The following is a 288,358-nucleotide window of genomic DNA, read 5'->3' on the forward strand; positions in this document are numbered from 1 at the left end:
TCCTTCCTTTCCATTCTCTGTCATTGCCCTTGTTAAAATTATTCTCATTTAAAGAGTATCAACGTGTTACAGGATTTTTTTCCTCCTTATTTTTAAAGGCATTCCTTTTCAGAATCAGATACAGAGCCTGTTTTTACCCCTTTTACATTTGGGCAAGTTACTCAGCCTTCCTAAACCTGTTTCTTTTCTTGCCTTTCTTTCTTTCTTTCTTTCTTTCTTTTTTTTTGAGACAGTCTTGTTCTGTTGCCTAGGCTGGAGTGCAGTGGCACGATCTCAGCTCACTGCAGCCTCAACTTCCTGGGCTCAAGTGATCCTCCCACATCAGCCTCCTAAGTAGCTGGGACTACAGGTGTGCGCCACCATGTCCAGTTAATTTTTGTATTTTTGGTATAGATGGGGTTTCGCCATGTTGCCCAGGCTGGTCTCGAACTCCTGGGCTCAAGTGATCCGTCCGCGTCAGCCTCCCAAAGTGCTGGGTGTAAGCCACTGCGCTCGGTTGAACCTGTTTCTTTAACAGTAAAGTGGAAATACTAAACTTTCTTCTTTGAAGGGTTGTTATTAAGATTAAATAATTATTGGGAGCAGGATGTGAAGCGTCTAGTGGAATGCTGAGCACGTAGTAGGATTACCTCAGTAACTGACCTCATGCTTTTGACTGGAACTCTTGTAATAAGTCCCCCATCCCTCTTATTCCTCCTACATACCACTTAAATTAACTTCCCTAACAAAAAAAAAAAAAAAAAAAAAAAAAAAGGAGCTTGTCAGTTGCCTGCTGAAGAAGACATCAATGGCTTCATTTATCCCTTCAGCCAGCTAGCAAGAGCACACTACAGGTCACGAACAACGCTAGAAATGACTAAAGTTCAAATTCTTCAGTCAAGTGTTGGGACTGGATCCAGCGTACCTGACTCCTCTGATCTCCGGCCACACTGAGCCCCTTTTCTCACCAGCCTAATTCTGGCCTTCCTCCTGCCTGGCCAAGTGATGCCTCATCCATCTATTTCTTTCTCCAATAAATAGAGAAATTATTTGAACCTTTGGACAAATGTACCCATGGATAAAGTATCAATGTACAAATGGACAGATGTATCCAATGGACAAATGTATCCAATGGACAAATGTATCCAATGGACAAAGTATCAATATCTTTGTCCATTAGTGTCAAAGTCTTCTAATTTCCCTTCTTTTTCACTGGCTTAACCCAAAGTGCATAACTCTGTTACTAAATGGTCACTAAAGGTATGAAAACAATTTTACATAAAGTGACATTCCACTTTTTTTGTTCTTCCAGGCAGTCTTCCTGTTGCAGATTTCAGACTTACACCGTTTCACTAAAATCCCCAAACTCCATTGCTTTTTCATCCGAAGTCACTTCTAATTATTCTGGTTTTACTGATACTTGCCTACTTTGAAGAGCTCTTGGATAATGTCAGTGTTTCCTTAATATAAAATATTTGGAAAATAAAGTTTTCTGAAGACTAACAATACATACAGTATAATTACAAGAAGGCTGTTACATCTCATTCCCTTTATTGCCCTTGCATTGTGTTTTAAATTCATCTAGAGTTCCTCTCTCTTCTTCATGATGTTTAGTAACTGGAACAATATTGCATCATCACAAACTTGAACTTCACTTCCTTCCTCAAATTATTAATGAATGTGTTTAAAGACCATCACTCCTATCCCTACCACTCTTCGTTCTGATGAGCAACCATTCACTACTATGTCTTTTCCTATTTCTTCACCAGTTTTAAACTCATTCAGTCATTTTAACCCATACATTGGCTTGCTTTATGGCAGATGATGTAGGAAAACTACGTTGTCTCTTAATAAGAAGACTATAACCTGCAGCTAGAAACTAATTCCATAACTTGTCTGTTATGGCATATTTTTGAATCAGCACCCACCAACCTATAACATGACATTGTAAGGGGTTATCTCCTGGCCTTGAGTTATTTATTACATTTTTTCTGGTGAGTAGGGGGAAGAGAAATGTGCTTGCTTTTTAATATTTAAATGTAGATCATTTTCATAGGGCTGAACACTCATGAGACAGAACTGTTTCTAGTGGACTGGTGGGAAAGCAAGTTCCTTTGATCATTGATGACTTGGTTTCCCCATTTAGCCCATCAGAGTACTGTTTGATGTTAAGCATTATGCACTCAGTTACATTATAAAAAAAAAAAAAATCTCTAAATCCAACTGGCATTTTAAAAAATAAAATTGGACTGGTAGAAGGTGAGGAGAGACCTTAAATGTTCAGAAAACTTACTTTCAACATTTCATTTGAAGATCAAATAAGGCCATTGACAAGGATGTGTGGACAAAAATGTGGACAAATTTTTACCTGAAAATGTCCAACTCCTTTGGTACAAATATTTTCAAGGCCAGACGTGATGGCTCACGCCTGTGATCCAACAATCAGTTGTAATACCAACTGAGACAGGAGAATCACCTGAGGCTAGGAGTTTAAGACCAGCCTGGGCAACACTGTGAGACTCTGTCTCTACAAATGCAAACAAATAAATTAGCTGGGCATGGTGGCACGTGCCTGCCCATACTCCTAGCTAATCAAGAGGCTGAAGTGGGAGGATTGTTTGAGCTCAGGAATTTGAGGCTGCAGTGAGCTATGATCATCCCAGTGCACTCCAGCCTGGGTGACAGACAGAGACCCTGTCTCTAAAAAAAGAATTTTTTTTTTTTCAAATTCGGTCTGCTCTTGCAAGAGAACTTTAAAGGCCTGAATATCTGAGCACGATACAGTTGATGCCCTCAGGTCAGTGTGACTTCAGTTATTTCTCAGTCCCCCTCCTTTTGAACTATTTTGCCATATCCATTCCATCTCCAGTGCACTCTTGTCGTTTTAGAGTGATAAAACAAAACAATGTGTAGGTGTAGGGTGTAGGCTGAGCATGGTGACTCATGCCTATAATCCTAGAACTTTAGGAGGCCGAGTTGGGTGGATCACTTGAGCCCAGGAGTTCAAGACCAGCCTGGGCAACATAGTGGGACCCCAAATCAATCTATCTATCTATCTATCTATCTATCTATCTATCTATCTCAAAACCAACCAAACAAATAAAAACATACAAAACAATGAGTGTAAAAAGAAAACTGGAAATGTTGTGCAGCCATTCGCTTGTTTCATCTTCTACTCTGTACTCAGGACATTTTGTTGTTAGGTCAGATCCATCCTTTCACCATGAACCCTAGAGACATGCTCTATTCAGTTGGCAATAACCAGTCCAGAGGACTTCAGGCCATGGCCCAGCTGATTTCCATTCTCTGAAGACACAGCTAAGACCTCCTGAGGCCAAGAAGCCTGTTACTCAGCCTGGCTGACACACACTTAAGTTTGCACTTCCTGTAGTCAGAAAAGGAGTATGGAGCTGGAGACCCACCTGGCTGTGCTCATGGCAGGTTGGAGATGGATATGTCACCTTCTAGTTCCTTCCCCAGGCCCTAGGAGAATAATGGAGTGGTGTTTGGATAGGTGATGCTCTTGAGTTCTTCCAAACTCTCAGAAAGGAGCAAGGAGACTCAGGTGGAACCGGAAAGGAGCTGGCTCAAAGCCCCCTATTGCAACAAAGCTCTAGGTGGGAAAACATCAATGTGGATTGAGATTCAAGAATGCAGGTCCAAACAGAGCTGCTTTGGCTGCAGTTGCACATTCCTAACCACTCCACTCCATTGTCATCTTAGGAGGATACACCTCTCACTGAGCAGTTTTTCCGTGGTGAGGGTTTGGGAGAGCCCAATTCTGGGAAGTGGTCACTCCTAATAGGGCAACTTCTGAGCAGCTTCCATGATGTTTTTGAGACGAAAATGATGGTTAGGTTTAGCCTCAAAGAGCAGAAAGCTGGCTCCATAAAATAAACATGGGAGAACCTTATTCAAGCAGAGAAGGGCACAGGCTGCACCTGGAGACCAAGTAGAACTCCAGAAAGAGGAGAACTGACTAGAGGGGCAGAAACTTGACCTGGAGGAGGAGCCAGCGACTCCCACAATAGCCCTTTATTCATAAACAGGACTTTATTGGGTTAGCTTCTTTGCAATTCTTTTGGCTTTTGCCTCATAGTCACAATATGGCTGCTGTAGCTCCAAATATCTCAACATCCAATGGCAGGAAGGTGTATTTTTTTTTTCTTAAATGTCTTTTTCATTACGTTCAGTTGCAAGATCACAGTTACTTTTGCACCGACCTAATATTAGGGAGGAAAGCTTTTACAAGTAGCTTTCCTGTAAATCACCACCATGAGGTATCTTCTTAAGGCTTTCTCACAATCACAAGGAATATATAATTTTCTTAGTCTAAGCAATATTGATACCCCTGGGTCTGGGGATGAACCCTTCTTCCCAAAGTACATTGCTACTTGAGACCTGAAGTCTGAACCAAACCAATGTTCTCTTGTGACACAGAAAGGGGAGCAGTAAGACATGGAGTTGGCGGCCAACTCTGTTCACCATATCAACATACTTATCTTCCAATAATAGTGCCTAAGTTCAAATGAAAATATTTCAATATATTTAATGCCCAACCTTCACCTCCTGACTTTGTCCCACAGAACTGGCCTCTTTTTCCTTTAGGCCATTATGGTACCCTGTATATATGAATACGTATAATCATTGTAGTGCTCATAACACATTTACTATTCCTGTTTGTTTACCTATCTGAAACAGTCTCAAAGACTGGACAATATTTTATTTGTCTTTGTCTCCCTAGCGCATAGAAAATATAGAAGAATGCAGAAGGCACTTATTAAATGTTTGATAAATGAATGAATGAATGAATGAGCAAATAAATGAGATGGTGTGTTCAGAGAAGCTGCTAACAAATGAGCCTAGAATTCTGAATTTAAAATCCACAAGGGAAATCAGAGCAGACCACAGAACTAGCTGGCTAGGCCTGGGCTTTGCAGAAAGCTTAGGTGCAGAGAAAAGGCAATAGCTCAGGAGTCAGATGAGGAAGGAGAAAGGGAAAGAGTCCGGGTCTGGGGTTTCCATTCCTCTCCCTGGGCTGGGGCTGCATCTGTCACAAGCAGCTCATTTTTGACAGAGACAGCCAAGGAGAGCAGAAGCTCATCGATCGTAATCTATGGTCTAGATGTAGGCTAGATACAAACATCTTCCATTTTTTATGGGAGGTCATAGATGCTGGGAAAACTGATTTCAAAGTTGCAAGATGTTTTCACACTTGTTATTATGGCCAATATCCAGGCAGCATGTCAGTCTGTGGCTATAAATGAAATCCTGTTAACATAAATAACCAACAGTTCTCTATCTTGTCTCCACTTTCTACCTGCCCAAATAATTAAACCTCTTCCCAATTATTGTTTTTCAGGAGTGCCCAGTGGGTTACATTGGCAGAGTGGGGTGTGGGGAATATGATGGGGTTGCTGGATTTGTTACAGTCTTCCTTTCCTGCTCTGGCTTTCCCTGCCACTGCCACAAAAAGGGACCCTCACCACTTTATGATGCCTGCTATGAGAACATCAAGGCCCAAGCCAAGAGCGTTATCCTTCAGAACCCACAGGGCTTCCGCGTTTTCAGCAAAGCTGGCAAGAAGGGTTACCTCCCCATCTCTAGGCCCAAAGCTACACTGCTTGGGCTCAGAGTCTTTAGGAACAGCCCGGCCTGGTATCCTAGCACTCACAGTTGAGAGTCCAAGGGAAGTAGAGGGGCCTCCGTTGACATGCCTAGGCCAGGGCTATTGGTAGCCCTCTTCTAGGCAACTGCCTCCTGCCTTTCATCTAAAAGAGGGCAAGATTGGGGATGGAATGAGGGAGTGAACCCCTCACTCCTTATCACATGTATAAAGATAAAATATTTTAATAAATTGTATTTTATCTAGTTCTAAAGACATTGGTACTTATTTTATAAGCATGTAACTGAATTTTGGAAAACTGCCTTGGATATACAGCCACAGATGAAAGCTGGTGGCCTATCAAATAATTGACTCAAAATGGCCACCAGAATATAAAACATCTAGTTTGTGTATTGTTGTTTTAAGCCATGTAAGGTGGGTCCTTAGGATTGAACTCTGGGGCTGTCTGTGCAGAGATAGAACTTGGAAGGGCTGTTGGAGAGAGGGACCAGGGAGATTGAAATAAAAATCCAGAGGCATTTGTAGAGCGTCCGGATGGAAGGCAAAATATCCCACTGTCCCCAACACCCTTCACTCCAAATAATCCTTCTTAGTGAATGTCTTATCTGCAACAAGGCAAAACAAAAGTATTAACACCTCAGCTAAACTTTCTTGAGGGGCGTGGTAGGATATAAGGTAGATTCTGAAGATTCTCTCTAGCCATGAGCAAAGCATAGAGAGTAACGTGATTACCCATAATGAGCATGTCTTACATGTCATAGCTATTTTATTTGGTGTGCTAGTTTTATTATATTTTTGTATTTCATATTGAAAATACAAATATTTACAAAGATTTTCCAAAATTTTCTGGAGTCTTCTTTACCCAACTCTGTTTTTTCCACAGGATCTGGAATTCTTCAATGGGAATTCTTCTACCTTAAAGGGTTTTAGGAAACCGATTTATATGGTTTGGCTGAGATTATTATATGTATGTAGTGCTGATTAAGAATAAATATCACACACTTGAAAACGTGTTTTGAATGAAACAAAGCTGTCTTTTATTTTGCCATTGGAAAGGGAAGCTCTAAGGAAACAACTGCCCTTCCTCCATTTCTATATTTCAGGGTTTCCCGACTGTGACACTGTTGACATTTTGGTTAGGATGGGTAATTCTTTCTTGTTGGGAGCTGTCCTGTGCGTTATAGGGCATTTAGCAGCACCCTAGACTCTATCCACTAGATGCCACCAGCATATTCCAGTTGTGACTATCAAAAATGTCTAGAGACATTGCCAAATATCCTCTGGGAGACAGAGTACCGCCCCGTTGAGAATCTCTGCTGTATGTTAATACATCTCTCGTATTAACAGGGTCATTGTGTTTGTAAACCTGTCAAAGCTGAGATCTGTGTTGTTCAGTGCCTGAGTGGGTAGAGTTCAAAGAAGCAAAGTCCTGATAGGAATTCTACTGTTAAAAAATGAGATACAAGTATATAATCTAGAGCAGTTCTTCTTCTTGTTCTTCTTTTTTTTTTTAGATGGGGTTTCGCTATGTTGCCTAGGTAAGTCTTGAACTCCTGCTTACGGGATTCTCTTACTTCAGCCTCCCAAGTAGCTGGGACCATAGGTGTGTGTCATAGCACCAGGTTGGAGCAATTCTTATCAAAATGTTTTTCCTCTTATCTTCTCCAATATCCAACAAAACCAAGATCCCTCACCCTCTTTCCCCAGAGTATCATGCTCTCCCATCCACCCATTCTCTCCTTCTATCTCTGGCTGTCTTCCTGCTCCCACTTGGTGCCTCTGAACACATCAAGGGCCCCCACTCTCAGTTGCCTCTTGCAAGAAAAGCTTGACTTTGATTCTTTTCTCACTAGAATGTACCCATGTGGCTTATGTCATTTCTATTCCTCCCTTATTTTTTACAGTTTTGCATCGAAATCCCAAAGATCCGGTCTGGACCCTCCACGCTCTTCTCTACAGTTGGGTGTGGGTGGATGGGAGGAACTGAGCAGCCCAGGCAGCACCAAATTTAGCAGAGTGGGGAGGAGGACGAGAAAAACTGGCAACACTAGTATGTGTGAAGGGTTGCAGATTTTTTTCACCCTACCCACAGATGTGCAAAGAAGATGTAGCATCTTCATTTCTCTAAAATTGTTCTTCTCTGCCTTATGAGTCTCCAATCACTGAATAGAGGGGAAAATATTCTGGTGCACCAGTTTGTTTGTTTGTTTGTTTTGAGACAGGGTCTCACTCTGTCACCCAGGCTGGAGTGCAGTGGATGATCATAGCTCACTGCAACCTCGAATTCCTGGGCTCAAGGGATCCTTCCGTTTTAGCCTCCTCAATAGCTGGGACCATAGGTATAAGCCATTTATTTTTATTTTATTTTTTGTTAAGATGATGGTCTTGCTTTGTTGCCCCAGCAGGTCTCGAATTCCTGGGCTTAAGCAATCCTTCTGCCTTGATCTCCCAAAGTACTGGAATTACAGGTGTCAGCGACCTAAATAGACACACTATGTAAATGGTCCATCCATTTAGGTAAATAATGCTCAGCGCCTTAGATATCTGCATTCTTTTTCTATTTTTCTGAGATGGTGTCTGGGTTTTTGACGGAGTTGTGGCTAAATGACCCCATAGAGACAGAGAAGAGGCAGGGTCCTCATATCGATGCAGTATCTTCTGCATCTTTGCAGATTTCTGCTGTGGGTGGGTAGTCTGGATACTTCCTGGATACTTCTTTTGAGGGTGAAATGGGCTCAATCCTGGGAGTTGTGTGAGGGCCTGCTATTGAGGCTGTATCTATAGTACCTGTGGTTTGGTTTCTCCTGGCTTGGCAGGGCCTGCTTGTTTACCCTGATGACTCAGACGCCACTCTGGCTGCCTCTCAGACCCTACATCCTCCATCTGGCTCTTCACTAGAATGCCTCTCCCCAGCCTTGCTGCTGATTCACCTTTCCTTTGTGATGGCTGGTGCCTGGAAGCTTGGTGGCTACCAGCTCAGCTGCTTCCCAGGCCTCTTCCCTGGAGTATGTGGGAACTCCTTGGTCCATTCTATTCCATACTGGTCTTGGGGGAAGCTCAGGAAATTATATTTCACCCCTTTCCCTGCAAGGATGCTGTACTATTGAGTTAAACTTTGATATAGCCACTTCCGGGGTGGTGTCAGGCAACCGGTAAGGTGAACTCCTCCCAGGGTCCCAAAGATGCGGTACTCCGAAGCCCTCAGACTTTCCCCTATCTGCTTAACAAACCTCTTCACTTTGGGCAGGATCCGGAAACGGAAGATTAGATGTGGCCTCCCTTACCTCTCTCTTCTTTTTTTCCTAGGTAGTCCACTGGGATGAATAGCGGGGAGGGGGTTTCCTCTTTTTCTTCTTATCTTTCCTTGTGTAAAACTCCAAGATTGGCCAGGCGCAGTGGCTTATGCCTGTAATTCCAGCACTTTGGGAGGCCGAGGCAGGCGGGTCGCCTGAGGTCGGGAGTGTGAGACCAGCCTGGCCAACATGGTGAAACCCCATCTCTACTAAAAATACAAAAATTAGCTGGGTGTGGTAGCGTGCGCCTGTAATCTCAGCTACTCAGGAGGCTGAGGCAGGAGAATAACTTGAACCCGGGAGGCGGAGGTTGCAGTGAACCAAGATTGTGCCATTGCACTCCAGCCTGGGCAACAAGAGTGAAACTCCATCTCAAAAACAAAACAAAACAAAACAAACAAACAAAAACCTCCAAGATCAAGGAATCTAGAACATTTTTTCTCTCTCTTACAAAGCCTAGCTTTTAAGCTACTACCTGGCCAAAAAGCCCCCAGATCCTATTTAGAAGTTGATAATTAACTGTTTTTTCCTCTTTTTCTTTTCTCTCTCTCTTTTTTTTTTTTGCATTCCCTCTGTAACAATCCTAAACCTCCCTGAGACAATTGGAAACCTCTAAAGATTGGGGGAAAGGTAAGTATAAGAACATGTAAAAGAAGCCAGCAAGTTGAGGGACTTCAAAATTATATTATCACCATTATATACATTGATAATTTTTCCTACGCACATCATGTTCTAATGTGGTTATTCCATAGAGGCTTGCAAGGCTGAGACCACAGCCCTGTGGGTAGACCACATCTGTCCAGCCAATGGCTGAAAGAAGATGTAGGTCCTCAGACAGGAAACCAGAACTCTGAGGGCAATCTTAGCAGACAGGAGAAAGCGTTCTTGGCCATCTCAAGGTTTCTTGGCCATCTTAAAGTTTCTTGGCCTGGCCTCACAGGAGCCTCAGGACAGTCCTCCCACATGTGGGTCAATTTTCTCTCTCAAATGGAGTCAGGCCAGGGTCTTTGAAGGCAGACTTCTTTGTAGGTCTCTGCTTCCCCGAATCTACAATTCAAAAGATTAGCGAAATAAAATATTTTTAGTAAGAGGACTAACATAGGAGTATCACTTTTTATTTTGCCAAACATGGATGTTTAAAACAAAGCATTGTTTGTATTGCAAACGTTTCTTTCAAAAAAAGTAAAAGTATTCGTATTGTCAGTGTTTTATTTAATACCTGAAAAGTTGACGATTTTATTTTAAGGAAGGCGTCATTTACTGACAAGCAAGAAAGTCACTTCAGATGCCTGGATGGCATGGAGCAAAGGCGTGGAACAGAGGCAGAGAAGGGAGATAAACACGGTCATTCCAAGGCTGGTAGGTATACTTCTTTGCCCAGGATTTGCACGGGGGCTATGGGAGGTGGGACCACAAGGACTCCGGAGCATGTCCATCCTTGAGTAACAGGGTGAGGACTAGAATGTCCACTCTGAGAAAGTCAGAGCTTCTGTCTGTTTCATGAGGAAGTAATTGACTAAGAGAAAGCCATATTTGGGAAATTTAAGTTGTAGGTTATGTGCAGCTTCTGGTGGAATTACTGCATTTTGTGGGAGAGAAGTGAGAGGAAGGAAAGCCATTTAGGAGAGAAAGCATGGAATCTATCCCAGACTTTGGCTGGAGTGTAACATCTAGTGCGACATGAATGGGGCACTTTTTCTGCATCTGTTAGTTATTGTGTCTGTTGGTTGCCATGGGGGACCGGGTGATTTTAAGAGAGCCACAGACACTCTTAAAAATCCAATAGATATGCACAAGGTAGATTTGAACATTTTAGACAATTTCTGTCTCTTCTGTACAGAACTTAGTCCACATTTGTACAGGTCTTCCACCTTGGTGCCTGTATCGTAATATGGCTTGCCCTTTTGCTTTGGGTCACTTACCACAATTCAGATTATTTCATTAACATGAGCGTTTCATTAATATCTGTTTCCTTCACTAAACCATGAGGTCCATAAGAACAGGGCTCATGGCCGGCACGGTGGCTCACGCCTGTAATCCCAGCACTTCGGGAGGCCGAGGCGGGCGGATCACGAGGTCAGGAGATGGAGACCATCCTGGCTAACATGGTGAAACCCCGTCTCTACTAAAAATACGAAAAATTAGCTGGGCGCGGTGGCGGGCGCCTGTAGTCCTAGCTACTCGGGAGGCTGAGGCAGGAGAATGGCGTGAACCCGGGAGGAGGAGCTTGCAGTGAGCCGAGATCGCGCCACTGCCCCTCCAGCCTGGTGAGCGACTCCACCTCAAAAAAAAAAAAAAAAAAAAAAAAAAAAGAATAGGGCTCAATATTTTACTTACGATTGTATCTCTAGCACCAAGTATGTACCCAACATATAAAAAAGGCACTTTTATAGGCCAGGCTCACGTGTGTCATCCCAGCACTTAGGGAGGCCAAGGCGATGGATCACAAGGTCAGAGATCGAGACCATCCTGGCTAAGACGGTGAAACGCCGGGCTCTAATAAAAATACAAAATTAGCCGGGCGTGGTGGCGGGCTGTAGTCCCAGCTACTCGGGAGGCTGAGGCAGGAGAATGGCTGGAACCCGAGGCGGAGCTTGCAGTGAGCCGAGATGGCTCACTGCACTCCAGCCTGGGCTTACAGAGCAAGACCTCTCAAAAAAAAGGCCAGGCGCGGGTGGCTCAAGCCTGTAATCCCAGCACTTTGGGAGGCCAAGATCGGCGGATCAATGCAGGTCAGGAGATCCAGACCATCCTGGCTAACCCGGTGAAACCCCATCTCTACTAAAAATACAAACTAGCCGGGCTGCAGGTGGCGGAGCCTGTAGTCCCAGCTAACGGGAGGCTGAGGCAGGAGAATGGCGTGACACCCGGGAGGCGGAGCTTGCGCGGAGCTGAGATCCGCCACTGCACCCAGCCTGGGCGACGGAGTGAGACTGGCCTCAAAAAAAAAAAAAAAAAGGCACTCAATAAATGAATCAACGTATGAATGTACCTCTAGTAAGAGTGATTGGAATCTCCTCATCAAGTACACTTTACTGTCAGTGTGAGGTATATTTGTTTGTTTTAACAAAGTGAGCTTCTTAAAGGCCACAATCAAACACAAATAAATAATGGATCCTACAGTTGCTGTTACGCGAAGTGGTCTTGGTAGTTCCCGGCAGCTGAGGCACGGTGCTAGTGTAGTACCCCCTGTTGGATAAAACAGAAAATTCGGCTTTTTGCACAATCACATTGTCCCTTTACAAAGAAACGTAGTCCCATCTGAATTTTGTGGCATCTCCTCTGGCATTAACAAATTTTTATATTTGACCTCATTTCCTCAGCTAAACTTACTGTTTTCTCACTCTTTCTCTATTAAATAGTAGCTTTGTTTCACCCCATTTTCCACATTTCAGATAAGGAAATCTTATGTAGTAAATTGTAGTAAAATTTCTAATTCACAAAAGTAGTCAGGGAATTGAAGTATTGCATTAATAAATTACCTTATGTGACATGTATGGATCACTTGAAGACACAGATATTTGTTATAGAAATACATTCTATAGTGATGGTATGGCAACACATTCATAGAGAAGATTATTGAGAAGAGATACTCATACCAAAACCTATGGCATACAGCAAAAGCAGTATTAAGAGAGAAGTTTATAACAATAAATGCTTACATTAAAAAAGTAGAAAAATTTCAAATAACCAACCTAATTATGCATGTTAAGAAACTAGAAGATCAAGAAGAAGCCAACCCCAAAATTAGTAGGAAAAAAGAAATAACAAGGATAAGAGCAGAAATAAACAGAACTGTGACCAAAAAAATACAAAAGAAATAAGGTGTTTTTTTGAAAAGATAAACAAAATTGCCAAACCATTTGGCAGACTAAACAAAAAAAATAGAGAAAAGACCCAAATAAATAAAATCAGAAATGAAAAAAGGAGACATTACAACTGCTACTACAGAAGTCCAAAAGATTGTTAGAGACTGTTGTGAACAACTATACAATAAAAAATGAGAAACATAATGGAAATGCATAAATTCCTAGACATGTACAACCTACGAAGATTGAACCAAGAAGAAACAGAAAACCTGAATAGACCAATTGTGAGTAAAATGATTGAATCAGTATTAAAAGTCTCCCATCAAAGAAAAGTCCAGTACTTGATGATTTCACTGCTGAATTCTACCAAATATTTAAAGAAGAACTATACCAATTATTTTTAAACTTTTCCAGAAAGTTGAAGAGAAGAGAATTCTTCCAAATGCATCTTTGAGGCCAGCTCATCCTGATACCAAAACCAGACAAGAACACAACAACAACATAAGAAAACTATAGGCCAATGTCCCTAAAGAACATAGATGCAAAAATCCTCAACACAATACTAGTAAACTGAGTCCAACAGCACATTAAAAAGATCATTCATCGTGATCTACTGGGATTTATTCCAGGGATGCAAGGCTAGTTTAGCATATGCAAATCTATAAATGTGATATATTACATCAAAAGAATGAAGTACAAAAAATCATCTTAATAGATGCAGAGAAAGCATTTTATAAAATTCAACATCCCTTTGTGACTAAAAAAAAACCCCTCCAAAAATTAGGTATAGAGAAAATGTACCTCAATACAATGAAGGCCATGTATGAGAAACCCACAGTTAATATTATACTGAATGGGGAAAAACTGAAAGTTTCCTCTCTAAGAACTAGAATAAGACAAGGATGCCCATTCTTACCACTCTTATTCAACATAGTACTGGAATTCCTAGCCAGAGCAAATAAGCAAAAGAAATAAAGGACATTCAAATTAGAAAAGAGGAAGTCACACTGTCCCTATTTGCAGATGACATGATTTTATATATAGAAAACCCTAAAAGTTCCACCAAAACAAAACAAAACAAAACAAAACACTCTTAGAACTGATAAGCAAATTCAGTAAAATTGCAGGATAAAAAATTAACATACAAAAATCAGTATCATTTCTATATACCAATAACAGACTAGTGGAAAAAGAAATCAAGAGATCAGTCTCATTTACAACAGCTATAAAAAATGTAGGAGTAAATTTAACCAAGTTGATGAAAGATCTCTAAAAGGTAAACTATAAAACATGAGTGAAAGAAATTGAAGAGTTCACAGAGAAAATGGAAAGACATCCCTGTTCATGGACTGGAAGAATTTATACTATGTAAATGACTATACCACCAACAACAATATACAGATTCAGTGCAATCTCTATCAAAATACCAAAGACATTCTTCACAGAAGTAGAAAAAAATGACCCTAAAATGCATATGAAACCACAGATGTCCAGTAAGAATGTTAGCTTAAAATTTTCTTTAAAACAAAAGAAACCACAGAAGGCCCCAAATAGCCAAAGCAGTCCTGAGTGAAAGACAACAAAACTGGAGGCATTGCATTACCTGACTTCAAAATATACTGCAAAACTATAGTAAACAACACAGCATGGTACTGGTATAAAACCAGACACATAGACCAATGGAACACAGTTGAGAACTCAGAAATAAATCCATGTATTTACAGGCAATTAATTTTTGACAAAAGTACCAAGAACATTCAATGGAGAAATGACAGTCTCTTCAGTAAATGGTGTGCTGGGAAAACTGCATATTCATAGACAGAAAAATGAAACCCCTATCTCAATCATCAGCAAAGCCTGAGTCCTGTCCTCTCACTCTCCTCCCTGGACAGCATGAGCTTCACCACTCGCTCTACCTTCTCCACCAACTACTGGTCCCTGGAGTCCTCCCAGGCACCCAGCTACAGCACCTGGCTGGTCAGCAGCGTGCCAAGTGTCTATGCAGGCGTGGGGGGCTCTGGTTCCTGGATCTCTGTGTCCCTCTCCATCAGTTTCCGGGGTGGCTTGGGGTCCAGGGGCGTGGCTGCAGGGATGGCCGGAGGTCTGGTAGGAATGGGAGGCATCCAAAATGAAAAGGAGACCATGCAAAGCCTGTACAACTGCCTGGCCTCCTACCTGAAGACAGAGAACCAGAAGCTGGAGAGCAAAATCCGGGAGCATCTGGAGAAGAAGGGACCCCAGGTCAGAGACTGGGGACATTATTTCAAGACCATCGAGGATCTGAGGGCTCAGATCTTCGCAAATACTGTGGACAATGCTTGCATGGTTCTGCAGATCGACAATGTCTGTCTTGCTGCTGATGACTTTCAAGTCAAGTATGAGACAGAGCTGGCCATGTGCCAGTCTGTGGAGAGGGACAACTGTGAGCTCCCCAAGGTCATTGATGACACCAGTGTCACTCGGCTGCAGCTGTAGACAGAGACCGAGGGTCTCAAGGAGGAGCTGCTCTTTATGAAAAAGAACCACAAAGAGGAAGTAAAAGGCCTACAAGCCCAGGTTGCCAGCTCTGGGTTGACTGTGGAGGTAGATACCCCCAAATCTCAGCTCCTCGCCAAGACCATGGCAGATATCCAGGCCCAATATGACGAGCTGGCTCAGAAGAACCGAGAGGGGCTAGACCAGTACTGGTCTCAGCAGATCGAGGAGGGCACCACAGTAGTCACCACGCAGTCTGCTGAGGTTAGAGCTGCTGAGATGATGCTCAGGGAGCTGAGACGTACAGTCCAGTCCTTGGAGATCGACCTGAACTTGATGAGAAATCTGAAGCCCAACTTGGAGAACAGCCTGAGGAAGGTGGAAGCCTGCTATGCCCTGCAGATGGAGCAGCTCAATGGGATCCTGCTGTATCTGGAGTCAGAGCTGGCACAGACCCGGGCAGAGGGGCAGTGGCAGGCCCAAGAGTATGAGGCCCTGCCGAACATCAAGGTCAAGCTGAAGGCTGAGAGCACCACCTACTGCTGCCTGCTGGAAAATGGCGAGGGCTTCAATCTTGGTGATGCCCTGGATGGTAGCAACTCCATGCAAACCATCCAAAAGACCACCACCCACCAGATAGTGCATGGCAAAGTGGTGTCTGAGACCAATGACACCAACGTTCTGAGACATTAAGACAGCAGAAGCAGGGTACCCTTCGGGGAGCAGGAGGCCAATAAAAAGTTCAGCGGTTAATAAAAAAAGACACCCCTATTTCTCACCATACATAAAAATCAAATCAAAATGGATTAAAAACTTAAATGTAAGACTTGAAACTACTAGAGGAAAACATCAGGAAAGTGCTTTATGATATTGGTCTGGGCAAATTTTGGGGGGTTAAAACCTCAAAAGCATAGACAACCAAAGAAAAAATAGGCAAATAAGATTGCATAAAGCTAAAAACCTTCTGCACAGCAAAGGAAACAATCAACAAAGTGAAGAGACAATCTATAGATTGGGAAAAATATTTGCAAAGTATCCATTCAACAAGGGATTAATAACCAGAATATATAGGGAACTCAACAACAACAACAACAACAACAACAAAACACCAAGTAATACAATTTTTAAAAGGGCAAATGAACTGAAGAGACATTTCTCAAAATCAGACATACAAATGGCCAACAGGCATATCAAAAATGCTCAACATTACTAATTGTCAGGAAAATGCAAATCAAAACCACAGTGAGATCTCACCTCATCCCAGTTAGAACGGCTATTATCAAAAACACAAAAAAGCAGATGCTGGTGAGGATGTGGAGAAAGGAAAACACTTATACACTGCAGGTGGAAATATAAATCAGTACAGTCACTATGGAAAACAGTGTGGAGGTTCCTCAAAACACTGAGATCTAAAAATAGATCTACCATATGATCCAGCAATCCCACTGCTAGATGTATGTGCAAAAGAAAGGAAACCAGTATATTGAAGAGATATCTGCATACCTATGTTTATTGCAGCATTCTTCACGATAGCTAAGAAATGAGATGAATCTAAGTGTCCATCAATGGATGTATGCATAAGAAAATGTGGTACATATACACAATGAAATACAACTCAGTCATAAAAAAGAATGAAATCTTGTCACTCGCAGCAACATGAATGAAACTAGAGATTGCTATGTTAAGTGAAATAACTAGGTGAGTAAAGTGAAAAAAGACAAATACTGCATTCTCTCACTCACATGTGGGAGCTTAAAAAGTTGATCTCATGGAGGTAGAGAGTAGAATGATGGTTGCCAGAGGTTGGAAGGTTGGGGGATGAATAGAGGTTGGTTAATGGGTGCAAAAAATACAGTTAGATAAAAGGAATATATTCTAGTGTTTGATGGCACAGGAGGATGACTAAGTTAACAATAATTTGTCATATATTTCAAAATAACTAGAAGAGAAAATTTGAAATGTTCCCAACACAAATAAATGATAAATGTTTGAGGTAATGGGTATTCTATTCACCATGATTTGATCATTACACATTGTATTCATGTATCAAAATATCAAATGTACTCCATAAATATGTATAATTATTATGTATCAATTTAAAAGTTACTACTCACTAGAAGAAAGCTATCTTAAAGTTCTTATGGAACCTAAATAAAAGCCCAAATAACCAAAGCATCCCTAAGCAAAAAGAACAAATCTGGAGGCATTACATTGCTGATGTCAAATTATACTGCAAGGCTATAGTAACTAAAACAGCATGGTACTGGTACAAAAATAGACACATTGATCAATGGTTCAGAACAGAGGACCCAGAAATAAAGTCACATACCTACAACCAACTGATTTTTGACAAAGTTGACAAAAATAAACAATAGGGAAAGGACACCCTTATTTAATAAATGGTTCTGGGAAAATTGGCTAGCCACATGTGGGAGAAGGAAACTGGACCCCTTTGTCTCATCACATACAAAAACTAATTCAAGATGGATTAAAGACCTAAATGTAAAGCCTGAAGCTATTAAAATCCTAGAAGAAAATCTAGGAAAAACACTTCTGAGTATCAGCCTAGGTAAAGAATTTATGACAAAGACCCCAAAAGCAAATGCAATAAAAACGAAAACAGACAAATGGGATTTAATTAAACTGAAATACTTCTGAAATAATCAACAGAATGAACAGACAACCTACAGAATGGTAGAAAATATGTGCAAATTATTCCTTCACCAAAGGACAAATACCCAGAATCTACAAGGAACTCAAACAATTGAATAAGAAAAAAACAAATAACTCCATTAAAAGCTGGGCGAAGGACATGAATGGACATTTCTTAAAAGAAGAAATATAAGCAGCCAACAAACACATGAAAAAATGCTCAACATCACTCAGTCATTAACGAAATGCAAACTAAAAACCACACTGAGATACCATCTTACATCAGTCAGAATAACTACTATTAAAAAGTTAAAAACAACAAATGTTGGCATGGATGCGAAAAAAGAGAACTGTTGTACCCTGATGGTGGGAATGTAGATTTGGTTCAACCTTTATGGAAAAAGCTCAAGGAACTAAAAATAGAGCAATCCCACGAAAGGAATCTACCCTGAACAAAAGAAATAAAATTTTAAAAAAAACACCCACACTTGTGTGTTTATTGCAGCACTATTATTTATCGTAGCAAAGTCAAGGAACCAATGTAGTATCCATCAATGATTGATTGGATACAGAAAATGTTATATATATATATATATATTTATATATATACAGAAAACATGATATATATTTATGTATATCACGTTATATATATATATATAAACACAAAAAAGCAGATGCTGGTGAAGATGTGGAGAAAGGAAAACACTCATACACTGCAGATGGAAATATAAATCAGTACAGTCACTATGGAAAACAGTGTGGAGGTTCCTTATACAGAAAATGTGATATATATATTTATGTACATATACACAGAAAATGTGATATATATATATAAGTTACTACTTATAACCTACATTTAAATAAGAGCTTTGTTGAGATATAATTCACATACCATAAAATTCACCCATTATACTTTAAAATATAATTAAATGTTTTCAATTTATTTTTTTAAAAACTTTTTTTTGAGACGGAGTTTCACTCTTGTTGCCCAAGCTGGAGTGCAGTGGCGCGATCTCAGTTCATTGCAACCTCCACCTCCCAAGTTCAAGTGGTTCTCCTGTCTCAGCCTCCCAAGTAGCTGGGATTACAGGCACCTGCCACCAAGTCAGCTTTTTTTTTGTATTTTTAGTGGAGACGGGGTTTCATTATGTTGGCCAGCTGGTCTCGAATTCCTGACCTCAGGTGATCTACCCACCTTGGCCTCCTAAAGTGCTGGAATTACAGGCGTGAGCCACCGCACCTGGCCTTAAATGTTTTTTAGTACGTTCGCAGAGTTGAACAACCATCATCACAATCAATTTTATAATATTTTCCTCACCCCCCAAAGAAACTCCATACCCATTAGGAGTCACTTTCCATTTCCCTCTAACTCATTCTCCCTCCCATTCCATCCCCACCCTATCCCTAAGCAACTGATAATCAACTTTCTGTCTCTGTAGATTTGCCTATTCTTACGGCTGAATGATAGTTCATTGTGCGGATAGGCCACGTTTTATCTATCCTTTCATCAGTTGATGGACATTTGGGTTGTTTACACTTTTTGGTTATTATGAAGGATGCTTGTCTTCAAGTGTGTGTATAGACATAGGCTTTCGTTTGTTTTCCGTGAATTTCACTTCAGCCAGGAGTGAAATTGCTGGTCATGTGGTAACTCTCTGTTTAATCTTTTGAGGAACTGCCAAATTGTTTCTAAGGCAGCTGCACCATTTTACATTTCCACCAGCAATGCATGTGGGTTCCAATTTCTCTACATTTTCCCTCATACTTGTTTTTATCTTTTTTAAAAATTATTATTATTACAGCCACTCTAGTTGGTGTGAGGTGGTATTTCATTGTGGTTTTGATTAGCAGTTCCCTAATGGCTAATGATGTTGGACATCTTGTGTTTATTATGTTGAGCATCATGTGTTTATTAGCCATTTGTATATCTGAAAAAATATACAAATGTGCATGTTTCCTACATGAGTATATTGTATAATGGTGGGTGTGTTTCTAGTGTACTCATCACCCCAAAATTTGGGCAAAACTGTCTATTTAGATTCCTTGCTCATTTATAGATTGGGTTGTCTTTTTGAGTTGTAATAGTACTTTACATATTTTAAATACGTCTTTTATCAGACACATGATTTTCAAATGTTTTCTACCATTCTGTGGGTTGTCTTCATTTTCTTGATAGTGCCCTTTGAAGCATAAAGTTTTAAATTTCGGTGATGCCAGTTCACCTATTTTTTGTTGCTTGTGCTTTTGCTGCCATATTTAATATATAATTCACCTTTATAAGTTATCCTGATATACAAATATTATTCATTATGCAATAGAAATTAATATGTTATCTACATTTATATGAAATAATTTACATATCTTGGGTTTATGTGTACATTCTTAATTACTAGAAATCCAGAAAACAAGATGTGACCTACATGCAGCCCCATTGAAGAGGAAAGGCTTTTTTTTTTTTTTTTTTGAGACGGAGTCTCGCTCTGTCGCCCAGGCTGAAGCGCAGTGGCGCGATCTTGGCTCACTGCAAGCTCCGCCTCCCAGGTTCACGCCATTCTCCTGCCTCAGCCTCCCGGGTAGCTGAGACTACAGGCGCCCGCCACCACGCCCGGCTAATTTTAGTAGACATGGGGTTTCATTGTGTTAGCCAGGATGGTCTCAATCTCCTGACCTCGTGATCGGCCCGCCTCGGCCTCCCAAAGCGCTGGGATTACAGTCGTGAGCCTCCGCTCCCGGCCGAGGAAAGGCATTTTCTATCTGAGATAATTGCTTTAAAAGTTAGAGGAGGGTGAGGTTGGACTGAGGGGATGGGTTTTATCCGTGTGACTCACAACACAGTTATAATAACAATAACACTAAATGTGGGAAACATTTCATGAGCGTCTGTGATATGAAAAACATTTTCACCTGGGAAAGGGCTAAGCCCAGAAAGAACCATAAAGAGGTTTCCCAGGATCGCGGGAAGAATTCTGTTTTACTCGGAGGGAACATAAAAGGAATTTTGTGAATCCTTGAAACCCAGATTCATGGAAATTTGTTTTTCTTAGGACTGAACACTAGATGTCTCAGTTACATTGAGTCTGCAATGAGAAATGCAGACATTTACAAAACAGATTGACAAAGAAATGTAAGCTGTGCAATCTTGTCTATGATGTAGCTTTTTATTTGGGGTATTAGACTTTAATTTTAATTACGCTTCCTTTGAAACCAGGCAATAGATACTCATTACCTTTAAAGTCCCTAACTAAAAACTCATTGAAATGTCAGAAATGTCCTGTAATTTCCTGGATGAGGAAATAGAAAGTTATTTGGAGAGTTGTTAAAAGCTGTAGATGCAAGTGGCGTTAGAAATCAGGTTAGAATCCGGAAATGGCCAGTTCTTTACATTGTCCTCTAGAAAGCAGCCATTTCCATTAATTTACAAGAAAAATTTTGTTAATATAAAAATAGAAAGTGCACCAGATGAAACAGATGTATTTAACAGAAGAGCGGTGTGGAGAGAAAAGCACTGGAACCCCAAACATGATTTTTAATCCTGAAATCACTGTTTTTATGCTCCATGATGCCAGGCAAGTCTCCTCCATCTGGGTCTTGTTTTCCACAACCTCTATGGGGAGTTCAGCATTCTCCTCCTGGAGGAGGAACTCAAGAATCAATGGAATTCTTATGGTGATATGGTTTGACTCTGTGTCCACACCCAAATCTCCTCTTGAATTGTAGTTCCCATAATCCTCACGTGTTGTGGGAGGGACCTGATGGGAGCTAATGGAATCATGGGGGGCGGTTAACCCCATGCTGTTCTCATGATAGTAAGTTCTCATGCGATCTGATGGTTTTATAAGGGGCTGTTCCTCTGCTTTGCTCTGCACTTCTTCCTGCTGCCATGTGAAGAAGGACATGCTTATTTCCCCTTTTGCCATGATTGTAAGTTTTCTAAGGCCTTCCCAGCCCTGTGGAACTGTGAGTCAATTAAAACTCTTTCCTTTATAAATTACCCAATCTTGGGCAGTTCTTTATAGCAGCATGAGAACACACTAGTATATATGGCTACCACACAACTTGCAATTTTTTGGTAAAGAGAAGTAAACTAAGTGCGTATCTATTAAACTATAAAATGTTTATGTGCCACTGAAATGATCTCAGATGCCTCTTGTGGTACACATACCCCCTGGTCTTAGGGGTCTTAGGGGAAATGGCTCCCTCTACTGCAGCCGATGCAGAGTCACGGAAAAAGGACGGCAGTAGAAGTAGAATAAGGAAGAAGGTGGAAAAGAGGCCAGGAGAGCATGTGACAGCAACGATGACCCCAAACACACCTGTTTTTTACCAAGTTGGTCCCATGAGCTCCTCCCAACCATGAGAGGGAGGGGAAAGACTGGCACCCTGTGGAACCAGAGCAAGCCCTAAGGGTGGGTTAATCACTGCAGGTATAACTCACTCTGGCCCTGCCCACTTCCCCACACTCACACTCAGACCCTGATCTCTCTCTCTCTCTCTCTCTCTCTCCCAGCATTCAGGGATAGCCTTGGTCTTGCCTCTATAACTATAGAGAAAGGATAGAAATAAAAGACCAATTGTTAGTATATGAACCTCTTAGGTGACATTTTTGGTACTTCCTGGAAAATCACCCTTTCCCCTCACCTCTGGTCCTTCCAGGGTCATTGCCCACCCCCGCACTCCTCCTCACAGTGCAATTTATCCAGGCTCACGTGGGTGTGCTCTCGAGGTGGAGCTAGCAAGGGAAGCTGGAGGTTAGTCAATTCTGTTCCCAGACTGCAGAGTTTCATTGAGAAGGAACAAACGATGACTGTTCTGGAAGGCCACACAATGAACTGCTTTCTCCTAAAGCCATGCCCTTTAGCCAGGAAGAGGCCAAGCACACTTATCAAGTCTCTGCATTTGCTGCAGCGAATCTGTGGTAAACAGAGTGAGAAGGCCCACATTGTCACTGAGGGCCTTCAGAAACCAGTTTATTTATTTATTTAGTTAGTTAGTTATTTTGGAGATGGAGTCTTACTCTGTTGCCCCGGCTGGAGTGAAGTAGCGTGATCCCAGCTCACTGCAAACTCCACCTACTAGATTCAAGCGATTTTCCTGCCTCAGCCTCCCAAGTAGCTGGGATTACAGGCGCCCACCACCACACCCAGCTAATTTTGTATTTTTAGTAGAAACGGGGTTTCACCATGTTAGCCAGGCTGGTCTTGAACTCCCAACCTCAGGTGATCTGCCCAACTCGGCCTCCCAAAGTGCTGGGATTACAGGAGTGAACCGCCATGCCTGGCCCCATAAGCCAGTTTTTTACAAAGAGCCCTTGGTTGCCTGATCAAGGCCTATGATCCAATTTTACTGTGGCAATTGGTTATTTAAAGTTAAAAGGTAATTTATTTAGTTGGGTTTTGATTGGCCTGGATAATTGCCAAGGACTGCCACTGCGGCCATGCTATGGTGAACGTGTTTGTTGTTTACCCATAACTCATGTCTTCTCTGTCCATACTCATGGAACCTCGATTCTGTATAGCTATTCAGTAACCATGCCACCACTGTCAATGGAGAACCCTCATAGAAGCCATCCCTTTCCTCTTTGCTAGGGATTGGGCTATTGTGAAGTGCTGAGGGTCTGTAAGGAGGGGAGAGGGTCCTGTCATGCTGCCCTTTCTCCTTGCTTTTGGACTCGTGTAAGGGCCGGATGCTTCCATTAGCTTTGGCCTTCTTCTGGCCATGAGGGTAGATATTACAAACAGAGTTGACAGATGTGAATAAAGGCCCGAGTCCTTGTTGACATGGCTGCGCTTTGGAGTTGCTTCCTTTGGGACACCTTGTTAAGGTGGGTTTTCTGCGGATTGCAGACCACAGTATCCTAAATGACGCAGATACTTCTTCCCAGCTGACCTAACATAATCAGCCACAAAACAAAACCTTCAGCAAATAGTTGATACCAACACTCTGGTTCTGCTATGGCTTCAGACAAGATGCTGAACTCCAGAGGATTTCTGATTTCTTTTGATTGTGTCATTACACTACAGAGGAACTGGAAATTGATTTGAACAATCAGCATTAGGCTGGATGGCCAGGGAATCCCCTTTTCTGTCAAGACCACCGTCCTTTAACCTCAGAACCCACTTCCTTTTTTGTTTAGTTCTTTTTCTGTCCCTGAAGGATTTGGAACAGAAATCCATCCATCCATCCATCCATCCATCCATCCATCCATCCATCCATCCATCCATCCATCCATATCTATTAAACCCCCTCCATGTGAGCATTTACCAGTGTGGGGGTGATGGGATCTCTGTGTGCACTGTGATGACTGGCAGTGCTGTGGACCACGGACTGTGGACTGTTTGGTTCACATCCTTCTCTTCCAAAGCTAGGCTCTTTTGGAGGTAGCATCAGAGGCAATTCTGGAGAACTCAGCCTAACAAAGATTTATCCAGTGCCAATTATGCCAGGACCACTGTGTTAGGGGTGGGGTAAAAGATATCGCAATCGTGATACAGGATCTATTGCATCAAAACATGCAGAATGAATTTTGCTGGCTTAGAAGAAAGTTTCTAAGAGGAGACTTAGGAAATGCTGTCTCAGTAACATTCACTTGACAAATGAGGACACAGATCCATAGAGCTTGTCACTCGTTTTACATATGTTAAGATTCATTAAGCTGCATGCAAGATTTGCATACGGTACCATGGGCATGTCTTACTTTAACAACAACAACAAAACCCAAAAAGAACAAAAGAAAAAATGTCCTCAATATCTTTACCATCACTAAAAGAAAGGAATAAAGGCACTTCTTTGAATAAAGGGAGTATCTGTGATATTTTACACATTTTAAATTCACAATAGTGGGAATGGTCCAATTAATTTGTATTTATCATTCCTCTTCTGCTAGAGTCTCTTCTAAATCTTCAGTTTCAACTTCATTTCCAGTAAGATGCTGTTAAGTCTGCGTTGTTTTTTGCAGACAACATGTAATAGGACAGTTATTACCTCTATGTTAATCTTAGATTCAGATTTGTGCCTTGCAATTGCTAGGTCACAGTCACAAAGATACAGAATGGCCTAGATGTTTGCATGGGAACAAGCATATCACACATCCATTGCCCGAAGGCTGTAAGGTTCAATGACCTGACTGCTCAATTACCTGGTGCTTGGGTGGGGGACAGGCCATACATCCTAATGGCTCCTGTAGTTGGTATTTTCACCTGGCCTCTGAGGCCGGCAGCCTCTTGGCCTGGGCCAGTATGTGAGGCAGATGGCATCATGTGGCAATGCAATGGTCTGTAGGTGCCCAACTGCTTCCTCCCACATTTTACAGTTTCTTCTCCTCCACCTTTAATTGGTGGATGAGCCCTGGTGACATGTCTTTGCTCTGATGGTGGCCATTGAGAGGGCTGGCAAGTCAGTCCATTACACATAGGTCCTATCTGTGGCTAGCTCTTGGCCCACAAGTGGCTCATAGATGCCTCTCATTTATGGGAGCTCAAAAGGTGGATCTCGTGGAAGCAGAGAGTAGAATGATGACTACCAGTGGCTGGGAAGCAGGGGTGAACAGGGAGACTGAATAATGGGTGCAAAGATACAGTTAGAAGGAGTAAGTTCTAGTGTTTCATAGCACAGTAGGGTGACTATTGTTAACAATAATTCATTGTGTATTTTAAAATAGCTAGAAGATTTGAAATGTTCCCAACATCAAGAAATGATAAATATTTGAGGTGCCATATCATGGAATCATTTCCTTCCCTAAGAGGGTCTTGTTGTGTGCGTGGGGTGAGTGTATGTGCATACGCATGCACACGGGCTTGCATCCTGAGGTGGGAGTCTACTCTCAGTCACCCAGGCGAGAAGCAGGTGGATTAAGTTTATGATTGGGCTAAACATGGAAAAATACAATCCAAGGTGAAAGCAGAACCCGCTGTTCTCGTGTGTTCTTATTCTGAGTATTAATGTTAAACACCCTTAGGTTTGGGATATCAAAGCCTACTACTGAGAAAAAAACTGCTGATGGCCCGCGCACACTTGATTAGTGCAACACTGCCATTTATTTCCTTCACTGAGCTAAGCAGTCATGAGGTTAAGAAGAGGGCAGGGGAGAGGCGGGCACAGCCTTGTTGTGAGGAGGCTGTCCTGCCGCTGACTCCCAGCTGGTACGGCAGTGACCTCTGCTGGCAGGAGTTTCCTCTCCAGTGTGCACAGAGAGTAGGAGTTCCCTCGGAGTCTGTGTGATTCACAGTGTTCTTCAGAGAGATGCCCCAAGACTGATGCTCAAGGAAAGGGCCGACTGGGCTTTCCTGTTAAAACTGTCACTAGGGGCTGGGGTTACCCTAGTGAGTCAGGAGTTGAGACAGATCATTACCCTAGCTTCAGCGGACTTTCTTTCAAACACATATGGCTTCTTTACGATACTCATTTTCAGATCGAAACATATTTCTTTAAAAATTTGTTCTCCAAAAGAACAAAACAAGTGTTGGTGGGCGCAGTGGCTCAAACCTGTAATCCCAACACTTTAGGAGGACAAGATGGGTGGATCGCTTGAGCCCAGGAGTTCAAGATCAGCCTGGGCAACATGGCGAGACGCCGTCTCTACAAAACATTAAAAATTTAGCTGGGTGTGGTGGCTCGTGCCTGTAATCCCAGCTACTCAGGAGGCTGGGGTGGGAGGATAGCTTGAGCCCGGGCGTTCGAGGCTGCAGTGAGCTGAGATTGTGCCACTGCACTACAGCCTGGGCGACAGAGTGATACCCTGTCTGAAAACAAAAAGAAAAACAAGTGTTACCCGAACAAGTCCATGACATTGCTTGAGAATAACACGTTTACAATCTGACAAGGTGATATGAAAACATTCTCAAAACTTTTATGTGTATGTGTAGGGACAGGAGCTGAAGCATCCTTTACAAATACATGAATCCTACTCCTCAATTCAGCACGCCACATCTCACCCACAAATAAGTGTGAAATGCTGTTGTTGGATAAGACCTGGGCAGAACTTTTTCTGACCTATCCTGACATTATCTATAATGGAATACTCTGGGTTAGAGAGCTAGACAGCCAAGTTGAAGCCATCGTGACGGCTTTGAGGGTCCCTCATGCAGAGTTACTAAGCAGCTCTTGTCCACAAAGCTCTTGTCCCCATGAGACCACGTGGTGGCACTTGACGGCCGTTCCCACCCCACCCATCTCCGATCACCGTGTTTGTCCTTGGCGTGGGGCCCCTGCAGCCATCTTCTACGATAGGGCTCTGTCCCTTTCGCCAGAGCTCATCGGATCATGGGGGAACCAGTCTCTTTAGTGGGGATGGGGAAGGAGGGCCATGGATTCCCTTGCCTATGAGGTCCTGTAGGGCTGGCTAGCATCTTCCATCCGCAGGCAGGGAGAGGCAGAGAAGGCTGATGATTAGCACAGACAGAAATGAAGAAAGGTGACACAGGGGGACACAGATGACAAGAGGTGGAGAGAGGGAAGTTTTCTGCTTCCTGTTTCCAAATTTTCCCTGTCCTCCCTTAGTTTCTATCTTTTTTCCTTCCAACATCACATTTTGCTTAAGCAACTAAAGATCCCTAAGACACGAACTTCTGTTTAGTTTGCATTTAATACACAGCAGAAGAATTCCGAAAAGTTTTACTTGAGAGCTGAGAATTTGAATTCTCTTCATTCCAACTTCCAAGAACCCTCAGAATATCGTATGGCCTCTGTTCATCATAATTTCTGGTTAAACAAGAGTGAAACAGAAAACTTTTTTCTCTTTGTTTATATCTCTATTATAAAAATATGTCTAAAACCTAAACACAAAAGCAAAAGATTGGAAACAAATGCCAGCCAATTATTAGATGATGGGTTAAAAATTCATACAATGTCCCATGATTTGAGGGAGCCTAAACAAATTCATACAATGGAATACTATGCAGTCACTAAAAGAATAAGACAGATCCGTATGTCCTAGCATAGAAGGTTTTCCATTATCTATTGTTAAATAAATGAAATAAGGTAGAGTGGCATGTGTAGTGTGCTCTCATTTATATACAACAAGAAAAAGGAAAAAATTTGTGAGTTTAAATGCACACACACACACACACATATATATATATATGCGCTTAGATATGCACGGGATATCTATGGAAGGACACCCAAGATCTGGTAACAGTATATACTTTTAGGGAGAAACCTGGGGGCAGAGAGGGAGGGAGACCCATTTTTCTCTGTGTACCCTTGTGCAGTATTTGAAAATTATTTTTTCTGTTTACATGTATTAGTTTTTTAAATACATACATAATACATAAGTACACACAAATGCATTATCCCTCTTTCTACTATAATTACAGAGTAGTCATTTCTCTTAATCATATGAGTTCCTGGAACTTGGGGTAGGCAGATCTTCATACATGTCCACACTGGTTGGGTCACCTATTCTAACATGTTTGCTTTCATGCATAAAAGCCATTGGGTGGCCAGGTAAAGGCAGGAAGAAGTGAAGTCTGGTGTTCCAGGAATCACACAAGGTGAGGGCAGAAGGGAAACGTGGAGGGTGTAGTCTGAGCACCAGTAGGTTGATGTCTGAGGTTGAGGAACTGCCAGTGAGTAAACTGGGGCTATCATTCCTGTGTGGATTGTCATCACTCAGAGCAGTGGAGTCCTTGGACTTGGGCCTTCACTTGCTGCATTGATTAAATGGTGAAAACAAGACCTTCTTTCCAGGTTCTTCTGAATAAAGCTGAAAGTATGTGCCTGGCTCAGTTAGTCTTAGCTGGATGCAGAGTGTTTTGTGGTCATTTCGATAAATTTTTCTTTAATGTATCCTGAAAGGAGGTGCGTACCCTATATTGGTAGAGTTTCTGAGTGTCAACTCTGATGTTAGATGTCCCGGATGTGGATTCAGACTCTGCTCTTGAGAGGTTATTATTAGATATATCGCTGCCCTCTTTCAAGACCTTTTTTTTTTTTTAAGAGTGCGCTTTCACTCGTTTTGGAGAACTCCATCCCCTCAGCCTGGATATCTCTGTCTTGCAACTGGGGAGAACTAGTCTGAGACTGAAGCTAATGCAGAGGAAAGTAAGAGAGAAAAAGGACAGAGAGTGAGGGTTGAGAGAGATCTCATTTTGCTAGAGCCCTTGAATTCAGCTTTGCTTAAAGTCAGCTACATCCTCCCCATACCATGAACAACTGGGTTTCTATCTCTGGCAGTGGAGAAGGTCCTGACTCAGTTTCCTCATTCTTGTGTTGAGATGTAAAAAAACTCGTGCTAGAAACCAGCTTATATGCCTCCCTCCCAGTCCCATCAGGTGGCCACTGATCACCTGATCCTGATTGCAGATACGGTCTGAAGGTGGAGCTGATGAATAAGAGGGTGAGGGGTTGCTTCTAAAGGAAATTCAGGTGCCTTCACCCATAAATGCAGAAAAGGACTCAGCAGGAAAACCCATAGCTTTCCAACACACTGGGCAGGGTGTAGTGGAAGACTTGTACTCACTGTTTTTTAGGGTGGACGCTATCAAAAATTCTGAGAGGCAAATGCTTGTGTGGGCAGCTGGAAGCGGTATGATGAGCTCGGTTTCCCAGGAGGTTTTTCAGAGAAATGAGAGAAGTAGGAGTGTCTGGGAAATCACTGCAGGATTTTAGTAGGGCTCTGGAGATTGGGGCCCAAGGTTCTTCGCTCCATTTTCTCAGGCCAGACTTGCACAGCCTGGCCAGATTTCTGTGTGGCCTAGGTGTTTCCTCACCGCTCAGGAAAGACAACGTCCTCTTAGTTGTTTGAAACTGAAATTGGCCAATGAGTACTACTTCTACCATGACTGCTGATGCTCCCTCCCTTTCTGAAGAGGCTCTTCCCCGTTAGGGTGACCCATCGTCCTCATTTGCCTGGGACTGTCTCAGTTTTAGCACTGAATGTTTTGCATCTTGGAGAGTCTTCAGTGCGAGGCGCACCAAGACAGTTGGTCATCTGGGGTGGCGAATCGGCACACTTCATAGATGACTTTGACGGCAGCGTGCTGATGCTGGGAACATCCCGGAGGAGCTCGCTGGCTGAGGGCAGAGGCAGAATTGAAAACGGCTGAACCCAGAGAGCTATGGTGGGGCTTGAGGTCAAGGCAAGCAGAGGTCTGAGGCTGTCTCATACAACGCTGCAAGGAAGAGGCTTTTGATGGGGCCTTTGAATTAGGTACTGAGAAATGATCACATCGGTGCATGGGGCTGGGGTAGGGATGGGAATGAACATGTCAGCATGGTCAGGAGCTTGTACACACAGACAGCGCGATGAGAAGCCAGGCATTTTGGAGAGTGGTGACAGCCGCCCCCTCAACACTCGCAAGGCGGGGAGCAAGTGTGCAGATGGAGACGTGTATATCATGTGTCTAAATATTTAAAAGTTATAAACCAGGCTAGCAAGTTCTTAATTAAATACATTCTATTCTCCTCCCTTGACAAATATACCTTCACAGCAATCTGGAAGACCGTGTTGGAGTGCAGAATTCCTAGTTTCTGGCATTTCCTGCTGGAATGAGACAGCAGGGGAAGAGGTGGGTCAGATCCTCTCCCTTCCCCTCCTCCCCTCACCCTGCCCTCCCCGCAGGCTGCTAGGGGCCTCAGGCACACATGTGGACCCTGAAACTCCATCACAAACTAGGTCCACAACCCCTGCAAACAGCTGCCCTTTGGCTGTCCCAGGGGTGTGGCACTGGCAAGGAAGCGGCCAGAGCAGGCCTTGAAAGTCTGCAGGGAATTCTCAGGTTCTGGGTACCAGAGTGCGGTCTCTGGCGATGGCGTGGACACTGGGTGGGCACATCCCTGTTGGCCCTGCAGACTCTTTGCCCCGTGCGGCTGGGCACCTCTGGAGAAGGGCCAGCACGGAACCCTGCTGCCTAGGTCTGAGAATGATACTGAGTCCTGAGCAGTTCCCCGCGGCTGGAATGTCGTCGTGTTCAGCGGGAGCAGCCGCAGAGGAGGCTGATTCCTATCGTGAGGAGAGACGATGAAAATGGCGGCCCTGAATTCCTACCTCTGGTCTTTGGGAAGAGGAATGTCAGAAATAAGGGAGTCTGATTTGGAAAGACCTGGGACATGGCCTGATGCTCTTCCACTCACCACACTCACGCAGATGTTGAGCAGGTCCAAATCAGTGTGTGGAACCTGCGTTTCTGGCCCAGAAGTTCTGAGAAGCTACACATTGAAAAGGGCCTAAGTTACCCACTGTCTCAGGTTGCTAGAGTTCCAGAGAGAAACCAACCACTCCAGAGGTGAGTGGGCTTACTTCTGGCAATACCCACTACTCCTGTGATGTGACTAACCTTTTTGAAGTAGATATGTCATTTCCTTGTCCTTCCATTAGAGGGAGCAAATGTGCATAAGGTCATCGATGACCCAGACATTTAGCAGACGATGCCGAAGGAGCTTGAAGATCCCTTCTGAAGCTGGTCTGCACTGCAGATTTTAACTCCCTGGTCCAAGCCTTAGTTTCTCCCATATATGACCCCTTTGAGTATCTGACTAAAGGTTCCAGATTTTAATTATTTATAAGGAAAAATAACACACACATGCCCCACCCACCCCCGCCCACCAACACTCTTACATTTTCATTGTTTCCTGATTGGAAAGATAAATGAAAGTATGAAGGCTTCCACTTGCCTTGGGTCACATGAGACCATATTTTCACCCCCAACATAACAACAGCCTTGTTTAGACAGTCCTTGACGTTTCCTAGTATTTTTAGAATTTCTTCCTTTTCACTGATCCCTGATAGATGACTCCAGGACTCTCTGGCTCTGCTATGAATAAGGCTGTGCTCGTCACACCCTGACTCTGCTGTGAGTCTGGGCTGTGCTATTGGGCTCCAATCCCTTTTGCCTCTCCCAGCAGGCTGTGGAGCTCAACTGCCTGGGATTAACTCTGTTTATCCACATACCAGCTGTATGGCCTTGGGTAAGTAATTTAACTTCTCTGTGCTTGGTTTTCTCATTGGGAACGACCCGTCATTGTAGCTTACCTCTGAAGATGGCTGCCATCAATTCCTTCCCTCCCTATAAGTGTCTGTGACTCCCCCACTGAGGACTAGAGTATACTCCTTCACCCCCTTGAAACTGGGTGGACTGTGGCTGCTTTAATGCCAGCCTGGTTATTGCCTTTAGATGACTCCAGCCTCATCACCATCTAACTGTAACTGCGTGAGAGGCTCTGCCCGGCTGATCCCAGTCAAACCACGGAACCATGTGAAATAATAATAAATGGTTGCTTTAAGCCACTGTTTTGTGACACTGTGCAGTAAAAAGATAACCACACTAAACATTGATGGCAATGATAATAATGTTTCCCTCACGGGGTGATATGAGGATTAAATTAATCTTCATTAGATGCTTAGAACAGCGGCTGGCAGTACTAATTGTCATATAGAATATGTTGAATAAAAAAAGGAATGACCTAGGTCTCTGAAAGTATTAGAGTCTCAGGCTAATAAACACTCATTTTCAGGAAAGGACAGTATTTTTTATTGTTTTAGCTCTAGGTTCTTCCAAAAAATACCTTAGTCAATGTGGAATCAGTAGGATGAAAACAGTGTCTTGGAGACCAAAAGGCTCAGAGTTGGTCCTGTCTGGCCTGGGCAAGCCCCTTCACCCCGCTGTGCCTCAGTGTCCGCAGCTTCCAAATGAAGACAGTCATTATGCCACCACAACAGGACTGCTGCGAGGGAGGAAGCAGACAGTAGTTGTGCAGAGCTTCAAAGATCATAGACTCTAACCTTATTGAGACACCTTGTTTCTGGACCCTCCATTTGTGTCATTCTATCAGACATTGAGGTCTGTACTTCTCTGGCCTCTTCCCTGCCTTAGTTTGTGATATGGACTATTATTTGACTCATCTTTCACATACAGATGCTCCCTGACTTATGATGAAGTTATGTCCCAATCAACCCACTGTAAGTAGAAAATATAACAGCATAGGCCGGATGCAGTGGCTCACGCCTGTAATTCCAGCACTTTGGGAGGCTGAGGCGGGCGGATCACCCAAGGTCAGGGGTTCGTGACCAGCCTGGCCAACATGGTGGAACCTATCTCTACTAAAACTACAAAAATTACCGGGCATGGTAGCATGTGCCTGTAATCCCAGCTACTCGGGAGGCTGAGGCAGGAGAATTGCTTGAACCTGGGAGGCGGAAGTTGCAGTGAGCCAAGATCGTATCATTGCACTCCAGCCTGGACAATAGAGTGAGACTCTATCTAAAAAAAAAACAAAAAACAAAAAACAAAAAACTACCAAATAGCTTAGCCTAGTCTACCTTAAATGTGGGTCAAACGCTTACTTTAGCCTGTAATTGGGCAAACTCATCCAATGCAATGCCTATTTTATGATAAAGTGTAGAATAGCTTATGAAATTTGTTGAATACTGTACTGAGTAAAAAATGGAATGCTTGTATGGGTACTCAAAATGTGGTTTCTACTGAACGTGTATTGCTTTTGCATAATCATGAAGTCAAAAAATTGTAAGTGGAAACCTCAGAAGTCAGAGGCCATTTGTACTAGTGTATTCTAGATTCTTCCTTCTCTATACAAGCTTCATGGGGGGGACATCTTGCACTCCTAGCTTCAACAAATCTAAAACCCAAAGACTATCCTTGATCCATCCCTAGCCCTCAATTCCCATATACCATCAAACATCAAGTCCTGCTGTTTCTGTCTCTTAAGTATCTCCCAAATCCTCCCCTTTTTCTCCATCTTCACTGCAATCACATCATCAGTTAAACTAAACTAAATTTGGCCTAAGGATGCCTTCATACTCAAGTCCGAAATGAACTGCAACCTTACTTAGTATGTAAACTAACTGAAAACCTAAACTAACAGCTGAGTCTCAGTCAGTTCAGCAGCTGAGCTTCAGTCAATCTCAGGCAGCTGACTGATTCACATAAGGCAAAACACTGAGCTGCAGCCAATGAAGCTGTCTCTGTACCTTACTTCTTCCATTTTCTTCTTATAAATGCTGCCTATGTTGTAGGCTGGAGTTCTTAAAACCTATTCTGGTGCTTAGGGGTCCCCAATTCACAAATGGTTGTTTGCTCAATTAAACTCTGTTAAATTTAACTTCTTTAAAGTTTTTCCAGTTAACAAATCCAAGCCACTGTAATCTCCAGCCTGGACAACTGCAGTAGCTTCCTAACTGCTCTACTTCTGGCCGCTACTGTCTTCCAAGCCATTGTCTATATTTCAGCCACAGTGACTTTTTTTGTAATACAAACCTGATTAAATATACCTCTTCTTGTCCCAACCTGCTTTAAATAATTCAATGGCTTTCTGATGCTCTTAGTATAAGATCCAAATTCTTAGCATGACCTTGAAGGCTCTGCATGGTATGGCTCCTGTTCTCTAGTCTGATTTTAAATCAATTTCTCACATACTCTGGACACCACTGGCCTCCAAAGAACTGTGTTCCCTCCACAGGCTTCCCTTGATATCTGTTAGCCCCCAACCTAGAAACTCTCTCTCCTTCCAACTATTATTTATCTCTTAGGCCTCAGCTCAAAAGTTACTTCCTCAGGTCTAGGTCTGAAAAAAAAAAAAAGTTACTTCCTCAAAGACAGCCTCCCTTGAACCTCCCAACTAGGTTACGTTCCCCCATTAGATGTCCTCAGAGCACCATGCAGCTCTTCACAGCATTTACTATGGTTGTAATTAATCAGCTTTTCAGCCTTTCGTGTTCCCCTCTATGCCACAGGCTCCAGGGACTATTTGTTTTGTCCATTCTTGTACTGTACTCCCACCTCAAATATATTTTGAATGAATGAAATACAACTTTCAAATCCGTATCTCAAGTCAGTCTCCTCTTCTGAACTTCCAACCCAGGTATCTAGTTTGTTGGCAACACCATCCTTCTAATTGCTCAGGCCCAAACCTTGGTGTCATTTTTCATTCCTCTGTTTTTCAACCCCTGGTTGAAAAATCTATACCATTAGCAAATCTATCATATCTGTCTTCAAAATACATCCAATATCTCAGCCACACAGAGTGTACCTCCTAACGGAAGAACCCCCCACCTAGGAAGTTGTCTTGTTTCTTCCTAGACTATGATCACAGAATTTCTTCGGAAAGAAATTGCAAAGGGAAAAAATAGAAAATCTATAGATTAAAGGACAGGTATATCAACTAATTGTAGAATGGGACTTTAGTTGGATTCTGTTTCCAGTTGTAAAAAAAATTATAATGATGGGACAACCAGAAATTTTAACGAATGGAACTTGATGATATTAAGGAAATGTTAATTTTTAAGCAATGGTAATGATATGGTTATATTAAAAATGTTGTTTACCTTTTCAGAGATGCGTTCTGACATATTTACAGATGAAATGGTATGATGTCTAGGATCTGCTTCAAAATAATACAGTGGAGAAGGAAAGTAGATGAGGGTATCGATGAAACATTGGCTATGAATTGTTGATCATTGAATGATGGATACACTGGGTTTTACCAAACTATTCTACCTCTGCATAGGCTTTAAAATTTCCATATTACAAAATTTAAAAATCTGTCTCCTGAATGTGACCCATTTCTTACTGTCTCCACTACTCCCACCCTCTTCCAAGCCACTGTCATCTCCTGCCACAGCCTCCTATCTCATCTCCCTACCTCCACCCTTGCCCCGGCCTGTGGTCTATTCACTACACTGCAGTAAGAGTGATCCTTGTAAGCACATCAGATCCTTCCACTCTCTGCTGAAGTCCTCCAAAGGCTTCCCATCTTGCTTGGATATTGTGTTACCTCTCTCTGAGTTCACCTCCTACTACCCAGCCCCTCCTTTGCTTGCCCACTGCCTTATGCTTTCAGGATAGAGGTTCGACTCTGGCAAAGCCAAGGCCCTGACAATGTGTCCCACGTGCCTCTCCAGGTTCATCATCCCAAACCCCAGGCTTTTGGAACAACCTACATTCCTCCGTGGCTCCTTTGTTTTAGTCGCTCCTCTCTGGACCTGACCCCTCTGGTGAAGCCAAGCTCCACCAGTCTCTGCTCAGTATCACTTCTCTCTGCTTTGGTTCTAGGCCTCTCAAGAGCTCAGAGTTTTGTTTTATAATCATCTATTGTCTCATCAATCTCCTTCACCAGACTTAAGTTCCTCAAAGGCACAAGCTACCTCACATCTCTATAGTCCTAGTTCAGCAGTAAAAATTAAGTATATTTTGAATAAATGAATTACACTTTTACATAAGTTAGCATTATTATTTTTTGAGATGGAGTCTTGCTCTGTGGCACAGGCCAGAGTGCAGTGGCATGATCTCGGCTCTCTACAACCTCCACCTCCCAGGTTCATGTGATTCTCCTGCTTCAGCCTCCCCAGTAGCTGGGATTATAGGCACCTGCCACTACGCCCAGCTGATGTTTTGTATTTTTAGTAGAGACGGGGTTTCACCATGTTGGCCAGCCCATTCTCCAACTCCTGCCTCGGCCTCCCAAAGTGCTGGGATTACAGTTGTGAGCCACCACGCCTGGCTGCATTATTACATCTTTAAAATGTCTGTTTACCAGTTTCTCTAACTGGAATAAAATACTTTTGCCTATAATTACATACAAGTCATATATTTTAAAATTTATTGCAAAAAAGTGTTTGATTTTCCAGAAAAACATTCTAAATAGAATGTTTTAGATGTTACTAATGAAATAAAAATATAACATTTCTAACTAGTTCGTCCATTCGTTGTCTAAATTTAGAGTGAATAGTTCTAAATTGCACACCCAGCCAACTTTCTTGCTCACTGACCATCTTGTTTGAAGAATTGGGTTAGGAGGTGCAAACTAGGGAGGGAGCAAAGGGGGCTTCTCTCTCCAGAAGAGAAATCAATAGCTGGTCAGGATTTGGGGAGGGGTAGTGGGATGGGGATGAGTTCTTGGATATGGAGGAAACCTAAGTGGAAGAACTGTTGCTTCTCTAAAAAGAAACTCATACAGACAGATGGGAGTGGAACCAAATCAATCAGTAGGTGATGAGATAAGACAAAGAGCAGTAGGAATGAAAATATCCAAAGTGATGGAAAAGAATGTACTAACATTTTTTGTTTTATGCTTTTACTTTCTCAATTGTTACAAATTCTTTCAATATTAAATGTTTTCTTTTAGATAATGAAATTAGTTTTAGCAGATAACAGTTATCAAATTTTTGGTGAATCTGGTTTGGATTGCCCTTCCAATACAAAATTGATGCTACTGGCCAGCCATTGGTAGGCCTGGCAGTAATTTTCTCTGTGTTGGTGATGGACTGTGCTGCCTGAGCCACCGACATCCCCTCTCACATGGCCCACTGGGACAAACTGCAGGCATTTGCAAGATAGTTAGCTAAGTTTAGGAGTAGAGTCTATGACCACGGAACGTATTTTTTTCTTTGTGTGAAAATTACTAGCCTATAATGCCATTACAATTTTACTCCATATCCTTAAAAAAGTGCACAAATTTTACTGATTTTATAGGGCAATCTCCTGAGATATAAGGGAAGCCCAATTCAGGGGAAGCTGAACCCGACACAGCCTCCTTTAATCCCGTTCCAGGGCAGTCACTAACTGCCATCCTAAAGCTGCATTACTTTATCATGTCTCCTTTCCTCATACTCTGTTCAGTTTCTATAAATCACTTTTCTCTACAGTGTTGAGAAGGAACAAAAACATGGGCTTTGGAGTCAGGTAGACCTAGGTTAGCATCCTGGCTTTGTCTGGTTGTGAGACCTTCTCAAAGTCACTATAAAATGAGGATAATGAGGTTGAATTCTGGTGTGTGTGTGTTAATGAAATAGCCTATGTAAAGACATTGCCTAGTGCCTGGTACTCAATAAATGTAATTTGTTTCCCGCGGATGAGTGGAGCAGAATGCTTCCTGGAGAGCATTTCATTCTCTGATTTATCATTATAAGATCAGGCCTATCCAAAACACTCAATCATCAGAAGACTTCAATCTCTTTTATTCTGCTTTTTTCCTAATGTCATAATCCATTTGACTCCTAAGCATGTAAGTAGGTACCACGGAATGTAAACAAGTAAGGAAACAGAAATATACCGAATGAATAATACGTGGAAACAAAGCTGTGACTCAGATGAAATAGCTGCACGAAAGAAATAACATTAAAACATTTAAAAAGAGACTTAATATAGGAATAAGCTATTTTAATCAAGCAAAAACAAATTTATATCCATTATTTCTAAAAATAAAATTAGACTTTTCCAATCCTTAACATCTGCATTTAATAATATCTTCTAACCAAAATACAGATGCTAAAACAGCAAGTTACATTATATCTTGTACAGCATACAGTATGTTCACTGTTTACACTTACTTTAATTCTAGTTGGTCATGTACTCAATGCATACTTAAACATCACTCAATAAAATTTTCACAATTAACAAAAAAAGTGACAAGGCTGTCTTAAAACGGCTCTGCTATAAATTGTATAGAATATACAGAATTACAAAGTCAAGTATTTTTTTTATCAAAATATACACCCCTCCCTGAAACTAACACAAGCTATCAACATTTTAAATGAATACAATTATAGAAAATATTTGCAAAATTATTTTTTCATGTATAAATATTCTGCCATATTTACTTTGGTCTAGAATTATCAGCATACAAGTCCCACTTAAAAAATATCCACATGTAAGGGCTGGGAGAGAGACATCACTACAGGTAATTTTATATTTGGGGTTAACTGAAATCAAAATGACTAGAGTACACACTAATTATCTTTGATTCATATTATTAACTGATAAAACAAATTAGTGGATCACAGGATTGCTTATTCAATGTTCTAATTATCAATTCAAAAATGATTTTCATAAGCCCTTTGTGACTATCTAACAAAACCCAAATGAATAGTGTAGGGTATACATATATACAATGTATAAAATAAAGTTGAATTTGCTTGCATTTTCCCATTTTTCTCTACTTATATAATACTGTATGTAAGTGAAAGTAGATGAACAAAAGATAAATGCAGATACAATCGTGGGGTTACTTAACAGCAAGGTACTACAGTATTAAAAGGTCAACTTTAATCATGTCCTTTCGTGGGTGTTTAAATGCTTTCTTACCCACCCAAATCCATACTAAGTCTTCTTCATGGAGACATCACACTTGTAGAGAGAAACCGGAGTCCTTTAAGCTACTTCTTCACAATGATAACCTTCCAATCTTCGATAACCTTGGGTTTCCATTCGTCAAATCCAATGAACATGAATGACTGCAGGTCAGGCTGAAACTGCATTCCGGATTCTGTCCACACCGGTGATCAAAGGGTAGAAATGTTTTCTCTCTCCCTCCCATTCTGGCAGTTTAAAAAAGAATCATGCATTCCAGCTTTCCAGGAACCTGGTCCACATGATAGAATATGATGTAGAGCAATTAGATTTGAGGGTAATGTTGATGGTGTGGGTCAGTGTAAAAGAACATTAAAAAGACTTCAGTGGGTTTTTAGCAAGGGGTGTAGATGTCTGCAAATATGACGACAGAGCATCTGGCTTTGTAGATATATTTCTGAGTCTCATAAGTAAACGATAGAACCATGTCACTCCACATTCTACCTTTCCATCCCCTAAAAACAAAGCTATTGTTTTAGGCAAGGAAGGCCATCACTTCTTCTTGCCCACTCAAGTCATTAATGGGTGGGATGGAGGGTGGGGGTTCCTTTGCCCTTTTGCTTTATATTAGTCTGTACTTGCGGGCTGCATAATCTCCAAGAAGGCTAGTAATTACAATTACTAGGGATTAGGCAGTCACTTTCAAGTGCCTGGGAATTCACTACTGCAGTGTACCTTGCACTAAATCTCTTGGACAGTCCTTCAGTGGAATGGGAGATGGCAGCTTCCACTTGAACCCTTAAGTCTGTCTGGAATAGACCCCCCACATCCATGGCCTTGTGGTGGTTGGAAGACTGCAGAGAGTTTCAGAAGAATGTGACCCTCTTTCATTCTCTGAGATGAGGCCATTGCAAAGTAATATGCAGCACAGGTAATCACAGGTAAATTCTGGGAGGGTGTTCCCCCATAGATAAGGCATGACCTATGTTTTCTGTGAATTGAGTAGACCAGTTCTAAGAACAGCTGAGCCATAACTTCAAGGGAACAGCATTCCATCTAAAAGCATTCACATGCTGTGAAATCATATTCAAAATGCTTTCTACTGATTTTTACATCAGTCCTCATTATTTGCAGATCTATTGCTCCTCATAATTCTCTACAGGGGATATGGACAGTTAAAAGTTATAGTGATTTATATATGTATTTTACAAGGTTTGTGTTGCAGAAAAGTAGTTCTACATAATGTATGAATGTCCTACTTTAGGTTACTCATTATGCACATAATTTCAGTTATATTGTTTAAGTATTTCATGTGTATCCATTAATTTAAACAAATTTTAATAGTGCAGAAGCCAGATGGGAATAAAGACCGTCACACAGCTCATTACCACGTAACATATTTACGAAGATGCCATCTTCATTTTCTCCAGTGACTAAAGACAGTTCAGCAGCCAGTTCCTATTAGCAATTATTAGAAAGTTTCAAACTAGGCTAAAATTAAACTCCTTTTTTCACTGGTAGAAATACCACAGCTAAGAACTTCATTAACTTTCACAAGAAACTTGGGATACTGGAGGAGTCAGCTATTTTGTTTTTGTGCACTTTGCATAAAGTTAATGCTAAAACCCAAAGTAGATATTAGGATCCTTTTTCTGGAATTTTCACAAATGAGTGTTTTTTTGTTTTGTTTTTAAATTTCACTCCTTCATGACTGTTATGTGAATAAAATTAAACTAAACTTAAATCATAACCAAAAAAAAAAAAAAAACACCAACTATATTTTTGAAGATTTTTCTAACTCTTGCCACTCAAAGGACAACATTTTCCACACCGGTTTGTATGTTATCCTTTTGGTCATTGTCTTCTGAATCAATGAAATGTTGATTCTCCAAGGGATTTGAGTTTTCGTGGCACATGTCACCTATTTTCTCCTGCTGACTTGGGCTTTTGAATAAGTGTTTCTTTTGGTGCATTCCAAGGGCAGCAGCTGTTTTGCAAATTTTGGGGCACTGGAAGCAGGCATAGCCCTTCCCATTATGCTCCCGAATATGCCTCTGCTCATGATTCCTTTTGGTGGAGAGATACAAAAATCTCTGAAAGCAGAACTGACAGTGGTAACGCTTTTCTCCAGTATGGATTCTTTCATGGATTTTGAGGGTCTCATTCAAGGTGAACGCCTTGTTGCAATACTGACAGACAAACTCCTTCAAGCCCAGGTGGATGCGTTCGTGTTTCTGTAAGTTTCCTTGCACCGAAAAGCACCGTCCGCAGGTCTTGCACTGGTATGGCTTTTCCCCGGTGTGACATCTCATGTGCATTTTGAGTGTGGAAGGGCTCTGGAACTGCTTGGCGCAGAGCTCGCAGGTGTATGGCCGAGAAGTAAGATGTCGGTGGGGCCTTCCTTGGTTTCCAGCCCCCGCTGCTTTGTCTCCGTCACAGAGTTCACACTGCAGCTTGGGCATCTCTTTAGTTTCTTCTTCCTCAAAGGGTTTATCCTGAGGAGCCTTCCCCACGGCACAATCCAGTTCTGCTGGGTATTTACATTTATGGCTCGGGCTCCTGTTTCCATGCTCCTTCCTCCAGTTGACTTTCCTCATTTTTCTCAACTGTCTGGATTTCTTTTTGGGTTTGTAGTTGTAGTAAGGGCGCCACGGTTTGTCAGTGGAATCCTGGTCACTTGCGTCATCGAACACTTCACTCATCTCCATGCACTCGGATTGGCAAAGCCCGAGTGGGCTGTCTCCACTGGGTTCCGGGTCATTCCCCTGTGGCAAAGGCTCCTCCTGCATCTGATACTTAGGTCTTCTCCCTCTTTTATAAAACAATTTAGATCCTAGGATGTGCCTTTTCACAATGGCTTCGTTTCCAATTTTCACTGTTATTTGGCAAAGGGGTGCAACGTTACTATTTGTGGAGGTTCCTGGCAGAGCAGGTTTTGCAATGTAGGTTTCAATTTTACTGGTTTCTTCAGTAATATTTGTGGTTTTGCTCAATGATCCTCCAGGATCGGCAACATATTTTGACTCCTCCGGTATTTCTCCCCTGGTATGTGATGTAGTTTTCTTTTTCTCCTTAATGCTTTTGGGTCTGCTTGCAAACTTACCCACTTTATCTGGCTCAGGCTTACTGTCATCTTTCAGGGACTGACTGACAGCTGGGTCTAAAAAGGCTCTGTGGTTGCTGCTGGTCATGGCAGCAATGGCATTGCTGTGCATGATCACCGATGAAAACTGGCTGCTGTGTACAATGACCGAGGGTGCAGAGCCACTGTAGCTGATCACAGAGGCGGCATTCTCACTGTTATTACTCAAGGATAAAACAGGTACATCCCCTGCCCGGAGGTCAGAACTGACAGCATTTTCAGTGGAAGAAACTGACACCTCAGCTGAATAAAAGTTATTGTCAAGATCAATTTTCAATGCCTCCTCTCCCCATTTGGTGCCCTCTGCATTTTGTACATTGGCAGAAGTGGGTATGTCCTGACATGCAGATGTTTCCAATGGGATGGCTGGACTGTTGGTCAGGGTGTTTACAGTATCTTGGAAATTCAGCGTAGGTAATTCAGAGCTGTGTGGATTCTGAACAACATAGGTACCAGGTGCAGACTCATTCATTTGACTGTTTTCTCGTGCATTTTCATAGGAAGAATTTCGGTAGCTCTTATAAGGGGCCCTTTTGCATTTCATAGGCAGTAGCCTATAAAGTTTATATGGATAGACACTAGGCTTCAAGCCTCCATTTGCTGTTTTTTTACTGATGGAAAGTCTATGATCGATGGCATGGAAAGACTTCTGATGATTTTTGAGTATATAGTAGGTCATGAAAGTTTCAAGACAGAAAATGCACTGATATCGTCTTTCTCCCGTATGCCAAATTTCATGCCTTGTCCTGTACTCAGCCAATGCAAATACTTTGTTGCAGTAATGGCAAGGATATGTTCTTCTCCAGGAGTGAACATTTGCATGTCTTCGGAGGCTAGATAAGGTCACATAACTACGTTTGCACACAACACAACTATAGAGCATTTGCCCGTTAACAAATTTAACCATGTGGTCCGTGTCTGGCAAAGTACTTCCGGTACTGGAAAATTCACCAATCCTATTTTCAGATAATAAAGGTTCTGGACCCGTGAATGAACCTCCATTTTGTCCAATGGTAGGATAGTTTTCTAAAAAGCGTTGGTTTCCTCCAGGAATGGGCATGTGGCTTGACCTCATGCAGATCTGTTCATGCCGATCCAACCTGTTCAGGGTGGTGAACTGTTTGTTGCAATACTTGCACACTAAAGGCTCCTGGGTTGGCTTGTGAAGCTGCATGTGGGCACTCAGCAGAGTGCTGCTGTCAAAGGCTTTGGAACAGCAGCTACAGTTGTACACCAGAGGTGGAACCTCTGCTGCTGGCGGCCCGGGAACATCAGAAGATTGATTTTCATCTTCCCTGGAAAAATGGACATCTCCTTCATTGTTTGGAGATTTTGAACGAGCGAGAACGGCAGCTGGCTGTGGACTTCTTTCTTGATTAACCTCTAAGTTGGATACTGGAGGGGGTGGTATATTTTCTGTGGCTGAATCAGAATCCTGTGGTATGGAGAATGTCTTTGGCTTCCGGCATGTTTTCGGTTTTGCTGCAAGGGCTTCGCAGTTTTCTTTCCCTGTGTTACCAGGTGAACTGCCATCATGTTCACGTACAGGCTGACTTCTGTAAGCCTCAGCTACGGAAGAAACAGCGTATGAGTGCTCAGCAAGTGTGCGGACAGGCTCTGCCTCGTGGCAGACGTCCGTCCTCTCCAGGCAAAGGCTAGCTGTTCTCATGGAGTCAGAGACCTTTTTGAAACTTGCCCTCAAGTCCAGCGGGGAAAACATGTTATTACTATTTTCTGTTTCGATGATGGAAAATGCATTTGTGATCCTTGGCCCATTAGTGATGGCTGGTTCTTCATGCCTTTTTTCATGTTTTTCTTCTTTAACCACTCCCTTTTCAGTAATACAGAATACATAGGGACCCGGGGAATTTGAGAAGTTGCGATCGGTAAGGTCTTCCAAGAATGATATTCCCAGCTTTTTTCCTGCAGCTGCAAGATCAGTGACTGTTTCCTGTCTCTTGACAACGACTGTGGAACTGTAGATATAATTAAGTATTTCGGTAAACACTTCAGCTTTGAGATCGTCCAGCTCCAGGACGTGGCTGGAAATACAGATTGTATGGCTCCAAAAGATATTTTTAAAATACAGGCTTGAAGCTGCCAGAACATTGCTGTGGGCTTTAAATTTGGTATCTTCCACAATGATAGTGACATCGCATAAAATGCCCCGAATGCGCTGCTCATTTAAGATGGAGAGCACCGTGTCACTGTGAAAGTCGTCCTTGAGGTCCCTGGAAAGGGACATGACTGTCATCTGAAACAAGAGGAGAGAAATGGTCAGAGACTCTTCCACAGGTGGCTTCTTTATCTCTAGACTATTTTCCACTTCTGTGAAAAACTGTTCTTTTGTATGAAACTTCAGGTTTTTATCTCTCTGTTGATGCTCCCAAGGCTCAAGAGTCAACATTAGAAGCTAAATCTTTTTCTTGCCCCAGCCTGTTTCTCATACCATTGCTAATAGTTGTTATCATTGGAAATCCTCCCAGAACTCCTTCCCCTTTACTCCAAAGTTGGAGCTATATATACATGTCCAAATTTGGGAGGGGAGGAGGTTTTATTTTACTTTATTTTTTCTGAAATGTTAAGGGTCTCATCATCACTCAAGGCTGCTGCTTTGAACTACTAGAGCTGGGCAATTCCATGGTCCTGCCACAAGCTTCCTGCCTATTTTCAAAGAGGACTCTGATGATCCAGTAATAACCATGAAGCAGGAAAATGATTTATTTTTTTTTTGAGACAAAGTCTCACTCTGTCGCCCAGGCTGGAGTGCAGTGTCACAGTCTCTGCTCACTGTAACCTCCACTTCCCAGACTCAAGCTATTCTCTCACCTCAGCTTCCTGAGTAGCTGGGACCACAGGTGCAAGCCACCACGCCCGGCTAATTTTTGTATTGTTGGTAGAGATGGGGTTTCGCCATGTTGCCCAGGCTATTTTTTTAAATGAATTTTCCTTAAGTGGTACCTATATGCAAAGCTATTGCCCACTCAGAGAAGCAGCAAGAACTGAAGGAGCCCTTCCTGATTTGTGGCTCAGAAGGGTCTCTCTCTCTAGAGTTGCAGGGTGTGTAATCGAGTCTGACCACCAGGGGCACCCTGCCTTTCTGCGCTATTGGCCCTGCGGGGACTCATCAGGTTCCTTTTCTAGTTTCCCCTTTAGTAGAGACAAAGTAGACTAGGGCTTTCAAAAAGAACTGTTGGGTACTGAAGGCAAATACAAAGGAGATAAAATGTAAAACCAGGAAAGGACATTTCTAAATCCTTTGACAAGAATGGACAAGAATGAATCTAGTCATAGGTTCCTGAATTAGCACAACTTCAAGGCACAGTGGCTCTTGTTCTGGTCTGAGGATCCCATCTCTATTCTTCTCTGTATTTGCTATATTCTCTATATAAGTCCTACTCCATGAGCTTGGGGTGCTAGAGTTTACTAACTGATATTTTAGTGAGGGGCAGTGAAAAGCAGCAGCTTTCGTACTTCCCACAGTAAGAGACAGTGACCTATCTCTTACGATCTCTGTCACAGTACATAGTGACCTAAGACACAAATGAAATTAACACTCACCCTTACTAGGTGTGATGCATTCTGTTCTGCTCTAGTACTTTTCTTTTTGAGATGGAGTCTCGCTCTGTCGCCAGGCTGGAGTGCAGTAGCATGATCTCAGATCACTGCAGCCTCCGGCTCCAGAGTTCAAGCAATTCTCCTGCCTCGGCCTCCCAAGTAACTGGGACTACAGGCGCATGCCACCATGCCCAGCTAATTTTTGTATTTTTAGTAGAGACGGGGTTTCACCATGTTGGCCAAGATGGTCTCGATCTCTTGACCTTGTGATCTGCCCGCCTCGGCCTCCCAAAGTGCTGGGATTACAGGCGTGAGCCACCATACCCAGCCTTTTCTTTTAAAGAATGCTTACAGCAACTCACTAATTTCACTACCCACTAATAGATCACCACATGCAGTTAAAAGTAAAGCAAAACAAACAAACAAACAAAACACACACCAAAAAAACCCCTCTGGTCTACAGAACATACTAACCAGCTATTCATCCAGTCTCTCCATGCTATTCTGTATTAAGTGACGTCTCCAGAAAGCCTTACAGTTTGATGATACAACTTTAACTCAGTGGCAATGCTTTCCTGGCACTAAAGTATAACATTTAGCTCATGGCATTTATTTAGTTGGATGGACCAGATGGCCACACAAAGAACCTCTCTTTACCTTTTTGTAAAGCTGCTATTATAAGCTGTGACTATTATGTTATTTAATGTCCTTTATACAAGGATCCATCTGACAAATTCTTTTATAGTATCCAGTCATAGGAAAAAAGTACCTTTCTATTAACAAATTCTTCAATTCAGATAATGAGAACACTATATTCACCATGTTTCTGTTTTAATTCTCAAGACAAAGAAGCTCAGAACTAACTTTTATCATCAATTGTTGTAGCTATTCTTGGCCTGCGTTTCTGGTGTGCCTATTGTTTCATTTTCTTTAACATTAGTTCTTCTGCTCTTGTCTACCCTGCCTTTAACTGTAATCTTCTATGAATCTTTTCCAGAAGTATGGGGGATTATTTCTACAAATAAAACTAGAATGAAATGAAATGGAATCTTATGACTTCCTCTTTGCCCCTGAAGGGGAGAAAGGGTCACCCCGGAGTGAAGGAGTCTGTCCTTCACTGGGTCACAGATCGATAGCATACTATGCTGATGTTTCTTTTGCCTTCTTTGAAGTCTCTCTGCTCTGGGCCCCTGTAGGATCTCCTTTCTCCCCTGACGCATATATTTTTATCATGCTTGGCTTCTCAGAAGCCCACACATTATTTTAATACTTTATCAGCCTGACTAGATAGCTTCAGATCTGAAAAGACACATGCTCTATGATTCAGAAAGGTGGCTTAGGTCTAGGCTGACATCATCTATTTTGTCCAATTCAAAACTACTGCTTCTTCCAAAACATTCTGCTTCACAGCATCCTGAATCTCCCTTTAGGCTCTGCTTCCATTTGGGGAATACGGCATTTCACATCGGGTAATGAACACTCTAGGGTGTCCTGACTCAGATTTATAATATACAAAGCCCCAACCACTTCTGTGGGATTCTGATTCTTCTCTCAGATTGTTCAGCTAGGATGGTCAGCAAAAGGCCGTGTTACTTTTAACACAGAATAATACCGTAGTCATACTTAACAGAACAACATATACAATAAGTATCATTATATATGTCATTAAAATATTGTCATAACTTTGCAAAATCAAAGCATGACATTTTTCAGGGGGGATACCTACCTTTGTGTGGCAGAAATCCTTTAAAAATCATAGTTACTAAGTAGCACCTTGACTTGCCTTCTTGACACACCTTCTAACAACTTTATTCAGTAAATATGTTAATATGGTCAGACATAGTACTTGGGTGCTAGAGATATACTGGAGATATGAACAGGAGGAAGGCAAGTCGCTGATCTCAAGGAGCCCAGAGTCTAGGGGAAGAAAGAGAACTGTCAACTAATCATTGGAATCCATGAGGGCAGGCCATATACTGGAGATAAGTATAAAATGTTAGAAGAGTAAGTAAAATTATTTACAGAGGCCCTGGATTACTTCCATAAATAAGTAGAACAGGGGTATAGGAAGGATTCTGTAAGGAGAAGGAACACTATAGGCAAAATAAATTAAAAATGATCAAAGCAGATACTGTTCTCAGGGGCTGATGAGGGAGCCTGAGTGGTGGCAGGAGTGGTGTGTGCAGCCCAGTCGACAGTGTCTATATGGGGTCAGGCACATGGCAGGCCTCAGCATGTATCTGTTGAATGAGACGGCCTGGGAAAGAAGGGTCAGACCAGATCATAAAGGGCCCTAAAGGACTCCCTACAGTTAAATTTTATATAGAAGTGAATAGGGAACCATTGAGAGTCATAATGAGATCTGAGCTAAGAAAGTGGGATGAGGTGGGTGAGGCGTGGTGGCTCATGCCTGTAATCCTAGCACTTTGGTAGGCCAAGGTGGGTGGATCACCTGAGGTCGGGAGTTCATGATCAGCCTCACCAACATGGTGAAAACCCGTCTCTACTAAAAATACAAAATTAGCCAGGCCTGGTGGCACATGCCTGTAATCCCAGCTACTTGGGAGGCTGAGACAGGAGAATTGCTTGAACCCGGCAGGCAGAGGTTGTGGTGAGCCAAGATTGCACCATTGCACTCCAGCCTCGGGAAAAAAAAAAAAAAACCCCCTCAAAAAAAAAAAAAAAAAAAAAAAAAAAAGAGAGAGAGAGAGAGAAAGTGGGATGGGGTGTTGGAGGTGGTGATGGCATCTGAATTCAAAATTTACTTTAATTCTCTTAACAAATATTTACTGAACAATTGCTAGGCAGAGGCATCAGCTAAGTGCTATAGAAACACAAGCAATCAATCAGCTGGGCATGGTGGCATGCACCTGTAGTCCCAGCTACTCAGGAGGCGGAGGCAGAAGAATTGCTTGAACCCAGGAGGCAGAGGTTGCAGTGAGCCAAGATTGCACCACTGCACTCCAGCCTGGGCAACAGAGCGAGACTCCATCTCAAAAAACAAAAACAAACAAAAAAAAAAAAAAAAAAAAAGGACAAGTGTTCATTCCTCCTTTGAATGAATGCTTACTGAATACCTATTATGTGCTTTGAGGCAGTGGTTCCTAAACCTGGCCAGGCATCAAAATCACCTGAGAGGTATTCAGATAGTACAGCTTTACAGATTCCATCTCCCCTGCTCCTACAGAGATTCTGGTTTAGAACAGCTGGGGTGAGACCCTGGAATCCATATGTATTTTTATACCTTAATTTCTTTTGCGAATAAGTAATAAATTCATATGACATCAAATTGAAAAAGCATACAGAGTAAACATTGGAAAGTCTCCTTCCCACCTTGTTCCAGAGGAGCACCTTATTTCAGGTAGTTTTTAATCAACTAGCCAGAACCATTTCTAAGGGCTGATATCAAAACTTGGTGCCGTAAGAGAAACAAAAATTCTACCCTCAAAGGTTTGCAGGGTGGCAGGGGAACTAAGATGTGCTTATGAAACACTGCAAAAAAAAAAAAAGATACTCAGGGAACATCCAGGATCAGGCATGCAGGGAAAAGGTATGGGAGTCAACAGAGAGTAAGGGAGGCAGAAGAGGGAGGCTGAGAAACTCCCTGAAGGAGGAAGTGGCATGTACTGGATTCTGCTGCTGGAATTAAGCACTGCAGATATGGACAAGAGGAGAAAAGGCAACTTCAGGCAGAAAGAGACAGAGTCAGAATTTCATGCCCTCAAGAAGTTTATAATCCAGGAGTCAATGCACCTGCTTAAAACAGAGTCTGAATCTGCAAATGGAACTTGAAAAAAAGCAGTGAAACTTGTTGGAGAAGCAATTTAAAGTTAAGACTCTATATCCACCTCTCCAATCTTAACAGTGACCACTCCCAAAACCACCAAGTGTTGTCAAAACTGTCTTCAGAGCACATTTATCCAGCTCATTGGATGATCTCAGAAAGTGCTACGGCTAAAAGCCATATTCCACAGGTCCAAAGTGCAACAAGGAAATCAGTTCTAAATCTGCAGACCAGAGGAGGACCACTGTAAGCCATACAGCAAATCTGGTCCCCACAGGTTTTGTTTGACCCGTGTGATTTTTAAAACCATATTTTTGAAAATCTTCCTTAACCATGTTGAAAAACTCTAACATAAAAATCAATGTAGCCGGCTGGGCGAGGTGGCTCACGCCTGTAATCCCAGCACTTTGGGAGGCCGAGGCAGGCGGATCGCTTGAGATCAGGAGTTCAAGACTAGCCTGGCCAACATGGTGAAACCCCATCTCTATTAAAAATACAAAACTTAGCCAGGCGTGGTGGTGGGTGCCTGTAGTCCCAGCTGCTCAGGAGGCTGAGGAGGAGAATCGTTTGAACCCAGGAGGCAGAGGTTGCAGTGAGCCAAAATCACACCACTGCACTCCAGCCTGGGTGACAGAGCAAGACTCTGTCTCAAAAAAAAAAAAAAAAAATTCAATATAGCTTTTTTTGAAAAACAGGAAGACCAGGCCACACTGGGGTTGTAGCCTGCCTGGCAAAAAGGACTGGTGCCAAGTGGCTGTGTCCCCAACACACACACTGCCTGCCCAAGGATTTATCACCAGGCAGCTTCTCTCAGTAATGTGGCCGCCTGACCTCTTCGGCAGGTTAGGTTTGTGTGACTGATAAGAACAGTAAGTAAAATAACATTGGACCCACTTAGACATACTTACTTGAAGGATATCCCCAGGATGAAAATTTAGACCTTAAAAGAGCTCATGTGGGAGGGGGAAAGTCATTTTCACCAAAAACAGTATTCTTTGACTTTACTTTAAAGCAACCTCCTCCACTACATTTCTTCACGAAGAGTAACTTAAAACAGAAGTCCTAGGAGCTCCTGCCAATGGAAAGCCCCAACAGATTTCAGAAAAAGAAATGCAAGTTAGAAAGAAGATGAGGTTTAATTTACATGTAACTTTCTAAAATATTTTCTAAAAAGCAAGTTTTGTGCAATAAATTCACCGAGATGGAATAGATAAGCATAAAAAGGCTAACAAAAATATTCTAGATATAAAAATTTGGGTAAGTCAATATTTTTAAAAACATAAAGTAATTTGTAATTGGATAACTGGCCACCTGACTTTAATGTCACTATTTTCCTGAGTTTGCATTTTAGCTGGAATAGCTTTTAAAATATATTTTTGTTTTTATTTTATTTTATTTTATTTTTTTTTGAGACGGAGTCTCACTCTGTTGCCCAGGCTGGAGTGCAGTGGTGCAATCTTGGCTCACTGCAACCTCTGCCTCCAGGGTTCAAGCTTTTCTTCTGCCACAGCCTCCCAAGTAGCTGGGCTTACAGGTGTGTGCCACCATGCCTGGCTAATTTTTGTATTTTTAGTAGAGACAGCGTTTCACCATGTTGGCCAGGCTGGTCTTGAACTCCTGACCTTGTAATCTGCCCACTTCGGTCTCCCCAAGTGCTGGGATTACAGGCGTGAGCCACTGTGCCTGGCCTAAAATATATTTTTAAAATGTATAGTACACATATGTATACAGCCACATGTGTGTGCAAATACAAGCATGCATATATAAATACATGGACATATATTATATTTAAATACATTTTATAAACACAGATATAGAAATAGGATGAACATATAATTCAGCATCCAAAACAGGACACTTGAGAGAGAAAGGAGGTACAACTAATGCCAGGAAAACAGGTATACATTGGGATTGTACCTCAAAAAATCAGGATGAATGGTCATCCAGTATTTTATATATAAACAAAATATAAATCTCTATATACATTATTTTACTTTTATTATCTTTTTTCTTTTTTAAGACAGGGTCTTGCTCTGCCACGCAGGCTGGAGTGCCATCAGACGGCAGTGGTGCTGTCATGGCTCATTACAGCCTTGAACTCCTGGGTTTGAGTGATCCTTCCACCTCAGCTTTCCCCCATCCCCCAACAGTAGCTGGGACTACAGGCATGTGCCACCACCCTTGGACAGTTTCTAAATTTTTTGTTAGAGATGGGGTCCCACTATGTTGCCCAGGCTGGTCTCAAATCCTGGACTCAAGTGATCCTCCCACCTTGGCCTCAAAAAATGCTTGGATTACAGGCCTGAGCCACCACAGCCAGCCTGTATAAATTAAATAAAAAATTATATATCATACTTATAAGGACATTTGTGTATATTTACATAAAGTATATTGTACAAATATTTAAAGTACTTTAAAGAATTATATAAATATATGATAAACATATTTTTTTTTTTTTTTTTTTTTTTTGAGACAGAGTCTCGCTCTGCTGCCCAGGCTGGAGTGCAGTGGCCGGATCTCAGCTCACTGCAAGCTCCACCTCCCAGGTTTACGCCATTCTCCTGCCTCAGCCTCCCGAGTAGCTGGGACTACAGGCGCCCGCCAACCTGCCCGGCTAGTTTTTTGTATTTTTTTAGTAGAGACGGGGTTTCACCGTGTTAGCCAGGATGGTCTCGATCTCCCGACCTCGTGATCCGCCCATCTCGGCCTCCCAAAGTGCTGGGATTACAGGCTTGAGCCACCGCGCCCGGCCCGATAAACATATTTTATAATTAGACTTTATATAAATGCCACTGGGAAATTCTAGTAAATTAGCATATTTGGAATTTTCATTTTTTATCTCCTGCTATGCTTCAGCCTTATATAATTAAAAACACATACACATAATGTAAACAAGAGGCACTTAAGATACTTTTGATGACTGAAATGAACTTTCTTCACTTGCTTTTTAGAATTTCCTAGCTTTAGAAAAAGAAAATGAATCTATGTTCATGGTCAAAGACTGAAACAGCACAGATATGCATTAAGGTAAAAAGTAGAAGTCCTCTTCTCCATCCTAGCCTCCCCACTCCCTACATCCATACTCCCTACCTCCCCCAACACACACACAGCACACACTCTCCCTTGTCATGGGTTCCTTTTCTTATAACTTTGGACGACTTCTACATTCTGCCTGAATAAAGCCTTAGGAGAGAAACTGTATTTCCTCTTAAGATTATCCTTCTCAGGCCAGGTGTGGTGGCTCATGCCTGTAATCCCAGCACTTTGGGAGGCCGAGGTGGGTGGACCACGAGGTCAGGAGATCGAGACCATCCTGGCTAAGACGGTGAAACCCTGTCTCTACTAAAAATACAAAAAATTAGCCGGGGGCGGTGGCACACGCCTGTAGTTCCAGCTACTCAGGAGGCTGAGGCAGGAGAACGGCGTGAACCCGGGAGGTGGAGCTTGCAGTCAGCCGAGATCGCGCCACTGCACTCCAGTCTGGGAGACACAGCGAGACTCCTTCTCAAAAAAAATAAAAAAATAAAAAAATAAAAAGATTATCCTTCTCTCCCAGTCCCTAGTTCCCCTGCCTGGCAATCCTCGCTTGTTCATGTCTCAGTTGATGTCTTATCTGGATAGCCTTGCTCCTCCAGAATTTCTAGTTTTTGGTTTCCCATCATTACAATGTATGGTATCATGCATTTGTTCACATTTATATCTTCCCTATGAGCTCCTTGAGAACAGGGACAATCTGATTCATCTTTGTACTCTCTGCACCTGAAGGCATGACAAGCCGTTGCTGGTGATGTTGAGAGTGAGCAGAGGGGAACTTGCCCTAGAGAGCAGCCTCGAGAAAGTGCCTTCGAGTTCTAAGAATGTAGGATTGCTTCACTCTTCTCTCTGCAATCTCTTAAAGATTTACTAATAAAAACACACTTTTAGGAAATTATCACTTGTCAAGTTTTGGTGTAGTATCAAAGAATATCCATAATTAGCTGAAAAGGCTATTAAAAAATTCCTTCCCTTTCCAACTACCTATTTGTGAGAAGCTGGATTTCCTTTACATACTTCCACTAAAACAGCGTGCCACAGCTGAAGGCAGGAGCACAGATGAAAATCTAGCTCTCTTTCTATTAAGCCAGACTTTAAAATATTTGCAAACATGTAAAACAGTACTAGTCCTCTTACTATTTTTTTTTTGTTTTAGAAAATAGTTACTTTTAATAAAATGTTATTTTATCATTCCGTTGGATTTATCACAGTCATTTTCCATCAGTTAATAAATACTAGGTAGGTGCAATTAAAAATAGTGGCAAAAACTGCAATTCCCTTTGCATCAATCTAATAGTTCTTTCAATTCTTATTTAAAATGTTGAATATGGTAAATATTGATAGAAAGAACTCAAATAAAAAAAGCTCTTTGCATACCCAATGATTGTAAGAGTGTAAGGGAGTCTAGGGACCAAAAAATTTGAGAACTGCTGTGCTAACCAAAACCAAAACAAAAAAAAGTCAAAACAAATTTAATTAAAAATCTTAATTAAATAATTTTCTAAGAAATTATTTAAAAATTATTTTACTCAATAAAATAAATTTATATAAGCCTAAAAGGACTAAAGAGACAGTGAATAAAATGTGATGAAACACAAAGCAGAAATCCTCAGGAGACAGATGGAGACCAAGGGCTACAGAAACACAGACACACCCACAGTCACGCAGATATACACACTCTCCATACCTGTCCTTAATTTTCCAAGTTTGAGGCGATGACTATTTCTTGAGTTTGAACATGGCTGAAAAACCAGGTGGAGCAACAGTCCACTCCACACTGGACACAGGTGAAAATTGTTCTTTGAGGCTGCTACCTACAATCTGTTTATACAATCAATCTATCACTGCTTGCATCCTGGCCTTCCAAGTCTCAAAGGTTAGCTTGGTCACAGTAATCTATCCTGGATATTGCTTTTTAAGTATTGGTTCACTCATTCTGGGAATGAATTTGAAAATAAGGGAAATAATTCTTGGCAATAATCTGACTTTAACTACTTCCCAGTATTTCCAGCTTAATTAAATTTTCTCTCCTTTCAATTAGTTAAGGCGATCTTACTGAAATGCACAGAAAACTTAAAATGATAGTTTCCATATAAACCCTAATTCTTACAATGCAAAAAAAAAGAAACTTGAAAAATCTCTTTAAATTGTTAACTAATGCATTTATTATGCAGATCTTTATAGGGCTTGTTAGTAAAATCTGGTGTATTTTTATTAGTAAAGCTCTAAGACATTACAGAGAGGAGAATGAAGTAAACCTTTTCAGTCTACATTCTTAGAACTACAAGTCACTTACTCAAAGCCACTCTCCAGGGCCAGATTAAACTCCATTTTAAAAAATCTTCTAATCAGAGGAAAAGGCCAAGAGCCCTCTTGCCAGCCCTTGGCCACGCAGCTCCTAACTAACGTACATAATAACAACTGAATCGACAGAGCAACTTTCTCCTCCCTCTATGGCAAGTTGTCTTCTATAAAAAGAAACTTAGAAATAAAACCTAACTAAAAAAAGAACGCACTGTATTAGGATACTGACCTGGAATCCTGCAAAAGTCAAACCTGCAGTCCATACTGGGCCAGCGCAGGGGCCATATCAAAGTGAAATCTACTGCACGGGTCTGTTATTCCCTGCGGAAAGTTTTCCGACAAAGGACATTTTGCTTCAGTGAGCTGGCTGCACCATCCCACACACATCTTTGCAGTATATTTTCTCATAGTCATGTTGGGTGACTACGTCAGACCTCCTCACGTGACGGGGTGTTAGAAACACACGCATCAGATCTCGAAAACAGATTACAAAACAGAAGTCCTTTATGGAGTTGAGCTGTGTCTAGGAAAAGGAAAATCCTGTTGATGTTGCCTTCTAAATGCGGCCTGAAATGGGCACAGAAAAGCTACATTTATCAGATTTTACTGCACTTAAGCTATCAGATTCAAGAAGGCATAGTGTGACAGGGGAAGCTTATTTTTTAACTGAAATTCAGGCTGTTCTAAAGGCCAACATTGGGAAGCTGCTGGAGTGCTCTCAGCAGAGAGGGAGGCCAGCTTGGACAACCTCACCTATTATCTGGAAAAGGTAAACATTAGGGCCCTGGACTTGTAGTTGCGTGCACATAGGATTGTGAGAACGAGTACTGTCAGATTCATGAATGATGCAATGGGCCCAGTTAAATATTTTAGGTTGCTTGTTTGGAAAGATGAAAGGGGGAAAAGGTCTTAGGTTTCTTTTTTCTTTTTGAAATGCAGCAGTGTTTCAGGGTAGCTCGTGCACCTTGAGTTCATCTCAGGATCAAGCTTGCCTGGGCACCTGCTTGCTTAAGAAATCTGGCAAACAGGCTTAGAGAATCTCTCTGAAGCCTTTTGAGTGCTGTCTCCATTTCTTGTTTTACCCAAATTCCACTGACACTCAGAATCCCCCCCAAATATATATATACACACAAACACATATATATACATATACATACATATATACGCGCGCGTGTGTGTGTGTGTGTATATATATATATTTTTTGATATGAAGTCTCACTCTTGTTCCCCAGGCTGGGTGCAATGGCATGATCTCAGCTCACTACAACCTCCACATCCTGGGTTCAAGCGATACTCCTGCCTCAGCCTCCTGAGTAGCTGGGATTACAGGCGCCTGCCACCATGCCCGGCTAATTTTTGTATTTTTAGTAGAGACGGGGTTTCACCATGTTGGCCAGGCTGGTCTTGAACTCCTGACCTCAGGTGATCCGCCTGCCTCAGCCTCCCAAAGTGTTAGGATTACAGGTGTGAGCCACTGTGCCCAGCCCCAAAATGTGTTAATAGAAGGCATTTTTAATCTGAATGCTGTGGGGAATGATGTGTCCCAGAGTTCCCCAGGACAGGGTTCCTGTCCCCTGAAAATTTTCATTTTAGGAGTCAGCTTATCAAGAATTGATTTCAAAAGCCAACCATCATTTCCTTGTGAACCCAAAGGGCTGGCTGATTGAATGGAAGGTGGCTCTGTACCTCTCAGTTGATTGCTACCTCTGGGGGAAGGCAGAGAGAAGAGCCGTTTACATTCCGGCTTCTGAACAAGAGTGAACCTCCAGCTAATCACAAGAATGAGTTGTCCTAAAATGGACGAAGCACCAGCTGCTGCTCTGGTGTTAAATCTAAATCCGCCTCCCCCACTGCACTGCCGCTCCCCACTCCCTGCCCCTCTGCACGCTGGGTTTCTCGGGACTCTTGCAAGACAGTGAATCACAGCTTACAGTGGTACTTCCTGGATAAACCAGAAACTGGGCAGTGAGGAGTGAATGAGATGATGCGCCTGAAAAGCACCAAGTGTGGTCCATGGCACCTAGCAGGGGGTTCAAGAACTGTCAGCTGGAATTAGCTTGAGAACTGACTGCATTCTGCCTAGTTGGTGGCTATGGAGAGAACTGCTCATGCGGCTTACCCTTCATGCAGTATGTAGGGTGATCTTTAAAAACTACAAATGAGGCCAAGTGCGGTCGCTCATGCCTGTAATCCCAGCACTTTGTGGGGCTGAGGCAGGTGGATTACCTGAGGTCAGGAGTTGGACAGCAGCCTGACCAACATGGCAAAACCCTGTCTCTACTAAATACAAAAAAAATTAGCTGGGTGTGGTAGCACATGCCTGTAATCCCAGCTACTCGGGAGGCTGAGGCAGGAGAATCACTTGAACCCAGGAGGCAGAGGTTGCAGTGAGCCAAGATCGTGCCATGGCACACCAGCCTGGGTGACAAGAGCGAAACTGTGTCTCAAAAACCAAAACAAAACAAAAACCAGAAAAACAAACCCACAAATGAGATCAAGTCAAGCCCTGCTCAAAGCCCTTCAGTGGCCTTCCCCTGATCTTAGGATAAAATCAGACCCTTCCCAGTGGCCAGCAAGGCCCTGCGCTGTCCACTCTCCAGACTCACTCATTCCCTCCTACTGCACTCCTTGAGCTGCCTTTCCTCAGGCACACAGGCTCCCCGGGCTGACTCCACCTGCCCAGTCTCTTCTGGCCCTGTGGCCTTTGACACACACGGTTCCGGCACTGCCCATGGCTGGCTCAGGCTCGTGCTTCAGGCCCAGCTCAAATGTCTCCTCGGAGGGGCCACCCCATCTCTCTATCTGCTGCCCCTTTGGTTTGCCCTCAAATCACCTTGTTTATTTCTTCATACTGCTTACCTCAACCTGCAATTATCACCTGTCCTTGCCTGCTTGTTTACTGTCCACGCTGCCCGCCAGAAAGTAAGCTCCAGGAGGAGCTGCTTATCTAGGCTGCTCACTGTTCACTGTTGTATCTCCAGGCCACAGCACATGGTGGGGGCACGCAGTAAATGTCTGGCACGTAAGAGACGTGACCACGCATATGAAACACAAACCAGGCTCACCCTGACTAAAAAAAGCAACCTGCTGCCGTCCCCTACACTCACGATCCCCCCAAAAGCAAGCTGCCACCGTTCCCTGTACTCACGATCCCCCAAAAGCAACCTGCCGCCTTCCCCGGCATTCACGATCCCCCAAAAGGCAACCTGCTGCCGTTCCCTGCACTCACGCTCCCCAAAAAAGCAACCTGCCTCTGTCCCCTGCACTCACGATCCCCCTTGCCCTGCTCTGCTTTTTGACTTTTCCATGGCACTCAACATTCCAATATACTACATACAAAATGGACTTATTTATTGTCTGTCTGCTTGCAAAAATGTAAGCCCCACAAGAGTATCAATCTTTGATTTTCTTCACTGACATATGTTAAGCACCTGACACAGAGTAGGCCCTCAGTATTCATTTACAAAATGAACAATCTGTACTATAAAAAGATACATGTTTATAAACCAACATTACATGAGCATGGTCACCATAAATAATGCCAATTACAATTTTCATCTCTCTGAATTCTCCAATATTGAATAAAATTGCTTTTATCAGATATATTTCATGTTATAAAGCACTTTGCACATTAATTCATTTAATCACCTCCACAACCTCCTGTGGAGGTTGGCACATAAAAAATGGAAATACTGGTTGGGTGCCTTGGCTCACGCCTGTAATCCCAGCACTTTGGGAGGTCGAGGCAGGAGGATCATCTGAGGTCAGGAGTTTTAGACCAGCGTGGCCAACATGGTGAAACCCTGTCTCTAATAAAAATACAAAATATTAGCCGGGTGTGGTGGTGGGCACCTGTAATCCCAGCTACTCGGGAGGCTGAGACAGGAGAATTGCTTGAACCCAGGAGGTGGAGGTTGCATTGAGCTGAGATTGTGCCACTGCACTCTAGCCTGGGCGACAGAGCAAAACTCCATCTAAAAAAAAAAAAAAAAAACAAACAAACACCGCAAATACTAGTATGTACTCATAGGATTCAATGAATTAACAGTTAGTGCTCAATATGGAAGCTAGTATTATTAATATGCTCATAGTACAGATGTGGTAACTGAGCCTGGAGAAGTGATTTGCCTCACATGTATGTGCGCACATACAGCAGTAATTAAGTCAGAGCAGGTGACTTGTTCTATATGGCACAAAAGGGCCCAGCAGTGAGTCCAAACCGCAGGCTTGTTATAGAAGATCCCCACGGAAGAAGCTGGCAGCTGGAAAAGACCCAGAATGGGATTCAAGAGGTTGGGCAGTTGGGGGCAACCAGCCTGAGTCATATGCCAAGAAATCTCAGAGAGATCGAGGAATGTGCCAGAGAGGTCTCCAAGCAGGGCAGCCGAGGATGGTAGTTAAGGCATGCAGCCCCTTGATCCCGGGTGGCAGTTGCCAGGATAATCTGAGCATTGCTGGGTGGTGGGCCTTGGGCCTGGGATCCTTCATGGCTGGCCAGGTGTACAACAGCTGTCCAGCAGGCATTTTCCAGGTGCCACCTGATATGTAATCAATCTGTGTCCGCCCCACAGCCCAGAAAACACTGGCACAGCCAGGATTTGCTAATCTAAAGTAAATGCCTCAGGAAGATGGGTTTTCATTCGCCTCCCCTCCCCTACCACAAGTATGTAGGTTTACCCTCTTATTACAGGTCTGTGATAATGCAGTCCCTAGGGATTATGGGGCTCACGCTGGGGACCTGCCGGTCAGGGTGCAGCATGAGACTGGTGAGTGTGAAGCCTCAGGGGAGCACTAGGGGAAGACAATCTCCAAAGGCAGAGCTGGCTTCTGGTGTGAGCCTCCTCCATGATGGAGGGAAGAGTCTCCTAGCCAATACAGAGTGGAGACTGGTCAGCAGGGCTTGTCAAAACCCTGAATCCAAATCTCAGCTGCCTTACCAAGGCTTCTAAGGTCCCCTGTCATCTGACCTCCTTTCCTGCCATTCTAACCCACATTAGCCGCCCTTCTGTTCCTTGAGTGTGCCCGCGGCCTTCCCAGCCCAGGGTGTTTGAGTGTGCTGCTTCTGCAGCCTGGAATGTCCTTCTAGCCTGGGCAGCAGCCCACCCTCACCTCCATCCACCACCCACTTCTCTCCTCCCATCTGGTGCCTCTGTTCTATATTTTTTAGCATACTTTTCTTTCATAGTACTCATTATGATTGTAATTAAAAGTTACTTGACAAGTCTGTGCCTTTACTACAGAGTAAAAATTATATGAGGGCTGAGACTTTTGACCAGTTTTCCTAGCACTCAGCCCTGCAACTGCCACATAATAATTAATAAACCTTTACTTAATGAATACAAAAACAGAAAGCACCCAAAACTAAGCTTTATAGAGCCCACCATACCTGGCACTGTCACCGAGCTTTCCAGACCCAGTGTCAGGTCAACCTGAACTGCCCTGCTATTTCCCACCTATGCTAATGGGTGGTCATAAAAAAAAAAAAAAAAGCCAAGAAGGTTGTTCTGACATGAAAAAGGAAAAAGAACCCACCCCACACACAAATCAACATTGCTGGCCTAAAGCTGAGCTGCGTAAGATAAAACAGAGCTATCTGCTGCCCACAAAGCTATTACAGCCCAAACAAGTTAAAACACTGAACCACAGCTCTGAAACACTGAAAACTGCTTACTATCACCATTTTGGCCCAAAGGAAGAAAAAGAGCAACCTTTCAAGCACTACGGACATGCTTTGTTCAAAGTCCAGGAATTTGGCCTCTGTCTTGAGTACCTGGGCTGAATTGGCAACAAACTCTTTACAATTTAATACTTAAAAAGTTGTAAAGGTGGCAACATGGCGGTGTCGTGTAAGGCCCTGGTGCTGGGTGTTTGTGAAGGACTTAGCTTCCACGTGACATCTTCCCTTCCCACACTCTGGCAGCTTTCCACCCTGCAGTCACCGGTCGCTTCCTTCTGGCGTCTGCTCCCTCCCCCGGCCTCCTCTCCTCCTCTCCTAAGAAGCTAATCTGGACACAGTGCTGGGTCTGTGGCCTCCTGCTGGGTCATGGAACTGCAGGTGCTTTGCATCCCGGCACACCAATCTATAAGCCCTTGCCCCCCATCAGGCAATGAACAGTAGATGGAAGAGGCACGATCGTGTGTACTTACAATGGTGGTTCTCAGCAGAACTATGCATATCAGACTGACCCGTGGAACCACAAAAAGAATTTGAGATCAGTGATATCACTGACACTGAGCCAGGGTGTGGGAGACACGGTCTGGGCAGGTGTACTTTTGCATCCTGCTGAAAATTACCAAGATATATAGTCCACACGACCTGGCCCGTGACTTCTGACTACACTATGAAGGAACAGCTTACCATGTCTCCTGCTTATGCTGGAGCCCCTCTGGGCAGCTGAGAACTGCTTTGAAGTGACATCCCCACACTCCTAACAAATGCAACAATGTCCCCATTGTGACTTATCATTTGACAGGAGGAAGTCACCTACATATGTCATCCAAGCTGTGTCCCAACAAGCACATGTGTGCTGTGTGCTCAGCACTGTTCTACACACTGCATGTATATCATTCCATTTAGGCCTCACAGCAACCGTTCTCATTTTACAAATGAGAAAAGTGAGGTTCAGAGAGGCTGTGGAACTCAGCCAAGATTGTTTAGCTATTGGTGGCAGAGCTGGGATTCAAACCCAGGCAGCATGACTCAAAAACCACACTTTCCATTTCAGGTGCAGGAGCATAAAGAACTTAGCTTGTCCATGTTTTTCTTGGTTTCATTTAGCAACCCAACTATTGAAGGCTCATAGGGCATCACACCAGCCTACTGACCAGTTTACAACTGGCAAAATGTAAGCGGGCCTGGAGCAGGGCTGCCACGTGTGGGGTACAGGCTATGCCCTGTGGTAGGCTGAGAGGCAGCCCAGGCTCTGCTTGGTTGGGCATGTCCCTCGGTGCAGGGCTGCAGTGCCTGCCAGGAGGAGGCCACTTCTTACTGTGCACAAAGATGCCATATGGGACCACCAATAGCTCTAGGGTGAATATTTAAGGGAAATTCAGTATTTTCCATAAATTCTACTTTTAATTCATTTTCTTTTTTTTTTTTTTTTTTGAGACGGAGTCTCGCTCTGTCGCCCAGGCTGGAGTGCAGTGGCCAGATCTCAGCTCACTGCAAGCTCCGCCTACCGGGTTTACGCCATTCTCCCGCCTCAGCCTCCCGAGTAGCTGGGACTACAGGCGCCCGCCACCTCGCCCGGCTAGTTTTTTGTATTTTTTTAGTAGAGACGGGGTTTCATCGTGTTAGCCAGGATGGTCTCGATCTCCTGACCTCGTGATCCGCCCGTCTCGGCCTCCCAAAGTGCTGGGATTACAGGCTTGAACCACCGCGCCTGGCCTTTTAATTCATTTTCTTAAAAAATGTATACTTCAAAGTAATATATGACACTTATGAATATGACTTATTTTGATTTTTATCCCCTTCCATTTCAAGATAATATTGAGTGTATATGGAGGGTTACCGTAAGATGGGGACATAGAAAAGGAATGGTGAAGAGATTAAAGTTGTCGAACTAAAGGAACTGAGACACTCCCAAAGCACTGTTATGTCCATTCCTAAAACAGGGCTCTACGATACTTTAGGATAAGGCATACCACGTCCAGTCTGGTACAGTGGCTAAAAGTCTGAACTTTGGTATCTGGGGGACCTGGTTCTGTCATGCTCTGGCTGTGACCTTGTGCAAATTTTAAAAACTTGCCTTTCAGTTTCTTCCTCTGCAAAATGGGAGCTAATACCAGAAGATACTCGGGTTAACATGAGGACTAAGTGATACCTTTAAAGTGCTTGGCATAGTGTCTGGCATAAAAATCAAGCTTCATAAACATTAGCTACTATTATTATTACTATTACCAATTAATTCTTAGTCAAAAATGTCAGCAGAAGCAAGTATTAGCTAAGCCTTGGCCCCAGGCCCCAAATTAGGGAAAGTGAAATTCCTTAATGGCAGGGACAAATGTCCTGTTTCACTGTGTGCCCAGAGTTCCCCAGACCCTGTCACAGTGCTTGATACCCCATAGGGGTTCATTAACTAATTATTCTTTCTTAATTCAGAGAGCAGTTACACCTGAGCTTTGGCCAACACACACACACACACACACACACGCATGCACACACATACAGGCATTTAATTACAACTATCATTTAAATAATTTTCTTTCTTTAGTTGCATTGTTAGCATCTCTTCTAAGCAAATGGAAAAAGGAATTATTGTTTTTTTTTTTAATTTTTTACTGACAGGGTCTCACTCTGCCACCCAGGCTGGAGTGCAGTAGCTTGATCATTGCTCACTGTGGCCTCGAACTCCTGGGCTCAAGTGATCCTCCCACCTCAGCTCCTGAGTAGTTAGGACCACAGGTGCCCGCTAATATGCCCAGCTAATTTTTTTATTTCTTTGTAGAGACAGGGTCTTGCCATGTTGCCTAGACTGGTCTTGAACTCCTAGGCATAAGTGATCCTCCTGCTTTGGCCTCCCAAAGTGCTGGGATTACAGGTGTGAACCACCACACCAAGCTGGCAGTAACCATTTAAATAAAAAATATTTCAAGTTCACTGTTTATTACCTGTCCCAGTAAAAAGCCTGGTAGAAAGGAGGGTGTTTAAGATAAATACTTGAATCATCAATACATTTCTATTATATGTACTTATCCTCTTAAATCAGAAGGTCACTCAAATTTGGGTATAAATTGATGAATAAAAACAAAGCTAGGGTCTTATCTGTGTATTGAGTTATATGTCTGTTTTAGATAGTGAAATTCTTTCACCTTCCTAAAGAAGCCTCTCGTGCACTGTTTACAGACTTGACAAATTACATCTGCTCCTTTCTCTTCATCCAAAGGGGGTTTTTAATAACATATCAATTTGGTTACAATTTATTTTAGAGAATATTTTGGTGTTTTGGGTTTTTGATTTTAGAACCTTTTTTGTTTAATTCTCAGTTTAATGAATTCATTAGTTTGTATTTTGTTCAGTAAAAAATAATTAAAAATTTGGGTTCACTTTGGGATTTGGCATGTTTGTTGTGCTTTATTTTAGATTTTGGTTCAAGCTTCCCTTGAAGTCCTTGATTAAATTACCAGGAACTGTCAGATGTAGTCGATAGTTCCAAGCTTTCCCTTCGTGTTCTGTGGGGCATCCTTTTTCTTCCTGGATAGTGAGTTATCTTTATCTTCAGAGGTAGAGCACTGCTTACCCACTCCTGGGTTTAAATTACTGTTCCGCTAACTTGCTAGCTGTATGCACATGTACAAGTTAATTAGCATCTCTAGACTTGGTTTTTAAAAAAATCTATAAAGTGGACACAGCAGTGTGACCTTGTTCTTATGAGGATTAAACAATACAGATAAAATGTAGTATCTCATTCTATAGATCCTTTTTGCTCTCGTAATTTTCCATGAAAATTCCAGAAAACAAACAAAAACCTATAACCACAGCTTTTTCTCTAGCTCATCTCATTATGATACTAGCAACCAATTAAATGCTCGGCAGTTGAAAGGCATTGGAAGCAGGGTCAGTTTGTAAGTGGGGATTTCCCTAGCGCTGAAGTGCAGCGCTGAGTGGCCTGGAGAGATTCAGGCTTTAAGAGCTTCCTCTAAGTCCTGGCAAGATCAGCTCTGCAGGCCGTATGGTCAGGAGCTGAGGGGCTCAGGCCAGGCTGACCCTAAAAGAAGGGAAGCCAGGGAAAAAGTGCTTGTGGAAGGCACATGAAAAACCAAATTTTTAACAAAATAGGGGGCTATAGGTAATACAGTATGAGTTCATATATTAAGGCCTTGGGAGAATATGTTAATATTTTTGGTACAGTGAAAAAACCCTATTTTTTGGTATTTTCATTGTATAAAAAAGTATTTTTATAATACTTTCAAAGAATAGATACATGCATCATGATGTAATATTGGGATAAATACAGTCAATAACTGTGTGTTAACAGACAAAAAATTAAGTGACTATATTGTTTTGGGGAGCCCTGCATGCCCACTAAGGATAAGGCACCCACACAGCTCCACTGTGAAGAACAAACAGAGAAGAGGTTAGGGGTTCAACCAACCAGAGGGGAGCTTCTACCCCTTGAGTGGCTTTTATAGGCCACACGTTGCCCCTTCCCATTCAGGGAAAGAGATTGAGCAAATCCACCCTCAGAGCATCACTTTACCCTGAATTAGATGATTATTCAGTTTCTTCACACATAGAAACATCAGGGCAGCCAGCTTAGGAGTGTTAGGAGACTGGGGTAAGAAGGCCAAAGAAATTTCAGCACAGAAACACTCTGTTCCCTTCACAGCCTCATCCTGGTCCATCCTCGCCTTGGTGGTGAGGGGCCTTTTAAACACAGTAAGGTGACTTATGCTCTGAGAGGCAATGAGTACCAGGCCAAGAAGAGGAGGCAGGGCAGAGGAGTGTCCTGGCCCAAGAGGTGGGGCAGGATGCAGGATGAGAAAGGCCAGAGAGAAAGGGATATGGGGCTCCCCCTACCCGGAAAGCCTCTGCTGTCTTCCTGAGTGAACGGTAGGTAGCCCAGTGCTGCAGCATGCCCCTGGAAAGGCCTGGCTCTTTCTGCATTGCTGAACCTGCCCATTCTGCTCTTTCAGGTGTCATGGGCTTAATAACGAGGTTAGAATCATAAAAGTGAATGCCCCAAGGCAGTTCCTAGCTCTGAGGGCAGGTAGTCTTTCTTAAAAACAGGATTCCTGGGGCAGAGCCCTTCCCCAGTGGCACCTTTTTCAGGGATTTGTTTTTGGGTTCCTTTAGATTTGATGACCACAGCCCATCCCCAGTTCACAATGCTGTGTCCACAAGATGGTGCTGAGACCACACAAAGAAATGCTCCTAGGTCCCAGGTAGCCAGTCATTCAGCCCCAAGACCTTTCTCAAAATGGGCAGATGAGTAAGCATCACTTCACTAGGACCAGAGCTTGAGGTGTTTTAGATAACAAAAAGCACAGAGGTCATGATGCTTAGTGGAACACGCACTCTGACTCATTCTTATTTGTCACAAATGGATTTTAGAGATTCTTCAGATGGGGAGTGGGGTGGGGGGCTGAGGATGGCTCCAGCCAGTGTGTGAATCTCCTAGTTACAGATCAGATGTCCCCACCAAGGAGGGAGCAACTGAGGGGCCCTCAACTGTAGCCTTTGCCATATGACAGCCCTTTGAATGTTTACCCTTTCCTGGGCTATATATCTCCAATTTCTTCACCTACTCCCTTGTAACAACAAAAACAATACAAAACAAAAAAACCAAAACTTTACAGAAAAGCCTAAGATCTCATAGTGTGACCAAAAGAAGTTTCTAGACTCCCTGATGGGTGTAATCCTAGCACTTTGGAAGTAATCCTAGCACTGTAATCCTAGCACTTTGTAATCCTAGCACACCTGTAATCCTAGCACTTTGGAAGGCCGAGGCAGGAAGACTGCTTACAGCCAAGAGTTCAAGACCAACCTGGCCAACATAGCAAGACCCAGTCTTAGTTAAAAACAGAAAAAAAAAAAAGAGAAGTTTCTAGACTCCTGGTTCCACATGGCTTTTTATGCCATACTCCTCAAATGGCAGATGCTGGGACCCCACTTATTAAAGTGGTTGACCTCACTGTAAGCCTCAGTTTCCTCATCTATAAAATGGAGTGACTACTATACATATCATGCAGTTTGGGAAGGACTGAGAGTGTATGAGCACTCAGCAAGTACACAGCAAGTAGTAAGTGCTCAATAATTGATTTTATTTATAATATACAAACTTTTTTTTTTTTTTTTTGCCCGAATTTCTCCTTTCTTCCCTTGTTTTATTCCTCTCCTTTGGCTTCCAAACCTCCAGGACTGGATTTTTTTTTTTTTTAACTGAAACTCAAAATTTCCCTTGTTTATTCTGGTTAAACTTAATTGTGTATGCTTTATCCATCCTTTCTCTGCCTGTTGAGGTATTTTAGAATGTCAATTCTATCTTAAAATACATCTACTGATCACTTAAACATGCTCTACTGATTCCTGCTCCAGAAGCTTTCAATAAGTTCAGGACAGTGATGACTGTGATAAAATGACATGACTGTATTCTAGCTCACCTCCACAGAGCAGCAGAATGGGATCATTCTTCTTCCCCAAAAATCATATTTTGAGATCAGTACTGTTATACTTAGAAAATATTTTTAAATCTATTAGAATAAGAAAAGAGAAAGCCTTGGCTTCATCTTTAAAGAAGGAAACTGAGCACACATCATCAGGATGTGACCCTGTACGAAGCAGTTCTGAACAGCTTAATCCATCAGTATGTTTGGACTCAAGATACCGAGGCCACAAGGCAAGTAAGCTCTTGAACTCAGATCCAGAAAGTTTCAGAGCTCCTGGGAACAGAATTGCTGGGAATAACCTAAGAATAAAAGATCAAGATATCAAGCTCCCTGGAGCTGATCTGTAGTCTCTGGGCTGGTCTTTGGTTACAGGTGACCCAGTGCAAAACTCCAACCAATTACATTCTCTCAGCTCCACGGTTTCAAAAACACAGCAAGACTCTAATTTTCAACTGTTCTTCTCTATTCCTTCATTCTCCCTAAGTAGCTCATTCCAATTGTTTTTCTTGGGCTCACATCCCAGCATCCTTGTGCCCCACCCTGCCTGGAATTCAGGCAGCCTGCGATTGTTTCAGCGCCCATATCCGCTTACCCAGCAGAACACCACCTTCCTTATCCTGACTCCTCCCAAAGGCCAACCTTGTCAACCCAAACACAGAACAAAGACAAAAACACCCGGCCATATTCCTGTGTAGCCTTGTACCATTTGCAAATCATTTTTTTTTTTTTTTAGATGGAGTTGTACTCTTGTCACCCATGCTGGAGTGCAATGGCACAATCTTGGCTCACCGCAACCTCCGCCTCCTGGGTTCAAGCGATTCTCCTGCTTCAGCCTTCCCGAGTAGCTGGGATTATAGGCATGCGCCACCACACCTGGCTAATTTTGTATTTTTAGTAGAGATGGGGTTTCTCCATGTTGGTCAGGCTGGTTTCGAACTCCCGACCTCAGATGATCTGCCTGCCTCGGCCTCCCAAAGTGCTGGGATTACAGGCGTGAGCCACTGCGCCTGGTCTACAAATCACTTTCATACATGTCACCTTATTTTCCTTCTCACAATGCTACTGCAGGCAGGGAAATTGTATTTCCATTTCAAAGATGGGACACCAAGGCTCAGAAAAATGAAGACAAAGTCCCAGCATCTCATCACTTGTCACTGGAAAGGCTGGGTTTTCAGCCCTGATCTTGTGACTCTGAGCTTCAAACTAACTTCTAACATACTTAAATGGAAGACTAGATTTGTGTGATTCTAAACATTAGCAAATATAAACCACCATCTCATCTTTTGATTGGTATGCTTGACAGCTGTGCTTGTTTTATGCCAAATTCAGTGTCAAACATGTATCTGCCACTCAAAAGAACTACATATGTGATATGGTTTGAGTTTGTGTCCCTGCCCAAATCTCATGTTGAACTGGAGGAGGGGCCTGGTGGGAGGTGACTGGATCATGGGGGCGGATTTCCTCTTTGCTGTTCTCCTGATAGTGAGTTTTTACAAGATGTGATGGTTTAAAAGTGTGTGGCACTTCCCCCTTTGCTCTCTCTCTCCTGACGCCATGTGAAGAAGACGCCTGGTTCCCCTTTACCTTCCGCCATGATTAAGTTTCCTGAGGCCTCCCAGTCATGCTTCCCGTTAAGCCTGCAAAACTGTGAGTCAATTAAAATTCTTTTTTTCATAAACTACCCAGTCTCAGGTAGTTCTTTACAGCTGTGTGAAAACAGACTAATACAATATGGTTAGCTATTTTTACCAACAAAACCAGTTTTTCCTGATCAGCCTATAGCATGCCATTAACACACTGCTGGCCTGGTGATCATGTAAATATTCTACTTTGTATTTTCTACCATCTTGCATTACTTGATCACACGGCATTTTGTTTAACTTGTTCTATAAAATGAGAATAACTCCTGAGAAGATTATTGTGATAGCTGAAGAAGGCAGTGAATATAGAGACCTTAGCTAGCAAATATTCAATTAATAGTACACCATATTACTACCACTAACAAATTTTCAATGCTTTCATTAAAATCAAGCAGAGTTTTATTTTCTTAACAAGTATCTGATGAGGTCTAAAGCAGCATCAGTACAATAATTCAAAGAAACAGAATGATTTCCTCTCCTTGGCCTTTTTGAATCCTTTATTTCTTCCCTCATTCAGCAACCTCCTGGAGCCCACTCTCCAATGGAGGAGAGGGACGTGCAGACAGTTCCTATGATGATGAGAGTGCTCCACCGATGGGGCAGCCAGGGCTCGGGAGGAAGCAGCCTTAAACTGGGGAAGAGGAGTCAGAGCAAGGGAGGTGGGGCTCGCTCTTGAAGGATAGGGAGAATTTCCTTGGAATCCAAGAGGGAAAAAGGCATTCTTTTGTAGGAAGAGGTCTAAGCAAAGGCAAGAATGATGCACTTGGGGAGGGGCAAATAGGTGGGATGGCTGCCCCACAGCCATGTGCAGGGGCATGTTAGGAGATGGGGAGGAACCCTGGTGGGGCCTAGTCATGAAAAGTTTCCAATATTGGATGAGTTTGGACCTTATCCTCTAGTCCCATAGTTCTCACACCCTAGCACATACTGAAATCACCTTTGGAAACTTGAGAAGACACCAATACACAGGCCCCAATTCAAGATTCTGATTTGTTTAGTCCTGGGTGGGGCCTGAGTATTGGGCTTTTTATTTATTTATTTATTTATTGAGATGGAGTCTCGCTCTGTCACCAGGCCAGAGTGCAATGGCGTGATCTCAGCTCACTGTAACCTCTGCCTCCTGGGTTCAAGCGATTCTCCTGCCTCAGCCTCCTGAGTAGCTGAGACTATAGGCATGCACCACTACACCAGTACATACTACATTAATTTTTGTATTTTAGTAAAGATGGGGTTTCACTATGTTGGCCAGGGTGGCCTCCATCTCGACCTCGTGATCCGCCTGCCTCAGCTTCCCAAAGTGCTGGGATTACAGGCGTGAGCCACTGCACCCAGCCTGGGCTTTTAAAATAAGCTCTCTACGTACAACTTGAGCAACGGCAAGCCATTTAAAAGATTTAATACGGGAATGATTTGACAAATTTGCAGACAGGTCACTCTGAAAGCAGTTTGTGAGAAGGGTGTCTGGAGAAAGTCTGAAAAGAAGGCAAAGAGACATGTGGGGATGAAAGAGGGGGGAAAATGTGAAAGCTATTTGAAAGGAAGACTCGACTAATTGGAAATTAGGGACAAGGCAGTGGGGCAAGAATGATTGACGTGCCAGTTCTACTGCATCTAGATGTGCCACTAACAGGTCGGGAGCCCAAATCAAAGAGCTGGTTTGGGAGGAGGATAATGAAGTTTGTGAAGTCTGAGCCCCCTCTGAGAAGCCTGAGAAAATGCAGGTGGCTCCCTCAATCAACAGACATCCAAAATGGACTTCAGTGCTGAAAGGGAGCTGGAGTGAAGATTCAGATGTGCAGTGCAATGACGTATGGGAGGTGGTTGCAAACATGAGCATGAATTTTACCCAAGTTGAAGTAAACTGGATGAAAAGAAAATAGGGCTAAAGGGGGAGCACGAACAATGGATGCTGGTGCATCAGAACCACCTGCAGAACCTTACTACAATTTCATTTCTTCATGCCACTCCAGACTGAATCTGGTAAGCCCCAGAATCTCATTTCTAACAAGCTCTCTTGTGCTGCAGGATCAAGGCTAGGTTTGGACACTGTACTTGTTTCCTGGGGCTGCTGTAACAAATTACCTCAAACTTGGTGACTTAAAACAACAGAAATTCATTATCTCACAATTCTGGAAGACAGATGTCCAAAATCAAGGAGTCAGCAGGGCCGTGCTCTTGGCTGCAGGGAGAGAATCCTTCCTTGCCCCTTCTAGTTTCTGGTGGCTCCAGTCTCTCCTTGGCCTGTGGCTGCGTAATGCTCATCTCTGCCTTCATCTGCACATGGCCTTCTCCTTTCTACAAGTGTCTCTTATAAGGACACTTGTCATTGGCTTTAGAGTCCACCTCTCATCTCAGAATCCTTAATTACATCTGTGAAGACCCTTTTCCCAAATGAGGTCACACTCACGGGTTCTGGGACATGGACACATCTTTTGGGGGGCAGCCATTCAACCCATTACTGACACCATGGCAGCAGCTCACATGAATGAATGTGAGAGGGAACTGGAATCCAGAACTCCACGCTAAGCTTCCTGACAGTGGTAGGAAGAGGAAGAAGAGAGGAAGGGAGAGCAAGCAGCTCAGAGACTCCTAAGATATCCAGTTGCACTCCCAAGTTGTGTTCTGCTCAAGGGACCACAGGCCACTGTGAGTTCAGGGCAAAAGACCACCTGAGAGTACTCCACAGCATGGAAAAAAAATCACAACAATCATAAATTCACAAAAAGCCAGGCCATGCTACCCTCAAAATGTAGGCAAGAACTTGGAAGGGCTGAAAAGGCTTTTAATTCATTTTTAAACTAGATTAATGCAATATGAAGCTGGAATTTCCTCTCTAAGATTCTGCAGCCCTTTTCTCACCACCCTAGTAGTTTCCAGTCCAGACAGGTCACCATGGCAGCATGGGATTAATTATTTCTGTCTTTCCCATTGTTTTCTTAGGAGCAGGCAATGCCCTCAGCCATGAACATTAAAGAAGTTCAGTTATACTTCCCTTTTCACCACCTACAAGGGTCCCATAAATATTCACTGAGAGCAGATCACCCCTCATTTTTATACTGATACACGTTCCACCATTAAAATCCTACATTATTTGTGTCAGTTGCCTGATACACAAAGGTTTTCTGTCCCCTAAAACAGGACTTTCCCTGCTTGGCAACAGGGTTTCCAAGGCCAGAAGGTCAGTGGGGCTGGAGATGGTAGAAAGGAATGAGGCACTATAAGATTAAACTCACAACCAGGGGACAACAAGAGTCTTCAGAATCAGATTCTTAATGTGGTCAATATCACCCCATCATACATTTCTACAGCAGGGCTTAAAAGGCACAACCCTCAACTCCACCCCCTAAGACCAAAGCATCCAATCCACCTCCTAGTTAGCAAGTCCACAATCTTACATAGGTCAATCTCTATGTCAGTCTGTCTCTGTGCTTCGCCGGAGTGTCTAGAGCAGCACTCCTCAAATGTCAATGTGTGTAAGTCAGCTGAGGATCTTGTTAAGTGCATTTTCTGACACAGTGGGTCTGGGGTAGGGCTCGAGGCTCTGTATTTCTAATGGACTCCCAGAGGATGTCCATGCTGCCAGTCTGAGGACCACACTTGGGGCAGCAAATGTCAGGTCTCCACTGCAGCAGCATCTGATGGCTTTTCTTTGGTCAAGTCATCCTGGAACAAGTTTCTAGAATGATTCCACCCTGGCCCCCCTAGAGTCCAGTCCACATAGCATAAGCCCTACAACTTCACTTACAATGGCAGACACTTGTATTTCTAATAAAAGCCCAACTCCTACAACAGAAATGGGTGACATAAACAGGACAAATTCCAGAAAAGCGTCTTGTATGTCTGGTCCATCTTCATCTATGTCAGGGTAGAGATGGCTGAGGTACCCCTGAAGATGTGGTTTAAATGGAGTGTAGGGAAACCAAGTTCCCTGACCTCTGGTGAAATAATAGCTAGAATGGAAATGATGATGATGATGCCAGTAACAAGAAAAGCTAACACTGACTGGGCACCTTTTACATCCCAGGCCCTGTGCTATGTGCATCAAAGACATTATGACTCAGCACCAAGAAAGAAAGGGCAGGGTTAAAAGATGTGTAGAAAAGAGGGAAAGCATTGTAAATTCCGGGGTTTGTGGAAGGTCAATAAAGTGTCAACAGAGGGAGACTGTCAATAAATTGTCAACAGACAATTCTCAAATTGTCCCAGTCTAGGACTAGTTAGGAAGTCACTGTTGAGATATTTCAGAAAACATCCTTGGACCAAACGTACCAAAGACCAATTATATCAGGACATATCTGCTGTCCCTTGCTGTCGTCCATCACCTGATGCCATCCAGGTTAGCCTCTGCAGGCTTGGTTCCATTTGGCTGCCTTAAGAGGGACATGCCTGGACACGGAGGGGCTTCCTCTGATGTTCTTCCTGTCTCACCCTGGGATCAGTACACTGAGCACTGGGCAACTTAGTCAGGGCTGCTCTGTCTGAAGCCTTCCAGATGTGCCTGGACACAAATACTATGCTCTGCTACTGACCCCACTGACATAATACTTTGCCTGTATGAAATGGACATAGTTATATCCAAAGCGACTGACTTATTTGTGGTGAGATGGAGAAGGTTCAATGGCCTTTATTTTTCCCTGGGCTGGGCCTTAGACAGCTTCAAGCCCAACGCTCTGCAGGAGAAGACTGGGCAGGTTGCCACTGAGGGAATTCAGATCAGTGGACTGAGTCAAACTGCATGCAACTGCCATGCAAGAAGCAGCCCATAGGCTCCATTCGGCCTGCAGATGCTCTCATCAGGCTCCGATCTATGTGAAAAAGTCTCAAACCTCCAGTTTGCCACAATCTAACCACTTGCTTACCTTCTCATACCAAGCCCACATTTAACGTTCAGATTACCTTCCTGTTCCTGTATGTGAGTTTTAGATCTTAGTCTATAAAAATGTAAGTATAAATCACGTGTAGGTTTTGTTCTGCCTGTGAAATTTTAATCTCTGCACGGTGATTCATTGTCCTAAAATTTAAATGCTGAGATGTCAGTATTCAAGTTTTCAAAACTCTCAGAGTGCTTCGTCCTAATGAAGGACAGGTGTTGAGAAGCCTTACCACAGAATATATTTGGGTGATATACTATTTCTTAAGGATTCCTTTAGTTTGTCCATTCCTATGGGAAAAATTTCCCTACATAAATCCTCAGAGGCAGAGTGGCAAATATCAAACTCTTCACTTTGCTGCAGTCAGTCACATTAATGATAGTCTGTTCAAGCTTCAAGAAAAAGGGGTACCTGACTCCTAATAAGCATTTCATGAAATCAGATTTTCTATCAGAGGCACTCAGCTCTCCTTCTTTAAAACAAGTGTCCCACAAGTCATCATGAGCAGGTGTGTAACGGGAAGCAACACTCACTGAGTTTTATCGGTTCCAGTATCCTGAGCTGACATCATGCTCCCTCCTGGGTTACAGTAGGTGGGAGTTGACATCATGCTGCATCACTGTGTCACACAAATACAACAGTTCCAAAAAACAGATCATAGAAATAGGGCCTGGACCATCCAGCTGTCAGGTGTTCCAAACAATAGGGTCAACACTATGAAGCATCTCCACCAAGATCACAAGTACTCTCAAGGAATCCTCAGAACTGCTCAATGAAAATGGTGGCTAAACCCACGAAGCAGATTTCAGCTTTAGCGACATCAGGGGGGATGTGCAGCTGATCCCTCAGTCCGGGGAGCATTCTGACTGTCTGGGGCGTGAGGACCTCCTGCTGGAAGGCGGCTGAGGCTCTGGGCCGGGTCTTCCCCACCTCCTCCCCACTGTCAACAGACACCTGGCTCCAGGCGCAAAATGCCAGCGTACAGAGATTATCTGTATGGGCCTGGGCCCTCAGATATTTATTTAAGTCCACGTACACACTTTCCCTGCACAAACATTTTCTTCTTCCCCATTTCCCACAATTCCTCCTCCCATGTTTCCAGTTTGAAGCCACTGCTGGCAACACTACGACCTCTGGAGGGAGGCCAGGCCTGGCAGCACAGAGCGCGAATGCAGCACAGGATTGTGAAAGTTGCCTCTTCATAGGCTCAGGAGACGCAGGCGCTTGGCAGAGCTGTCAAGCAAGCCCACCAGCAGGTCTGAGGTACACGGAGAGGCACAGAAGCTTTCCTACTATGGAAAAGTGACCAAAACTCTGGCCAGTCTTTCGAATGGATGAACAATGGTTCAGACAAAAAAAAATCGAGTGGAAAAAATTGTGGGAGGGGGGAAGAATATTAAGGGAGCTACGTTCCAGTCAGCTGTTGCCAATTTCACCCCAAAAGAAATTTAATAGAAACAGAAGGAAAGTTTCTGGCAATAGTCAGGTACCTACATAGTTCCCCTATTCACCTAGTTTAGGGTAGAATTATCTGAGCAGAAGGAGCAATGACGTTGGTAAATAAGTTGTGTACATTAAAAAAATAAATAAAACTCCCCACGCAAACTCCAAACCACTGCAGGTAAACACTCGCAATATGTTGTTTAGAAAAATTATGCTTTAAATATACTGATCTAAAAAAAAATCGAAAGAACAGACTGTTCTGTAGAATAGCTTGAGTTTCTGCCTGTGCTTTCATTTTAGAAAACAAATGCTCATAGACCTCACAGCGGGAGGAGTTTCACACAGGGATTCAGCTCACAGAAAATGGCCACCGCCTTTGACAGACCTTAACACAACAAACAGGGCACCCAAGAGACCTTTTGGGAATATGAGGCACTTGCCTTTCACAAGGGTAATCGTCTAGAGATACACAAAAACCCCTTCTTTTTTTTCTTCCCGACCAGTAATATAAATCATGGCCTCCCAAGTACTTGTTTACAGAATACCACAATGACTAATTACCAGAACTTTTCTTATTCTCTCTGAGCAAAGGAACCTCACGGGAGAAAAAAAAAAAATAGGTCATTTTTAATGTAAGGGAGTTGCTAGGATTGGAGGTAAGACAACTATTTAAACTTCATAAAAGGAAAAAAAAAACCTCAAAAAGTATTTTCTAAAATAGAGAAAGGCGCAAATCTTCTTATCAGAAACGCATTATAAATAGAAAAGAAATTCTTAAAAGAGATTGTTCAAATGTGACAAAAAGCTCTCGGTTTCCTGAAAATGTCAAAAACAAAAACAAATATCGACAATACTCTAAATATCCAACAGACAGGGTAAGAACTTCACTTAGAAGCAAATTTCCATTTAGGTAATTTACGGTGCTTCTGTGCACAAAGTTGCTTTACACTGTGTAGTCACTGAAGACACTCCAGAATTGCTAGACCTTCACAGGAAAAATTTTAAAGGTCAGGGTTTTGTTTTTTTTTTCTTTCTCTAGTTAGCACAGCACTCCGGGGCAGCCAGTTCTCTAACGTCTGAGTAAAACCCTACACAGGGCTTCATTTCAGTGCCACGTCATGGCTTTTGCAGACTATCTTCTTGCCTCTGCTTCCTCAAAGTGGTCCTTCTGTCTCCTCCCATTAAAGCAAAGGTGGAACTTGCATTAATCCAAGAGAAGGGCTGAACACACCACAGAAGGCATGGTTCTGCCACAGGCACCGGTTATGGCTACATTGTAAATCTCTTCCACCAAAGAACATCAAAGACCCGCACGGAGACCTCCAGAAACCTTGCTCTTTGAGCTCAAGTCAGGGACTAGAAGACCAGACTTAAATAGGTTTAAGCAGGGACAGACCAGAATGCTGAGTAGGTTTTTCAAAAAGGGAATCCTCATTTAGGTGTCTGGGAGCCAATCACTGTGCTATTAGAACTAATCGGAAATCTCCGTGCTTACACGAAACGCACAAAAGTATGGGGAGACTGATCTGAATATGCGGGTCTCCCTCGCCTGGCAAGATAATAAATTAATTTTTGTTCGGACTGAATTGGTGGTCTTATTATCTAATTGTAATCAACTCTACAAATAGTCAAAGTTGTTCTAACACACGAACAGGAAAAATAACATAAATAAAACAGGGCCTAGAAACAATATCCAACTCACAAAGCAGGAAGTGACAGCTCATATCTGTCTCACCTTGCACAAAGCCTGCCTTCATGGGTTGCTGAAATAATCCCAGGATACCCTTCCAGGACTTAAATAGCCACTGGATTTCTCACGAAAATGCATCCTGGTATGAATACTCACAGTAGTGGCCAGAAAAACTGGGGTGCGCAAGCTGGGTCTTCCTCCCTCCCCAAGAAAATGTTTAATTTCTTTCAATATTAAGTTATAATATACCTTAGGAATTTTCATTTACATAAGAGAGGAGAAATGCTTTTGTAAGATGGAAAACAGCCTTCTGCCTCTCCCAGGTCAAAAAGAAATTTGCTTGACTATCTTAATTGGCAAAAACCCAAGGGCTCCAACTGGACCGGAAGCTTTGCATCACGGTGTCCTACTGCGTGTGTCTGCTGGAAGTCCAGCAGATGTCATGGTCAGCTCGCTCGCATGGGACAGTGCCAGTCCTTCTTTAAGCTTTGCTGCTGACTGCCATCTCCTGCTTTTCTGATAACCTGCCTGTTTCTGGCAGACTGGGCCTAGGACAGTGGGTTCTGTTCCCACTTTGCCACTAATGATGTGGCCTTGAGCAAGTCCTAAGACTTCTCTGGACATTTCTTTCCTTATCTGGAATGCAAAGAGGTTGGGCTAGTTTACTTCCCAGGTTCCCCATAAGCATTATATTTGAAAACCACGATTCCCAGCCAGTCCCAATCCTTCTGTAAGAGTCTTCATTCCTTCAAAAGTGGACAATCTCCCACCCTTAAATTCATGCACTTTCCTCAAAAGTGTAGAAGGTAAAGGCAGAACCCAAAGTCTGGCTAATATCGGCATATCTATGAGGACAGGAGGGAGCTGCTACATTGAGACCCCTGGGAGACCTCAGACTGAGTCCCTGCCCCTGCTTGTCCCAGCACCTCTGCTTTTCTGCTCGAAAGAAAATAAACTACTACACCTTAGAGCTGGAGGAAACAGCCATCATTGAGCGAAACCTTCTCTGGTTACAGGTGAGGAAACCAAACAAGCGAAGTCATGCTGGGAACAATTCCTAGGCATCCCCTCTGGATTCTCACGGATGTCTCTCTTCTCACCCCAACCCAGCCCTGCAGGAGCTCTGGGCAATTTTCCTAGCCCCCTGTAGAGTTCCTCAGGGCCTCAGAGGGTAATCAACAAACATTTACTTAGCCCTCAGGGCAATCCCCCAAGGAGCAGTTTTAATCTTTCAACTGGTACAGGCTCTGGGAACATTTAGCCCAGCATAGTGACAGTGACAGCTATAGCAAGACACAAATTAATTGATCTTATCAGTGTGGAACTCCATTGGTATTTTACTCTAAAAGAAAAGCTTGCAGCAGCACAGACAGTAGATAAGGATAGGTTAGGGAGATAGGGAGGCTCCATGAGGCTGGGGTTCTGATCTCCTACCTGGCGCGTAGTTGATACTAAGTAAATATTTGCTGAACAAATTCAAATTTGCACATTATCTCTGCTCCATTTGCTTCTTGTCAAAAAGTCTGAGGTTACAATAATATTAAGGATGAGGATCTCTGAGCCTCTCAGTTAAAATCACGAACAGGCCGGGCGTGGTGGCTCAAGCCTGTAATCCCAGCACTTTGGGAGGCCGAGACGGGTGGATCACGAGGTCAGGAGATCGAGACCATCCTGGCTAGCACGGTGAAACCTCGTCTCTACTAAAAAAATACAAAAAACTAGCCAGGCGAAGTGGCGGGTGCCTGTAATCCCAGCTACTTGGGAGGCTGAGGCAGGAGAATGGCGTAAACCCGGGAGGCGGAACTTGCAGTGAGCTGAGATCCCGCCATTGCACTCCAGCCTGGGCGACAGAGGGAGACTCCGTCTCCAAAAAAAAAAAAAAAAAAAAAAATCAGGAACAAACACTGGTTTCATACTCTCACTATGTGGCTGGGGAGGCAGCCCAGAGTGTGGAGAGAAGAGGCTGGCCTTGTGAGTCAGACAGACCCCAGGGTGTAAACATCTCATCTCAGGATGGGCACAGTGGCTCACGTCTGTAATCTCAGCACTTTGGGAGGCTGAAGCTGGTGGATCACCTGAGGTCAGGAGTTCAAGACCAGCCTAGCCAACGTGGTGAAATCCCATCTCTACTAAAAATACAGAAATTAGCTGGGCATAGTGGCAGTCACCTGTAATGCCAACTACTTAGGAGGCTGAGACAGGAGAATCACTTGAACCTGGGAGGCAAAGGTTGCAGTGAGCTGAGACGGCGCCACTGCACTCCAGCCTGGGCAACAAGAGTGAAACTCCATCTTAAAAAATAAAAAATAAAAAATAAAAAACCTCTCATCTCTACAACCTTGGCTATAGTTGTTGAGTTTCTTTTTGCTTCACTTGCCACACCATGTTGTCTGAGGTTCTAAAAGATGGCAGAGATAATGCATACAAGGTATAGACCTAACTCCATGAATGTCAGTTCCATCCTCTTTCCTTGGAGCTGTGGGTATAGAGAGAGAAACTCTGTTTCTAGGAAAGGCTCCAGGCCATCAGCATCCTCCTCCAAAGAGGCAAACCAGCAAAAGGATGCTGACATCGTTTTAAAATGACTCAATATAGTTTTCATAAATATATTCCCACTAAGTCATCTTATTTCTAAATTATGTATAGAGAACATAAAGAGCAATTCAATATACATGTCAAATGTTTTATACTTTCCATATCTAAGTTAAACACCAAACATGTCTATATACCTCAATCCTTTGTTGTGAATAAACAAAGAGGGGAGCTAGAACTAGGAAGAAAAAAAGGATACATTCTTTTTCTCTCTCTCTTTTTTTTTTTCTTGAGATGGAGTGTTGCTCTGTCACCCAGGCTGGAGTGCAGTGGTGTGATCTCAGCTCACTGCAACCTCTGCCTCCCAGGTTCAAGTGATTCTCCTGCCTCAGCCTCCCCAGTATCTGGGGCTACAGGTGTGTGCCACCATGCCCGGCTAATTTTTGTATTTTTAGTAGAGACGGGGTTTTGCCACGTTGGCCAGGCTGGTCTCGAACTCCTGAACTCAGGTCATTCATCAGCCTTGGCCTCCCACAGTGCTGGGATTACAGGCATGAGCCACTGTGCTCAGCCAAATGATTTTTTCATCTATAAAATGGAGTTGGGATAGATGAAGAATATGAACTTTAGCCTAAAAATTAAGTGACTTTAAGATGCAGAGATTGAGGGAAATAATATAATGACAGAGATGTTTATCTACCAGAAGACAGAGTCATGTAGAATAATTTAATGGCATGACTGTGTAGTGTTGTCACTATATATATTGCTAACAAACAAGTTACAGTGGTTTTGCAAACTCTGGCCATGGGACAAGGTGTCATCACTTATTCCACAGAAAAGAAACTGGTTTGCAGGCAGTATGTTACCCAGTACTGGGATCACACAGCAGAGAGCAATGAGATGATGCGGGGCAGGAGGGTGCAATAATACCACCATTCCCTGACTCTCTGGAAAGTATTTGCTTTTATCTGATTATGCATATAATCCATTAACATTAATGATATAAAAATTTTGAGCATAGACATATCTGTGGTAGAAACAGGATTTGAAACTAGCATCTCAAATCTCAGGTTTATCTCTTCCTCTGCTTCACAGAAGTTGGCAATTGTTAATCTTCGTCACCAGCCATGACAGTGCTATTTAAAATGCAGATTCCCTTGCCCCACCTGGGAATCTACATTTTGACACGTTCCCCAGGTAGATTCTTGTCCATACTAAATTGATGGTCACTGGGACTAACCCAGAATAAATCAGTGGTAATAGGAGGTGTGTGCTTTCCATGATAAAATTAACAAATTAAAATGAGTCTTAAAGATAAGGCTTTATGTGTAGATGCACATTATATAAATTTATATATCTATACAAGGTTGTGAGGGGAAGGGAACCAATATTAATTAATTGCCTGCTACGGTATATAGAGATCCTGACCAAATTATATATTAGTCAGTTTTCCAAATAATCCTATATGAGTTACGGATGGAAAAAGTCAGGCTTAGAGAGAAACTCTTCTAAAGTCACAAGTCTGGAAAGTGGCCCAGCTAGGTTGTGAAACTAGATTTATCTGACCCCAGTCTCCTCATTCCATTGTACTAAGCTCATATGCACGTGAAAACACGCAGACACGCATATGTCATACAATAGCCATATGGTAAAAGGCAATGGAATGACATTATTGTTAGAAACTTTTTGCATCAACAGAAATGTAGTTTTTAAAGGACTCATTCTATTAAGGGATATTCTTTAATTTGTATGCTGACAACAGAATACAGTGTATGACTACTATTAAAACCACATTTAACAGCTTGAATTTTCATAATCAGAAATGTGTTCTGGGACTTGCCCGGGACAAATTTAAGAGTGATTCTTGATTTGTGTAAGCTACACACTTATGTAAATTAAACCACTTAATATTCATCATATATGTCATATTACTTTAAAAAGGAAAACACCAACAATGTAACTTCGCACTTGTCAATCCAAGGGTCTTCCTAAGCTCATCCCTCACCTTCCAGGCTCTGACGTACCTGGTTCCCTCCATTGGGAACCTCCTTCCGCTGGCTTCTGGAGTTGCGTTCCTCCATGGTTCTTCCTTACTATCTTGCCGGACTTCTATCTGCCTCCCTGGATCTTCCATTCTTTTCGCAAAAGGCTCCATCCTCAACCATTTTCCCCCTATATTCTCTCTCAAAAATCTCTTTTCCCGTCTCTTGATATTCTCTCTCAACAATCTCTTTTCCTGTCTCTTGACTTTTTGTTATAAACCAAAGACTCCCAAAGGAGCCCTGGCCTTCCTGTGGAGTGCAAAGCCCCCTTCTGCCTGGGAGACAGCATGCTTCAACACTGCAAACACAGCACCTCTAAAATGTAGCTCCTTACCTCCTTCTGAGTTTCTTCCATGGGTACTACTGCTCTGGAAATCGCAGTGTCAGCTTTAGCTGTTCCTTCTCCACTGACACATCAGATTCTGTCAGTTCTTCCCTCTGCATCTGTTCCTTTCCCATTTCATTGTTATCAACCATTTCAGGCCTTTCCTGCCCCTCTTTTTCCTTGGTGGGTCATAGCAGCTTAACTGGCCTTCTGGCCTCTAGTTTCTGCCCTGCCTCTCCTCCTGATCTCCCCCAAGCTACTCACAAGAGCCTGGTCCTGAAGCACAGCCACAACACTCCCCTGTTCAAGTATCTTTAATGACACCTATTGGTTAATGCATTCACATTTCCTAATTGGCATTCAAGACTGTATCATTTGACACCGAATGTTCTACAGTTTTGATGCCTGTATATAGACCAGTTCTAACTCAATTGGACTTGACCCTTTTCCCTGAATATGCTCCACGTTTCTCCATCTCCTACTAGTCCTCCTATCTCAAATGCCTCTTCCCTGTTCTTTTATTGAAATGCCACATCATTCAAGGACTTGCTTAGATGTTTTTTCTCAAGAGCCTCTTGACTGCTAGGGATAAAAGGGACCCCTTCCTCCTCAAATTACCAAAATATCTTCTTTTTGCATTTATCAGATGGTTATTTCTGCATATCTTCTTTCCTCAACAGAGTCTGAGAGCGAAGAGACCAGATTTTTGTGGCAGCTGAATTCTCCATTCTCTCTAGCACAGTCATACTTGTAGTGGATTGCTGTACAGCATTCATAGAACACCTTAAAGTTTACAAAGCATGTTCACATTCAACATCTCATTTGTTTTATTTGGGGATTAAGTTATTACAGGTAGCATTCAAGTCTTGCAATTTGATTTCTGTGGCTTATTGCAATTCTTAGAGCTATCTCTAATTTTCTACCTTATAAATTAAACAAACATATTTCTTAAATTACTTTACTTTTGAATACCCACAGTCTTCTGTGGCCTACAAAGCTAAGAGAAGAGAACGTTTCAAATCAAACAAAACCCCCTTGCCAAACTGCTTTTTCTTGGATTCTGAGTTAAATGTACAAATAAAAAGGCCTCTATAAGCAGGTAACAAGAATGACAAAATCAAAATTTTAAAGAGAAGTGTGAAATTCCTTTCTAAAGATATTAAGACTTTTTAAATGGCTTTCCTATATATCCATTTGGAATTCTACGTATGGGTCAATCTCCAACATCCACGAGCTGACGTTCCAGCATATTAACAATAGAAAATTGCTAACAGTTGAACAACAAATTCTTTGCTAAGAGACTGGAAATGACTATGATTGTAAAAACAAATCTGTCTGGTCTTGAGTACCCAAGTGCCTTGTAGAAGCTCAATAAACATTTGTTGATGAAAAATAAATCAATGAATTCAGAGAAGGCCTTACTATCATTTATAAATTGAGGGCATAAGTTTTAATAGATGGGCGGAAGTATAGATTTAAGTGGAGAAAAAAGAAAAATTGAATTTAGAGGTAGAAATTTTGGTATGTCTATGACTCTGGTCTGTCCCTGTGATGGACCCCACTCTGCAACTGCTGGAGAAGCAGGGAAGGAGGTGGGGGTGAATGGCAAGCACCATCCATCCTACCGTGCCTCTCTGGAATCAGGCTGCAAGCTCCTCCAGGATGGTCACTTTGCAGTGCTGGCACAGCGCTGTGCCCACAGAAGGGACTTCATACATGTAGTATGAGATGCAAAGCCCTCCATGACCTGTCTCTATTTTCACATTTCAATCCTTTACGCCTATTCTTCCTCACCTCATAGGGCTATCGTGAGGGGTAAATAAAAAATACTGTGCTTAAAGCCCTTCACACACTGCCTAGCATACACACGCATACAAATGCTTGATAAATGGTAGTTGTTATTGTCACCATCTGGGACTTTGTATATGGCTCCAAGGTAGAGCTTAGCGTGTTGGGCCGTCAATACTTGGCTGTGACAGCTGCAAGTGTCCTGGGGATGGTCTCTTCACATTTGTATACTCTGTGCCTAGCAGAGCGCTCACCTCACAGAGGGCCCTGAAGCTGGCTACGTGACTGAGCAACGAAGATCCAAGGTCCAGTCCTGCCTTGACCCCAACTCACTGGGTAACCCTGAAGCGTCATCTAAACTCTCTGGGCCTCAGCAATGTCAGTGCATCCTTCCAGCCTTGGGAAACTAGAGATCTGTGAAGAGACATGTAGAAGACTCCAGAACAATTGCTGACAGAACTGGAATGAGAAACCAGCTGTCCTAAGGCCTTGATCTCCTAGTTCCCCTTCATCACGGGGGCTTTACACATCCGGTCTCCCAGTAACACATCACTTGAGTGTCATGGTCACTTTGTAACCCCAAAACTTGATGGATTGCTGTCTTGAATCATATACCCTTTGGGAGTCCCTCAGAAAGACCATTTCCTGTCTCATGTAGACTAAGGAGAGACGCGAATTTAGTTACCTCAGTTAGAACGGACCAGCTTTAACAGAGTTAGATTCCTGTGCTTTGGAAGAAATCACTTGGAAATCCTTGGTTCTGAGTCCTCCATTTCTTCCACATCAAGATCTAAAAAGAAAAAGAAAAGTGCAGTGTCCCATGACTAGCTGCTAGGATTTGATGTTTTAGCAACAATAACTGCAATCAGCACATATTGAACACATAAGTCAAGCACCCACAAAGTGGTTGACATATGTGGTTTCGTGTTGTCTTCATAACAACCTTCAGATGTAGGGAACATTCCCCCATTTCACAGCTATAGAAACGGCGACTCTAATGGGCCACAGAACCTGTTCGAGGTCACACAGCTGGTTTATGTGACAACTAGGACTCAAATCCAGATTCAATTGATTGCAAAGCCTGGGCCATTAACCAGTAAGTCAGGGTTTTAAAAACTTTTCAGCCAGTGACCGACTGTTTTAAAAATTTATGTTATATAAACTGAAAACCAAAAGTCTCATAAGACAATGCTTACCTTCACTATGTGCAATGCATGTTATTTTCTATTCTATGTTTCTCTGTATTGTACTGTATATTCTATATCGTTAAGAAGATTTCCAGTAGCAACCCACTAAACAGATCCCAGAGTCTTCTAATGGGTCCCCTACTCTTGAAAAACACTACACTTAGATATAGCGCCTCACTAGCTGCTTCTCTGAAACCAGGACAAAACTCTTCCACATTTTTTAACCATGAGAATCTGACCAAGTAGTTGAGCTTCACAGAAGAAGTCTTTAACCTTTAAAATGTGTATAAGGCACTATAACACATATCACCTATAATCGATCCTTAGAAGGGATACTCAATTAGGGCCAACGTCCAGAATGGAATTAGGCACTTACCTACCGCAGTGCAGGAGTTATAAAGCGGAACCGCGGACAGACTAAAATCTCAGGTGATTTATGATGTACCCTACAAAAAAGTGGCTAACGGCGGGCGGTTGTGTTGTATGTTGTACCAACAGAGCAGACCTAACTACTGCAGAAGCAGGCGGCTGAGACTGCAAACCCCTGGGGGCAGGGCTCTGCCTTTGCACGTCCCGTTCAATTCCAGAGTCTTGGTGTTGCATCAAGGAAATTATCAAGTTCCCGTAGGGTCAGGACTAGGGTCCGATTCTCAATCCAGGAGACGGGAGGTGTGACTGTCAACGCAGTGCCCGAGCCCGCTGGACTCGAGCCCACCACGTCCCCAGTCCCGGGAGCGCATTCCTCCTCGGCCCCCGCCCTCTAGCACAGCCGCGCAGTTGGGCCACGAGATGCGGCGCAACCTGCCCGCACTCTCCAGCCGAACCCACCCCGCCCCGCCCCGCCCCGCTCCGCTCCGGGCGCGGGCCCCGGAGTCCGGGCACCTGCGGGCGCTTCCTCCCCGCGGGCAGCTCGGCTCTGCTGCGTTTTCGGAGCTCAACCCTTGCGAGGGTTTCCCCAGCTCGGCTTCCCGGCTCCCTCCAGAAGCGAGGTGCAGTCGGGCTGGCGGCGCCCCGGGCCCCATGCCCGCAGGCCGCGCCTCGCCCCGCCCCCGGCCCCGTGAAGACCCTGCAAGGGGCACTTACGGGGCTCGGCTCCTCAGCCGTCGGCGCGTTTCCCCGGGGGTCCATGGTGCTTCCGGACCCGTGAGTCCGGCCGCGGCGCTGCACAGCACCGCCCAGAAAATGGACGCCGGCGGCTCGGCTCTGCCGGCCCGGCCCGCCCCCGGCGCGGGGCAGAGGACGCAGCCCGTCCGGGAGGAGGTCGGCCCGACACGCAGCCCTGCGGGCCCGGGGCTGGGGGAACCGCGGCGCCAAGGATCAGGCCTCAGGAGGGCGGCGGCGGGACCCACGAGGGCCCCGCAAGGCCCCATGCCTGACCCAGGGGCCAGCCGGGGCCCCCCACCAAGTAGGCAGCGGCGTCAGCCTCCTCGGGGAGGACACAATTCAGAACCTGCCGAAGGTCAACGCAGTTAGGACTCTGGGCCACACAGCCTGGTGACTGTCAGAACAAGGCCCCGGGCCGCAGAAGTGTCCGTGAGCTCCTGTTCCAGACTCTGCACACAGGATTCGCAGAGTCTGGTGCTGTTTCAATTGCATCAAATGCTCAGGAATAAGGAGTCACCTGTGTTTTTCCATGGCCGTCAAGAGAGGCCTAGATTGATTTTTCCCAACGTGGCATAGAAACTATTTCACGCAAAAGACCCAGTCCTCTTCTTTAAATGAAGGGCCCTGGCCGCTGGCATCTTTCTTCCAAGATCCAGGGACTGCTCATTGAAAAAGTATTCAGAGAGGGCCTGCCACAGGCTGGCCATGTGGAGCTAATGCACGAATAATGGACAGGTGTTTGTTTTTAAAAAATCGTCCATGTTCCCTTGTTTTGATAGTGGAGTCTTAAAGTTTCTTTTAAAAAAATTCAAGGGCACAGCTTAAAAAGATTAAAAAGTCAATTCTTTGCATAACTTACGTTTTTAGCTAGGAATCTATAGTACTTGCAATTCTGCATCCCAGTTCCTGACCATGTTTTAAGAATGTGATCACTTGATGAATAGACTCCAATATTAAATATAAAGCCAACAAAACATTTTAAATAATGAGGGAAAAATATATTGACTCCAAGTCAGATTAAAGAATCGTGTTATTTAAAAATAAGAGGAAGAGTTTTGAAGGCCGACAGTTTAGGCAACATGCATACACATGTATATTAGCATTTCCCAACCTCCTCAAAGCCAAGCACCCTTTATTCTTCCTCCATATGCCACATGTTCAGCAAGATCTACTCCACTAAATTGCATTTATTAAGTAATGATTCATCTTCCCACTTAAACAAAAACAAAAACCTGCAACGTTTTTGTATATGCAATTGCCAATCAGAGCTTCCTCAAAACCTGAACTAAGCTGTTGTTAATAGTGGATTCTAACCTAAAAAACTTGTGGTCTATTAATAATTGCATGTTTATATGTTTCCACTGAAGCTTTTGGAAACTCTGAAAATTATTCAAAGATCTCCAAGAAAACTGAGGCACATGGATTAGGAACCAGGGTTGGGAAGTGCTAGTATTCGGTATTGCTGTCTGTGTTTCCCTGTGACTGGAAGGTGGGAGGTGGTAGGGCAAGGCAATTCCACTTTGGATTCAGCCTGCCTGGGTTTAAAGCCCAGCTTTGTTGCTTACAAGGCCAATTTAGGCAAGTTAGCTAAACTCCCTTGGCTTCTTCATCTATAAAATGGGACTAATTTTAATATCAGTGCCTACCTTGTAGGACTTTTTAAGAATTAAATGAGATAATACATGTGAAGCATTTGCAAGAGTACCTGCTATTATGTAAGTGTGCTATGACTGTAGGCTGTTGTGGCTGCCGTTAGTACTGGAAGTATTCAGAGTTCTGAGTTCCTACCATCCAAGCAGTGAGAATCATAGCTACTGTGTGTAAAACAACCTTTACACCCTAGAAATTTTCCATGGGTAATCTGCCAGGGTCACATGGTGAGTGACATAAAGGGATTGAAACAGGTCTGACTCCACATCCACTTTTTTGTATTGTTAACATGTTCCAGGTGGTACCTTGATCAGACTGTCAACAGCTTGTTAAGGGTAAAACCGGCTCTGGGTTTCCTAAGAGGCTTAGCAAGTGAATGGGTCTTTACATACACTTGGGAATTCACAAACAGTGGCATTTCTTTCTTATTAGCGCCAAATGTTTCTCCAGAACTGACTAGATTTCCCCAAATTGTTATTAATAACTAAAATATCACAGCAACAGTTTTAAACAACACAGTCTAAAAATTACATAATCAACCCGTCCTTCAAAATTTTCCATCCTTCCTCATAACCAGTCACAGATTCTCTCTCTTAATCATTCTTCTGAGTATGGGGAACTATCTGGAAATTTCCAGAAAGGGCCCAAGTTGTCATAATTATTTTCTTTTCTGCAAAAATTTATCATTTTCAAGACCACTAAACATGATGTGTTTCCTCTATCTTTATAATACTTCTCATTTCAATACATTTGCAAAAAAAAAAAAAAAAAAAAAACCCAAAAAACAAAAAACCCAAGACTTTCAAGATTATCTCCTCTCTTAAATTTCCACCAGTTCTTCACCATTCCCACAGTATGGTTCCTGATTCTTTTCCAGGGGCCTTTTCTAGAAGGTTTTCCTACCTCATTCATTTAATCTCCACACTGATTTGTGTTATCCTACAACTGCCTGCTTGCATTTTCTGACTAGGACTCTTGGCCAATTTAACACTTACTAACCTCTTCTCTTTAAGGTTTCAATATTATAATATATTAAAAGACTAAAGTATCTTTTTTAAACCAACTTGCTGTCTTTGTTTCCTACTATTGGTTAGGAATCTGTTAACACATTCCAACTTTCATACTAGCAGCACTCTGTTAATTTAATTCATGGTTTTACTTTTTTTCCCTCTTTCCCTCAACCTGTGTTCTCACCAAATTCTGTAACTCGGCCTCCCCCAGTTTGGCTGCTTATCACTTTCCCTTCAAGCACTTTAAGGAAGTCTCTTTCCAAATCATTTTTTCTCATCTCTACTATGTTCTTGAAAGGCCACTTGTTGTGTGTGATGTATGTGTTTGGTAGGAAATCTACCAAAGCCCCTGAAGAGGCAATGTTTAGAATAGGGGTGTCAACTTCCCATGCCTGTGGGAGCCAGGCAGATAAATGTGTGAAACTGCTTATGGGAAGTGGCATGAACTTTGGCCTGCAGGAGAATTCAAGTCCCACCTAAATGGGGTTGGGAGGTGAGGAATGGGGATGGTGGCTACCCAACCCTGGACCAATTGTTGCCAGGTGGCAGTACTTCCTAAGGGAGCCTGAATCAGGATTTTTACATAAAATCTATGAAATGTTGACTACTTAAAAAGAAAAAAAGGAATATAAATCTGATCAAGTCTGTAGATGTAACTCCCAATTTACAGGAACTCTCTGAGATAGAGAAACACATAAAACAGCACCAAGGGAGGTAATCACCGATTTCAGATAGGAGGAAACTCTACAAACAGTTTCTTCAACAAAATTTTTACAGCAATAGCAAGGAAAAAAAGAGAGGAGGGAAACCTATAAATTAAATAAAATTTAATCGTGTCAGTTGCACTGTATGGACTTTATTTGGATTTGAGCCTTGAACAAATAAATTAGTTTTTTAAAAGATGACCTTTCATTTTTTGAATGCTATGATGTTCTGCTGTAATTAAAGAATGATTGTTCTTTGTTGGTGTGGTCTAGTACTGTGGTTATTTTTCTTTTTTAGTAATCCACATTTTAAAAGTATATTTTAAAAGTAATCTACATTTGTAAAACTTTTTATTTCAAAATACTTCAAACTTATAGAAGTGTTGCAAGAACAGTGCAAAAAAAAAAAAAAAAAGATTCCTGTATACTCTTTACCCAGACCTTCCTGAACCATATGAAAGTTACAGACAACATTCTCTTTTACCCCTAAATATTTTAGTGTTTCTTTTTGGAGAGAAAACCCTTTTTCTTAGAATATTTAGCTTTTAGAGAATCATACTAAATCATACTAAAATATTTAGAAATTATACGATGTCTGAGATTTGCTTCAAAATAATACAGAAGGAGATTTACATGAAACAAGATTGGCTAGCAGTTGACAATTGTCAAAGAACTAACAAGGAGTTCATTAAACTAGCCTCTACTACATATGTTTAAAGATTTTCATAAAGTTTTAAAAGGTTATGTTAATAAAAGTATTTATTTAAAATGACATAAAATGCTTCTGCTAGGATGTTAAGTAGACAAGCAGGTACATAGTTTGTCTACAAATTACTATCTCAACTATTAAAAAATACACCATGCATAGATAAAAGGCTGAAGGGATCCGTGCCAAAATGTTCAACACTCCAAATTACCTCATAGTAGGGATATACTACTTTTATAATTTGAAAAAAAAAAAAGTAATATCATTTTAAAACCAAGAAACAAAAATATTGGCAACTCATTCAACTAAAAACATTGTTAGAAGTGAAACAAACACACAGGTGGACTGAATCTGGCCAATAGGGCCCCAGTTTACAGGTTTCCAATTAGAAAATGGGCCTGCAAAACCCATTAGGTCCCTCGGGCCACATCTGGCCTGATACCTGTTTTTGTGTAGCCTATAAGCTAAGAATAGTTTATACATTTTTTACTTATTGGGAAAAAATCAAAAGGAGAATATAAACATAGCTCGTTTTACTGCACTCCACTTTATTGGGTTTGTAGATACTGTGGTATTTTTTTTTACAGGTTGAAGGTTTCTGGCAACCCTGCGTCAAGCAGGTCTGACTGGTGCCATTTTCCTAATAGCATGTGCTCACTTTGTGTCTCAGTGTCACATTTTAGTAATTCTCACAATATTTCAAACTTTTCCATTATCATTATATGTGTTATAGTGATCTGATGTCACTATTGTAATTGCTTTGGGGTGCCATGAACCACGCCCATATAAGATGGTGAACTTTATTGATAAATGTTTATGTTCTGACTGTTCCACTGACTGGCCATTCCCTACCTCTCTTCCTCTCCTTGGGCCTCCATATTTCCTCATCTACAAAAATACTGAAATTAGGCCAATTAACCCTACAATGGCCTCTAAATGTCCAAGTGAAAGGAAGAATTGCACATTTCTCACTTTAAATCAAAAGCCAGAAACAATTAAACTTCATGAGGAAGGTATATTGAAAGTCAAGACAGGCCAAAAGCTAGCCCTCTTGTGCTAAGCATTTAGCCAAGTTGTAAGGAAAAGTTCTTGAAGGAAATTAAAAGTGATACTCCAGTGAACACGGAAATGATAAGAAAGCCTTATTGCTGATATGGAGAAAATTTGAGTGGTCAGGATAGAGGATCAAATGAGCCACAACATTCCCTTTAGCCTAAGCCTAATCCAGAGTGAGGCCCTAACTCTCCTCAATTCTAGGAAGGCTAGGAGAGGTAAGGAAGCTGCAGAAGAAAAATGTGAAGCAAGCAGAGGTTGGTTCATGAAGTTTAAAAAAGAAGCTGTCTCCATAACATAAAAGTGCAAAGTGAAGTAAGTGCTGATGTGGAAGCTACAGCAAGTTATCCAGAAGATCTAGCTAAGACAATTGATGAAGGTGGCTACATTAAACAACAGATTTCCAATGTAGACAAAACAGCCTTCCACTGGAAGAAGATGTCACCTAGGACTTTCATAAATAGAGAGGAGAAATCAGTGCCTGGCTTCAAAACTTCAAAGGACAGGCTGACTCTCTTGTTAGGGGATAATGCAGCTGGTGACTTTAAGTTGAAGCCAGTGCTCATTGACCATTATGAAAATCTTAGGGCCTTTAAGAATGATGCTAAATCTACTCTGCCTGTACTCTATTAATGGAACAACAATGACTAGATGACAGCAGATCTAGTTTAGTGAATATTTTAAGCCCACTGTTGAGACCTACTGCTCAGAAAAAAGATTTCTTTCAAAATATTACTGCTCATTGACAATATACCTGGTCATCCAAGAACTGTGATGGACATGTACAAGGAGATGAAGGTTGTTTTCATTCCTGCTAACACAACATCCATTCTGTAGTCCTGATCAAAGAATAATTTTGACTTTCAAGTCTTATTAAAAATATATTTCATAAGGCTGTAGCTGCAATAGACAGTGATTGCTCTGATGGATCTGGGCAAAGCAAATTGAAAACCTTTGGGAAAGGATTCACCATTCTAGATGCCATTAAGAACATTCATGATTAATGGAAGGAGGTCAAAATATCAACATTACCAGGAGCTTGGAAGAAGTTGGTTCCAACCCTCATGGATGACTTTGAGAGATTCAAGACTTCAGTGGAGGAAGTAACTGCAGATGTGGTGGAAATAGCAAGAGAACTAGAAGTGGAGCCTAAAGATGCGACTGAATTTCTGCAATCTTATTATAAAACTTGATCAGATGAGGAGTGGCTTCTTATGGATGAGCAAAGAAAGTGGTTTCTTGAGGTGGAATCTATTCCAGGTGAAGACACTGTGAACCTTGTTGAAATGACAACAAAGGAGATATAATACTACATAAATTTAGTTGATGAAGCAAGGACAAAGTTTGAGAAGACTGACTCTACTTTTGAAAGAAATTTCTACTGTGGGTCAAATGCTATCAAACAGTGCCACATACTAAAGAGAAATATTTTGTGAGAGTCAATAAATGCAGCACACTTCACTGTTGTTTTATTTTAATAAATTGCCACCCCAACCTTCAGCAACACAACACTGTTTAGTCAGCAGCCTTCAACATCCAGGCAAGACCCTCCGACTGCAGAAAGATTATGACTTGCTGAAGGCTCAGATATCGGTAGCAAATTTTAGCAACAAACTATTTTTAAACTAAGGTATAAACATTTTTGTAGACATAATGGTATTACACACTTAAAGGACTACAGTATAATGCAAACACAACTTTTACATGCACCGGGAAACTAAAAAGTTTGTGCACCTTGCTTTATTGCAACATTTGCTGTATTGAAGTAGCCTGGAACCGAACCTGTGATATCTGAGGTATGCCTGAATTTCATGATGTGAAAATTATATGAAATGCAGATTTCAGAGTTTATAAGTGAAGTTTTGAGACACAGTCACATTCATTCATTTCTGTATCTATGAATGATAGTATATCTATCATTATTACTATACTTAATATTACATATTGTTGTACTTTGAATTTCATCAATACAAAATTTATGAAAATTTGCTTTGTCAATTGTTACATAAATACCTATGAATTATCTTCAGTTTTGCCTTGACCCACTGTTAAATTAAATGTATAGGAGGCCATTGATTTAGACTGGCTCCTGCACTAAGCCCCAAGAGACCAAACCAAAATGGAGTCACTCACGCTAAAGTTCCACATCACCAAACTGAAATGAAGTTGTTTACCTGACTTGAGAAATTAGGAGAGAGATAATAGGCCAATTTTAGTCACAATAATAAAGAAGTCCCCTCTGCTTTAATCTTTATAAAGAAAACTACCTGCAGTAACCTGATGTTAACCAATCTGCTTTTTGTATTATGTTATTTCCTTATAACTGCCTAAGCTACCTTATAAAAACCAACTGTTCTGCCATGCCCAACAGAGTACCTTCCTATTTCTTATAGATAGCATGTTGCCTGATTCACGAATTGCTAATAAAAACCAAGTAGATCTTTAAACTCAATTTGTTGAAAATTTGTTTTTTTCATGCCATAAAGCGTAAAGTATTTGTTGTCTGATTCTTTATAGAAAAAGTTTGTCAGCCCCTGGTTTAGAACTGGCCTTTCCCTGTGACCTCAAGGCAGCTTTAGTAGAAAGAGCACTGGTCTAGGAGTCACGCATGGTTTCATTCCACCACTTAACTCTCCAAGAGACCTTGAGAAATCCCATCTTCTCTGGGCTACGGTTACCTCAAAGATAGAGTGAAAAGAGTAAAATCAACAAGGCAACTGAAACTTGTAGTTCAGATTCCCGTAAGAGCTTAGCAGGAAGTACAGGGATGACGCAGTGCTAAATGCTGGTATGCCAGCCAGGTGTGGTCTCCTGGAGACCAAACGATTTAAACAATCAGAATATCCTTTTTTTTTTTTTTTTTTTTTTTTTTTTTTTTTTTTTGAGACTGAGTCTGGCTCTGTCGCCCAGGCTGGAGTGCGGTGGCCGGATCTCAGCTCACTGCAAGCTCCGCCTCCCGGGTTCACGCCATTCTCCTGCCTCAGCCTCCCGAGTAGCTGGGACCACAGGCGCCCGCCACTTCGCCCGGCTAGTTTTTTGTATTTTTTAGTAGAGACGGGGTTTCACCTTGTTAGCCAGGATGGTCTCGATCTCCTGACCTCGTGATCCGCCCGTCTCGGCCTCCCAAAGTGCTGGGATTACAGGCTTGAGCCACCGCGCCCGGCCCAGAATATCCTTTGAGGATGGCTCCACAGGCACTCAGACCCGGGGCTGGATAGGCTGGTGAAGGAAGGAAGAGGAAGGCTCTGGGGGTTCCCAAAGCAAAGTAGCATGCCTGCAGTGGGCAACCTGACTTTGGGGAAAATAATTTCCAAAATCTGCAGTGTATAGCAGGTATTTTGGGTAGGTCGTCGGTCTGTGCTTTGTAGAAGACCAAAAGCACCTGATCACACAACATGAATAAAAAGTCTGCTTATTTCATTTAATGTTTAATTCAGATCTAGTACAGGAACAGGGAGGAGGGTGGTAGGGGGTGGTGGGGAGTTGTGGTAAGGGGGCCCTCTGGCATCCTCAGCATGTAGAATAGGAGACTTGGGATAGAAATGGAAAGTTCAGGCTGGGCGCAGTGGCTCACGCCTGTAATCCCAGCACTTTGGGAGGCCGAAGCGTGCAGATCACGAGGTCAAGAGATGGAGATCATCCTGGCCAACACGGTGAAACCCCGTCTCTACTTAAAAAAATACAAAAATTGGGCCGGGCGCGGTGGCTCAAGCCTGTAATCCCAGCACTTTGGGAGGCCGAGACGGGCGGATCACGAGGTCAGGAGATCGAGACCATCCTGGCTGACACGGTGAAACCCCGTCTCTACTAAAAAATACAAAAACTGAGCCGGGCGAGGTGGCGGGCGCCTGTAGTCCCAGCTACTCGGGAGGCTGAGGCAGGAGAATGGCGTAAACCCAGGAGGTGGAGCTTGCAGTGAGCTGAGATCCGGCCACTGCACTCCAGCCTGGGCGACAGAGCGAGACTCCGTCTCAAAAAAAAAAAAAAAAAAAATACAAAAATTAGCTGGGCATGGTGGTGCTTGCCTACAGTCCCAGCTACTCAGGAGGCTGAGGCAGGAGAATCGCTTGAACCCAGGAGGCAGAGGTTGCAGTGAGCTGAGATTGCGTCACTGCACTCTAGCCTGGGCGACAAAGCGAGACTCCGTTTCAAAAAAAAAAAAGAAAAAAAAAATGGAAAGTTTATATGACTCTGCAGTAAATCACCTTTAAAGACGTCAATCTCTAAGCGCTTCACAATAGGCAACATGGGGCAATTAAGTAGCAAGGCCAACATTATGAGCGAAGACAGAGAGTACATCATAGCACCCAGTCTGTATGCAGTAGGCCTGCAACCTGCATTGAGGGTCTCTCCTGAGCCTTCTTTTTCTAGTTGCAATCCCTTCCCACTTTCTCCCTGGTACCTTGCTCCCTCAGCTCCATGGCGCAGCAGAGCGGCATCTCCTTTTGTCCCCCAGCTGCCTCCTGACTGCTTCCTTTGTTCCCTCTTTCTTACCTTCTGCATCCTCACCCTGCCCCGTGCTGCCCTCTCTATCTACAGCCAGCTCCCCATTTTGCTTCCCAGATGACCACCCCATTCTCTTCAGCATTGTTTCCCCAGTACCCTGAGTACTTCAGAGAATCTTTCCATGGTGTAGTTCCTTCCTTTCCCTGCTCCAGGTTCCTCTCTTCCCTTCCTCAGTTCAAGAAGCAAGAGAAAAGGAAAAATAAATAAATTAATTTAAAAAAAAAAATGACAAGGGCACTGCCCTTCTGGGATTTAACCACACTCTCAGCTGGTGGCTTTTGTTTTCTGGCTTCACTGGCTTGTAAGGCCCTCGGGGCAGGGACTCTACGTCATGCTCAGTGCTGGGGAAGGTCGGCAGGATTGTTAGGCCTTAATTAGAGCAAGGCCTCAGACAGGGTGGGAGATTTTAGCAAGCAAGAGGAAAAGAAATTTCAAAATATCCATTTGGCAGCAATGACCACAGAGTAAGGAAGAGGATTGTTTGATTGTAGAAAGCATGTAATAAAAGCTTCCACTGCTTTTCATGAGCACAGAAAGAATATTTACACTGGCATTTTTCAAACCAAACAGCACCAGAAAACAAACTCCCTCCACAGGCCAAACAGAGAGAGTGTAGACACAAGTGCTAGTCCTGAACCCTGAGCAGGAATTGCTGCAGAAGCAAGGAGGACATTAAGGGAGAAAAAATGCAAAATGAGTTATGAGATCAAAAGAGCAATTTTCTGGTCAATGAGACATTTAGGCTAAGGCAGTGGCATGCTGGGATCACCTAACAAAGACAATTGATTTTGCAACTGGTCTCTGATTTACCTGCTGCCCAGAAAACCTTCTGCAGAACAGCCAGCATGGAGACCCCCCACTGTCAGCCAGGGAAGGTAAAAAAGCATCTTGCCTGCATCACAAATTCAAATTTTTGCATTCGAGGGCTTCTCAACTTAACATCTGCTCATGAATGCAAAAGTGGCAGCCGTTATTGAGGTCACCTGGCAATGCAGGCAGACCAGCTTGGAGAAGGGCAGCCAGACATACGGTGGCTTATTAGGAGCCAAGACATCTCGGGAAGGTGGTGAGGTCAAGACACAAAGTCCGAGTGAAGAACTGTCCTTGTCATCAGCTGAAATGCCCCAAACTGAGTGATGGCCTCCAGCGAACAGCATAAAAGGCCATTAAGAGAACAGCACGCCATTTATTTCTTCCTGGAACAGGGAGGATACACAATTGTGCTTGTCCATACAATGCTCTACCCTTGTGTGGGAACCTGGACTGCAGTTTCATAGGGGACCATGTCGTATTTCATTCTGCTTGGCTTATAGCAGTGTCTGGCACATAGCAGATGCTCAAAAATTGCTCAAAGAAGTAAACTGAATTGTTGCAGTCTCCTTCCCCACTAATGGGCAGAGAGTCCCTTTACACCAGTCCCCTTCCCCCACTCTACTACAAAGGAACTGAACAAGCTTGTCTTCATGTAGTGGAATGTTTCAGGACCTCTCAAAACCAAATGAAGTATAACATGCCAGCCAGGCCACCTCTACTGTGATAAGCAAAGTCTGCTAAGTAATGAATCAATCTTAGAAGGTGCTTCTGAAATGTTTAGAAGGCTCAAAAGAGCCTTATAGTTTCTAACTCGCATAGCAAACTTCTCCCTTTGTGCCCTGACCTTTGTCAACAGACTAACCTGAAAAGCATGAAAGACTTCTGATTCTTAAGAAGATTTTTTTAAAGAATGACTTGCTCTAATAGAGAAAAAAAATCTCACTAGTTCTTTAGAAAGCCACCAACAGGCAAAGATGTGTGCAGAGCTGAAGCATTTTAGCAAAACCTGAAAAAAACTTCACTTTGGTGGGAGGCATTTTAGGACTAAGACAATTTACTGGCCAGATGAGATGAGACAGACCCTTCCACCATTTTGCCTTTGAAAAAAATTCAATGACTATCTCAATGTTTTGCCATTGGTTTAAATTCTGGAATTCTTACGAAAAATAAAGCAAGAGGCTTCTCAGAAATTTCTTTACTCTGAGAGGTCTTTCTTCTGTGGATTTCTTGGGTTGACACTGAATCTGTGCCAGAATTTCATCACCACCTAGCACTGCAACATACTGTACCTTCTGAAGCAGTTTCAGGGTCGTGATTGGGTCAAAGGCAATGACCCCATGAGTACCAGACTCTGGGAGTTTGACTGGCCAACACCAGTCACAGGGACCCGGGCCATCCTCTTACTGTAGGGGAAGCTTACCTAAATAAGCCTCAGCCCTTGAAGCTGTCAGACCTGGCTCTTAGACAGCAACATTTACACAAAGAAAGGAAAGTTTGAAGGCTTAGCATGAGCGCTCCTCTGCCTGGTAATGCCCCACGTCAGATCTTCACCTGACTAGATTCTTCTCAGCACACAGATCTCCACTTAAATGCCACATCCTCAGAACATTCTGATCAAACATTCTAAAGTGGCTCTCCTCCCTAGAACCACATAACCCTCACTTTTTATTTTTTTTAATTAAAAATTTTTTTTTTTTTAGAGAAAAAGTCTTGCTTTTTTGCCCAGGCTGGAGTGCAGTAGTGATTCTAGCTCACTGCAGCCTCGAACTCCTGGGCTCAAGTAATACTCCTACCTCAGCCTCCCGAATAGCTAGGACTACAGGTACACACCAGCCACTATGTCCAGTTAATTTTAAAAATTTTTTGTGGAGATGGGGTCTTGCTATGTTGCCCAGGCTGGTCTCAAACTCCTGGTCTCAAGCAATTCTTCTGTCTTGGCTTCCCAAAGTGTTGGGGTTACAGGCATGAGCCACCGTGCCTGGACCACTTTCATTTTAAAATTTTTAATTTTCCTCTGTGCACTCGCCTTCTTTATTTACATCTATATTTTTGCTTATTCCCCTCCCCACAAGCACCCTCCCGGCCTCTGGAATATGCCTGGCATATAATAGATGCTTAATAAATGTGTGGACTGTTTATTTACCAAGAGAGCTGTTAAGAACAGCATTTCCTCTAGAACGGAGCTATTAGAATGAACCACATGGTACCAGGAACTCAAAGACTTAGCATGACTTAGTACTAAAGAGAAAGTGCTAGATCTCTTTCTAGAGTCTTCTCACATAACAGTGAAGAGGCTCTAAGTCATAGTCTGATTACCAGTCCATCTCTGGGGGATCCATGGAAATGGATGAGGTAGATCAATACCACTCTAGTATTATGGCAAGAGATGCAATCTTGGTATTACAGGATTATAAATATTATAGTATTTTATATTATAAATCATTCCAACAGAAAACCACATATTTGCCCATTTTGTTTTGGTGAGAACAGTGCAATTGTTTGCACAGTCTTCTTGTCGCACCTGCTCTGGCCTGTCCAGTAAAAATACTGGAGCCAAAAAGTGTAAATGGGTTCAGGATAGCTTTTCAAACAATGAGATGGGGTAAATGCCATCCTCTACAGTCATCAAGAAGCATTTTCAGCTACTCTTGGAAATTCAATAATAATTGTAAATGGGTAAGTTTAGGAAAGCTTGGTGCCTTATCAAGATTGCTGTGAAATATGAAGGCAAAGTATTCAGGTGAAACACAACGAAGTAATATATAGTAATTATTATTCTATTCACTGATTTATTTATTAGAATGACAATGATACGATACACTTCCCAACAATCTTATTTGGCTTTCTAGATCCTTGAATTGGGTTTAAAATTCTTTTAGGCAAGACTAAGAGCAACATAAGTGAATAATGCCACAAAAAAACCCCATTAAGTATGAAAATCTACAAGATGACGCAACCATGCTTGAGTTACAAACAAAAGAATCGACATTCTACAAAGAAGAAATACACTGTTAAATCTATCATGCATTCACTTTAATGGTAAAACAATTGCATTGCATCCATCTAATCTTGTAATTAAGATTCAAATAGGTGCAAAATGATTACTTTGTACTGGCCTATCAAAACAGAAGACATTGTAGTTATAAGCTTTCTGACTAGCAGTAGTGTTTTAATTATAAATGCCTGGCTCATTATTTGCTCAAGAGTGAATGACAATTAGCTTGATCCTATTGCAACTGTTAATGCTGTTGGTACGAAAAAAATGGGCAATATTGAATCAGGTTTCTGATATTTCCCTTCAGTTTACAATCTTCTGATTGATACTATATTCAAAATATACTTAGTCATTTAAAGTCACAGGCAAGAAGGAAAATGGCTCCCAACAGCCAAAAAAAAAAAAAAAAAAAAGGTGTTGCAGGAAGGGTATTTCATGGCAAGCCTGGAGAACAAAATCAGTATGAGATGAATCACGTTCTAAAATAATTGAACCAGAGAAAGACTCCAAGCAAAATATTTTAGTTGGCCACAAAACAACATGACAACCACCACCACCACCCTTCAGCCCATTAGAAAGGTTCAATTCTACGATAGTGCTATGGAATAGAATATTAGATAAACTGCTAGAATAAAGCAACCATTTACACAGATGGTTTTGAATCTCAATGTTCTTCACATCGAAGCAAACCTCGGGGAGGTTTCAGGTTTAGCACCATCTTCCTAACACATCTATAGAGATATTTCCACAAAGGTTCAGGGTGCACTTGTCATTGGAGGCGTAGGCTTGGATTTGGGTCCTTTTCTACCGAGAGCACTGAGGTTACCAATGGAGGGATCAGGAAAGGCAAGAGCACAAGCATTTTCTGATTCTCAGAATTTCTGAAATACCTTTTGTTTCAGTGGCGCTGGTGAACTTGTGATAATGAAACTACACCTCTGTACACAAACCTTGACCTGCATTCTGGAGCATATTGCAAAGAAAACCTTAATTTTGAAAGTGCTGAGCACAAAGGAGGGAGAGAAAAGCTGTCACTGTGCAAGCTTTCTCTATATGTTTAGAAACATGGCTTAATTTTTAAGGCTTGAAGACCGCATTAAAACCATCTGAAACCAGTTCAGATTCTATATGAGAGGAAAAAGAACTGTAAATTTTTCATTAAACATTTGTTTCCTTTTTAAAGACATTCTTTTGCATATCTGTTATTGCATGTTGAAATACGATTTGGTTACCAAGGAAACAGGTTCTGGCCCAGTGTTAAATTTGAAACTAAAATATATTTGAGAAGTTAAGCTCAAAAGAAAGAGCTCATGAAATTATTTTGAAAAGTGCCAGAACCACAGCTATATGGTCTGCAATGAACCATTCTAGGGGCTCGGTTTCATTCAGTGAAGCTCTATTTCTGTTAAGAGGGCCATCTATATTTAATATTTCCCTCTTTGAAAATTGCAACTCCTCATCTCCCCCAATTATATACATAATGTAATATATTCTTATATATTACCTAAAATTAATTTTGGAAGCATATTAGTTTTTATTTTTATCTTTCATATAACACGTTTAAAGACCGCTTCTTAAAATTTAAATATTTTTAATGTTTCTTATTAAGCTTGTTTACGCTCTTTGAAATCATCTCCAGAAACCCATTTATTTTTAGTTTCAAGCTGAAATGGAGCTGAATCATCACTCTTTTCCAAAAATTCTTTTGTTGTCTAATGGCACCACACCTATCATATATATGATTTTTTAAAAAATTAATCTCCCTTTTATGGCAGAATCATTTAGTAAGTTTGTAAAAGCTATACATTTATATACTATCTGAAGAGCAGAGGCTATCCAATTAAAAACCCTCCCCCAAAAGATTACAACTGTCTTATTTAATTTTTGTTTTTTTAAAAGTCATATTCTAATGCATCTAATGTTCTTGCTGCATGGCTAAAAAAAAAAAAACTATAAAAACATGCAAATTTCAACCTACCTGTATGCATCACTTAATGCAGTGCTAGCATGACAAGACACTCAGCCATTTTTATGTAAAGCGATGGAGACCAACTGATTTCTCTGTCTTCTTGCTCACAAGTTTTAGATGCAATTGTCACATACACACAAAAATCATACGCAGAACAGCTTGAATGAACTGTGATCACAGAACTGAATTTATCAACAGGAAAACAGGATTGAAAAAAGAAGTTTCTCATCCAAGGTTTCTCTGAGACTGCAACCAAGGAGGTGGTGTGTTGAATTTTTTTCCCCTTCCTCCTCTGAGAGTTCAAAGCTCGTAGCTGACCACTGCAAAGGCCACTGTCACATTTGCTGAAAATCAAACCACTGATACCAGCATTGAAAATACAAATTTGAGAACCCAAGTTGCTTGCACATGATGGAGTGCATAAGAGTTAAAAATAGAATCCACCTTGCCTCTTACCTGCATAATAAACATGTAAGTTTCAAGTGTTTAATTTGATATTCACATTAATTAACAATACAACATACATTATTTAAAAGACAGCAAATGCATGAAGAAAGGAGAGACACCATCTGGTAGCAGAGTTTTGTTGTTGTTTTTGTTTTTAGGGTTTGTGGGGGGTTTTGGTTTTGTTAAAAAAAAAAGGTAAAATCATATTTTGAATGTGATGTAAAGCAAACATCCAGAAGCAAATGAATCGGAAATGAAAGGTGATGTTGAAATATCTAAGGCTGTAATGAGGCAAAAACAAGTCTTCGCTACCAGATGATATGGCATACAGAGCATTTACATACTCACATCTGAAATACTAGGCAACGTGTAATGAATTCTAGACACAGCATGCACACACAGCACAAGCACGACTAATCCTGCCTGCCATCTTAGGCTCGCAGAAGCAAGATACGTACTGCATGCAGCACACGAGCACTGGGGAAGGAGGAGGCAAGGGACAGCTCACCTTAAATGCAGTATCTGATTAATGTTGTAAGTGACATTGCATATCAGCCTCAGAGTCTTGGTTCAACTGGGTAGGAGGGAACAAAGAAAAATGTCATCAACTGGTGATGCAAGATGAGCCCAATCACTAAACACTGTTTAGCAAACTCCAAATTCTGCAACCAGACAGAAGGCATTTCATACACTTAAGCAGAGCTGCTCCACAATGAATGTGTCCTTCTGCTTCTGAGAATCAAACAATCCTTTTGCTAAGGAAGAAAATAAGCTGGAAAGAACACTCTCATATTCTCTTCTTGAAGAAAGCTTTCAATACAGTATGTATCTGGTCCGGGATGCATTTTATAGATTGTTAATTTTATAGAATTGCTAAGAAAAAACCAAAACTGTTAAGCTCTTGCAAAGTAAAGAATAATTTTGATAAAGGGTATAGCATTTCTAGATTATTTTTCAAAACCCTAAATGGTGCCGGCAGGCTTGTAGAAGAATGCATGATCAGCTGTCTGTATCCGTGCTATAACCTTTAACCACGAGCAGTGTAAATGTATCCTGCTAAATGGATCTGCAGTACAGAGCGGCAGATACCGCCTCAGAATTTTATTAAAATATGAATGGATTTTTTAAAACTTGGAAGCAGAATAAAATCAGAACAGAAAAATAAATTGATGCTGAATTCCTCTGGCTGTATAGCTGGCCATCATGAACGATAAAAGCTATCCTTAGGATACTGACCTAAATAATACGAAGACTTACAGCAGCATACTGTATGCGTTCAGAACATAGAAAATGCAAAATGATTTTTCTTCTCCCTCCCCCTCCAAAAGCTAAATTTTAAAGTAACAAGCCATTAATAGGAATACCAAAAGGCTATAGATAGTACATACTGTAAGAGAAGAAATTGTATTGTGCTGAGATGCAATGTTTCTTTGTTTTACTTTGAGGCTTATTTTAGCTACGCTTGCATGATGACATTGACATCAGGAGGTCAGTGCTGACACCGGGTTGATATCCGTTTTATGAGTGAAATGTTTTCCGAAAATTAAATCTCATCTACTCAAACACCAAATTTCATGTCGTCTTCAATACCACCTCCCCACCCCCACTGCTCAAGATTGATGGGATCTAGTTTGGCGGTATGTAATAAATTGGAATCACCTTCTGCAGATACTCCACTACGTAATGGTGGGGAATTAATTTTTTAAATAAAAAACCTTCAAGAATTCTTATGCACCCCCTTTCATTCCTTCCTATCAACACACACACACACACACACACACACACACTCGAAGCTCGAATTGCAATGAAATGTTTAACATGTGGAACAAAAACTGTTGAAAGAGCTGCTTATTCAGGATTTTAAAGAAATGCCTAATAAGCAAATACGGTTTTGCTACAAAACCAGTGTCACCAGGTCCCCAAAGAGGAAAACAGCATAGCTTGCTAGCAAAATTTCCTCCAGATCCTGCCGGCAGGTAAAAAAACAAAAAAGCATTTTATTTGCCATGCTGTATAAAACAAGAAGTCTTTTATTTTTAAGGAAATAGAACAGATTCTTTTCCACTCTATTTCTTTAGCTACAAAGAAACCATACCCACCCCCACCCGTAGATCCTGGACATAAGCCAACATTTTTATAAAATGCTGAGACTGATTTTGAATATGTAATATTTATAGTTTTCTTCTTCTTATCTCTCCAAAAGTCTTTAATTGCCTATTGCCTCACTGAATATGCTGTTGTTAATTTTAACATGTGCAAAAATGAGTTGATATTTTCTGGGGTTGCTAGTTTTCCAGCACCTCAATCTTCTGTAAGGACTGGCTGAAAATAATCAGGTTAGCAACATATTGAAGTTCCCCAGAATTTTTTTAAAAGAGAAAATATGTTCAAACACCTCAGCTGAGGTACTAGGTTTCACAACTGGATCTTTTGTTTCTAGCTCTCATTCTATCTCCTGCCCCAGAGCATAAGTGATTTTTAGCTTAGTGTGTGGAATGTACCCTGCCTTCCTATATCCTATATACTTTAAAGTCTCTGAGTTGAGTTCTCCAGATGGTCGGTCATACCTGAACCATAGCGAGAGTCCTCTTCTCTTTGGAGTACATCTCTCTCTCACAACTACTCCAGAAATAAATGTGGCTCTAACGAAAACAGTAGCTCCTGGTCTCATACCAATAGTGGAACCATCTTCCCCACCCCCACATCACTGCTCTATGAGTTCTGGTTAGCATTGACAGCATCAGAAAATTAGAATGGAGTGTCCTTAGGCCAATTCCTCCTTTACCATGGGGGTCGAGAATTAGAGGGATGATCACGGTGAGTTATAAGGCACCAATTCAATATACGGTCATCTATGAAGCAGAGTCCTTAGAGTGGGGTGGGAGGAGGTTGACGCAAACACCTAGGCATTGAATGCTCTTCATGTCTGTTGAGATATTCCCCATTAATGACGTCTGAAAGCTAGACATTCATTTAAAAATACTCACAAATTATTATCATATAGGCTAAATATACACGTTACGGAATCAACTCTGACCACATAGAACTAAGTCGTCTGCCTCCTCTGTCGGGAATAATAAATGACAGTGACAACGACAGTAATCCATATTAGGCTCCCAGGAGATGAGTAAATAGTATTCTATTCCCTTTACAGGGAAAGGTGGTGAATGTGGTCAGGTCCCCTACTGGTACTTGTAAGCCAGATGCCAGGGCAGTTTCCAAACCCCCTATGGGGTTCTCTGTCCACCCTCAGCCTAAAAGCCACGTATTGGTTTATTTTGTGATGTTCCAAGACACTCAATCAGTAAATGTGGTACGTTTACCAGACCTGCTCAGGTTAAACAAATGCGAACTATAGTTGAAAATATTCAAAGCAATGAGCTTGTTTAGGCAGACATTATCAACTAGTAAATCCTGTTTTATACTTTCAGAAAACCATGATCATGCCTGAATTACTTAAGCTTTGTCATGATTACTAGTGGCAAGGGTATGCATTCACTTATGATTTTAAAAAATTGCGTGCTTCTCATCAGCCTCCTCGGGGCATGTGCACAAACATTAATTTAAAAGGCAAATCCCTTTTCCACAGTGAACATTTTAGCCTGTTTCTGCCACTTTGACGAGTCAAATACGAGGAACCCGAAATAATCTGGCAGGCACAGGCTGGAAAAGGACAGAGCTAGAAGTGAAGGGTGAGCCTTTCACTTTGATTAACGTGCTTACTTGCTCGCGGTCTCGTTGTTCCGCAGGCTGAGCTAATTTTCTTTGCAGTCCTGTGGGTTAAAGTTAAATTGCACGGCTAATGCAATGTACATAATTCAAGTATGAACAAAGCTTGACTCTCTATGTTTTTAAAAAAACATAAAGTCAGGGCACTGAGTCCCAGAGGAATACTTGGTTTATAAACATTTGGATCAGTTTGCATGCTCCTTTACGCTGTTCACCACATTAAACATTACAGCTGGGTTCTTTTTACACCTAATAGAGATAGTCAACATTTGTGGGTACATTGTTGTCAGGTTAGGTTATTCTAATTGAAATAAAAAAATAAAAGTGTTTACCAATTACACTTTTGCTTAAATTCTTAGTATTTAAAAAGTTTAAGTTTTTTAATGAGGTTGGTTATTAAATCTGTCTATAGTGTATTTAGTCCTGGAAACAACACGGTGACTTAATTTACCAATGACCAAAAATGCCTTTGGATTTTTGAGAAAGTTCAATGCTACTTTGAACATCTACATCTTCCCTAGAGACCTGGGCAGGAACTTCTGCCTTCTGCATTGATCAGAGCTAAAATGTCTATACTAGCTACCCTTATGGAGGACCTACTACATACTCAATATTTTAGCTACATGTCCAATGTTTATTTCATTCTAACCCAATAATTCTGCAAGCTGAGTATCATCAATTTTGGGTGAGGAACTAATAGAGATTATACACAGTAAATAGCAGACTTAGCGTTCAAACCTAAGTTTGATTGATCGCAAAGTCTACGTCTTTCCACCAATCCTAAGAGGATAAAACTTCCTCCTACGTCCACACTCCATCCCTGATGTCAGTAATCTTCTTATTGTGCAGACACCTGGTAGAGGACCCGATCTCCCTGGAGCCCTGACTACCTCTGTTTATATGAATCAGCCTCTACCCTCCAGGCCCTAGGAATTGTGGGAACCTAGGATGCCACCAGCTGGAGACAGGCTGGGCCCAGCAGGTGGAAAAGACACAATGAAAGAGAAGGAATCAGCTGGACCATGTTGGAAAGTTAAATGTACAAAGCAGAGTAAATATTTTAGTGGGAGATTTGCCATAATTCAAAAAATATTTTATGAGGTAAAATAAATGAAAATAAATGACATAAATATATTTCAGATGGAATGTTTATTTTTAATAAATACATTTTCAAATGGAAATGTATTTATTAAAAACCTAGTGGAGTCTAGTTTTTTCCCTCTCACAGGTGACCAAACAGGCTGAGAGAGATCCAGTGATTTGCCCAAGATCACACACTTCATGAGTTTATTATTAATGCAGCCTTTCACTATATTAAAAATTATAGCTAGTTTCCTTTTACACCCAATGTATTCAGCATTTGTGAATAACTTTTTTTATCAGGTTGTTAGACTGTTTTGCTCTAAATGATCAGTTAAAGAAAAATCAATGTAACAATCAGACTAGCCTGTTCTCTTTTGTTTGTTTGGTTTTGGGTTTTCTTGAGACAGAGTCTTGCAATGTTGCCCAGGTGGGACTTGAACTCTCAGTCGATTCTCCTGCCTCAGCCTCCTGAGTAGCTAGGATTATAGGCTCATAACACTGTGTCCAGCTGAAACTGACCTATTTTCAACTCACAAATAGTATTTTTCTCCTAAACAGATAGCCTAAGTAGCTATTACGATTTTTTTCCAACATATTTTTAAATGGACTTTTAAAAAGCCTAATTTTGAAGAGATTTTCCTCAACCAAATTTACTGTTTTATTTTATCATTAAAATGATTTAAACACTAAAACCATTTTAATGACCCTGTTTGTTAACATCTGTTCATTTTGCCTCTGTCTCGGGTCCCTTCCAGTTCTGAAAGTTTGTGATTCTAAAACAATCAAGCCCAGCTTGTTTTCTAGGTCAAGTAGGCCAAGAGCTGGACTCCAACTCTCCTGCCTTCTGGTGTATGTGGCCAGCTGACTATCCTGTTTCATTTGCAGTAATTGTATATGCCAAAAAGATGGCTCTCAAAGGGGGCTTTCTAATCCACCAGCTCCACCCCACCTGGGAATAGGAGAAGAAGACTATCTTGCTCAATGCTCATAGGCAGTAGAATGAAGGGTTGGGTGAATGACATGCTTGAGGATTCTGAACTCCAGGAAACATTCTCCAGTTCTTAGACACGAGCGTCCTCACGTCCATCCATTAGCATCTGCATAGGATGTGAGAAAGGAGTACACACCTGTTGGCAAGGATTGAGCAGCAAACCTTGTGGACCAAACTGGGGTTACCCTCCAGGAAAGAGCTGGAAGGAAAAGGGAACTGTAAACCATGTGTTTTTTAATAAAGGAAAAGTGGCAAATGACATAGGCTGTAAGGCAGACTGTGGCGGACAACATCTCAACCCATCCTAACCCAACTCAAATCCTCCTGTGGGAGCATCCTCAACAGGTGTCACCACCATTATGGAAATCACTACCTCAGCTTTAGCAACAGAATAGTTGCTGCTTTCATTTCTCAGTGCATTTGAAACATGGCATGAATAACGACCTTGAGTGCCCATTCCTACTACCCAATCACATGTTCATTTTCTGCCATGACTGCTTGTCACGCACCAGATGGAGAGCAAGTGAAACAACAGGGCCTTCTAGCTTCTGAATTGGTAAAACACATTCAGCAAGGAAGTAGAGTTTCATATTTTTGGAGAGACTGGCAACTAGGCTGAAAAGGGAAGGTGGGGACACAAATGAAGGTAAAAAAGTAAGAATTCTTACAGATCCATAAAAATTCACCTCATGTGAGAGCATAATCTTCTCTTTGTATCTTTCTTCACACCCTGGGCAACAAATATTTTAAAACTTAAACCTGGGAATAAATTTACTTGCTTGCTCTTCTCTCAGATAAATGATGTTGCAGCTCAGAAAGGGCCACAACAATGCACCTCTTCTCAGTCAGAGCTGCTTAACAAGCCTCAGTGAGTCTTCAACTCCTTTCGACTAAAGAGAAAAGCACAATACATTTGGGTTGTATTGAATTATCTACCTAGGCCCATGTCTCTGGCTTGCTTCCTGCAAGATCTTTGTATCTTCCAGGGCACTAGAGCATTTCCTAACACAATGGAGAGGCTCACTGAGGATGTTTTGGACTCACCAACACCAAACTCCAGAGTCCTTTCTCTACCACTACAGTGGGATCCTCAGCTTTGTATCATGAAGCCACTTCCTAAAGTTCAAGTACTTGCTTCAGGAGTTAAGGAATGGGCTTGGGGGCTGAACATCTTTCAAGTACTTAATCACTTGTTTACCAAGGGCAGCCACAAGTTGTCTGGCAAGCAGACCACAGTGCTTTGTGTAAACCTCTCTCTCCTAGAACAGGGAAAGAGGAGACAGGAATAAGAGTGGCCTGACAACACTGCCACAGCCTCCAAAGAATACCTCAACATTTTCTCAGGCCCTCAGTGGCACAGCATGTTTCACAGAATTAAAGGACAAGGAAGACTCTAGAAAATTTCTTTCAGGGAGAAGAAAATTGCATTCAAAGAGAGTGTCATATTTAAATAAAGGCCGCAGCAATAAGCATAGAAGCCATATTCCTTAATTTCTAGCATTCTGCTCTTTGTAATTCAACACACTGGCTCAATTAAAAAAAATTCTAAGCTTTCAGATACTTAAAAATAGCTATAGGTTAATTGAATTAATGACTAGATGACAGAATGGAGAATTTATGACATGTTTTCCAATCCCTCTCATGAAAATATCGTACTACATTTGTTCAACTAAAAACAAAATTCAACTAAATATAATTTTAAGCAAAATAGTCAATGTTGGCCAAAATATCACCTGGAACTTCTCAAGTTCACTTGAGACTTGTCAGAGAACCAGACTTGATTGCTATATTAAGTCAATTGACTAAGTTTAACCTGCTGAAGTAGCCTTTATCCTCTTTGGTTTGCAAAGAAAAATCTCATGATTTAGCATGAACGGCTAAAAATAAGCTGCAGGTTTCATTTTCCGTTGTTCAGTATGGTTTTGAAACTAAAAGGTGCAAAACTACGAGATTCACCAACGACTACGGAAAGTCAACGATTAAAATTGTCACCTTTCTAGCATACGATCCTGGTTGCCAACTCAGCCAGGCCCGAGAAATGTGCACCGCTGTCCCTCTCATCACGGTCTCTTGAGATGAGTCCCTCTAATAGCTAAGGCACAGTTGGAAGCTGGGGGCTGAGGCCAGTCCTGGGGTAGCAGTGGCTTGTGAGTGTATTGTCACATCCGGACAGGATGCCGCACAGACTTCAGCCCATATGCTCAGCCTCCATCTTAGGTGATGCTGGGGACTCCTCTGCAGAACCTGGGAGTAAATACAGCTCGAGTTTCATTAAGATAGGACTCTGAAGGTGGTGAGTGCAGCGAGTCCCTCTTGACCTAAATGCCCATGACCTTGTGCAATTCCATACTGCCAACCCAGGGAGCTCACAATAAATTTAGTTTCAAAACTGTCTTTCCAGGGCCAAGTCTGGCAAAAAGGTGTTTGACAGAGATGTAAATGCTTCAAAGAGAAGGCAGCCATCTCACTCTGTAGCATTCCGCTGTGGCACAAGGCCTGGAGACAGCAACGCTGTTAAAAGAAAGCCCTCGGCTGAATGAGATTGAAAGGGGGCAAAGAAGGGTTAATCTTCTTCCATTAAAGGAGGGCCCATTTAGTGAAGGTGAAGAGTATAATCTGTATGAAGAGCAGAGCAAAGAGCCATTCCAGAAAAGAAATTATGGCACAGGGGCGAGAAGGATGATTTGTCCTCGATTTTCACCATGAGACCATTGCTTAGATCTGAATCTACCTAGCTTTGAAGTTACGGTCTCAGGGAGGGGCAAATGGGGCACATTCACATTCAATGCTGGCATACTTGAGCTCTGATTCCATCCGAAATGGGCTATCAGTCTCTGAGAAGCAGAGGGTGCGGCCAAAGCCAGCAGGACATTGTAGACTTCAAACCACAAGTTAGAAGGCGGCAAAATAAACAGCAGGAGTTGCTCATAAGGGAAAAGCTGGGGATAAATCCCCCTCCTCAGGGTGGGAAAACCTCGTTTTAAACATAGTTTTAAAAACTTTTTAAAAGTTTTAATACCTTTTTTTATGAAATAGCATAAGATGTACAAGTTATACAGTGTCTACTTTCTCCACCTTCCCCCAGTGATGTCTTACATAGCTGTAGTACTTGGTCTAAACCAAGAAACAGACTCTGGTATAGTTCAAATAAACACAGATACAGTCTTATGTGATTTTGCCAGTTTTTACATGCACTCTGTGTGTGTGTGTACCTGTATGTCTACAGTTCTATGCAACGCATCACACGTGCAGGCTGGAGTAATGACCATCACCATCAGAACAGAGAATAGTCACCACCACAGTTCCCTGAGCTCCTCCTCTAATAATCACATCCTCCAGCCTAACTCCTGACAATCACTGATCTGTTCTCTATCACTGTGTGTGTGTTTTTTTTTTTTTTTGCTTGTTGAGACAGAGTCTTGCTCTGTCACCCAGGTTGGGGTACAATGGCACCATCATGGCTCACTGAAGCCTCAAACTCCTGTACTCAAGCAATGCTCCCATCTCAGCCTCTCAAGTAGCTGAGACCACTGGTGTACAACACCATATCCAGCTAGTTTTTTAAATTTTTGCAGAGGTGGGGTCTCCCTGTGTTGCCCTGGCTGGTCTCAAACTCCTGGGCACTCCTGCCTCGGCCTCCCAAAGTGCTGGGATTACAAGCATAAGCCACCGGGCCTGGCCTATCACTATAATTTTGTCAGTCCAAGAACGTTCTCTAAATGGAATCATGTAGCATATAACTCTTTGAGATTGGCTTTCAGCATAATGCCCTCGTAATCCATTCGAATTGTATGTAAAGAGCACGTGCATGTTTATTGCTGACTAGTATTTCAAGGTGTGGATGTACCAGTGTGTTACCCACTAACTTGCTGAAAAACATCTGGCTATTTTCCAGTTTTTAGGTATTACAAATAAAGCTGCTATAAATGTTCATGTAAAGTTAATTGCGTGACCATAAGTTTTCATTTCTCTTGTGTAAATACCCATGAGTAGGATTGCTGGATCATGTGGTAAGTGTATGTTTAACTTTTATAAGAAACTGCCAAACTGTTTCCTAGAGTGGCTGTACCATTTTACATTCCTACAGGCAGTGTAGGAGAGATCCAGTGTCCCCACATGTTTGCCAGTATTTGGTAACCTCAGTATTTTTTATTTTAGCCATCTACTAGATGTGTAGGGGCTCCTTTTGATGGGCCACAGTCAAGAAGGCAGTTAAACTCTGTGGCCTTCCAAGCTTAGCTGGGGTGACCTCAGACGTCTCTCATTGCTCCAGTTTTCCTGGTAGCTGTCTACACAGCAGTTTGGGCTGTCTGGCACTTACATGATGGAAAATGGGGTGGTCTCTCTGGATAGGGGGGTGAGTCTTCCGGTTTGCCCAGTTGCTCTTGACTGCAGTGGTGGGACATTGCTATCTGGGGATGCTGAGACTCTTTGAGGCAGTGCCTCTTGGACCAGCAGGAAGACTTGAGACCAGTGGCACATGCTCCCATGGGGTGGGGCAGGTGAAATGACAGCTGTGGGGCAGGAACAGAGTTTGCCTGGGTCAGGGTCTTCCTGTAGCTTTGGACAGAGGCTGTGTGAATACTTTTAATTTCTCAGGTTAGATTGTTATTAGCATAGTGTGAGAGGAAGCGGGACATGGAATCAATGTAGAGAGGCAAGGGTGGGACCACCAGTGGCACTTGTCAAATCTTGGGACCCACTGAACAATCTTTGCCCTTGAACTTTGTACTCTGTGACCACCCAAGACTCTCCAGCAGCATGTGGACACATTGTCTGGATGCCATGGAACTCCTATTTTTGTCTCCTGTGGGTGAGATTTGGAAGCACTGCTGTCACCAGCATATGGGCTTTCCTGGCTCAGGGGTCCAGGTCTCATGAGCAATTAGAATGTCATCTGAGTATCAGAAGGTGCCTCATTCAAGAAAGTTGTGCAGGACAAAGTGATGGGTCTTACATAGGGCAAACATTATAGTGAGGACTTGAACTGGCCCAGCCATTCTTGGAAAGTCACCCTTCATCTGATTCGAGGTACCTAGAACTCTTACTCATCATGACCCTGGAGCCATGAGTTTGGACCAGGAGGCCAAGAATCAGGAGAGTAGCAATCCTGAACAGGGACACCCTTGAGATAATGGAGACGTGCATGGGGCAGTGAAGCTTGGGGATCATCTGCAAAATTCCCTGGTGGCTAAGCCCTCAGAGGGTGCTGTGGAGGAGCTCCTGTGGGTTCTGGCTCTTGTGTGTCACCAGGTGCCTTTGCAGGGGATCAACATTGACGGAGGCATGGAGGAACCTAAAGTTGATTTCCAGAACCTGAACATGAACTGGGGATGGTAGGGAGCTGAGCAGTCTGTCCAGGCAGAACTTGAAAGTCAAGTGATGCCATGGTGGGCTCTGGAAGTTGAGGCGGTGGAATGAGAGGAAGCCGGGCAGATACTGTCAGGCAATCAGTGGGTGGGGTTGATGGGTTTCAGCAGGGTTATGCAGTCAGGATGAATAGTCAGACTTCCTCTTAGAAGGTGGTGAGAGTTTAAAGAAATTGGTTTTTTGTTCATTATGGTCTCTGCTATAATTGTTTTTTGCATTGTTTCCTAATTTCCATTTTCAGGTTCCTCCTGCTCCGGCCTGCCTCCTCTCAGGCTGTGCTTCTACTCACCTGCTGTCAGAAGGCAGCCCAGAACACAGCACCTTTCAGATTTAAAAAGGCAGGCACAGCTTGGGGCAGGTACTGTGAGGTCACACAGTGGGACTCCGTCCTTGAGGCTAATTCCTCTGCAGCTGCCCTCGAGCTCTTGCTTGTCTTCCTTTCAATTCATCCCTGCCTTGACCTCAAATTTGCCCACACATTTTTGTCTGGCACTTGCCCTGACCCTGCTCCACTGTCTTGGTTTCTGACCCCAGATCCCACCTCCTACTCTGCTTTTGTGGCGCTGATCACATGGATGCTGCCTGCACGGCTGCCCTCTGTTCTCCTGGGTCCAGCTTCTTCAGTGCTACCACCTCAGGGATCAGGGCACACAATGGTCTGGCCCCACTAGGTGACCAAGATGGGTACTTGGGTCCCTCGCTAGGTCTAGGCTGCCCAAGAGTGTCTTGAAGTATGGGCATGCCTATCTGAGGGCAGGTAAAAGCTCCTTGGCTGAGACAGGAGGTTGACTCAGGGGTCAATCTTCTCACTGGTGCCTTTTGTCTCTTACCCAAAGGTTGGGTGACTCTGGGCCCTTTGTCTAGTTCAATCTTCGCCACTAAATCTCTGAGTGACCACCAGGAAGTAAATGAACCATTATGGGACTCAGTGATTTCATGTGTACAATACGGTTTCTTGCCTAGCTAATAATCTTTTTACTACATCATATCACAGTTAAAGGAAACTCTAAAAATCAGAAGCCAAAAAAAGGCTTTAAGTTAAATTCTGGTATAGATATACTAGCTTAGAGTTTCCTAATTTTTTTTGTCTAATAAATGTTTGCCAACTGACTATTTGTTGAACTGAATGCAGCATGTCAATAGTTCTCAGGCATTAATGCAGAAGAACTGGGAGGGCAGATTAAAATGCATATCCCCAGGCTCCTCCTCAGAGCTTCCAATACCACTGGGGCCTAGCAGCATGCATTTTAATATGAGAAATGAAAAAAGACCAAGGTTTTGAAATAGACACTGGTACCTTTCTAGAGGCCAATTCACCAATATGCATTAGAAACTTTAAAAGTAGTAGAACACTAAAGTCTATCAAAATGTCCAACAACAAAAAATTGATACATTAAAATGTATCAGTGCAGTGGAAACACAGCCATTAAAAATCATGTTTTCAAAGACCATTTAGTGATTTGGTAAAACGTTTACAACATAATGTTAAATGGGGGCAAAACACCACATAAAATACCATCTCAACAATTTTTAACATTTTGATGTATTTTTTCCAATTTTTTCTTGTATATATTCTTCTCTCCTTTTAAAAAGGAGAGAATGGGGTGGGGTTGGGGTGAGGGGTTATACCAATGCTCTTTTGGACAAAGATGAGGGCTCCACTCTCTCCACTCTGGCTTGGGGGGCACTACCCAAGGTCAATGTCTCCGTGGAGTAATTTCCAAGCCTCCTTGTCCCAATACACTAAGAGCCCCATAGAATGCCAGGAATCATCTTCTTTCGGCAGAGAGATGACTCATCCATCTTTCCTCAAAGGTTTCAGTGAACCCCAGGTTAAATGTCCCTGTGAATAAGATCAGAAGCCTCTCAGTGGGGATGACCTAGAATCAAATATGCTTTGGCTAGTTAGAAGTTGTGCTAAGGCTCCCAGATGAAAGTCAATTTAGAAAGACAAAAAAAATTTAAAATAACAAAAATAACAATATCAAAAGTCAAAGCACCAATACTGACCATAATTATGACGATTGTTTTTTATCAACACTTTTTTTTTTTTGCTCTGTTGCCTAGGCTGGAGTACAGTGGCCCAATCTTGGCTCACCACAACCTCCACCTCCTGGGTTCAAGCAATTCTCATACCTCAGTCTCCCAAGAAGCTGGGATTACAGGCATGTGCCACCAAGCCTGGCTAATTTTTGTATTTTTAGTAGAGACAGGGCTTCGTGATGTTGGCTGGTCTGGTCTTGAACTCCTGGCCTCAAGCAATCTGCCCACCTCGGCCTCCCAAAGTGCTGGGATGACAGGGTAAGCCACCGCGCCCGGCCTTTATCAACACTTTACCTTGATGTGCACTTTTCTAAGCTGCCCAAATCATTTTGCATATATCACCTACTTATTCTGACAGAGTCTCAGCATTACATTTTCTAACGATACTATTTTGGAGGTAGGAGGGAGCTTGAAAGTTCTGATGAAAACCAGAAACTTCTTGAGTTAAAAACAAAACCCTGAAGTGTGGTATTTTCCAACTTGGTTCTTGACAAGAAATTAGGGGATTTCAGTGTGAGAAATTATAAAGCCCTATTACTATGAATTCTTAGTTTTGGTGAATATGATGTGGTATTTCTGCCAAACTCTCTAAGGAGAGTGACAGAACATTCATGATGCTGACCCATGGGGAGAAAGGAGCTTGCACATCTGTGCTATGACAATTCTAAAACCTCAGGGATTAAAATACCCAACTAGTGTAAGAGCTGCCTGTGTGAGACTGTGTGCTCAGTCCACATCTGCTCATCATGGCTCAACAAGGCCAGGCTCAGATCTTTAGATAACTTAAGCTCTGAAAAGACTACAGTGCCTCAAATTTGAATTATTACTCCTATGTGAAATTAAAATAGAAAAAAATAACAAAATGCAAAATTAAGGTTAAGAAAGCTCAACAACGTCTAACTTTTCCCAGACTGTCTACTTTGATGCTTCTTTTGAAATGTCAAATATCAAAATATTTACAAAATGTGTGTTTGTACACAATCCTGCTTTGCTGGTGTTGTCTGTGAGGTCACTCAGCATCCAGTGGTCACAGGGATCTATGGCTTTCTTTCAAACACCAAGTGTTGAACAGTAATGAAATTCTGGTACCTGATGTGGTGGTCTCACGCCCCTTCCTGTAGTAATATGCAGCTAGAAATTAGAAATCAGGAGGCTGGCCCCTCCCCCAACCCTAACACCATTCATATGTCAACTCCTGCTTACTTAGTGCTTTGAGGAGTCATAACAGATGGTAGTTGAAATTAGCAAGCTGTGATTAGCCATTCTCCCACATGAATGGACCCTGACGTTGACTGAGACCTTTGGCTCTGCCCTTCTTGAAAGACTCTGTTAGGCTAGGACTTCCAGCAACACATCATCCCCATTTGGCTCCAGCTTTTGAAATCTGGCACATATTCTTTTTTTTTTTTTTGAGACGGAGTCTTGCTTTGTCACCCAGGCTGGAGTGCCGTGGCGCGATCTCGGCTCACTGCAAGCTCCGCCTCCCGGGTTCACGCCATTCTCCTGCCTCAGCCTCCCAGTAGCTGGGACTACAGGCGCCCGCCACCACGCCCGGCTAATTTTTTTTTGTATTTTTAGTAGAGACGGGGTGTCACCGTGTTAGCCAGGATGGTCTCGATCTCCTGACCTCGTTATCCGCCCGCCTCGGCCTCCCGAAGTGCTGGGATTACAGGCGTGAGCCACCGCGCCCAGCCAAAATCTGGCACATATTCTTAACTTACTCCTTCAACTGCGCCCTTCTAGCCGGCACTGTATTCCTCATTCACCTGGTCTTTTTTTTCTGAGATGGAGTTTCTCTCATGCTGCCCAGGCTAGAGTGCAATGGTGAGATCTCAGCTCACTGCAACTTCTGCCTCCTGGGTTCAGGCAATTCTCCTGCCTCAGCCTCCCAAGTAGCTGGGATTACAGGCGTGCGCCACAGTGCCTGGCTAATTTTGTGTTTTTTTTTTTTTTTTTTTTTTTTTTTTTTTAGTAGAGATGGGGTTTCACCGTGTTGGTCAGGCTGGTCTCAAACTCCTGATCTCAAGTGATCCACTCGCCTATGCCTCCAAAAATGCTGGGATTATAGGCGCGAGCCACCGCGCCCAGCCCAACCTGGTCTTATCATTAGCTTACACCACAGCCAGCAACCCTATCAATAGATACTTTCAGTTCCTAACAACTTGGAAAGACAGACTTTCAGAGGCTGAAGTATTTTTGCAGCAACTCATCTTGTTATTCTATTCCACTCCTCCTCAGCTCCATCCTGATGTGAGGGGACTGGGCAGAGGTTAGGCAGCCGTAACAGGAGAGTAGGCCAGGCATCAGCCTCTGTCAGATACCTGAGAAGCTGTGGCAAATTGGCCAGTAACAGGCATCCCCACACAATAGACAATATGTGCTCTTCAGGGTGTGGATGTGGGTGCCAGAAAGGTCAAGTCCAGGGGCAAAAGTCAATCAGAAACCAGAATGTTTAGTCAGATATTGACAAAACTAGAGAACTAGGTACCAGGCACCTCAGACTTGAGTTCATTTTTATCTCACACCTTTAAGTTTGGGGCGTCACAAGGCACCCATCATATGGTTTCTATTCACCAATGAGGGGAATACTTCGCCAACATCAACAATGGTTAGAAGGTTACATAAAATGTTAAACTTATTAAAAGTTCTCCAAATAGAGCTTACAACTTTACCACTTGTTATTTCAGTAAATGTTTTGAAACTTTTCCTGAAAATGAAAAGCTAGACATATATATCACATCCTTTGGGGCAGCATTAATAGCCCCAGCCTGAGACTTTTTAGTCTACTTTTAAATGTTTCTCGGCTGGGCCCGGTGGCTCACACCTGTTATCCTAGCACTTTGGGAGGCCAAGGTGGGTGGATTGCTTGAGCCCAGGAGTTCAAGACTAGCCTGGGCAACATGGTGAAACCTTGTTTCTACAAAAAATACAAAAATTACCCAGGCATGGTGACGCATTCCTGTAGTCTCAGCTACTTGGGAGGATCGCTTGAACCTGAGAAGTTGAGGCTGCAGTGAGCCATGATTGCGCCACTGCACTCCAGCCTGGGTGACAGAGTGAAACCCTGTCTCAAAGAAAAAAAAAAGTTTCTTGGCTGGGCGCGGTGGCTCATGTCTGTAATCTCGGCACTTTGGGAGACCAAGGCCGGCAGATCACGAGGTCAAGAGATTGAGACCATCCTGGCCAACATGGTGAAACCCCAACTCTACTATAAAATACAAAAATTAGCTGGGTGTGGTGGTGCACGCCTGTAGTCCCAGCTACTTGGGTGGCTGAGGCAGTAAAATCACTTGAACCTGGGAGGCAGAGGTTGCAGTGAACTGAGATCGTGCTGATGTACTCCAGCCTGGCAATAGAGTGAGACTCTGTCTAAAAAAAAAAAAAGAAAAGAAAAGAAAAGAAAAGAAAAAAACAGTTTCTCTAATAATTTGGTTTAAAGGTCTCACCTTAGGGAATTTTTCCCCGATCAAGTATCTCAAGACCTGGAGCAGATTAGGTAGGATACATTTCCAAAGCCTCCAGAAGCAGAGAAAACTACAAGCTAAGGAAGTCAAGAGCTTTCCTACAGACTACTGGGGCTCCTAGTTGGGGAAGCAGAATTCTGCCACAATTCCAACTAATATGACTAGATCCAGGAAGGAGACAAAGCCGGTATAGTCCTAGACCAAGAGGATACTGAGGGGAAAAATAAGGAGAAGGAAATAAGGAAAATGTCCTTCGTGGTTCACTGGCCATGGGCAACATGATGGTGCTCACTCAGGGTCATAATGGACAGAGGTGTTGAGAAATCTCATCCATTGCATCTTGCCCTCATGGCCAGATGTTACCTAAGAGTGTCAGTCAGGAAAATCTAAATGTGGATAATTTTTTTACTTATCCCACTGTTTCTATGCAACTTTATCCTTGAGAGTCTCCAAGTTTCTTTTATGTGCTGTGCCAGAGAGAACTACTTCTTCTTCAGAAACCCTCCAGAGCTGTCACTGCTAAGTGGCTGCCCCATCAGGGACTACATTTCCCAGACTCCTCTGTGGTTAGTTGTGGTCATGTGATGGAGTTTTAGCCAATGGAATGTGAGTAGAAGTAACACGCACCACTTCTAGGCAGGGCCCATAAAAAACTCCCATGTGCACCTTTTCATGCTCTTTTCTTACTTCACTGAGGAGTGGAGACACCCCCAGGCGACCTTGAAAACCACATGCTGCAGAAGGCAAAGCCCCTTTCTACCTGTGTCTCTGAATGAATGCATGAAAAACAGTTGCCCCACTGACCTGTACTGTTACATAAGCAAGAAATAAACTATTGTGTTTGAGCCACTATAGATTTGGGGTTCTATTATAACAATTAGCCTATCCTAATATTGTTTTTGATACAGCTGTTATCATTGTGTACAGAAATCTCTGTGCCCTTTCCCCCTTTCTTTAAATCTTACCGTCAACTGAAAAAGGAGAATTGGGAGACTTAAATTTAAGTAGCTCTTGGGGACAAATGACACTTACCAAATTAGTGGTCACAACATTCAGATCTCAGAGCCACAAGAACAGGAGTACAGCAGAGCCTCACTTCAAGACCACCTAATATATTAAAGTAAAACAAAAAGTAAAACATAAGGCCTATAAAACAGATATTTTAGTGTGTGATAGTTAATTTCCAAAGGGAGTTGTCCGTTTACAAAGGAATATGCCACTGTTTTCCAGTAAATGACAAGCTTCCTTACTGCCTTTAAAATGAGACTTATGCCTCCCCGCTCCCAATAATTTTAACATAGAATTTCTGAAGAACACATCTCCTCCGATACGTCAGCTGTACGAAGACTAGATGCTGACTCAGGGGATGACTTTAGAAGCCAGGAAAATCAGGGTATCATTTCTATGCCTGTGTGCCGTTCTCATGTACATGTCAAAACTTTTCTCTTGGGAACTTAACTTTCTTGGGTAGGAACTTCCAGAGGCTGTGAAATTACAGGCTTTGTGAAGAACTATGAGTTTGTAGTCAAAGTTAAAACAGACACATTGTGTCTTTGTGTTTAACGTCATCTGAGATACGATGGCACAAGTAGGAATGAAAATAAGTCCTCTGTAAACAGGGCAATAAGATAATGTAGGTTCATACACAGAACAATCAGAAACGTGCGCAGTAAAGGCAGCACAGTTGTGTGCATCTTTTTACCAGGGCTGTCATCTTTTACCAGGTTAAGTGTGAAAATACCGTTTGATGGCACAGGACACGTATTTGCCTAGAACAGGGTTTATTTTTATGTCTGATCGCTCAGTATAAGATCTAGGAAGCAAACAATCCAGAACTCTGAACAAACATTCTGACCGTCTGAAACAGAGTACTCAGGTGAGGGGAGGAAGAGGAGGCAAAACAAGAGAGTTGACAGGGAAAGGCATCAGTTGGGCCATTCTCCCCTGGGTTTCCGTCTTAGTATTGTTCTTTTTTTTTTTTTTTGCATTCTTTTCTGATCCTGTGGAGAAGAGAGATATCAGATCCCTTTGGGGCCGTATTTAGAGGGTCTCCCAAATGCAGTCCCTACTCCCAACTCTGGGCTGGGGCTTGGCAAGCTGTAGGCGTCAGGGAACAAGATGGCGCCCTACGGTGAAGGGCGCTGAGTGAGGGGGTGCCAAAAGTGGGCCTTCACTTACTCGGAGGCGCTGGCTCCTCTGAAGCCCAGACGCTGCCAACTCCCTGGGCCCAGGAGTCACAACCGCTTTCGTGCCCTGGGTTCTTCACTTCTTGTGGCGATCAGCTCCACATATTTTTCTGATGATGTCACCCATTCTGACTTCCTACATTTTGAAAGTTGATCTACAAGTAAAATCTTTCGTGAGGCTTAAAAAAAAAGAAGAAAAGAAATAAAAGGTGTGCTGTAGGGAGATGGAGAGGAGGAGAAAGGCCGTTGCCTCTTTATTTTGAGATTTGCTGCAGCTGCGAGTGCCACTCCCCAGCTAGTTTCCTGGCTTCAGAGGGAGGCCAGTGGCCGGGCGTGGGTGACGTCAGGGCCAGGCCTGAGTCATCGCCAGCAGCCCGGCCGGGCTGCCCTGCCACTCGGAAGGGGACAAAAGGAACCTTTGATGTCCAGAGGCCCTCCTCTCAGCACACTCGCCGGCACAGACCAGCAGGCCAGGAGAACATTCCTGCCGTCTCCCCACCCCCAGCCGCCCTTCCTACTTCCGGAACAGCCCCAGACAGATTCAACAAGGCCTCCCCAAAGGACATCACCCTCCTGCATGGCAGAGGCATGGCCGTGCTCTGTCAGAGAAGCAGGGAAGAAGAAGAGGCTGTTTCCCTGGGGACCTCTCACTGCCCCTCTGCCATCCCCCTTCTGTGTGGTGCCCACCTACTCAAGGAGTTGCAGTGATATTGAAAGAGATGCGGAAAGGTGGAAGGCACTTTTGTCACCATCCCCGGGCAGCTGCTGGTGGTCAGTGTCTATTCTCCTCTGCCTCTGTACTGTGGCCCTGGGCTTAGCTCCCTGCCCTAGGTGCCAACATGAACTAGCTCTTCTTGGATTTAAGACATGACTGCTCTTTAAAGGGGATATTTATATCTCAGTGCCTGGCCTGAGTGAGGCTTGGTAAATATATGATGAATTAAGGAATGATAATTGCAAAATAAAATAGTAGAGGACACATATTAAATACTTAGAGTGAACATTCAAGCCTCTGTGCTTTATGAAGATTATTTCATTTATTGGTTATCACAACAAAAAAGCTGTGAGGTACGAACTATTAATAGTCTTAATGCTATAGAGGAGGAAATGGATGCTCAGAGAGGTTAAGACACTTTTCTGAAGCCTCACAGCTAGTTAGTTCGTGGCAGAGTCTGGATCATCTAATCTCACATCCTGTTTTCTTAATCACGGTGCTGAGTGGCTGGAGCGAATGAAGGAATATTGACCAAGGGCACCCTGACCAGGAGAAAGGAGACAAGGATAAAGATGGGACTTGAAACCAAATCCTACAAGGAAACAGTGAAACAATTAGGAATGTTCTGGCAACATGGGCCTCAGGCCTTCTTACTGCGTCAACACCAGGTCTGAGGTTTGGCAACTGGGCGGGTTACTCAGCGTGGCCAGGAGGGCGAGTCAGTCATCAAGTTCAAGCGGGGATGAGAAACTAGGGAGGTCGGATGGACGCAGGCCTGTGGCATGTGGTAGATGCAAAATCCGAGAGCCACGGGGGACAGAGTACCTTGGCGGGAGCCAGAGTCCATGCTTGTCTTTTTGTTGCCTTCTGGCCTCATGGATATGGGTGGGAAGGTCAGTGAAATTAAAGGGATACATCTGGGGTAGACAAGAAGGCTACAGGAAAAAGGACATGACGGCACTCTCAAAGACTCTGGACTCAGAAAAAGAGTTGGAACTGTGGTGTGGTTTTAGAGTGCAGGAGCAACGGGAAGGGACAGGGAACAGATCTGGACCTGACAATGGTAGTTACTTTCTACTCTTAGCGCCCTCCTACCAGGAATCGGCTGCCTTTCTGGGCCTGAGGGAGAGTCCTGGCAATGACTGTGGGCAAGCAAAGGCGAGGAGGGGTGGCGAGAAGAGAACATCTGCTTTTGGGGTATCTGGGCCCAGTGTAAGAATGACCTACGAGGTAGCCTCTCCTCGTGTGGTTTATGATTCTGTGGTTTGTACTTTTCCATGATTCTTTTAGAGTAAATGTCTCATTCCAAGAGGAAGACAAAACCAGGAATTTCCAGCCCCTTGTGGAGGCCTCCTCGATAACACACCCACAGCTTTCCTTCCCACTGTGGGTGGGGTGTCAGGTCACAGAGACCACTGTCCCTGGCTCAGGCAATCTGTGCCTCTGATGCCTGGGACATTGTGTAGTTCTACCTTGTTCCTGGGAGCTCTGCCAGTTGCCACTCTGAGGAATTGCACTTGTTCCTTGTAGTTTGAATCCCTAGGCAGGTGGAATTTATAGAGGTGAATTTCACAAGAGAGAAAGCCACATGCTTTTAATCAAGGGAGCAGCAGCAACTGATCAGGTTCACTGTCAGTGTCTGCACACAGCCTGATCTTGGGCTGAGGAAATCACTTTAAGTTCCAGGCATTTTTGGCAGAAGACTTGTTTATTCTTTTCTTCCTTCTCTGCAGAAAATGCCTCTGGGCACCTCCCTGCTCTGTTTCCCCAAAGACTCAGTGGCCTTGCTTGCTTCATACACACAGGTATTTATTTCTCTAATAAGATGAACAAAGGCTGATCATTTCTTCACCCTGCATCCTATCAGGATAATGTGAACAGAAAAATAAAGAAAAGAAGCAGAAATGATCAGTAAGCTTAAGTGAGACACAGATTCTTGGGTTATATGCTCTGGGGTTGATACTAACAGTGAACATAAAATCAGAGAACTGGGACAAATATCCATTTGAAGATACAGAGAAGTAAGTACAATATCACTTCCCTAGCTTCTACCTGAAGTGGAGCAGCCTCCTCCTTTGCTACAACAAATGCAGTTAAATGCTGGTAATTAAAACCAAACCTTTATTAATGCAAGGAATTCCTTGGAAGACTTGTCTATACTTGTTGCCTTAGATTTCTCTCATTTCATTCCCTCTCTTTAAAAAAAATTATTAAGGTATAATTTACATACCATAAAGTTCACCTACTTAAAGTGTACAATTCAATGGGTTTTAGTGTATTTACAGAATTATGTAATTTGTAATCTATGCTTTTAACGTTTTTTGTCACCCCCCAAAAAAACACCGTGCCTATTAGGTATCATTCTTCATTTGTCCCCACCTACCAGCCCTAGACGACCACTCATCTAGTTTCTGTCTCTATAGATTTTCCTCTTCTGGATATTTTCTACAAATGGAATCATACAATATATGGTTCAAATATCTGTCCTCTCCAAAACTCATGTTGAAATTTAATCTCCAATATGGCAGTATTGAGAGGTGGGGTCTTTCAGAGGTGGTTAATCCACTCATGGATTAATGATTAATTGATTAATGGATTAATGGGTTATCACAAGAGAGAGACTTGTGGCTTTATAAGAAGAGGAAGAGGGACCTGAGCTAGCACTTTCAGCCCCCTCACCATGTAATGTCCTGTGTCACCTTGGGACTTGCCAGAGAGTCCCCACCAGTAAGCAGGTCCTCACCAGATGTGATCCCTAGACTTTGGACTTCTCAGCCTTCATAACTGTAAGAAGTGAATTTCTTTTCTTTATGAATTACCCAGTTTCAAGTGTTCTGTTTAAGCAACAGCAAATGAACTAAGGCATAGAATAGTTTAGTACTTCATTCCTTTTTATGCCCAAATAATATTCCACTGTGTGAGTATACAACATTTTGTTTATCCAAATCTCAGTTGATGAACACTTGAGTTGTTTTCACTTTCTGGCTGTTATGAATAATGTTGCTGTGAACATTCATGTGCAAGTTTTTTTTTTGTGGACATGCATTCATGTCTCTTGGGTAGACACAAAAGAGTGGGATTGCTGGGTGATATCATACTATGTTTAACATTTTGAGAAACTGTCAAACTGTTTTCCAAAGTGCTGCATCATTTTACATTCTCACCAGCAATTTATGAGGGTTCTGATTTCCCCACATCCTCACCAACGCTGTTATTGTCTGTCTTTTTTATTACAGCCATCCTAGTGGGTACAATGTGATATCTCATTGTGGTTTTGAATTGCATTTAACAAATGACTAATGATGTTGAGTGTGTTTTCAGGAGCTTATTGGTCACTTGTATATCTTCTTTGGAGAACTGTCTATTCAAATCCTTTATCTTTCAAATTGGGCTTTTTTTTTTTTTTTTTTTTTTTTGAGTTTCCCTCTTATTGCCTAGGCTGGAGTGCAATGGCACCATCTCAGCTCATTACAACCTCCACCTCCCGGGTTCAAGCAATCCTCCTGCCTAAGCCTCCCAAGTGCTGGGATTACAGGCATGCGCCACCATGCCTGGCTAATTTTGTATTTTTAGTAGAGACAGAGTTTCTCTATGTTGGTCAGGCTGGTCTTGAACTCCTGACCTCAGGTGATCTGCCTGCCTCGGCCTCCTAAAGTGCTGGGATTACAGGTGTGAGCCATCCGGACTAAATTTTTTTTTTTTTAATTTTTCAGTTTTAGGGATTCTTTATATATCCCAGACACAAGTCCCTTATCAGATATATTTTATAATATTATCTCCCTGTCCATGATTGTCATTTCATTTCTGGTTGGTGTTATTTGAAGCATAAAAGTTTTGAATTTTGATGAAGTCCAACTGGTGTCAAACTCCCAACCTCAGGTGATCCGCCTGCCTTGGCCTCCCAAGGTGCTGGGATTACAGGCGTGAGCCACCGTGCTCAGCCTATTTTTTAATTTTTTAAATTTTTGAGTTTTAGGGATTCTTTATATATCCCAGACATAAGTCCCTTATCAGATATATATTTTACAATATTATCCCCCTGTCTATGGTTGTCATTTCATTTCCGGTTGGTGTTATCTGAAGCATAAAAGTTTTTAATTTTGATGAAGTCCAACTTATCAATCTTCTCTCTCATCACTTGTACTTTTGGCATCATATTTAAGAAAACATTATCTAACCCAAGGTCATGGAGATTTACACCTGAGTTTTCTTCTAAGAGTTTTATAGTTTTAGTTCTTTTTTTTGAGACGGAGTCTCGCTCTGTCTCCCAGGCTGGAGTGCAGTGGCCGGATCTCAGCTCACTGCAAGCTCCGCCTCCCGGGTTTACACCATTCTCCTGCCTCAGCCTCCCGAGTAGCTGGGACTACAGGCACCCGCCACCTCGCCTGGCTAATTTTTTGTATTTTTTTTAGTAGATACGGGGTTTCACCGTGTTAGCCAGGATGGTCTTGATCTCCTGACCTCGTGATCCACCCATCTCGGCCTCCCAAAGTGCTGGGATTATAGGCTTGAGCCACCGCGCCCGGCCTAGTTTTAGTTCTTACATTTAGATCTATGATACACTTTAAGTTAATTTTGCTTATGGTGTGAGGTAGGGATCCACATTCATTCTTTTCATGTGGCTATCTGGTTGTCCCATAACTATTTGTTGAAAAGATTATTTTTACAACAATTTTGTACATATAAAACTATTCTAAAATAAAGAGTTTATTTTAAAAAAAAGTTTATTCTTTCCTCTATTGAATTGTCTTGGCCCCTTTGTCAAAAATCAACTGACCATAAATATTAATATTTATTCCTGGAGTCTTAATTCTATTCCATTGATTTAGATATCTATTGTTATGTCAGTACCACACTGTTTTGATTACTATAGCTTTATATTATGTTTGGAAATTAGGAAGTGTGAATCTACCAACTTTGTTCTTTTTCAAGATTGTTTGGCTATTCTGAATCCCTTGAATTGCCATATGATTTTTAGGATCAGCTTCTCAATTTCTGCAAAAAATCCAGCTGGGGTTTTGATAGATGTTAAATTGTACCTGCAGATCAGTTTTGGGAGTAATCCCATATTAGCAATATTAAGTCATCTGATTCATAAACTTAGGAAGCCTTCTCATTTATTTAGATCTTTGATTTATTTCAGCAATGTTTTGTTGTTTTCAGTGTACAAGTCTTGCAATTATTTTGTTAAATTTATTCTCAAGTATTTTATTAACTGGTATTGTTTATACTGGGAATCATCTATGCTCATGGACTTAAGAGTTTGTGCTTTCATGATCAAAAGTCTTAAGTCCCAGTCCTGGTTTCACTATTTATTACCTGCATGTAATGTAAGGTTACTTCGACTGTATCAAGTTCTTTTTCTTCATGTGAGAAAAAGGAAATACTAATACCACCTTATGGGTTTGTTATGCAGATTAAATAAGATAATGCATATGTAACCCTATTCAGACCATGACCCACAGGGTGCAGTCTTGGGGAGGGGGCAGGGTTGCAGTCCAAGAAACCCAGTCTAGTTGCCAAAAGTAACTTCTAATTAACTCATATTAATATTTGCATTTCTCAAATATCACAAAGAGCCCCTTCAATTCCCCTTAGCATCCTTTCCCCCTCCTATCCAAGCCCCTTACACTCCATAGCTTCTGCCTCCCTTTCTTTCTCCCAAACTCCGTAAAAGCTTTCTCTCCAGTCCTAATCAGCATTCCTCTGGTCCTTCTGCTTCTGTCCAGTTCTTCTTCTGATGGGGCAGAAAAAGAAATTGGACAGACAAATCCAGAAATCTTGTTAGTGGGCAGGAAGAGAAGAAAATCAGGGAACACTTAAACTTAATGTATGTCCTATCACTCATGTAAAGTGCTTAGTGCAATGTCTGATATATAATAATGGCTCAATAGATGTTGGATTAAAAATGTTTTTTTTTGTGCTGGTTATTTTATGCCATCCATATTTTATGTTAATTATGTGGGGTTTAGATCATAACCTCTGAGAATCCAGCCTAGAGACTGTTACCCAATGGCCCATCATCACTCATTCGGGTGAATTTTGGGAATTCGAATTTGGAATTATTGTTCTATTTTCTTCCTCCTGAATCATGCCTCAGAGAATGAGCCCTTGGCAAACTGTAAAAAGTTCATCTTTAGGGCTCCTTGAGTATTGTTTGGAGGCCACATCTGTTTCCTCCCTAGACCAGCCCCAGGACCCTATACTCTTTCCCCTCCACAAAACCTTCTAGTATAATACCTTCAAGCGTAGGTCAGGACTCATTATTTAGTGGGTCAGCATTGGTTTCAAGTGATAGAATAAAATAAAACAATAGAAAAGATCCAAGTACATTATAACAAACACTTTCAATTTTATAATATGTATGTGAGCTGGGTCTCTCTGTGAAACATATTTTCTATCGTGGTTCAGGGTTTTTAAAAAATGTTTAAAAACCAGTGTCGATATAGATCCCTCACTTTCACTAAGGTGTTTAAACAACTCATGAGAGATAAACTCCTCTTAGTGATGTGTCCACTTATATAGGGTTGGAGACCTTAAGTTCTAGGAATGAAGCTCCATCAGTAGTGAAGTATTTGGGGGCACTGAGGCTCTTTCATGTAATATACAACACTTGGAGAAGGAGTAACTTCTGTTTGCTGTGTGCAAACACAGCAAAACTTCTGTTCCTGCTCCCTCATGCCACCCCGTAGCCATCCCCTTCTCTCATTCCCACAATATCTACACATCTACACCTTGAACTTGTGTGGTTTTCTATTTTTCAAAACTCTTTCACGTACTCCATCTCATTTGGTTTTCACAACTATTCTATGAAGTTGATGGGTCAGATGCAAGTCCTTGCTTGGCCACTTAACATACTGTGTGACCTTAACTTCTCAGCCTCAGCGTCTTCAGTTCCGTTATTTATATAAAACCAGAGAAGTCAAGAAATTTGGCCAACATCACACAGCCCAGAAGTGGCAGGACCAGGAAGAGAACTAGATTTTCCACCTCCCAGCCTGGTTGTCCTGCAGGCTCCGCTTATGGAAATGCATATCTTTTTTTAGAGGCATGATTCATCTGACTACCTTACAAAGAATGTTTAAAAAGCAGAGAACATTTTGCTCTCCCCTCCCCGCCATATCTAAAAACACTGACTTTTATGGCACCAGGCACAAGACAAACAACTCTTCATGCTTCATGGTGAGGGGTTATCACACTCAACATCAAAGACTTTTTAAGGCTGGGGCAGTCAGAAACAGAAACAAAGTCAAGAGGAGAGGAAAACAAAGTTCCCAGAGTGCTCTGTTTTTGTCCTTTGTGTAGCAGAGTGTCCCCTCTAGTGGTTCTGGAGGAAAATAACTTCTGGAAAACACATTTACAGATTTGACATTGATGGAGTCAGAGAATTTGGTGCTTCAGGGGAGCTTAAAGCACTTGGTTCTGTGCTTCCTTTTATTGATGAGAAATTGAGGACAAGAACAGTGATTCTCAACCAGGGGTGCGTTTGCCCCCTGGAAAACGTTTGGCAACATCTGGAGACATTTTTTATTGTCATTTTGGGGGGTAATACTGTCAACAGTGGGTAGAAGCCAGGGATGCTGCCAAACATCCTACAATACACAGGACAGCCCCCCACCCCAACACAACTATCTGGTCCAGTAAGTCAATAGTACTGAGGTGAAGAAATCCTAGACTAGAAAAATAATGGGACCTGCCCAGGGACTTACAGCTTATTCACAGCTTTTGACAGCTCAGACTAAGCATTCTCTTTTTGTTCCTTAATTTTTTTAAATTAGAATTGTTAACAATTCAAAAATAATACATGCTCATGAGTAATATAATAAAATATAATTAAAAGATTTTCCATCCCCTCATGCCTCCCCAGAAGCAATGTTAACATCCTTGGTGGTTGATTAGGCTGAACTGTATTAGAAATGACAATTGCAGACCCTTTTTGATGTAAAAAATGGCAATTTCTGATGGTGAAGCTTAAGACATTCATCCCTCTCTTCAGGCACACACCGAAACAAGCATCAAGGCACACAGGGGATTCTTTTGACTTTGCTTGTCATACAGGAGTTAGAGTCAATAGCACAAATTATAATTTTTCATATTTAATAAACAGAGTACCTCTTCAGATCAAAGATAAGGATCTACTGCATGTTCCCAGAAGCTTAGGATGCTTAGCACTGTGGGGTCCCAGAGCTAAGATGGTCTATGACAGACATTAGAGGACACTGAATCGTGTGGTGCATGTCTTTAATGCCTCTTTGACACTTGGGGTCTCACCCTTTTGTAGAGAGCTTGGCTCAGGATTAGAATCTTCTGCAGGCTATGCTGTCTAACTAGAAATTAGTAAGATTCTTTTGTTGTTTTTGTATTTATTATTATGGACATTTTATAGGAAGCACGTTTGGTTTTCTACTGAATATGAGGTTTTAAAACTTCATTTTATGACAAGTGTATAAGGAAAACTGAGACAACTCAAAAAAAATTTGTTGTTTTTGTTTATGAGACAGGGTCTTGCTCTGTTGCCCAGACTGGAGTGCAGTGGTGTGATCATGGCTCACTCCAATCTCAACCTTCTGGGCTCAAGCAATCCTCCCACCTCAGCCCCCTGAGTAGCTGGAACCACAGGCATGCACCACCATGCCTGGCTAATTTTTTAACTTTTTGTAGAGATGAGGTCTTGCTGTGTTGTCCAGGCTGGTCTTGAACTCCTGGGCTCAAGCGATCCTCCTGCATTGGCCTCCCAAAGTGCTGGGATTACAGGCATGAGCCACTGTGCCTGGTCCCGTTATATTTTTATTGATTACTGTTTTTCTTATCTTCACTGTTCCAGTTGACCACATTCTTATCTTCAAAAAATACTGTCCTTTGCTGGACTAAGAATGCTCTGCTATCCCGGATCTTCTTTGTCTCTTGTGGCAAACACTGTTGTTAGCCTACACAATTGCCAACATCTCTCCTTTCCTTCTTGCTGGGCAGAGCTCACCACCCACCATAGGGGTTGACAATGGCAGACAGGCACATGCTCAGCCTACCTCACAACTAAGGCATGGATGTGTGGTATGATTCTGGCCAATGGCACATGAGGGGAAGTTTCTTGGGTAGGGCACTGGGAAAAAGTTTCCTTCCTTAAAATCCAGAGTTTCAGGTTTCTGTAAGCGATTGTATGAAGAGGTGATTCCTTGAAGAGCTGCAGCATCTTCCAACAATGAGGGGGAAGGTCAGAGTGTAAAAATCAGTACCTTAAGATGGTAGAGAGAAAGGTGGAAGAGCTGGGTCCTTGGCAACACTGGTAAGTCATGGGTCAACTCAAGAACCACCTACTTCCAGGTTTCCTGTTAGTAAGATAATATGTCTTTGTCATTTACGCTATTTGTACTTCAGTGTTCCTTACTTGCAGCCAAAAGCTTCCTTACTGACCACTCATATGACCACATAACAGGTACTCACTGGCCTCCTAATGGCTCTCCTTGACCTCCCAGCCCCCATCCACCATCCTGAATGCAGTTCCTTCTCTTTAAAGAGCCAGTTTGGTTAGAGAATTCTGTAGTTCAAGCCTTTAGTGGTAGTATTGTGCCAAATCAAATAAGCCACTGACAAAAGACCACAAATTCTATGTTTTCATAAATATAATACATCCAGAACAGAGAAATCTATATGGGCAGAAAATAGATTACTGGTTGCTTAGGGATGGGATGGAAATGAGGGCTTAGGGAGGTGACAGTCAAAGGGTATAAGGTTTCTTTCTGAGGTGATGAAAATTTTCTAAAAGTGACTGTGTTGATGGTTGCATTTGTCTGTGACTATACTAAAAACTTCTGAATTATACACTTTAAAAGGGTGAATTTTACACTTTAAGTAGGTGAATTGAATGACATGTGAATCATATCTTAATAAAGCCATTTTTAAAAGAACATTTCGTGGTGATCTATTATCTAGAAAATAAAGCACAAATTCATTTCCTTGATTTTCAAAGTCTTCCACCCTCTGGCCTCAAACTACCATATAATTTAACTCCTCATGACTTTCCTATTGGCAGACAATTGGACAGATTGCAAGGGTTCCAGACATACAGCCTGTGCTTCCCTGCTTCTCTGCCTTTGCTCCTTGTTCCCTGGGCCTGGCAGGATCCCTCCCACCATCTTGGTCTATCAAAATTTCACTTGCCTTTGAGGCTGAATTCAAATGTTCTCCCTAATATTTCTGCCTGGAAAGCCAGGCAGAAATGCCCCTTGCACCTCTGAATTAGTAGAATTCAATAGACTTCCTGTGGTGCTTACCTTGTACTCTTTCACGGGCTGATTGGCTATATGACCACAGTTTCTGAATCAGAAGTTGGTTCTAATGCTGTGTCAGTAAGAAAGACTATTACAAACCAGGATTACTTTAGAAAATTTGGATTATGTGGTTACCATAATAGCCTTCCCACTAGAGTGTATGATCTTTATTGGGTAACATCTTTTCCTCTCTCACAGACTTCTCACCACGGTCTCTCAGGTGAATAAAGAGCTTAGGTTCCTTTTTCTCTACAATGCATATGAAATGTGGTTAGGTGGTGTTAATTAAGGGTCTTACCTCTGCATTATACAACAAATAAATAAAAGCTAAGTTGATGATACAAACTTTTTTAGAGACCACAGAAATGACCAGGCGCAGTGGTTCATGCTATAATCCCAGCACTTTGGGAAGCTGAGGTGGGCAGGTCACCTGAGCTCAGGAGTTCAAGACAACAGTTAACTGGGCATGGTGGGGGGTGCCTGTAATCCCAGCTACTCAGGAGGCCGAAGCAGGAGAATTGCTTGAACCCGGGAGGCGGTGGTTGCAGTGAGCCGAGATTGTGCCACTGCACTCCAGCCTGGGCAGCAGAGTGAGACTCCATCTCAAAACAAACAAACAAACAAAACAAAACAAAACAAAACAGAAAAGATGACAAAAATACCAAATGGAAAAATGAAAGAGAATATTTCTATAATGGAGGATGCCTTCCTAAATAAGTCACAAAACCCCAAATACCATAAAGTAAGTCATTGATAGATTTCTTTGCATAAAAACCCTCTGTTTGGCTAAAGACACCATAAACACTGTGGAAGGACAAATGACATACTTTGAGAAAATATTTTCAGGAGAATAATAAAGGATTAATATCAGCGCTAATTGAACAAACAACACACAAGAACGAGGGCAAAGAAAAAAAAGAAGTAAGTCATAGTAAAAGTACAAATGACAAATAGTATATAAAACATGTTCAGTATCACTAGCATCAGGGAAATGGAGACCAATACAAGGAGGGTTATTTGCCTATCACACTGGCAAACATGGAAAAGATTAAGAATATGCCTAATGGTCAAATGTATGGAGAAAAGATCAAACACAAATAGTAGTAATGAGAAAACAAATTGGTTCTATAACATTTATAACATATATTATACATAATTTTGAAGAGAGCAATTTGGTAGTGATCTAACTATTTTCTGCAATTAACAGATATTACATTTGTAGTTCCCAAGTGAACTTTTAAAAAAAGTCATTCTTGATGGTTAATGAAGGAAATCTCAATTTTTTTTTCCCAATTTCTCCATTCTAAGACACTTATATAGAATACACTTATTAAGATAATTTCCCAGTTGTTTACAATATCAAATAAGGAAGCCTAGCAGGAACAATCATCTTTAAAAGCCCTCCTCTAACACTTTAAGTGAGAATTTAAGAATTCTCCATATTTGCCTGGACTGATACAGCCAGAACACTTGACCAATTGACCAACTTGATAAGGAGAGGAGGGCGGGGGACAAGATGCCGCTCTGCCTTGGTTTCCCCATCACTGGTTTCCCTTGATTGGTATTTGGTTGTGTCAATGCTTTTTGTTTCCCTGATGCTTGGTGAGGCTTTCATGTAAGGTTAGATGTAGTAGAGAATTGTGTCAGTCTTTGTGGTCGACCAAATACCGAGGCTTCCCTTGAACCTAGCATATTTTCTTATTTCACTGTCTTTCCTAAACAGAGCTGCAGCAGCCCTTAACACTTTTGTATGAGTGAGAAAAAGGCATCCCTTGAAGTGTAGCCCCGTGCCAGGATGCAGGGCTGGGCGAGGGAAGAGCCGTCTGTCTTCTCGCCCCTGGGCCACTGTATGAGTAGTCCTATTCCTTATACCAGCCCTAGTCCAACTGCTGCCCAGGAAATCCTTGCAAATTGCCATTTCCTCATTTCCCATGGTCCCAGGGCACAGCAGCACCTGCTACAGTTAATGCTTTCTTCTCATGGCTCCTCTTTCAGAGCTGCCCTTTGAGATTTCATCAGTCTCCACATCGCCTTTGTTAATGCAGTTGGCCACACAACCCCCGCTCCACCACAAACACACACCTATAGGTTGAGTGTTCACCCATGAAACAGAGAGTGGCAGAGAAGTTAATTGGTGTCCTTTTTACTGCTGCGTTCTTACCAGCAAAAAAGCATGATAAGGGAATTTCTTCTTAGCTTTGACTTTTGTGTCTTGGGCTGGCTCTCCTTCCTCAGGGAGAAAGAAATAGCCCTTTGTGCTTTGGAGCCTAAAACAGAGAAGTTTTTGGGCTCCCAGGATAAAGCCCCTCCACTCAGATCTTTGTTTGAAATTCAGACTGATTAAGAAGAATTTTTCAGGATGGTGGAGACAGTTGCTATGGCTAAAGGAGGAGAGGGTGGTCCAGCCCTACTGGTGACTCCCCTAAGATGGGAAGTCTGTGTGAGAGGTGGGATTTTGGGTTAGAGATTTCCAGGGTGGCAGGGATCTATATCCCACCCCTGCTGTGTGAACTCAGGTGGGAGCTACTGGAAAGCCTGTGGAGGCGGCACACTGTACACTCCAACTTTGAGAGCCGGGGTAGGGCTCTCCATGGATAACCTGTGGCCAGGGAAGATAAGCACAGCACCAAGACATCTTTCCATGGCCCCCCAGAAGGCCCAACTAGCAGAAAAGGCTAGAACATGGAGTAGCAGGAGTAGCGGTTACCATGACAACCACCATGGTCTGTGAATCAGAATATCCCCATTTCTCTAAGCACGTGAAAGCCTGGGGCTCCTGTACATGCCCATGGAGGTGTCAGGAAGACCCAGTAATCAGGATATTAGACTATTTCCCAACCTTGGAGAGTAAGGACTTTGTAGCCAAGTTTAATGTGATTTGAGAGAAATACAGAAATGTGACATTCTTTGCATCTGGGTATTGTTATACTGCATTCTTACCTGTTACCCACATTTATCTTTATAATGTAATCTATGAGAATCCTCCTTGGAAAGAGAGAAGTGCTTGTATTTTGAGCAGAGCTTCCTCAACTCTCCTTCCTTTCATTGTAATCTCCACCTCTTAGAAATTCTCTCTAAGATAATATAAACTAAGCATGTATAGCTTAGTTTATAACAATGTGTGCATATATTAATTGAGTGGAAACATGACTTCTTAGGATCTTGCCATGTACTCCACTACCCACCGTAAAAATAAGATGAAAACAGGATCTTCAAGAAGAATCGTGAGAAAGAGGCCTGGAATTAGGCCTAGACCCTCCATCTTGGTTATGCCTATCATTCTCCCAGTGCCCATCATCTGAACTGGGGTGAACTGCAAGTCCTTAGACGAATGGATTTAGTTCCTTTGACTCAATCAGAGTTTTGCAATAACAGTCATTATGCAAAAAGCAATGTGTTCAGTATTCTGAGAGACAGAGAGAAGTAAAAGATATGGGTACTTCCAGGAGGAAGGTACTGCCTGCCTTGAGAGAGATGCCGATGAATCCCGAAGTGCACTGTGGGGTTGTGCTGACCATGAGCAAGGCGGGGACATGGGGAACCCAGAAAGCTACAAGGACTGGACCAGTCAGGAAGGCTCCCTGAAGGAGACTTCTAGAAGGAAACCTTTGCCCATACAATTTCTCGATTTCAGTCAGCTGGGAGAGAGAGGAGTGGAAAGAGAGAGAAACTCCAGGGAAGAAGCAGCTGGCTGGACAAAGGGACAGAGATGAGAATGGCCACCACCTGATTGTGAGGCAGCATGTTGGAAGCAATGCGGAATGCATGGAGTGCGGCCTGGAAAGTGGGACCAGCGTTGGCTTTCAGTGCTGCATAGAGTTTTTCAGACACTGGGCAGCTGGGTTTTCAGCACAGGAATTCCATGCTGAGAGCAGGGTTTAGAGAGGATTAGCAGGCAGCTCACGTGGGATATACTGAGTGTTAAGGGTTTTGTAGGTTAGTAATGATTTCCTTGTAATAACATTTATGGTGTTTTTAAAAAGTTAACTTTGAGATACAAGCATTGTGTGTATTGTGCATAGAACTTTGAAAGAGATTTATGCCTTGATACCACTTAATCCACACTATTTGTAAGAGAGTGAAGGGATTATTGACTTATGAAATCAACAAGTCCAACCAAGAGGGCCTGAGTTGAAGAAATTTGGGATAAGACCAGATACCCAAGTGTTGACTTCATAGGGTGGTTATGAATTCCCGCAGCAGTTAGCTAACGATCGTGTTGTTCTGCAAGACCACACTTGCCGGAGGAACAACTGGAGTGTTCCTGGAGATAACTGCTGGAGTCCAGGATAGCTTCCAAGAAGCCGTCTCCATCTACGGTGAGTAACAGTGAACCAGGACTGTCATCAGACAGCTAGGAGCAATCTTACCGCACTCAATGCCTCATTTGCTATGCTTATGTGTCCATTTATTCATTCATTCATTCATTCATTCATTCAAGTATTTCTACCTGCTAAGGTGCTGTGGAAGATACAGGCCTCAGCAATGTGTGGCATGGTCCATAATACATGGGAGAAACACACATGCATACAAATGATAGTAGAGCCATTGTCCTCTCTTTCCTTCCCCCTTCTCCCCTTCCCAATACCCTTTCCCTCTGGAAAACTGAAATATCTATTGTATTGGTAGGTAATTGACTCTCAGTTTTCTTCCATGAGTTCTAATGTCAACTTTTGCTTTTTGGTTAGTAACAAGAGTGAAGATATTCAATGAGAAATTTCTAGAATTCTTTTCTTTTCTCTATTTTCTAAGAAGAGCGGATTGGAGGAAGGTTGTGGGGTAAGTGATGCAAAAGGGGAAAGATGAAAAACGGGCATCACCCTCAGCGGGGAAGGACCAGAACTCTTGGAAAGAAGAGAGGGTTGGGTTGAGGTCTGAGGGCTTGGTTTGGAAAGAAAGAAAGAGGGGGAGGTAAAAGAGTGGAAGAGAAATGGTGAAAGTGACAGAGACAGAGAGACTGATGGGGAGAAGAAAAGCAAGAGCCTGTGGGCCTAAACACCCCTGGTGAACTGAGGGATTTGGGACAAAGGGACTCTTGTCTGTCTGGAGGAAGTTTTGCTGTGCATTATGCCCCGAAACTCCCTTATCATGGTCTGCACGTGCTCTGCTACTTTTCAAGGTTTAGGGGTCGGGGGAGGGGAGGTCAGGGTTTGTTCATTTGTTTGTTTGGCATGCAAACTAGTACTACTAAGACCGAAGGCAGCTTAGTCTTATTTGGGGGTTCTTATGTTACCTTCAATTTTTCAGTCGAGTGTCTTCAGAATTCCTCTGTCTGTGTGTGTTTGATATCTGAGCTCATTGGCCTGTGAGTTTGTCATGATCAGAGATATGGCTTTTATGGCTGCAGCCTGTAGTGGCCCAGCTCATTAGTGCCACTCCTCCATCTGGGGAAAATACAGGCTTCACTCTCTACTCCACCTAGAGAGCTGCTTTGTGGCAAAGATCATCCACCCTCTCGTCCACTCTCTGGCTTACTCTATTTATCATGTATTATGCCTATAATTCATTTTGCTTTAAGTTCTCCCCCAGTTCCCTTCACCCATGTATACCATCGTCACCCCATTTTCCTAGCTATTCCTTAAGCCCACCCTAGCTGGCTTTGCCTTTATGAAATGCTTCTTCCGTTCTTGTCTGCTTACTCATCTCTCAAACTTGAAGCCCTCCCATTCACCTTCCCTCCATCTGTATATCTTCAGTCTAAACATACTGTGAATCTAACCCTTTCTACAACATTCTGATTCTGAGAGTTCAGATTATCATGGGTTCTTTCATGGTCTATACATACCTTGAGGACAGAGACATATTTATTTGTGTAACCCCAGAAGGAGGCAGGTGCTGGGATTATACATCCCAGATAGCTACACATCTCCCTCTCTCATTTTCATTCGGGTTTCTGCATGAAACAGCAGCCCCCTCTCTCCTCTCTAGCTTCTTTTTCTGCTCTATTTTTCTTTATCACTTGGTATATAAAAAAATTATTTATTGAATTGCTGACTATCTGTCGCCCCTGCTCCCCTAGAGTGTAAGCTTGATGAGAGCAAGGACTCTGTCTGCAGCTTTAGGCCAAAACCATGCCTGGCATATTTATCGGGTAAATGAATTCTTGGTAGGTCTCAAGTACTCACTCAATGTGGAACTGAGTTAAATTATCAGCAGTAAACCTCTAGAAACATAACCTTACAAAAACAAGACTTTATCTTTGTATTGAAATCTCCAACAACCTGAGGTTCAGATAGTATCTTCCTCTCCCATGGAATTTAAAAAATCCTCAAAATATAAGCTTAACTCATCTATAAAGAAATTGTTAGATAACAGCCTGGGCGACAGAGCAAGACTCCGTCTCCAAAAAAAAAAAAAAAAGAAAAGAAATTGTTAGATAACAATTGCACTTAATACTTAACATTTTGAACCTATAATATTGAATCTGAGAAAAACGAAAAGGGAAAATTAATGATAATACTTTTTTTTTTAAGAGACAGAGTCTTTTTTTTTTTTTTTTTTTTAAGAGACAGACTGGAGCACAGTGGAATGATTACAGCTAACTCCCAGGCTCAAGTAATCCTCCTGCCTCAGTCTCCCAAGTAACTAGGACTACAGACATGTGCCACTGTGCCTGGCTTCTAAAATTTTTTTTGTAGCGACAGGGTCACTATGATGCCCAGACAGGATCGGTCTGGTCATGAACCCCTGGCCTCAAGCAATCTTCCTGCCTTGGCCTCCCAAAGTCCTAGGGAGGGAACTTTCTCTCCACCATGCCTGGTCTGATATATGTTTTTGTACTATTAAAGAAAATTATTGATAATATTATCTTTGCAAGACAATTTTTATTTTGCTAAGCTGACTTGGACCAGACATTTACATTGGCATTTGGAATGAATGTATGTCATATGCCTCTTTTTAAAAATTGTGAATTGTATATTAGGAGAATTCACAAAACGTGGTTGTACCATTTAAAGGATAAGTATGAAGCAAGCAACTAGTCAATTACTTCTCAAGTCAAATAACAGTAATGCCAGTTCTCTAGGAGCCCCTAGCATTCCTTTCTGAGTTCTGAGCACAACCACCTCCCTACCCTAGAGATAACACAACCCTGCCATGTGTGATAATCTTTCGCTGGCTTTTCTTTATGGTTTAGCAATCCACGTTTTATAATATAATTTTTTTTTCAAAATAATAATGCACATTGTTAAGAAAAAATAAATAAAATCAATGGTGAACTGTCTTCCCCAGTACTACTGTACAAGGCAATCGTTTCTTACCTTTTTAGACATTTCTTCTGCTAGATATCTCCATACCTTTAAGCAATAGGCTTATATTTCTATAGTGAATGCTGTATCCATTTTAAGATAGTGAGAGTAGAGGAAAGGAATGTTCTTACCAACAGAATGAAAATTGAATTTTATCAGAACTGTTCTTAGCAACACTTGATGCTAGAAGGCATTGGAACAATTTTTCCATGTTTCAAGAAAAATAAATTTTCAGGCTAAAAATACACTTTTGACCAATGTATCAATTAAAGGTGATAATTAAATATGATGTCAAAGAAAATTAATCACCTACACATCCTTTCTAAAGAAGTTGCCTGAGGATCTGTTTCAGCAAACCAAGGAAGTAAGACCAAAAGAACAAAATGTAGACTCCAAGCAATTTAATCCAGTGAAGACCCTGGGTGATTCCTGTGCAGGAACCCAGAGAGCAAGATGTCCAAATTGAAGTAGGTGAGATCTCCGGAGCAAAGACAAGATTTGATAGAATAACTGATTACATAAAGAGATTGAATAAACTTGAGGGATAAAATGATGACAAAGATGCTCAGAAAGGCAAATACAAACTCCAGTGAAAAAAAACAAAAGACTATACAAGAAAAGAAATGTAATCAGAGTGGTTACTAACCCTACAATATTTTTCATGGTCACCATAATGTAAGCCCTGTTACTCATATTCAACTCCTAGACTAAACCTATAAAGAGAGCACAAAAGACTTCATTTTAGTCACAACACAGATTACGAATGTCATAGAGGATCATTTCCTTATCCCCGATGTGTAAATGTAATGATTCTATGTCTAATGAACTCATGTCCTTCAGCTCTAGGAAATGTCTTCTATTTCTCAATATCCATTTTTTCTTACTGTCACTACTATTAGTCAACTGTGGATTAGCCCTCTAAGACTCCTTTCTTTTCTTTTATGATTTCCATCTTTTTGTCCTCTTTGGGAGATTTCTTCGAATTTATATTCTAATGCTTTGTTTAAAAATATATAGAGTTTTTTTTGTAAATGTTTTTAATATCCAAAGGCTCCTAACAATGCTCTGATTTTTCTTTTTTCATTGCATCCTGTTCTTTTATGATGCAATATCTCATCAAATTTCTCAAGGGTGCCAGCTGGGAGTTTCTTTCTTCCCTTCTGTTTCTCATGTTTACTCTTTCCTTGGGCCATTCTTGTTTTTATTTTTATCTGTCTTTCATGATGTATTTTTATTTATTTATTTATTTATTTATTTATTTATTTATTTGAGACAGAGTCTCACTCTATTGCCCAGGCTGGAGTGCGGTGGCATCATCTCAGCTCACTTCAACCTCTGCCTCCCAGGTTCAAGTGATTCTTGTGCCTCAGCCTCTCAAGTTGCTGGGATTACAGATATGCACCACCATGCCCAGCTAATTTTTGTATCGTGTCATATTCTTTCTTCAAGTATCTGATCATCCTCAGTTGTCTTTACTTTGGAATGAGACAATAGGGTACTAATTGGCTTTGGGTTTTTGTTTGTTTATTTGTTTTTTGCACCTGGAATGAGCTTACTAGTGGTGATTTAACCTTGTGGTGATTTAGCATTGTCAGTTAACTGCTGCATGATCTCAAACAGCACTCTGTGCTTTAGTTTCTTCCTAGAGTTGTGAATATTAAATGAATTAATATATAATGTCCTCATTGCAGTGTTTTATAACTATTTGCTGCTTCTATTACATGCATTATAATTACTTGGCAGGGACTCAGCTATTTAGCTATTTCCTAAATGTCAGGATATCAGTAGTTTCATTTTGGGGGCCACCTCATTTTGTAGAGAGAACAAGGCTGTCAGACTTTCAGTGGGGTGAGGGAGTAAAGGTAAAGGTAAAAGTAGAGGAGGGCCTGTCTGGCTGCCAAGTAGGGTGAGAGGCTAACTGCTCCTTTGGGGTATTTCATGAATCATGGTGATTTCAACCCCATTACTCTCTCAGCTGATGTTTATGAGTTGCCTAGTCTCCTAGATTTTGCGTTGCAAAGACTTTCTCCTCAGTTCTAGCCTCCTCCACCCTTACTCTTGTAATTTAGGTTTGGCTTCCTTTATCTTTCTTCTACCTCCACTCCTCCATTCACTGTTTACCCTCCAGAAATTCTGTAAAATTGCTTATCTGCTGAGAGTCCCTTTACCATTACTATGGTGATTATCACTTTTTAAATGCCGTTACTATCGTTTTAGTGGGGTCTTGGTGAGGATAAATCAAGTGTGCTCATCTGCCATCTTTAATCAGACACTCATTGGCTCTTGACAGACACAATGCCTGGTTCCACGTTTGAAATCCTAGCTCGTTTATGTGCTTTACTTACACTTGTAGGATCCTTTAAGCTTGAGTAAGATGAGAAAAGGAGGGAAGAAAGGAAATGGTAGCCAAATTGACTTGCTTTAGTTGAGGGCCCTTTGACGACATTCTACTAATGCATTCCCCTCCTGGAAGGACCTAAATTTGCAGTCAGCAGGAGAGAGGATTTTAGGCTAAGGTTCAGGAAAGACACTGCAAGTAATGATAAAAATAAATCACTTGAAGAGGAAGATATAATTACTTCCAAGTTCCAAAGCTATTATGAGCATTTCTTTTACTGTAACTATTACTGGATCATTCCTCCATGGCACTATTGCTGGAAGTCAGTATGTATATGAGCTCAAGAATAGATGCGGGCTATTTCTACAAAATACAGTAGTAGTCCCATTATGAATAACAATTATTCACTGGCTTACGATTTATATTTCCATTACATTTACCATGTGAACATATATAGTAAAATTAGGCCATTCCTTTGAAGCTCAGGATGGTGGAATTCACAAGCATTTATGATATTTAAGCATTTTAAAATGTTATGGGCAAATACAAATAACTTCAATAGATTAAGAACTACCCTTCAAACAAATAATTACAAATAATAATAGATTGGCAACCACAACTATAATTAAAGAATCTAATAATATATAATCTATGTTAGAAGAAAATGTGTTTTAACCATGACATATGTATCAGTCGGGGTCTAATCAGAACAAGAGAAACCATTACATGTATTTATAACAGAGGGAATTCAATATACAGACTTGGTTACACAGGTGACAGAGAACCTGAGAAGCTTAGAATAGTGACAGCAGGAAGTCACTCCCAATCCTGGACTGAAGGAACCATTGGAGGAGACGGTGTTACCAACGCCCAGGGACTAGGGTCACTCAGAACAGCCACAGCCATGGCAGCCTTTCTGGCAGTAACTGGAGCCAGACCTCTGCTACTGTTAGAGGCACCATCCACATCTGAGAGGCTTAGGGAGAGAAACCCTGGCTTTTTCCTTCCTCCCGCCTTCCAGTGTTTCTCATTGCCTGAGCCCAGCTGGAGCCTAGGTGACCCGGGAGCCAGAGAAATCTGTTTGCAAAAGTGGGCACTGGTAAGACAAAGAGCAGAGTAGGTGAAGGGTGAGGAAGGAGTCTGAAAGCAAACAGGCCTGTGTATAATGTATTTTACACGGCATTGTCATTCCTTAGGTTAAACATATGCTAAGAGACTATGTATTATAGAAATATATGTGTACATGCCTCTACAGCTCTATATATACTCAGATCAAATTACATCTTGTCCAGTCAAGTCAAGATTGTCTTAATGAATTCAGATCTAGTTCAAATAAGCCATAAACTATTGCTCCTCTAACTACAAATTAAATGATACTTTTAATTTTTTAAACCAAGAAACACATCACCCCACCACCTTTGGAAGTGGAAATGATCTCCCTCCTCACATTTTGTCTCTAATCCTGACACTAGGAGCATACAGTCTAAGATGCCCAACTAAAATTCCCATGACTGCAGAAATGCCATGCAGCCTACCCATATGTAACTCATCAACTGTGTGGCTTTTGAAACCAGTGACAACTAACTTGAATATTCTTTGGTAATTTTCATGAGAATATAAAAGCAGTACATTCTGAAACCTAGGCTTCACAAATAATGAGGAACAGTTCTTTGGTTCTTCCTTTATAAAAGCTAGTGGTGGGAGTGCTGAACTAGCTGTTTTTCCCTCACTAATTTCTGCCTGGCAGATGGCAGAATAAAACATTCGTAGTAGACAGTGCTTTCTTTCAGAGACTGAAATGTACAGCTACGTGAAAAAAGCTTGAGGTTTGGCCTTCTTCAGATGTGAGCATTACATCACCAAAAAACAAACAAACAAACAAAAAAACCAAAAACAAAAACAAACAAAAAAACCTCAGAGAGTTTGAGAGGCAGCAGGGGTGCCTTCAGCCTGTGCTTTCTAGAAAGTCTGATGGCTGGCAATGTGGAGTGGACCAGGCTAAGCCCAGCTGGTCATTCGCTCATTTCCTTTTTACCCATCGTCTGAGCATCTCACTGTAACACTCCCTTTATTCAGTAAAACTTTACACCAAGAGGAAGTCAAAACATGGAGTTGCCAACTGCACTGCCCTTTTCATCCCGACCTTTGTTGCAACAGAGTAATAGCTTGGATGAACGAAAGGGAACTGTATGATTAATTCTAAATAATTTATAACAAAAATGGGTAGAAGGGAGAAAAGGAGAAAGAGTGGGATAAATTAAAGGGGGAGTGGCTCACGAGGAAATTTTTCCAGCCAATGGGAAGCGTTTATTTCAACGCTGCTAAGCCCTCCCTCACTCCAGCGTCAAGGTTATTCACGGAGAAAATCCCCTAATAACAGGTTATCAGTTCTGGCTAATCACCAGGAGTGTTAAAATAGCTAGAGGACCAGGCCTGTTTAATCAGACTCTCTGGGGTGACACCTGGGTATCAGTATTTTTTAAAGATACCCTGTGATTTCAACGTGCAGCCAGGGTGGACACTCTCCAAGATGAGCCCCACCTTGGGTATATCATGGCCAAAGGTTGAACAACAGGAGCTTCAGAGAGAGATGATTGTTTTAACTGGTAAGAAATCACACTATTTAGTGCAGTGGAGCCCAGTAGGTATTGTTCCAGGAAATTTATTCAGCCTCTATAAGCCAGAAACTGCCCCCGCAGCCCTGCCAGACATTGCCTTCCACTCACCTCCCTCTGAGCCGAAGTTCTCAGTGGGGGTGGCCTTGTCCCCTGGGAGGTCTTTGGGAAATCCATGGTGGTGTTTTCAGTTGTCACAATGATTTGGTGGGTGAGGGCCTGGGGGAAAACTAAGCTGTTAGAATGGGCAAGGGAGAGATGGGAAGGAAACCAGCATTGGAAGTTATTGTAGGTTAACTACTGCCAGTCTCCCACCTCCCACCCTAAGACACACCCACACACACCCATGCACAACAATTGTAGGCAGCCTTTCTGAGCTTAGGGAGAAGTAATGTGCCAATGCAGGGAAGCTAAGAGATGGAATCCAGGAAAGAGATGGGAGAATACTCTCCTTGCATAGTAAGGCCAGGAAAATTAGTTTACATAAAATAGGGTCAAAGTTGAATTAGCAGAAGCACTATGAATCTCACATGCAAACAGATGGGTTGAGAAAAGAAAAGTCCAGGAGAGAATGAGATGCAGGCCGAGCAGAAGCCCTCATTTCTTCATGCCCACATGCATACACCATCATGGGCCAGAGCTCACCTCTTCCCAGCATAGGTAGTCCAACACTGGCTGTCCAGGCCCTTGCAGCCATAGCCAAAGGTAGCCCTGTGGTTGCTCCTCCATACCTGTGTCACAGGACTGACCTTTACCAACTCTCCCAAAGCCATTAAAGAAAAAAAAAAAAAAAAGTTCTGCCATCCAGGAACACTATGCCTCCCTTTCCCACAGAAACCACTAGAGCTTCTTCCTAAGCCATTTGTCTATCTAGAGTGGGTGCCCCATTTTTCCAACTTACCCCAACACAAAGTCTTCTCCCGCTTCTTTTGCAAAAGTTCTCGGTAGCTCATGCGAGAGAGGTTGATGACTCTTAGCAATATACAGTTAAGCTTAGATCTCTAGATGACAAGAAGTGTCTGGAAATACCATAGGCCTGCCTCCCCTCTCAGGGAGATGAGAATATCCTTAATTTCTTCCCTAGGATTAACAGCAGGGCTTCTTGCAATAGCAGCTGTGATAGACAGAATAATGGGCCCCCAAAGATGTCCAGGTCCTAATTCCAAGAACATGTGAATATGTTACTTTACATGGCAAGAGAGGCTTTGCAGATGTGATTAAGATTATGGACCTTGAGATGGGGAAATTATCCTGCATGATCTGAATAAGCACAATATAATCTTGAGTCCTTAAAAGCAGAGGACCTTTCCCAACTGTAGTTAGTGAGAGAGAGACATGACTATGAAGAAAGGTCAGAGAAATGCACAATGCTGGCTTTGAAGATGGAAGAGCTGGGTGCAGTGGCTCAAGTCTGTAATCTCAGCACTTTGGAGGCCAAGGCAGGAGGATCACTTGAGCCCAGGAGTTCGAGATCAGCCTGGGAAACACGGTGAGACCCCATCTCTACAAAAAATAAAAACAAAAAATTAGCCAGGTGTGGTGGCATGTGCCTGTGGTCCCAGTTATTCAGGAGGCTGAGGCAAGAGGATCACTTGAGCCTTGGAGGTTGAGGCTGTAGTGAGCTATGTTATTCCAGTGCACTCCAACCTGGGTGACAGAGCAAGACAACGTCCAAAAAAAAAAAAAAAAAAGATAGAGGAACATGGAGGAAGGAAGCCATGAGCCAAGGAATGGGGACAGTCTCTAGAAGCTGGGAAGGGCAGGGAAAGGGATTCTCCCCTAAGCATCCAGAAGGAAACACAGACCTGTAGACACCTTGATTTTAGCCCAGTGGGACCCATGATGGACTTCTGACCTACGGAACTGCAAGATAACTGTGTGTGTTAAGCCACCAAGTTTTCAGTGACTTACTACAGCAGCAAGAGAAAACAGCAGCTGGCTAAAACATAGCCAAAGTGGACTACAGTTGGAGGTCTCCTGTCCTGCTATTACTAGAACACAAAGTACACCTGGGTTCCTAAGGTAACTGGGAGACATAGAATCGATTTCGTGCTCTGGACATATTGATTAGATGCAAGTCCCTCAAAGTTTCCAGCATCAACATTTTCTCTCTTCTACCATTAGAGGCCCTTGGGTGAAAAAGTTTGAGAATCACTGACAAGAGAATGTTGTCCTGATTCGTGTCATTTACACAATGGAACTCATCTCTGGGGCATAAAGACAAAAGGAGACAACAACATGAATCTGAGCCATGGAACTATCTCAAGATGATATGATGTTCGAAGCAGATTTTTGTGGATATTTCTTTATCCAGAAGGAGAGTTGTACTTTGATCCATGCCTGGTCCTGGCTCTGTTGAGATTGCTCAAGATATTGATCCATTTTCTGTGTCGTTCCCAGCTTGCCTGGTATCTTCAACCAACAGGGGCTGAGGATAATTATCCTGATTGATCTGTACCTCTGCTGGTATAGATCAGGAAACAAAGCTCCTGTGTGGACGGGAAGACTATGTATGCTGTGATAGCCTTAGTCACCATCTTCGAGAATCTATGGGGTCCCATTTGCTCAGAGTCCTTCTCCTCCCCCAACCTCCAAGGGTCCTTGTATCTGCTTGTTGACAATCCCCACCTCCCTGGCTCTCATGACCTAACACCATTCTTGGAAGTCCCCAAATGATACTACTGTCCTGCTCCCTTGGATGGAAACCCCATGGGATTCTGAGGTAGTTCATAAGGGTAAACTGGAGTTTTGGTTTAACCAATACTCCTGTGGTCTTCGTTGCTGTGAATCACCCATCTTTTCCCTGAGTGGGGAAGGATTACCATTTTTACCCCGGATGGCTTTCCTGTTGCCAGTCGTTCACTTCCTTACCCTAAACTTCCTCCAATCCAGCAAGCCACATGGCTGCTGTTCTCTTAGATCAATCCTGACAATACAGTATGCAATGCCCAACATGTACGAAACTGATGGGAAATAATTTGCAGCCTTGTTTCTGATTATATATTCAGTGTCATAAACACAAAGACTTGCAGACATTTGATCTCAATGGAGATGGAACACAGCTCCACATATTGACGTTGCAGGTTTGTTCATGCTTATTCAATTTTCTTCACATCAAATAATTCCCTTCCACCCCTAGCTTAAAAGACCTGTCCTCTCCCCTTCCTGAGCTCTTGTTCCTATTTTTTCTTCTCTCCCTCCCTAAATCATTATTTCTCTCAGTAACACCTTCCATCTTTAGCTTGTTAGTAGTTCTTCCCACTGCCTGTACAGAAACCCAGATCTGTGAGGAAAAAAAAAAAAAAGTTCATAGGACCTTATTGCCCTCTCTAGTTTTTTTTATTTTGGGCTAAACTTCTTCATGAGGGTTTGTGCCCACTCCCCAGCCTCACCTCAAATCCCCTACAATCTGGGTGTGACACCCGCTTCTCAACCACAGCTATGTTCTCAGGTGTCACCAGGATTCTCCTAACTACCTAATCCAGTGGCTTCTTTTCAGGTTTTGTTTGTGTGGTTGATTGCTTTAGATTTCCCAAAGTTTTCAAATGGACAAAAAACTAGGGAGAATAGTATAGTTAATAAATGTATATACTTGTTACTTAGATTTAACCATTGTTACTATTTTTTTTTTTGTTTTGAGACAAAGTCTCACTCTGTTGCCAGACTGGAGTGCAGTGCGTGATCTTGGCTTACTGCAACCTCCGCCTCCTGGGTTCAAGTGATTCTCCTGCCTCAGCTTCCTGAGTAGCTGGGATTACAGGCGCATGCCACCACGCCTGGCCAATTTTTGTATTTTTAGTAGAGACAGGGTTTCACCATGTTGGCCAGGACAGTCTCGATCTCCTGACCTCGTGATGCACCTGCCTCGGCCTCTCAAAGTGCTGGGATTATAGGCGTGAGACACTGCACCCAACCTCATTGTTACTATTTTGCCTCGTTTCATCCATTTTATCTGCTAAATTATTGTTCATTACAGACTTTCTAACGTTCCACCCTGAAATAATTCAGTATGCTTTTATAAAAAAAAAAAAAAAAAGAACATCTTCCTACACACCCACAGTATCATATCACGCCTAAGAAAATTAACAACAAATCTGTAATATCATCTTATACACACTTTCCACATTCCTATTTCCTCAATTATTCTGGAAATGTCTTCACAGCTGGTGTATTCAAATTGCAGTCATGGATGTCCACCGTGTTTGGTGACTGTATCTTGGTTTTCACTGATGACCTCCCTCTACCATTTGCCTCTGTTACGCAGTTCCTTCTTGGAAGACTTTCCCTTGGTTTCCATAATATGGACTCTTCTTTCTCTTAGTATTCTACTCCTGACCATCTGTTTTCTTCACAGATCTTCCTTTGCTACTTGTCTTTTCAGTACTGGTGCTTCACAGGATTCTGTCCTTCACTCTCCATTCTCACCTTGAACTTGCTTCAGGCAATTCTCCTGAATAATATTCCATTGCATATATGGATACCATCTATGGTGTGGCTACACCACATTTTGTTTACGCATTTATCTGTTGATGGACATTCGGGTTGTTTCTACTTTTTTGGCTATTATGAATAATACTGCTATGTACAGCATTTGTATACAGTCATGTGTATTGTGTGCAAGTTTTTGCGTAGACATATGTTTTAATTTCTCTTGGGTATATACCTAGGAGTGGAATTGCGAGTCATATGATAACTTTATGTTTAACATTCTAGGAAACTGCCAAACTGTTTCCCAAGCAGCCGTACTGTTTTACAGTCCCACCAGCAATGTAGAAGGGCTCTGATTTCTCCACATCTTCACCAGCACTTGCTACTGTCTGTCTTTTTATTATAGCCATCATAGAGGATGTGAAGTGGCATCTTATTGTGGTTTTAATTTGTATTTCTACACTTGAGATTTGGCACGGCCCACTCTATTGCTTCATTCATGTCTCTGCTTGAATGTCTCAACTCCAGGGAGGGCTTATCCAACACTGTTTCTAAAAAAGCCCTTCTGCAACTCACTGTCCCTTTATTCTGCTTTACGTTCATTCATAGCATTTAATGTTCCCTAGAAGATGTGTGTTTGTTTACCTCTTCTGTTCCCCACTAGAATGTCAGCTCTAGAATCTAGAAGGGCAAAGATCTCATCTTTGTTTTATTTTCTTTTTCTTCCAACTTTCCAACTTTCTTTTTTGGTTCAGGGGGTACAATGTGCGGATTTGTTACATAGGTAAATTGCATGTCACAGGGGTTTGGTGTGTAGATTATTTCATCACCCAAGTAACAAGCATAGTACCTGACAGGAAGTTTTTTAATCCTCACCTTTCTCCTACCCTCCACTGTCAAGTAGGCCCTGGTGTCTATTGTTCCCCTCTTTGTGTCCATGTGTATTCAATGTTTAGCTCTCACTTCTAAGTGAGAAAATGCAGCATTTGTTTTTCTGTTCCTGCATGGATTCGCTTAGGATAATGGCCTCCAGCTCCATCCATGTTACTGCAGAGGGCATGATCTCATTCTTTTTATGGCTGCATAGTATTCCATGGTGTCTACATACCACATTTTCTTTATCCCATCCACCATTGATGGGCATTTAGGTTGATTTCGTGTCTTTGCTATTGTGAATAGTGCTGCGATAAACATATGCATCCATATGTCTTTACAGCAGAATGATTTATATTCCTTTGGGTATATTTTTTTGAGTATAGTAATAGGATTGCTGGGTGGAGTGGCAGTTCTGTTTTAAATTCTTTGGGAAATCACCAAACTGCTTTCCACAGTAGATGAACTAGTTTACACTCCCACCAGCAGTGCATAAGTGTTCCCTTTTCTCTGCAACCTCACCAGCATCTGTTATTTTTTTGACTTTTTAATAATAGCCAGTCTGATTGGTGCAAGATGATATCTAACTGTGGTTATTTGCATTTATCTAATGATTGGTGATGTCGAACATTTTTTCACATGCTTGTTGACTTTGTTTACTGCTTTGTTTACTGATGTATTCCTAGTGCTGGGTACCATTTCCAGCACATGACAGACATTCAATGAATATTGTTGAATAAATACATAAATGATATCATAATTATTATCTGAGAGTAAGCCCTGGGTTTGTGTCACTTACTAACTGACTTGCCTTAGACAAATTTTGTAATCTCCGCAAGTCTCAGTTTTCTTCCCTGTAAAAATGAGCTAGTAATACCTCCTGCGAAGGACTGTCATGAGGATTCGAGATAAGCAATGAAGGTGCCTCATATTAAGTGCTCAATTCATAGACCTGTAATTACCCATAAAAGTAAATATCCTCCTTTACGCATTTGGTTGAAGGACAAAGGGGATCATCAAACCTGCTTCCTTAGAACCACAGTTTATCAACTAAAAATGCCATGCTAGAAGCCAAAAAAGGAAATGAATCCATTTCAGTGCAGTAGGCTCAGAGAGCTGTGTTTACACAATGCCAGAATACCCAGTCTTAGAGATACTATGTTCAAATTCAAGTCAAGCCACTGCTTTGTTCTGTAAACTGCGGCAGGGTTGGAGGGGATGATTCAAAATGACCTCAGCTTTTGTCTAATTTGGTCCTGTGACCAGACCACAGGCAACGCCTCATCCAGGGAACTGATTTCTTTTGCAGCTCTCTGCTAGGAGGCCCATTGACATGATAAAATGCTGTGCAGCCTTTATGTATTACTCAGCCATAGGATGAAGCATTTCTCCGTGTTTGGACATGGAAAGACCTTCAACAAGTATTGTGGAGTAAAAAATTCAAGTTGCAGATGAAATACACAGCACAAACACATACCAACAACACTTCATTATACTTGTATGCAGGTTCCTACATCTATATATAAGCAAAGGGTCTTGAAGGTAGAAACCATGTCAGTTACTCTCACTTCCTCAGAGAAGCAGGGAGTGACTAGAACTGGAAGTGGGCGTCAAAGGAGACTTCAGCTTCATCTATAGGATTTGTTTACAAAGAGAATGTGTTATTTATGTAATTAGAAATTAATTTTTTAAAGTTGCTCAAGCAAGATGATGCTAACACACCCCATTTGAAGTAAAATGAAGGAATTTACTTTTCCCTAACTAGTGGTTCTCAAATGGGCAGTCTCACCCATCAGAAGGTGTTTGGAAATGCCTGGGGGCATTTTCTGGATGTCACAAATTCTCCTGGGGGCTACTGGCATTTAGTTCCCCAGGGACAGGGGATGCTAAATGTCCTATCGTGGGGAAATCCCACACCACATAGTAGTATCTCTCCCCAGAGGCCAACAGTGGCCCTAGTGAGAAACTGCACAAAAATTTGGGTTGGTTGTACTAGTAAATTCATCTATTACTGCCAGGTGTGGTAGCTTACACCTGTAATCCCAGCACTTTGGAAGGCTGAGGTGGAAGGATTGCTTGAGGCCAGGAGTTCAAGACCACCCTGGCCAACACAGTGAGACCCTATCTCTATAATAAATAAATAAATTAATTTTAAAAAGGCAAACTATATATTAAAAAATATATTACATACAATTAAGAGGTGTTTTTCTGTCTTTGAACTACTGAGATGCCCAACACATGTTCTCTATATATAAAATAGTAAATTTTATCACTGATGATCAAGAGAAGCAAATAGAAAACCATGCCAGTTGCTCTTGGTGGGAAGCCTGGGTTTTAATGGAGCTATTGGCATGGGTTTGACACCTCCCATTTAGAGTATGTGAATATTTCTGAGAATAAAGGTCATCCAGGCACCAGCCAGTGCCTTTGTACTTTGCTGATACTTTAAGACAAATGTCCCATTGGCCAGGCAAGGCTGAGAGCCTTCCAAGGAAAGTTGGGAGGGTCCCTTCTCCCGTGGGTAGCAATTCCAGCACAGGACTATCTGCTTTCAGACTACTAGCTTTTAGAAAGCAGCTTTCAACTCACAGGAGTAACAGAGAAAGGTGATAGGCAAAACGGAAAGAATATATGATAGTTTCCCCTTCAATTTCATACCCTTTGACATTACTATGGTTCATACATTCAACACATATTTATTGAGCATCTACTATGTGTCAGCATTGTGCTAGGTGCTGGGGCGTAGTAGAGAACGAGACAAATGCTTGCATTCTAGTGGAGAAGGCATAATAAACAGATACACATCAATCAGGTCATTTTAAGTAGTGGTTACTGTTGTGATGAAACAGCATGCTGATGTGATTGATAAAGACTAGTGGGATCAACATATCATGCAGAGTTCAGCAGAGACGCCTCTGGGAGGTGATCTGAGGCCAGCTGGGCCCTATTGTGGGGAATGATAATTGTGCCGTCAGTGGCCAAGGTGGCAGCCATGGAAGGCCTGTGCCTGTTCCTGTCTCTTCCAGCCCAGCCCAGGGCATCATGCTATCTGGAACAGCAAGATGCAGTCCAGATCTTGTAGGTTATCTGTGCTCCAGGGCCAGGAAAAATTATGAGGAACATTCACACTTCTTATTTTGTTTTTCAGTCATCTAAGCCCAGGCTTTCAGCTGCATCTGAGGCCAGGATTTCAGCTGTATCTAAGGAAGTTGATTTCATTTGTTCTAGAGGTATAGGACTAGAGTTTACCTGTGGATAATCGGCATGGGACTTTAAAAATTACTGTTACTTAAAACACTTGTATGGCCATCACTTTGTATCAGACACAGTTCTAAACACTACAAATATTAAGTCATTTAGTGCTCACAACAAATCTACATAACATGAGCAGACAACTATTATCCTCAGTTTATGCATGAGGGACACTGAGGCTGTTTCTCTAACAAAGGCTTTCCAACCAAGCACCCTTTCTAGGGATACGCAGTGTGGTTCTGGCTGACAGGTAGTGCCAGCATTGGGTGGGGCAGACTTGGCAGTGGTGGCAGCAGCAGAGGCGGCAGTGTCAGACATGCAGATTCTTGACCTGCCCCAGAGCTACTGAACCAGAATCTGTGCTCTGCAGGTGATTCTGATGGATGGCCAAGTTTAAGGCCAAGTTAAGGCCAAGTTAAGAGATGTAGTCCACTTTTTCATTCTTAGAAAGATGATCTGAAAGATTAGCCTTCCATATCTAGCTAATTGTTCAAAATCAGGTATTTTAATTTTATGCAGCCTTTCCCCTTCTTTGTTAAAGCTCACTTCTCAGGTGGAGGAACTGGGCACAGCAGGGTTAGAATCAACTCGTTAATCAGGGGTCATTACAGCAGGATGTAGTGCATGCAGGGGACTGGGATATGTGGTGACGGGGGCTGGGGAAGGTACAGGGAGAGGCACCACAGACCACAGGACAGTGTCCCTGCCTGACAGAGTACCTCACCCCCATGTGCGAGAAGGGGAGAGGGACAGATGGGGCACTGTCCTCTTATAGTGACATCCCATGTACAGCTAGCCTAAGGCAATTTAACAATATATCCTTGTCAGGGAGAAAGGAAGAAAGAAGAGAAGGAAGGAAAGGAAGGAAGGAAGGAAGGAAGGAAGGAAGGAAAAAGAGAGGGAGGAAGGAAGGCAGGGAGATGATTTAATGTTGAAGGCATCCCCCCTCACATTCCCATGAGAAGATGCCTCAGAGAGAACCTGCATTTCCCTGAGGTTCTAGGTTACCATGGGCCTTTTTAGCACATAGCTTTTTTTTATATGTATATATACCTGAGAAGGGATCTAAAGATTTTTCATTAAACATGACCCCGAATGCAAACCAACCATTTGCATTGGTCGTCAGCCAAAAAACATGGTCTGTCTAGTGCTAGAAGAAAATGGCTATATTAGGGCTCCTGAGAGATGTATGCGTTCCATTCTTTATGGGTGATTTAAAGGATTCTCAGGAGACATTTTGATTCCATGTATTTCCCTGTGTGTGCTGACTTTAGACACTACCTTTTATGTAAGAGGCAACCACACTGTTTATGAAAGCCTATTTTCTGACTTTCCATGTTGTCAAAGCTGAAAAATTGGCTAACCAGATTCTACCCTAAGCTGTAAGATCCACACTGTGAGGGAGAAACTAGACTGCAGCCCTAGAAGGAAGCAAGAACTTACAATCATTAGTGGAAGCTGGCTGTAAAAATATCCACTGCAATATTTCTGTGCTTACACAGTGAGTGTGTGCTCCAAAACCCTACAAATTGCAGGGCCAGGTGTCTCTGGGTCTGTGAGGGTGCTAGGCAAGGGGTCAGTGCACTCTTTCCCCACCCACACTGCCCTTGTCTTGGCAGCTTGGGCTCTACTTGTCCACCTTCTGCAGCCAGCGCTGTTGGTGCTTCTTGATCCCGTGGTGACCCCTTCCTCTCACTGATTAGGCACGGAGTGGACCCAGCAGGGGCTGTGCCTGGTCAACCTGAGCCTCCCTCTCACAAATGTGATCTGAGTGGCAGGCCATCTGTGGCTGGCCATCCAGATGGCAGCAGGCTTTGGAGCCATGAGGTCCTGTGGACTCTGGGCTGGTAGATGCCAAGCAGAGACAAGCAGACAGAAGCAGGGATGAAATGGGCCTGCAGTGAGCAACCAACCATGTAAGCGACTCTCTCGCACTGGTTTCCTGGGCCTCACTGAGCCTGATTTGCTGTCCTAGGTCTCCTTTACCTATAACCTCACACCAACCCCAGTCCCCTATTAATTGAGCCAGTTGGCATTGGCTTCTGTCTCCTGCATCCGAACAAGGCTTTACTGGAGCAAACCATGAGGCTGAGCTTTACACTATCCCTTGGGGCCCTCAAAGGCCTGCTAAGGATTTTACAAAGGAGCCAAATCTCTAACCCCTTGTAGAACTCACTGTGGCGCTTCAATCACTTGTCACCTCTTAAGACCCAAAATGCAAACTTTTACATGGTCTTAGCAAGTTCGTTAAGAAACCCCTTTCTACAGGACAGGTATTTTTTTCCTGGCGCCATGTAAAATGCCCACACTTGTTCTGTATCCTTCCTTTTCTGATGAGTTCTCTGTGCCACTGAATGTCGGGTATGAATTTCCCCTAGCTTATTAATTAGGTGTAGAAACAATAACAGTAGTTTCCAGTAGTTTTCAAATTTTCAGCACAGAAACTTTTTTCTTAAGCTAATGTTACTTGAAACCTCAGTACAGAAAGAGATAAGCAGAGCTGCCCTCTGGTTTCTTCTTTCGGCATCTCTCCCCCACTCCATCTGCAGGCTCTTCTAGAAGCCAAGGATGCCAGGGCATTGCTCAGGGCGGCAGATCATTTCATCCTTATCTACAGCAAATATCATGGAGCACCCGTTACATATTATAGCCCCTGCCAAGCCCTGGAAATACAGCAAAGTACAAGACACATCCCCAACATAAAGGAGAGGCGGCTGGGCGAGAGCCTATGCCAAGTTTGGAGGTGCGGCTAGGGCTGTGGGGCTCAGAGCTGAGAGGAGTTGCCAGGGGCTAGAGTAGTTGGGGAAGGCGCCACTGCCACTCGGCATGTGGGACTGCAGCAGAATTTCCTTAGGTTTACATAAAAAGAGAAGGGGTGCATACAGACAAGACACAGACAAGAGGAGAAATGTGAGCAAGGGTGGAACTGTCTGGGCGCACTCAGGGAATGGCCAGCTGATGAATTTGGTGGGAGTAGCAGGGCATTCTCAATGGGAAATAGGAAGGGGCCAGAATTTGAATGACAGGCTAGGAAAATTCAACTCATTTCAGAGGCCATCAAGAGCCCTGAATGATTCAACTTAGGAAAAAAAGCATTAGGAAGAAAAAGAAAAACAAGATAAGCACAAAAATGAGACATCAAGCTGCTCAGTTGTGGTGTTTGATGTGGATCTGCAGGAAAGGCGAACGGTCAGAAAAGGAAACATTGGTGACACAATTCCCCACTGCTGACCCTCTTCCCCAAAGGGTCACACGTCTTCCAGACTGAAGACAAGCGCATTATCTTCCACTTATTTGTCAGGCATCAGAAAGCACAGTGACTCATTTGAAGTCCCCAGCCGAGGACTCCCAGGGGCCCTGACTCACAGGCCTTCCCAGAAGAATCCTGTCCAAGCACATACGTGTGATCACCAGACACTTGTTCATCGGCTGGTGAAAGCAGCCTCCTGGCCAGGTCAGTGCTTCTCAGATCTTTCCTCTTCTGCTCAAACCCATGAACAGCAAACACCTAAACTCTCTCCCAGCCTCAGGCTCAGCCTCAGCTTTACTATGACACACTTGCAGCCAAAGGAATCCAGAGAAGAATGGCCCCATGTTGAAGCCTCTCCTAAAACCAGCAAAGTGAACACAAACACCTACACAAAAAGACAGTAATTCCTTCTCATTTGTGTGTGAGCAATAGCAAAAAAACAAAAACAAAAACAAAACCAAAACCCAAACACAGTCATTCTTGAAGCAGGCATGAGCATCAGTGCTATACAGGTGAAAGCTGTACTCAGGCTACAAACTTCCATGGGGACAACAGTGTCAGCCATTGCCTCATTGGACACAATTTGATGGTGACACATTAGGGCTAGCCAGCTCTGTCTCTGTCTCTCTCTCCTACATAATCAGTAGCCTGAATCTGTCCAGCAGTAGACTAGAGTGAAATAGATTCCCCAGGTGGGAACATAACAAAGGACTTTACCCAACCACTCCAGAGCTCTTAGGCATGTTATTGCATAAGGCACATGTTCACCTGTGTCACCCATTGTGTGATGCATGCTCCAACAGAAGAGTAAATGAGATATTTAGAGTTGATGTCATGACTCATGAGATGGAGGTGGAATTGAAGATCTTATAAGCAAAAGTTTAAAGAGATGCGGCTAGTAATAAATAATATTTGAGCTGACAGGGGAACTCTACATATATCTTCTCTTTGATCCTTATAAGGATCTGGAGACATGGGGAAAGTGCATGTCCCTTTTCTGTTGCTTATAACAGAATACTTAAAACTGGGTATTTTATAAGGAAAGAAATGTATTTCTTATAGTTATGGAGGCTAGGAAGTTCCAGGTTGAGGGGCCACATCTGGTGAGAGCCTTCTTGCTGGTGGGGACTCTCTGCAGAGTCCTGGGGTCCTCACACAGCGAGATTCTCTTCTTCTTCTTGTAAAGCCACCAGTTCCCCTCCTGTGATAACCCATTAACCATTAATCCATGAATGGATTAATCCACTTATGAGGGCAGAGTCCTCATGATTCCAATCACCTCACATTTTTTTTTTTTTTTTTTTTTTTTTTTTTTTTTGAGGCCGGGTTTGGCTCTGTCGCCCAGGCTGGAGTGCGGTGGCGGATCTCCAGCTCACTACAAAAGCTCCCCTCCCGGGTTCGCCATTCTCCTGCCTCACCCTTAGTAGCTGGGACCACGAAGCCGCCACTGCCCGGCTAGTTTTTTGTACTTTTAGTGAGCGGGGTTTCACCATATTAATCAGGATGGTCCTGATCTCCTGACCTGAAGTGATCCTCACGCCATCTCGGCCTCTAAGTGCTGGGATTACAGGCTTGAGCCACCGCGCCCGGCCTCAATCACCTCTTAAAGGCCTCACCTCTCAATACTGCCCCATTGGGGATTAAGTTTCCATGTGAATTTTGAGGGGAGCATTCAAACCACAGCAGTGCATTTGGGCAGGGTGGCAAGAACAGAAGCATAAAGAGTCTGAGTGTCTGACATAAGGTCCCTGAACAAGGGAGGGCTTGGACACCCTTTCAACCTGGTCCTGTGGTTTCAGAGGCTGTGTTCTTTCCAACAACTCCACAGGGTGGATGAGAATGACATCATCAGAAAAGGGACACAGAGGGACAAGGACAGCCACCGTACATCCCCCATCAGTGGAGGAAGGCTTTCTGGCAAGTGGGTTGCAATGGACTTCCCAGCACCTTGCTCAGAATTTCCAGGAATCTGTTCCCAAGGCTCTGGGGGGCAAGGGCAGAGGACGTTCCATGGTACCCTTAGTCAGGACGGCGCATCAGCTGCAGCTGCAGCCAGTGACTCAGCACTGATGGGAAAGCCGTCAGCTGGAAGCCAGACCAGACACGCTCCCTGAGGCTACTGGCTATAGTCAACACTGGACACGTACACCTCCCAGTGCCCATCACGACTCCAGAGGAAGGAACTCTTCAAAGAACCTCCTGGTGACTGTGCTGCCTTTCTTCCACAATAAATATGTCATCTCTCCTTCATTATTTTATATATATAATACATACATAAATATATATAAATTATATATAATATTATTATATATAGATATATAAAGTTTTTTATAGAGGCAAGGTCTCACTATTTTGCCCAGGCTGGTCTTGAACTCTTGGGCTCAAGCAATCCACCCACCTTGGCCTCCCAAAGTGTTGGGATTACAGGCGTGAGCCATCGTGCCTGGCCACTCTTCATTATTTTTCTATTCCAACTAGTTTTCTAAAATTTTCTAATTTAAAAAAATTCAAACAGTACCAAAGGCTGTAAAATGAAAAGCAATAGAGGTTGAAATATAGGATTCTAGTTATTGACACATAAATGTAATGCAGTATCTGGAAACTTCCATTTTCACAAGATGAGAAAATTAACCTTCCATTTCTGCTCTCCACCCCTGTCCCTAACTTCTGGGTCCCTTGATATCACTGCTCCATGGCACCACGTTTTATAACTTGTATGTCTTGCCCTAGAAATATAATTCTTTGTGCTTATATACCTTGATTCTTAAAATTAAAAACAAACAAGTAGCATGTGTAATACTCTGCTTCTGGTAGTCTTATTCTTTCCAGAGGCAGGTGGAGACCCTCAAAGGAGGATGTACAGTCACGAATCATTAAACGTGTGCTGCTCCGAGGGAAATAAGTTGGGAGAAGGATGTGGGAAGGGAAGGAGTGATGTACTGAAGTTATTTTTCCTGAGCATGTTGAAGGCATTTCTCTAATTCCTATCATTATCATCCATGAAGGATGGGAGGAACACAGTCAAGGACCTTCCTTCACATACTTATCTGTATTTTTGAGCACTGGCCATGTGCTGGGCACTATGCTAAGTGCTTAAGAAGCACATAAAGAATGGTTCTCACCTTCAAGGGGAAGACAGGAAAACCAGTGTGCAGAGACTAAAAGCTCCAAAGAGGCGGGGTTTTTTGTCTTTTGTGGCTTGTTCGCTGTTGTATTTGTAGTATTCAGACTAGCCAATTATTAAATGAAAGAATGAGAGCAATGGCAGAGCTATGCATGGCTGGGGGATGGGGAAACAGGTAGGGGAGGAGCACCTATGACAGCACTCAGGAGGAGCCCTGGAGGGCTCAGAGAATGCTCCCAAAGAGAGCTTGGGTTGAATTTTGAAGACCAAGTAGGAGTAGGACATGGGAAAAAATTGGGAAGGGGAATCCCCAGTAGTTTGGTGGAAGCAGAAGGTGAGTTTGGGAATGTGAAAGCAGATGAGGAGGGAATGATGAGGGGAAAGAAGGGCCTTGTGTGCCAGGCAGAGAAGCCTAGCTGCATTCCAGGGGTGACAGAGCGCCTCGGAGGGTTGTTAGCACAGGAGTAGTGTGGTTGGGCTGTGTTTTAGAGACGCTCTGTGTGGGTAGTGCGGGGGTTACCTGGGGGCTGGAGGAGTCTAGGTAGGGGCTCTGTGATGAGACATGATAAGAAGCTGGCTGAGGTGCTGAGGTTGGAGGGAGGGGCCTGGACCCAGGAAACATTTAGGAGGTAGAGTACGCACAGTTTGGTAGCCGAGGGGCTTTCTGGGATCGACAAGAAGTCCACATTGAGTTTCTGATCTGAGTAAATGAGGGGATGGTGACATCATTCACAGAAAGAGAGATTAAGAAAAGAGTAGTGGCTTCAACAAGTTTTGAGGAGGTGCTCAGTGCCACTGCAGATGTGTTGTGCATGTGGGATATTCAAATGGGGATGACTCTAGACAAGTGGATCTATCTCTAGATCTGAGACTTATTGGCAAGTAAGTGGTAGATGAGGCTGAGGACAGAAAAATGTAGGGTATTATGCACATGTATGAGAAACACCACCTTTAAGCATGGATAGACATAGAAGTCCACGAAGGAGACGGGGAGAAGATGAACTGGAAGAGAGGTCACTGTTTCTGTGCAGCGGTGTGTGAACAAATGAATGATGAATATATGTGTATGTGAAATGATGAATTACCTTACCTTTCCTCCTGGCTTTCCCATCTTGAACTTCAACTTCAAGCATTAGACTATACAACTAGAATCTTTCCCCATTAATCTTGGTGCAGCAGCCACCAGAGGCATGACCTAGTTCTGCATGTGGTTATAAAGTTTCTCAAGGGTTTTCAGGAAAGATTGGAAGACACAAAGTCTCAGTAGTTTTCCAACCAGTAGTTTCCCTGGCAATTAGCTTTATATATTTTTAAAATAAACTTTCTATTTTGCAGTAGTTTTTAGATTTTGAGAAAAGTTGACAAGATAGTACAAAGAATTCCCATATACCCAATACCCAGTTTCCTCCATTATTTGTGTATTACATTACTGTGGTACATTTCTTATAACTAACGGGCCAGTACAGATATAGTATTATCAACTAAAGTCCAAGCTTTATTCAATTTCCTTAGTTTTCAACTAGGGTCCTTTTTCTGTTCTAAGGAAGCACCCAGGTGACCACATTCCATGTGGTTGTCATGTCTCCTTAGGCTCCTCTGGGCTTTGACAGTTTCTCACGCTTTCCTTGTTTTCTTGATGACCCAGATAGTTTTGAGAAGTGCTGGTCAAGTATTTATAGAATTTCCTCCCATTTTATTTTGACATTTTTCTTATGGTTGGACTGGGGTCATGGGTTTGGGGGAGGAAGACCACAGAGGTAAGGTGCTGTTCCCATCACATCATATCAAGATACAGACCATCAATATCATCACTGCTGATGTTGACCTTAATCGCCTGGCTAAGATAGTGTTTGTCAGATTTCCCTTCTTCCCCCTTTCCATGCTGTACTCTTTGGAAGGAAGTCTGTGTGTGGCCCACACTTAAGGAATATGGAGTTATGCCCCACCTCCTTGAGGAAAGAGGCAGTTAGCTTTTTAAATCTCACGCTGCCTTTTCATTTGAAGAGAACATCTCTTCAACTTCTTTTCCTTTCTTTCAGACACCCTTTTAAGAACACACCGGCCTGTCAACTATAGAGTCTGACTTTATAGGGACCTTTTATGGGACTTAATATTTCTAAATGTGTCTAAATACACACACCTCAAAAAAACTACATCACAAGATTTTAAAATGCAGGTAAAATGACTTCCCTTCGGGCATGGAGGTCCCCTTCGAAGCAGGCCTAGAAGGATGCCTCCTTGTCCAGGGGTCCATCTGGCAAAGCCTCACCCTTTGTCTGCTCTGCTTGTGCCACGAGTGAGCCTGGCCTAACTGCAAAGTCAGAAATAAGTGACACCACCCTCCTCAAGAGGGAAGGATTAGAAAGGAAGTACTTGAAAAGAATAATGATGCAGAAGATATTTTCATTGTATTATAGATAAATAAAGTCCTACTTTGTTTCAAAAACAACACTTTGTTCCTATAAACCAAGAGTATCATTGTAAAAAACACAACATGATCAGAGATTGGATCACTTCAAAGAGAATTAAGGCACAGAGTTTCACACCGAGACTGTAGAAAAGAGGATTATTATTTAAAGATACTGAAACTCTAACAAGAATAATTGTCATGTGAGTTAGGAAACATAGTACTTGTATCTTAGCACAATATATTTTTACAATTTAATAAAACATTATTGCACTCTGATAAGATAAAACCTTAATCCCCCTGCTTTGTTTCCCTCCCGTGGCTGTTTCCTGTCCCCCACCCTGCTCCCCTGCAACCCCGCTGCCTCTCCATGGGTTGGGAGGAGCAAGGAGGCAAAGCACATTAACTGTTTTTCTCTCATTCTCTTTTCCTCCTTATTGCCTGGACTTTGAAGTTCAATGTCATGTAAACATTAACTTGCTTCTTAAATAAAGCTGCAAAGACCAAACTGTAATCTGAGCATATGATTTACCTCAACATTTTCCCATGAGCTCTAAGGATTCTGATTTCTTCTCTACCATCATGTCTCTGTCTCATAGAGTTACTTTGAAATGGTCTTAACTTATCATTATTATTGTTATTACTTTGGTATTGACATGTTTTCCAAAGAATGCCTCTTCGAGATGATTTTAGATAGCAATATTCACTGAGTTTTAAAAATGTTGTTACATTTTTTTTTTAAATTAAAGAAAAAACATGTTAAATGGCAGCACAGGTGGTAAAAGATGGGGCAAAAATTATACTGGCTGAAGTTTGGGACTTTCTGAACACCTTCATTAGTCAGTTTCACAAGTAAAATTGATTGCACAGGTAAAGCCTTAATTATCTTATTATAATTTTAGGAATAATCCACAGCAGCTAAGATGGTACATTTATTTTTTTCCTAGTCACCAGCCATCGTCTGCTTATATTATCAACAGTGTTTGTTTGTTGGTTTGTCTTTTTTACAGTTGTGCTAATCATGGTAGTCTAAATTAGTCTAGCAAACACTTCAACTCACCAAACTCTATGCTTCACTAATGCAGTCTTTGCAAAACTAGTGTTAAAAGGAAGAGTTTTCTGAATTTGCCTTGGAGATGTTTTTATATTTTCTCCTAGGTTACATTTTATTTTCCCCAAATTAAGGAAGTATACAAATATAGTGACTTTTCCTAACCTTGAGAACTTTAATATATGTTGCTACCTGGGTTGCTGAAGAAAGAATCCCTTAGTCTTAACAGCCTGACTCTGTACAAACTATATTTAATTACTCCCCTTCTATCTCTACTATAGGTGGGTTCTTTTGCAATGAACAGTGTATGTCATTTAAAGTTGGCTTGCTGGACCTGAAGTGTGTCAATGTATGATTTCAAATAAATGAAAGACTGATACTAAAAAAAACGCTAATTTTCTTAATTTTTTTCCCCTGCACTGAGCTGTTTTTCCTTGACACACAATTAAATAGTTTTGAGCCTTTGCTAAATTACTGTGTGGTTAATTTCGCTCAATGGTAGGAAAGTTAGATATTTGTAAATTTCCTCAGTGCATCATTCCTGATTAGCTGACCTTTTCTAAATACCAAATGGACCAGTTGCAATCAATTCTATCAGCACCATGATCAGCTTGCATTTATCCATAAGACATCTGTTTGTACACCAAAATAAAGTTCTTCACTGTTTCAATTCGCTTTTGAGAACTGGCATAGACACAGAACAAATGGCTGATAATGTTACAGAGTTTTGAATTTATCTTAAAATATGATCACTGCTGTTTACACCTAAGTTTCAAAGAATACCTTTTTTTGTTGTTATTCTGCTTGTCTGCTATTATTTTATCTTTATAAATACACTCTTCATTTTACAAAGTAACTTCAATTGCTTTATTGATTCCAGATAGCAGGGATAACATACCCAATTAACTTTGAAAACAAGACTGTTATCATCACATGATTTCTGAATAACATTAACACTTTTTACATTCATACCTACTCTCCAATCCCTTTTTCTTTCTCTTCTGCCATTCTTTCCTCCTGTCTTTCTTTTCTTTCTTCATCAATTATTTATTGAGCATCAACATGTCAGGTACTACGCTAGATGCTGGGGAATCAATAATAGATAAACTCTTGGTCTCCATGAAGCTTATTCTATTGATTTAAAATCTTTCCTATCTGTTTGTTCCAAGGGTCATTGAGAGAAAATACACTAATGGAATTCATGGGAAAGAAAGCAAACATAGAGAGCTTTCACTAAGTTGGAGAAAAAGTATGTCACCAACCTTTAGCTGTTGCAGAGTAATCTTCTTTTCGGGCTCTGGCTATATCAACAGTTCCTCTTTTCCCCAAGAACTGGCTCTGGAAAGGGCATTCTTCTTCCTCTAGCATAAATAACCCTGGGTGGGAATGTTTAGATGGATACCAGTTGGATGAGACCCAGGGCAGAAGAAGAGGCCTCCTAGAAAACTCAGATGCCCATATTCATTTGGTAGGGCCGAGGCCTTGGCTAGAGGGCTTCTGTAGACAACCACAAATGCACAGGAAAAATTGGGGAAAATCAGATAAAGGCAAACCATTAAATGACACATGTACAGAAGGGAAACAGTTAAGAATTAACTCAAATTAATTTAAGCCTACAAGAGCAAGTGGTGCAATGGCTTAGTTAATAAGAAGCTAGTCTCCAAAGCTACAGCTTTTGAGCCAAATGACTAAGGGCCTTCAGAGCTACCAAGAGGCAGGTGGCTGGACAAAGGGACCTATCACAGAGAGAATCATAAATCATCATGGGGACTAGGAGTATGCACCGTACAATGGATGGAAACAGATTTGTTCACACATCCATCTACCCATATATACATCTACTATTATTGATTCAGCAAACACTTGTTGATTACCACTGTTCTAGGTGATGGTGCTGGGGATACAGCAGTGAACATGCCCTCATGAAGCTTAAAATTCAGCTTAAACATGCCCTCATGAAGCTTAAAATTCAGCAACACGCAGGGGGCTTGTTGAAAAATCAACTGGAATGTAGATAGGGATTATACAAAGAAAAAAACAATGTTGAAACTTGAATCTGCCAAGTTTGGCTAGTTTCTTTGGAATACCAGGGCCCAAAGAACCTACCCCTTCAACTTTTCACTAGTCTGAAGTTGTGCCCCCCTTTTATCTTTCTCTTAGCTCAGCAAAACCATATAAGCATCCACATCTTTAGGCTCAGGCTCATCTATACTGAGGCCTTCAGTCCTGCTCTAACAGGAAACATGAAACCCTTGGATGTCTGCACTTTCCTAGGAATCAAGTTCTTGAATTTCGGATTTCTTTATGATTTTTGACCTCTAAAAATTGAGCTCAAGTTCCTGGCTTTCCCATGCTCAATATTTACCCAATGTCCTTTGCTTAACTGATATCCATCCATCTTCATGACCCCACTCAAATATCTAACCTGAAGAACTGGAGTTGGGGGTGTAACAGCCCATTCAGAATGTGTAGGAAGTGCAGTCAGTGGACAGAGGTGAGCAAACCCAAAACTGAGATGGGTTAAACACCTGGAGGCCAGATCAGGAGATATAGATCACAGGCATCATAGTTTATGGAGAGCACATTTCTTCTAGAAGACTGTCCCAGAAATTTTTCATGCTGTATTGTGATTTGAAGATAGTTTAGTAGTGAGAGTAAGGGGCTTCTTTGCGAATAAAATCAGGGAAAAGACTATTTGTTAATTCAGACAAAACAGAAGGGTACAGGACAAATAACTACTTGTAGAAGAGTGATTGTCCTTGAAGAGTCTGGAAAAGCTAGGGAGTAAGGATTTATCACCATGTCATCAGCACTGGTGGGATGGATGGACGGATGATTGACTGGTCTTCTTGTCCATTTGGAAGCCATGTCCTATAGACATGGACTATCATAATTTCATTTATTCATTCATTCATTCTTCTGTTTATTGATTTTATTTTACTATTTTATTTTTTTGAGACGGAGTCTCACTCTGTTGCCTAGGATGGAGTGCAGTGGCGCCATGCTGGCTCACTGTAACCTCTGCCTCTCAGGTTTAAGTGATTCTCCTGCCTCAGCCTCTCGAGTAGCTGGGACATGCAACACCATGCCTAGCTACTTTTTATAGTTTAGCAGAGATGGGGTTTCCCCATGTTGGCCAGGTTGGTCTTGAACTCCTGACCTCAAGTGATCTGCCCATCTCGGCCTCCCAAAGTGCTGGGATTACAGGCATGAGCCACCGTTCCCAGCCTCCTTTTTAAATCTAGATACTATTAATATAACTTGATAGATAAGACACAATCCCTTTCCTCGTGGAGCTCACAGTCTAATGGGAAATACAGGCTTATACTCGACTAATTAAAATACTGTGGGTTGAGGTTTCTGACAGAAGGTTCCTTGGGATCTCAGAGCAGAGGCAATCTAATGTTCCCCAGGAAAGTGAGAGAAAGCATTGCTAAGGAAGTGACCTTTCAGTTGGACAAGGGTCACAAGGATATTTCCAAGGTACATTTTTTTTTGGTCTTCACTTAGCTCTTCCTAATGGGAAAAGATTTTTTAGGACTAGTCTACCATGAATAGTTCAGTATTCCTGAAAAAATACGGTTCTCACTGTTAATCAGTGAATTCCAATTAATTACTTAGAACTAGTGTGTAAATTACTTACTTAGGCCTGAACTGAATTTTGTTTTGAATCTACAAAGCCCAAGACTAATCCTTTAGCAGGGGTAGAAGATGATAACTGAAAGACCCAGCCTAATTGGCTAGACATTCCTATTTTTCTTTACCAACTTACTATTGGCAACTGGCTCAACCCAGGAACTTTTAGGGCAGTGTAACAGCAAGCTCCACGCTTCCTAAAGAAAAAGTAAAAATGTGTATGGGAGTGTAGCACGGGCCTCTTCTATACTTAAAGAAGGTATTTTCAAACAGTTCCTAATAACAGTTAACTGGAGGACTTGAATTAACTTCTATTTTCCCAGGACCCTAAGCCTTCAGGCTTTCAAGCCTCTGCTAGGGCTGTCATAACAAAACACCATAGACTGGGTGGCTTAAACAAGAAAAACTTATTTTCTCACAGTCTGGAAGCCGAAAGTTCAAGATCAAAGTGTTGGCAGGGCGGGCTTCCTCTGAGGCCTCTCTTCTTGGCTTGCACATGGCCACTCTTTTGCTGCCTCTTCACATGGGCTTTTCTCTGTGCCTCCACATCCCTAGCGTGTCTCTTCTGTGTACAAGTTTCTCCTTACAAGGAGACCAGTCATACTGGATTAAGGACCACTCTAATGGCTTCATTTTAACTTAATCACCTCTTTAAAAGACCCACCTCCAAATACTGTCAAATCCTGAGATATTGGAGACTAGGGCTTCAATCTATAAATGTTAAGGAGATACAATTCAACACATGACATCCCCCCTTTGCAGATTCCTGCTCTCTGATTGCCCTGTGATTCACTGTGTGGACAACTGCATGAACCACTAAGGAAGCCAGTGACCACAGGGTCCTCTACTTCTTAAAAGAATGCCCACTTCAAACTAAGAGAGAAGTGGAGAGTCTTGGGACCTGCATACCATAGGCATACCTGCACTCGCCTGCAGAGTGAGCCTCTTTTCATGTCCTCCCAGGATTTGGGACAGCTTCCTGAGTTTTACGAGTGACATAGTGAGTTTCTATTAAAAGCAGCTGAAATGTCCATTTTGTACCTCAGGAGCACATGGGAAAGATGCAGACCATCGGCCACCAGAGGCTTGGGCCACCAGAGGCTTCGGACTAACGAGTCTTCAAAGAGGTCAGGCTGCTCTGTAGAAGCAAAATACAATGTAATAATAGAGTCAAGATGACACAAAGTAAAAAGAACTCTGCAAAGCACAGTTAGTACCACTCTGAAAATCAGTGTTTCCTGTTTGCTAACAAACCTCATTCTCCCGGGGGGCCCTGGTCAATGTGAACAGGTCCTATTTGCCAGTGGCTGTAGGTCAATTTGCTGAATGCCAGTTGTTTCCATTTTACATGTGTAGTCCCTGCCAGTCCCACCCATTCTCTTCCTGTCCCTTTAAGTTTCTTCAGTTATTTCCAATCCCTCTCATTTGTTTTTATTTCCATCAGTCCCTCTAAATGCCTTTTATCTCCTCTCCCCCTCCCCCAATCAATCCTAGTTCTTCCAAATCTCTCCTGGCCCCACACATCCCCCGCCTTTACATTCCAGTCCTTTAGTACCTCCCATTGTGTCCATTCCCCTAGCCCCTGCCACTCTTCCCCAGCTCCCCACTACCTCAAAGTGTACACATGCATTTTAATATTGATAAGGGGTCCAACTGCCTACCACAAATGCTGTACCAATTTACATGCACATCAACATTAAACTCAATGAAAAGGCTTGATCTCAGAAATACCTTCAATAACCCTATTACTCTTTAACTATCTGATAATATGCTTTGTGAAAATAAACATCATACTGCTACTTTATTTTGTATTTTTTTGAATACTAGTAATGTTGAAAATCCTGTCATATGTTGGTTGGCCAATTGTGTTTCTGATTCTGTAATTACCTGTGATATGGTTTGGCTGCGTCCCTACCCAAATCTCATCTTGAACTTCCATGTGTTGTGGAAGGGACCTGGTGGGAGGTAATAGGATTATGGGGGCAGGTCTTTCCATGCTGTTCTCATGATAGTGAAAAAAGTCTCATGAGATCTGATGATATTATAAGGGGATATCATCTTGAATTTCCATGTGTTGTGGAAGGGACCCAGTGGGAGGTAATAGGATTATGGGGGCAGGTCTTTCCATGCTGTTCTCATGATAGTGAAAAAAGTCTCATGAGATCTGATGATATTATAAGAGGAGTTTCCCTGCACAAGCTCTCTCTTTGCCTGCTGCCATTCATGTAAGATGTGACTTGATCCTCCTTGCCTTTAGCCATCATTGTGAGGCCTCCCCAGCCATGTGGGACTATAAGTCCATTAAACCTCTTTCTTTTGTAAATTGCCCAGTCTCAGGTATGTCTTTATCAGCAGTGTGAAAACGAACTAATATGGTAAACTGGTACCTGTAGAGTGCGGCCATTGCCAATAAGAAACCTGAAAATGCGGAGTGGAAGTGACTTTGGAACTGGGTAACACACAGAGATTGGAACAGTTTGGAGGGCTTGGAAGAAGATAGGAAAATGTGGGAAAGTTTGGAACCTCCTACAGACTTGTTGAATGGCTTTGACCAAAATGCTGATAATGATATGGAGAATGAAATTCAGGCTGAGGTGGTCTCTGATGGAGATGTGGAACTTGTTGGGAACTGCAGCAAAAGTGACTCTTATGTTTTAGCAAAGAAACTGGCAGCATTTTGGCCCTGTCCTAGAGATTTGTGGAACTTTGAAATGGAGAGACCGTTTGGAATATGTGGAAGAAATTTCTAAGCAGCAAAGCATTAAAGAGGTGACTTGGGCACTGTTAAAGGCATTCAGTTTTATAAGGGAAGCAGTGCACAAAAGTTTGGAAAATTTGCAGCCTGACAATGCATTAGAAAAGAAAATCCCATTTTCTGAGGAGAAATTGAAGCTGGCTTCAGAAATTTACATAATGAGGAGCTGAATGTTAATCCACAAGACAATGGGGAAAATGTCTCCAGGGCATGTCAGAGGTCTTCATGGCAGCCCCTCCTATCACAGGTCTGGAGGCCTAGGAGGAAAAAATGGTTTCATGGGCTGGGCCCAGGGTCCCTATGCTGTGTGCAGCCTAGGGACTTGGTGCCCTGTGTCCCAGCCATCCAGCTGTGGCTGAAAGGTGCCAATGAAGAGCTCAGGCTGTGGCTTCAGAGGGTGCCAGCCCCAAGTCTTGGCAGTTTCCACATGGTGTTGAGCCTGTGAGTGCACAGAAGCCAAGAATTGGGGTTTGGGAACCTCTGCCTAGATTTCAGAGGATGTATGGAAACACCTAGATGTCCAGGAAGAAGTTTGCTGCAGGGACAGGGCCCTCATGGAGTACCTGTGCTAGGGCAGTGCAGAAGGGAAATGTGGGGTAGGAGCCCCCACACAAAGTCCCTAATGTAGCACTGCCTAGTGGAGCTGTAAGAAGAGGACCACCATCCTCCAAACCCCAGAATAGTGGATCCACCAACAGCTTGCACCATGCACCTGGAAAAGCTGCAGATACTCAACGCCAGCCTGTGAAAGCAGCCAGGAAGGAGGCTATACCCTGCAAAGCCACAGGGGCGGAGCTGTCCAAGACCATGGGATCCCACATCTTGCATCAACGTGACCCAGATGTGAAACATGGAGTCAAAGGAGATCATTTTAGAGCTTTAAGACTTTACTGTTCTGCTAGATTTCGGACTTGCATGGGGCCTGTAACCCCTTTGTTTTGACCAATTTCTCCCATTTGGAACAGCTGTATTTACCCAATGCCTATACCCCCACTGTATCTAGGAAGTAACTAACTTGCTTTTGATCTTACAGGTTCATAGGTAGAAGGGACTTGCCTTGTCTCAGATGAGACTTTGGACTGTGGACTTTTGAGTTAATGCTGAAATGGGTTAAGACTTTGGGGGACTGTTGGGAAAGGATGATTGCTTTTGAAATATAAAGACATGAGATTTGGGAGAAGACATGAGATTTGGGAGGAGCCAGGGGTGGAATGATATGGTTTGGCTCTGTGTGCCCACCCAAGTCTCATCTTGAATTCCCATGTGTTGTGGGAGAAACCTGGTGGGAGGTAATAGAATCATGGGGGCAGGCCTTTCTCATGCTGTTCTCGTGATAGTGAGTAAGTCTCACGAGATCTGATAGTATTATAAGGGGAGTTTCCCTGCACAAGCTCTCTCTTTGCCTGCTGCCATCTATGAAAGATGTGACTTGCTCCTCATTGTCTTCAGCCATGATTGTGAGGCCTCCCCAACCACGTGGAACTATAAGTCCATTAAACCTTTCTTTTGTAAATTGGCCAGTCTTGGGTATGTCTTAATCAGCAGTGTGAAAATAGACTAATACAGCCTATTAATATTCTTTGTCCATTTTTCAATTGGGCTGCCTTTTTCTTACTGATTTATTTTTTATTTATCTTGTGAATATTTTTCTCCTACATATACTTTGTCTTCGAACTAGCTGGGCTAAGACAGATTGAATATTCCTTAAAATGCTGTTATACAGACATAAAGGAATACTGGCCAACAAATATTTTGCAGAAATGTTCAAAAACTGTTAAAAGAGTACTATCCAGTATGAATTGCCAAAAACCTTGTAAATAAGTAAAAGGAGCAAGTAAATGTGGTGAATTGGTCAATCATTGAATTGGCTTTTAGCAAATGAAGCTGCTTATTTTACCAGCATATCTTCTCAAATACCTCAAAATATGACAGCATTTCTTAGTTTTATATTTCCATTTTCCCTTCAATTTCATTACCTTTATTTCTTTCCTTCTTTAATCATGTAGGCAATATATTTTATTGTGGAAATAATTTAAATATATATAGGGAATTGTAGCAGGCATTTTTTTGTGTCTAATAGTCATGCCCTATCTTCCGTGTTGGCAAAGCCCAAATTTTGTTCAAGTATTTACCAATCTTGTTAATTGAATTATTTAATTCTCTAATATTATCACAGGAGCTGGGTGTGGTGGCATTCTCCTGTATGCCTAGCCACTTAGAAGGCTGAGGTAGGAGGATCACTTGAGCATAGGAGGTTGAGGCTATAGTGAGCTCTGATTACACCACTGCATTCCAGCCTAGGTGACAGAGCGAGACCCCGTTTATAAAAAAATAAAAATAAAAATAATTTTATTATAGCTCGTGTATGACTTATCCAAAATACTTGGGATCAGGAGTATTTTGGACTTTTTCAGATTTCTAAATATTTGCATTATACTTACCAGTTCAGCATCCTTAACCTGAAAATCCAAAATCCAAAATGTCCAGTGAGCATTTTCTTTGAGCGTCATATAGGTACTCAAAAAGTTTCAAATTTTGGAGCATTTTGGGTTTCAGATTTTGGGATCAGGATGTTCAACTGGCACCAGGTTTATACATTTCTAAGAGTTACATTAAGAGAAGGAAACTTGTCTTTGATTTATGAATTTCTAAGAGTTACATTAAGACAAATTTGCTTTCCTAGCCCCAAGGCCCTTTGGAGAGAGGGAGGGACCCTGGAACCACATTCGGTGATCACACTGGGAGCAGGTCCACTCACTCAACCATGGTGTAGTGAGGCCACCTTTATGCCTCTTGTGGACTTCCATTTAGAAGGTGCTCAGATGAATTCCTAAAGTGGTCTGAAGTGGATTCAGGGTACAACAGTCACCCCAGTATATATCTATTCATGAGGGCTTTTGGTGAGAGAATCTGGCAGACGCTGTATATGTATGTATGACAAGTGATGACATCTTGCCTGACCCTAGGGGAGAGAGAGACTATACCAGAATCCATTGAGATCGCGTATGTGGCTAGACGTCTGGAGGCTCTCAGGTTACAAAAACAGGTGTGGTGGTTTGTGCCTGTAATTCCAGCAACTTGGGAAGATCACTTGAGGCCAGAGTTTGAGACCAATGTGGTAATGTAGTGAGATCCCATCTCTCAAAAATAGAAAGAATTAGCCAGGCATGGTGGCATGCACCTGTAATCCTAGCTACTCAGTAGGCTGGGGCAAGAGGGTTGCTTGAGCCCAGGAGTTCAAGGCTGTAGTGAGCTATGATTGTGCCACTGCCCCACCACCTGGGCGACAGAGCAAGACCCCATCTGCTGGGGGGGAAAAAAAAAGTCACAAATATGTTGCAGAGACAGACTCAGGAAGCTGTGAAATGTGCATAAAATTTTTCAGAGCCAAACAATGCACATTCAGGCGCAATATATCAAATTTTTCTTTGGCAAATCTCCTTAATTTTCTGGCTTAATAAATAACAGCTGGGTTCTCAGCTTCCACATTCCTGTCTATTCTGATGCTTTAGTTAAAGTATATGCAGAAAATCTGGCCTACCAGAGATAACTAGTTGGAAATGGGGAGATTATTTTAACAGCTTTTTAGGTAACTGTGAATATTATTCTTGGATACTATACCAAAACTCAACAAATACATAGCTTGTTAATGTTTAGAAGCAAAGTGGAATCTACAACTACATCCATGAACTTCTTGAGTTATTATTACCTTAAAAATCCATTGGACTGTCTTGCAATTGAAATAGATTTTTTTTCTTACCCATCCATCATGGTTTTGTACCATCATGAATAAAATACTGGTTCACTTAAGTGTTATTAAAATATATCCACATATTCTTTGATACTCCTCATTTTTAAGAGGTGGCGCTTAGGCCTGGCGCAGTGGCTCATACCTGTAATCCCAGCACTTTGAGAGGCTGAGGTGGGTGGATCACGAGGTCAGGAGTTCGAGACCAGCCTGGCAAACAAGGTGAAACCCTGTCACTCCTAATAATACAAAAAATAAGCAGGGTGTGGTGGTGGGCGCCTGTAATCCCAGCTACTCAGGAGGGTGAGGCCTGGGAATTCCTTGAACCTGGGAGGCGGAGGTTGCATTGAGCTGAGATCATGCCACTGCACTCCAGCCTGGGTGACAGAGCAAGACTCTATCTCAAAAAATAAAATAAAATTAAAAAAAAAAAAAAAAAAAGAGGTGGAGATTAATTCTCCTGTCTTTGATTGTTGGCTGTGCATAGTGGCTTGCTTCTGTCAGAGGCATTTGAACCAGAGCAACTCCATCTTAAATAGGGGCTGGGTAAAATAAGGCTTGAGACCTGCTGGCTGCATTCCCAGGAGGTTAGGCATTCTAAGTCACAGGATGAGACAGGAGGTCAGCACAAGATACAGGTCATAAAGACCTTGCTGATGAAACAGATTGCAGTAAAGAAGCTGACTACAACCCACCAAAACAAAAATGGCAATGAGAGTGACCTCTGGTCATCTTCTCTGCTACACTCCCACCAGTGCCACGACAGTTTTTCCATGGCAACATCGGGAAGTTGCCCTACATGGTCTAAAATGGGGAGGCAAGAATAATTCACCCCTTGTTTAGCATATAATCAGGAAATAATTATAAAAAGGAGCAACCCCAAGGGAGAAACCATTCCTCTGTTCCTTTACTTAATACTGCCTATGGAGTAGACATTATTCCTTCACTTTTTTCTTTTCTTTTTTTTTTCTTTTTTTGAGGTGGAGTCTCCCTCTATCACCCAGGCTGGAGTACAGTGGTGCCATCTTGGCTCACTGCAACCTCTGCCTCCTGGGTTCACACAATTCTCATGCTTCAGCCTCCCAAGTAGCTGGGATTACAGGCGTGTGCCACCATGCCTGGCTAAGTTTTGTATTTTTAGTAGAGACAAGGTTTTGCCATGTTGGCCACGCTGGTCTCAAACTCCTGACCTCAAGTGATCCTTCCGACTCTGCCTCCGTAAGTGCTGGGTTTACAGGCGTGAGCCACTGAACCTGGCCTATTCCTTCACTTTCTTAATAAACTTCCTTTCACTTTATAGACTCGCCCAAAATTCTTCCTTGCATGAGATCCAAGAACCTCTCTTGGGGTCTGGATTGGAACCTCTTTCTGGTGACACTTCTAATAAATAGAATGTGACAAAGCATGACTTCTAAGGGTAGATTATAAAAGACATTGAGGGTTCCATTTTGCGCTCTTTCTCTCTCTCTCTCTCGGATCACTCGTTCTGGGGGAAGCTAGCTGTCATGTTATAAAGATACTGAAAGCCCTGTGGAGAGGTCCATGTGGTGAGGAACTGAGGCCTCCTGCCAACAGCCAACAAGGAAACGAGGCCTCCTGCTGACAGCCATGTATGTAAGGCATCTTGAAAGCAGATCCTCCATCTCCAGTTAATCCTTTAGATGACAACAGCCAGCAGGCATGTTGACTGCATCTTCAGGAGAAACCTGAAGTCAGAACCATGTGGTCAAATTCTTGACCCACAGAAACTGTATGATAATAGGTGTTTGTTGTTTTAAGTCACTACGTTTTGGGATAATTTGTTATGTAACAACAGATATCTAATACATGGAGTTATGCAGATCTTCCAAATGTTGGCACATTTCTTTATTCAATGTTTTTTAAAATCACATTCGTTAATACTATCACCAAGCTCATCAGAAAAACCTTTTACGTACTGGGATGCTGTTAAGCTCATGGTGGCAGATATGTTTTCTTTTTCTTTCTTTCTTTTTGGTGATAGGGTCTCACTCTGTTACTCAGGCTGGAGTTCAGTGGCACAAACATGGCTCACTGCAGCCTTGACCTGCCAGGCTCAAGTGATCCTCCTGCCTCAGCCTCACCTGTGAGCACAGGCACACACCACCACGCTCAGCTAATTTTTTTTGTAGAGATGGGGGGTTTTCCCATGTTGCCCAGGCTAGTCTCGAACTCCTTGCCTCAAGCAATCTGTCCTCCTTGGCCTCCCAAAGTGTTGGGACTACAGGTGTGAGCCACTGTGCCCAGCCTGGATATGTTTTTCAAAATTCTAACCTTTTCCTTGAAAACTCAGATTTTCTCATTGGCATCAAATAATGTCAGTTGTTTCCCTTGAAGTGGTTAGCTTACTTTGTTTATGTTTTAGAAAATATCTATCAAATACCCAGGTCCAAGTAATCATACTATCAGCTGATCAAGTAAAAGAGGTGTTTTCCACGTATATTTATTGCAGCACTATTCACAATAGCAAAGACTTGGAACCAACCCGAATGGCCATCAATGATAGACTGGATAAAGAAAATGTGGCACATACACACCATGGAATACTATGCAGCCATCAAAAAGAATGAACCTGGAAGCCATCATTCTCAGCAAACTAACACAGGAACAGAAAACCAAACACTGCATGTTCTCACTTATAAGTGGGAGCTGAACAATGAAAACACATGGACACAGGGAAGGGAAAGACACACACTGGAGCCTGTCGGGGGTGGGGAGCAAGGGGAGGGAGAGCATTAGGACAAATACCTAACGTATACGCGGCTTAAAACCTCGATGATGGCCGGGAGTGGTGGCTCAAGCCTGTAATCCCAGCACTTTGGGAGGCCGAGATGGGCGGATCACGAGGTCAGGAGATCCAGACCATCCTGGCTAACATGGTGAAACCCCGTCTCTAGTAAAAAATACAAAAACAAAAACTAGCCAGGCGAGGTGGCGGGCACCTGTAGTCCCAGCTACTCGGGAGGCTGAGGCAGGAGAATGGCGTGAACCCGGGAGGCGGAGCTTGCAGTGAGCTGAGATCCAGCCACTGCACTCCAGCCTGGGCGACAGAACAAGACTCCGTCTCAAAAAAAAAAAAAAAAAACCTCGATGACGAGTTGATAAGTGCAGCAAACCACCATGGCACATGTATACCTATGTAACAAACCTGCACATTCTGTACATGTATCCCAGAACTTAAAGTAAAATAAATAAAGTTTGCAAAAATACAATGAAAAAAAAAAAAGAGGTGTTTTCCAGAAAAAAGGTCTAGTTCAGCTAGGAACTCAACCAAGCACAGAACTGCTTTTCCTCAGGACATAATACCTTTGTGTGCAGCAGACTTGCTTTATGCACACTTCCCATTTGTCACACAAAATATTTAAATGCCATGTAATCGAGGCTCAAAATGGAGTAAAATGAATACTCTTTATAACTTCATTAAGGACATTAAGTGGAACTGGCTTTCCCATGCCCTTCCCCTACAAGTATACTGGTGAAAAATACAGTAACTGCCAATATAGTTTGGTGTCACTGCCTTGAATCACACCAAGGTGCCAGCAGTTTTACCTACAATTTTAAACGTAAATATCACAACAGTGAAAAATGCAAATAAAACTTAGTATTACTGTGAAAACAGTTTTGACCTTGCAGATTCCCTAAAAGGATCTCGGGGACCTCCACAGGTCTACTCAGGTAGGAAATGTGTTAACATGGAGCAACACGGGAGAAGGGACAGGCACCTCTGGGAAGCCTGTACTTCATGAAACTGTTAGAAGACACTGAGTTACCAGTGGTGGTAGCTCCCTAGGAGCGGTTGTGATGCAGGACAGGAGAGCCACAAAGTGTGGCTTTTTCCTTGGCTTTGCCCAGGAAAGAATTCAAGGGCTAGCTAGTGGCAGGGTAGCTGAAATCAGCTTGATTGAAGTGGCAGTGTTACAGCTCCATGACTGATCCTGCAGAGCAGGGCTACCCCACAGGCAGAGAGTAGCTGCTCAGGGCAGTTCTATGGTCATATTTATACCTATTTTTAATTGCATGCAGATTAAGGGTTAGCTTATGCAGAGTTTTCTAGGAAAAGGGGAGTAACTTCTGGGTCATTGGGTCATTGCCATTCAAAGAGGCAGGAACTCCCCGGTGTTGCCATGGTTATGGTAAACTGACGGCACACTGGTGGGTATGTCTTATGGAAAGCTGCTTCTGCCTCATCCTTGTTTTAGCCCATCCAGTTACGCCCATTTCTTGACAGGTCCTCTAAGTGGCTCCAAAGGAGAAAGGTGAAAATATGCCATGGGGCCCATTGCTAGGATCTGAGGGATGAGGCTGGGAGTGGAGGAAGTGAGGAAAGAGGCTGGCCACCTACAGAACTCACGCATTTGAGGATATGAGCTGGATAAGCCCAGGCCACAGGAAAATTATCTTCTTGGGAACAGAGGTGGCAGATCAGGAGCCACAGATCTTCCCGCCACCCTAGCTACTGTCCACACCTGTTTCCACCACCTGTAGCCCCTCCTCCGATAGCCACAGCTAGAAGTAGAAGAGCTGCGGAACTCACATGTAGGGCTCTGTGGGTTTGGCTCTTAGAGTCAAGATGGTCACTGCCTCCAAGTGGCAGATAAGCAGTGCAGGATTGGAGATAAGGGACAGACCATCTAACCGCCAGCCTCTATCCCCTAGAGACACCATGAGGTGGGCAGAGAGCAAGTACTGGCTACAGGCAAAGCCAGAGCAGGCAGAAGTAGTGTATAGAACACCCTTGACATAAGTAACTCCATCTTAGCAAAAGACTCCAATTTACATTTCAAAAAATTTACTTTCCACTTTACATGCCAACAGAGACCCGATGTTCGCCTAACCAAAAAAGACTGTACCCAACCAAATACGGGCATAAACAGGCACACTCCTTCACTATCAGTCGTCACCAGAAGACCCCCGTGGCCACAAAAAGAGCAGGACTTCTCCAGCTCTAAATGGCCGTCTTAACAGACCCTATCTTGCGGTCGCCCATGATAAACACCCAGCATCTGCTGCCTAAGGCTCTGCCCACATCAAAGACTCTTCCTTGCAAGACACTGAGACCAGGATACTTTGTCTCTCCTGGGACTAGTTTGTTAACCCCTTTTCCTATCTATCTCCTTTGCTCTTGATGTTAAATGTTACCCTGCTTGATGTGAAATGTTTAATCTACAACATTTAACACGCTGACTAAGTATACTATTTTGTATGCTTTGCAATACCGACTTGTGTAGTGGCTGAAGCCTACGTGCCCATGGCTCTGACTACCGAGTGAGTGGGTAGTATTAGGAGAACTGCCTCCTTGGGAACTCCATGTAGCTCCTGGCTCTTAAGACTGGAATAGCATCAGTAAAAGTCTGACCTTGCGGAAAGACACAAACGACCTGTTTCTGTCTGACCTTCCTTGCTCCGCTCACGACAGAGAATGCGCTGGGAACCAGGGCAATGCACAGCCAAGAGCGGAAGGGGTGTGGCCAGGCACCTTCCTTGCTAAGTCCGGGTTTCTCTGGCTCACGAACGACCCCTGGAGGTAGACACCCGACGAAACCGCCTACCGGTCTACCTCTTCAGAAACTCTGTGCCCGCCCGGTTGGCCCGCCTTCCGCTTTCGAAAGCAGAGGCAGTTCCGGGGTGGGAACCGTGCGGAGCTTTCTGGGAAATGTAGTCCTCGTCAAGATGCTTCTGGGAGTCGTAGTCCCTACCTGTTGTCTCCGCGCACCGCCTTTCCGTTTTCCTGTTGCGGCTTCTATCGCTCTGCGGCGTGGGAAAGAGACGTGCGCGCCGTTGCGTGGTCCTGCTTGGATCTGTGGCCTCTCTGGCTTCTGGTCGCGTGGGGAAGGTTTATGGGGTGGAACGTGACAGACAGGCTCGGGCACTTTTGCGTCTGGCAGTTAGGCAGCAGGTGGAAGTTTCCGTGATGGGGACTCAGGGGCAGCGCCAAAGGGCCCCAGAGAACGAGGCATCTAAGGGGGAAGGGGTATGAGATACGAGCGGACTGAGGGGAGACGCGCCCAAAGCCGGGGACCTCACGACCGCGGGGTCGACCTTGAAAGAGCCCTGGACTCATACCGAGGAGATGGGCAGTGTCCTCCGACAGTGGAAAGCCGTTGTCCGCTTCAGGGGAGGCGCGCTGCGACCCAAAAGTCATTTTACCATCGTCTCTGTGGCTGCAGTTCAGAAATGTTATGGGGAAGGCCATTGAAGGCTGAGCAGGAGCCCGGGGAGAGGTGATGGGGGCTGATGGTGGGGGTGGCAGCGTGGATTCAGTGGATGATGAGGGATCAGAGAGTGGGACGAGTTGAGGATTCCCAGATTTCTGGTGTGGGCTGTAGGCCTGTCTGCAGATACTGTCACCTAGTGGAATTCTTTTCCGTAACTTGTCTTAACTTAATGAGAGGCTTGAAGGTTAAATGGTTAAGGATGCACGTGCACATCCATTCACCAAACCATTCAGATGCTCACACTAAACCCAAAGGCCACTCGTTCACATATGCACACAGCTCAGTTATACCTACCCTTGTGAACACACCGGTGTGTAATACACACAGCCACATAACAATTCATGATCACATACTCGTGGCACCAAAGGGTAAATGTATCCATCTCTACTTAAAGGTCCTCTGCTATCTTGGGTGAAGTGTGACCTCCACACAAGAAGGACCCAGGTTGACTTCCTCAGTCCTCTCTGGAAGCTTCAAACAGCTCAGCCTTTTTCCTTTCTCTTGGCTACATCCACCTCCTCTAAGGCCCTCTAACTCTTCCTAGTCATCTTCCTGCCACACTGGCTTGATGGGAGGGAGATAAAAATGGGCTTGAATTCAGACAAGGGCTTTGCTTATCTGAAATGTGTTTGCTGAGGATCTTATTCCCAGAGCAGTAGCTCTGAACATATTAATATTTTGGGTGTGCTAAACTCTGTTAAGAATCCAATGAAAGTTGTGAACCCTCTTCCTGGATAAACACACATCTTTACATCCACACTGTTTTGAAAGCAAAATTGAAACCCATCTGTGGGGTCCTGGTTAAGAACCTCACCGGAAGGAGATCAGAACATCAGTTTCCTGATTGCCCTGTCTTAGCTCATTCAGGCTGCTATAACAAAATATCTTAGACTAGGTAATGTATAAGTAACAGAAATATATTGTTTATAGTTTTGGAGGCTAGGAAGTCCAAGATCAAGGACTGGACTGGTGAAGGCTTACTCTCTGCTTCAAAGATGGTGCCTTGTCGCTGTGTCCTCACATGGTGGAAGGGCCAAGTTAGCTCCCTTCAACTCTGACTCCTTTTATAAGGCCACTAAGCCCATTCCTGAGCAGAGCCTTCATGAATTAATCACTTCCTCAAAGGTCCCATCTCTTAATACTATCACATTAGGTATTGGGTTCCAATATATGAATTTGGGGAGATCACCAATATTCTGACCATAACACCCTTTTTGCAGTCTTCAAGTAGCTCAAGAGGGGAGAAGAATAGGGTCTCAGTCCCCATGGGGATTGGAGCGTGAGGAAGGGGCAGCCTCTTCTCCCATCCATCTGTAACCCTTAGTTATGGAGCCAGACATCAGGTATTGTAGGTCCTCCGCTGGGCAGTCAGTCATTCAGCTGGTTAAAGAGTCAGTCATACAGTCAGTTTAAGCTTGTCAGGTGTTCAGTTACCTACGGTTAGTACATCAGTAAGAAATTCAGTAGGTGGCCAGGTGCAGTGGCTCATGCCTGTAATGCCAGCACTTTGGAGGCCGAGGCGGGCAGATCACGAGGTCAGGAGATCGAGACCAGCCTGGCCAACAAAGTGAAACTCCGTCTCTACTAAAAAATACAAAACATTAGCCAGGCGTGGTGGCAGGCTCCTGTAGGCCCAGCTACTCAGGAGTCTGAAGCAGAATGGTGTGAAGCTGGGAGGCGGCGCTTGCAGTGAGTCGAGATCGTGCCACTGCACTCCAGGGTGACAGAGCGAGACTCCATCTCAAAAAACAAGCAAAACCAAAAACAACAAAAACAAGAAATCCATTAGGTCAATCAAGTGATTTGTGTGTTTAGATGTTTAATCAGTCAACCAGCCAGTCAATTACTCAGGATTAATTTTTAGGATAGACAGTGGTCCATCAGGATCCATCAGTCGGAAAGTCAATTTAATGGTCAGTCCATCAATCAGGGTGCTAGATGTTTAAAATGCTAAACACCTGGCTCATCAGTGGGACAAACGGGCAGCTGGGGTGAGGCCATCTGGACTCAGAACGTGTCTCCACTTGCTACAGCTTGAAGATAATGTACACAGGTGGGGAGAAGATTTGACTCCTCGTGGGCCTCCGGAGGGAGCTTCAGTTTGCTGGGAAAGAGGCCTCACCTGGTGTGGTTGACAGGGAAAGAGGAAAAGCCACAAAACATGGGCCAGGCGGAGTTGCCACCAGAGGGTGGTGTGGCATTCCTTCACAACCCCACCCTGCACACTCCATGGACTCAACTTTAGGCTTGAAGGAGCCTGTTTCTGGCCGGCTTTTGAGGAAAGGCCCCTGGAAGGACTTCCCCTCCTAGGGAGTACCTGAGACATGCTTGGCTCTGAGCTGGGAGGAAGCCAGCCAGCTACCCACCAGGAGAAGGACTTGCCCTCCCTGGTTGTCAGGGGCATGCCAGCCAAAGCACCGGGCAATGGGGGAGGAGAGGGAAACTGGGGTGGGGATGCTGGGGTATGGGGAAATGAACACTGTACCTGCCTGCCCAGGAGCAAGGCGGGGAGCAGCTTCCAAAAGCTGAGGCACTGAGGGCAGGATCTCTGGTTTGTGGGGGTCTACACCATATCCAGGGCTACTTCTCGTTCACCTTCTCCAGGGGCCACACTTTGAGCCTCCAGACTCCAGACTCCTATTCTTTTGCTGAACTCTGTGGTCAGCAGCTTCCTCTCAAATGAACAGCAAGTCCAACTAAAGCAGGAAGGATGGAAATTAGACATAGATAATGAAGAAACAAGGGGAAAGGATGAGCCCTTTTGGGGGAATAGTGGAGATGTTTTATAAGGTTCCAAATACAGTGTTGGGCACGAAGGCAGGACTCAGTAAATTTGAGTTCCCCTAAGGGAGGTGCGTGTGGCTAAGGCGTTGTAGCTCCAACTTATGCATAAAGCATGATTTGATGCCTCCAGGCGGGCTTCTTGGCTTTAAAAAGTGGGCAGGGCAGCGTGGGCAGGGCATTGTGGATGGGAGCTACAGCTGAATGTTATCTGGATTTATCTTTTGCTGCAAGCAGGCTGGTGTTGCCATCGGAAGATTGTGTGAAAACTGTGACAGCAAGCATGTGATTTGTGACCGCTGTGTGTGTCCCTGCACCCTGGTATGCTTATGTGATGAGTGTAACAATGGCTCTTACCAGGGGCACTGTGAGATCTGTGGAGGCCGTGGGAGTCTCTGATGCCTATTATTGTAAGGAGTGCACCAGCCAGGAGAAGGATAGAGATGGCTGCCCAAAGATTGTCAGCTTAGGGAGCTCTGAGACAGACCTCTTCCATGAACGTCAAAAATACAGCATCAGGAAGAGGTGATTGGTGGGTGGCCCCTTCCTCCCCTGCATCAAGCTGCAGCAGCTGCCAGAAATGACGCCTACCACTACCAGCAGAAAGGGAGCGGAGCCCGGGCATTGCCGGAAGTGCCTGCCGGTGTGCTGGCACCCTGCCACCTCTCCCTCCCCCTTCGTGTAGACGTGTGATAGGGATGGAAAAGGATTCTTTACAGCCCTGACAGGCTGAATCATGGAAGAATTGCTAGATTAGTTACTGTTTTTTCTTGAATTTGAGAAGCAAGTTTCTGTCCTGCATGTGGATATGTCCTCCCTACCCGGAGAGCTTCTAAAAAGGAGTCATGGTTCAGTCTTCTGCTTGAGGAGGTGATTGTGAAGCTGCACGCAGTGAAAGACCGTCCTTGAGGAGACTTCGCGTGGCAGGAAGTTATCAGAACAAGAAATGCGGGCCTTTCATCTTTCACATTAAAAAAAAAATGTGGGCAGGGCTGTCATTCTGGTTCTAACTGGTTTTGGTGTCTCAGAGCAATGGAGAGAGTCATTTGTGAGAAATAATGACTTCTGCCAGGTGGAGATGGTCCATGTGTCTGGAGCTTCACATACACTCTGTGGGAGTCATCATCCCTGGTTTAGGGATTGTAGGAGCCTAGGTACCTTGCCTGAGGCTCCACACCTGCGAAGTGGTAGAGAACTGTATTTGAGCTCAGTCTGTATGGTTCCAAAGCTCTTTTTCTTTTTCTTTTTTTTTTTTTTTTGAGACAGAGTCTCGCTTAGTCGCCCAGGCTGGAGTGCAGTGGCGCGATCTCGGCTCACTGCAAGCTCCGCCTCCCGGGTTCACGCCATTCTCCTGCCTCAGCCTCCCGAGTAGCTGGGACTACAGGCGCCCGCCGCCTCGCCCGGCTAATTTTTTGCATTTTTAGTAGAGATGGGGTTTCACCGTGTTAGCCAGGATGGTCTCGATCTCCTGACCTCGTGATCCGCCCGCCTCGGCCTCCCAAAGTGCTGGGATTACAGGCGTGAGCCACCGCGCCCGGCCCCAAAGCTCTTTTTCTAGGTGATCACACTCAAGACCACAGATGCAGAAGGGGAGGAGAGCGGAGGACTGAGAAATCACTGGCTTCTGAAGTGCTCTGGAAGCGACTGTCCTCTCAGAGATCCTGTCAGTCTCACACCCCTACCATGATGCCAAGACTCTTTTTCTGTCTTCCAGACATGCAGAAAATCCGTCAACAACTGCAGTCCATGTACACACCATTCATCCTTATACTTACTGCAAGTAATAAAGCTGGAGACGTAGGTGGGAACCAGACCCTGGAGGGCCTCATGGGTTACCTTAGGGAGCCTGAATTTTATCTGGAAGGCTGTGGAGGGCCAAGGAAGGGTTTTTAATTTGATTTATGCTGTCATGAATGTACAATCTATACATGCTGGAGCGAAATATTTAGTATGTATTAGTAAGCCATCACACATGCTTTCTGTAGACCCCTGTGAGGAATGTTTAATATAATGATATAATGACTATGAGTAAGGGCTTGAGTCACATTGGTTTGCCTCCCAGTTCTGCCACTTCCTGGCTGAGAGGCCTTGACAAGTGACCTCTACTCTCAGTTTCTTTCCCTGTCTTAAAAATGGGGATGATAGGCTGGGCAGGGTGGCTCATGCCTGTAATACCAGCACTGTGGGAGGCTGAGGCAGGCAGATTGCTTGAGCCCAGGAGTTTGAGACCAGCCTGAGCAACACAGCAAGACCCCATCTCATATACACATAAACACACACACACACACACACACACACACACACACACACACACACACATATATATGAAAATTAGGTGAGTGTGGTGGCTCGTGCCTGCAATCCCAGCTACTCGGGAGGCTAAGGTGGGAAGATTGCTTGAGCCCAGGAGCTTGAGGCTGCAGTGAGCTATTACTGCCACTGTACTCCTGCCTGGATGACAAGGGTGAGACCTTGTCTCAAAAAAAAAAAAAAAAAAAAAAAAGGGATGATAATCTCTAAGTCACAGGTTACTGTAAGATGAAACAAAGCTCTACATAAAAAGCACACCGCATGTCTTTGGGCATTGAAATGCTCAGCAAGTGCTGGCCCATCCTGCACATAAAATGCGTCTCGTGCTCCACTTCCAACCCTCTTAGTCTTTTTCCAGTCACTGATTTCTCTCTCTTTTTTGCCTTAAATAACAGACATTTATTTCTCACAGGTCTGGAGGCTGAGAAGTCCATGGTCAGGGAGACAGCACTTTGAATTGCTAGTGAGGGCTCTCTTCCTGGCTTGCAGATAGCCACCTTCTTACTGTGTCCACACATGGGGGTGGGGAGGGAGGGAGGGAAGGAGGGAGAGAGAGAGAGAGATTCTCTTGCTTCCTGCCCTGGGGTTTCTCTGATGCTATGGTGTACAGGGCATGTACATGGTGTACAGGGCACCCTCCTGCTGGGCAGTAGTGCACGTGCAACTCAGCAGAGCAGGGAAGGCAGCTGTAGATGGGAGCCAATGGATAAATGTTTCCCACAAGTGAACACTTCTGAGATGTCTTTCCCAAGCCTTCTTAGGAGGTCCTGTGGGATAGAGGACCCGGTTACCTCCTTATGCATCCTTACATTGGCTTTCCCTCCTTCCCCTTCTGTCCCCTCTTTCGCTCCTGCCTCTTTGGGACCACATCCCCGACAAACTTAACAAACTACCTACATTTAAGCTTTTTTTTTTTTTTTTTTTTTCCCTCACACTCTGCTTCAAGGGAGCCCAGGCTGAGACAATCTATTATAAGAAGATTCTATTTTCTTGGAAAAGCTACATTTGGAAAAAATGGGAAAAGAAACAAAAGGAGCTAGAAATATAAATATCCATATAGAGATGCGAGAAGGGGATCATCCTCTTGAGCAGAGTAGACTCTTGACTGTAGCCCAAGTGTCAAGTTCACTTATTCTCTTGTGTGGTTGTAATGGAATAGGGGGTGCAGGGAGAGGTACCAAGCTAGAGAGACCTGGAAGAGCTTTATAGTCTAGGATAATTCACATTCCAGTCCTGAGTTGGCCACTTACTATTGACTGTACGATCTTACATACATGACTACGTCCGAGCCTCAGAGCTCAGAGCTTTCCTTACTAGTGAAATGGGGATAATAAATGCCTTCTTCAGGTGCTCGCTCATACTGTGAGATGCACAGACTATGTTAGTTGAATGCTCAGCCTAGTGTCCAGCCCATGGTACATGTTTAACAAATGGTAAGTCTTGGTGTCACAGCCCTCTGTAATTAGCTTTGGATTGTCTGAAATCAAATTTTTCCTACTGCTTCATATGTGCATACTTAGCTTCTGTAATAAAATGGTAAGCCTCTCGAAGGCAGTGAGAAAAGATCTATTGGTCATCAATAGACACTTATCCCTTTTCTAGAAATAAGTCCAGCTTTCCTGCCCATGCTAGCAGAGACCTTAGCCTCTAGGATTTGCTTGCCTTCCATTGAGGTCAGTTCCCAGGAGGCAGATTCTGAGACAGATGTGGGTGCAGGGGGTTGCTGGGGAGTGCTCTCAACACTGTGAAGGATGCTGGATGAGGCAGAAGTTGGGCTGTGTTGCAGTCACAAGGCCTTGGCTGACCCCAAAGGAGCTCTGAAGCTGGGATGGCCCCTCAGGTTGTCCCTGGGTCTTCCAATCCCTATTCTGACCAATCATTGGATGTGGCTGCCCTGGGAAGGAGCATGTCCTTCAGCAGATGGCTCTCTGCTCCAGAGCAGTGCCCTGAAAGCACTGACAGCCGAGCACCACCAGCAACTGGGGGAAGAAGTCCTGAAGTGGGGGATCTGGGTGGCGCAGCATCCACACCTTCGGTATAAAGGTGGCTTTGGAGAGTGTGGTAGTCACTGCTAGTTCTCTACCCAATACCACTTCCCCTTTTTTCTCAAGTAAAAGGAGGCTGAGCTTGTTTGGGACAGCATTGTGCCCAATAAAGATCCTCACTTTCCTAGACTCCTTTACAGCGGAGGAAGCCAAGGGGCCCCGCTCTGGCCAGTGCGAGGTGAACGGGAGTCTGGGTTCCTGATGACATCGTGGTGCCACGGGCGAGAGTGAAAGGCTTTATTGCTTAGGCCACTGTCATCAGGTTTCGGTAGCACGGAACCAAAGGCAGTCCTAAATGGTTCAGGAGGCATTATCATATACCCTGCTTAAGAGCATGGTCCTGCGTGTGAAATGGGCACAGCGGGAGTCCCAGCTCTGCTGCACACCGGCAGCCATGTGGAGCCTCAGACGAACTACTCCTGTGGTTTCCTTTTCTGTAAAAGTGGGAATGACAGTAGTTTCTCACTACCGTCTCAACGTATAACACCAGGGTAACCAACTTGTTCCAGTTTGCCTGGGACTTTCCTGTTTTTTAAGCACTGAAAGCCCCTCATCCTGGGAAACTACTCAGTGCCAGGCAGACCTGGACAGCTGCTCAATCTGTTAAAACACCCTCAAACTACCCTGTTTCCTTTACAGATGGAAGACTGAAAAATTGTGTTGATGCTGCCCCCTAGTGGTTGAATGTAATGTAACTGCTGCAAAGATACATTTTACATTGTAAGTTTTCTTAAGAGCAAGCCACAGATGGTTAGAGGCAGAGTTGGAATATTCCCCTAACCGTTTAGATTTAAATGTAGAACTGCTTTAACCCCATTATATTATTCATCGATATTTGCCAGCAAATATAGTATCTGGTAGGACTACTGTGAAGATTAATGAAATGGTATAAATGTTCCCATGGTATCTCATATAGCGGTTTTTGGTTTTTTGTTTGTTTTGAGACAGGGTCTTACTCTGTCACCCACGTGGAGTGCAATGGCACAATCACGGCTCAATGCAGCCTCAACTGCCGTGGGTTTAAACAATCCTTCCATCTCAGCCTCCCAAGGAGCTGGGACCACAGGCATGTGCCACCACTCCCAGCTAATTTTTTAAATTTTTTGTAGAGATAGGGTCTCTCTATGTTACCCAAGCTCATCTCAAATTCCTGGGCTCAAGCAGTCCTCCCGCCTCGGCCTGTCAATGTGCTGGGATGACAGGCATGAGCCACCGTGCCCGGCTGTTAAGTGCTCTTCAGTTCACTGGTATCGTGTGAACATGAGTTAGACTCAGCTCTGACTCTTCCTTTGAAAAAGTGACTTCAACCCCTGCCGGCCCCCCCCAGCCGCTGCCTGTTTTCCTCATTCACATTAGGGAACTAGGACTTTCCTCAGAATGTTGTGAAGACTGATGAAGAAACACTTATGGAACCCTTGTAGTTGGCACTACATGGCAACTTTACTGCTGACAAAGTTGTCCGGAAGGCAGGCCTCAGGCCATCCCTCTGCTGAGGGACTCTGTAGCTCTCAGGAGCTGAGCTGGCCCTCAGGGATGCCTTCTCCTCACCAGGGCCAGTCTCCGCTGGCAGTCGGGCTTCGAGAAGGCCTGCCCAGCTGCTCTGATGCATTCAGCCGCTTCCTCTTCAGCAGAAGCTATTACTCATCTGAGCTGGCTGCTGGGCAGGCACAAATACAGGGGGACAACCCAGACCTTCAGTTCAGTGGCCTTAGGCAATGGGAGTTAACTGGTGTTTAGGCCAGAGCTCTGTGCTGGCTGCTCTTAAAGCCACAACTGCAACATAAACGCCAGCTATTTTCTGCTACTTGTGGTTGTGTTTAAACACATAGGGGCACACCCACCCTTGTCCGGGCTGCTAAATCTGTTCAGAAGGCTTCCCAGATATTCAGAGAAACGGAAGCATGTATCTCTGCCTCTCTCTAATCAGTCCTTAAGACTTCTGGAAAAAGGAATCACCTAAATCTTCCAGAAAGTCTAATTCTGCTATGGCTATGAAAACCCTCAAATAGGCTTAATAGCAATATTAGATTAAGTTCCTTAATTTCATTTAAAGCGAAGTAAGAGAAAGAATATACTTACACCAGGCTGGGCACAGTGGCTCATGCATGTAATCCCAGCACTATGGAAGGCAGAGGCGGGTGGGAGTTCAAAACCAGTCTGACCAACATGGAGACACCCCATCTCTACTAAAAATACAAAATTAGCTGGGCGTGGTGGCGCACACCTGTAATCCCAGCTACTCAGGAGGCTGACCCAGGAGAATCGCTTGAACCTGGGAGGCGGAGGTTGCAGTGAGTCGAGATCATGCCACTGCACTCCAGCCTGGGCAACAAGAGTGAAACTCCGTCTCAAAACAAAAACAAAAACAAAAACAAAACTTATATCAATAAATACCTGAAGCCACAATGAAGAAGTCTCTACTTTGTTCTGTGTAAAGCCTTGTAGTCCTGTTTTTAGTACCTTGGTTTTAAGTTTCATGGATTTTTAATGAGATTTAAAAAATATGTCTAATCTATACCATGAAATATTATTCAGTGGTTATAAAGAGTCATCTACATTTATACACAATCAATCAATCAATCATCTATCATCTTAACATGGAAATATCTTTAAGACATACTGTTAAGGGAGGCAAGTTAGTGAGAAATACTTCTAAGACATACTATTAAAAGACACAAGTTAATACATTTTTTTTTTTTTTTGAGACGGAATCTCGCTCTGTCGCCCAGGCTGGAGTGCAGTGGCGCAATCTCAGCTCACTGCAAGCTCCACCTCCCGCGTTCACGCCATTGTCCTGCCTCAGTCTCCCGAGTAGCTGGGACTACAGGTGCCTGCCACCATGCCTGGCTAATTTTAGTAGCCATGGGGTTTCACCGTGTTAGCCAGGATGGTCTCCATCTCCTGACCTCGTGATCTGCCCGCCTCGGCCTCCCAAAGTGCTGGGAATACAGGTGTGAGCCACTGCACCTGGCCAATAAAAAATATTTTTAAAGGAAAAATATTTTTAAGGGAAACAAGTCACACACACACATATATTATATTTACATATATATAAAATGATCTAGTTCCTATTAAAAACTACATGTATTTCTGAATCTGCATGGAACTTTTCCAGAAGAATATCTGTCAGACAGCTCACAACGTTACCTCTGGAGGCAGGATTAGATGAGAACGTCACTTCTGAAGTTGTTTTTCAGTATTGGTTATTTTCTAGTGGGCATGTATTAATCATAAAAACAAGGAAGCTAAATTATGCATGTATACACCCAGGCCTGTCATGAATTAAGTCATTAGACCACTGCCCAGAAACCAAGGACTATGACTGTGTCCGCTGATCTCACCTCTGTGCTTAGTGTTTGTAATGGAATGAAGTGTCTCGGAACTTGATAGTGAGGAAGATATTTTAATGCTGTGTGTACCAGTGTCTTAGAAGACAAAACTTTTATCTACACTTCTGATGTTGACTCTTAGCCACAATATTTACTTTTACCAACAGATACTATCAATTGATTTTTTAAAAAATCTTCTGAGTCACTTATTTTTAAATCTTCAAGCTGTGTTTAGCAGTTCTAATTCAGATATATTGTGAGTGGGAAGAAAAAAAACACATGTAGTCTTCGAATACTTGAGAGATAACACAACTTTCAGCAATAAGTGAAGCAGTTAAAATAAAATTGTAAAATACTGGTTCTCTGCATGACATTTGAATGAAGGGGGAAAAATAAAATACTGGCTCTCACTTGAAAATAACTCGAGTGACTTACAGGTACAAACCGTGAGTTGTATAGTATAGGTATTCTTCAAAAATTTATTTATAGAAACAGACATATTCAAATGCAACACTGGACAAAAACAAAGAGAAAAAGTTGGAATGCCAATGACACCAGAGAATCTCACTTGCACTTCCCATATCTCTGAATTAGCACCATTAGTTCAGAAATCACAGATGTAATCATAATTGCTTCTAATATATAAAACACCTTATAAAGATCTGTAAACTATCGAATAGCAAAGTTCTTCCAAAAACGTATTTAAAAATCAATCAGAATTTACCATTTGAAACTGATGAAAATAGTTTAAAAATGAACCCAATTCTACGGCTTGTCAAAGGGAATGAGCCATAATTAGCTTTATTGGAAGAAAGTGCCTGAATTCATCTTCTAGCCTCCTTCTAACCACCAAGCAGGTACAGTACACTGAATATTACATCAGGAATAAGAGTCATCCAAAACTCGTCTTAGAAAATATTTTCCTAAACTATAAAAATACTAAATGGCATACAAAAATTTCAGCATATACAGCAAATAGACTACAGCAAATATTTAGAACATACTTAAAACTATCTTGTACCACAATCATCATGAACATCAAGTATTCTTCTAATCAGTTTTCTATGATTCATTCTAATTCAATGTTTATTTGCCCTCAAGTTTTGTTCTAGTGTCAGATACAGACCAAATTCTGTGTTTCTAGCAGAAGTTACTGGAGGAACCATTGAATAATTCTTGATATTCAACCCGTTCTCAAAGTGCTGGAAGTGCAATTGTAGTATAGCCTATTTTTTAGATCAGGGGTTAGCAAACTACAGCCCAGGAGCCAAATCTGGCCACCATCTGTTTTGTCTGGCCTGGGAACCCAGCTACACATATTCCTTTACATACTGCCTGTGGTTGCTTTCCTGCTTCAGGAACAGAGTTGAGTAGTTATGACAGAGACTGTATGTGGCTTTTTGGTCCACATAGTCTGAAATAGTTACAATCTGTCCCTTTACAGAAAAAGTTTGCAACCCCTATTTTAGATAAATCACTTTAAGAAATTCTTAGAAAGGGCAAGGTAAAAATGTCTAAGATTAAAAAATTTTTGGCTGAGGTGTGCTGGTTCCATCACATAGTACCATGGGGCAGGCCAGAAGAGTGCAAACTTGGATTGGTGACTTCGGGTCTTGAACTATATTATTCTGGCATTCTAAGCAAAGTCTGGCTGTGACAAAATACCTTCTATTCCTCTATGAACTGGCCATTTTATACCAAGAAATTCACATACCACATTACAGCAACGTGCTTACTGTTCAACCCCAACCATCTGTGGTTCCCACAAACAATATTTAGCCTTTAAAAAGCAATAATCTTCTACCCTTAGCAACAGACAAAACTAGAAGTGGACTTTTCCCAGTGCCCTGTATTGGCACAGATTCTATGCTGCTGTACTGCATACCTTTTAGAATCCTTCCCTGTGACATGCATCATAATAATTTGTACTACTGCCACCTAGGGCTACAAACATGTCCCTTTTGACAAAGCGGACCAAGTTTTCCAGAGGGCACATGGGCTTGGGAGAACGCTTGTGGTGGTCTTGGCAGAAAGAGGTGTGGAATGTGACATCGACGCCATTGTAAAGAATCCGGACGGAATGTTCATTGGGCTTTTCTCTGTCTTGCCAAAGCTCAAAGATCAACCTGGCTGCAAACCTTGGGAATCTGGCTTCTGAAAGGCCCAAGGCACTGAGAACTGGTGACAGAGTGACATCATGAGCAGAGTAGAGGGCAAAGAGCTCTTCTTTCCTGCCCTCGGTGGCACGCTGCATCCGGCCGATGGTTTGGTTCAGGATGGGGTGGGCACCCAGGAGAGAATACCCAAGGTACAATTTCTTCTCCCGTCTCTCCCTTTCATCCTCGATCTGATGGGTCTTAATTACCTTGAAGTGCTCCATGTCAACACAGCCATTTCTGGTACAGGGAAAGCTGACATTGTGGCAGAGGTGGCAGAGCATGGAGTCTATGGGGTTGGCAGCTCGAAGCTGCTTGGTGGGGACATCCACGATCTTGGCCATCTCCCCATAGGTCTTCTCCAGCTGGCTGTTTTTCAAACGAAGGAGGTACTGACGACGCTGCTCCTTTTCCAGATACTGGTTCCTTACCGGGCAATAGCAGCTTCCAGAGCAGAACAGCGCACTTGGCTGGTGCCTGAAATAAATCTTCTTCCAGTCAAAATCTGGGAGAAAGCCATAAAGCAGGGCCAGCCCACTTTGTAGGGTCCGACTTTTCCCAGTGGTCTCTAAATACAGCTGGTCTGCAGACCAATCATTGGGTAGGAGTTTGTGTTTCTTTAGATAGATGTCCCTCAGCAGCTGGCCGTTCTGCAAATGCTGCACGACTCCTGAAACACAAGCACACAAAGCTTTCCTTACTTCCAGCTGAGCAAAAGAAACAGCAAGGGGAGGTGGAGTCCGTGTCCAGCTCTGGAGTGTTTTAGGGCAGAGTGTAGTGCAAGAGAATGGCATCCAGCCTGTTTCCCCGTGGTGTGGAAGTTACAAGCTCCAGTTCACAACAGCTTGTGAAGGGAGCCTCTTGGGGGTATCCATGAAGGATGAGCAGAGTGGGGCCCTGGCCTTGGGAACCACGGCCTTTGGACCATCTGCCTCGCACCTGTCCTCCAGACCGGCCTCTTCCCTGGGGAGAGTGTTGTGACTGGTGGGTCTCAGGGTTAGGAGTCGCCCAGCCAGGGGATATCTGTAATTGCAAGGGCCTAAGGAGAGGTTTTTCCCTCCTGTCCCGCTTTCCTCCGTGTGCAGGGAGTGCTCAGGGAAACCACTCAGGCGAAGGCTGACCGCAGATTCCCTGCTTGCTGCTGTCTCCTCACTGCTGGGGAGTCCCCTCCATGACCCCATCCTCCCCAGCCTGCCAACCGAATGTTCTCTGATAACCTGCTGGGTACGTTCTGCCTGATCCTGAGGGCTTTACAGACTCATCAACACACATGCACTCTCTGTATGATATGGAAGAATCTCCTGATACCCAGACAGAATACTTGAAAAAAGCCAAGTGTAGAGCAGTATGTTGATTATGCTCCTTTAAAACGAAAGAGAGGGAAAAATAAGAATATGTATTTGCAGTTGCCTGAGTTTTGCATAAAGAAACTTTGGAACATTGTATAAGAAACTAATCTCAATGGTTCCTTGGGGGTGATGGAGGTACAAAAATGAGGTGGATGGAACATGGGTGGAAGCAAGAATTTAAAGTTTACCTCTTAGTACTGTTTGAGTTTTGAACTATCACAGTATAATAAATGTTTAAAACTGGAAAAAGCCTTATTTTTAAGCAGGAGAAGGCAATCCAAGACAAAAACAAGCTCTCATCCTGTAGGAGGAGGTAACAGGACACAATCTGTCATGGGCATGAGTTCTACACACAGGCCCTGAGACCAGTGACACCGTTTATCCAGATGTCCAAACAGTATGAAACATCCCACTGCAGAGATGAGACAACTTCAGCTGAAAATCGTGAGACAGAGGGAAATACATTCCCCCGGGAAAGGGAATAGCTCAGCAAAACCCACAAAGGATGTCTGCATCCTACTGTGAATGAAGAGGGCTGAGAGCAGAACTCCCCCAGGAACCCAGGAACTAAAGGCTGGAACAGGCTTCGGCATTTCCAAGACGCTTTGCAAAAAACACGCAAACTGTGAGAGACAAACATTAAGATTCTGTGTCTCGCCCTAGTTCGCTGCTGGGCCTATTTTATTTGGTTGGGCCACATAAAGTTAGAGTGCTTACTGCGTGCCAGGGCTTTCTCATTTAACCCTCAGAAAAACAAAAACCCAATGAAGAAGGTAGATTATTATTATTATCCCCATTTTCCTTATTTTATAGATGAAGAAATGAAGGCCTTGAACCATTCACAGTTAAAAAGTGGCAGAGCTAAAACCCAAGGCCCCATCTGGTCCTAATTTTATGCTCTTAGTCTCTTACATTTTCATGCTGAAATACTCAGTTCTAGCTATTTAGGGCTTCTTATACTTGCCAAACATAGCCTGCATCTTCATGACTTTGTTCATACTGTTCCCCTTTCTCTCCCCAGAGAAATTCTCCCAGGGCCTGGCTCCAACACCACCTTCTTTGTAGTGCTTTCCTTCGTCTTCTCCCTGGTCAAGTTAATAATTCCTTCCTCTTCCCATATGCTGCTGGACCATGACGACATCAACTGCATTTATTGGGAGCCTCTCATATGCCAGCACTGCACTAGGCACTCTACACATGCTACCTCATCAAATTCACCACCAGCCACTGGGAAGACAGGCTCCTCCCCATGCTACAGGTCTGTCTGACTCCAAGGCCTGTGTTTACTCTCTAAGGCCCTGCAGTATCCGGCATTACGGGCAGTTGTCTCCACACGCATTGTTTGCTGCAGCTGCAGGCTCCTTTAGGACAGGCAGGAGGGTCCTATTCATCCTGCTACCCCTCTCACACTCAGCAGCTGCCAAAGCATCTTCAACAGGGTAGGCACTCGTGAGCAATCTTATCTTACATAGTTACTGTGGGCTGCCATAAGTGCACCAGGGACAAAAGCTGTTTACAACAGTCATGCATTTTTCATGATATTTAAAATAGAAATAAAAGTGACCATTAAAAGAGAATGAGGAAACAGGAGCAGAGAGTATTACAAACATGATTTCTAGAGTAATACTAATTTAGAAACAATGACGATGATAGATGAGTGGAGAAGAAAGATCTGAATGAATGATTAGGTGTGTGAGGACCAACCCCCCAGCCTCTTCTCAGGTGGCAGCTCCTGGATCCAGAGACTGGCACCCTCACCTCCTGTTCTCTGCACAGTCACCCTGACCTGTTAGCCAGGGCTGGTGGATGCTAACCCCTAGGACCTCAAGGATTCTCTCTCTCCCAAGAATTTGGATTTGCAAATTCATGTGTGTGTGTGTGGCTGGGATTGTAATTCTGTTGATAGACACAGCAAAAAATTAGAGAGAGAAGCAGGGACAAGAGAGCTTTTTTATTCCTGGTTCCAGTCTCTAGAGGTCTGATCAAACTCTTGGTCTTGGAGTCTGTGAGTCATTCCTGAATCCTTATAATAAATTTCCCTTTTTCGCTTGAAGTGGTTTCTGTTATTTTTAACCAGAGAGTCTAACCAGCAGTTCTCAGCAAGAGTGCTACTGCCTTCAGACAGGGCTTGGGGGTGGAGTTATCACAATAATATGGGGAAGGGCATTCTTGGCACCTAGTGGGTGGGGGCTGGGAGCTAATAGTCTCCAGAAAGGACACGTGTCTCTGTCCCACAAAACTTTTGAATGCAGCACAAGACACTCCATCATGTACAAAACATATTTGAGTACTTTAGCCTGTAGAATCTAATTCTGTTTTTTCGTGTCTGGAGCACAAAACCATTTTTGAATAATATTAACGTTGGCTGAATTTTCCAGAAATACAATATAAACTAAGGAACATCTACACTTTGTTTTGATCAGAATTTCAGAAAAACCATGTCCTAACATGTGGTATTAGAGTCACCAATACAGCATCCATCAATCATCTGCATTTGTAGCTGTCAGAGTCACATTTATGTACAAGCATTTGAAGATTTCATTCTATTTTCTAGTGTAGCTGTTCTTAAGCATTTATACTGAGACACATATAATTAGGTAATAAATCAGTTTCTTTTTGTTTGTTATAGCTGGGGACCCTGGTATGACTTTTAAATAATTAACTGCATAGAGAGATTTCATTCATTCATTCATTCATTCATTCATTCATTCATTTATTGAGACAGGCCTCACTCTGTCACTCAGGCTGGAATGCAGTGGCATGATCATGGTTCACTGCAGCCTTGACGTCCCCTGGGCTCAAGTGGTCCTCCCACCTCAGCACCTGAGTAGCTGGGACTACAGGCACGTGCCACCATACTTGGCTAATTTTAAAAAATTGTTTGTAGAGACGGGGCTCCACTATGTTGCTCAGGCTGCTCTCAAACCCTTGGGATCAAATGATTCTCCTACCTCAGCCTCCCAAAGTGCTGGGATTACAGGCGCTAGGCACCATGCCTGGCTGGTTATATTATATTTAAATTTCACTTCATGATAGTTGAGGGAGATTGCAAAATAGTTAATTGTGTAATCAAAGAGGGTGTTGGATCTGTTAGGATGAAAACCCTTGTTCTAAAGTAATGCATGTGGAACTAATTGCCAAAGGCTTTTGACACAACTCCTTATCCATGGCTAGTCCTCCAGAGGCTTCAGCTTGCTCCACTCTGTCACCCAATATCATTCCCCCAATAACAACGGCAGAACCTAAGAGGGCGAACTATAGGACATGGACCCTCCCCCTATCCCCGCTGAGGTCCTAAGAGGCTGATGCAACATGAGAACAGAACATGGCCAATGGGTCTTCCCAATTCACCCATAAAGGCTGGTGACCAAGCGAAGGTTCTCTCAGGTTCTAGACTGAAGAATCAGAAAACTGAAACCTCTTGAAGGACCACCTGTTCCTCTATTCCCAGCAAAGATGACTCCACAGTTAACTCACCAACCTACCCTGACGGTGAACTGACTGCACATAGTCTGACTAGGGCTGCAGAGGGAAAGCTGCGCTTCCGTGAGGACTCAGCTCAGCCAAACAAACTCCACGCGCAGGAGAAATGTGCCACGCATTTTCCTCCCTGAGGTCTTGTACATGAAAACCTATTAGACGTTTTGTTAGAAACATCTGAGAACATGAGATTAGTTAAATAAATGATCAATTGCCCATCCAGAGTGAAAGAATATGGAGCTATCACAAATGATGTTGTGGATAAACAGTTATTCTTAGGGAAATATTACCAAAATGTGTTGAGTGGAAAAGTGGGTTATGAAATAGTGTGTTTAGTAAGATGTGTACGCGCATAAGCACAGGAAGAAGGGTTACTCTTAAGGGCCTATTTCTTTTTTTTCTTTTTTTTTTTTTAAGGGCCTATTTCTGTGGTGGAATTACGGTTGCTTAAATTTTTTCTTCCTTTTACTTGTCTTTCCTAATTTATCTTCATGAACATGTATTGTTTTTGTAAGAAGGAGAAAGGTTCTATTTAGTTTTGATAACTCCGATGTTTATTTAGAGGCCCTGGTGACCAAGCTCCTTGCAGAACCAGTCCTTGCTTACCCCTCTGAGCTGCACAGCACCGCGCCGAGGAGAACTGCACGGAAGGTATGCAAGCAGAAGAGCGGGTCAGGGAGCCCCCGAGCACGTGGCTGTCACACATACCTGTCTGGGTGAGCTCTCCCATCTCACACAGCGGGTGATTTGGGTAAAGAGGCAAGGAGTTCAAGGGGCTTTCGAAAGAGGCTCCGGATCCTTTTGACATGTGACTAACGAAAGCTTCCAGTTTTGGGTGATATGGTTTCCTAGAGAGACGATAGAGAGAGTTAGAGGTCAGAGTGCTACAGAGGAGTCCAAACAGTTTCCAGCTTCAGCGAGCCAAATCCCACGTGTGTCACGGCCTTTTGCACCCACCATAACAGGTACCGGCTCAATCACTTTTCAATTATAATTTCATTATTTCTCGACCACTGACACTGACACATGAAATCCCCTCTGTGAGGTTGGTCGGAGTTCCTAACCTCTGCTGAACTCAGTACTGTGGGATTCAGCTTCGCCGTCTACCTTCCGGCTCCCCAGCCTGCACCGTCTTCCGGGCTCGCTCTCTGGGAGGTGCCAACACCCACTCAGCAGTCACGCCTAGACTGGGTGTCGTCCCACTCTCTCCATTCCCTGCCCCTGCACATGTTGTCTGCTCCCCATGTCTTGCAGATTCTTCCTCCTGGTGCTTTTCCATCCCCTTCTCCTTCATACACCTACTACCTGGGTTCTGGCCTCAGGCAGCTTTTGTCTGGCTGGCAATGGGCTCTTTCTTGGTCTTCTTGCTGATTAAGCATGCCCCTCTAATAATCTTGCCTTCTCCACAGCCAGAAGGATTGATTTAAAAGGTAACCCTGACCAGTCACTACCCTTCTCTATCAGCACCTTCTGGAAGGGGCCACACACAGCCTGTCACTCTGTTCTGGCCCTGCCCTCGTACTCACTGGCCCTCTCTACCAAGCCAAAGGCCTGCTTTCCTCCAACACACAACACACCTCATTCTTCAACACTTCCACCACTTTCCACAAGCTATCCCTTCCTCCTAGAAAATCTACCCTATCCTTTACCAAGGTCGCCCATAATCCTTAATTTTTCTGACCTCTGAAAAATCTTCCTTTAGGAAAATTGTTAACTGAGTAAAATAACCAGGATCTCTTACAATTCACTCCACATTTTGGACATACAACTTCTCATTTAATATAGGGTGATAATAAATATCAAAAACAGTTTATATATGAGATCTGAGAGTATCTATATTTCTGCCACAAAGTATATGTGGTAAATCTTTCTAGTCACTAATATACAATTACCCTGAATAATGAAATGATCTATGAATATAAACATCTTTTCTTTGAATAATGAAGTAGCCTATGAATGTATATACATTTTCCAGCTGAAGAGAAGTGGACAGATAGAGTAGTTCATGACTAAACTCTGTAAGAATCAGCATAAAAAGAAGCAAAGATAAACTGTTCTTATGGCAAACTCCTGCTGTCTGAGGGCCCAATTACCTTCGAAAGTGCTTTAAAAATGGCTGCCAAAATGAGTTTATTATCTATCAACAACATAAAGCTAAAAAAAAATCCATCTTTTAAAAAATATGTTTTTAAATTAGAGAATGCTAATCCAGACATGTAGTATAGTCTAATAAATCACCCTGGATGGCTAAAAGGAGTTATGCCTTTCCATAAAAACAGGGTATGTTATTTTGCCTGACACTAAAGCACATAAATGTTTGCAAACTGGGAAATAAAATGTCCAGACTGACAATGAGGCTGCCAAGAGTAATCCACGTAACAAAGGCTATCCATCAACAAGAGTCAAATGTTCGGCGCCAGGCCATTATTTCAGGCTAGAGATTTTTTTGAGGATCTGAGAAAGCTTTGCTGCCAATTTTAGAAATGGAATTTCACAACTGGAAGTGTTTGCTGAGATGACCCAGGTTTTCAGGGCATCTGACTGCTTAATTATATCTAACTGTATTCATTCCAATGTTTTTTATTTTTGTTTTGTTCTGTTTTTGTTGTTTGTTTGTTTTTGTTTTTGGCATGCAAAGATGAAGACTCGTGGAAGAAAAACTTCACTTAAAGAATAGCCAACAGGTCGGGCATAGTGGCTCATGCCTGTAATCCTAGCATTTTGGGAGGCCGAGGTGGGAGGATTGCCTGGGGCCAGGAGTTTGAGACATAGTGAGACCATGTCTCTACAAAAAATACAAAAACTAGCCAGGCATGGTGGCTCAGGCCTATAGTCCCAGCCACTCAGGTGGCTAAAGCAGAAGGATCACATGAGTCCAGCAGGCAGAGGCTGCAGTGAGCTGTGATCATATCACTGTACTCCAGGCTAGGTGACAGAGATCCTGTCTCATAAAAAAAAAAAAAAAAGAAAAAGAAAAAAAAAGATTTGACAAGAAATGGCTCTATCTTTTCAGTGGAAAATGGACCAGGTGACTCAAGTCCTGGGCCTGGATCTGACCACCCAGGCCCTGTCTGCCTGGTCCACTGCTCCATCCCTGGAGCCCAGAGGGTGCTTAGCACACAGCAGATGTTCCAAAATTATATGTGAGTGAATTCCACTGTGAAGTGTCCCATCCTTGGATGCTTCATGAAAATAGCAAGCCTTCCATAATCTGTAGAAATGAATACGATAAGTTCCCATACTGTTTGTTAAAATACTCAGATTTTGATGAAAATATAGTCAGCCCTCCATCTCCTCAGATTCTGCATTGGAAGATTCGACTGTGGATCCAAAAATATTTGGAAAAAACACAATAAGAAATAACAATACAACAATAAAAATAATACAAATAAAAAACACAGTATAACAACTATTTATATAACATTTACGTTGTATTTGGTATTATAAGTAATGTAGAGATGATGTAAAGTACATGGGAGAATGTGTGCAGGTCCTATGTAAATACAACACCATTTTACATAGGGACTTGAGCATCTCAGATTCTGGTTTCCAAGGAGGATTCTGGAACCAATCCTCTGTGGATACCAAGGGATGACTGTATAAAAACTAAAGGCTACTGTGGATGAGACTAGTGTACTAGTTGCACACTAAAATCTATTCTCTTCTTAAGAACTTGGTTAGATCCTATTTCTGAGGTCCTGAAATGAGGTAAAGCCACATTCGCCAATAGAATGGAAAGATGTATGCCACTTCTGGGTTTAGGCTTTCTGATCGTGAGTATGCCCACTTCACATTCTCTTCCTTCCTTCCAGCCATTATTTAGGCATGGCACAACCAGGGTTCAACCATGTAGCCATCCCCAGGGGATGGTAGAAGCAACAACCTGGAGAAACCTGGGGCCCTGAATGACCAGGTGGAGCTGACTAGCATGATCTGGAACACACATTTCAGACCTTCACATGAGGAAGAACTAAACTTCCTTGTTATTTAAGGTAATGCATTGATGAGTCCCTGTGCGACAAAGTAAGCTTATAAAATAGGTGTACCCTGACTAATGCAGACATAATTATATCCATGAAAATAACTTTTTCTTGAGTAAAAATTCATATTATTGTGGGCTCATTGAAAATCTTCTTTCATAATGAAAACTGGAAGAATCAAAAGTGTACTATTTTAAGTCTTCAAGTCATTCACTTTGGAGTCCTTATTTTCACTTTTATATGCATTATTCACATCTATATATGCCACAAAGTTTGAGGCTGAACCCCAAGGCTAATCTACACACCCATGAGAAAATTCATTGTTTATTTAAAACCTCAGCAATGACTGAGTTCTGCACAGAATGTTAAGGCAAGCAGAGGAGGCAGATGACCAGTGACACTGTTACCAGAAAACACAATCCAAAAGAGCATACATAGCTGGAAACTGGAATCACACTAGATTTTTAAAATTCATGCCAATTAAAGAATTTATCATCTTACATATTAATAACATGAGGTTATGGAAAGATAAGCCCAATGTACTTTTCTTAGTCTTTAGCTTTCTGGACCTTTTGGCCTTACTTGATGTGATGCATTGCCCTGCTTTCCTTAGCTCTCATAACATTGCTCTCCTGACTTTTCCCTGTTTGCAACATCCGTAGCCCCCCTTGAAATCCGTTTTTCTCTCTGAGTACCACAGGCTGGTGTTTCCCAGGACTCTGGTTTTGGCCCATCCCTCACTTCTCAGGTTCTGTTTGTAATATAAGCCCACAGCTTCAAATGCCATCAACATGCTGAAGATTCTCAACTAAACCTCTCTCTCCCAGCAAACCATTGCCCCTGAGCTGCAAAATTATATAGGCTAGGCTGGCTCACACCTGTAATCCCAGCACTTTGGAAGGCCAAGGAGGGCGGATCATGAGGTCAAGAGATCGAGACCATCCTGGCCAATATGGTGAAACCCCGTCTCTACTTAAAAAAAAAAAAAAAATTAGCTGGGCGTGGTGGCATGTGCCTGTAGTCCCAGCTACTCAGGAGGCTGAGGCAGGAGAATCGCTTGAACCTGGGAGGCAGAGGTTGCAGCGAGCCGAGATCATGCCATTGCACTCCAGCCCAGTGACAGAGCAAGACTCTATCTCTCAAAAAAAAAAAAAAAAAAAAATTATACAGCCTACTACTGACTAGAAACTATCTCTTGAATGTTTCATGACAGCTCAAATGTAGCACCAGTGCCTGTACTAACTTTCCCCCATACCTCCCTTCTGTGTTCTCTAACTCCAGGGAGGGGTCCCACCACCACCCAGTCAGAAACCTGGGCCCCATCCTGCCTGTCTTTCATACCCATGTTCAACCTGCCACCAAGTCCTATTGATCCCACCTTGTAACCTTCTCTAAGACCCATCTACTCTCCATCTCTGCTGCCACTTTCTGAGTTTCAGCTGCCATCATTTATTCATTCAACGAACATTTAATCACACCCCACCACTCATATGCCAGTCACTGTCCTAGGCACTTGGGATGCAGGAGCAGTGAACAAAAACAAATAAAAATATCTGCCCTCAGGGAGGTTATATTCTAGCCTGGGGAAACAGACAATGCACAGTGAACACTGTGTGTGTGTGTGTGTGTGTGTGTGTGTGTCTGTCTGTCTGTCTGTCTGTCTGTCTGGGTTAGAAAGTAACAGATGCTGTGGCAAAGAGAAGAGCAGGCTAAGGGGGTTGTGGGAGACCAGGGTGGAAGGAGGAGCACCTTGTCATTTTAACTGGAGTGTTCTGAGTAGGTTTTATTGAGAAGGTCACATTTGAGCAAAGACTTAAAGGAGGTAAGAGGACTGGCCATAAAACTATCTATGGGAAGAGGCTTCCAGAGACAGAAACCAGTCTGTGCAAAGGCCCTGAGGCAGCATACGGTGCCCGAATGTGCAAAGAAGAGCTAGGAGCATCGTGGCTGAAGCAGAGTGAGCAAGCACGAGAGAGCGGAGGGCAAGGTCAGGCAGGTAACGGCTGGAGGAAGGGCACTCAGGCCTTGTGGGGCATTTTAAGGATGTGGATTCTGACTCCGAGTGAAGTCTCTTCTCTGGATCACTAATCCTAATAATACCACCACTAGCTGCCACCAGCTTCAAATTCATCTTCCACACTATGGCTGTCAGGAACCTTCACCTTTTCATCCCTTTCACTCCCCGGCTCTCTCAATGCCTTCATGCCTGGACACACTCCCCTGCTGGGTATTCAAAGCCTCAGATAACCTCGTTCCCACCCAGTTTTCCACTTCACGCTTGAGCCTGTGAAACTAACTTTCTGCTCAAGCCTGTGAAACTAACTTTGAGGGCCCCAATGTACCAAGCTGTCTACCACCTCACACTGCACAGGTTGGTCTCACCGCCCAAGGGGCCATTCAGCACTAGCTGCTGCCTGACTTGCTCCTTCACACCCTTCTGGTCCCTTTCTCTGTGTGGCCTTCCCTGATCTGTCACCCCGTGTCCCCTCCCTGCCCCAGGTTGGGTTAGGCTGCCTCTCTTCTGGCTCATGCCCCCTAATATGGCACCCAAATTACTTCCATTTCTACTTCTTGCTCTTCTTCCATTTCTTCCTCTTCTTTCTCGAATGCTGCCACCACTGCTGCCACCTGTGCCAGCTACCATTCACGGAGGGCTGCTGTGTCCTGGGCACTGGGCCTGTCTCTGCAAAGGTGCTGGGCTCCCTGAGGGCAGGGACAGCCCCAAGGAGTGGCCTTTCTTCTGCAACCCCTCAGAAGCCCACTCCCTCCCTCACTGCTCCAGCCCAGCCATACCCTGGTCTTATTGTGGCTCACATCTGCCTAGTTCTTCCAGCCTCAGGCCCCCTGCACTTGCTGCTTACTCCATCGGGAACGTTCTGTCCCCTGGACCATCACAGGGCTGGCCCCCTCACTTCATGTAGGTGCCTGCTTGTGTACTACCTTCTGCTACCTGGCACATGATAGAAGCATAAAACTAAAATTTGTGTAATAAATGCTGATCAAAGTGAATGTTTTCTCTTCCTTGGATGTAGAAAAGCATATTTAATTCATATTTATGAATGCAAAAAAGCATTTACTAAATATGGCATATAAATAACTGATAACCTTAATGCTGGCTAAATGTAATACTATGAGGGTTAAAATAGCACCTTCCTCATAAAGCACATGGCATTCACAAAGAGGCAGCTTCTACTACAAAGGCTTTGAGAGTCACAGGGTGTGTCATTATGGATGGAAACCCTGGGGCAACAAACTTGTGGCCCGCCAGCTAGTGTTTGGCTCAGCTCACTGCACCCCGCCTGCTGGCCCCAGTATTCCGTTTCACTAGACTAGAATAATGGGCATGCTCCAGGGCGCACCACCTTTTAGGGGGTCACAACTTTAGTAATTTTTAAAGCTGAAGTAGCACCTGGGAGGACAGCAGGTATTGCTGGTGACCCAGATCCCACAGTCCTGGGGGAGTCAGCAGCCCAGAGAGGGTCCCCTTCACCGGGGTTCCTGCTCACTCTTCCTCTTAAGTACCTGTTTATAATGATGAGTCAACTATTACTGTTTTTAAAGATTACATTAATTAAATGATATTAAGTAACAAAATATGCATACTCCACCCTCTTTACACAAAGGATTTAAGGTGGCTTCTAAAAATACAGAATGTTCAATAAAATAAAACTAGGCAAAGGAAAATGAGGGCAGAGGCAGCCAGGCCACCTGGTCCCTAGGAACTGAACCTTTCAAATGGGAGCGCCAAAAATGGCCCCATTAGAGGGTCCTGGCATCACTGTGACAGGGGCCCTGCAAGACGAGCTGCCAAGTGTCACTTTTAAAGAACAGCCCTGGCTGTAGTGAGGTAATCCATGACCTCACCAGGCTCGCCCTCCCGGGGCAGGCTGGCACCCCAGAAGCATTCCATCAAAATAACGTCTTCCCCACTTCCTTCATCTCCCGACCTCATTCAGTAAACTCTGCTAGAATGTTATGTGCCTCCAGACACATTTGCTGAGGTCTAGCCCAACATTTTATTGCTAACTATGCCTCTAATTTTAGGGCCATGCCATTTCCATACAATTTCCACTCTCTGTTCAAATATTTTTCATCCTAAGGGCTTTCAACCAAGAACAGGCTGCCTCTACTCCTGTGAAAAATTAGAAGGGTAAAATAATTCTTACATTTATATAGCCCGGCAATTGCTAACGTGCATTTGTCTGTGTCATCTCACTTACTCCTTACCCCAACCTTGCAGGGGGAGCCCTGTGATCCCCCTTTCAGAGGTAGGAGGCTGAGGCTCAGAGGACACTAAGGGGCTTGCCCGCTGCTCTGAACGGAGCAGGTGAGCTGGGGTGGAGGACTGTTAACTCAGTGCTCGCTGTACGGTGTCCAAACTGTTTATTGAAGTGAAAAACTTCAGGGTGGGAGGGTGAGCCGCAGACTGGCCTGGGCTCAGTATATCTGCTGTGTTGCTTCAAACAGGTGTCCTTGCTTCTGTGGGCCTCCGTCTTTTCAACTGTAAAATGGCACTCACATGTAGGACTGCTCTGAGCCCAGGCTCCTGCAAACAGTATGGTTCACCAAGTATGGGTCACTCACCTGTCCTGTCATTCTCCATCCTACAGGATATAACAGATACTTGAAAATGACTTTTAGAAAAAGTGCAATTTACCTGTTAGCCACCAGAGTGCAGTCAATTTCTGGTCGCTTTGTCTTGGGAATGACATACAGTGGGTACCTGTCTCCGTGGCGAATGAACACATGCACTGAGACCAGCTTAAAATGATGCGGGGCATGACCTGTGAGAGAGAAGCACATTGTCTGGTTATCACTCAATAGGTGTCAATCCTTTTAGAAGGGGGCCAAGGGGATGACCTGGCCATGTTCGTGCCGGGAATCTGAGCGGGAGGCAGCAGGGGCCACCATGGGGTTGCAGAGCCACAGTGAAGGGGCCCTGGCTGCCATGCCGGATGGGGGCCACTGAACAGTCTTACAAGGCGGGACAGAGGAACGTGAGTAGGCTGATTATGTCCCAGACCTCCTGGAAACCACGGGAGGCCGGTGAAATGTGGGCATGACTACTAATGTGGCCTCACTCACAGGCACAGACCAGGGAGAGATCCACGAAAATACTAGAAACAATGATTTCTGCTTTAAATCTTTCATAAGACAAGGGAGGCCACAAAGAGATCAATAAGGATTCAACACTATGCTCTGATACACTTTTAGAAAAGCAAAACTTGTGGAAATTGCCTCACTTCCATGGCAAGACGCCAGCAGGACATCCTGTGGACATCCTAAGTCCCAAGAGGCTACCCTGAAAAGCAGAGTGTCTCAACGTGCTGCGCTAGTGCCTGCCAAGGCCACCTTTCTACCTTGCTGCTGTCTCACTGAAGATCATGATGATGGCAAACATTTGTGGCGGGTTGATCGTGAGCCACGTGTTATGTTCAGAGCAGTTACTGAAACCTCCCCAGTCCCAGGCATAAGTCCTGCAAGTTACTCCCATTTTATAGAGGAGAATGCAAGGACCCAGGAACTCATTCAAGGGCACAGCCTGGTGGCAACTGCAGCACTTGGGTCCTGGCCATCTTGCTACTTACCGCTGTGCAATGCTGCTGGAATAACTAGTCCCCAAAGGGGTATCTGTCCTGGCGGCACAGTCAGGCCTACCTTCCATGCTGCGCTCAGCCACGCTGGGGATGTTGCAGTACAAAAGAGCTTCGTAAACAGGGTCTGTCACAGGGGGCTCCGTCACAGGGTCGGGCATGATTCTCTTTCGACTCTTGCTACTCACTCCATTCTTAGCTGTTGACACCGGGATCAGGTGGACTGAAACGAAGCAAGGCAGGTTGTGATGCATAGTTCCTGGGGCGCCAGGCCAGCTGCACGGCCCAGTGCAGGGCTGGATTTCATTTTGAGGAGCTATTCTTGCACTGAGAATCAGGGTACACTTCAGTGGAGCAGAAGTCAGCTTCCCATTCGAGAAGGGCTTCTGAGCCCCAGTGTGTCCTGCCCCTTCCTCACTGCCACTACCCTCTCCTTGCCATCTACTCAACACCAGGGGGGCCTCCCAAGCAAAGGGACCTCACTCAGGGCAGTTGGAGGAAGAACTCACACACTAACTTCTTAGGACCTGATTACCTCTTCCTAATGCCCTTCAATTCCAGTAACAAGGAGGAAAACCGTCATCCCTCATTGAAGACCTGCTAGGTGCCAGATGTGGGTGCTGACATACCCCATTTATCATCATCTGCTTTATGTTTTGTGGGCCTTCAGAATCACTCATTTAACCCATGAGAGCACTTTACAGAAGAAAGCCAATGACCAAGGCATGTGTGGTGGGTGAAAGACTGTCTCACGCTCACTCCTTGACTTCAGGCCAGCTTCCCTGCCACTGTCTTGGGGTGGCATGTGTGGGTCCTGCAGTCTGTGTGCTTGTCCATCTACCACCCTCATTCCATTAGTGAGCTGACGCTTTGCCACAACGTGTGGTCAGGCTGGACTGTCAGTCACGGTGTCCCTACCCTCTGACAGGGGTGGACGTGTGACCAGAGTCAATAAGGATAGTAATGGGGCAACTGGACTCCCTTTCCTCGAGATGGGTGACATATAGACAATAGAAGAGGTGCTCTTTTTCTTTTGGATGCTAATCTGTAAGAATGGAAATGTGGGGCTGCTCAGCCATCTAACCCTCGTGAACAGCTTCTATCTCAGTGGTCCCGAATCTCTCCATGTCTAGGGAGTGTGTTTACAGCATCATAGATCCTCTACAACTCCCAACACAGTAATAGTCATACTTTCAGCATCCGCCCATTGAGGGAAATACATGAAAATAAGTGTGCTCACAGATCTATTTAACTTCTAAAAGGTTTATTAATCACCATAATATCTATACATACACACAAACAATAGCTAAAACAGGGACCAACCACCAGCCTAAATCAATGTAAATTCCCTAATTACTGCTACAAATTCTTCTGCATAAATATTTAAAACTTCCCTTTGGCAAACAGATGCCATAAACAAAGATAAAAGACAGGCAACACACCGAGAGAAAAATATTAGCAACTAACCTAACAAATGATTAATATCCAAAGTCCATAAGAGCCCCTACACCTGAAAAATCATTAAAGGATATGAACAGGCCAATTGCAGAAAAATAAATACTAATGGCCAATAAACACATGAAGAGATGCTTACGATTAGATAAATATAAAACAATGTGGTATTATTTTTCATAATTAAGTTTATTCATGATTAAAGAAACAGAAATCAAACAGTAGACTATATTAATAATTTTTCCTCATCAAACCGGCAAATCATGTTTTAATGATAACACTCAATATTGGGAAGGGTGTGAGAACCTGACGCTTCCAAACGTCGTAGGGGAGGGTGGAAATTGGCGCCTTTCAGGAGTGTTTGGCAGTAGCCATCAAAATGGAATATGTGTACTATTCCATTTTGTGTACTATTCTGTGCCTTGGAATCCATTCTGTATGTATAAAGATAGCGATGCCCACACACACAAATGTAAATGTATGGCCAAAGAGATTCCCTGCAGTGCTGTTTGTAATAACAAAAAAGGGAAATAACCTAAATATCCATTTCTAGCAGAACAGAATGTTATGTCCCTGCTGTGGAACGTTCTAGCCCAGTTAAAAAGAAGGGAAAAGAATCAAAGATAAATTAAGTGAAGTGAATACACCAAGTCACTGGCTACTGATATAATCTTCGTGTAAAGAAAAAAGAAAACCATAAATGCATAAATATACAGGGATTGGTTTATTACGTAAATGCACAGAAAAAATGTCTAGAAGGTTACCCACCATAACACAGCAGTGGTTTTCTGCTGGGGAAGGATGGAATGGGGCGTGAGAAAGTATTTTTACTTGTTTCATATATTCACACACACACATACGTACAGTCAGGAGTTGCGTAACAATGGGGATGCACTGAGAAATGGTCCTTAGGCAATTTTGTCATAGTGTAAGCATCATAGAGTGTACTTACACAAACCTAGCTGGTAGAGCTTTCTACACACCTAGGCTATTTGGAACAGCCTGCTGCTCCTAGGTTACAAACCTGAACAGCCTGTTACCGCACTGAATATTGTAGGCAGTTGTAACACAATGGTAAGTACGTGTGTATCTAAACATGTCTCAACATAGAAAGAACACAGTAAAAATATGGTATTATAATATGGCACTGTCATATATGTGTTCTGTTGTTGATGGAAGTCTTTATGTGGTACATGACTATATATATTTATAGTAAGCACATATTAATGTATTCTATATGTATAGAAATATATATTTCTGTATTTCTATGCTGTCTAGGTATGCATTTTTTTTTTTTACAGTGAACATATTTCCCATCATTACTTGTGTTACCAAAACAACAGTCAGAGAGATACAGAACTGGTGATTCACTCACCCAACATTAGCCCTTTGGTTGCTCCTAGAGCCACTTTCTTTCCAGTAGTTGGAAGGTGCTAGGATGACTAACACAGCCCAGGTGTTCAGAGGGAATTCACTACAGGGAGATTAGCACAAGAGCATGGAAATATAGAAAAGTGCTAAGGCCGTCTCTTAGGGACCTGGCCCTTCTGGCTGGCTCAGTCCTTGATTCTGCTCTTTTGTGAAATATACCAAGTCCTGGCCCCTTGGCCATGCCTGTGGGCACACTTCCTTATGGTCTGGGCCAGGGAGAGAAGCAGCTAAGGAGACAGGATAATATGAGTGACACAGAAATGGAGGGGCACAGGTGAGGACAGTGGGTGTCCTAGAGTGCCCACAGTTTGCTAGTTCATCTGTAAGCACCCGGGGTGAGGCCTGTTGTGGCTGCCACTTGGGAACCATGGTGGTCGGGTGCAAACGACACACCCATGACCCAAAGAAGCAGTGGTTTGAAAACCACAGATAAAGATCAGAATGAGAACTTCCATCCAGAAAGATTTTATCTGCTGCTTCCTCTGGTATCTGGGCCTGTCAACCTCGTCCACTAGTTCAGAATGTGAGATCACCCTGTACTATCTGTGCCTCCCTGAGTCACCAGGACATGGCATCAGTCCACAAGGGGCTCTCCCAATACCAGGCATTCAAAACAGGTCCTGACCCATAGAAGCTGTGAGGAGAAGTCTTGACCCCAGTTCCATCTTGACCCCAATCCCAACCTGGTTCTCACTGTTCTGAGTTGCTCTGAGTCGCCCCACCCCACAGGATGTTTCTCACCTATGCTGCGCTGTTTGCTGGTAACTCTACCCTCACCCTCTGCTCCTGAAATCTGGCCAACACTGTAACTGGTCCTAGGGATCACCTCCTCCAGGAAGCCCACCCTGAATCCCCAGATAGTTCCCATATCCCTCTTCTATGAGCCTACCCAGTTCCTGCTGCCGCCATGGCTCACAGCATAGCATATGCAAGCAGGAGTGTCCCAGTTTGTCACCCTGCCATCAAGGGCTAGGACTGTGCCTCTTTCACATTTATGTCCCCTGCTGACTGACAGAGGATAGGTCTTCCAAAAATACCTGCTGAACTGGGCCAGATGCTGTGCTCCATGCTTTTGAGGAAATATCTCATGGACTCCTCATGTGGAGCACTGAGGGTTGCTGAGCCAGTCTGGGGTGAGGGGCATCCAAGACAGCCTTCCCAGAAGAGACACCTAGCTGGGCCTGAAAGGCTGATGAAGCTGGCTGTGTGGAGGGGAAGAGGAGAGGAGCAGAGGGGAGGCTGTGAAGCACAGCCAAACACGGCAGATGAGGGTCAGCAAGCTGGCTCAGGATATGCCTCGGGTCCCGTAAGGCCTGGTCAGGATGGCCTCACCAGGGTCGATGTACAGGCTGGGCTCCAGAAGGAAGGCTGGGAAGGGGCCTGGAGGAGCAGACCCCAGGCTGCAGGCCACCTCTGCCCTGGTGTGGTGCTACTCACCACATCAGCTCTTGAGGCTTGCCCTGATCATCTAGATAAAGGGAGCTGAGGGACAGACCCAGGGGCTGGGGTAGACACTGCTCCAGGACACTGCTCCTCCCAGCAGGCTCTGCCCAGGCCCCCCGTGCCTCTAGCTGGCCTGTGGGACAATTAGAAACTCTGCTGACCTCAAGCAGATGACAGCAGCTCAGATGTCACAGGGCAAGAGAAAGAGGCTGTGGGGGCATCAGAAAGAATAGTGGGCAGATAAATAGATGGAAGGATAACAAGTTTCTTTATGTAGGTGGGAAAACCCATGAATCTAAATGAGTGCCCTGGGGCCACTGTGCCACCAGGACCAACATAAATAACATGATATGAGATATCCTTTACTGATGATTAACTCTGTACCAATAGGCATGCAATTTCTCTGTGGTGTGATTACCAAGTAGGAGGGCACATTTCCATAAGCTACCTTTGGAAATGAGCCTCTCTTTTATGGTGGCGTTCTCTGCTCATCTCATCTACGATCACTTTCATCCTGTCCACACATCTACAACCCTCATGTGTAAAGATGCCGATAAGGTCGCAATTTCAAAGAAATGGCAGAGAACATAGAACATGACCTCTAAAGCATCTCCTTGGGACCCTCCCTCTCAAAAGCAACCAACAAATTTCTTAGAATCATGAGTAAAACAACCAGATGCTATCCCATGCAGGCTCCCTTCCCATTACCCTTCCCCACCCCATCTCCCAAACGCACAGTGGATGACTCCGTGTGTATTACTAGTAAACAGTCCCATAGCTATAGCTAGGATGCAAGCCAAACTGATCCTCTCTCTGCTTTTCCCAGCTTTGGATCTCAACCTAGAGTTGTATCCATCAGCCAGATAGTAGACCTCAGGCAGAGGCAGGTCAAGGGAGTTACCCAAAGTCCTACAGCCTGTAAGCCCAGGCCTGCTCACCCACTAAGCTCGGTATTCATGCATTTGTCCATCCGGCCATCCAACATGCATGCAGCACATGCTGGGGATTCTTCAGAGAATAAAATGGACAAGGTCTCTGCCCTCACCGGGTTTACAATCCAGTTGTGGGGGACAGTCAGACATTGAATAAGAAAAGTGGGGGAGAAAGCACATGGACCATAAGGAGAAAATAGCCTTCTCAGTCACGGGGCCCCCTGCACTGCCTGGTTGCTGGTTGGGGCGTGCAGGTATGGAAATGATGCAGTGAAGATATGGATACAAAGGAAATATTGGGAAGTTACCAGAGATGATGGCTAATACTGGGCGTCAACTTGATTGGGTTGAAGAACACAAAGTATTGCTCCTTGGTGTGCCTGTGAGGGTGTTGCCAAAGGAGATTAACGTTTGAGTCAGTGGGCTGGGGAAGGCAGACCCACCCTTCATCTGGGTGGGCACAGTCTAACCAGCTGCCAATGCAGCTGGAATATAAGCAGGCAGAAAAATATGAATAGAGAGGCTGGCCTAGCCTCCCACCTACATCTTTCTCCTGTGCTGGATGCATCCTGCCTTTGAACATTGGACTCCAAGTTCTTCAGTTTTGGAACCGGACTGGCTCTCCTTGCTCCCCAGCCTGCAGATGGCCTATTGTGGGACCTTGTGATCATGTGAGTTAATACTTAATAAACTCCCATATATATATATATGTATGTATATATATCCCTCTAGAGAGCCCGTGAGTTCTGTCCCTCTAGAGAGCCCAGGAAGGGTCAATAACAGCTTTAAGCAAAACATGACCTAATCAATTAGACTTTGGTTAGCAGCCAACACTAGAAACTTGTCTAGAGACATGTTTCATCTAACGATGATTTGCTCATTTTGATTTTTGTTTATTCCATTGATGGTCTCCATGGAACAGAAAAAAGGAGGGAAAAGGTCAGGGTCAGAGTCAGATCATAAGAGTACAGGTTGCTAGGCCACAAGCCCCTGTCTGGCCTTTGAACCTCAGGGCACCTTAGTTATCCCTGAAACTCAACAACCCATAGGGGCAGCAGATAAAGTTATAGCCAAGCATTTGCTGCTAGCTCATTATCTGGGAGTTACTTTGACTTGCACAAGGACACATCAGTTTCTTTCCCATAGGGTGCCAAGCCAACCTCCCTGATCTCCAGGTCACCTCCCTATACCAAGGCTCTGGGATAGGGCCGAGGACAGAAATCTACCTGCATACGTGGCCTTCTTCGTGCCTGAGGAAACTGCTGTATGCAAGCTCCTCACAGGTGCCTTGAAACTGACTTTAATGGAGCACAAGGAAGGGCGCCATCCCTAGGTCAGCTCATCTCTTCCCACTTCCTTCTGTGGAGACAGACCCATCCTCCTTTGGGAGCAGCTCCTCTTCTCATGCCAACCCCATGGCCCGGTGGGGGGTGTCATGCTGCTCCTCCAGGACCATATCTCCACCGTGCTAACCAGCCCAGGGATGGGGATCTGACTCTAGGCAGCTGTGCCAATAAGGGACTTTTCCGGGAAAGACAGGCTGTCCCATGTGGAAGACACTTCTGCAGTGGCACTCAGATGGCTTCCAAACCCCTCCCTCCTGCCATCCTCATGCTGTGTGACAGCCAAATCACCTGATTACACAGACACCTGGCAGATTACAGCTGGGTATCAGGGACCCAGAGTTTCCCGGGAAATGTGAGCATGATGAGGCTAAAGTGTTGGCTCAGCTCTGTCTCCATTGCTGTGGGCTCACCTGCCACACAAGTCACCCCACTGACAACACCAGCAAAGAACCTCTCGGGGCCAAGGTCCAGCTCCACTATCTGTTTTCTACCTTCCTAGCTCCAGGGTCTGCCTTGTCCTTTTTGGGACTTCAGCACTGGGCTAGTCACTTCCTTAGGGTATTATAGTCACTTTTTCCTTGGAATGCCACTGAAGTCCATCCTCAGTTGCCCCTGCTACCATGGTTCTGAATGCAGGGAGGTAGCCTGGGGCTGGGGGCTGCAAATGAGCTATAGTATTACAAAGATGTGAGTTCATGCCCTGGCTCTGTTATCTCCTAGCTGTGTGACCTGGGGCAAGTATCCCTGCTCTCTGTGCCTCATTTCTTTCATCTGTCAAATGAAGGTGATGATACCTACAGATCAGGGTGGTAACGATGATGATGAGATACCACCTGTGAATGGATTCTGGTAAGGAATCAATAAATGCTATTTTCAATTTTTAAAAAAGTGAGCGGGACATGGTGGTGCATGCCTAGAGTTCCAGCTACTCGGGGGACTGAGGCAAGAGGACTGCTTGAGCTCAGGAATTTGGGGCTGTAGAGCGCCCTGATCACACTACTGCATTCCAGCCTGGGTGACAGAGTGAGACCCCATCTTATAAATGAATGAATGAATGAATGAATGAATGCTATTTTCTGCATCCATCCCCTGGATGTGATTATTCCTGTTTCTTTCAGGCTCTTAAAAGGCACTCCCTTCAACTTGGGATCTGGAAGGGATATTATTAAACCCCTGTGTCCACCCCTTCACAAAAGTACAACCAGCCAATCTCCCTTCTCCTCTCGGCCACTCCAATTTTAGCAGCTTTTCTGGCTCCCTTAAATACATTCAGCTTATCTGAGATAGTGCCTTCTCATAAGCTAAAACACCCCCAGTCCTGCCACCTAATTTCTCCAATTTTCTCCCCCAAATAAACCGAAAGTCTCTTGAATTCTCTCTCTCCTTCACTGGTCTGCCAAGGAATAATGACTCGCTCTGTCAATTCCCACAATCCCCTTAGTGCTCCTCAACCCACTAAATTATCTTAAATGTCCACCCTGTCTCTAACCTGTACTGAATTTTAAAAGTGCACCGTAACTGTCAAATGAAAACCAGAACCACAACGAAGAGCCCACAGTTGTTATCTGCCTCTCATCATCTGCTTTTAAAGGCCGGAGTGGGAATCATGTTATACAGGTGAAATGGGAGAAGTCAAGCCCACATTCGTAGACTCTGAGACACTTGGTTTTATATAAATGAGATTGATCAAACAGTTGAATCCGCTTTTCCCATTTTGATCTATCCACTTTGAGCCGCAATACACCAACCTTTCTTGTTTTCCTCATTCTTAATGTTGCCTCATGGTGAACCACATTAGGTAAGAATTTATTAAGTGCTTCTGATACGCCTGGTAGCATTCAGGGAGCCGGAGAACTCCAGCAGAATTCAGGGCTGGGCATATCCTATCAGCCTGGAGCTCTGCTCCCTGGGCTATTTGCAAGCTCTATCTCCTCCCTCCCTGACCCTTTCCTCTGACATTTGCCTCCGGGACCTAAGTCCACCCATTGCTAGGGCATGGGGGGGCTCCCCTGTGGCCTTGGCTTGAGCCCCAGTTGCAGCCTCTCAGAGGGTTGGGGAAACCCCACACTCTTTTGGGAGCTGCTGGTAAATGGCCTTACCCTAACAGGGCCATTGGATTAGATGATGCCAACACCAGACTCCACATCAAGACAGAAGCTAGAAATAAGAGATTTCCAGGACAGGCCTCCAAAAAGAACCATGAAAAGAACCTGTCTCCTTAACCTTTTTGGGTCATGAAGGTTATGACCCTCATCTTTGAGAATCTGATAAAAACTAGTGATCCTTATCTCTGAAAGAGTACCTTAAATACAGTCTTGTGAATTTGACTTCTGGGGGTTTACTGGACCCCTGAAACCCCATGGGACAACGCAGAAGTCCATGGGTTCAGGCTAAGAACACAATGTACCTGGAAACAGGTTTTCAATTTCAACACTAAAGACGAGATGAACACATTTTCTTTTTTCAAAATAAAAAGGGATCTTCAGGCTTCATAAAAACACGAATTCATCCTAAAATAGCCATTCAACACTAAAGTATAAAAAGAAAAGGAAAATCACCCATAAATCCTACCACCCAGAGAACCCCAAGGAATATTTTAGTGTATTTAAGTATCCATGTGCCCTGCCAGAGGCTAAACATGTGCTTCTGTCCCTGCTCTGGTGGGAATGGTGATGGATGGTCACTAAGGCCCAAGGACATTGTTCTCTCTCCCCAGAGGAGCAAATAAGTTTCCTGTGTCTCAAAGGTCTGCAACCTACTGAGGCCACCAAACCAGCAAGCTGTCCTTGAGGGTGGGTGGGTTGTCTGCCTTCTCTGTAAAGGCTCAAAAGAGACAGCCAGGCAGGTGAGGGGCTTTGGGGAGGCCACCTCAAGGAAAGAGAGAATGTGGCCCAGGGTGGGACCTGCACTCTCAGGCATCTGGACATCCCACAAGAGCTGCCCCACCCTCTGGTAGATACCTAGGGCTGGTGTGGACAGGCAGACCCCTGGCCAGTGGAGTCCAGCCCCTCGGATGACACAGGGAAAAGAGAAAGGCAAAGAGAGGCAAGAGGTGATGCCGAAGCTCCAGCCAGGTAAATCCTAGAGAGGGGCCATGCATCCCACCCACCTCCCCATCCTCTCCCACCTGAACCCACCCCTGAGCTATGACTCTGAGGCAGAGTGCATCTGCAGTGTGTGTGGCAGCCACACTGGCAGGAGGGCAGGATGGTAGTGAGGTTAGGATGGTGAGGGAGTCCCAGAGCTCTCTCCCAGGTGCCTGCCCTATTTCACCCTCGTGTACAGGATTCAGATTCTGCCCTTGTAGCCTCTTTTAGATCAGCCTCTTTCTTCCCTCTCGCAAGGTGAGGCTGCTAGTATGTGACAGGGCTCTGCCTCTGATCAGTATTCACTTCATTTCAAGGTGGACTTCCTCCTTTTAATGTCATCAGCATGGGGCCAGAGCCCTGTTGCCAAGACAACAGGGAGTGAGTGGGGTCTGTGCTGGGTGGCTTCGCTCAGCGGGTGCACACTCTGCCTGTCAGACTCCAGCTGGCCTCGTGCTCTCCCTGCAGTGGGTACAGCCATGTAAATCCTGTGGCTTTCTATTCTGTTCATCTCTTCAGTGGATCTTGGAGATCTACAGGCACTCTCCTGAATTCACTGAATACTTCTACTGATGCTTTCTATTTTTACTAACTAGCCATGCTAGTATTCGCTCTTGCTGACTCAAGACACACACACACACACACACACACACACACACACACACACACTCTCTCTCTCTCTCTCTCTCTCTCTCTCCCCCTCCCCCCCATCTAAAGGTACTATTTTTAAATTTAATATATTATGCACAACCTTCGAAGTCAATAGAGACAGGTCTACATGATCATGAGGTAATGGGGTATTTACTGTTGTACAAGTTGGTTGCCTTCTCCTTTGTTTCCTATTACAAATGATGCTGCAGTAAACATCTTTAAACAGATATCTCTATCCCCTCATCTCATTATTGATAAGAACTTCTTTAAGATAAGGAACTAAGAAGAAGGAAGGGCAGAAGGGAGAAAGGGAGAGAGGGAAGGAGGGAGAGAGGGAGAAAGGGAGAGAGGGAGGGAGACAGAGAGGGAGAAAGGGAGAGAGGGAGGGAGACAGAGAGGGAGGGAAGGAAGGAGGGAGGGAGGGGGTGAGGCCATTATCTAGCTCCACCCTGAAAGAAAACTAGAAATGACCCACAGACATAAATGTGTCCATTCTCAGCTTGCAGAAGACCCTGCTACATGATACTCTCACTTTCTCACTCCAATGCATCTACAACATGAGCTTAAGAAATTGTGACAGTAGCTTATTTGTCAGATTTAATTTTGTCACTCATCTATGGTGGTTTTTTTTTTCACCTGTAGATATTTAACTCTATGTGACAACTGGACATAAAGTGTTCTGAGGAAAAGCAAAATTAAAACTCCCAGAAATTACACAGAAAGTAAAATCGTTAAGAAAAGGACCAAAATTAATATAAAAAAATACAAAATTTAAAACTTTGGTCACAGTGATGAGATGGCGATATGACAGAACTCTTAGGTTAAAACTGTAAACTTTCACTTTCAATTTCTCATACTTTTTGTCTCCAGCTCAACATAATAAAAGCCCAGGAGGAAGCACACTGGGGCTTTTAGGATAGAGGACACAGTACGTTAGACCCTGGGCATTCTAAGGGCTTACATTCCCAAACCTTTTCCATGAAGCATACTGAGATCTTCACACATCCCCAGATTCAAACATACCACTCTGTGCTTTTCTCCACTGAACGTACACAGGACAAAGAACAGAGGACAACCACCTCCCCTGGCTGTGTGGCAGGACCTGGCTTCCTCAGCAGCTGAGCACCTCACTTCCCGCTACTTTCATCCAGATGTGTGCCTCAGCAGAGTCACTGTCACCATGTACTACAGATCTCAGGGGTCTCTGCAAAGAGGCGAAACCACAAATGCTAATGGCCATCTACAAGAGTGAGCAGGACTGAGGACACGATGGTCTGAACCACCTAGGAAGGTGTCACAGCACCCTGGCACCTGTCAGGGCTCTTCGCTTGCCTACTCAGAGGCAGTTCTGTGATAATGTACTCACTGTTCTATCAAGCATTGTTGTTTTCTTTCTTAGTGGATATCAGACCGAAAAGCAGCACAGAAAAAGGAAGGGGATATAGGGGATCGGGGCCACAAGAAACATGATAGCTCTGCAGGTGGAGAGTTCCCAGGGAAACTATGCACGCTCTTTCTCTCTCCCCCTCCCCCCGTCTCTCTCTCTCTTTCCCCTCCATCTCTCCCTCTTTCCTTCCCCTGTCTCTCCGTCTCTCTGCCCCCTTCCCCTGTCTCTCCCTTTCTCCCCCGTCTCTCCCTCTCTCTCCCATCTCTCCCTCTCTCTCCCCATCTCTCCCTCTCTCTCCCCATCTCTCCCCCTCTCTCCCCATCTCTCCCTCTCTCCCCACATCTCTCCCTCTCTCCCCTCCGTCTCTCCCTCTCTCACACAGACAGAGCCGGCTAAGCAGGCCTCCTCAGCTCCCCACCTGACAACTTCTAAGCAGGTTGCCCCCTTGGCTTCCAGACCACTCCTGTCCGCAGGCCACCCCCTGGCTGCTGCTGTTCTGTCTCCTTCGTGGCCCCTTGTCCTCTGTCTGCCCAGATTTTCTTCTTTGGCTCTCTCTTCCATCTGCACCACAGGGCACAAATTCAGAAGCTGAGAGGGACTAGGCAGGTGGGCGCTGTGGCGACCAGGGGAGCACTACCCCCGCCCAGGGAGGCAGACCCCACTCAGCTGCCTGGCTCCTGCCAGCGGCCCCTGTAATGCACTGTGGGCCTCAGGTTGCTGGAGAGTCTGGTTTTTCAAAGAGGGGCTGGAAGTTTACATGAAATTGCCTAGTTTTAAAACACTGGTAAATAAATTTAAAAATCTAAAAACAGGGGTTGGGCCAAACAAAACAAGTTCACAGGCTGTTGGTCTGGAGCAGCTTCCACTGCTCCAAGGAGCCCTGGTCGTCCGGAAACCAGGGCTTCACCAGCAGGGAACACAAAGTCCCCAGATGGTGGCTTCTGACAGGTCTCTTACAGCCCTCAGACCGTCAGGTCCACTCTTAGGCAGGACACTGCATCCAGTGGGCCTGTTGGCTACCTCCAGTGATGTCCATGCCCTTCAATGACTCCTCCCAGCCTGGTCTCTTTCCTGCTCTGACCCCAGCTTGTCCTGCTGCCTGGGCCCTGTCCCACTTCCCTTCTCGCTCTGAGCACTTTCCGTTGGTCTCTCCCTTCAGACCCAGGGAGCCACTAGCCCCACATGGTTGACTTCCCAGTCTGTGTTCTGAGAATTTACTTCCACCTTTGGCAGACTTATCCCAGAAGGAGATGAGACATTTATGTGAATGAATGCATGCATGAATGAAGTGTCTACTGAACTCCCCAAGCCAGACTCCTGGCTGCCGTGGTAGAGTCCCCTCGACCCCAGCATCCTAGCCCCACGACACCACTCAATTAGCTAGAGTCCCACAGAACCACCATGACGTCTCTTGCCTTTGCTTCTTCCTTTCAGGGTCAATACCTTCACTGGGGCCACCCTCAGCTTGCTACTAGATGAGCAAAACAGCCTCCGAGGTGCCTCCCAGCATCACCCTTTCCACCAGCCTCTGAACTGGCAGTTCTTAGATTTTGTGTGCATTAGACTCACCCAGGGAGTCTGTTAAAGATGCAGATTTCTGGGTTCCGCTACCACCAAGATTCTGATACTGTAAAGAAGGGCACAAAATGTGCTTTTTTTTTGGTTTTGGAACATGCATTTTGACAAGCTTCCCAGGTGCCTCTGATGAAGGTGCTTTGGAAAACATGTGCTGGACTGTAGTCTTTCCAAGACACAAATCTGATGGTATCTTCCTGTCTTCAGTGGCTCCTCACAGCCTCAGGAATAGTACAGTGATAGGAGGTAGGTCCCAGACTTCGTTCCAACTTCACAGTTACCTACAGGTGACTCACCCGGGCCTGTTCTCTCACTCTGTCTTTGCACATTTGGCCAGGAGCACCTGTACTCAACTGCCTCCTTGACCACTCCTGCTTTCCTTAAAGGATGAACTCAGATGCCACCTCTTTTAGGGGGTCCTCCCCAACTCCGAGATGGATTGGGTTCCTGTGCTCTAGTCTCTCATACTACCCTTCCATAAATGATCTCTAATTCATTTGTTTAACAAACACATACGTAGTGATTACTATGTGCCAGGTACTGTTCCGGGTGTTTTATAAATATTAGCTTGCTGAATCCTTTGCCAACCCTATGAAATAGGAACTATCATTGTCCCCATTTTACAGATGGCGAAATCAAGGCACAGAGAGGGTAAAGAAGTTGCCTGAGGTCACATAGCTGGTAAGCGACAGGACAAGGATTTGATCCAGGCAGTCTGGCTCCAGAGCCCATGTTCTTTCTGACCCCACTGTGCTGCTGCCTCTTACCCGTCCCAGCACACAGCACCTGGTATTCCAGGGTGTCTGCTTATGATTCTTTTCCACTGGACAAAGAACTCCCTGGGGCCCATGAGAGATTAAACTCTCAGCCTGGGGCCTAACACACAGTGGAAACTAAAGAACATTTGCTAAAGAACAAAGTGTCACATACTCATGGCACTGGATCAATGAGAAAAGATAAAATTCATCAAACCTCAGAGTTTAAAGAGACTTTAACTGGGATCAGACTCAATGACCTGTCCAATACTTCACTCTTCAAAGAGCAGCCCTCCAGGGCTTGCAGACTCCAGTGACGGAGAACACACTATCCATTCCATCTCTGCGTGGCACTGACTGTTAGCAAGTTCTACCATATGCTTAACTGAAATGTGTCTCCACGTTCACCTCCTCTTGTAGAGAGGGCCCTTCAGATACTGACGACAACCCCCACTCTCATTTTTGCAGGTTAGCCCTCCTCTTGTCCTCTTTTCCCACTGGGAATCTGAATCTCCAGTTCACCGTGAGCATTCCCTTCGACTCTGCTCTGGCCAATCGGGGCCTTGCCCAAGAGGGAAACCCCAGATATGGGTGCCATGTGCTCAGTATAAATTAACCCCATCATGGCCAACGCACTCTGATTAAAAACAAATACATGTGTGATCTATTTCAAAAGGTTTCCCCACCAAGTGGCTGAAGTAACATAAGCTCTGGCAACTTCTGGAACACCAGAAGCCCTGGTTTCTGATGATGGTGCACTATGACGGAACTCTGCGCTGGTTTGCTTAAAGGGTTTACGTTGGCTATGCTTCCATGAGCCAAGGGTTTTCCCATAACATCTCTGTTCTCACAGCAACCTTGCAAAACAGCAATAATTAACTCTATTTTATAGAAGAAGGAACAGGACACACAGTCGCTTGGCAGGGAAACTGACATTGAAATTATGATTCTAGAGCCTGCGTGCTCCTGTCACACCACCATTTTGGGAACGGTGGTCAGAACATGGAGAAATGAGCATAACATCAGCATTAAGAAAATGCAACGGCCAAGGAAGGAAGTGAATGATTACAAATGAGCACAAAAAGCAGAAACATAACTCATGATGCCTAAGTCTTCACATCCTGACAGTCTTTCCTTGTTGCACTAAAGGAGTCCTTTAATTTGAAGTTATTTTTCCATTTGTACATATTTTAACCACAATAACTAAAAATATCTATGCCTTGTCTGTTCCCTTCTACAATTCAAACATCAGAAATTTCAGAATGTTTCACCTTCCAAACACAAAACATTAAAGACCTGAAAACATAAATGGAATTTTTTTATTAAAGACTACTAGCATGTAGCAAGTCATGAGCACCATTTAAGATGAACATATTTTGAGAAACTATGAACTGTATCTTAATCTTTTCTGTATTTCCGTACTACCTCCACCTCCACACTGTAGAAAAATGTCAAACACACATAAGCACTTAATAAATGTATGTGGGTTCACTATATACTTTCTGTTTCCAGAGGAAGACATACTTATTTAAGCAATCTGATTTTTGAATCGTATCCTGGGCTATTTCTTTTTCATATTCAAAACATCAGAAAAAGAAAACTACCAACAAGACCAAATAAAATATATGATCATTTCAGATAACAAAGCCATACTCTTTACTTAAAGCATGAGAAAACCAAGTTATACTTAGTTGTCTCAAATATGTTACTTAAAATAGTTATATGTGCTAATTTGGTATTCAAAAATAAGGAGAAATGGTAAAGAAAAAGTCCACATATTTTAGGATAAGAATGAGAACATAAGTGGTATATAAGCGTAAACCTGCGAGTTATGAATTAGTGCCGTTTCTTACAGCATAATACTAAGCAACCAACAAAGCAATTAAATAAATGGAGCAATTAAACTCATTTCTACAGAAATGGGGAAATTCCAAAGTTACGGTTTACCTAAAAGAAGAAGAGCGGTAAGAACGTCCATATCTTAATATCTTTCCGATCTCCAACGTATCCAAGAATAAAGAGCTCAGACCCAGCCAGGCTAATTTACCCTGCAAAATTTTCCTTAAAAAAGTATGGCTGAAAATTGGCTGTCCTAAAACAGAAGGTACTTTCAGAAGAGTTATATAAGCAAAACACACAGGCCAATTCAGTGACGTGGAAACCACCTCATGCAAGAGAAATGCCACAAACACAAGTAACACACATTCATGTCTCAGAACCTGTCAGCCTCTCAAAATAAAATCAGGGTTGATTGTAACATCCTACCTCTCCAACCAAAGGATGGAAAATTTTTAATGAAAATTTATAAACAATTAAACTACTGAAAATCTTACCACACTTTTTGGAAATGATTCATATTTTACAATTCATTTGCCATATGGAATATTTTTAAACTTCTGATGCCCACCTTCTTTTGACCTCTTTTCCAATTCTGGAAGGATAAAACGAGAATTTTTAATTCTCTTTACTATTAGAAATAGCCTGTCATATGCATGTGCATGGGAATATGTCACAATTGGAAGTGAATCAGGGAAACTTCCTCAAAGCCTCCTCTCCTGAAACCACCTTCTCCTACAGCCAAGCCTTCCCCATGTTCCTCTGTGCACTCATAACATTCCTCTCACCCAGCCACCTGCCCTTCTTTCCATCATTCAAACTGCAACAGAAATGCCCCTCCTCACACAGCTGTCCTGAGCGGTGTGGGTGCCAACTGCTTGTCTCCCACCCATCAAGGTGAGGTGGTTAAATGGAGAGAAGGCAGGTGACAGCAACCACACAATTCCTGGCATCGCACAGATGTTTTCTCAGCTTTAAATACACAGCAACAGAAGGAAAGAAAATCAGGGTCTGCTTTTTAGAGCAGGCATGGATTAATGCATTCAGCAGACATTTACAAAATATTACTATGTGCTGGGCAGTGCTGGTTCCTGGGATACAGAGAGAAACAGGATGTGGTCCTGCTCTCAACAAGCAGACAATCTGGTAGAAGGAAAAGACACAAGAACTGAAAATTATAGTAGTGCATGGTTAGTGAAAGGAGGGGGCTGGGTATAGTGGTTCACGCCTGTAATACCAGAACTTTGGGAGGCTGACGTTCTTACTGCTCTTCTCCTTCTAGGTAAATTGTGACTTTAGAATTTCCCCATTTCTCTAGAAATGGAGTTTAATTGCTCCATTTATTTCATTGCTTTATTGGTTGCTTATTATTGTGCTGTAAAAAATGGCAGTAATTCATAATGCACAGATTTATGCTTATGTAACACTTATGTTCTCACTTGAGGTCAGGAGTTTAAGACCAGCTTGGGCAACATGGTGAAACCCTGTCTCTACAAAAATACAAAAAATTAGCTAGGTGTGGTGGTGCATGCCTCCAGTCCTAGCTACCCAGGAAGCTGAGGTGGGAGGATTACCTAAACTCCTAAACTCAGATGTTGAGTCTGCAAAGAGCTGTGATCGTGCTGCTGCACTTCAGCCTGGGCAACAGAGTAAGACCCTATTTCAAAAAAGAGAGGGGGAGGAAGGAAGGAAGGGAAGGAGGGAGGGAAACAGGTTCAAGGATTCAGGGCAACCTGATGTATATAAAAGAAGCACCAAACCCTTAAGGATTGCCGGAAGGGTCCTAGAGGAGAAGAGGCAAGGGCTGAAAGGGAAAGGATGAGAGGGGTGAGGAGGAGAACGCTCTTGGCAAAGGAGCACCAGGATCTGAGCACAGAAGAAGCAGAGAGGGGCCACAGGAGGGCAAGGGGCCTCCCAGAAGACCATGGGCCACCACTGAGGGGTTGCCACTAAGGAGATCCTGGGGCCAGATCTGTGTCTGAGAACAGTCACTCTTAGGTGAACTGTAATGTGCACAGATTTGGGGCCTGGCCTGAGCTTAGGAATCTCAGTGGAGGATGCTGCATGGTGAGGCCCATGGCCTGGCTTTATCAGAGTGCTCCTGTCTCGTCACAGGGGATTTCCCATGCAGCCCCTGCTGCCTGTGGGGTGGGTTTGATACTAGTGACCTAATCTCCCCACCCTCCCCCAAACAACTCCAGCCCCGCGGCTGACGGAACGCTAAACAGACACCCAACTTTCAAGAACCCAATCAAAGGGCCAAACACCTCTGCTCTGTGTAGCTCAGCATAAGTCAAGCAGGGCCACTCAGCGTCTCCATCTGGGGAATCTGAACAAAAAATCTGGGAATAACCAGGCAGTTCAGGAATTCATGCAAAAGTCAAAAGAGCATACAGCACACTGCTCGGTGGTTTAGGGTCCCTCCTTGCAACCGGCCAGTGTGAGCGCCAACAATAAAAAAACTTCGTTGTTCATTTATAAAACAAGGCTTTGGGGCCTCCTTGTTTCGTACGAAGCCCCTACCCTCCCACGACCTGCAGTGCCCGGCTCTACTCACAGAACTGCAGGCTGAGGCTCACAAAGGCCAGCAGCGCAGCCAGGGCCAGCAGCAGCAAGAAGCGGTTGCGGAAAAGCATTATTAAGTATTCTATTTTCTCTTCATGGTTTCACCTCAAATCGGGAACATGTCCTGTGAACAAAGCAGAGGTGATAAATGAGTGTTTAGAGATGGAAAACCAAATTTGTCGACTGAAAATAATCTGATTAGCCCAGTCCCCTGGCAGGGAAGCATGCATGTCTGGCTGGAGAACAACAGCATGCTCCATGATTAGTCTGTGCCCCCAAATAAGCCCAAGCGAGAATGCTCCCTTCGAGTTAGTAGGAGAAAACCAGCTCATGAATGCTTTGTTTATCTGACATCAACAGGGAATGAGATATTTTACAGACATGACCTTCTCAAGGAAAAACACAAAGGATGTTTACTGAGTATTTACAGTGTGCCGGACAATGAGGGAAATCTTCACATGGACTCATCTTGCTGTGACCTTTAACCTTTACATCTTCAACGTTTTTTAATGGACATTCTGTTGAAATGATCTTGGTCTTCTTTAATAGTAATTGTTAATCTGAACAACAATCCTTGCAACATGTCCTACAGTAATTTCTTGGGGGATGGTTTGGGTGTGCAAAAGGATTTGCTCCTACACTGACTGGCTCCATCTGCTAATTGAGACCACGTTTCATCCTGGACCACTAAGCCTATTTCAGCTGTATGGATGGGTCTTCTGGAAGCCTCGTCCTGCCTATTCAAAATTCCCCTAACCACATTAGAAGTGTGCAAAAGGACTTTTTAAAAAAGCTGAATAAAGCCCTAAAAGTCCCTTCTGTGAAAAAAAAAAAAAATGAATGACTACTATAACTTTTACCCTATCAGTTTTAGAAGTCAAGTTTATTTCCTGGGTCTCTTTGGGATTTTAAAGAGAACTTGCAAACCATAGTCTCTCTAGAAATGGTTCTTAAACTACAGTTAGATTGTAACAGTAATTTCAAACTTGAATCTTTTCCCCATTCAAATATAATCTCCTTCAGAGACCAGATAGATAAAATCAGATAAAAGCTCATCTGCTAATGTGTGAGGGTTGCATAACTGTGAATATAACTGAATATAGCCATTGAGCTGTACACCTGGGGTGAATCCTATCTCAATAAGCTGTACTATGAAAAGCACAACTTTTGGGAATGAAGCAGGAGCCAGACTCCCAGAGCCCCTTGCCTCCCACCTCCTCCCCAAGGGCCCAGAAGGTGACTTTGAAAACCCACTTGTTTAAGGGACCTGTCAGACTTTCTACCAAAAGAGAACATTTGCTAACAGATTGATGAAAATACACTTGTACCTTATGACTGCACCTGTGTGTCCAGCAACCAGCATCTTTGTTAACAAACAGATCCCAATTTCATTTTATTTATTGATTTTGTGGTTTTATAACTCTATTTGGCATATTTGACAATCAGCAGTTAGTTCTCATCCATAATGACTAGATTTTTGAATGTGGTAACAGGTACATAGGTAACCAAATATAGAGCTTGTTTGTTGAATCTTCATCCTCATTATGTTTCCTGGATAGCCACGCATGATGGTATGGGACGTGCCTTAGTCCTCTGGCCCAGACAGCTTTGTTGAACCTGGTATCAATATGCACATCTGAACTCCCCCTCCCCTTCAATCTCTCTGAGTGCTGGAGAGGCACCTTCTTGAAGCCCCTTCTTCAATATGCTTCTTGAATATGCTTGTGAATATTGATGGTGTATTTTCAGGTCACCATCTCGTTAATGGCGGAATGGCCTTTCTTCTTGCCACCCTTCTTTGTGGGAGCCATTCTCCCAGGCCCAAGATGGAAAGGAAGAGTTTGAGGGAAATGCTTCTGTCCCATGAGTCACTATCCTTAACCAAGAGTCAGTGCCTCCAAGCTCAGTACTGCACGTACACGTGTTCTCCTGCACATCCCTCCCTCCGCAGCTCTGGCACAAATCTTGTCTTCAGGCCTCTCACTCTGGGACTGGGAAGCCACTGTGCTGGCCCTGGGGAATCACTCGCCTCTGGTTTCTGATGCCGCGTGGTGTCTTTTGTGTCATCACCTCAGAGGCCGACCTGCCTGCTGGTTGCCCTGCATTTGCATGTGGGAAGCGAGGGCCTTGTTTCTGTTGCTGGGTCAGGTCTTGTCCCTCAACCACTTCCTGCTTCCATGCTCTTAAGGGATTTCCCCTTCCCTGACTGGCGGGAGAGGCCAATAGAACAGCTAAGCATGTTTCCTATGGTCTCACTTGATACTACCTTTTCTTCTTTCTTCTTTTTTTTTTTTTTTGAGACAGAGTTTCGCTCTTATAGTCCAGGCTGAAGTGCAGTGGTGCGATCTTGGATCACTGCAACCTCCGCATCCTGGGTTCAAGTGATTCTCCTGCCTCAGCCTCCGGAGTAGGTGGGAATACAGGTGCCCACCACCACACCCGGCTAATTTTTGTATTTTTAGTAGAGACAGGGTTTCACCACATTGGCTAGGCTGGTCTCAAACTCCTGACCTCAGGTGATCCGCCTGCCTTAGCCTCCCAAAGTGGTGGGATTACAGGTGTGAGCCACTGCACCCAGCCAACACTGCCTTTTCATACGGGATTAGCCACTGTATGGTTTAGAGTTGTCTTCAGGCAGGCATTCGGTGGAAACAGTGGCTACTTGCTATAAGTCTCGGTTTTATAGCATGATAAATTGTTGCAGTAACAGCCCCCAATTTTTTCATGCCCTTTGTATCCATGGGCTTACCCGGTCTTTTCCTATACTGACTTTTGGCTTGGCTGAGGAACCTGTTTTGACCATGGGACAACAGCAAATGTGTTGCAAGCAGGGACTTGAAAAGTACTTATGCACTGGGGCTTGTCTTCCTTTGCTACTTTTGCAACACTGAGACTACCATGTGAAGACCCTAGGCCAGACTGCTGGGGCATGAGAGACCACATGGAGCCAAGGTAAGCCGTCCCAGCTGATGCTCCCTTCAAACAAACTGTGGTGACAGTTTGCTGTCACCACACCTGTGAATGAGGCCATCCCAGACCACCCTGCTCCAGCCACGCCACCAGCAGATGGTTATCAGTGGTCTGCCCAGACTAAAAGAACTGCATGGCCAGTCCCCTGAATTACAAGCAAATATAATGGTTGCTATTTTAAGCCAGTAAGTTTTGGGAGTTTCATACAAAGCAAAAGCTAACCAATAGAATAAACAGGAAATGCCTTGCATCTTCACCAGGAAATTCTAAGCCAGGATCTAGATCTCAATATCCTCATCTGTAGGCACGACATGAAAATCTCCATCTTGTCTATGTTCTTTAATATGCGGAGTGCTTTTTGGGAAAGAAGCTATATTTAGTTTTAGATTTAAATATGTTAGGTTAACCAGATGGCAGGGATCGTGTAACTGCCTGACTGCTTCTAGTCTGCACTGCTGACATCCCCACCTATCTGTGACTTTTCATTTGCTGAACAGTGGGAACATCCACCGTTTCTCCTTGATACTCTCTGGGGTCTGCACCCTCCCACTTCTGACTCTCCTCTGACAGCCTCTGCCATGGTCAGCATTTTGGTTATTTCTACTTGTGCTAGGGACTAGTCTGGTCTGATCACAGCCCTAAGGGTAGGTACACAGCCTGGCCAGAGGAACACCAAACCCCAGGATAAACACATGCCTTCTTTTGGAGCCCATTTCACTTGAAAACTTGAAAATAATGACCATACTTTAGTCTTGGTTTTGTAAAATGGCTAAATAATGATGATAGAATCCAAAATTCACATGGATTTGAAGAAGTTTGCAGCTGAAGCTAGGACCCCAAGGAGTAGGGGTGTGTGTGTATGTGTGTGTGCATATGTGTGTGTGTCCAACATAGGAAGTGGAGTGCATGGTTCTGCTGCTGTGGGTGTTTCTTCGCTGGGGATACTTCAGTGGAAGAGACTGAAAGGAGCCCTAATGTGGTGTAAAGGACAAGGCTCCAGAGATGGGCAGATCTGTGTTCAATTCCTCGCTCTGCTGCTTATTTTCTGTGTGTCTGGACAACTGGCTACCCTTCTCTGAGCTGCAGGATCCTGCTTTTTAAATAAGACTGAGGATAAGAGACAAAAGAGCAGGTGGTGGTGGGGAGCAAATTTCATAACAGGCAGAGGCCTGCTGTTGAGCAGATATGTACTATGCCTGACTTCCACACTCTGGAAGAATCACACAGACACCTATACCACAATCTAAACACAAGCATTCACCCTTTTCCCTCAACTATTGCTTCTGCTCCATGCTGTGGCTCTGCTTTCAAATCCTGGCCACTGGCCCCTCCCCTACTCACTGGCCCCATCCCATCCATCAGGGTAGGCAGCCATGTCTGCAACCATGTTCATGTCTCCTCTGGCACTGTTAGCCTTCCCGGGGGCTGACTCAGCTGTTGTGTCCCTGCCTTGCCCTAGGTTTTCCAGCCTGGAACATCTGCCTCAGCTTCTGTTGGGCCCCACCCCAAGAGGATGAGGCACCAGTCAACTGGCTCTTTCTGGCACTGTGGTCCAATCTCTAGCCTGAGTTTTCCAGAGCTCCCTTTCCCCCTTTCCATCCCCACGTGGGTAGGAGGCTCCCGCAGCCACTCAAGAAGTCACGCAGTCCTTGGTTTCCTTCCTGCCATCTTCCTGCACTTCTTTCCATAGGAGTTCTGCGTCTACCCCTGGGGTCTACGGCAGCTCCTCAAGACACCCGGTGAGACTCATACAAGTCATGCCAGGCGACAGTCAGGATTCTGAGCCCAGAGCAGAACCCCCACAGCCTGCTTGCTCACAGCCCTAAAAATAAGATCCACAGGAAGAGTCCCTGCTGCATCGGCAGGGTGAGATGCTATGGGATTACAGCTCCCACATCTTCTAATCTCCAAACATCTCTCAAGTCCCATCACCTTCTGTGGAAAAGATGCTCTTGGCTCAATATCACATCATGACCAAATCCAATTCACACAAATACTTCTGTGTAAATGACTGTTTATGTCCAGGTTGAACATAAAATAGCTGTCAGTCATCACATGTCTGTTGGGCACACCTCCAGTTCCCTGTGCTAAACCCATGTGGTAAAAATTTTTTTTTTTTTGAGACGGAGTCTTGCTCTGTTGCCCAGGCTGGAGTGCAGTGGCACAATCTTGGCTCACTGCAAGCTCTGCCTCCTGGGTTCATGCCATTCTCCTGTCTTTGCCTCCCAAGTAGCTGGGACTACAGGCACCCGCTGCCACGCCCGGCTAATGGTAAAAATATCTTAAACCTAGAAATTGAATTATTACTCTGAATTCGTGATGAAACAGAAGAACAAAACAAAAAACAGAAAACCCAGCTAATTCAATTCAACCTTATTACAAGTTTGAGTTGTGAAAGAAAAGATTTTAGAATACAATTTTGAAATATAGTACTAGTTAATAAGCAGTTCCCATTACATTATGATGAATACCATTTCTGAATTAAAAGGAAAAAAAGAACATGTCAAAGGCATTTTTACAAGCTACTATTCTACCACCAGAGAGTTCCAGAGCCCAAGCCTTGGCCTATTTTTTACCTTGTAAGAGCTGAAAACACCACATCTAGTGATAAACTCTGGTCCAGGCTCTCCTTCAAAGCATACAGAATTTAAGGTTTTAAACATGACCACAACTGCTAGAAAGAAAATGTACAATTACCTTTCATTTGTGCAGTTAAAATACCATTACCAAGAATAGAAATATAGTATTAAAGAAAATGCTTCAGATATATTCTACACGTTGATTTTTTTGGTCAGAATCATTTTGGCCTAAGTAAATACAGCACTATAATTAAAAAAAAAAAAAACCCTTCAAGTCTGCATTTGTGAACAAAATATGAGTCAAGCAAAGGTAAAAGCTATATCTTAATAGTTCTCCCTCTCCAAGGTCACATCAAAATGGAGTTTAATTGCAAAATCAAAGATGCTTGCCTAAGAAAAATCAGCCTTGAAGTCTGATGAAGATGGGCAGATTCCAGAGCCTCCTGGAAACCTCAGGAAGGCACCTGGGATGAAGGGGCTGTGAGTTCACAGCAGTTATTCACATTCCAGAGTTCTCCACTTAATTTGCAGGCTCATTTCTAAAAGCTGAAGCCAGTTCACGCACTCATTCATTCATTCTGTCAATTCAAGATAACATTTCCTGAGAGCCAGTAGGTGCCAGGCACTATTCTAAGTGGTAAGAACACAGGACACAGGATACAAGACACAATTTTTGTCATATGGAGGGTCCCAGCTGAAAGGCACTAAAGTATTTATGGGAGAAATGATACAAGACCCAGGACTTGCTTTAAAATATTCCAGAGGGGCCGGGAGTGGTAGCTCACACCTGTAATCCCAGTACTTTGGGAGGCTGTGGCAGGCAGATCACTTGAGGACAGGAGTTCAAGACCAGCCTGGCCAACATAGCAAAACCACATCTCTACTAAAAACACAAAAAATTAGCTGGGCGTGGTGGTATACACTTGTAATCCCAGATATTCAGGAGGCTGAGGCATAAGAATCGCTTGAGCCCTGGAGGTGGAGGTTGCTGTGAGCTGAGATCGTGCCATGCATTCCAGCCTGGGTGACAAGGAGAAACTTCATCTCGAAAAAAAAAATTATATATATAATTTATATATTATATATAATATACATAGCTAATATATTATACATATTATGTGTTATATATAATATAGATTATATATATTAGTTTTAGATATATATTATCTATATATTCCAGAGAAGATAAAAAGGTCAAGGGGAATAGATGAAATAAGATTGGCAAAATGGTGACAATAGTTGAAGCAGGGTGACAGATCCTTGAGGGTTCATTATCTGCCCCTCTCTGCTTCTGCGTATGTCGGAAGTTAAACGTGTTTTTTTAGAAAAGTTTCCAGAAGTTTTTTAAAAAAAAGTGTAGAGTCTGGTGAGGGAAGTAGGGAGTATACAAATCACTGGGCTCTATCAAACCAGTGCTGTCAGGAGGAAAGAAGACTGCATCCAGGCTAGGATACGGCAGATTGGTCTTCTGAAGTGGCAATGCCGGAACTCCATCTCAAAGAGCAGTTTGGTGTTGGTGCATCTGTGACTGAATTTTAGGAAAACAGAATGAACTCAAGGGATGGTGTTAAAAGTGGTGGGGAAGTATTGGGTTGTAAAAGGAGCCAGAGAAGGGAGATGATACATCGAACATTGATACACGCAGGGAAGTGTTGTGTCTAGAGAAAGCCGGCTGCCCAGTGGCCACACAGGTGGAGCTGGGGCGCCCCTGCCATGTCTGGGTCTGCTTCTCCAAGGGGAGGGCTTGCCTGGCCCAGCACCCACAGCCCTCTACCCAGGCCAGCTTCGCCACTCATCTCAAGGTGTCCTACCATCAGTGGGACCAGACAACGCACTCACTGATTCTCACTCCCTCCCTGGAGTGCCCTCTGGACACTAAGCTGACTGAGCTGCAGGATGGAGCCGGAAGAGGGGTCTGATTGCAGGATCTGCTCTACCAGGCAGGCCAGCTTGAAAGACAGGCCCACTTCATGGACCTGCCCTTATTTTCTAGGGCCAGGGTCCTATCTCCTCCCAGCACCTGGCCTCCTTGGGGAATACTGGACAGGAGCAGGCCCAGAGGCCTCCCTGCCCGTCTCAGCAGGGGCAACATATTGAAGGATATTTAACAGTCATGAGGCGTGGCTCCCCTGGAACATTCTGCACGTTGCCGCACTACAGACCCTCCAGGCACCTCTCTCACCTGGGGGTGTCCTCCTGAAAACCAGCCTGTCTTCTACCCTAGGGTGGTGAGGGGTGATTTGACCTGTGTCACTGTCATGCCCGGATGTGATGTGGAGTGGCAACAGCCACCTCTTGGCTGTGGGGGGAGCCAGTGGGGAGCTGAGGTGGTGATATGGTTTGGATGTGTGTCTCCTCCAAATCTCATGTTGACGTGTGATCCCCAGTGCTGTAGGTGGGGCCTAGTGGGAGGTGTTTGGGTCATGGGAGTGGATCCCTCGTGAATGGCTTGGTGCTGTCCTCTTGGTGGTGAGTGAGCTCTAGCTCTGTTAGTTCATGTGAGAGCTGGTTATAAGCAGCCTGGGACCTCCTCTTCTGTCTCTTGCTCGTGTTCTCACCATGTGATACGCTGGCTCCCCATTTGCCTTCCACCATGACTGTAAGCTTCCTGAGGCCTCAGCAGAAGCAGATGTTGGCACTACGCATCTTACAGCCTGCATAACTGTGAACCAAATAAATTTCTTTTCTTTTTAAATTACCCAGTCTTGGGTATTCCTTTACAACACAAAATAGACTCTCACAGGGGGTGTGCTGATCAGTGCTGCAGATTGATCCTGAAGCAGGCCCTGAATAAAGGGCAGCACCAAAACCAATGTTCTTTGCCCTGCTTTAAGGACCTGTTATGATCTGGCCACACCCCACAAATCCCACCTCATTTCCCAGTCATACCCACAATAGGTTGTTAAGTGCACGGGCCCAAGGGTTAGCTGGCTGGGTCTGGAGCCCTGCTCTACCTGAGAATGAGCCACAGTTTCCCCATCTACGAAGTGAGAACAATCATGGGGCCCATTTCACAGGTTGTGTAGGGAGGGACTCACAGGGTTAAGATATGTAAGGAACACGGTACAGTGCCTAGCCTCTGATAAGCTCTCAGTAAGTATTAGCAGTGATTTTGCTGATGGTTTTTTTAATACCCACCCGCCACATGTGAGCTACTTACCCTACTTCTCCCTTGTCTTTGCTCCCTCTCCCCAACTCTAGAAATAGAATCTCCACTGGACTATGTCAGAGAAAGTCAGAGTTTGAAGAGGTTTTAAATATCATCTGCTTCAAACCCCTTGGTTGACCTGAAGAGAGGCCAGGGCAGGTCAGAGGGGCAAAAGGCCCCAAGCTGCTCAGGGAGGCTGGCCTGCGTGGCTGAAACCCTTGCTTCACATTCAGAATGGTACCCAGCAATCTGCCCTTGTCACGTTCTTCTTCACTGTAGCAGACACACTATATGGCAGATGCTTCTAATTGCCACAGGTGTCTATTCCTTCCTTCCTCTTATGAACAGAGCCCTCTGGATTTTAGCTGGATACATGACCATCCAGCTAAAGAGAATATTTCCTAGACTCCCTTGTAACTGGTTGTAGTGATGTGATGAAGTTCTTCCAATGAGTCGTGATTGGACATAATAGGGCCATTCCAGATCAAAAGGAGGCTGCCTGCCCCAGCCCATCCTGACCTTTTTTCTCCTATTCCAGGCTCTGAAACACTGACATGATGAGGAGCAACTTTCACCATGCAGATGGAAGCAACATCCTAGTGGATGACAGAGAAGGACCCTAGATGTCCCCAAGGGGCAAGGCCACCCACTCCTTGATTTCCTTCCAGCTCAAATCGTTTTGGGAGACAGAAATTAATCTCACAGCATTTTAATCCATTGTTATTTCACTTCTGTTTAAGCAGACAAACCAATATCCGATCTAGAACTTGCTGTTAGCAGAACGCTGGCACTCTTCATGGGGCTCCCTTCTGGAGGTGTAATGAGCAAGTGCTCAGGCGTTCACAAGCTGCATTAGGCAGAAAATCTCGTCACTGACCAGGCTGAATGCCACTCTTAGATATTATATGAGACACTGTTGTGGTCACCTTTGTTCTTTTTGCACTTTAGTTTTTGCTTTATCTTAAATAATTCATGTATCTATAAAGATGGCTTGGCTGCAGATAACAGAAAACCCTAGCAAGCAAAGAGACTCATCCACATTCTCACATGACAAGCCATAGTATTAGGACAGCAGCTCCAAGGCTAGTTGATTCAGCAACTCCAAGCATCAATTGGAAGCCAAGAGCCTTCCATGTCTGTCCTCTTACTAGGCTGGCTTCTCTCAGGGTCGCAAGCTGGCAGCCACACTGCCAGGCATCACAGCCATACTCAGCCATGGGCGAAGGCAGAAGGGATAACTCTGTTCATCTCTACTAGAAGCAAAGAAGCCTTCCCCAGAAACCCCTCCCCCAGGCTGCCCATCGCATCTCACTGGCTGACATGTGTCACATGCCCACACCCAAACCAATCACTGACACTGGGAATGGACACAATGACTGGGTGGAACCAATCAAGATGCATCTCCTGGCAGAGGCCCATGCAGGGATAGAATGGGCAGAGGCCTGAATAGAGTCAGGGCTCTGTTAGGAATAAGTGAGCAAGGGGATGTTTGCAACAACTCACAACTGGAGAAGGTGTGACAACATGCACAATTATTCTGAAAGAGTATTCTCAAACACAGTCATCTGATGACAGTACCAGAACTTTTCAAATCCAGTAATCAAAACACATACAGTCATAATTATATGTTTAAAAAACATCAGTGCTGGTTTGCTCAGGTGTAATTCAGCAGTGACAAACAGCAGAGCGGCCTCCTGCAGCCTACGGACTGTACGTGTTCCACTAACAGACCTTTTGTTTCATATTTTACATGTTTTTAAAATAGGCAGCATTAATTATTTACCTACCATTTTTTTCCTACAAGGATTTAAGGCTGATAATCTGCAGATTTAGTATTTTTAAATCCCTGAAATAGTAAACTTTTTTTTTTCTTTTGTGAATTACATGTTCTAACCACTCTCTCCTTTGAGGTTTTTTTTCCCCAGCTCTACAAAGGATAAACTTGTCAAGGCATCTGATCATTTCTCAGGGCCAGAACAGACTCAAATAACTAATTCATCAAGCCAGGATTTTCACTTTTATGTACTCTTCAGTTATTATTATCGTTTGTTTGACATTTTGGAACAAGTCTGTGTTCCATCCAACGTTACTGCTTTGCTCTCTCTTAAGTTTCAAAGTAGTTACATCTGAGACTGGCATTATTATTTTAGAATGTCAAGAGCAGCTCTAAGTACCTCAATAAAGAAAGGAGAACATGCAGTTGGCATGATTTTACTCACCACAAAGCCACTTTAAAAATATATCTGTTTTTAAAAAAATTTTGCAAGCAAAGTGTGTCAATTAAAAGTTTCTTAAAATGTCAAAGAAAGCACGAGAAGATTAAACAGGCAGGCTGCAAGACTGGAAGTGCAAGTGGCATACAATAAAGGCTTGAATGATAAAAGTCAAACTTTTAAAGGAAAAAAAAAAGGCTTACCAAGTCCTGAGACTCATAGCTGTGCAATGTAAATCAGGCACACCTGAAAGCACAGGTTACCAAGGCCTGCATTTCTGTGTTAACGGTATTATCTAGGAATGGGATTTTGCTCTGGATGGACACACAGACTCATGGACGCGTGGAGCACTCACGTATGCCACTGAGAGGCGTTTTGCCCAATGAGGCCTTTTTGGGCTGGGATCACACTTACCTACAGAGCTTTGGCAAGACCCTGTACTCACTGGCAGGTCATTCTATGACTCATTCATGAAGAGGAGTGGGGCACCAGGAACCCTGTAGCTCGTTATCACTGCCAGTGCCAGTGGGCATGAACTTTATGTCCTTAGAAGTCTGAGAACACGGCTGTCCCACTTAGTGGGAGGTTGACAGTGTCAGTATAGAATGAGCCCTCCTGCCCATGGAGGTGGCCAAGCGTATGTCACCACTGCTGGTGATGCTATAGAGAGGCTGATGTGGGTGACCTTTTGGAGCCCTCCATGTGCTGAGATCCAAGGATTCTCTGACTCAGGTCCCAAAACAAGCTCTCAAGACACACACACACACACACACACACACACTCTCTCTCTCTCTCTCCCCATATATATATACACACACATATATATACACACACACACATATATACATATATATATATATATATATATACACATATATATAGCTCCTTTGCACTCATAAAGTGACACCTAGAACAAAAATAGAGCTAAGGGCACTGTTACCTACAATTATGACATTTAGCTTTGGAGGAAATCTGAACTGCATAGAGTCCCAGCTCCCCACTAATAAAGTAGGTAATAAGACTCTTAAGGGGCCGGGCTCAGTGGCTCACTCCTGTAATCTCAGCACTTTGAGGCCAGGGCAGGTGGATCATTTGAGGTCAGGAGTTTGAGACCAGCCTGACCAACACGGTGAAAATCTGTCTCTACTAAAAATGCCACACACACAAAAAAAATTAGCTGGGCATGGTGGTGAGCACCTGTAGTTCCAGCAACTTGGGAGACTGAGGCAGGAGAATTGCTTGAACCAGGGAGGTGGAGGTTGCAGTGAGCCAACATTGCGCCACTGCACTCCAGCCTGGGTGACAGAGTGGGACTCCGTCTCAAAAACAAAATAAAACAACAACAACAAAATCAAAACTCTTAAAAGCTCCAAAGCTTTGATTCAGCTTAGCTAAAAGTTGTAATGAAACACGTAACTCCAGGTTGATATAACTTAATGAGAAATTTGGGAGCAAAAGTGGTTGACACAAGTAATTTTGAGAATGAAAAGCAATGGGGGGTGGCCATGATCCTTATTTACACACCAGTTTCCACAAACTGCAGCTAACTGAGCAAGTACTTATTCTGTATTATCAAATTTCTAGATGGAGTTTCTTACTTAATATGTCTATCAAATAGGGCAAAAAGCTATACTGTAATATTTAGAGGTTTGTTTTTGTAGTTCTCTTACAAGGCCCATGGGGCCTTGGGCACTGTTGTGTGTTGTAGGAAATTGCAGTGGTGGGACTGTTTGTTGTAGAATGCGAACTCTTGGTTATAGAACATTGACTCTGCGCACCAACTCTGTGATAATGAACCACAGACTGCCATATCACTGATTGTGATAAAATAACTGATAGAATCAGGATGGACATCCATGCTTCCTCTCTTTAAGTTAGAGATCAAGTAATCCTAGAGGACACGTGCATTTCAGGGACATACCTGAAAGCCTTGTTTTATAAGACAAATCATTCTAACGGATTAATTTTAAAATGTAATACAAATCTTGTTTTCCAAGAAGGACTATCTTCTGTAATCTTCCCGTTAGGGAGTCATCAGATCTCTGGTCTTTTAGGGGTTTCCTGTAATGCTCCAGGGATGTCAACCAAATACTGCCCATGGCCTCCATGGCCCCACCTCAAGCCCTCTACCACTACCAGCGCAGCCTCACCTCAAGCCCTCACACTATGCCTCCCCCGGACCCAGATATCTCTCGGCCCCACAGAAGAGCCTTGCTCACTGGGGACTTCAGGCCTGGGTCAGCTAGGCAGGTGCCTGGAATGACAAAAGGGCATCACTCCTATTCCCCAAGAATGAACCTGAGGTGGAGAAACCTGTTACTCTTGGAGCTGCCTGAGGCAGGGGAGGGAGGTAAGACCCCAAGGAGCATGCTGGAGCCAGCACACAAGGCCACTGGACTGCCTTTCTGGGAGGAATCTGGTGAGCTGAGACAGGTAGTGGGTTTGAAGCCAAGGCTGAAGTGCTCAAAAACACAGAGAATGAGACCAGTTACTGCCTGAATAACTGTGTGAGACACATGCATGAGAAACAGCCGGCTGGGCCCGGTCTACCTCCAGACTATGAGGAAAAGTGTAAAATGATGGCTGTTTTAAGGCACCAAGTTTGGGAATGATTTGCTATGTGGCAACACTGAGCTCCATGAGGCTGGGAACTTTGTCAGTCTTGCTCCCTATACGTGTATCCCCAGGGCCAAGAACACTTCCTGGTCCAGAGCAGGTGCTTAACCGATATTTGTGGAGAGAGTGAATGGATGTATGAATGAACAGACGAATGAATGGAGGAGAGACTCACTACAGCCAGTAGCAATCCCTCCACCTGCCTCCAGCCAGCATGCTGCCTTTCCTCTGTGCCTTCACTTTCTCACCTTGTTGACTGCTGACCATGCCCTGGATCCCAGCTCCAAGATCACTTTCTCAGAGAGGCTGCCCTTCAACTCCCCTGCCTTGTTTAGCACCCTGTCTCACACTCTCAAGTCACCCGGTATTTCTCCTCCATGACACTTCTCAGCACTGTCATTATGTAATCATACAACCATGGGGAAATTCCTGGCTAGCTGGCTGTCTCCTGTGACTGACCCTAAGCGACATGACAGTAGGAATAGTGTCTGTTTGCAGAGAGCTGACTGACCGCCTGTCAGAACATTTCTGAAAACTGGCAGCATACAGCCAGTCTCATTATTAGAAAGTGCCAATTCTTAGAGAGCTCTCTTTTAATGTTAAGCTGGAATTGACCTCTAACTGCTAGCCTATCCTCCACCAAGCTTTCCAAACCCATTACACCCAGGTCATCCTTGCCACACAGACCACAGGTGACCCAAAAGGTTAAGCGTCTTCTCCAGGTTTACTTGGTCAGTCGGGGGAAGAACTAGAGTCTGAAGCCAGCTCTCCTGACTTTCCAGTTCAATGCTATTTCCATCACACCACACTGACTCTTGGATGTTTCCACTGACATTAAATGCTCTGAAACCATTATAATCTCTCTATCCAAACAATAACAGCAAAGCTGTGTACTTTTCATAGCAGAACGCATGGAACAGGTCAAGCTTAACATATAATACAGAGTATACAACATCCATATATAACAAGAGCTCATGGTGATATTTTAGGGACCTCCCTCCCAAATACCTAAGTAATGAGCCCCTGAGCAAATATCTAATTCTGATTTTCATTTGGTGCTTGTCTACTGGACACTCCTTGTGCCAATTCTCTGCAGGAGGTATTTCTTCTGCTTTCTTTTCTATGACTTGTCATTCCCAGGATCTTTGAAGATCAAGGACATAAATAAACTAAAATAAAAAACACTCCAGGTTATCTGCAATAGCTCAACAGGCCAGCAACCCTGAACAACTGAGCTTTTGGAGAGAATGCGATGACCAGATAAAAAGTCCCTGACCTAATGTAAAAGGAAAAAAGGATAGAGAACAAGGCATGGCATGATTCTAATCAATATGTATAGTTATGTATATGTTTGGAAAACCAGGATAGAAATACATATACATTTAAAAATGAGCTGATGGCCAGGTGTGGTGGCCTACACCTGTAATCATAGCACTTTGGGAGGCTGAGGCGGGTGGATTACCTGAAGTCAGGAGTTCGAGACCAGCCTGGCCAACATGGCAAGGCTATATTTAGTAGAGACTCCTGTCTCTACTAAAAATACAAAAATTAGCTGGCTTGGTGGCAGGCACCTATAATCTCAGCTACTTGGGAGGCTGAGGCAGGAGAATCGCTTGAACCCTGGGGGCGGAGGATGCAGTGAGCCAAGATTGCACCACTTCACTCCAGCCTGCATGAAAGTGCAAAACTCCGTCTCAAAAAAAAAGGAAAAAAAGTAGTGGCATTTCTTACCTTTCAGATTGGCCAAAAAAAAATTCACCTCTTGAATGTTAGTCTCAGGGGGGTGAGTTCTTTCATACACTGCTGGTAAGAGGATTAATTAGAATGGTATCTGTGAAGGGGAAATGGTGGTCTCCATCAAAACAATAAACATGCACATCTTTTGGCCCAAGCATTTGTATTCCAGGTTTCTATCCTACAAAAATGTTACCACCTATGTACAAAGCAGCATTAGGAGTCATTATAAAAATGTGAAAATAACTGAAATGTTCGTCCATAGGGAAAGAGTTGGAAAATCACAGTTTGTCCAAACAATGGAACACGATTCAGCCTTAAAAAAAGAAAGAAGTGGGCTTAGGTGTGGACAGACAAACCGTCAAGAAATATTGCCAAGTTAAAAACAAAAGACAGAAAACAAAAGTAGCAGCATGCTAGATACAGTGTAATCTCACTTAGGTAAAACCAACGCTCGCATATCCCAACATATATATGTAAATTTTCGGAAAACATAAATTTACAGAAAAAGGTCTAGCAGGAGATGGCTGCTCAAATTAACAGTGTCATCTCTATTGTGAAGTAGGAAGAACTTTCAATATTTACTCATATATTTTAATGCTTTGATTTTATAGTATGTTGGGTGCAAATAACAAACAAAAAAAAAGGTTAGTAATGACAGAGGAAAACATATTGTTAAGTCAAAAAGACAAGCTACAATACAGCATGTACTGGCTGGGCTGAATGGCTTGAAGCAGGGGTGGGAGCAAGACTTTTTATTGTACACTTTAGAATTTGAACCTGTGCTATTTAAAAAAATGAATTTAAATAATTGCTATTTGTAAAAGTAACAAAAAAAAAAAAAAGGAAAAACATTAAAAAGAGAAAAAGAGAAAATGTGTCCTAAATATTATGAGTGGTTATAGCTGCACTGACAAGTAATCTAAATTTTCTTTAAAACAAACAAATTACAAGACAGAAGATTGGCTCAGCACTCCTTAAGTAAGTAGGAATCCTGGCAGGCTTATTTTCTCACATATATTTCTGCGTTTTCTAAATTTTCTTACAACAAACTTGTATTACTTTTAAAAATCAGAAAAAAGGAGTACTGTAAAACATATTTAAATTACTTTTAAACAATGCAGTTAAGCAGTATTTCACAGGGCAGGCACATGATAAATTACAGAGGCCAGTGGTTTTAAAACACTATCCTCTTTCAAAACTCATCACAACATGGAATCTGATGTGGAATTCAGGTAGCAGTCGAGGTGCTTAGGTGGACTGGGAGGAGCCTTGTGCCCCACTTAGCAGCAGCCCCATCTACCTGCAGAACCCAGGGTTCCAAGAACATCCTTAGGAAATGCACGGTACAGCCAGACAAAGGCTACAGGCACCTGAGGGGTGGGGGACTCTGCGCCGGGATGATCAGTGAGATGGCTGCATGAAAGAGGCAGAAACTGTGCTGAACTAAAAGGCAGGGAGGATGTCAGTGGGCGTGCCTGATGTGAGGATAAATGTTACAGAGGCAGGCTGCAAAGCCCACCCCCATGCCACTGTACTGTGGATGACAGGCCTTATGCAGTGACTCATCAGTGAACAGGGTGGAGGAGGGCTGGAGCCAGACTACGTTCCTGTAGGAGTAGGGAGCCACTGAAAGTTTCTCAGCACACGCCTGACCGGATGAAGGTGGTATTCTTGAAATGTCACTCTCAAGCTGCTGATAGATACAGCCTGCATATCACCCCACCCCTGAGTTACAGCATGGCACTGGCAGCAGGAAGACACCCTCCAACCCCCGGGTCCTGACATTTGGGCGCTTGCGGTTCTATCATCATACAACTGGTGGGTTTTGCCAAGATTGTGCTGTGTTCAGACGACCAGACCAGGCAGGCTCCGGCCCTCCTACACTGCTATCCTAGAAGTAGCCCTCATTCCAGGGGCAGTAGGGTTGGGGTCCCCAAGTCACAGCTCATGGTCCCTCCCTGGCACTGAGACCAGGCCTTTTACTCTACCACCTAACAGCTTGGGCAAGGTATTTAATCTCTCTGAGCTGCAGTGTCCTCACCTGCAAATGGTAATTCATTCATTCATTCATTCATTCAGATATTTACTGAGCATCTGCTCTATGCCAAGGATAGTTATAGAAGCTGGCGATTCAAAGTGACCAAACCAGCCCCAAATTCCTGCCCTCATGGAGCTTCTATTCTAGTAGAGTGTAATATTGCTGCCTGCCTCAGGGGACATGGAGGGGATTAGATGAGATCCATCCTGGAAAACATAAGACAGTCATGATTTCCTTCTCATTATTATTTGCATTCCCTGCGGCACTTGGACCAAGAAGGCACCCAATAAACAGCATCAAACTATTCAGTCTCTGTCCACGAATATAGATTAACCCACCTTGAAGCAAAGTGCAGTTCGTTCAGCCCTTGGCTTAGACTAGCATGATGGTTCATCTCTCTGTGCCCCACCCAGCCAGCACTGTCTCTAGTCCACCTTAATAAACAGGGCTGGGAGGGAGAATGAAGGAAACCACGCTTGGAACCATTCATCACAATCAAGGCAGCTGACAGCTTTGCTAAACCCTGGCTCAGCCCTCATTTCCTTAGGGAAAGAAAGCACAGAGCTATCAGAACCCTTACCTTCTCAGGCAGTGCTGAAAGTTCCTTTTTCGGGCCAGGGTGTCCTGCCTTATATGGGACACGAACACCTGATGGACTGCACGCCAGCCTCCACTGGGCCCCATGGAGAGGACTCAGCCCCTCTAATCAGGCCAATCTGTGGCAAGGTAAGCCCTCATTTGGTGGATTTCAGGGTTGAGTATTCTTTGCAATGTGTCCCTGAGGGCATGTATGAGCCTGGGGCGGGGTGAGTAACAAGCACAACCAGTACCTATCCCAAGTGAGTGGCCAGAAGCATTGGTATCAGTTCATGGGAGGAAAAAAACTATAAACCAACTTTAGAACCTCATCCTCAGGGATCCAAGAAAGTGCTCCATCAAAAATCTCCCTGGCAAGTATCTTGATATGTAATGACAACTTCAGCTTTCTTCACCAACTACATGCTAGAGTTCTGGTGCCAGCCTCTATTTTTATAGCCTGAGTAATGCCCGGGCAAAGGACCAATCAAGAATCAGACACAGAGGGATGGGGCACAAGAGGTGATGGCACAAGTGATGGGGCACCTCTCCTACTCAGCCTCCAGCAGCAGACCCTTTAGAGCACAGTCTGGGACAGCAGCCAAGCCCTGCTCAGATTCTGGCCCAAACTTCTCTGCAGACTCATCCCCTCTCACAGCCAGCCCATGAGTTCCACAGGGGCTGGTCCTTTTCTACCTGCAAGACCCTGTAAAGCCAAGCCCCATGGCACAGCAGTGTTGGACGGGTGAATGGCCACACCATCCCGCCCAACTCTGGCACAGTTGACTTGCTGTTCCCCCTTCTCATAACTCAATGTCTACGCCCATTCCACTTTCTTGGCCCAGATGCCTTCTTGACCTGGTTAACTCCTGTTTATCCTTAAACTCAGCTCAAGCACCACCCCCTGGAAGCCTTTCCTGACCCCAAAGCTGGGTGACATCCTCCAATACTGAGCAACCACAGCCCTCAGAGCCTACCCCTCCCACTCTACTCATCAACACCACAGACTCATGTCAGCTTCCTCGCCCGCCTTCCCCAGGGCTGGGTGGACAGACAGCAGAGCAAGCAACAGTGCTCAACAGGTGTGTAGGGGAAAGGAGGGAAGGTGGGAAAAAGGAAGAGTGAGCACCAGGAAGAATGCTGTGGATGGAGTAGCCCCATCACAGAAACCTACAACAAACTAAACAAGAATAAAGCACTACACCCCAGTATATCAATATATCACTCATCAATTACTACTGAGGAAAACTAGCAGGAAGTAGTGGGAAAACACTTTTTAATGAATTAGAGGGGAATCAGGTCACTCTTTGCTGTGTCCTCTCCTCCTCTCCAGATGTGGGCTGGGGCGGGGGCTAGAGAGGAAGAGAAGCTTTGGAAGGTTGGGTGGGCAGGGGTACTTGAAAAAAAGGAGCTCTCATAGGCTCGTCTGGCCTTGGGGGACTGAAGACCATTTCCTCTGGGGTAACCTCCTACTGCTGATGTGAATCAACTAGGACACATTCCCACAAAGCTGTTAAGAACATGCCCTGTGTCAAGACAGGGGGATAATGAGGGCCTCCCACTGTCCTACTGAGTCATCTGGCCCAGTTCCCAAAGGTAGGAACAGAAGCAGGGATATAGAACAGATGATCTCCTGGGAATGAAGACGACTCTTGGCTGGAGCCTCTTAGTACAGCATTTCCTTCTAAAGAAAACACCCCTACTTGCCCCTCAATATCCACTCATTCTTTCTTGCTAAGAGAATCCTGAGTTTTTGGAGGGGGAGGGGGCAGACAGTGTAGCAGAGACTGCCAGCTAATTGTGATACCCATCTCCTCTCCCTCCTGGGCATGTGGCTGGACCACATTTCCTCCCCTCGGAAGGTATGCTCACGTGACTGAGCCCTGGCCAGTGGAATGTCAGGGCTACTAGTTTAGCACCTCTGAGCCTGGCCCACAAAACCCTCCCACACACCATCCTCCATGTTCCTTCCTCTTCAGCTGACTGAGGCAAACGAGCATGGCAGCCTTGAGAGCCTGAGTCCCTGAATCTCCTTTTGGAGGAGAGCCCCAATCAGAAACAGCCATTTTGGACTATGTGTGAGCAAAAAGTGAATGCCTACCATATTTGAACTATTAAACATACTTGGTTTGTTTAAGCAGTGAGCCTTCCTCAGTGTGCCCCGCTACACACTCACATGGCCCGTTTAACTGGGGGCAGCCCATGTGATACAGTTCTGGCCATGAAATGTCAGGGAAGTCTGGTCTGCTGGTGTTTTTTGCCATTATGAAGTAAAGGCCAAGAGAGTAACACAAGTGTCAGTACAGACAGATGTCAGCTGCTGAAACCAACACCAGCAATCACCTATCTTCATGCATTTTGTTACATGACAAAAACAAACCCCTATTTGCTTAAGCCACTGAGGCAGGGCTTCCTGCTACTTTCAGCCGGACACTTTCATAACTGATATGTTTTGCAACCACTCACCATTCATTCACCCAACTTTTATTGAGCCCTGTTTCATGCCAGTCCTTGTGCTACAGGCCAAAGCTTTAGAGATGAGCTGCGTATGGCCCCTGCTTTCTAGGGGCTCCCTATCAAGATGGAAGACAGGCCCATGAGCAGACAATCAGAATACACTGGGAACGGATGCTGTGGTGGCACATGATGATGTCCCAGGACAGTGTGAGCACTGGGCAGTGGGCCGGCACTGAGGTGAGGCGTTCCCAACTCCCCTTCTGGCATTCGGCACACAGAGTAAATAAACACTTCTCAAGCTAAAAAGCAAGTAAAAAGAACTCGAGATCCTCAGCCAAGCCAACTGCGATTACTTAGTGTAAGTCGAGTCGTTAAACACCATCAATTAATGCAGCTGTTTCAAGATAATCAGCAGTCATTAGAGCAAGATGCACAACAGGAGAAAAAAATCATACGCTGCTAACTTAGCAATGCTAGAAATTATGTGAACTGAGGATGAGACAGGCTTGCTTAGATCTTCCTGCCTGCTGACGCTAGCCACCTCCCAAAATATACTTTCTTTCTCGAAGAAGATGGTGATTTTTCACTTTGAAGACAGAGCCAAAAAAATCAACCATCCATGCCACGACCTTCGACCATAAATGCCCAAGCTTTGATTTTTCAGGTCTGTGTTTCCATTAGGGACTGCAACGGAGACAGACAAATGGGCGACAAAAGAGGTTCCAGTCTGGGAATTCAAGAGCTGATCATGACCAGAGAAGTCAGAGCACCTGGGGAGCCATTTGTAAAACAGAGAAAGGGTTTTCCCCCTTTTATCTTAATTCTCCCTACATACGAAAGATTGGCATTATCTGCTGTTTCTTTGTTTTACAAGTGTGCGGCAAGTTTTTTTTTTTTTTTTTTTTTTTTAAGACAAAACTTCATTTAAAATTCCAGGACATAGGTCTACCCTTGACCAACATGGATTTGAACTGAGCAGGACGACTTACATGTAGGTTCTCTTCCACCTCTGCCACCCTGGAGACAGCAAGACCAACCCCTCCTCTTCCTCCTTCTCAGCCTACTCAATGTGAAGACAATGAGGATGAAACCTTTATGATGATCCACTTCCACTTAATGAATAGGAAATGTTTTCTCTTCCTTATGATTTTCTTAGTAACATTTTCTTTTCTCTAGCTTATTGTGAGAATACAGCATATAATACATACAACATACAAAATATGTGTTAACTGACTACATTATCAATAAGGCTTCTGGCTGAGTAGGCTATGTATAGTTACGATGCTGGGGATTTAAAAGTTATACTTGGATTTTCAACTGTGGGGGGCCATGGCGGGGCGCCTTCACTGCTCCTAACCCCTGAGTTGTTCAAGGGTCAACCGTAGTTAAAAATAAATAAAAATAAGCTGGTTGCCACTAAGATAACTGATGACTGGTTTTCCAATCTGACTGCTGACTTATCGGTATGAAGTATTCCAGTGTATGTAGAGTACAAGCTGGGCTAATCACGCTCAAACGAGGCAGAGAAGCACTCGAGTTCCTGAAGCAGCAATCACAGAAGGATTTTCTGGTCGACAGCCCATTGCTGGAGGCTGTGCCAGCTCCGTGATGGCAGGTGCTAGTCGGGCAGGCTGCCATGCTGGGGCCTCTCTGTAGGATGCACAGAGCAAGCAAAGCGAGGTCTGAGGAGGAAGGACTTCTCTTTCCAGCACCAGTTAGCAAACCCATGCCCGTCAACATAGTTTCTTTGGGTCAAGAAGTTTCTAGCTACGGCAGACACAGGAAATGCGGTGTTCTGGCTTCCTGCCTCTGGCTAGTCCCCTACCTGCTCTCAGGAGCAGCTGTGCCATTTCTTGCTAAGACAACTGGGTCTCTGATAGTACCAAAGGTTTCTGGGGCTGCTGAAGAGCCAGTCCAGTCCAAAATAGTAGCCAGGGCAGCATTCTGTCAACCAGGACCAAAAATAGCGCTGGCAAAACCAGGTGAATAAACAGATCTAGGATCTCTTATCATGCTTCCCACTAACAACCTGTGGCCAAGAGTGACAGTTAAAACAACCAGCATGTGTCAGACACAGACAAGTCAAAATGAGTGCCTGTTTCAAAGAGCTGGCAAGGTCACCACCCCATGGTCAGCCCTTTCACAGCCTCTCATGGCTGTAAGTGAGCAAGTGACTGGAAATCAGTCTGCACCACCGCTCACGTCCTTCACCACAAACTGAAGTATAATGTCCTCTGTTCCATGAGGACAGAGACCATCATCCTGTATCCATCATCTCAGTGCAGTCATTTGGCGCCTAAAAGGTAATTTTAAGAAACGAATGAATAGGAATAGCAGCTAACATTTTTAAAGCATGTACCATGTGGTAGGTGCTTTTCTAAGCCCTCATCATGTATTATATTTCAGTTTCACAACAGTACCATGAAGTAGGTATTATTATCACCACCCAAATTTTACAAATAAGGAAACTGGCCCAGAGAAGTAACTTGCTCAAGGGTATATCGCTAGTAATGGTAGATTCAGGGTTTAAAGTCAATTTGGCCTCTGAAGGTACACACTCAATCACTGCACTGTGCTGCATACACAACCAACTCAGGTACTCTAGTATTAGGAAGTCATCAACAGAGAACCTCTGACATCCACAAACCTTGAAAAGTCCGTCCAGGTTTCTGGATACTACATATACAGTTTTTGTTTGTTTGACTTGCAGAAAATTTTAGAGAAAACCAATACTTACTTTCACCCCTAAGAATAGGACCACCTACAATTATCAAAAAACTATATAACCACATTCAGTTATCAAGCAACTGTGGGCAGGAATATCTAGGTTTACATAGTATTTCTCTGCTTAAGGGATCTAAATTCTCGAGGAAGCCTTTTAACAATCCCAAGGTCCCATCTTCCCATCTCTGAGCAGATTGCAGGCTTACTGGATCAAATGAGATCGTGGACAAAGTTAATATTTATCTCTCTCCATGTTTTAATGATATTCAAGCTTAATAGTTTCTGTAAGTCCTTCCATTACTATTTCTGAGCTTCCAAAAATTCGTGCTACAACTTTACTAACTTTACGGTAATTCAACTGCCACTTTCATTTTAGAAGCACAAAGCCTTAACGAGACAGTAAATGTTTAATTCTAACTAGATTCTCCTATGTCTACAGAGGACAAACTTAGCAAGTAAGAGCTTCATTTTATTTTACAGTTAAAAAGTTCAAAATGATACTGCTATATCTCTGAAGGCCTGAAGGTTGGTGTTGGATCCAAGAATGAGGTAAGCCTAGGAAAGTAAGCTGTGGTTTTGTTGGTTGGAAAGACACATGTCCCTGAATAATTGAGGGGTGGGACAAATAGTATTCAAAATGATTTGTAACTTTAATGTAAATGATGGCTGTAACCACAAACAGAAGTGGAGGAGGAAAGGGGAGTGGGAGTATCAAAACCAGGTGCAATCATTTTCATCTTAATATGCTTTTTAATTAATATGCTATTGATTACAGCTCTTTCTAAGGAAGTTGGTCACACCCGGGGGCATAAAGGGTGGCAAGCAGGTGACAAAAGGATGCCCTGTAAACTGAAACATGAATGTGTAAATTGGGGAAATGATTTTGCAAATACAAAGAGAATTTTAAAGTTACTACAGTCTCTACTACTAGATGTTTGAGTTCCCCCAAACTCTCCTCCTCCCCAGAGTACACAACTCAGAGGGAGTTCCACTGATGGAGGGAGGGGCAGATGCATGCACAGATGACTTGGCCAAGGGGATGAGGTGATGGCTGCCTCCTGACTGCAGGAACTACTCCCCAAGCCGCCATCCAGTTCTTCTTCTATGCCTTTTAATCATTAACTTCTTCCACACTCCTGAGATTGTTCCTGCTATCACTGCAGATTGAACTTTTTCCAGAAGCCAATGGCTTCCCCAGCCAAAGTCCAAGAAGGGTCAGAGAAGCCTGCCAGTGTTGAGGGTGGAGGATAAACAGGCCAGAGTCTGTGGCTCAGTTAGGTGTTAGTTGGCTAGGGCCCTCCTACCTTTTGGAGTCAGAGCAGAGCCTGAAATTCATTCTGGGTTCACGGGTGCCTCCTCGTGGCTGCCATGCAGCATCTCCAGGTTGAGAGGCTCCAATGGGCCCTCGCTCACCTGCAAGGCTGCGCAGCAGGTTCAAGAAGAGTCCCTGGGAGATGCTTCTGTCAAAAGGCCCACCATCCTATTAGAAAGCTGCCCCCTCTTCTTCACCTCCTAAGTACAGGTGCACAGACCTTCCAAGCCACTGCTCCTTTTGTCACTTACCTAGACTCTCCCCTCAGCGCCTCAGGTGAGATGAAGTGGCAATGGTCGTAATTTGAAGCGGCCAGGAGGGCTCTCCAAGTGGCACCCTGTCTCCCTAGGAACTTCCTCCATTGGAAAATGGGGGATGTCGAAGGGGTCTGGGGCTACAGCTCAGGGCCTATAAATTAAGCCATGGTAGAGTGGCTTCCCAGGCCAAACCCCAGATCAATCTTGCTCAAACCATTATTTCCAAAAGGGCACACACCTCATTCAAAAACTTCAAACAGCTCAGTGCTCTCCTACTGTGCTAAGCCCAAGTCTCAGCTGGCTTTCAAGGCCTTCTCAAAACCAGACTGATGGGCCCAGCAAATGGATTTCAGATTCCCATGGGTCCATTTTTCCTATCTCAGTGACTTTGCTCCTAACTGATAACCCCTACACTGGAATGTGGGCACACTTCCTTATCCACCAACCAGGAACCTTGTCCAGGGACAGGTTCTGGGGCCGAAATCTCCCCCTATGAATTTTCAGGACCTTGAACATTCTCCCATCCTTTCTCCCACCCACCTCTAGATAGTAGTCTCTTTCTCCTTCTCCTCCCTTTCTCTCACTTGCAGACTGCAGGCATTAATTAAACCTCTTCTACAAAACAGATTTTCACCAGCTGCAGGAATTCTGAGCCAGATCTGAAGACAGAGACAATCTGGGTAAGAAAGATAAGTTCGTGACAGCCAGGGGCAGTGCAGACTTCCACAGTCAAATGGTAGAGTCAATTTTAGCCCTTTCCAGATTCCAAAAAAAAAAGGGGACATGAGGTGTTCCCACCCCCTCAGCACTTGGCTGTACTGCCTGGGGCTGGCCTTTGACAGACACATAAGAGCTGGACCTTGCCCCATCTGCCAGTGGGTCATAGCCACCTCCAAGAGACCAAAGCACTGGCTCAAAACACCAACCTCCCTCCCACCAATACAGCTGCAAGCCATAGAGCCAGGAATGTGCAAGAAGAGGCACTCCCAGCCCGCCACAGGAAGCAACACCTGTGGGGCTCTGCAAGTGGTACCCTGTCTCCCCGGGAGCTTCCTCCATCAGTGGGCAGGGATAGCAAATGTTAAAGGGGACTGGGACTACAGCTCTGGGCACTCTAGGTGAAGCTGTGGTGGGCTCAATACTCAGCAGACAAACTTAGTAGCTCCCAAGGGTGCCCACCACCACCCACCCCAATTCTTGAATGAAGACAACTGATTTTCTTCATGGAAATCCTGGAGTCCCCACTGAGGTTAACGACCCACCATCAGAGCCTGATGTGTAGATCGCACTCCCTGCCCCAAACACACGCAAAAATGAGTTTGTCTCTAGTGATATGACACATTTAAAAAAAACAAAAACAAAAACTGCTGAATTTAAGGGTAACATTTTGAATGAACAGTGTAGCAAAGTGTAGAAGATATTGGTTGTGAACTCAGACTAATTCAGGGGGCATCCATTTTTTTTCTCACAAACACTGAGTACCCCATGTGGTAGATGGGGCCGAGGGAGGGGGGGAGACCAGGCAGGGACCTGGGGCCCCAGAGATGGTTCCACCCATCCCTGAAGATGCTCCTGCACAGTGAGGCATCTGACAGTGACTCATCGCAGAGCGGTGTAGGGAGGGCCAAGGAGAAGCCCACAGGAATTTCTGGACAGTCAGAGAGACCCTACTGAGCCCCAGTGTGTCCTTGGGCTACTTATCTAACAAATAGTGAAGTAAGATTGAGCTAATTACTATTCAAGCTGATCAACAGAAAAAAGAGTTACAGATATTGCAGTTCCACAAACACTCAGAGTGCTGTGCTCCAAAGACCAGGTGGCCCACGCTGTTCCTGGTGCCCAAACGCAGCCTCCCAACACATCAGTGAGGGTGGGCTGGTCAGGAGCCAATTCCTAACAGAGAAGTTTCCCCTACACATCCTTTCTCTGAGATAAGCAATTAATTTAATCCAGGACTTAATGAAAGCCAGGAGAAAGGATGGAGCAGATTCATATACTGGCTTTCAGGCTGTCCCATGCATCTCCACCTCTCTCCAGGGACCACGAGGGTTTTTTGTTTGTTTGTTTTAGACGTTGTTTTGCTCTTACTGCCCAGGCTAGAGTGCAATGGCGAGATCTCGGCTCACTGCAACCTCCACCTCCCGGGTTCAAGCGATTCTCCCGTCTCAGTCTCCCGAGTAGCTGGGATTACAGGCATGCGCCACCACGCCCGGCTAATTTTGTATTTTTAATAGAGACAGGGTTTCTATGTTGGTCAGGCTAGTCTCGAACTCCCGACCTCTGGTGATCCGCCCGCCTCGGCCTCCCAAAGTGCTGGGATTACAGGCGTGGGCCACCGCGCCTGAGGCTTTTTGATCCATCTGCTATAATCCCCCTTCCCACAAATGTCCCGATTGGGCACCAACACCTCTGAGGAGGGTAAGTTGTTGCCAAGCCCGACCGCAGTCGCGCCCCGCACTGCCAGCTTCACACCCACGGGCCTTCTGCAAATATCAACAAACGGCCCCATTTGTGGAGCACTCTCCGATCCCCCATCCACCCCCCTACACTTGCCCATTCACAGCTCGATCTGATTCCACATCTCTCCTAATTTTACTTGTTGAATGCTTACAAAGGATCCCTGCCTTCCCACAAAGACACTGGCTGGCCAGGCGGTGATAACCTCACTCTCCCACAGAGCCCCCTCGCAATCGCTGAACTCACAGCCGAAGCGGGAAATATGGCTCCACGTCCTGCACCGCAAATCCTTTACCATCCACAGGTACAATTTAAAAGGCAGCTGCGGCTGCAAAGCAGGCAACCTACCCTAAGCAAATTCATTCATTCTCTCTCTCTCTCTCTCTCTCTCTCTGAGTGTGTGTGTGTGTGTGTGTGCAGGCAACCTACCCTAAGCAAATCCATTCTGTGTGTGTGTGTGTGACAAACCCAGCTTATTTAAAAGATCAGGACATATGCAAGTTCACCAGCAAAAGCAACGTCGTGGGTCTACACCACATGGTCCTAACCTGCGCATCCAGGAATGTTAACCTGCACTCGGGCTGCCCCGCGGCCAGGCCCCGGACTCCCGGAGGCGTCAGGCTGCAGGTGGCTGCCAAGAGGAGCCAGCCCCGTCTCCGGGAAAGGCCGCGAAGTTGCGGCCGCCTGCTTACCTGGAGACCAGCCGGCTCAGAACCACCCGGGAAGGGGGATCCTGGGAGCTTGAATCTCGGCTGGAATCCGGTGGCGGGAGTGCGGGGTCCGTGCGGGAGAGGGCTGAAGGGGCAGGGGCGAGGTTGAGGCGGGCTCCGCGGGACAGTGCGGGGCTGCAGGGGACGAGGGCTTGGAGACAGAGCCGGGGGTTCGCAGCGGGCGTGAGACGGCGCCAGCGCTGGGAGAGGGGGCTACGGGGCGGGCGCTGGGGCTGGGACACCGGGCGCACGGGGGGAGTGGCAGCAGAGAGGGCGCAAGTTCTAGGCTCTGGGGCGAGCGGGGGAATAAAGGAGGAGGCTTAGTCGCGGGATTCAGACCCGACGCTTCGAAGCGCCCCCAGCCTTCCCGCCCCTCTCCCACTGGCGAGTTAGGGGTACCCCGTCAATCTTCCAACCCCGGACCCCGGATGCCCACCCGCCTCGAGCCTCTGCGCTGCTCAGCCCCAACGGCAACCGCCCCGGCCCAGGCCCGCGCCGCACTCACCGCCCATGGTCCCAGGCCGGCCCCAGCTCCGCCGCTGCGCGCCCGGCTCGGCGCTCGCCGCCAGCTCCTCCCGGCGCTAGGGGAGGCGAGGGCGGCACGCACCGGCCACCGGGCAACTCGCGGGGCCCGGCAGCGCCCCCTGCCGACCCCGCCGTGCCCCGGCTCAGCTCGGCCCGCCCAGCACCAGGCGCCCCGGAGCTCCGCCCTGGAGGCGGTGTTGCCGTGAGACTGGGTGGGGGCGACCGCGCGGGGTTGCTGGAAGACGTTGCCTCTGGGAGGCCCAACACAGCCCCGAGAGACTGGTCAGTCTGCAGAGCCCTCGGCGTGCAAAGCCACGGGCACGGACACGCCAAGCGCGCGGGGACCACGACCACAGACGAGCGGGGCCCCTGCGCGCTTCACAACTCCCGACCTACGGACGCGCGCCAAGGCCCAGGAACACAGCCCTGGCCGGCCCGGGCCCTGGTGTGGGTGCTTTGGGGCCACGTGCCTGCCCCGGCGCCGCTGATCCTATCGCCGGGTGGGCGCGAGCGTCTGGAGTCAGCCTGCTGCCACGTAGACCCAAACTGTCACCCCCAACCACCCACCCCTTTCGGCCTATCCCACACTTCTCTTCCGGCTCAGAACACATCCGGCCTTGTGTTGCTCTAGTCCTCGCTGCTGCTCCGTCTCCAACTGCCTGCAGGGACCCAGGGAGGTCGCGGCCCTGCGCAGTCGCCCTTCCCACCTGCTCCCGGCCCGCGGCTTCCTTGGAGCAGCTGCTGAAGAGCCTCAGAGCACTTGAGGGCTGCCTGTAACGCCCCGTTAGACATCTGATAGGCGCACGGTTGTATTTGGTTTGATCAGTATTTGTGAGTCATTTATTGCAAATGTTAGGTTCCAGCTGGTGGAGATTCCCACCAGATTTCTCTGTGGGAGATGAAACGACCAACAGCGATTGTCAGAGAGGCCTTCGCTGTCAGCTCGGGGTCTACAGCTGTGTGACCTAGCACAACTAGCCTCAGGCAAAATAGATACGGATTCGAATTTGCTGCTATATACCTTTAAGGTGCACTTTTGGGAGGATCTTATCCCTTGACCTCTGCTTTCTCTCCTTTATTGATGACTCTCAAATCCACACACTTGGCCCGGATATGTTAGCCATATTTCCCCCTACCCTCCGGTTTTTTTCTTAGAACTTTCCGCCTCAAGTTACCACGTCTGGCACCAAATTTTACCTCTTCTAAGCTCCCAACTCCATTTATCCCCTTGGTTTCTCCATTCTCTCAGCCACCGGGCATGCCTTCTTCATCAGGTGCCTTAATGGCTCGTCAGTACCTGACTCGCTGCCTGTCCCCCTCTGGTATTCCCCTGATGCGGCGCTATCCTGGGCCTTCTTTCTGCCCTGAATACTGACAGCCTCTCCCAATCCATGAGCATGAAATCTTTTCACTGTCCCCTTTAGCATCACCCCCAACTCTCCCACCTGGCCCCCACAGAAGCCCACCCCAGCCCACCCAACAATGTCTCCTCTCCCCCTTCTGATTGTCCTGTCACCGATTCCAGGCTCTACTGCTTAGCTCACACTGTCACCCTCTTCTCTACATGGGTTAGTCAAGGTGCTTTCTGCTGTAAAAGACAACCCAATTCACACTAGCTTAAACCACAAAAGGTTGATGGGCTGTGTACATGAAGAGCCTGTCTGCTTCAGGCCTGGCTTTAGTCCCAGGGTCTCAGGGACTCCCCCTGTCAGCTTTGCTTTCTTCCACATGAGCTATGCTTTCATGCGCACATGAGACCCGGCAGATCCAGGCTCACAGCCTCACAGCTCTAGTTCTAGCAGAAAATCAGCTTCTCTGCCAGCGATTGCAACTAGCCTTGGACCTGGCTTTGTTTGCAGGATTGGGCCACATGTCCATGCTGGTGCTGTCAGCCTCTGTGACTCCATGGCAGCTGGGTTCACTCGTGGACACACAGTCACCCTCTGCATGGAGCATGTGGGCACTCCTGGATCCCTTCTCTGTCACAAGGGGACTAAAGGTAACTCAGGACACCATCTCTAGCCATTTCTCTGCAAAATTTGCCACACCAGCGCTTTGCTTGATGGTGCAGGGCATACTGTGGGGGCAGAGTCTCAGCCCAGAGATAAAACACAGGCCCTCTCTGCTTTCAGTTTCCTCCTTAACCTATCTGAGATCTGTGTCTTTGTACCACCCCCTTCGCTAGGTCCACACTTGGTATAGGGATGGCCTCAGGCCCTCATGGAATCAGACATCATACACTTCCTAGACTCATGTCCTGTTTCTTTCCCTCACCTTCCCAGTTCCCTGAGGATGTCTATGCTACCTTCCATTCTAGAGGAGGCATCTCCTCCCTCTTCCTGTGGACTCTGAGTTCTGAGTGGTACCCACCAAGCCTTAATGGAGAAAGGGGCTACAGGGAAGGAAAAAGAAAAGCTTCCTACAGGGAAAATAGATACGGAGAAGCCTCTCAAGACCATTACTCCCGTTAAATCTCTTTCCTCCGTGGTTGCTGAAGAGGTAGGATGGCAGCCTGACACAGCTGGGGGCCATCTGGCCGGCACCTGGGGAGACTGTGCCAGAGACTGCAGCTGACAGAGGAAAGCAGAGTGGTGAAATAGGCAGATTTCTTTCTTTCTTTTTTATTTACCTTCACAAGAGAATGGATGTCATAGGCAGGTTTCTGCTGTGCCTGAATCCCACATACCACTGGATTTTTCAAGCACATGTTCCAGTAAATACCCCATTTTCCCCTAAGCAAATTAGAATTGGATTTCTCTGTCACTTGCAACCAAGAGAGTCTTGACTAGTATAAGCCCCTAGTATAGGACCTCACACATCAGTTCCTGTAAAATAGTAACTATCATCACCATTATTAATCTGATAAATGAGCAAGCCATCCTCTTTGGTGACTGTAAACTGTAGAAATGAAAAGGGCATGCTGGTGCTCAATAATTTTTGTCTCCCTTCCTATTCCCAGCCTGCTCCTTTGTCCTTTCCAAATTCACATCTTGACCTCCAAGGAAACCCTCAACATTCATTAAAAGCAGAGCCCACCCATCTTATAAAAATAGTCCCAGGCTCACCCAAGTCATGAATATTCTGCTAGGCAGCATTTGCTGCCATTTTACACAAGTAATCCCTTCCTAGACTATAAGCAACTGGGAGCAGGTGTCCAGCTTCAATTCACTTTCAAGCCTTTGAGCAAAAATTGTACAAATATTTGCACAGCCTCCTTTGTCCTGTACTGTAGACTTAGAGAAACAATGAGCTGCTGCCTGTACACTTAAAGGGACTCTACCACAGGGAAAGACAAATAGTCTAGGACAGAGACTGAGGTAACGGATGACAATACCAGGGAGTCGTCTAGGGGATGGAGGTGGGGTGGTTATTTGCACCATGTTCTAAGTTCCAAAGGCCTGTGCTGCCTGCAGTCTTGACTTATGACAGATTTTATACATCCACACTAAACATTTCTCTGTGCCCATCACAGTATCCAGATAATACATTTCATTTCAAAATTCCATTTACCATGGGTTTTGTTTTTCCGATTACAAAAGAAGTACCTATTCATTGTTGAAACTTGGAAAAATACAAAGCACACAAAAATAAAGATTAAAGCTAAAATTATACATAATAGATTTATGTTGATTAATATAAATCTATCTGAGAACATCAAACTATGATGTAAAGAGAGAAGATTGTCTCATTCACACTTCTACCCCACACCTGGCAACTACAGGGCCTCAGGGAGATAAATATCTGGCAAAAAGCTAAAGGTCATCTCTTAGCTTCTTGCAGAAATGCTGCACTCTCTCTAACACATGTGTAGTTTTTAAACATGCAATTCAGGCCAGCTCCAGGGTGGTCTGTTCTCTATTATTTATGTATGCATGATTCATTTTACTGACTACCAGCTGTAATCCCTTCTCCCCACCCCTAGCAGGCCTATTATGCAAGTCCCTTCCCCCTCCTGAGAGCAACTAAGGAGGCAAACTCATTTTCCCATCTATCTGGGTGAAATTTAATTAGAAAGCCAAATCTGGAAGAACAGAACACAAAATAACCACATTAAATAAAAATAAGAGATGGCTCTGAACTTGACCTTGAGCCAAAGAATCACAAAGAACTGCAGTAATTTGCTGAATCATAGATCTAAATATTCATTTTTGTCTTCTAACCTCTAAGCCCAACTGAAAGAGGCTTCTAAAGAAAAAAAGAAACAAACAAGTACTAGATGAACACACATAAATCACATTTACAAGTCATAAAAGGGACCAGGCGCGGTGGCTCACACCTGTAATCCCAGCACTTTGGGAGGCTGAAGCGGGTGCATCACGAGGTCAGGAGATCAAGACCATCCTGGCTAACACGGTGAAACCCCATTTCTACTAAAAATACAAAAAATTAGCCAGGCATGCTGGTGGGCACCTGTAGTCCCAGCTAATCGGGATGCTGAAGCAGGAGAACGGCATGAACGCAGGAGGCAGAGCTTGCAGTGAGCCCAGATTGTGCCACTGCACTCCAGCCTGAGCTACAGGGCAAGACTCTGTCTCAAAAAAAAAAAAAAAAAAAAAAAGTCATAGAAGGACAACAGGGTAACTCTGGCTTTCTATTCCATCTAAAACAATGCCAGGCACATAGTAGGTACTGTATGAAAATTGGATGAATGGATAGATGGGCTAAGAGACCATACTTCTTGTTTTACAATGGAATGTTAATCAGAAAGGAGATGAGAGGAGATTGAGCAGCTGATAGAGCTTTCTGTAGTCTCATGGCCACAGCAATTGTAGTTCGGGGTCCGTGAGAGATGGGGCCTAGGCTATACCCTAGACTTCCAGTTAGGACCCAAAGGAGAAAGATTAGAAGCTGGAAAACAGCCTTATAATGCTGTAAGTCATTGCCAATGTAGAATTCTATGCCCAGAGTAAACAAGAGACAGAGAAGAATCAACTTGCCCAAAATCAGTCACAAAATTAGAATTAGGTAGTGGGAGACCCAGCACTAGAATCCAGGCCTCCTGAACGTTTCAGGGCCCTTCTCACTAAACTGCACTGGGTTCTTTGCCCCATATATATGTTTTTTAAGCCACTGAATAAAAAGAAAATAAAACATCTCATATTCTTCAGAGGAGCAGAACAAATTTATCTTACAAGTTTGGATTGTTCACAGATTGCATCCCAAAGCTACTTGGGCTCACCACTTCCCTCAGTGGATCCAGGCGACTTATATTCATGAACACTGGCTGAGTTGCCTTGGGTTCTGAGACCCTTTGCCTTCAGCTCAGGCATCCCCGTTGAGCGACAGACCAGAATATCCAATTGCTGACTCAGTGATTCCGTTGAACTTCTCAAAGCACCCAAAACTCCATGATGTCCAAAACTTAACTGGTGTTTTCTATTGTAGGGAATAGCACCTGTGCCAACTCTCCTAATCTGAAAATGAGAAACAGGGGAAACACCTCTCTCTCCCTCATCCTCCATATCTGGTCCTTTCCCAAGTCCTGTTCATCATTCCCTCTATGAATATTCCTCTAATTTGCCCACTTTGGTTGTGTCCATCACCGCTATAGTCCAAACCATGGATCTGCTTTCTATTACTATGGAGTAGTTTGCATTTTCTCAGATTTTATATTAATGAAATCATATAGTATGTATGCTTTTTTGCTGGCTATTTTTCACTTACTTAGCATAATTATTCTGAAATTCAGCTACACTGATGCTTCTATCAATAATTTGTTCGTTTTCATTGCTGACTATTTTTCCATGGTAAGGACGTCCCACAGTTTGTTTTTGATTCACCATTGATGGACATTTGGATTGTTTCCAGATTGGGTTATGACAAAGCTTCTGTGAACATTTGTGTACAAGTATTAGTACTTGTACCAATGAACACAGGCTTTCATTGCTTTTGTGTAACTATCTAGGAATGGCATGGCTGGGTCACACGGTAGGGATACGTTTAACTTTTAAGGAAATTGTCGAACTGTTTTCCAGACTGCTTATACCATTTTACACTCTCATCAGTAATGCTGAGAATTCCTTTTGCTCCATATCCTCACCAACACTTGGTATGGTCAATATTTTTAATTTTAGCCATTCTGGTGGGTGGGTAGCAAATATTGTTTTTGCTTTAATTTGCAATTCACCATTGTTTCATGATGCTGAGTACCTTTTCATGTGCTTATTTGCCATCTGTGTATCTTCCTTGGTGAAGCATCTGTTCACATCTTTTGACTATTTAATTGGGTTGTTTGCCTTATGATTGAGTTGTGAGTGTTCTGTATATATTCTAGACACAAATCTGTCAGATTTACATTTGCAAATATTTTCTTCCAGCCTATGGTTTGCCTTTTTCATTTTCATTACAGTGTATTTTGAAGAACAGAGTTTTCAATGTTGATAAAGTGCCACTTAACTGATTTTTTTTTTTACAGTTCTTGATTTTTGTGTTCTCTTTCAGAAATTTTTGCCCAACCCAATACAACTATGATTTTCTTCTAACTTCCTGAAGAAGTTTTACAGTTTTGGCTCTGAAATTTAAGTCTATGTTCTATTTCAAGTTAATTTTTATATAGGGTATGAGGTAAGGGTCAAGTTTTTACATATGATTCCAACTGTTCTAGCAGCAGGTGTAAACATCATCCTTTCCCCAGTTATTTGCCTGGACACTTTTGTAGGAAATTAATTGATTTTTATCTGTGGGTCTATTTCTGAACTCTCTATTCTGTTCTACTGATCTAAATGTCTATCTTATGACAATACCAAACTGTCTTGATTATAGTAGCTTTATAATAAATCCTGATGGCAAAAGCATAAGTCTTCTAATTTTATTTTTTTCTGAATGGGTTTGATCACTCTAGGTCTTTTTCATTTCCATGTAAGTTTTAGAATCAGCTTGTGAATTTCTACAAAAAAAAAAAATCCTTGTTAGAAACTTGGCTGGGATTGTATAGAATCTGTAGATCACTTTGGAAAGGTTAGCTATCTTAACAATATTGAATCTTCTGACACATGTACACCATATTTTTATATTTGTTCACATCTTCTTTAATTTTTCTTAGCAATGTTTTAGTTTTCATTGCACAGGTCTTATACACTTCTTGTTTATTTACACCTAAGGATTCAAAATTTTTGATGCTGTTATAAATGATATTGTTAAGTTTCTATTTCTAATTGTTCATTAATAGTAGACATAAATAAAATTGAGTTTTGTATATTGACCTTGTATTCTGCTAAACTAATCTGTTAGTTCTAGCAGCTTTTTTAGGTCCCTTAAAGTTGCCTGCAGAAATGATTATGTCATGTGAGAATAAAGACAGTTTTATATCCTCCTTTTCAATCTGGATGCCTTTTATTTCTTTTTCTTGTTACTTTGCACTGACTGAAACCTAGTATAATGGTATAAACAGGGGTGGTAAGGTTGGACATCTTTGCCTTGTTCCTGATCTTAGAGGGTCTTCAAGCCATCCACCATTATGTATGATGTTAACTGTGGGCTTTTCATAAATTGCTTTTTTCATGTTAAAGTTTCCTTCTATTCCTAATTTACTGAGAGGTTTTTTTTTTTTTTTTTTTTTTTTTAAATTAGTAATAGATGTTGTATCTTCTCAGTTGCTCTTCGTCCATATAAAGAGATGGATCATACAGTTTTTAGTTGAGACGATCATATGGTTTTCTTTTTTATCTGCTAATATGGTAAATTGTACTGATTATTTTTTAATGTTAAGCCAGCCTTGGATTCCTGGGGCTAAACTCCACTTGGTCATGATACATTACCCTTTTAATACATTGCTGGATTTGATTTGCTAAAAATGTTTAAAGAATGTTTATGTCTACGTTCATGAGTGATATTGATCTATAATTTTCCTTTTTTCATAATGTTTGGTCCAGGTTTCAGAGTAATGCTGGCCTCATAGAATGACTTAGGAAATGCTCATTCCTATTTCAGTTTCTGGAGAATTTTATGTGTATGAGTATTATTTCTGCCTTAAATGTTTGATAGGCATCACCACTAAGCCATCTTGACCTGGAGTTTCTTTATGGTAAGGTTTTATAGAATTTTTATTTAAAAAATTAAGCAATTGTGCTATGATGTTACAATGACTACAACATCACTAGCTAATAGGGCTTTTTCAGCCCTATTATAGTCTTATAGGACCACTGTCATATATGCAATCAATCATTGACTGCAGCATCTGTTATGGAGCACATGACTGTACTTTAAAGATGTTCTTCCACTGTCTTCCTATTTGCATTGTTTCTGACAAGAAGTCCATTGTCACTCTTATATTTCTTTCTCTTTATGTAATGCCTCTTCCTCCTCCCCCTGCTTGCTTTTTATAATTTTCTCTTTATCACTGGTTTTAAGCAATTAGATTATGATTCATATTGGTCTAATTTTCTTTATATATGAAGTTTTCACCAAATTTATAACAATTTCTGCCATTATTTTTTGAAATATTTTTCTGTCCACTACTGTCTTTTGAGGACTCCAATTACACACATATTAGACTGCTTGAAATTGTAACACAGCTCACTGATACTCTTCATTTTTTCCATCTTTTTTTCTCTGTGTTTTGTTTTAGTTTCTATTTCTACATCTTCAAGTTCACCAATCTTTTATTTTCTGCCATGTCTAATCTGTTGTTAGTCTCATCCAGTGTATTTTTTTGTCTCCGATATTTTATTTTTTATATCTAGACATTTGATTGAAACTTTACTTAAAAAGTATTTTTCGCTGGGTTTGGTGGCACACACCTGTAATCCCAGTGCTTTGAAAGGCCAAGGTAAGAGTATCACTTGAGCCCAGGAGTTCAACAACCAGCCTGTGCAACAGAAGGAGGCTCTGTCTCTACAAAATATTTAAAAGTTAGCCAGATGTGGTGACACGTACATGTAGTCTTAGCTACTTCGGAAGACGAAATGGGAGGATCATTTGAGCTCGGGAGGTCAAGGCTGCAGAGAGCCATGTATGCCAGCCTGACAAAGGGCAAGACCTCCGTAAAGAATAAAAAGAAAAAAACTTAAAAAGTATTTTTCATGTCTCTATTTAACATGCTCATATTTTCCTCTACTTTATTGATCATATATAGTAGAGTTGTGATTTTTTAAATGTGCCTATTTATTTAATGTATAATTTCTGGGTTGATTTTGATTTTTTTCCCCTTATCATGGGATGTAGTTCCTTGCTTCTTTACATGCCTGGTAAGTTTTGTTCAATGCCAGACATTGTAAATTATATTTTTGTGGGTACCGAATATTCTTGTTTTTTTAACAAATATTTTTTAACTTTGTTCTAGGACACATAAGTTACTTAGAAATAATTTGCTCTGTTTGAATATTTACTTTTACATTTTGTTATGTGGGATCAGACCAGCCTTTAGTCTATACCTGGTTTTTCCCCATTACTAGAATAATACCCTTTAGAGTACTTTATTTAAGTTCCCATGCATTACAAGGTTTCCCCACTATGGCTGGTGGGAGCACTAACAATTCCCAGCTCTGTGTAATCCTGGATGTCAGAGACCTGTTCATCTGCCTTTAGTGGGGGTTAAAAGATCCCTTTCACCCAAGAAACTAAAGCAATGTTAGGTCTAGCTAGCTAATACTAGAGCTAGCTGCTCCTTCAATTCCCAGAGCACCAACATATTTTCACACACCTCACAGGGAGCAAAGAGCTAAGGAGTCCTAACTCCCTCAACCTCTGACCTTTTCTCCCTCCCATCATACCTGGCTCCAACACCCCATCCCCACTACCTTGGATCCTACCTGGGTTTCAAAATAGCCTAAACAGAGAGGTTGAATTGAGCCATAGGCTGGGGCAGGTAGGCCTGGGACAACTGGGGTGATCTGCCATTATCCCAGAGAAACAAAGGCAGGATCAACCTAAGTCCTTTTGGAAGAGTGAGAGGCCAGCATAATGGCAGTGTGGCAGGATGGACAAAGAATGAAGTGTGTTTTCAAGAGGTCTCCAATCCCCATTCATTCATTTATTGAGTGTTTAAGGCATGCTCAGCACTGTGCTGGGTATCTTGACAGGTATTTGACAGCCCCAAAAGCCTGTTTAATAAGACATATGATCAAACAAGCATCAGACTACAATATTGAGTCAGTGGTAGGGGTTGAGCAGGGGGCCTAACCTGGCCTGGAGAAGAGGAAAGGTTTCCCAGAGGTGAAGGTCCATTGAGTGAGCAGAAGTCAGCCTGGCTTTTCTTCCCTCCATGGCTCTGGCAGGGGCAGATAGGGCAGAGCCATGTCCTGGGCCCTTCAGGGTTTTTGCACAGCCTGGCCTCTCAGGCAGAAGACAGTTTGCAGATGGGACTCTACTTCCATATTCTGAAGGCCATGACTCTCAACTGAAGCTCAAAAGCAAAGCACGTCTGTGTGTGCTCCTCTCTCACGAGAAGGGCTTCCTCAAGAATTCTAAATGACCCATAAAAACAATTTCCCTTTATTGAGCACCTCCTGTGCACCAGACCCTTTGCTAAACATCTTCACACACACCATCTCATTCAAGCTCCAGTGGTTGTTGGGAATATTAACTCCATTTTACAGGTGAGAAGAATGATGCTCAAAGGGTTCAACAGCCTGCCTAGCATCACACGGCTCTCTGGGTGGAGCCAGGTTTGACCTCTGTTTGCCTGACTCTTGCCTCCCTTCTCAATCTCATCCCCCTTCCATCCAACACACTTGGGTTCCTCCATTAACTCTCACTCCTCCTGGTAGAAGCCCCTGTTGGGCCCAAGAAAGTTGGGGAGGATGAATGATCTCAACATCCTTCCTAACTATGCTGGCTCCTGGCCTAGGTGAGGTGCAGTGTCATGTCTGGACCTTGGTGAATGTCTCAGCCCCTTTCAGGCTCCCAGCTCCTCACAAATTAGCCACCCTGTGTCCAGTCAAAACTCACTTTTGACTTTAAAGGATCCAAGTTACCAGTCCTTTTGAATGAAAGTGAGAAGCACCATGTTCTTCTCCTAGGCTATGGTGTTGTTAAAGAAAAAATTATTCAGGGATACTTGTTAAAGCATGGTCAGGAGACTTTATTTGGGACCATCACAACAGGTTTAGGGACCACTGCAATGGGGTTTTGCAGTGGGGGAAAGAGATTGGACCAAACTCAGACAGGCAAGTGGGAATGTATAGCCAAGGAGCAGGTCAGTGGATGTAAAATTGCTAAGAGGAAACACGAGGGGCAAGATAAATTATGGCTCATCTGACCTAACAGGATTCTTTCTGAAGTCAGGCCAGGGTGACTAGACATCACCTGAGGGATGGTGGAGGATGACGAACCCATCAGATATCAAGGCTGGTCAGATATTGAGAAAGACCGGATATCAAGAGTGGACAAGGAAGCACACAGATGTGCTTAGGAGAAGGTTCAGAAGCCTGGCTGAAGCCTGGCCAAGCAGATAATTTTTTTAAGTGTGTGCCAGTGTTGTCCTCTCTCTGTGGAAAGAGAGACTTCATCTGCTTAGAAAGGGACCCTTAGGGAGGATTTGGGGTATAGAGACCCTCAGCCTTGATCCTGTTTCCTTCGCCAACAAATCAGAGAGCCAAGTTCTCTGGGCTCCTTGCCAAGTGCAAATAAGGGATTCCCAGCACCTGGTTCCCCTGGGATCTTCCTCCAGAGCCTAGTAGGGGGCAGAGAGGTGGGACCTGCTGCTTGGCCTTGGGCAAAGTCAGCCTGTGGGGGTTCCTGGAGGCCCCTCCTTGGTCACCTCATACAGAATTATGGACAAGAGGAGAGACTCTACCCTACAGAGATACAGTGTTTGATTCTTACCCCAGGTTTCAACATAGGCAGACTGGAGAAGGACCACAGTATCTGGGGCTGCTCTATTCCCTGGGCCAGGTGGCCTGGGGTGGGCAAGAGGATGGCAGAGGGGGAAGGCGGCCTTCTTCTCCAGGGAGATGGAATGCTGAGCCTCGCAGGTGTCAGCTGCCTTAAGGTTCTGGCATCCATCAAACCATCATCAACTCCAGGGCTTCATGTCGAGGATGAAGAAGGCAAAGGGTGTGTCCCCTCTACCACGTCCCAAAAGTGGGGGAACTACTTCTTGGAAACCCTATTCTCTCTCCTTATTCCAAATATCCAGGAGAGCTTGGACAGGCCCCACCAGTGCTCATACAGGGCAGTGGGTACAAAACCCTGGCCCGGGCACTGGACTTGGGCACTTGTTGAAATACAGACTCTAAGCACACACACAGAGATTTGTTCTCAGGAGCTGGGCTGAGACAAAGGTGGAGTAAGAGAGGAGCCTAGGGTGAAAAGTTCAAGGAGCCCCTGTTCTCAGGAGCAGAACCTGCCCTTGCAAGACCCTGAAGCAATGGCCTCCTAAGATTTGTGGCCTGGGCCCCTGGTTGATTTACCCTGCTGAAGTTGTTGGCCTGTTCAGGAGGGTCTGGGGATGGCCCTGAGGGCCAGCCAAGTTTGGGAACCATTGCCCTCCACAAAACAAGCACTCAGCATCATACACAGAATAACAGGCAATGCCAACAGGGCTGCCTTTCTTCTTAGCAATGGCAAGGAAGCGTTAGGGCATCTGGGTGGCTAGGAAGCTGGGATGGATGTGATGGTAGAATAGGAGTCTGGGGAAGGGAGGAGCAATGGGGAGGACAGGAAGGGTGACAGACAGACAGGAATGAGGTTGAGGAAGGGTTTGGAGGCAATGGTCTTGCCCACTTCAGTAACTCACAATTCCTATCCCACCTCATCCCTGGAAACCAGCAACCCACTTGTGCTTCAGGTGGCAGCTGGGAGGTACAGGGCGATGGACCCCCATGTGGTGGAGATGCCTGGGCTGGGTGGCTCATGACCCAGCTCGCAGGGGGCACTCTCTGCTCACCAGATTGAGGTTCACTGTGTGTGCTTCTCCTGATGGGTGAGCAGCCACAAAAAGCAGGGCTGGGAACCACTGTGGAAGCTCCTCTTAACATGGCCCCTGCTCATCTGGGGCTTCCTGCTCAAACTTCTTTGCCCCTCCAGGCTGGGAAGGCCCTTCTACCTCCTCCCCTCTGCCCATCCCAGCGGCCACCTTGAGGTCCACCTGTCCTTATTCCTTGCACTGATAATGAAGCATTGTCCTTACCCAGCCCACTCTTCTGTTTTTTTCTGTGATGTTCCCTGTGATCCCAGGAGTTCATCAGGATCCCATTTCATGTAAGGGATAAAAGTAGAGGCCAAAAAGGTTAAGTGACATGACCAACATGACCCAGAAATTTGTTCGTCAGGTTTGAATAAAATTAAGGCCCAGGGTCATTTTTCTCCATGTGGTCTTGGTCCCATCAGTCCAGCCCTCCCCAGCCAATCAGAAACATGAAGGCTGCATGGCAGGATGTCATGGTTCTTCACCGGGGACCTTTGTGCAGGTCTCAGGTCCCCTGTGCAGGTCAGTCCTATGTGGCTCCTACTGCCTTGAGTAGCTGTGACTGTCACCACAGTGGGCCTGTCAGCTTCTCAGATGGCCATGTTCCTGAATGCCCCAGAGAGCCTTCACATGCCTGGTGATCAATAAATGTCTGCTGACCGAGTTCCTGTTAATGAACAGTGATGCTTCATCAGTGAATATTGATGGATTGGGACTCCTGCGTACTCTGGACAAGAATCCAGGGCTTTTGCCAAATGCAGCAAAGAAGAATTCCCAGTAAGTTGAAGGCATTCTAATCCGCTACACAGACAAATCTGTAATTGATTCAGGCCGGGGGATGGGGTGTCTCTCTGTTGTCATGGTGACTCATTAAAAAAAAAAAAAAAGAAAGGATTCTTTAACAGCATCCCAGACATTATGACTCTGAAGTAATAGCCCTTTTAAAATTGAACCATATTAATAAGATCCACCCGACTGCACAGTGTTTTTTTCTTTTTTCTCCTTTGGATGCATTATTACCCTGGCTAGCAACAAGACCTCATCAATGCAAAATGCCCATTCAATAAGAATACCATTTCCAGCGTTGAATAAGGAAAGCTGCAACTCTCCAATTCTGGAGATCCTGGTGGGTAAGGAATAAGCTCTGAATGTGATCTTTGGGTTGCAGAGTCTTGGAGGACCAGGATTGTGTGTAGGTCATCTCTCTTGGTTGAATCCCTAAAACTTGGGGCAGCTTGTGCAGGCACATGAACCAGCTAGCCACAAAGCATCAGAGGGAAGTTGAGAAAATAACAAAGTAAATTTCACAGAAGTTCTACGTTGTGTAAGAGATGAATTGCAAAAATCTTGATTCTCACAGTTCTTCTACCCCAGCATCAGTTTTCAACATTGGATTTAACATTTGCAAGTATTTACTGAGCACCATGGTGGACAGACTCTAAAATGACTCCCAACAGTCCCTACCTCTTGGCATTCACACCCTATGTAATCCCCTCCACTTGAGCGTGGGCAGGCCCTGGGACCTGCTTCTAACAATAGAATATAGCAAGGCAATGAAACAATACTTTCATGATTTTGTTACATAAGAAGTAACTTCTGTCTTGTTGGCAGACTTTGTCCTTTACTGGCTTTGATGAAGCAAGATGCCATATGGTGAGCTATTCTATGGAGAAAACACCCTGGAAATCAACTGAGGGCGGGCTCTGGCCACAGCCAGCAAGAACTGAGACTCTCAGTCCAGCAACTCACAAGGAACCGAATCCTGCCAAGAACCACATGAGCTTGGAAGTAGGATCTTCCCCAATCAGGTGTTCAGATGAGACTCCAGTCCTGGCCAACACCTTGATTGCAGCCTCATGAGAAAGTCTACATGGAGACTCAGCTAATCCATGCTCAGATTATTGACCCACAGAAACTTTAAGATAGTAAACATGGGTTGTTTTAAGTTAATACCTTAGTGATTATTGGTTACACAGCAATAGATAACTAATACAAGTACCTACTGATGTTGTAAGTGCCATGAATACACCAATGAGTAAGATAGACAATGTCTCTGCCTTAATGGATGTTTCATCCTATTTTAGGATTCAGACAATAAGTAAATTAATACATTATTGCTATGAAGAAAAAGCAATTAGGGTGGGGGGACAGAGTAGGGAGTGGGTGGTATTTCAGATAGGGTTGGTGAGGAAGATTCAGTGTGATGAGGAAGTGTTTGGGCAGAGAGCTGAAAAAGTGGGCACATTTGAGGGAAGAGTGTTCCAGGCAGAGGGAAGAGCAAGTCCAAAGGTCCTGGAGTAAGGAAGGGGTGAGGATAGAGCTTGGTAGATCAAATTCCAGTTGGTAGAGGGAGTGTTGTAAGAGACGAGCTCAGAAAGTTAGTGGGGCCAGACCATAAATGGCCCTGCAGATTGTGGGGAGGGCTTTGATTATATTTGCCATGTGACAGGGGGCTCCAGAGCCTTCTGAACAGCTGAGTGATGTGACCCAGCCTGTGTCAGAGTCTTTCTGAAAGGACGATCCTCCTCTAATAGCCTTGACATGAATTGCTACTCAGGGCCTGGAAAGTGACAAAGAGCCTTCTGATCCATTTTCCTCCAGGGGTTCTCTCAGAAACCCTGTAGGGTGGATGGGGCAGGTACAGGAATTCCTCCCCAGCTGTGCACTCCCCTAGTTTAAAATGCTGGTCTGTGTGGCTGAACCCCTGGGTCCTATTTCCACACTAGGAGCCATTAGAATAGAGCAGGACAATTGATGAATCACTCCAGTCATGCTGTGGGGACCCTGGGTTGTAATGTCAGAAAGGCTTTTGGGTTTGTGTGTGGGATGAAGCAGGTGAAAAACGGTGCTTCCCAGGTGCATGTTATTTGCAGCAAAGGCAAATGAATGTACAGCAATTTTTTTTACAGGCATCTCTTTGTAAGATTTTGAAAATCTTCTCTTTTCTTTCCTTTTTTCTTTTTTAAGCTCGAGGCCCTCTGAAGGCATCTCTTTGAAATGTCAAAGAAGGAAGACCCTGAAAATATTTCTCATGAATTAATTATATAGGGCCCATTATTACGAATCTAAAATATTGCAAATGCCATTAAGATGATGTGTTTTTTCTTTGAGTTGTACTCTCTTTATTGTGTTCTTTTAGAGGCCATATAAATACATATTAGAAATTTTATATATTTACATACATTATTAATCCTTCAATTTAACTTTTTCCTGTAACATTATATAGATATATAGATACACAGTTTCATATCTATAATTTTGTTACATAAACATAAACCTCAGTGCTTAAAGAGAAATTTGTCTTTCAGCCCTGTCCCTGAATTTCAAGAGATTAAGTAAAAGGCTGCTATAATTTCTTAGTGGGTCCTGCTGCCTTGGGCCATAGAAGAGGGGAGGGCAGCAACCCTATGGGAAGACAGGTGAATAAAATCTCATTCTGCCCTCCATCCATTCCCTCATCCATCCATTCATCTACTTATCCATCCACTCACCATCTATACTGCCCATGCATCCATCTTTTCATTCATTTATTCATTCATTCATTCATTCATTCATCCATCCATCCCTCACCCATCCTCCATCCATCTATACATCCATCTACTTATCCATCATCCATTCATTCATTCACCCACACTTCACTGACACTCCATCCATCTATGCCTCCATCTACTCATCATCTATCCATTCATTTATTCATTTGTTCATCCCTGCATTTCACACATATTTATTGATCACCAAACATGGCCAGACACTGCAATAGGAAACTGGAGACAAGGCAGAGATGGTATTTTGTCTCATATACAGTCTAATCTTTGTTCTGCACACAAAGTTTGGTTCCTTCCCCATAGCACCACTCCACCACTACCCTTGAACTCTCATTTATACAATCACCTATTTAAGTCTTGCCAAAGGATATGCAGTTAAACTTTGCTTTCCATTCTTGAGTAGAATCCAAAAGACTCCCTCAAATCACTCCTATCCCACAGTGTGTGCCTTTGCGTCTGAGATGGACATGATGAGGGATGACAATCAGAGATCTTGGAATCTGGTCCAAAGTCATTCTGGCACTTAACTCATGGGAACGTCTTTAAGGTGCCAGTACTAATAGTCCAAAGCCTTCTGAAACATTCAAATGTGTTGAATAATTACTATATATGGCATGAGTGATGAATGTGCTCTTATTTTCAAAAATATGGTTCTTTCTAGGTCCTCTACCCCTTCTGCTCTAAAATTTTGGAGTGTTCCTCAAGGTTAAACTTTCAGCCATCTGCTTTATGTAACCTGAGTTAATCCTTCAACTTAAGCTTTTAGATTTTAACAAATCTAAATCCTGGGCCAACCAGATCTCCTAAGCTCTTGACTTGTGCCTCTATTTTCCTGTTAGACTCAGGTGTCCTAAAAGGAATTACTATGAGCTGAATATTTGTGGCCCCCCCCCCCAAGATTTAAATGTGGAAACCTAATCCCTAATGAGATGGTATTAGGAGGTCATGAGGGTGGAATACTCATGAATGGGATTAGTGTCCTTATGAGGAACTACAGAGACCAGAGAGCTCTCCTTCCACCATGTGAGGATACAGTGAAAGGACACTGTCTATGAACCAGAAAGCAGACCCTCACCAGACACTGAATATGCTGGCACCTTGATCTTGGGCTTCCCAGTCTCCAGAACTGTGAAAAATAAATGCCCATTGTTTATAAGCCACCCAGTGCACAGTAAACTGTTATAGTAGCCTGAGCAGACTAGGGATAGAAACTCAACCTGTCCCAAATCAAATTCTTACAGCAACTACAACATTAAGGTCCCCGGAGCTCTAAGATATGATGAATGAAATACACAAAGGATGCCTCCTGGGCTGGCTGGGGTAGCACAGAGAGACTGCAGCTAATTCAGGGACATAACCCATCTCAAGAAGTGTGCAGTGGAGGCGGGGTGCGGTGGCTTATGCCTGTGATCCCAGCACTTTGGGAGGCCAAGGTGGGGAGATCACTTGAGGTCAGGAGTTAGAGACTAGCGTGGCCAACATAGGGAAACCCATCTCTACCAAAAATACCAAAATTAGCTGGGTGAGGTGGCATGTGCCTATAACCTCAGCTGCTAGGGAGGCTGAGGCAGGAGAATCGCTTGAACCCAGGAGGCAGAGGATACAGTGAGCCGAGATCGGGCCACTGCACTCCAGCCTGGGTGACAGATCTAGACTCTGTCTCAAAAATAATATAAAATAAAATAAAATAAAATAAAATAAAATAAAATAAAATAAATAAGGAGTATGCAGTGGAAGGTGAGCAGTAGAGAAAACCTGGGGTTCAGAGAGACAATATTACTATCCAAGGAGGAGTGACTCTGGATAGAGGGTCCTCAATCCTGCCACTAGGGAGGGACTTCAGCCATGGGGTGGGAGATTCTTTTCAGGGTCCCTGCTTCTTAAGCAGCTGGAGGGTTAAAACCTTACCTTCTCAGCACATAGGTACCAGGAAGTCGTTATTTGAGAATGATCAGGAGCCTTCCTGGCATCAGATCAGGATCCCACTGCTGTGAACATACTCCTTCTGGGGCAAGGGGTACACCAGTCTCCGGTGAGTATGGTTAGTTGGAGCCAAACCCTGACAGACGACATTCTGAGTGGCCCAAGAAACACAGCCCAGCTGAGGCCCAGATTCTCCAGGTTCTGGGAGCCAAGGGAGGCACTATTCATTTTATATGGTACTAATGACATCCAGCTGACTTACATTCATACCAGGTTGATATGATCACTTCTTGCTGTGATTTCCACATCTGTTGGTTCTGGCATTTCCTTTGTCTGCACAATAATATAGAAGAGCTCAGTTTTAGGAGATATCACTCAAGTAGCTAAAGTTTTCCTGCCATTTAAATGTATTTGCAAATGAAATGTAAATTGGTACAATTTTAGAAAACTATTTGGTAGTATTTACTAAAATAAACACCTACTCCATGATCTAGAAATTCAATTTCTAAGTATATGCTTAACAGAGATAAATGCATACATCTGGCAAAAGACATACATAAGAATGTTCATCACAACCTTTTCCATTATAGCCCCAAACAGAAAACATCCAAATGTCCATCAGGAGGAAAATGGATTAGAAAACCCCCAAACTGTGGATATCTGTACGATGGAATACTACACAGCAATAAAAAGGAATAAAATACAGGTGTGTGCAACAACATGGATGAATCTTGTGGACATAAGATGAAAGAAAGATATCAGAAACAAAAGGCTACATATGCTATCATTCCCTTCACATGAAGTTAAAGAGGTGACAAAACTAATGATGTTAAAGGTCAGAGGTTAGAGGTCAGGTGGGCAAAGAGTGGGACTATTGCCTGGGATCAGGTGGAAAGCAACCTTGAGGGGACTGGAAATATACTTTATCATGATTTAGGTGTTGGCTACATGAACATATTTATATGTAAAAATTCATTGGCTGTACACTGAAGATTGGTTCACTTTTTGCCATTTATTGCATCATACGTTTTCAGCATTAAAAGACATTTAAAAATTTCTAAATGCATTTATCCCTGAGCAGAGTATTACTCTAATCCAGGAGAGCAATGTGTTTAATCTCTCATACAGACTTTAATAGGGCAAAATTTTTCTTAAGAGGCTGAGTTATGGGGACATCTGTAGCGTGGCTGTGGGAGTGAGCGGTAATAGATATTTTAGAGTTTCAGGCTGCATCATCTCTCACAACTGCTCAGCTGTGTCCTTGTAGCATGAAAGCAGTCATAGACGATAAATAAATAAATGTTCCAATGAAAGTTTTTTTTCTCTTTTTTTACAAAAACAAGCAGTGGGTTGGATTTGGCCTGTGGATTGTAATTTGCCAAACCCTAATCTAGTCCGTTGGTGGTGATGTCCCAGGAAACTGTTGAGGCTTGAGGGGCCCCTGCAGGGCTCACCAGGGAAGAGTGCAACAATGCATTCATTAGGTCTAGCTTGGGGGAGGGTAGAGCACTGGCATCAAGGGTGCCAGTGCTCATCCTGCTAAGCAGTCAGTTCCTCACACTTCATTGATAAGGAGCCAGCTCCTCCCACAGAGGCCTCTGTAACCCTTGTTTCACAGAAAACAAACTCCATTCTTTTTTTTCCTTTTTTTTTTTTTTTTTTTCTGAGACAGAGTCTTGCTCTGTTGCCCAGGCTAGAGTGCAGTGGCCGGATCTCAGCTCAGCTCACTGCAACCTCCGCCTCCCGGGTTTACGCCATTCTCCTGCCTCAGCCTCCCGAGTAGCTGGGACTGCAGGTGCCCGCCACCTCGCCCGGCTAGTTTTTTTTTTTTTTTTTTTTTTTGTAGTTTTTAGTAGAGACGGGGTTTCACCGTGTTAGCCAGGATGGTCTCGATCTCCTGACCTCGTGATCCGCCCGTCTTGGGCTCCCAAAGTGCTAGGATTACAGGCTTGAGCCAGCGCGCCCGGCAAACTCCCTTCATTCTTAATCCTCACAATGAAAGCCTCATTCAGCACCTGCCTTCACTGTCTGGCCCCCAGGACACTGCTACCTGCACATTCCTTCAATGCAATGACTCCTCCTTCATGCCTTATACCTCAGCTGTACCTACTCCCATGCCACTTCCCCACCACCTGGCATAAAATTCCCCTCTCTTTGGGGGCTTCTGCTAATTTGTAACCGCCAAATGGGTTCACCTTGCCCACTGCCTAGACAGAGCCAATTTATCAAGACAGGCGAAATGCAACAGTGAAAGAGTAATTCATGCAAAGCCAGCTGTGTGGATACCGGAGTTTTATTATTACTCGAATCAGTCTCCCCGATAATTTGGGGATCAGAGTTTTTAAGGATAATTTGGTGGGTGGGGGGGCCAGTGAATCAGGAGTTCCGGTTGGTCAGGTTGGAGATGAAATCATAGGGAGTTGAAGCTGTCCTCTTGCGCTGAGCCAGTTTCTGAGTGGGGGCCACAAGACCAGATGAGCCAGTTTATCAGTCTGGGTGGTGCCAGCTGATCCATCCAGTGCAGGGTTTGCAAAATCTCTTAAGCAGTGATCTTAGGTTTTACAACAGTAGCCTTTTGGGGAGGTTTACAATCTTGCAGCCTCCGGCTGCATGACTCCTAAACCATAATTTCTAATCTTGTGGCTAATTTGTTAGTCCTGTAAAGGCAGTCTAGTCTCCAGGCAGGAAGAAAATTGTTTTGGGAAAGGGCTGTTACTATCTTTGTTTCAGATCTAAACCATAAACTAAGTAGTTATTCCCAGGACTTAGTTTGGCCTACACCCGGGAATGAACAAGGACAGTTTGGTGGGTAGAAGCAAGATGGAGTAAGTTAGGCCAGATCTCTTTCACTGTAATAATTGTCTCAGTTATAACTTTGCAAAGGTGATGATAAAAGAAAAACTTCAGCCGAATTAAATTTAAAGGAGTTTAATTGAGCAGTGAATGATTTGCGAATCGGGCAGTCCCCAGAATCACAACAGATTCACAGAGACTCCAGCGCAGCCACGTGGTGGAAGAAGATTTATAGACAAAAAAGGGAAATGACACAGAAACCAGAAATGAGGTACCGAACAGCTGGAATGGTTACCGCTCGGCGTTTTCCATATTCGAATAGAGTATGAACACTCAGCAATGACTGTTCATATGGCTCAAATGGTTGAAGTGTGGCCAACGGAATTGGCCAAGACTTAGCTATTGTTACAGGCACATACTCCTAAGTTAGGTTTTCAATCTTGTCTACCTATTAAATTAGGCTGCAGTTCGTCTGCAAGGACTTAACTATAGAAGTACAGAGTCCTTCTCAGGCCACCATATTTAGTTCACTTTAACAGCAGCTTCAATACAACCCTGTTACCCTCATTCCTGTTCAGTGCTGACACATCCTACCCTCCTGGACACTTCCTTCTCACCGCCTCCCTCCTCACTGCAGGTCCTGTCCTCACCCTGGAGTCTCCAGTGCCCAGAGGCTGACCCATCCAATATCCTAGCCTCTGGGGCCGCAGACAGCCAGGGCCTTCATTTCTCTTCTGCCTCAGTCACTCCCACCCACAGCCACACTGCAGACCTCCCCATTACAGAGCCCCACTCCACCAGCAGCATCTCACATCCACACATCACACTCTCGGAACAGTCCCTCCCTCCTTCATTATCACCACACCTGTCCCTCACCCTGCTGAAGACAATTGACAAGAAACAGACACGTGGAAAGACCTCTGCCCTCTATTTACCTAAAAGTAGGAAATAAATTTGTAAACGTGTCCCACCTCTCCTCTCTACCAGGAGGGACAGGAGTTGATCACTAGAGACAACTGTAAACCAAAAATAAAATTCAAAACCTCGCAACCAAGGAATAGACCCCTCCTCTTAGCTAAAGGGAGTCCAGGGAAACCTGAAAGGCTAGTTTAAGCCATGATGAGAAGGTGGGGAGGTCAGACATGGCTCATTATGCTCTCCTCCCTTTGGAACTCAGGCACAACTGACCATCATCAACATGAAAAAGGAGTTTTTATTTTTTTTTTTTTGGCGGAGTCTCGCTCCGTCGCCCAGGCTGGAGTGCAGTGGCGCCATCTTGGCTCACTGCAAGCTCCACCTCCTGGGTTCACACTATTCTCTTGCCTCAGCCTCCTGAGTAGCTGGGACCACAGGTGCCCGCCACAACGCCCGGCTAATTCTTTTTGTATTTTTAGTAGAGATGGGGTTTCACTGTGTTAGCCAGGATGGTCTCGATCTCCTGACCTCGTGATCCGCCCACCTTGGCCTCCCAAAGTGCTGGGATTACAGGCATGTGCCACAGCGCCCAGCCTGAAAACAGAGATCTTAAGAGTGAGAAAACAGACTCTTTATAGCAGTAAGTTACCAAATTCCAATCTGACTCTAGTATAGCATATCACATAACAGATAGCAAGCCCTGAAAGAAATAAAAATATTTTACCCAAAAATATATTTCTTTGAGATACTTTTAAATGGCCCTGCAAAGGGAGAAATTTATATTCTGTAGAGAATCTTTCCCTTTCCAGGTCTTTTTCTGATCCTAAAGAGATTAGCTGAGAGTCCAGCACATTTTTAAAGGTCTGAATAGAAAACATTTGCCATCTATTGCCTCTAAGAGTGGCCACCTGTGAGACTTCATCTGCATAATAAGAACCTTGGTTTCTACAAGCCCTTATTCTAGCCTCAATACTCCTTTCTATTGATTCCCGGTCTTTAGATAAAAACTTGATTCTTTTAATCAATTGCCAATCAGAGAATCACCCCCTCACCCATTTTGAATTTTCCCGCCTTTCAGGACTGAACGAATGTGTACCTTACTTATATTGATTGATGTCTTATGTCTCCCTAAAACATATAAAATTAAGCTGTAACCCATCCACCTTGGGCACAGGTTCTCAGGACCTCCTGATGCTGTGTCACAGGTCATGGTCCTCATATTTGGATCAGAATAAATCTCTTCAGATATTTCACAAAGTTTGGCTTTTTCATCAGCACAACTCTGGACCTAAAAGCCCAAAGGAATCTACATAATGAAACATAAGTCATGTAGGTCATAAATGATTATATTTGTAGACATTTTGATGCCTTAATATCAGCAAGGGTTGCACAATGAGTTTCTATATGCATGAATTCCAGAGATGTACAGAAATTCTAGTTAGTTACAAGATTTTGGGAAAAAAACCTGGAACAGATGCCTGCTTTAGATAATAGGAAGATCTAATTACTTCTGAATTCCTCAGATAATGTGTTTTGTCTCTGGGTAGCCTGCTTGATGGTCACCAGGTGATCTTTGCTCCCCTCAGGTTATAGCAGACACTGCTGGTTGCCTTCCTGCAGTTATCCTCCCCTTTTACCTGGAAACAGATTCCTGATATTTCTAGATATGAGCACATGGTTGTCCACAATAAAGGTATTTCCCAGCCTTCCTTGCAAGTGGTTGCGGCCATGTGACTTAGTTCTAGCCATTGAGAAGTGAAAGTGTCATGTGGGACTTCTAGGCTCCTTCAAAGAATTTCAGTTAACTTGGAGTCACATCCTTCTCCCTCTACCCTTTTCTCCTTTTCACTGTCTGGAATGAGGTGTAATGCCTGACTCCATTGTCATCTTGGATCACAAGAAGATTTTTAAGGATGACAGTCACATGTAGAGGAGCAAAAAGACGGGAGCAGTCTGGATCCTTGATAATTTAGTAGAGCCTCAAGACCTGCCATGGATTCTTATCTGGACTTCTTTTATAAGAGCAGAAAAACAAACAAAACAGAATACCCCTGTGTGTTGGGTCTGTTACCAGGAGCTAAAATTAATCCCAATGTAACTTCTACCTGCCCAATAAATGTATGATCTCCCGCTGCTACAAACCTTCCACCTACTGTATGCCCCATCCCAGTGAAAGGAACCATTCCTCCCTCTTCGCCCATTTTTGGTTCACCTCTTGTTTAGACCAGAAACCAGGACTCTCCTTTGACTCCCTCATATCTCTTCGTACCCAGTCAATGATCAAATCTTGTCATCCCTACCTCCCAACTTTATCTCAGGGCAGTGATTCAGGTCATCAAAAACTATCACCCCATAGCCAATAGACCTCTCGGCCCTGGTGTTCAGAGGCTGCTGAATGCCAGCAGCTCTCCTGGTTGCTAGATCTGGCTTGCCTTAAACAAAAAAAGGAGTGTGTCTGGGGGTTGGATGGAGGGAGGAAGAATCCCTAAATGGGACACAAGACCCCAGGGTCATTACTCTCTGCCCCACTAAGGGCCCAGCTATCTGGGGTGGTGTCACGGTCGAGGAAAGGTCTAGGCCAAATCTTAACTTTTGTTTTTTGAATCTGCTGCACCAGTCCCTTCCTGGGGACTTCCCTGTTTTTCCCCAAAGTTACTTCCAGACATTTCTTCTTGGGGAGACTTAATTAGCAACGATAGGCTGTGTGTGTGTAACACAGGTAAGGGCAATCAGGGCCCCAGGCACCCATGGGTTTAATTTTTTCCTATTGAGCACCTATTATGTGCCAGGCACTGTGCTGGCAGCTTCTGACATCCCTTCTGGGGAGAGTTTATCGTGACTACTTTATAGGGAACACTGAGACTCAGAGAGGTGAAATGATTTTCCCAGGGCTGCACAGCTCAAAAGGAAGGGTCCTGGGATTGTCCCTGGGTCTGAATCCAAATCGCTGCTCTTTCTTACCTCACCAAGTATCCTAAATCTGTATAAATATCTCCATCACCTGCAGAACTATGAAAAATTCTGATTCTAAGGCCAAACCCTATAGATTTGGCTTCAGTTGTTTTGGGCTAGAGCTGGGAGTTTTTGTTTTGTTGTTTGTTTGTTTGTTTTATAAGTACCCCGGGTCTCCCAGGTAATCCTGATACTTAGCAGGTCTGTGATCAGCCCTGCATCATGTCTGGCTGACTCCCAGTGGCAGGAGAAGCTGCCACGACCCTTGTACAGCAGGGAGGAGGGGCTAGCTTGGTTGGCGTTGATGGGGCAGCTGCAGCCCTGCACAAAGTAGTAGCCAGCCCAGCAGATTCTAAGTAAAATTGCCAGGGCCAGGAGACAGACCCTTTGCTATTCCTACTCAATACCTGTTTCAGAGATTGTTGCCTTAAATTATTTGTGCATTTGACCAAATCTAGTCATTCTTTGTCCAGCCAGCCTACACAGAGAAGCCAAGTGAAGGTGCCATATACAATATCTGCACCATGTCCCTGTTTGAGTAGTTTTCACGGGCTCCTCCTTATCTGAGTAAAGTTCCTGGTCCCACAGTCACCCAACCTCCTGCTCCGGCCTTCTCTCTGGCTTGTCTGCTGCAGAATTCTTCATAACCAGATTCTTAAATATTCCCTCTTCCAGGGAACCTTGGGTGGCCTATCCCTCAGTCCTTTTGTGTCTTGCTAGAACATCTGCCATTGTCCATCCGATATCCATCCATCCATCCATCCATCTATCCATCCATTCATCTATCTACTCACTAATCCATCCACCTATACACTTACCCATCCACCCAGCTATTCGTCCATCCATCTATCCATTTACCTATCTCCCCACTTACCTGCACATCCATCTCCTCTGCTGTGTCCTGTAAGTTCCATGTCTGTGTACTAACAACACAGTAGAGGTCATTCCCTAAGATCATAGACTAGATCTTTTTTTTTTTTAACTTTTAAGTTCAGGGGTACAAGTGCATGCTGTTACATAGGTAAACTTGTGTCACAGAGGTTTGTTGTACAGACCATTTCATCACCTAGGTATCAAGCCTAGTACCCATTAGTTATTTTTCCTGATCTTCTCCCTCCTCCACCCTCACCTTCTGAAAGGCCCCGTTGTGTCCTTTATGTGTCCCTATGCTCTTATCATTCAGTTCCCACTTAGGAGTGAGAAAATGCAGTATTTGGTTTTCTGTTCCTGTGTTCATTTGCTAAGGATAATGGCCGCTAGTTCCATCCATGTCCCTGCAAACGACATAATCGTGTCTTTTTATTGCTGCATAGTATTCCATGGTGTATATGTGCCACATTTTCTTTATCCATTCTATCATTGATGGGCGTTTAGGTTGATTCCATACCTTTGCTATTGTGAATAGTGCTGCAATGAACATACATGTGTATGTGTCTTTATAACAGAATGATTTATATTCCTTTGGGTATATACCCAGCAATAGGATTGCTGGGTCGAGTAGTATTTCTGTCTTTAGGTCTTTGTTTTCCACAATGGCTGAACTAATTTACACTCCCAGCAAAGAGTGATTTTTGCTCTTTGATTGTGTATCCTGAGACTTTGCTGAAGTTATTTATCAGCTTATAAACTTTTGGGCTGAGACTATGGTGTTTTCTAGATACAGAATTTCTCAAGCGTAGAGTGTTCCTTTTTCTACACAACCTCACCAACATCTGGGTTTATTTTTTAACTTTTTAATGGTAGCTATTCTGACTGGTGTGAGATGGTACCTCATTATGGTTTTGATTTGCATTTCTCTAATGATCAGTGCTGGTGAGCTTTTTTTCATGATTGTTGGCTGCGTGTATGTCTTCTTTTGAAATGTGTCTGATCATGTCCTTTGCCCATTTTTTTTTATGGGGTTGCTTTTTTTTTTCTTGTAAATTTGCTTAAGTTCCTTATAGACTCTGGATATTAGACCTTTGTCACATGCATAGTTTGCAAATATTTTCACCCATTCTGTAGGTTGTGTGTTTACTCTGTTGATAGTTTCTTTTGCTGTGCAGAAGCTCTTATGTTTAATTAGATCCCATTTGTCAATTTTTGTTTTTGTTGCAATTGCTTTTGGTATCTTCGTCATAAAATCTTTGCCGTGCATATGACTTGAATGGTATTGCCTAAGTTGTCTTCCAGGATTTTTATAGTTTTGGGTTTTACATTGAAGTCTTTAATCAATCTTGAGTTAATTTTTGTATATGATGTAAGGAAGGAATCCAGTTTCAATCTTCTGCAATATGGCTAGCCAGTTATCCCAGCACCATTTATTGAATAGGGAATCCTTTCCCCATTGCTTGTTTTTTTCAGGTTTGTCTAAGATTAGGTAGTTGCAGGTGTGTGGTCTTATTTCTGGGTTCTCTATCCTGTCCCACTGCTCTATATGTCTGTTTTTGTACCTGTACCATGCTGTTTTGTTTACTGAGCCCTGTAGTATAGTTTGAAGTCAGGTAGCATGATGCCTCCAGCTTTGTTCTTTTTGCTTAGGATTGCCTTAGCTATTCAGGCTCTATTTTGGTTCCATATGAATTTTAAAATAGTTTTCTCTAGTTCTGTGAAGAATGTAAATGGTAGTTTAATAAGAATAGCATTGAATCTATCAATTTGCTTTGGGCAGTACAGCAATTTTAATGATGTTGATTCTTCCGATCCATGAGCATGGAATATTTTTCCATTTGTTTGTGTCCTTTCTGATTTATTTGAACAGTGGTTTGTGGTTCTCTTTGTAGAGACCTTTCACCTCCTTAGTTAGCTGTATTTCTATGTATTCTTTTTGCAGTAATTGTGAATGGGAATTTTTTCCTAATTTGGCTCTCAGCTTCACTGTTGTTGGTGTATAGAAATGCTAGTGATTTTTGCTCTTTGATTTTGTATCCTGAGACTTTGCTGAAGTTGTTTATCAGCTTTTAAACTTTTGGGCTGAGACTATGGTGTTTTCTAGATATAGAATCATGTCATCTGCCAACAGTGATAATTTGACTTCCTCTCTTCCTATTTGGATGCCATGCATTTTTTTTCTCCAGCCTGATTGCCCTGGTCAGAACTTCCAATACTATGTTGAATAGGAGTGGCAAGAGAGGGCATCCTTGTCTTCTGCCAGTTTTCAAAGAAAATGCTTCCAGCCTTTGCCCATTTGGTATGATGTTGGCTATGGGTCTATCATACATGGCTCTTATTATTTTGAGGTATGTTCCTTCAATACCTAGTTTATGGACAGTTTTTAACATGAATTAATGTTGAATTTTATAAAAATCCCTTTTCTGCATTCTATTGAGAAAATCATGTGGTTTTTGTCTTTGGTTCCATTTATGTGATGAATCACATTTATTGATTTGTGTATGTTGAACCAATTTTGCATCCAGGGATGAAGCCTGCTTGATCATGGTGGATAAACTTTTCGATGTGCTACTGGATTTGGTTTGCCAGTATTTTGTTGAGGATTTTTGCATTGATGTTCATTTAGGATACTGGCCTAAAGTTTTCTGTTTTTGTTGTATGTCTGCCAGTTTTTGGTATCATTCTATGACGTTGGCCTCCCAGAATGAATCAGGGAGAAGTCCCTCTTCCTCAATTTTTTGGAATAGCTTCAGTAGGAATGGTACTAGCTCTTCTTTGTATGTCTGGCAGAATTGAACTGTGAATCTGGTGGTCCTGAACTTTTTTGATCAGTAGGCTATTTCTTACTGCCACAATTTCACAACTTATTATTAGTCTATTCAGGGATTCAATTTCTTCCTGGTTCAGTCTTAGAAGGGGTATGTGTCCAGGAATTTATCCATTTCTTCTACATTTTCTATTTTATATGCCTAGAGGTGTTCATAATATTCTCTGATGGTAGTTTGTATTTCTGTGGGGTCAGTGCCAATATCCCCCTTGTTGTTTCTGGCTGTGTTTATTTGAATCTTCTCTCTTCTTGTTTATTAGTCTAGCTAGTGGTTTATCTATTTTATTAATTAAAAAAAAAAAAACAACAGCTCCTGGATTCATTGATCGTTTGAATGGGTTTTCATGTCACTATCTCCTTCACTACAGCTCTGAGTTATTTCTTGACTTCTGCTAACTCTGGGATTTGTTTGTTCTTTGTTCTCTAGTTCTTTTAGTTGTGATGTTAGGTTGTTAACTTGAGATCTTTCTAACTTTTTGATGTGGTCATTTAGTGCTATAAATTTTCCTCTTAACACTCCCTTAGCTGTGTCCCAGAGATTCTGGTACATGGTATGTTTGTTCTCATTAGTTTAAAATAACTTCTTGATTTCTGCCTTAATTTCATTATTTATTAAAAAAGTCATTCAGGAGCATGTTATTCAACTTCCATGAAATCATACAGTTTTGAGTGAATTTCTTAGTTTTGATTTTGAATTTGATTGCACTGTGGTCCAAGAGAGTGTTTGTTATGATTTCAGTTCTTTTGCATTTGCTGAGGAGTATTTTACTTCCAATTATGTGATCAACTTTAGAGTAAGTGCCATGTAGCAATGAGAGGAATGTATATTCTGTTGTTTTGGGGTGGAGAGTTCTGTAGGTATCGATCAAGTCCATTTGATCCAGTGCTGGGTTCAGGTACTGAATGTCTTTGTTAATTTTCCTTCTCAATAATCTAATATTGTCAGCAGGGTTTTAGAGTCTCCCACTATTATTGTGTGGGAATCTAAGTCTCTTTGAAGGTCTCTAAGGACCTGCTTTATGAACCTAGGTGCCCCTGTGTTGAGCGCATATATATTCAGGATAGTTAGATCTTCTTGTTGAATTGAACCTTTTACCACTATGTAATGCCCTTCTTTGTCTTTTTTGATCTTTGTTGGTTTAAAGTCAGTTTCGTCAGAAACTAGGATTGCAACCTCTGCTTTTTTCTGTTTTCCATTTGCTTGATAGATTTTCCTCCATCCCTTTATTTTGAGGCTATGTGTGATGTTGCATGTGAAATGAGTCTCTTAAAGACATCATACCATTGGATCTTGGTTCTTTATCCAGCTTGCCACTCTATGTTTTTTTAACTGGGGCTTTGTGCCAATTTACATTTAAGGTTAGTATTAGTATGTATAGATTTGATCCTGTCATCATGATGTTAGCTGTTTATTTTGCAGACTTGTTTATGTGGTTGCTTCATAGTGTCACTGGTCTGTATATTTCAGTGTGTTTTTGTAGTGTCTGCTAATGGTCTTTCTTTTCCATATTTAGTGCTTTCTTCAGGAAGTAAGGCATGTCTGGTGGCAACAAATTCCCTCAGCATTTGTTTGTCTGAAAAAAATCTTATTTCTACTTTGCTTATAAAGCATAGTTTTGCTGAATATGAAATTCTGGGTTTGAATTTTTTTCTTCAAGAATGTCGAATATTGGCCCCCAGTCTCTTTTGGCTTGTAGAATTTCAGCTGAGGGGTCTGCAGTTAGTCTTATGGGCTTCCCTTTGTAGGTGACCTAGCCTTTCTCTCTAGCTGCCTTTAACATTTTTTCTTTCATTTCCATCTTGGAGAATCCGATGATTATGTGTCTTAGGGGATGATCTTGTGGAGTATCTTACTGTGGTTTTCTGCATTTCCTGAATTTGAATGCTGGCCTCTCTAGCTAGGTTGAAGAAGTTCTCATGGATGATATACTGAAATATGTTTTCCAAGTTGGTTCCATTCTCCCCATCTCTTTCAGGTACACTGATCAATCGTGGATTTGGTCTGTTTACATAATCTCATTTTTTTCTTGGTGGTTTTGTTCATTCCATTTTATTCATTTTTTTTCTCTCTCGTCTACCTGTCTTATTTCAGAAAGGCAGTCTTCAAGGTCTGAGATTCTTTCCTCCACTTGGTCTATTTTGCTATTAATACTTGTCATTGCATTATGAAATTCTTGTATTGTGTCTTTCAGCTGTATCAGGTCAGTTGCATTCTTCTCTATACTGGCTACTTTGTCAGCTCCTGCAATATTTTAGTACGATTCTTATCTTCCTTGCATTGAGTTACAATATACTCCTTTAGCTCCATGAACTTTATTCCTATCCATATTCTGAATTCTACTTCTGTCATTTTAGCTATCTCAGCCTCATCTGACTTTTGCTGGAGAGGTTATGTGGTCATTTGGGGGAAAGAGGACACTTTGGCTTTTTGAGTTTTCAGTGGTCTGGTGCTGACTCCTTCTTATCTTTGTGGGCTTATTTGCCTTCAATCTTTGAGGTTACTGACTTTTGGGTGGATTTTTTTTTTTCTTTTAACAGTCTGGCCACCTTTCTGTAGGGCTGCTGCAGTATGCTGGGGGTCTGCTTCAGTCCATGGTCACCTCAGATTTTTCAGTGCCTGGAGGTATCACCAGTGAAGGCTGCAAAACAGCACAGATGGCAGCCTGCCCCTTCCTCTGGAAGTTCTGTTCCAAGGGGGTATGGACTTGTTGCTGGCCCAAACACATCTGTAGGAGATGGCTGGGGACTCCAGATGGGAGGTCTCATCCAGTCAGAAAGAATGGGGTTGGGACCTGCTTTAAAAAGTAGTCTGGCCGTATTTTCACAGAGCAGCTGTGCTGTGCTGGGGGTACACTTCAGCCCCGGTCACCTTGGACATTTCAAAGTCCAAAGGCTGGAATGGCTAAGTTGCCCAAACAGCCAAGATGGCAGCCTGCCCCTCCTCCTGGGAGCTCCATCACAGGGAGTCCTGAAACTTCTGTCAGCTGGAGAACACTGGTGAGTGGAGCTGGAGGCTCTGGTTAGGATGCTCCACTTGGTGATGAGGAATGAGTTTGTCCTCCCTCTTAAAAAAGCAGTCTGACCATGTTTTCATGGGTCTGTCGTGCTGTGCTGGGGTACTACTTCCACCCCCGGTTGGCTTGGACTCTCTGAAGCCTGAAGACTAGAACTCCTAAGTCACCCAAACAGCAAAGATGGTGGCCCACCCCTCCCTCTGGCAGTTCTGTCCCAGGGAGTTTTCAAATTTCTGCAGGCCAAAGAATGCCGGTGGGGGTGGCTGGAAGCTCCGGTTGGGAGGTTCTGCCCAGTGAGGAGGAAGGGGATCAGGGACTTACTTAGAGAGTGTGGCCATGCTTTCATAGAGCAGCTGTGCTGTGCTAGGGTACCACTCCTTCCCCCAGTCAGCTGGGGCTCTCCAGAGCCTAGAGGCTGGAATGGCTAAGTCACCTAAACAGCAAAAAGGGTGGCCCACCCCTCCCTCTGGAAATCTGTCCCAGGGAGTTTTCAAATCTCTGGTGGGCAGAGAACACCGGCAGGGGTGACTGGAGGTCCCAGGTGGGAGGTTCTGCCCAGTTGCTTGGGTGGAATGGGATCAGGAACCTGCTTTAAAGAAGCAGTCTGGCCACACTTCCATAGAGCAGCTGTGTTATGTTGGGGTACCATTTCTGCCCTGGTCAGTTTGGACTCTCCAAAGCCCACAGACCGGAACAGCTAAGTTGCCCAAACAGCAAAGATGGCAGCCCGCCCTACCCCCAGGAGCTCCATCCCAGGGAGGCGCAATGCTGCTACTGGTGGCTGGCTGGAATTTTTATCCTGTGGGGCACTGTGGCAGTGGGGCCTGCAGATCATTAGTGCTTGGCCCCCTGGATTCAGCCTTTTTCCTAGGGGTATGTACGGGGGTCTCAGCTGCTTTGTCAGAGTTGTGGTTACTTTTGCCGGGAAGCCTGGAGCTGGAGTATCTAAGGCTCCTGGGTCTCCATGCACGTGTGCCTGAGCAGCTGCTCTGCTGAGACTCCACATAGCTTCGTGTGTCAGGCTGAAGGCCCTGACTAAGTGGGTTCACAAGGGGATATCCTGATTCAAGGGTTGCAAAGAACTGTGGGGAGAAGTATGGTTTCCTGGGGTCACCCATTCACCCACTGCTTCCCTGGGCAGGGGAGGTTCCCTTGGCTCCACTCCGTGTTGCTCCTAGGTGGGTTGTCATCCCGCCTTGCTTTTCTCTATCCTCCCTGGTCGATTTATTTCCTTGATTAGTCCCAATGCGAGTATCTGGAGGTTTCTGTTGAAGGTGCGTATTTACTCACTCCTTCCGTTCCTCTCCCTAAGAGCCACACACACTAGCTGCCACTCCTCATAGACTAGAGATCTTCAACGTCTTCTTGAATCTTCACCTGCAATCCTCAGCTGTGACCCAAGCCTTGGATTTTCCTAACAATCCCCTTTGCCTATCTCCCCCTGCCCTCTAAACTGACCTACACTGTGGCCCAATCTGTCAAGATACTTGACTCTGCTATGAAACTGGTAAGACAGTTTGTATTAATTGGATGATGTGCTATTTATTTTTTATTTTATTAGGAGAGAAGTTACATTTTATGGAGCATCTACTTTGTGCTAGGTGTTTTGCCTCAGTTATCTTATTCACCACAAAAACTCTGAGTGGGTGTATTACCCATTTTGCCAGTAAGGGAAACTAATATGCAGGGAAGTTAAATGATACGCCCAACGTCACACAACCAGTGAACCATGGAGCAAGGGAGTGAGATCCAGCCAGTGCATTTTCAATCCTTTCCTTGGCACACACAGTACTCCTCCTTTCCCTTCTCTGCAAAGTGCTAGCAGCAGTCACCAGAGGGCGATGAGGGGCGGCCATGAGCGTGGCTCTTCCGCAAGGCCTGTAGGTAAGAGGCTGAGCCGGTGGTCCCCATTTCTACCACCAGGGGGCAGGCGGGGAAAAGAAATGGCACATACTGCGCGCAAGGGGTGGTGGAACAGCAAACGGGGACGGCCGCAGCAGCTCACTGACAATGTGAGTTGTTCTAAATATTACAGTTTCCACAGTGTGTTACTGAAATCTTCCCTACATGTATCGAAGCACCATATGCCAACCAGAACTTTAATCTTTTTCGTTGATTAACCTAAAAGCATCAGTAGCATTATGCTTTGGTAAAAAAAACAGTCCAGTCTCTGCAACTTCCTGGCCTGGGCAACAAAGAGAGCCACCATTAGTGACCTCCTGCATGCCAGGCACTTTACATGCTTTATCTCATTTAATCTTTACATCTTTGAGAGGTTCAGAGAAGTAAAGTAATCTGCCCAGATTTACACAGCAGAGCCAGGATTGGTGGGTCCGGCTTCAAGGTTGCTTATCCATCCATCTAAGCCTCAGTAGCCTCATCTGTCAAAGGGACATGATCATAACAATACGTATCCCAGCGTAGCGATAGTTAGGCATCAAGCTAATGCACACATACCAAAGAGTGGAGTGCTAAACTGGGTGAAGTAAAAGATGCTACTTCTCTGAGGTCCACCGCACAGTGAATTCAAAAGCAGATTCTCAAGCATAGTCTACCTTTTGCAGCACCAGTAGTATTATAAATTCTGGTGGTGGGTGTTTTCATATCTAATTTACATGGGGGGAAACTGAGGCCTAGAAAGTGGAAGACATTTGGCTGAACTCTCTCAATGCCTGGTGTTCATTAGCTCTCATTGATTCATACACTTGACATTTATTGAATGCCTACCATGTGTCAGGCTTATGCCAGGCACTGGAATCCAGGGATGACTCATGTTTTGTCTCCACCTCTTACAATCTAGGGAAGGGATGATTGCTCCAATCAGGACTGAGCCCTCATTCTCCACTGCCTTCTGTGATGTCTCCTCATCCATTCATCCATTCATTGAGCCACCCACCAACTCACCCAACCATCCACTCGCCTGCCCATCCATCCATCCATCCATCCATCCATCCATTTACCTACCCACCTATTCATCCACTCGCCCACCTACCTATCCATCCATGTATCCGTCCATCCATGTATCCATGCATCCATTCATCTACCTATGCACCTACTTACCTGTACATCCACCTAAGCAATTGATTAGACTTTGCTTCCTTTGAGTGAGGTCCCTCATTAGTGCCCCCACAGTCATTTGTGCTTCCCTCTATCACATTACTGATCACTCTTGGTGTCATAATATGTTCTTTTGTCTGTGCCCACTTCTAAATAGTGAGCTCCGAGAGAACAGGAGACAAGGGCATAAGAAACACTCAGTAACTGTGTGTTGAATAAAGCAGTGGTACCAGAAGTAGGATTCTGGGCACCTCAGGTCTTGTGAAAGATGATCCACTGAGATCCAGGGGGACAGTTTTAGAACTTCCATTTGCATTTAATTTTTAACGAAATCACAAGAACACAATTAATCGTCTATTGGTATTTAATACCTAGATTGATAATGAGGTAGCTGATGTATTGTATACCCCTGCATCACCCTGGAACAGGAGAGGAGGATGGGAATTCCACACCAACGATGGCCTACTGTGGCCTCCTCTCTTGTTTTCTGACTTTCAGGCAATTGCAAAACAGCACTTTTTCAACTATAGGCTGTCACTGGTGGTAATTTTAGGAAAATGAGATTTTCTTTTTGTTGTTGTTGTTATACTTTAAGTTCTAGGGTACATGTGCACAGCGTGCAGGTTTGTTACATATGTAAACATGTGCCGTGTTGGTGTGCTGCACCCATTAACTCGTCATTTACATCAGGTATATCTCCTCATGCTATCCCTCCCCCGGCCCCCCACCCCCCGACAGGCCCCGGTGTGTGACGTTCCCATTCCTGTGTCCAAGTGTTCTCGAAAATGAGATTTTCAAATATCAGAGTCTTTGTGTAACTTTGTAACAAGATGCCCAGTGATTAAAATGTTTTAATGAGTTGGTGGCTAAATATGTTTAAGATCATCCTCTGAACTGAATATAAATTGGTAAAACTTAGTCTTCTGTTTAGCAAAACAAAGGGGATAAACCAAGAAAGAAGACACGGGGTCTAGGACACTGGGGATCCCTTGCAGCACAGCAGGGTGGGGAAGGGGGCTGGACAGCAAGTCCAGAATGCAGCAAGTTTAGATGTAAATGAGGGGAGGGCACAGGGAAAATGACTTGTTAGCAGGCCCGATGGCTAGTCAAGATGTGCCAGTTTAAGTACTTCTGAGTGGGTTTGAAAATAGCAGCTAACATGAGCCGCCCTTCTTCCACTGGTCAGCCCCTTCCTAGGTACTCCTGGACCTTGCCATGATTCGAATTCTGAGAAGTTCGTGGCTGGCACAACAAAGGGCTTCCAGCACCCTGCGTTGGTGCTTTGGCGACAAGGGCTCAGTCTGTTCTGATTGCTCTCTCCTATAAGTGATCCCCATAAATGGAATTAAATTGGGTTGATTGGTGATTAAATGTTTTTAGTATAATTCCTTGCTTCTTAGAATATTTGATATGATGGAAAGTTTGAAAAAAGTGAGGATGTGATATATGCAAATAAAACAAGAGAAAAGAAGGATAAATAGAAACTCCAGGACAAACAAAAAGTTTGCAAGAAAAGCAGTGTGCTCATAGTACTTTACCGTATCGGCTGAACTGCCATCAATATTTGCCTAGTCATAATGATGTAAAGGTTGCTTCTTGATTTTCAGTTGTTAGATTCAGCCTGTAAACAAAGAACATAAACCTTAATTGTAGTTGTGGAACAGAATATCAATCCTGAAAACATAATGTAAGGCTGGATGCAGTGGCTCACACCTGTAATCCCAGCACTTTGGGAGACTGAGGCAGGTGAGA

The 288,358-nt window shown here is 43.7% G+C and overlaps 2 protein-coding genes and 2 pseudogenes across 21 annotated transcripts; 2 read left to right on the forward strand and 2 right to left on the reverse strand.

Moving 5' to 3' along the window:
- The first annotated feature begins 14,367 nt into the window (after positions 1-14,367).
- Positions 14,368-16,105, forward strand: LOC110742492 (annotated as a pseudogene).
- A 21,614-nt stretch (positions 16,106-37,719) lies between these two features.
- Positions 37,720-177,353, reverse strand: ZBTB38 (zinc finger and BTB domain containing 38). Of its 19 annotated transcripts, XM_021934807.2 has the most exons (12): positions 177,203-177,353; positions 166,246-166,463; positions 165,462-165,522; positions 162,952-163,065; positions 120,114-120,300; positions 118,968-119,042; positions 109,051-109,302; positions 107,195-107,257; positions 101,764-101,829; positions 100,818-101,264; positions 83,797-83,901; positions 37,720-44,247 (listed from the first exon to the last, which is right to left on the reverse strand). In XM_021934807.2, exon 12 carries the CDS (start codon positions 44,245-44,247, stop codon positions 40,660-40,662), a length of 3,588 nt encoding a protein of 1,195 aa, XP_021790499.1. In that variant the 5' UTR covers positions 83,797-83,901; positions 100,818-101,264; positions 101,764-101,829; positions 107,195-107,257; positions 109,051-109,302; positions 118,968-119,042; positions 120,114-120,300; positions 162,952-163,065; positions 165,462-165,522; positions 166,246-166,463; positions 177,203-177,353; the 3' UTR covers positions 37,720-40,659. The 19 variants fall into 19 exon arrangements, 18 of the variants coding, with proteins under 18 accessions (XP_021790499.1, XP_021790500.1, XP_017811322.1 ...); XM_021934808.2 differs by lacking the exon at positions 109,051-109,302; XM_017955833.3 differs by lacking the exon at positions 100,818-101,264.
- A 3,180-nt stretch (positions 177,354-180,533) lies between these two features.
- Positions 180,534-182,129, forward strand: LOC103882320 (annotated as a pseudogene).
- Positions 182,130-188,980: 6,851 nt separating this feature from the next.
- PXYLP1 (2-phosphoxylose phosphatase 1) lies at positions 188,981-251,968 on the reverse strand. 2 transcript variants are annotated; one of them, XM_003895022.5, is made up of 6 exons: positions 251,844-251,968; positions 223,537-223,668; positions 205,150-205,308; positions 204,149-204,275; positions 196,220-196,359; positions 188,981-191,352 (listed from the first exon to the last, which is right to left on the reverse strand). In XM_003895022.5, exons 2-6 carry the CDS (start codon positions 223,613-223,615, stop codon positions 190,415-190,417), a joined length of 1,443 nt encoding a protein of 480 aa, XP_003895071.1. In that variant the 5' UTR covers positions 223,616-223,668; positions 251,844-251,968; the 3' UTR covers positions 188,981-190,414. The 2 variants fall into 2 exon arrangements, with proteins under 2 accessions (XP_003895071.1, XP_003895074.1); XM_003895025.5 differs by lacking the exons at positions 223,537-223,668; positions 251,844-251,968 and adding an exon at positions 221,091-223,508.
- Between the last annotated feature and the right edge of the window lie 36,390 nt (positions 251,969-288,358).

The sequence above is a fragment of the Papio anubis genome, chromosome 2, assembly GCF_008728515.1.
Source record: "Papio anubis isolate 15944 chromosome 2, Panubis1.0, whole genome shotgun sequence".
Taxonomy (NCBI): Eukaryota; Metazoa; Chordata; class Mammalia; order Primates; family Cercopithecidae; genus Papio; species Papio anubis.

Excerpts from the sequence above, each read along its gene's own strand:
- PXYLP1 (XM_003895022.5), bottom strand. The coding sequence starts at position 223,615 with ATGCTTTTCCGCAACCGCTTCTTGCTGCTGCTGGCCCTGGCTGCGCTG. Across the intron at positions 196,360-204,148 it reads TGCACTCTGGTGGCTAACAG|GAAACCATATCACCCAAAAC; the intron begins GTAAATTGCACT and ends TCGTCTCTCTAG. Across the intron at positions 191,353-196,219 it reads GGGAGAGCTCACCCAGACAG|GAGTCGTGCAGCATTTGCAG; the intron begins GTATGTGTGACA and ends CTTGTGTTTCAG.
- ZBTB38 (XM_021934806.2), bottom strand. The coding sequence starts at position 44,247 with ATGACAGTCATGTCCCTTTCCAGGGACCTCAAGGACGACTTTCACAGT.